Raw genomic sequence first — 288,358 nt, forward strand, 5'->3', positions numbered from 1 at the left:
ATATTGCGGATACACCATACCACTTCCCGCTGACCCGCAGCCACTGCTTTTGCATGCCGGCTCACCCGGCAGAACGAAGCGATGTGACAGCCTGGCAGAGAGTGGTGGGCTCCTATTGGCTGGCGACCAGGCGCGATATTTCAAATAGCCGTGGACCTGCTAAGAAGACAGCCGGGCAGCCCACCATTCTCTACCCGGCTGTCAAATCGCTTCCTTCTGCCGAAATTCTGCTGACTATTATGCCTCCCTACCTATAGCCAGCTCTTACACACTCTAAATATCTACCTACTTGGGGACCAGAGAGGTGACAGCCACCTCTTCCCCCCCCCCCCCCCCACCCACCCCCACAAAACCTTCTGGGGGATCACAATACAGGGCCTAGTGCCCCTTACTCAGCAGCAGGCCTAGGGGCCTTTTTAACAAGCACAGGCCTAGTGTCCGCCTAACATCACCAGAGTGACTCTGGCCAAAGTCACTTACAATACAATATATCAAAACCCTAACTGCAGCTCAGACCTAGTGCCTGTCAGTGCCCACAGGCCTTGGGCCTTGCACCCAGCTCATGAACCCACGGGCCTAGCACCCGACTATTTGTGCCATGGGCCTAGCATCCGATGTGGGGGCCTTGGGCCAGGAGGGCCCAACTAAGTTACCCACGGCGTAATGCCTGACCTATCAAGGGCCTCAGGGGGCCATGGGCTTGGCGGGCCTGACTAACCAGTAACGGGCCAGGAGGGCCCAACAATTGAATGGGAAGAAGGCCCGACTAAAGTGCCCACAGGCCAGAAGGTCCTGACTCGGGCCTAATGGCCGAATACCTAGTGGAGGGGGGTAGGTGGCACCAGTGCTGCCAACGCTGCTTTCTTTCTTGATCCCAGCATCTTCTGGCTTCTTCAGCGGCCGCAGGAGCCCTTCTCCCCTCCGCCGCCGTCTTCTTCCTCCCGCGGCGCCTTCTTCCGTATTCTGGAGAGCTCCTGAAGACACAGCTCCTTTTCCCCCTGTCGCTGCTGCTCTGGTGCTTGGAGCAGAGGAGCCGCCCCAGCACTGGGGCACGTCATTACATAGCAATGTATTAAAGCAAAGAACCTGCCAGTGACTAAACAATTCAGTGCCTATAATTATGTTCTATCAAATTTAAGCATGAAGCAAATGTTGTTTAATTTAACTCGACCATTGAAAATGAATAATATAGTACAATTAGGAATAATATTATATGGCAAAAACCCGCATGACTAATCCCTACATGGATGCTTGTCTTGACGGAAATAAAATTGATAAATGTCCATTATTTTGGATTTATAAACTCTGCTACCCAGAGATGTATAATATTCCCCTTACAGTTTAATTGCACTGTCAATTATATTATCATAAATGTAACTCACCATAGCTAAACCCCTATTGTATCTCCGTATGCATTCTCTAATGTGCCCACTGTCTCATTACACCGCAAGATTAGGCCCAACATGAAGTCAGAGATGGGAAATTATGACAGTAAATGAGCACGAGGACTGAAAAGAAATGCATTAATTTACATATACTTATGAATAACCTTACTATAGCTGGGTAGCGGGATTAAGGAGTGTATCTGATCTCTCCAGGATTCCTTTATCAAGTGTATTAGTTGATTTTCATGTTCCAGAGTCAGAATTCTGACAGGCGGCGTGCCCACTCAAAATGAGGAAGTGACATCATAAGTATAAGGGTGTGGTCACCCTGTTGCGGCGAACTAGAGATGGACATTCTCACATTGAATTTCGCCATCGAGGCTGTCATAGGTTAAAGCAATGGCATGAAACAATCGAAGGGGAACCATCAGTGGAAACAGTATACTGCAAAACTCAGTGGGCCGAGCAGGGTAATAGGCAGGATTTTGTGGTATTGGAGGAGAAAGAGACATCACCAAGTTGAATGTCACCGGTGATATAGATGCATCTGAGTTCCATCATCAGTAGCAAAATCATCCAACATTGATGGCAAACTGTTGATAATGAATGCCAATCCCAAGGTAAACCTTGTACTGCTCCTTGACCAACTTTACTAGGCCTGGTTACTGATACTCTGCTATACAATTGGGACAGTAATGGTGGGGGTAACAATAAATGTGAATTAAGTAAACCGGGCCACCCGAAATACCACAATAGGAAGACAGAACACCAGTCTAGAGGATACGGATATTAATACAAAATGAGGTATCCGTGGGCAATTACAATGCACGCACCCAGGACAGCGGGCAGGGCGTGGAGAGGGGCGATGATGCGGGTGAGGGGGCGACATTACCAGGTGTTAGCTGCCCGCCCATTTCCTTCCCAGCGTCCACGCATATGTAAATGACCTGCAAGTCACTTTTATATGCGTGCACCTTCCACATCTTTCGTTGGTCGGCGACCATTGAAAGATGTGGGAGGTTCCACCTGCCCTGCGAATGGATGTTACTGTGCTACGTCCATTCGTAAACCCCTGCAAGTGAGTCTCACTTTGCGAATGGGTGACACCAGCCAACCATTCACAAGGCGGGGTTTAGTGGACTCGCAAGACTGCAAATTTGCAGCCTTGCAAATCAACCAGAATAACCCCCATTGTCAGTACTGCTCTGGTTTGATCAGGTAAAACTATTATTGTTGTACTTTTGTTTTAATAAATTTATTTTTGCACTTTATCCCAGTTCAATCAGGTTATTTATTGCACTGATATAACTATTAAGGTTGTTATTAATTTTATATAGCCATCAAAAAGGCCCTATCACATCCTCATTAGTAACTGGGGTACCCACGTGTACCTCATTTTGTTTTAAACTCTGCTATACAGAACCAGAATGAATGGGAGAGATGCCTATTTTATACTGTACAATCATTCTGTGGCACCAAGAGAGCCAGCCGAGGGGTGCAGAAGTAGGGGAGAAAACCTAAAGAATGCCGGGACATGCTGCACAGGTTCGTGGACTATGTCGTTTTGGCCGTGTAGTGTCTGGAGCATTAGAGCAGCTGGCCATGTCCATTTACACAGGCTTTACAGACCCATCCTGCAGTGGCACAAGTATGATCACATACAGATGGAGCCAGCCTCTTTCTTGCAGGGGCTGGCGATTCTATCGCCAGCCCCCACCAGCGGCCGGCTCTCACCAGGGGTGCACGCGCACGAGACGCTCGCGCGCGCCCCCTGACTGCGGAGCTTTTTCTGCCACCTCCCCCGGTGCCCCTCGCCACCCCGACCTTCCCCCCCCCCCTCCACACCCCCAGCCCTTTCCGTCTCCATGAAGCGGAGACGGGCAGGGATCTGCAGAGCCGCCGTCAAGAGACTGGACGCGCGTGCGTGTAAGACGCACACGCGTGCGTGTGAGACGCACGCACGTCCCAGTTCATTGTATGAATTCCATCAGCATCCAGATGGAAGATAGACAATAAATAGACAGTCACTAGTTTAACACCAGATGGTCAATTGGCCCTCAGGCTCAAAAGGCCGACAGCTAAATAGTCAATATAGACTTATGTCGATGTGGGCAATGGCCCTTATTCTGATTGAGTCAGATGGCTCAGTGTGCGGTCGAATGGCCATGTGCAGAGGCATACTGTATCTGTGCATGTGCGAATGCCTCGCACGTCCAAACACGGAGTGAGATCCATGCAGAAAACGATCATACGGAACCATCCGAGCAGGGGGGGGAGAGGGGCGTGAAGGGCTGTTTGGGCTCATTACTATATGCGTACACCCCGCATTTCATGGGCGTTCCCATGAAAATGCTTAGCGTACGCATGGTAATGCGCTAGGACTGCTCTAGGACACTCGGAGCTGCCTGACCACTCGGTCCATCATTTGATGGTTGGCGACCATCGGAGGATGGGGGGAGGTTTCCACAGATGGAGGAGGTGTTCACATGAAACATCCACTCGCGGTCCATACGCTCTGCGTCTTACTGCATTCGGACGGTGTGAGCGATCCGTACGGTAGGCAGGGCTAAGAACACTTGGTTAATGTCCGAAATACGCATCCATCAGAATCAACTAGAATAAGGGCCAATGAGATAACATATTCAAAAGATCACCATGATAAACGACAACACAAAAATGTCAACCAATGGTTTATTTTATTATTTTCTAGGATTTTTACGGTTATGGTGAGAATAAAGACCAGGGCTTAGGGAAAGTGTTAGGATTAGGCTGCTGGAGTGGATGACTAGAGTAAGTCACTTGGTTAGGGTAGAGAAAAAAAAATTCTAGGCACCGACACCGGGGGGTATATTTAGGGTTAGGCACCAGGGTGAGGGTTAGAGTTAAGCACTATGCGAAGAGTTAGGTTAAGGCACCAGGGGGAAGGACAGGTTTAGGGTTAGTGTGAGGATTAAGGTAAAAATAACAAAACAAAACGTGTCAACCTTTTCTTTTGACCATTTGCCAGTCATCATTTTGACTATGTCACTCTTTAGATGCCATCAACCGAACACATGTAAAGTTATCCGCCATCAACCGAATACATGTATAGTTATCCGCTCTCGCCATGCTTTGGGCTCGGTGGCTCGCCACACTTTATAAGATCAACTCCACACCGACGTGGATAGTGGGGGTATGAAAACGTCAGAGGACGCGTACCAACACCCCTCGCGGGGCACTTTGCACTAGCCACGCTTCAGGGTGGCGTGGATAGTGGGGGGGGGGGGGGGGGGGGTGCGTAAAACATCATGGTTTGTCATACAATCATATCATTGTATAGGTAATGTAATGGCATTGCACACCCTATAAAATCGCATGCGATGCGATTTTGCGGGAGGTGCGATGCGATCCCCTGGGGCACACAGAGCAGTGAGTAAATTACATTTAAAAAATCACATTGCATCGCATCGCACGCCACTAATGGCCTATGCGATGCGATTTCCCTACGTTTGAGTACGTAGAAAATCTGGGCGCCGTTCTAGGAAACAAGTACCAAAACATATATATAACATAAACTAAGAGGGAGATCCAGGAACAGAGATTTGGGGAGAGGGGGGATCCCGACAGTCAGTATCCGGTGCTCCGACAGGGGGGATTCTGACTCACAGGGGCTATTCTCCCTTGTGGGGGTGCACGACCCCCATAGAGGGAGAATAGAACCTGTGGCAAGTGTAGCGAGCCACTGAGCCCGCAGCATGGCAAGCGCGCAAGGGGCTTCTTTGCGCTCGCCTCCCTGTCGGAGCACCGGCAGTCGGGATTCCAACATTGGGGTACTGACCGTCGGGATCCCCCATGTTGGAGCGCCACACCACACCCCTCCTGGAATGGGTCATGTTGGGAGGTATGACTACCACAGCCCGATTTCTAACTTGTTTGCAAACACTCTTTCATGCATAGTTGCCTACCCTCCCGGAATGGCCGGGAGGCTCTGCGGGAAGGTGGGCAAGTCTCCCACATGTTCCCCAAAGCTCCCGCACCACCCCCGGAGCCTCTGGAACAAATTCTGGAATTTGCGGGTCCACGGGGAAGGGGCGGGATTAAATCGCAGGGACGATGTACGAAATGTGTCATTCTAGCCCCAACCCCTCTCCTGCGGATCCACAAATTGTGGAGTTTGTGTGGATTGCCCCCGAAGTGCAGCATTGTCTCTCCTCTCCTGGAGACACAGAGGCATCTTTAATAGTCGCTAGGTACTGTATGCTTTCATGTTTATTTATGTACATTTGTTACCATGTATTTACATAGCTCTATTTTAGAACAACATGGTATATACAATATTTAGACAATCACAGCATTGGTGCATATCATCTAAATTTTTCTGTGACTCACACAGGTATAGCCGGCTCTGCTGTGCCACCATGCCACCCAATCTGTTCCAAGCACAAAGAAAATGTATGGCTTCTGTTATTTATAGCTGTTTTTATATGTGTTATGTTAATATGTACAGCAAAAGCTGCCAAGATGCAATATGCATATCTGTAGAAAAAAATTAGCTTTTGTTAAAATTAATATTGACGTATATCTAAAATCTGGTCTTTGCCCTGTACAAAAGATAAGGTATAAAAAGTGCTGGAAGGCGGTAGGCGGTTGGTAGACTGTGGGCTACCGCCGGTTTTCCTGACCATCCACAATATTCAAAATTCTCACATCAAAGCATGGGTGGGCAGGGCCGGACTGGCAAATGCCAAAAGGGCTAATGATATTGTGGGATGATTTTGTGCAGCCAGTTCTGATAACGTTCAACAGCAGCACTGAGCTGAGCCCACTGCCTCCTGGGCGTCACTGTGCTCAGCGCCGCTGCACGTCGTGGTGCGTCATTTGCATATGATGTCATGACACCGCAGCGTCATGACATGGCCGCACCTGAGCCACTTCCACTGGCACCACCATCCAGTCTGAGCAGCCAGCACGGGTGGGGGAGCTGAGGGGGCCGGGCCTGTCCATGTGTAGTCAAATCCGTCCTGGTCTGCATGCTGTGCCACAGTGCGAGTAAGTGTCCTTCTCTTTTTTGGATAGTCCTGAATCCTGCCCCTACCCTGCGCACCTCTGACTTATCTCTACTGCCTGTGGCTAAGACAAGACAAATCCAGCCAGCAGGAATAATTGCCATGGCCCATAATAATGTGTAATGGGCATAATGGATTGAACCATAGTCTGTAATGGGCATCACGGTGTGTGCCATACTTTGTAATGGGCATTACAGTGTGTGTGATAATATGGAATGGGCAATACAGTGTGCGGCAATGTGTAATGGTCATAACGGTGTGTTCCATAATGTGTAATGCCACGCCTTCTTTCTATGAGACCACTCCCCCTCACGCGGATTTGCCGCGCAAGGGTCCTGCCTGCTACAGGTGAGCCTATGTGCTCAAAATGCCAGGGCCGATTTCTGGTCCCAGACCGGCCCTGTGGGTGGATATAACAAGAGTGGCAGAGCTCCCACTTCATGTGGATAAATAGCAATGTACCCTCTATTACTGTCCATTAATTCTATCCTGTCCATATAAGCCCTTGAGAGAAAGCATAGACTGAGCGTTAAGGGGCATACACACGGGGCGATTTTACCCCCTTTTCTAAGCGATTTGACTAGACTAGAAAAGGAGCATGGAAGGCTTCATATGTATGCCCTGCAGCGGCCCCCGTGTGTCAGTATAGCCGGCTGTGTATTCACCCAGCATAGAAATGTCATAGAGCTATATAGGGCCAATGTAATAGGGTGTGAGAATCAGAAAGTCAGCCATTTATTTACATGGCAAAATCAACGTGGTTTTTCAGTGGAAATGATTGGTGCTTTAAAAAAATGGGAAAATTCTCCAAAGATCTCTCACTTTCTGATTCTCACACCCCCCTATTACATTTGGCCCATAGGGCGGGATTCTCTAATAACCCCGGCAGCACATCACCGGCATTCGCATTGTTAATAATCGCATATGCAGTAACATATGCGATTATTAATGCAAAAGCGATGGCCGGCGATGTGCAGCGGGTCCACCCTCCCTCCCTGAACCCTTACCCGGCTGTGAGTCTCACAGACTGCATTTGGCTTCACACAGTGGCGGGTTTTACCTGGGAGGGCTGCAGCCCTGCAGCTCACAGGTAAAAACCGCCATTGGTTATATCTATAACCCTTAACACTTAGCATAGTTTATCTAAAATAAAGACACAATACTTAAATAGAAACCACCAAAAAGATAAACCAATGACCAGTGGCCAACGAACCACTGTGCTAAATGCTAACTATAGCCAAACTTGCAGCCAATTAGCCTTATCAGAGCAAGTATAGTTTAACAGGCTCCAACCCCCTAGTCAGTCCTGACCAGAAAGCCAATGCTGCTGACACTATATTGAGTGCACCCAATTAATTCTAACCGTGAACTAACCATTGGACTGACATTTATTCCCGCTGCTAACAAAACGTGCAACAGCCATTAAAAATTGGGACAGGAAGGAGAGGAAGCAAATGAAAAACAACCAAATTTCTTCCTCACGTCACAATGGGCCAGATGCTTTAAAGCTTCAAAAAGTGATGAAGTGGAGAGTGATAAACTACCAATCAGCTCCTAACTGTCATGTTACAGGCTGTCTTTGAAAAACGACAGGAGCTGGTTGGTTGGTAGTTTATCACTCTCCACTCTATCACTTTTTAAAGCTTACTGCAACTAGCACACTAAGTGAATATCCAGTCCCGCCTACTTTACACCCCTAAGCAGGACGCTATGGAAAGCCGCCCACTATGTCGGTCGGATGAGCAGCGGCCGGCAGCGATGATGTACACACTGAGCGTCTTTCATGCTAAAAGCCGCTCAGATGAGAAAACTAAGCACCTTTCACATGAAAGTCGCCCAGTGTGCGCGGGGCTTTAGAACCATACAGTTTGTAGAAAGACTTTGAAAAACTTTTTGAGATGTGAACATAGCTCAATGTTCATTGGACCAAAAACACGACACCTGACATCTCAGTATAGTAACTATACACGTGTTCACGCCACATTAAACACACACCTGTGGATTAGCTGTGTCCAAAACACATCTTGTCCATAAAGTGTGAGCAAGACCTCTCACCACCTTATGGCTCCCAACCCTCGTACAATTTGCAGCAGCTCTACTTTTAGCCATTCTGTCTCATCCTCCGTTTTCCCACATTGTACACAATCTCCCAGTGCAACAGTCTAACAATATCTTAGTTGAATATTTAGTAATACTGTACCCACTCAATATTACTGTATAAAAAAAGGAAAAAAAGATACCAAATATTTTAAATAAGTAAAGCTGTTAAACCTTTAAACATAAAAAAGGAAACAATTTTCACATTGAGATGGTGATAACAGAAGAGATATTGCAGATTTATAATAACCGCAATAATGTTATACCTATTGAAGTCAACCAAACACCACCCGCCGCTGCACGCAGTCACTGTGTCCGTTCGCACAGATGGGTTACAAATGCGCATAAGAGTACATGCGCATACGCAGCTCATTAACATCGCTAATTCGCAAAGGTGAGAACCAACTTGAATGAAGACCATAGTACGTTCAAATGACGATAATCAGACCTTAAGTCACTCAGAAAAAAATATAAAATGTGCATTGTTTGTGCATGTTATTTCTACCTGTTTGGCACCAATGAACAGGCTTAGCTTTAGGGGTGTACAATGGGTACAAACATACCCATTATATACCCTTAACATACTTAGATTTGTCTAAGTCAATTGAACATCCGCTATCACCAGCGGACAGCTGCAGGAAAGCTAATGATCAATCAAACATCGGCTTTGTATCCATCAGCACCAGATGATTTTTTAAATCCCATCAGAATTGCCCAGGCACAGCAAAACAAGGGTACAGAGGGACACTTTGTAGGTCCCCATCCTCTTGGCCCACTTCTAACCCTAAAATGTATAACTCAGTTGCTGATTTGAGTTTTGAAAAAGGCAACTAACATATATGTTACACGCCATACTGGCAGTCACCATTACCGCACCTGGTCATGCCTCCTTATGATGTTACTTCCCTCTCTCAAGCTGTCAGGTTATGTCACAAGCTGTGTTTCTGCCGAAGAAATTTGTTTTGTTCTGCCGCCACTGAGACTTGGGCGCCACCATCTTGCCTGCAATCAGCTGTTTGCTGTTCAACCAATCAGTGACTAAGAAGCACTATTTAAGTCTCTTCCTGGGAATGATCCTCTGCAGAAAAACTCTACCGCTTATCCAGTGATTTTAAACCCTTTTACCTTGCGGCACACTAAATAAGATTTTAAAATTGCCAAGGCACACCATGAGATCCCCACAGGGCAAAACACATTGGACCCCATAGGAACAAAAAAAAACCTTTTGGCTCCCATATAAAAAAAAACAATCACACTGATCCCCACGGTTAACAAAAATAAAATACATTGGCCCTTTACATGAAAAGAATAGACCAGTAAATAACAATTGAACTGGTGATGGCTGTAAACTGGTTTGGGCATCTCTAGATCTGGGGGAACACTTGTGAACAGCTCAAGGCACACTAGTGTGCCACGGCACCGTGGTTGAAAAACACTGGTCTAGGTTGACAAAATGGCTTATTTCTGCTAAATAAATTTTATGGACGCCTGTTTTTCTTTATAAAAATTGACTTTTTCTGTGTATTAAATGAAGCAGTCTTATAGAAGTGAGTCCAGAAACTTGTAAAAGTGTGATTATAATGGTTGAAGATAATTTAGTCATTTAGCATTATGTCACATTGATGTTCACAGTGTTTCCTGTGTCTCTTTATCCTGTTAAACTTAATTAGGAACATTATCATCAATGTAATACAATTAGCATTCACCAAATCTACAAAAGATAACAATCCTACATTTAAATAGTGTCGTTATAAATATGTGAATCAAGAGAAATTTGTCCTTTATTCTAGATGCCCTTTTGTACCATGAAATAAAGTCATAATTACATTTTGCAAGAAAAACCATTGGAAGACAAGACATACATCCATATAATTATTTAATATTTCAAATTAAGCAGTAAAATAAAATTTCTTCTTATTCAACCGTTCATACTGATCTCCCAGAAATGTCACGGATATAATATTCATGTAAATGAGTGCATAAAGATAGCTAGCAATAACTCAATAAGCATAACCTAAATAATATTTAATGACATAGTAAATCTAAGAAGAATATTTCATTATTTAAAATAATCCTCTTTTCTGGGCAGAACATACATTTCTTTTATTTTTATTATAACTAATTCATTATAGCAGGCTATATTTGTTTCAAGCATATTATGTATGCAATGCATTAGACATAGAACTATACTTTAGCAATCAACATAATGGCCTGGTACTGGCATGGATTTACAATAATATTCTAGCTATTTGCAAATCATCATCATGCAATATAATGCAAATAATTCCCACATTGGCCACTGTAATGATTGTAGCTGTGCACTTGGCTCCTTCTCTGTGTAATGTGTAAGGGACCAATACTACTGTGTGGGCTAATGTGTAAGGGACATTGCTGTGTGGTGTAATGTGTAAGGGGCATTGCTGTGTGGTATAATGTGAATATGGGACACTACTGTTTGGAATCATTTCAATTGGGGTACTATTCTTATGGTACTAATTTGTATGGCCTTATAAAAAAAATGGCTGTTAGCTCATTTAAATTAATTTTAAGCTGTTTTGAACACTTTTTTCTTTATAAAACACCCATAATTCCTACCTGCAATGTTAAACATGACTGTCCCCTCCATAGAACACCCCTGTCACGATTCAGGTAATAAGACGTATATTCTTACCTCTAAAGTGTCTCTCCAGCGGTCATCTGACGCTGCAACAATCCCTGCCTGTCATGTCTGACTGTCAGCTCCAGTCTCCTATGGCTTTCATGCCACTGCTATTATCATAGGCCACAACTATGTGCTGTACAAACACTGTTTCCCGCCTTCATTGTACATTATTTATTTATATACTTATTTGCAGTTTATTATATAGCGCAGCATATTACAATTGGAAACAACAGACAAACAAATAATTTTTTTGGCAGGGGGAGCTACATTTCTGCCTACAATTAACAAGCACAGTCACACACAATATTGCAGCATGGAAATATATATTGCAATGAAATACCCTGAGGTTGTGACAGCGTGAATGCACAATGCTCTTTAATAATAATAATTACCTTAATTATAATGATGATTTCACACCTTCTGATTGGCTAGATAGCTGCACTAGTGAGGTAGCCGTTTTCGGTCAAAACTACTAGCAAATTTACCTCAAAATTTTACCCCACATTGGAGGAAAGATGGAATTATTCAATGGCAGTATTCAATGTTCCCATTTCACCTTTTTTCTGGCAAAGGTTCGCTTTTTTTTTGGTCAAGAAGGCCAGTCCTCTCTCCAAAAATGTTCCTCACCCTATTCAACGCTACTAGTTCGCGCCCCCCCTCCCACCCCCAAATTACTGAGATTTTTGCCCTGCTCGCCACTTGGTCATCGCCGTTGCTTTCTCATGGGAAATTTGTGTACCTCACCGTTTGTGCATTCAATGCAAAAATGGAGAACTCTGCTCACTGTTTTTTTTTGTTGTTGTTTTTTTTTGGCTTGCCTCTCCAGTTTGCTCTCTGCATTTTTTTTTAGGTGAACTGAACTTACGTACTTATAAAAAAAAATTTATTTTTTTTCTTTTTGTTGTCTGCAAGCGTATTTTTTTTTATTATTTGAAGGGTCTATATTATTTTTTTTACTTTAGAAGTGCCACATTAATATATATTTTTATATTTTTGTGGTCATTTTTTTTCCCCCCATGATGCATTTTATCTTACTGATTATTCTACCCATGATTCACCTCAGTCATTACCCATGATTCACCTCTTCTTCCTCACTCGTTCGTTTGGAGATACACAGCTTTTCACACAGATTTAGCTGCTTTGGAATGGGTTTTTTTAGGCTAATTTGCGTTTTTCTGCATATATCTGCAATATTTGAATGCTGCCTACAAATGGAGCCAGTAACTCATTGGTCAATACTCGCCATCAGGGGCAGCGTGCAGCTGACACGTTGAATAGGATGAGCAGGAAGCATGGCGAGGGGTAGAAAAAATGGAGAATGCACAGCGAACGAAAAAAGGAGAACTCTAATACAGGTCGGGTATCCCGTATCCGGGCATCCCGTATCCGAATTATTCCAAAAACCGTGGTTTTTTGGAATAATTCAAATTTTTTTGTTTGTTTGAACCCCCCCCCCCCCCCCCCCTAACCCTCTTTTAATACTTACCAAGTCCTCCGGCGTCCACGGCAGGCCTTCAGCATCCTCTCCGGCGTCTCCAGCGGTCCCAGGAGTGCTTTGCGCAAGTGCGCGCGCGCGCCAGTGACGTCACCGGCGTGCCTGGGAACTTGCGCAAAGCACTCCTGGGACCGCTGGAGACGCCGGAGACGGTGCTGGTGGCCTGTCGTGGACGCCGGAGGACTCCATGGACGCCGAGGGACCATCGGGGACCCACCAGGGGCAGGTAAGTATGGCTAAAAAAAAATTATTCCAAAAACCGGAATATTCCCTTATCCGGAATGCTCGTGGTCCCGAGCATTTCGGATAAGGGATACTCAACCTGTACTGCTAAGTATCTCATAGACAGTACAAGTAGATATTTATTCAGTTATTACACATTCATTTAGGTTTCAGCTGACTAGGATAATACTGTATGTCAGGTTTTCCTGTACCTCAAAGAAAGATCGATCGTTCCAACCCGTTGTTTTCCTTCACCAACAACATCTGTCTCCGTACAATGCACAGCGACTTGCTGAATTGCCACCGTGACAGATTGAGCTGGTTACCATGCCACGCAGTCAGATTCCCCCAATTATCTCACATCGTGAAAATAAAATGCTGCCAAATTGTTTTTTGTTTTTTTCTTTGCAGCTAGACAGCGGGAAATCCAGAAGAAATATATACTGTAAATGTCATATGATATAATTTAGACAAAGGCATTTAGTTATACAGTGGGCCTGATGCTAGCTGGGCTGCGAATTTGCATTACCCGATTATCGAATGACCTCTCATGCGCATGGTACAAAGTGCGCATGTATGAGCCGTCCGCCTGAAAGTAGCCAGCGAAGGAGCAGGTCAGAATCAAGCCTTAGGTCAATGGGTATGGATCACTGGATAGACTAGGTCAACACCACTAGGTCGACATGCCTGAAGATCTACATGACTGAAGGTCGACATGACTGAAGGCCAACATGGGGTAAGTTTGACAGGGTCATTAGGTAGACACAAGCATTAGGTCGACATGGTGAAGGTCAACAGTCAAAAGGTCAACATGGGGTTTTTCATTTTTTGTAACTAATGTCGACACAGTCGACATGGAAACGTAGCCCCGTGTACAAATACAATTGGCATCATAGTGAATATTAGAAATATGAGGTAAGACCAGGGAGAAATGACCATAGACCTCACCAGGTGCAGGATGCTTCAATGATAAAAATATGTCCAAACCTCAAAAACTATTTACCGGACCCCCGCCCACATGCAGGTACAGGTAGTGCAAGGGGACACAGCCGTGGAGGCTGAGACTGTTGCTGCTGCTGGCCATAGGAGACAGGTGCTGAGTGCACCAACAATGAGCCCTTGGAACCCTGGGGCCCTTGGGCAACTGCCCAAGGGCCCCAGGCCGAAGACGGGGTGGTCGAGTTTTAGTACATTTGAAAATGCGGTAAAATCCCGAAAACAGGGGTTTTACAGAATTTTGACCTTAGTTTACTGCCCACTGTCCTCTCTTAAACCACCCATGTTTCTTGAGTTTTCCCCCAGCTCCACATAGCAAGTGACAAACCACTCCTTATGGAAATTCAAGCCAAGTGTCTGGTACTGGATATGCTTATCAAAAACCAGAAGATCGATCCATCAGAGAACTTGAGATATCACTCACACTCCTCTAAAACCATGTAGATCACAGAGGATCACAACAACTTGGCCATCGGGTAACTTACAGGGTAAAGGGCTGGTGGCTAAAAGGGTCACTTCTGCCAAGCATGTTTACATCCACAGATACCATCAGCGATACTTGGTGACAGATGGTGAGACGGTTATATTTGGTGACATCGGTAACCCTTGAGGAATAGCAAAGGTGCTAGATCCAGTGAAAAAAAGTTGTTTTTGCCAGAGTTATGGTATTTCTGAGTTTTAAAAACAGACCTGCTTTATAACTTCAGTTATTTTAATAGTTTATTCAGTCCAGACTTTAAGAATATTTAACTTTTCATTTCTTTTTAAATGTAAAAGGCTAGAGGGTCAATTTAGTAGATAAAATTCACACATGACACCCACTCGTTCTGCCACATATACTATATAATTCTAAGCTTGACAATGTGTTTCGCAACTTACACTAATTATAATAAAAATAATACCAATGTTAATGATTATATTTAAACTTACATAATTGGATGTTTGCAGACTTGGGAATATGAAGTTTGCAAGATTTAAATTCTCTCTGCTGCCCGAGTGAATTAAATTAAGCACTCATGATGTTATGTGCAATTCTCTCCTGGGCCCTTATTCTGATCGGTGCGGATATTCCCGAATTCTTACGGTGCGGTCCGCACGCCACGCTGTTCGGCGGCGTGCGGTTGTCGTCCGTAGAAACGCCCACGTGTCCTCCGCATTCGGACGGACTCACTCTTTAGGAACAGGGCGTGTTTACGGACGACCTACAAACCATGCGTGTGCGGGGGAAACACTCAGATTCTGCACGGTCTGACCGCGTATGCACGGCCTTCCCGCGTCAGAACGGACGCGAACCGGCCACTACGCACAGATGCGGTGTACTTACGCAAAAAACCAGACTACTGTTATCTGAGTTCCCAAATAGATCACATGACACACTTAGGCAATTATCCAACCACTTTGAGAACAGATTGTTGCTCCTGGTCATCTGTTATTTAGCTAATTGATCCTTAAACACTTACAAGCACTATTCATTAACCCTAACATTCCCTATGTCGATAAAAATGTCATCTACCCTTTTGCTGTGTACATATCTAAACATCCACATGTTTGTGTTTTAAATGCTTTTTGTACTTTTAATGTTAAATACTAAAATAACACACAGACAACTTCTTAAACAACGGCAAACTTTTATTAGAAAAATAAAATAAAATGGACCAACATCAGTCCAGCAGCAGGACACAGAGGTCCTCCACATGAGCGGTCATCCGCCTCAGGTCCTCCCTTAAGCTCATGAGAGCCCCTCTTACTCCCTGGGGTGGCTCCTGGTAATCTGTGTGCATGAGAAAGGGGGTACAACATTAATTATGCTACTCACGTACACCTTGTACAGTCAATCCTAAGTACCTACACCATGAGAAATCATACATACAAAAAAAGCCTTAGCCACTCTGGTATGTAATGTCATCAAATATATGATCATGATGCTGCCACCACACACACACACTTGTGTGACATATACATTTCACAATCTATATATCAAAAACACAACCACACTTGAGGATCACTCACAGTTGTCCTGGCCAAAGACTCCTCACTCAACTCAAAACATACACCCACTACAACATGCCACATTTACCCATACATATATACCTGCATGTTACTGCTTAATAGCTAAACTGCATGATAGATAGATAGAATAGATAGAATAGATAGAATAGATACCACAGGAAAATGCTAGGCTACTCCCTCTTCCCATTACTTCATGATTCCTTGTCACATTTGCCAGATAGGTGAAAGTGCAGCACTAATCCGCTTCCATACACCAAACAATTTCTAAGGTCAATCCATCATACATTACAAAAATACATGACAACAACACGGGCACACTGGCTAGAGGGGTGCCCATGCAAACTGCCCACTTGGGACTCCAGTATAAATCAGGCCTGCCCATAATCCATTGATGTTTTATTGTTGCTTCTATACAAAGAGCCTCCATAAATAAACACTCATCACCTACATGAGCATCCAGATTGCACGTTTGCAGCATGGCCCTATAAGACCAAAGTGTGTCTGTTGTTTCCTATTTTTTGGGACTACTCTTTACTATATTATAGGAAAATTGAATCAGCTGTGCGACATAACAAACTGTACCTAACTCAGTAATGAAGCATTATGTCTACTTACCCCTGCCAGGCAGCTCCACCAGGTCCTGATCCTCCACATTGGGAGGTGGTGGCACATCGTGGAGGGGTAGGGGCACCTCCTCCTCCTCCACTTCGACCTCCTGGGCCTCCTCCGTATCCTCCTCTGTCACGACCTCCTGGGCCTGTGTGGCCTCCTCAATGGCCACCTCCTGTGTGGCCTCCTCAATGGCCACCTCCTGTCTGGCCTCCTCAATGGCCACCTCCTGTCTGGCCTCCTCACTGCCCACCTCCTGGGCCTCCTGACGTGCCTGTCTGGCTCTCTCCCGCGCTGTGGGTTAAACAAACAAAATGGGTGAGTGTCATTTGACATTAAAATTACTCTAACAAGTACATATCATAACCACATGATATATGTGTTATATATCACACATATAGTATATGGCTTTTCTATGTCATCAACACCCAATTGACCTCATGTAATATTAATATTAAATAATGTGAAAATGCAAACACTCACTGGCCTAGATGCACTAGCCTTCAAAAGTGATACAATGTAGAGTGATAAACACGCAGCCAATCAGATCCTTCCTGTCATGTCACAGACTGTAGTTGTAAAATGCCAGGTAGGAGCTGATTGTCTGCCTGTTTGTTACTCTCCATTTTAACACTTTTGAAGCAGACCGAATCCTGGCCACTGTAATTTATTTGTATTTTGCGAAAATACTTACAGCGCTGCAGACGCCGCCTCAGAGCCTGCAGACGCTCCGGCTCCCGCCTCCGCAGGTCGGACCATCGCCTCTCCAGTTGGGCGATGGTCCTCCGCACATGAGTGCGGGCGAATATGCGGCGCCTGGCCGCAACATATGCCCGGCGCTTGTCCCTATTTGTAATGAAGGGGCCTGCCTGCCCCAGTCTGCGCTCCATGACTGCCACCAGCGACAGCAGCTCCGCAGTGGAGAAGGACTGTGCTCGCTGGTAGGCAGCCATTTTAGCAATGGCACAAATCAAACAATCATGTGCTGTCATTGGTTGGTCAGAATGATATTTGGTATTAACTTTATTGTTCATTTTTACACTAACAGCGTGTATGCGCTCGAACAGACGGCTAACCCATTGCATCGCACACCCATCCTAAACAGTCTAAAACAAGATGGAAACACATTCTATCTAATCTATAACATTCACCAAACATGGGTATAAGCAACAGGTGAAATAGTGTGCATCACTAGACACTTACACCTAACTCAACAAGGTACTAAACAGCTAATTTATCATGAAAGCTATGCAGCAGAAACATAGCAAATAGTGGCAGACCTTTTCCCAAAATTAGACCATGCTGCCATGTGTACACTTACCTTCTACTGGCCCATACTACAGAGGTGGAATGAAAAGTAGCTAGAATCCAGCCTGAATTTGGAGTGCTTTCACATGTGATTTGGGTGCTAGCACTGATTACTTGTGGCTAAGTGGTGGACTGGATTGACATATGGAATGGGTAGTGACAGTTGTACTACATAGCAAACAAGTGCACAGTACAGAAGTACATTCAAATATACATGTCATGTCTGACCTCAGTTTTATTTGGTCATTGGTGTTGGAATCTGCATGTAGCTAATAAATCACACTAACTGAGTTTGCCAGTTTTTTTTTAAATATTTTTCAACACCAAGGGGCGGGCCGTATGCGCCGCACGGTTGACGCTGGCGTACGGGACGCGGCCGTACGGAACGCAGGTTGCAGCTGATTAACGCCAATTACAGAAATAGTATTTAAAGTTGTCCTAGAAAGGCAAACACTTGTTGCAAACATGCCAGGCTCAGAGTCAGAGGAAGACCAGGTGGTGCAGAATCTGTTATACCGCGTGGAGGCCAACACCACCTATGTCCCCCTTAACCCAGAGCACCCAGATGGCCCATCAACATCAGGCCAATCAGCAGCTGGGCCATCCTCAGCATCAGCAGAATCATTGGGAACACAGCAGGTGGCTTCCCAACAGAGTAGCCAGCCCAGCACTTCAGGTACAGCAACCGGTGGCCGTGGCCGTGCCAGTGGCCGTGCCCGTGGCCGCAGTGGGGCAACAGAGGAACCAACCACAAGAAACATGGCATATGAACCGCGGGAGCTTGACATCCTAGTGACCCGGGCACGTGATTTAATTGAGTGCCCAGCGGTGAAGTTGACACACACAAGGAGATGGAAGATCTGGGAGGAGATAACGGCGGAGATTAATGCAGTGGCTCCACAAGTTCGTCAGACGGAGCATGTTAAGAAGAGGCAAGTACATGTGTGTTACATTTGAGTAGTACAAGTCCAGTAATGTTTACATTCAATATTAGATGGAGTTGGGCAATGGGTGTTCACGTTGCTTGGAGGCACAGACATGTTGGCCATGACATTGAATTGATAGTTATTGGAGGGTGACTGTTTTTGTATCTTCTAAGGGTTGGTTTTAAAAATGAATATAATGTAAGTTTGGTGTCAGTAGGCACATGTTGTATTATGTTTCAGATTGCAATGGGTGCTACAGCAAACATGAGGAGTTACATGTATTAATATGTACACTTTGATTGCAGGTGGCACGACTTCAAAGGCAACCTCAAGAAGAAATTGACCCAGCGGTGGGAACACAGCCACATGTGACCTACCGGTAAGTATTTCTTCTTCGGTTCTTTTCCTTTACAGATACTTCAACTCACAATGACATTTAATATTCGACACAGTAATTCACACAATAAATAAATAACCAATATTTTATTTTGCAGGAACACTGCTTCTTCTCTGCTATGGAGAATCAAGGTTAATGACATGCAAACAATGCATTTAATGAATAAAACAGAATAACTTCACTTTAGTAGGACAATAGTATTGCTTTAGCAAAACAGAACAACAATAAATATAATTGACAATCAAAATTAACGACCTCGACAATGACCTGAGGTTACTTAATGCATTAAGTATTATCCTAACTGCAGTGTGGATTAAAACCCTTCAGTAGGCAATTGCACTGTCTCTAGTTTATATAGGTTAAATACCTTTCCCAAGTCTCTGTCCTAAACTTATAGAAGTAGTCCTCAACTGGAGGAAATGTTTTACAAAATACGGGAAATGCTGGGCAGTTCTGATGAAATGTTAAATTCTTTATAGGACTATGATCACCCATTATAAGCGCTCAGTTAGACTATCCGTCCCTTCCTTTACAGGTGTTCCGGTCCCTCGCTGAGACGTCTATACCGCTGGGTATTTGTAATCCAAAGTCGGAAGACAAGGTAAGACTTGCTAAGTAATATCCTGACCTTTTATTTGTAATAAATGAAGAGTAGGCTGTAGATAATAAAAGTGTAGGCTACACAGGCCCTTTTTACCTGTAGGAATAACTCAGACCCCTTGTTTGCAGAATGAAGCTTGAAACGGTGCCTGAAGGAAACTCAGCAACTACTTCATGGCTTGAGCTACTGTAAGTCCATGAGAGTTTTTCCCCGTATTATCACTGACGTGAATTATGAATAAACTTAACTGTCTTTACTACGGTAACAGCTCGGTAACTTCTTGTTATCAGGAGTAATTAGGGAAATGTTCAACTCAACTTGAGAAATGTTTTACAAAGTATGGGAGATGTTGGACAATTTCACTGAAATGTGAAGTCTCCCCTAGTAACAGCTATATGACTTATTGGCTCCTGGGAATTAGGAAAACGAGTAGCTTAATATTCTGCACGCTACGACTGTAATTCTCCTGTCACAATATTGCCATAACTGATTTATTATAATTCTTCGGAAATGTTCCTGCAATACTCTGTTTTCCTTTACTTGCTAATTGCTTTTACTATGCATAGACTTTGGTTAGTTACCACTTGTGTTTTAGTAACAGACGGAGTACAATGTAAGTGCTTCCCTAGGGTTTATTCACTCAGTACCCTCCTCTGCAGCTGGCTGTATTCTCGGTCTTTTCAATTTAACTAAAGATAACGGGCTGTCCACTAAGCCTTTAGTGTGTGCGGGGTCAGGAAGCTCAAACTTCCGCACAAATGTTATTTCATGTGGATCACAGTGAACCCTAACCACAGGTTGGCTGGCTCCAGACAGTAAGGGTAATGCTGCCCCTGGAGTCTCAGTGCTTAGGAACTAGTGTCTCTGTATATGGTAATGGGAGGTACTGAGGCGAGGTAATATCCCATAGGGGCTGGCTTGGGCAATCTCCGGCTGGACTGGGGCGGGATTGAGCACTCACCACTCCCCTTGTCTGTTCCTTGCTCCCTTAGCTGCCGCCCGGAACACTCCCTCTGATGCCGCCTCCTCACTGACGCAGCTATGATGCGGCCTTCCCTGGCTGTCAGTCACCGCCCGGGATCTCTCTCAGCCGTCGCGTCACTTCAACACCGCCTCCCAATGGTGCCGTCCATCTCCTGTCACTTGCCGCCGGACTCCGAACACTTCAGACCACCGGAGCTGCAGCCGCCTGTCGATCACGTCCAGCGTTGGTGGAGGAGAGACCCGAGGGGAGCACCGGAGCCTCAGGTATCCATTATTCCTTTTCCAGCACCGCTGTCTGTCACAGCTATGCTGTGCTGCTCTGCATTAACTATTCACTTCTCAGGGAGACTGCGCCACAGCCGTTACCGGCTGTCTGTTTTATAAGCTTTCTCTCGCGCTGGGCACAGTTTTCCCGCTCTGCTCTCGTGCCCTCAAACTTTATTAACCAGTTTGTTCATGAAAGTACGTTAACCCCTCTGGATAGGGTATTTGAATTGGCACCCTGGCTCCTTTCCCTGGGTGGGTCAGTCCATTTTCCCTCCGGGAGGGGGCTCCATGTATAAATGAAATAGTACCTGCCTCGCTCTCTATGGGAGTCCTCTATGCCTTCTGTGAAGGCATTTATACATTTATTGAACAATCTTTGATGTCCCCTATGGGGATTGCCCATATATAACTTATTCAGTAGCCTCCATGAGGCATAAACAGTACCACATTCTATGTCTGCCAATAACATATGCATATATACATTGCTACACTATGGGGCACATTCACCCCATGCTGGTGACTATCACACACACCTCTGGGGCTGGCCCCATGCCATCCAAGCTGGAGCTCACCCCCCTGGAAGAGATGGCCCAGTGCTGTATTGCAGTGGAGGAGGTCCGGGGGGTGAGCACTATAGACAGCGAGTCCCCAGCGGAAGTGATGGCTTCTACGCTTGAAGGTAATTATTTGCCAGGCCAAAAGTAGATGTTTAAAAGTTGGTATGGAATGTGTGGTAATTGGTAATTTCTCATTCAACAGCATCCCCACCGCTTGGTCAAGATTCTCTTGAGGAGGTTGTGGAGTCTGTGCCACCTGGCCCCAGTAGCAGGCCCGTGCAGCAGCAGCCGGGATTGTCCGCGGCTGAATTGTCCATGTGGGGCCGTGTGCTGGATAGTATTGTGCAGCAGGGAGAGTCGGCATTCGAGCGGGTGCGTAGGGCCGAGGAGGTGCTGCAGGGTTTGACCACCAGCCAGCAGAGTATTGCTGCGAGCCTGCAGGCTATGAGTGCCAGCCAGCAAGCTATTGCTGCTAGCCTGCAGGTGCTGGCTGATCAAGCCCTGCGGCAAAATGACCTCCTCCTCCGCCATTATGAACTTATGGTGGAGCTAGTTACCAGCAATAGGGCCCTAATGTCACCCGCTTCGGGTGCATTACCAACATCATCACTCCCTGCTGCCAGAGGGGGAAGATCATCCACCCCCTCACCAGCATGTGCTCCACATGAGCCACCATCTGACTCTGGCCGTGGACGAGGCCGAAGAGCTGCTGCACGTGGCAAGGAGCCTGCCAGGGGCAAACGTGCTCGCAAATGAACTTGTGTCCCCATTAATCTCCACCGTTATGTCTTCCCAAATCTTCCATTGAGCTGTGTGTGTCAGCATCCTGTGTCCAAATCCGTGCCCAGGGTCACCACTTTTGCCCGCGGTTCAAATGTCATGTTTGGTTCCCCTGTTGCCCTGTTTCGGCTACCATTACTGTGTGCTGTACTTGAAGTGTTGGTGCTGTACTTTTGTTGTGAAGCCACCTGATGTGTTCCTATTGATTCTGCTGTGGCTATTTATTCTATATTATTTCTTTTTTGGCCTGTTATGGTCCCATTTGTTTTGTGATGTTTTTTAAATTTTTACCAAAGTTTCTTTAATAAATGTTATTTTGGCCCCACAAATGTCTGTATTAATTGATACATGCAGAAGTGCCATGTTTATTAGTATTAATAATATTAAGTTGTGTTCATTATTTTGCAGTGTAAAAGTGTGTGACAAGTGCAGCATGTAATGTTCCCTTTAAGCTGCAATGCTTCCAATTGTAGCAGTGAGAAGCGTGTAATTAACAAGTAATGGGTAAAGTATGTGATTGTATTGGGTTCAGGTGACATTGGTTGAGGTGCGTCCGTCCTGATTAGGCGTTCCGATTGCCTAGCGCATGACCGAGTGGTGTCCGCAAAGCAAGAGTAGCCTTTTGGACACCGCACATTTCTTCCCTTTTTGTTCGCGTGCATTCGGCGTGCGGTCCGAATGCACGCCTACCAAAATATGTGTACTCCTCCGTGTCCGCCCATGTTTCCGCCCAGTTTAGCCCACTTTGAAAATACGCCCCTGTGTCATTCCGCATGACGCCCATAACACACCCATATTGGCCGAGTGATTGCGGTGCACATTTCTGTACGTATTAATGAGAACAAGTACGGAGACCATGCGTGGCACATGCGCGTCGCGTTCTCCACGCATGCGCAGACGGCTAAAAAACGCCATCCGAAAGAATTCGGAAAAGTACGCACCGATCAGAATAAGGGCCCTGGTTATTCAACGCAAAGGCCGTTTTCCATTCCAATGCCAATTTTATGGTAGGAATTATTTCAGGGCAATTATAAAAATAATAATGGCCCGGTCGTGATGAATGGAGACTTGTTGTGTCTCATCATCTCTGGGCTGGGTTCCAGGTCCTCAGATAATGGACTGCCGAGTGTCTGACATCACTCCTGCTTCAAAGCACCAGAATAAATCAATAAACAGGCAGTGATTCATTTACCCAGAGCGGTCTTAGAGGAAAATGAACGGTCTTTTAGGTTGGCTGTACATCAGGAAGATAGGTGACAGTGGGGTATCCGGCATGCATCAAAACTTCCAAAGACAACAAGTGGACGTGTTGTCTAAGAACCAATTTTATCTCCGTTGCGCTTTACAATTGGAAACAGCAGTGCTTAAACAAACTGGGTAGAAACAAACCGACATAGAGGTAGGAGGGCCCTGCTCTCCAGCTTACAGTCAGATTCTGGCTTCTTGCATTGGTCTAGATCAGGCATGGCCTCCAGCTGTTGTGAAACTACCCATCCCAGCATGCCTTGCCATAATTTTAGCATGCCTTAATAGCAAAACTGTGGCAAGGCATGATGGGACTTGTAGTTCCACAACTGGAGGGCCATAGCTTGGCCATGCCTGGTCTAGAACCATCTATATAATGGTAGCTTGTTGCTGCAGTTCAGAGAAAGCGTTTATGCCATATAACGTAAAATTTGTTAACCTGAAAAAGAGGACGGTGCCTATTTAAGACAGAGCGAGGGCCGCATAGGCTGGAGGGAATTTAAGAGCCTGTGAATTTGTTGTCCACAAGCAAGTATAGCAGAAGCATTTGTGTGAAGCCCTATGGAAATACAGTTGAGTGGCAGTTAGTTCTGCCAATCAGGTAGCAGGGGGGCGTCAGCCAGAGAGGGTTATATCAGTGATCAGGGACAGGAAGTGAGCCTCTTTGAGTCTGGATCCAGTGCAGGGAACAGTCACAAACGAAGCTAAGTATACCTTTTTGGTTGTTGGTTGCTAACAGTATTTTTCAACATGTCTGGCCGACCTAAACGTTCAGCTCCCCCTCCCCACTGGCTGGCAGACGCAGCGCGGCCACTTGCAACCGCTACGGCACGCGGCAGCGGGCGGGTGACATCGGGGCGCAGTTACACAGTCACCCCCCGCCAGGCTCCCCTCCACGCCCCGTCCCCGGAGCTCCGGGGTCGGGCATGCCCCTCTCCCCCGGTGCACTCAGCGTGCCGGGCGGGTCACACGCTGCCGCTGGCTTCCAGCTCCCGGCCGCGAGTCACGCGGTCCCGGGGGAAGCAAGCACCTCAGAAGCCAGGCGGTCCCCCGCACTGTCAGGGGAGGCCGGGGTAGCTCCCGACGCCTCCGCTCCCAGCACCAGCGGAATGTCCCAGGCTGGTCCAGGCCTTCAGGGTCCCGAAGTGCCTAGGCCCCCTTGTTCTCCCATTAGGCCCCAGGCACGGGGGGTCACCTCACGCATCCACCCCCTCAGGCAGCCCAATGCAGCACATAACAGGGGGCGTTTGCACAGGAGTGACTTGGGTGTGTCTTCACTCTCCTGCTCAGCCGTTAATGCTTCACCATTGTCTCCCGAGCCTACCACAGGTGCTGGTCGTGATACCGGAGCCGGGGGGTCCTCCCGGAGTCAGGAATAAGGGCTCTCCCGGGACGCGGAGCCAACTGCAAGGCCAGCGGCTAGACAGGCAGCTCCAACAGCATCAGCATCAGTCAGCCGCCAGGTTTCCGCGAGCTCTGCCGTGGGCGAACATCACAGCCTTCCCTTGCTGCTACCACTGTTGGGATCGACTTCCAGGGCTGCCGATTCAGCGCCTACGGTTTCAACCCCAGCCGAACAAGGAGAGACATCCGTGAGTGGTGAGCATACTGATTCTTCTGGTTGTGAATCGTCCTCTGGTCACTCATCTGCTAGCAGCGATGGGTCAGGGTACCCCAAGCGCCCGCGTAAATTTGCAAAGCTGGTGGCCCGCGCAGTAGCAAAAAAGGTTGCGGGTAAGAAATGCAACAAGAATGAGGATACAAAGGGTGAGGGTCCCCCCTCGGGGGACATGGTTCATTGCTCCAACACCGCAGTGTCACGCGGGTTACGCAAGGGGATAAGGGACAAGATTAAGAGGGGCAAATTCGTAGACATTTTCTCCCTCACCACCGACATGAAGAAGGCCAAGACAAGGCCAAGAAAGCCACAGGTAATGGGGAGCTCGCTTTTAAGAGTTTCCACAATTGGCTCAAAGGGTTTCTAGTCTTTGCCTCGTGTTACCTCAGCACCAGGCCAGAGGAACATATGAATGTCCTTCGCTACCTGTTCTTAGTTAACGAAACATTCATTTCTTACAAGGGCACCGCTTGGCGTGACTACGACGAAAAGTTTCGTCTTAACCACGATGGGTCCAAAACCATGCCCATGGGGTGGAAGCACGTGGAGATTTGGTTGGAGGTTATAGGCAAGGGCCAGCCCTCCACAGATCCCGCCGCCAAGAAGTCCTTTCCTGGGGGCAAACCCGGGGCCAAGTCCGGCGGCAAAGGGAAGTGCTTTGCATTCAATTACGGCAAATGTGACCGAGGCGCAAAATGCCGTTTCCGTCATGAGTGCCGTTATTGCGGGGCGGGCCACCCCGGGAAGTCCTGCCGGGCGCCAGTTCGCCACACTGAGCAGATTGAGCCCAGCACTAGCAGTAAGTAAGGCCCCATCCCCCATAGTTGTCCCCGAGTTGGTACGCCGGCTCGCTGGCTACCCAAACAGAGCCGACGCCATATTTTTGGGCCTCGGTTTCACCCATGGTTTTCGCCTGCCTATTCCCCAATCCGTCTCGGTGATGTCCCACAGGAACCTTAAGTCAGCAAGGGATTTCCACGAGGTGGTAAGAAGTAAGGTGCAAGCTGAAATCCGGCTTGGCCGGATGGCGGGCCTTTTCACACTGAACCGCTGCCCGGGATGTGCTTCTCCCCTCTGGGGGTGGTACCGAAGAAAACCCCGGCCAAGTATAGGCTAATTCAGCACCTGTCTTACCCCCACGGGGTGTCCATCAATGACGCCATCCCCAAGCAATATTGCATGGTCCGGGAGTTTGGCAGTGGGGCACTTATGGCTAAATTGGACATAGAGTCGGCTTTCCGGCTCCTCCCCCTACACCCTGAGTCTTTAAGGTTCATGGGTTTCCATCTGGACGGGGGTATATTTATTGGCAAGTGTTTGCCCATGGGGTGCTCGGTCTCCTGCTCCTACTTTGAGAAATTCAGTTCATTTCTGCACTGGTGCATTCAAGACGTCACAGGCTGTAGTGGCGTGGCGCACTATTTGGACGATTTTCTTTTTGTGGGGCCAGGCGGGCAGGACACATGTGCAAACATCCTGGCATCCGCCATCGATGTAATGGCGTCTTTAGGGGTCCCCATTGCCGCAGATAAGATGGAGGGCCCTGCCACGGTTCAGTCTTATCTGGGCATTGAGATAGATACGGCCGCAGGTTGCTGCCGGCTCCCAGAGGACATGGTATGCAAGCTGCAGTCCCTCATTAGTGAATGCAGGCAAAAGAAGAGGGTCAGGATGCGGGTCATACAATCTTTGCTGGAATCTTTTAATTTTGCATGTCGCATTATCCCGATGGGTAGGGTGTTTTGCCGTAAGCTAGAGAGATCCACGGCGGGGGTTAGGCACCCTCATCACACAGTCAGGCTATGTCGGGAGATGCGGGACGACCTTTTAGTTTGGTCTGTCTTTCTTGAACAGTTTAATAGGGAGCTCATCCGGCCCTCCGACCCCGCCTCTAATGTGGAACTACAGCTGTTCACCGATGCGGCGGGATCCACGGGCTTCGGGGCGTACTTCCATGGGGAATGGTGCGCCTCGAAGTGGCCTCAGTCGTGGGTTGACCGTGGTTTCACGGTCAACCTGCTGCTCCTCGAGCTTTTCCCTATTATAGTTTCAGCAGAGCTGTGGTGCTCCCGGTTAGCTAACCAGAACAAATTGTTCTGGTGTGACAACCTGGGGGTGGTTCATGCCATTAATGATCAGAGGGCGGCCTCCCCCGAGGCTTTGCGCCTGTTACGGCATTTAGTTTTGCTCTGCTTACGGCATAACATTCAGTTCAGGGCCAGGCATGTCCCGGGGGTGGATAACAACATAGCAGATGCCCTTTCGTGGTTTCAGTTCGCGAGGTTTCGCGAATTGGCTCCGAGGCTTCGCCACTAGGGCTTAATTGTCCCCCTTTTGTGTGGCAGATCATAGAGCCGGCATGACGGACCTGGCTCTATTGTCCTTGTCCCCTTCCACCCGTAGAACTTATGGGGCCGCGTGGCAGGACTGGGTGAACTTTCAGGGCTCCCCCGAGGCCAGAGGTAAGTCGGTCGAGGACCGGTTACTCGCTTTTGTTTGGGGTCACCATAGGCGGGGCAGGCCAAAGTCGGCTATGGCGGCGGCATTGGCAGGCATCGCCTTCCATTCGCGCTTACGCTGCGAACCCGACCCCACAAGGTCTTTTGTATTGTCCAAAGCCATGAAGGGTTGGGCACGGGTGCGTCCGGTCCCCCCGGATTCACGCAAACCCATAGACGAAAGTATGCTGGATGAACTGATAGGTTGTTTAGCTAAAGTTGCTGAGAGCGAATACGAGGTGGCACTGTTTCGGGTTGCGATCACATTTGCGTTTAATGGCGCATTTCGCATCAGCGAGCTAGTGGCAGCCAGCAAATTCTTCCGCACTGGCATTCTCGGGGAAGACGTAGTTTTCCGAGAAGGGCAAGTGTTGTGTAAGATCAAGCGGTCCAAAACGGATCAGATGGGTAGGGGCCATTGGGTTACCCTTACGGCACAGGCTAACGCGGCTGTATGTCCAGTTTCCTTGGCTAAGGAATATAGCTCCCGCAGACCGGAGGCCGCCGTACAATTCTTGGCGCATAGTGACGGGCTACCACTGAACCGATTCCAGTTTTCGGCTGTGTTTCGGCGATGTCTGGTAGAATTAGGTCTGCGGGAGCAAGATTTCGGTACGCAACTGTTCCGAATTGGGGCTGCCAATTGCGCAGCTGCGGCAGGACTTTCACCTTCCGCCATTCAGGCGGTTGGCAGGTGGAAATCCTCCGCTTATAAGAGTTATGTGAGATTAGATAAGTTAGATAAGTTGTAGTTTAAGCGCCTGTTGCGCCGGCCCAAAAAGAATTGTTTAAAATCGGTTCTGGAATGACTAGCGTTCCGGAATCGACGGTGTGAAGGGAATTTTTTACTTTTTCCTTCATTGTGGACTAATTCAATTGGCTGTCCCCTAAAGTTCACAGAAGGTTTTTTAAGTTTTTCACCTTCACTTGGGCCGTAGTTCTGCATTTTGTTGTGTTTAAAGTCTATCATGATGTTAACCACTAGGTTTTTTTCTTTTTTCAGCCCCTCCCCCTTCCAATATGACTCTGGGTAGGGTTTGGTTCGTAGGACACTCTTTTATTTTTTGGGCTGCTAGGCACCCACTAGCCTCCAGTGCTCCTGTTCTGGAGAGGGCACTTGCTGTTCATTGGTTTGGAGTCAGGGGCCTCCATTGGGATAGTCTATGGGAGCTGTTATCCGTCAAAGCCCGTAAGTGGGGCCGCCCTGATGTTCTGGTGATTCATTTAGGTGGCAGTGACCTGGTCAAGAGGACGGGCATTGAGCTTACTATCCGGATTAAGACAGACTTGGTGCGTCTGGCAGACCTCTGGCCCGGTGTGAGGATTGTGTGGTCCGACATAGTTCCCCGCATTAACTGGCGGGGTTGCCGGAATGTGACAGCAATCGAGAGGGCCAGGAGGAAGTTGAACCATGCGGTGTCTAGGCATGTTGTGGCTCGGGGCGGCACGGCGGTTAGACATCCTGCTATTGTTAAAGAATCTGTAGGAATCTATAGGCCGGATGGTGTCCATCTTTCTGACTCAGGCATGGCAGTGTTTTTGGAGGACATTTTCTCTAGTTTAGGTTAGTTTAGCGTAGGTTGTTATTTGTTTAGGATGGCGGGGCCTGGTTACGCGTGGTGACCCTGCGGGGTCTTTGTAACACAGGCTGTGGCGAGAAGGCGCTCTCGACCAGCAAGCAGGTGGGGTGTCAGGTGGTCTCTGTGCGGTATTGCCCCCCCTTTGCCAAGAAGGCGGGCGAGTCCCCAGCTCCGGCTGGGGGCGTTGGATCCTTCATGGAAGGTCCACGTCATGCAATAGAAGGGGGCGGTATGTCCGTCACAGCGCGGGCTGTACCCACAAGAAGGGGTGTGGCCATTTGGGGGCGCTGAGGTCGCTACCATGGCAACACCCGGGATTGGTGCTGGTCTCAAGCGCTTTCTTTGCCATCCCTTATACAAATAGGGGTCATACCACTTAAATAAACAACTATGACCTTTTTAACCTTACGCAGTTGGTGTCCGTGTCGTTATTTTTAGATAAGGTGTTTGTGTCATTTATTTCTAGGCATAAGAGTTAAGTAATGGTATAGGTTAACAGCAACATAATTCATTAGGCGCCTTATAACTTTTTAATTTAGAAAGGGCCTATTAAAACCCATGGTTGAGATGTTTTACTGGCGACATTTACAGTGGAAATGGCCCATTATATCTATTGTACAGTCAGCCTTTACTTCTTGTATCTACAAGATTCTATTAAAATTTTGCTGCAGTCATGTTGCAACTCTATACATATTTTTCTGTTACAAGGATCTTCCATGGTGTACAACCGAACATCCGCACAGGGCTGCCATCAGAAATTGTGGACTGACAAAATAGGCACCAAGGTAGCTGGATGAATATGTCAAGTGACACAAGTGGGCGGCACAAACACTGGACCGATACGGCACACTTAGTAGACACCTGGACTAATACTGCACACTTGGCAGCACCCCTGGACTGATATGGCACACCTAGCATCACCCCTATACTGATACGGCACACATAGCATCACGCCTGGACTGATACGACACACATAGCATCTCCCCTGGACTGATACGGCACACTTAGCATCATCCCTGGACTGTTATGGCACACATAGCATCTCCCCTGGACTGATACGGCACACATAGCATCTTCCCTGGACTGGTACGGCACACATAGCATCACCCCTGGACTGATACGGCACACATAGCACCTCCCCTGGACTGATACGGCACACATAGCATCTCCCCTGGACTGATACGGCACACATAGCATCTCCCCTGGACTGATACGGCACACATAGCATCTTCCCTGGACTGGTACGGCACACATAGCATCACCCCTGGACTGATACGGCACACATAGCACCTCCCCTGGACTGATACGGCACACATAGCATCTCCCCTGGACTGATACGGCACACATAGCATCTCCCCTGGGCTGATACGGTACACATAGCATCACCCCTGGACTGATACGGCACACATAGCATCTCCCCTGGACTGATACGGCACACATAGCATCTCCCCTGGACTGATACGGCATACATAGCATCTCCCCTGGACTGATACGGCACACATAGCATCACTCCTGGACTGATATGGCACACATAGCATCACTCCTGGACTGATATGGCACACATAGCATCACCCCTGGACTGATATGGCACACATAGCATCACCCCTGGACTGATATGGCACACATAGCATCACCCCTGGACTGATACGGCACACATAGCATCACCCCTGGACTGATACGGCACACATAGCATCTCCCCTGGACTGATACGGCACACATAGCATCACCCCTGGACTGATACGGCACACAAAGCATCACCCCTGGACTGATATGGCACACATAGCATCACCCCTTGACTGATACGGCACACATAGCATCACCCCTGGACTGATACGGCACACATAGCATCACCCCTGGACTGATACGGCACACATAGCATCTCCCCTGGACTGATATGGCACACATAGCATCTCCCCTGGACTGATACGGCACACATAGCATCTCCCCTGGACTGATATGGCACACATAGCATCTCCCCTGGACTGATATGGCACACTTAGCATCACCCCTGGACTGATATGGCACACTTAGCATCACCCCTGGACTGATACGGCACACATAGCATCACCCCTGGACTGATATGGCACACATAGCATCTCCCCTGGACTGATACGGCACACATAGCATCTCCCCTGGACTGATATGGCACACATAGCATCTCCCCTGGACTGATATGGCACACTTAGCATCACCCCTGGACTGATATGGCACACTTAGCATCACCCCTGGACTGATATGGAACACTTTGCTGCACCCCATGAATTATAGACAACACTAGATCCAATGGTGCTTAAGACACAAAGCAACAATGTCTATTTTAAATAAAAACACATTTATTAATCAATATAAATACACAAATATGTGGGAAAAAAGAATAATATTGATCCTATGTGCACAAAATATACCCATAAGCCTGCTGCAGTAACTGCTAACAATGACATCGCAAAGGGGTGGGCAGATTTAAAATGCCAGCCCATGTATGCAGTACAGTATGGCCAAACATATTGAGGGGCAGATTCGCAAGCGCATCTACTAACCAGAAGCAGCTGCTCGGTCAGTCATTAAAGTGCTTACTAAGCCTTAGGACAGGGGTGGGCAACTATTTTGGCTGGAGGGCCGCTTAACACTTCCAGTAAATATTCGAGGGCCGCACTCAAAATATCTTGTATATACAATACAAATCACAATAAAAAAATGCTGTCATATTTTTATCAGGCACTCACGGGAATTCTTTAAAAGAAAATGCAGACGATACCAACTATTGTTGGTATGGTCTGCATTTTTCTTTTAATAATTAAGTCCCATAAGTGCCGCCGCAGTACTTCGGTTCAAACCTATATTATACTTTATTTCTCAAAGGCACCGGGGTTATATATAAATTAATGAAGGCACCGGGGTTATATATAAATTAATGAAGGCACCGGGGTTATATATAAATTAATGAAGGCACCGGGGTTATATATAAATTAATGAAGGCACCGGGGTTAGGACAGGGGTGGGCAACTATTTTGGCTGGAGGGCCGGTTAACACTTCCAGTAAATATTCGAGGGCCGCACTCAAAATATCTTGTATATACAATACAAATCACAATAAAAAAATGCTGTCATATTTTTATCAGGCACTCACGGGAATTCTTTAAAAGAAAATGCAGACCATACCAACTATTGTTGGTATGGTCTGCATTTTTCTTTTAATAATTAAGTCCCATAAGTGCCGCCGCAGTACTTCGGTTCAAACCTATACTATACTTTATTTCTCAAAGGCACCGGGGTTATATATAAATTAATGAAGGCACCGGGGTTATATATAAATTAATGAAGGCACCGGGGTTATATATAAATTAATGAAGGCACCGGGGTTATATATAAATTAATGAAGGCACCGGGGTTATATATAAATTAATGAAGGCACCGGGGTTATATATAAATTAATGAAGGCACCGGGGTTATATATATAAATTAATGAAGGCACCGGGGTTATATATAAATTAATGAAGGCACTGGGGTTATATATAAATTAATGAAGGTACCAGGGTTATATATAAATTAATGAAGGCACCGGGGTTATATATATAAATTAATGAAGGCACCGGGGTTATATATAAATTAATGAAGGCACTGGGGTTATATATAAATTAATGAAGGTACCGGGGTTATATATAAATTAATGAAGGCACCGGGGTTATATATAAATTAATGAAGGCACCGGGGTTATATATAAATTAATGAAGGTACCTGGGTTATATATAAATTAATGAAGGCACTGGGGTTGAAGACCTGACAGGGAGAGTGCCAGGCCGCAAACATATATAATATATATATATATATAACACACCTGTCTCTGTGTATGTGTGTGTATATATATATATATATATATATATACACACACACACACACACACACACACACATACACACACCCACACAGTGTGAGACTCTGCGTTAAGGAACCAACTCATCCCCACATACAGCAAAGTCCGGCGACACTCAGGTATCAAAAAGGAAATCAGAGCCACAGGCAAGTTTCTGCCAATGTTTCAATAAGGCCCTGATGAAAATAAGTAAATCTTATTAAAACATGAGCAGAAATTTGCCTGTGGCTGTATAGATTATACATTATAGATGTGTGTGTGGGTGTATATATATATATATATATATATATATATATATATACACCCACACACACATGTAACACTGTGTGTGTGTGTGTGTGTGTGTGTGTGTATATATAATATATATATATATATATCGGGAAAGGGGTGGTACAAGCGCTAAATGGATCCTCCCAAAAGAATAGTTCTGTCCTCTTGGTCACAAGATGTATTTGATCTCCCCCAAAAACACCATTCCTCTTTCTCTTCTAAGAGTGGCAGCTCCTCTCCTATTGGTTCCTGTTCCAGAGAACCTTTGCATAGAAATCTAGAAAAAAGAGTGAGATGGGCGCCTTCTGGTGTAGTAGGTTTATGTTAAATATATGGATCCCTTCACCTTTAGTGAATGATCACCCCAAATGTGTACAAGTCTACCGTTGTTAGTGGATTCCAACCACTTTTTAATGAGCGTGTTTGCAGGTAAAGCATCCAGGACAGCTTGGGTTTTTCTTATCCCCATGTTCTTGTCTCTCAGACCTGATGCTGAGCTACACACATGCACAATGCAGAAAGATACTTGTCTTAAATTGATGGCGAATTGCTGCAAACTCCTTCCCATAGACATCCAGTAAATGCTACTAGACCAGGCTTTCCCAACCACGGTCCTCAAGACACACCAAACAGTGCAAGAACGTGGGGATAAGAAAAACCCAAGCTGTCCTGGATGCTTTACCTGCAAACACGCTCATTAAAAAGTGGTTGGAATCCACTAACAACGGTACACTTGTACACATTTGGGGTGATCATTCACTAAAGGTGAAGGGATCCATATATTTAACATAAACCTACTACACCAGAAGGCGCCCATCTCACTCTTTTTTCTATATATATATATATATATATATATATATATATATATATATATATATATATATATATATATAAAACTAATGGACATAAAATAATTGCCCTGCTCCTTACTTTGCTTTACAATTATTTTTCAGGGCTTTGGTGGCGCCTGAGAGAGGAGGGAAGCAGGAGAGAGCTGCAGTGCAGAGTAGCTTTGCCGCGATGTGCCCGACATCATTACTGTGGTGTGGGAAGGGAACGCGCGACGCGGTCACACGGGGACCGCACCAACCAATGGCGGCAAAGCTGCTGCCGCGTCACCGCGTCCCCTCCCACGCTCCCAGTAATGCTGTGCGAGGCAGGCACGGGTATCGACGCCGGCGGCATCTCGCGATCATCTCTGCAAGTGACAAGCGGCTATTGATAGTCGGGCCACTTGTCATAATACTGGGGGTCTCGCGGGCCGGATGCGGCCCGCGGGCCGCCTGTTACCCACCTCTGCCTTAGGAGGTCATTCTGGTCGGTTCGCTCCCCTGCGCATTCGCACAGGGGAGTGATGTTTTGATACTGTGCATGCTCATAAGCATATATGCGCATGTGCGGGCTCCATTTGCAAATGGACGCGGCGACTTGTATAGTCGCCGGCCTGTTCACGCAGAGCAGTGCAGACTGGGATGGTGGGCACGGGTCGCGCCCATGGGAACGCCTAGCATTTTATGGCCATCCTCATGAAAATGCTGGGCGTTCCGATAGTAATACCCGTGACGCGGGTGCCCGGGGCAGGCAGTTGACATCATCAATTCGCATGCATGCAGGGAGATTCACCGTTCGTGCGGGTGGCGGGCAACGTTTGAGTCAACCAGAATGACCTCCTTAGTTTCATCATCATTTCAATGAATGTAGATATATTTTATTTTTATTTTATAATGAACAAAATAAAAAAGAAGATGAAAAAAATGCATATGTTGTATGTATCACAATTGCCCAAAGGGTGAAAAAAAAAATCAATGATTTTGCAACCGACAATGAATTTAGCACTACAGACTCTTCAAAATCTCTCCAGCAGAAATAGCCTCAGGATTCCAGGAACACAAACCCAAACACAGTCATTATGTTGATTGACTAACCCTCCATCCTTTTCATTTCGTGTCTCCTACTGTTTCATTGTCATCTGCCTGCTTCGCTCCTCTCTTCCTGCTTACTAAAAACACTTCAGATGTCCAATTATGTTAACCTGAATATCTGCTTTTATTGGGTGAAATACTGTAGTTTCAAGACAAAGTCATGAAAAAACAAAGGTTCAGGAGGCCAGTCTGCGGGATAATATAAAATCACTGAGATTTCTTTCCTCTGCTACAAAGAGTAGCAGATTTCGAATTGGAACCGTTATCCCATTTAAGCATCAGTTGCAAGATTGCTGCAAAAGATGGATGTTTATTGTAAGAAAAAAACAATTTCAAAGCAGTTTATAGCAGTTCAATCAAGAAAAACAGGAGGAATTTATAATATAATGAAATATCTATATTTATCCCAGGATTTATTGGCATCCAGCAACTTTTATGGCATACCTCCCAACATTAATTAGTTAGTGTGGACTCCTGCTTGGTAAAGGGGTGTAGCCCCAGCAAAAGTGGGGAGTGGCTTCAAAGGAATGCCATGATCGCGAGCCACGCCTCCTGTTTTCATCATTGTTGGGATCAGAGCCAGATTAAGCCTTCGGGGGGCCCGGGCACTTTAGACAGGGGGGCCCCCTTGCACCTTGTCATTACTGGCCGCAAACTGCATGGGTGAATATTACACTGTCAAAACACAAAGGCAGTATAAACTTGGTCAATGGGTAACTGCAGGGGTGTATATATATCGAAAAGGGGGGGTTTGTGACCTTCTTCCGCGCTGGTGGTGGCAGCACTTCTGTAGCGCCTTGCTGTTAATAAAGGCACAAGGGATAGGAATGAAAAGAAGAGATATAGAAGTGTGCTCTTATATTCTCACCAGAAATGGTACACAATGTTGAAAATTAATAGTATTTATTCAGAACATCAGTACAAAAAAGTATCTCTTAATTTTATGATTCTCATAAAATTTCAATAATTGATCCAACATCTGACTTAAAACAGCACAAACAACGAGGGTATTACCAGCAGATAAGCAGCAAGGTGGATTTTTCAGCCCAGCGTTTTTTCCATGTGCAAAAATACTCACTGTGTATGGGCCTTAACTGACATAGGGCAGGAATCACTAAGATTTGCCCCTCTCCGCCGCACATCGCCGGCTACCGCAAAGATAATTAACGCGTATGCCCTAACATATGCGATAATTATTGCAAAGGACAGCTCTTGCGTTAAGAACTGCCCTTTGCGTTGTGGCGGTGAGGCGCAGCGGGTCCCCGGCGGTTTCCCAGCCACTCCCCCTCCCTCACTTAACTGGTGAGGGGGGGTCAGAGGGGGACCGTGGAGGGTTGGCGGGGATCCGTGTAGGGCGGCTTTGGGTTGCCTTAAGAAGCCCATAGGCTTCTATGGGGTATCGCCGGCGTGCGGGTTTTCCTGCATATCAAAATACGGTAAATACACCAATAACGTTTTACCGCATTTTTCGCTTAGTGCATCCCACCCATTGTCTGTGTAAAATACTATCACTGTTTTTACACTGTCTTCATTGCTTACAGTATACTAGGTGATTCATCGCGCCCTACGGGCGCTCTTCACACCGGCGTAAGGGGCTACGCCCCTTAATTTGTGAACATTTGTATTGTGAGAAATATGGTTAGAATTGTATGAAAGATGCCCTGTATTGCAGCTTCTGGCAGTGGGTGAGGGTCCAGCGTGGCAGCACAGGAGTACCGGACGGTGGCCCTGAGTCAGTGTCTCCTCCTACTGGGTGGGAGTTAGGGTGCATGAGAGCAGGAGGCTGGGATATGAGGCATGATAGGGGTATGTGGGCAACACAGCGTCAGCGATTACCCAGTGGTGGAAGTTACGGTTCAGGAGAGCAGGAAGCTGGGTAGTGATAAGGGTGTGTGGGCATACGGGGGACTAAAGAGGGTGGTGGACACTGTGCAGCTTCTGCCAGTGGGTGAGGGTCCAGCGTGGCAGCACAGAAATACAGGAGTCAGTGTCTCCTCCGACTGGGTGGGAGTTAGGGTGCATGAGAGCAGGAGGCTGGGCGGTAAAGCATGATAGGGGAATGTGGGCAACACAGGGTGAGCGGGTCTCCACTGGCGGAAGTTACGGGGCAGGAGAACAGGAGGCAGGGCAGTGTCCTCCCACATTGATGGCAAAAGTATTCAACATCGGCCATAAACCATCGATTATTTGAAAATCATTGATGGTCGATGGGCATCCCTAGAACTGGAGGAGGGTGGGGGACAGTATGCAGCTCCCGGCAGTGGGTGAGCGTCTCCTCCCACTGGGAGGGAGTGAGCGTGCATGAGAGCAGGAGGCTGTATAATAGTGGTATGTGGGCAAGACATTGATAAAAGTTGTGGCGCTGGTGCAGAGGGCAGTGGGGAAACCTGCAGTGCGGCAGCCAGGGCCGGATTTCCCACCTAGGGGCGGTACCTGCTTGTGGTGGTACAGGATCCCCCATTGTCACGGGGGTACGTGAAATGCGGGAGCGGGGGCCGCGGTGGTCCGCTGGGGGGTGGAATTGCCGGAAGGGGGTCTGGGGGGTCTGCAAATTGCGGGAGGGGGGGTGGTGTGTGGGGATCCGCGGTTAGCGGGAGGGGGCGGGGGTCCGCAAATCGTGGACAGGGGCGAGGGGGGGCTTGAATCGTGGGAAGGGGGGTCCGCAAATTGCGGGAGGGGGGTTGTCGGGGTTAGTGAATTGCGGGAGGGGGGGTTGCGGAGGTCCGTGAATTGCGGGAGGGGTCATGAATCGCAGGAGGGGGTGGTCGTGGGGGGGCTGCGAATCGCAGGAGGGGGGGTGTGGGGGGTTGCCGTGAATTGCATGAGGGGGGCGTGAATCAAGGGAGGGTGGGCGCAGGGGGGTGGTGCGGGGGTCCGTGAATCGCGGGAGGGGGCATGAATCGCGGGAGGGGGGGTCGTGGGGGGTTCCGAATCGCAGAAAGGGGGATATGGGGTGTGCCGTGAATTGCGTGAGGGGGGAAAGAATCGCGGGAGGGGGGGTCCCCGAATGTGTGAATTACGGGGCGGTGGCAAATCGCGAGAGGTGCCGAGGGGGCCCGCAAATCGCGGGAGGGGGGCGCTACGGGGGGTTTCGTGAATCGCGGGAGGGGGGGTCGTGGGGGGTTGCGAATCGCAGGAAGGGGGGTGTGGGGGGTGCCGTGAATTGCGTGAGGGGGGCATGAATCGCGGGAGGTGGGGTCCCCGAATGTGTGAATTAGGGGGCGGTCGCAAATCGCGAGAAGTGCCGAGGGGGCCCGCAAATCGCGGGAGGGGGGCGCTACGGGGGGTTCCGTGAAACGCGGGAGGGGGCGGCGCGAATTGCGGGAGGGGGGTCGCAAATCACAGTAGGGGGGGGGGTGCCGTGAATCGCGGGAGGGGGGGTCGCGGGGGTCCGGCGAATCGCGGGAGGGGAGGATGCAGGGATCCTGCGAATCGCGGGAGGGGGCTCGCGGGAGGGAGGGGTCGCTGGGGAGGGTCGCGGGGGTCCCGCGTTTCGCGGGAGGGGGTGGTCGCGGAGGTCCAGCGAATCGCGGGAGGGGGTGGTCGGGTCTGGGACGGATATTAGACAGCACTTACATCGACAGCCATTACATCGACACCATTAGTTCGACAGCTCAATAGGTCGACATGGATTTAGGTCGACATACCATTAGGTCGACATGTCATTATGTCGACAGCTCATTAGGTCGACCGCTCATTAGGTCGACAGCTCATTAGGTCGACATGTTTTTAGGTCGACACTGCCATTAGGTCGACAGAGTCTATGTCGCCAGTCAAAAGGTCGACATGGGTTTTTTCACTGTTCTTTTGGCCGAAATGTCGACACAGTCGACATGGACACAGTTTGAAGTGTACCGCAGCCGCTCGCTATGCTTCGGGCACGGTGCCTTGCTGCGCTCGGCACACTATTTTATTCTCCCACCACGCCCTAGTGGATAGTAGGGCATGAAATACCGCCTGTCGGCACATGTCGGCTCAATAAACAGTGAAAAAACCCATATCGACCTTTTGACTGTCGAAATAGACACTGTCGACCTAATGGCAGTGTCGACCTAAAAACATGTCGACCTAATGAGCTGTCGACCTAATGAGCTGTCGACATAATGACATGTCGACCTAATGGTATGTCGACCTAAAACCATGTCGACCTATTGAGCTGTCGAACTAATGGTGTCGATGTAATGGCTGTCGATGTAAGTGCTGTCTAACAATAGTCCGGATACCGGGGTGGTCGCGGGGGTCCCGCGAATCGCGGGAGGGGGCTCGCGGGGGTCCCGCGAATCGCGGGGGTCCCGCGAATCGCGGGAGGGGGGGTTCGCGGGGGTCCCGCGAATCACGGGAGGGGGGGTCGCGGGGGTCCCGCGACTCGCGGGAGGGTGGAAAGCGGGGGTCCCGCGAATCGCGGGAGGGGGGGTGCGGGGTCCCGCGAATGGCGGGAGGTGGGGTCACGCAAATCGCGGGAGGGGGGGTCGCGGGGGTCCCGCGAATCGCGGGAGTCGCGGGGGTCCCGCGAATCGCGGGAGGGGGGGTCGCGGGGGTCCCGCGAATCGCGGGAGGGGGGTCGCGGGGTTCCCGCGATTCGCGGGAGGGGGGGGCGCGGGGGTCCCGCGATTCGCGGGAGGGGGGGGTCACGCGAATCGCGGGAGGGGGGGTCGCGGGGGGGTCCCGCAAATCGCGGGGGGGGGTCGCGGGGGGTCCCGCGAATCGCGGAAGGGGGGTCGCGGGGGTCCTGGCAGAGGGTAGGGATGTGCAGGAGTAATGGTGGATGGTGGCTGTGGAGTAATGGTGGATGGTGGGCGTGTACTGTAGCCCTGGGCGGGGGGAGGTGATGTCAAGGGGGTGGAACGTCAGACACATGAAAGTGAAACTGTCTTACACAGGAACGTTCTCCACAGGGGTTGAGTGACAGATCTGGCTAAATATATAAGAGATATCTACAAGTTGGCACAATCCAGGTCTTTTTTTCTTTTGGCAAGCACAAACATAAAAGGAAATTGTTAAGTCGGAGGTCATGGAAAGTTCTCACAACCCTCAAATATTAATAAATGATTGCTTTATTTCTCAATACCTTTTGCCCAGAAGGTAGAATATGTGACTCATTCACTTGTTTTATGTCCCTCCCTTAACTGGAAAGAATAGATTCCTAAATTTTTTTTCTTTTTTTAATGGAAGTATTTAACTATAATAAAATATGAGATTACATTCATTTCCTATCTTAACTGCATTGTAGGCCCTGGGCAAAGCAATGCTGCACAGTGAGAAATACGTTAAGATGGCTCTGCTCTAATGTACCTGGACACACCTGAATTTGAAAAAGCACAGAACAGAAACGCCAATACTCACCTGTCTGGTCACTATTCTTCCATCTCCCTTAGATGGGTGCTGCCATATGTGGTGACTGTGATGTTCCCTGCATTATATGACAGTCACTGTGATGCTCCCTGAATAAAATGAAATGCTCTCTGCCACACCCCTTCTATCAGCTAAACACACCTCTTCAGCATTGTGCCCGTGCCCCTCCAGGGGACCCCTAATATTGACTTCTCACTGTTGGCCCTTAATGCCTCAGTCCAGCAATGCCTGCCATACAATTTGTGGTCCAATTTCTATTTATGGCGCTAATGTAGAATGGTCGATCCAAAGATTTCTAGGTTAAAGTGATCTGACGTTTAGCTGCACTGAGAATACGCTTGAGAAGGTGCGAAAATTATTGGGTATATTCAGTGTAGATGTATGTAGGCAAAGGGGAGGAAGGGGTGATTTAAGGTTTTGAATATTAGTTATAGATTAAAGGAAAACACGGATTTTGCTTTAACAAGAGATAAATGCAAGGGTGATGAGGAGAGATAAATGACCAGCCAATCAGCTCCTTACTGACTGTTTTCAAACACAGCCTGTAACATGGCAGTTAGCAGGTGATTGGCCGGACATTTATCTCTCCTTATCACCCTTGCAATTATCTCTTGTTAAAGCTTAATACATCTGCCCCAATATTGGGCCAATCCATTCACAATCTCTGGTACACTGACTTGGGGAAAACTAAGTCAGGGCATGCCTACCTAATAGCGTCTGTAATAAAACTTAAAATAATTTTCTTTGATTGCAAGTGAAATAGAGGCCACTGCTAAATTAGCTCTAATGTTACTGCACTAATACGCAGTGCTGGAGGGGGGAGGTGCTGGTTGGAGGAACCACCCTGCCCAGAGTATGTCAAACTTGCTCCAGACAGCTTGTCTGTCCTCTGTGGCGCCATCTTCCCAGTGACATTTTCAGAAAGATGGCGCATTACAGTGCAAATAAAAAGTCTGGCACTTAGACATTGCTCTCTGGAGCTATGTGCCATCTAACCAAATCAATGATTGGGCAACACTGGGGAGGGGGGTTCTGCTAGCTGGAGCCAGGTAAGATACTTATCACCCCCCCCCCAAAAAAAAAAGATCTTGTCTGAGGGGCAAAATGGAAGCACATAAAAAATAATGTATATGTAAGTGTTTTAGGTGGGGAGGGGCATGTACATGCCCCCATTCAGTATCTGGGCCCAAGGAACATCTGTACCAGGGGTTGAAGTGTGGGTAGGGGGGATGATGGTGTGGAATGGAGTTCCACCACCTGTAACGGTGAGCTGGAACTAGTTTAGCCTCCACCTTGGCCCTGCACAGGTGCCAAAAATCCAACCACTGGCCTTGGCTATGTCTAATGGGGGGAGGGGGTGAATTAGGTAGCAGAGGGCAGTGAGACCCATCTTTCTATATAGCAAAGTAAATAATCAAGAAATCAAAATCCATATTGCTTTTCCTATTACTCCCCACGGGCCCAATTCAGACCTGCTGACTAGGCTGTAGCTTAACGCCGCCCCACTGAATGACACCCCTCCTGCACAGCCCGCCCAGCATTTCTATGGGCACGCCCACCATTTTTGAGGGCATGCCCGCGAAACGCCGGGAGTCCACCCTGGAACATTCCCTACCTGTCAGTCATCCAGCGAATGGCCAGCAAAGAGAAGCCTCTGGAGGGTCCGCATGCTCGGGAACCCCGCGAACCCGCACAGCGTACCATACACATGCATGGTTTATCGATGTTCAGATGGGCTGAATTGGGCCCAAAGACCCTTATTGATTAAACGTTCACATATTTAAGTTTTCATATAACCAGTAGAACTTGATATTTCAGGTAATTCTCTGTACTTACATGAAGATATAGTATACCTGGAATACTGTGGAAAATATGTTTTGCAAATTGTGTCTTTTTCGTTTCTATCTAATGGATGTAAATAAAGTTATTCCTTTCAATCTAGAAGAACACGCTCCTATTTTCAATGCCAATGTGTAGGCCGGCCGTGGAGGTCAGTATGTAAAGGTCATCGGAGAAGAAGAAACTGTTGAATAAAGAGAAACATAATTGTGAGACAATTAGGAAATATTAAGGAGTAATTCTACATGAAGGCTTTTATTCTGAGCTCTTTATACAGAGTTTCTTTCTAAATGTAAATGTGCAGAGCAGCAGTCGCCTGAAACGAGACAACAACATTACATCAATCAGAGAGTGACTGCGCTCAGCCCAAACATTGGCAAAACACTAACATTAATTTCTATTTACAGTCTGACTGCACGGACTCCATGACACTGCCACCGCCTTGTTTTCTTAATTAATGCAGCATCATGAAATTACAGGTGGACATAATATAGAAATAATTATGTGTTCATTTAATAGATAATCAAAGGTCAGACTAACTGACGGAATAATAATTTGCTATTTCACAGTCCGAAAAAAACATTAATTTTCAGTTAGAATACAATTCAGCCTCAGATAGGACAATGTGAATTTTAACTTAATGTCTCAGTCCACTCTAAAAAAAACACAGGTTTTTCATTGATACAAATTAGTCTGGTTACCCGTATGACTAAACATGTCATTTTATAAATTTAACTTATGGATTTTCAAGCTGCTATTAGAAATTTACAGGTTTCTGAAGGACGTACAGTTACCACGGCAACCACAGTCATATGACCTGTATCCAGTGGTGGTTTTTACCTATGGGCTGCAGGGCTGCAGCCCCCCCAGGTACAATCCGCCACTGGCTTCACTGTGACTGGCAGTGACTTCCTATTGGAAGTCCGACCTGCCAGTCACTCAAGGCATCCCATCGGGAGGTGTTCCCTCCCTCCGGGATGACCCTCTCTGCGCAAATGCGCGGCAGCCCCCAAAACGGGTTCTGCGCATGCGCAGTACCGCGGACCATACTGTGCATGCGCCGGAACCTGGGAACCCGATCAAGCCTCCGGGGGCTGCTGCAAAGGCAGCCCCCGGAGGCTTGGGCCAGCGCATGCGCAGTATGTATGAAGTTACTGCGCATGCGCTGGCCGCGTACAGGGGACAGGGGTGCGTGGCAGCGGAGGGGGGGGGGCTGCATAACCTTCATAATGGTAAGAGCCGCCACTGCCTGTATCTATATATATATCTTAAGGTGCCCATACACTGCTGCAATATATCACAGCAGTGTATGGGCCATCCAATCCCGTTGAGCTGCCCGGGACCTTCGCGGGCGGCAGGATCGCATGCGGTCCTTTTATTTGGGATGTATCACATACAACCCAGCTCCCTGCCGCCGAGTCAGAAAATTGTGTTTGTTTTATCCCTATATCCAATTGTAAAGTGCAACAGACTTGCTGCACTGTATAAGAAACCGTTAATAAATACATTTGGGTTTAGCTGCTAGTTTGCCGATAGCACCAGTCCTGGTTCCAAAAATATGTGGGGAAAAAAAGAAGTAGGGGTCCGCTGTATTTTTGAAAGCATGGTGACCAAGGAATGATTTTGTCCGTGTAGTACATTGGCCTGTAGAAGGGGGCGGGTGTTGGCGCTGGTGACGCAAAGATGACACAAAGCTGAGAATTTTGCAGCTTTGCGTGTCAACCTGAATCAGGCTCATAGTGCACCCAAGCAAATGTACCAATGCAACAGAAAGGCTGCACTCCTGCTATACACACCAAATAATCAACAAATGTTTATATATATATATATATATATATATATATACATACATACATAAGTACAATGAATAGAATTAAAAACCATGGAGGTTATTCTGGTTGGTGCGTAAATGTCCGAATTCTTTCGGAGCGGTGCGCACGCCACGCTGTGCGGACATGGTATGAAGAAACGCCCACCGGTCCTCCGCATTCAGACGGACTCACACAAGAAGAGGGCGTGTTTACGGACGACATCCAAACCTTGCGTGTGCGGTGGACACACACATATTCTGCACGGTTTTACAGCGTCTGCACGGACTTACCGCGTCAGAACGGACGGGAACCTGCCCGTACGCACCGATGTTATTGGTGAATGTATAAGTGACATGTATATTTATATTAGTGATAGCAAGTTCTGTCCATTGCTTGCAATGTACATGTGTGTAACAAATGCAGCCGTGCTTTCAGCATAGATTTGTGTGTTTTGTAATGGTCCATTTAAGCTGCAAGGTTTCCAATTGAAGCAATGAAAAGAGTGTAATTAATGAGTAATGAGTAGAGGAGTGGATTGTATTGTGTTCAGCTGACATTGGTTCAGGTGCGGGAGTACTAATTGGGCGATCCGAATGCCTAGCGCATGACCGAGTGGTGTCCGCAAAGAAATACTTGCTTATGGACACCGCATATTTCTTGCCTTTTGGTTTGTTTGCAGTCGGTGTTTAGTCCGAATGCACGCCTACCAGAATTAGTGCACTCCCTCGTGTACGCCCATGTTTACGCCCAGTTTAGCCCACTTTGAAACTACGCCCCTGTGTACTTCCGAATGACGCCCATAATACGCCCATATCTCCCGAGTGAATGCGGTGCACATTTCTGTATGATATTAGTAAGAACGAGTACGGAGAGTGTGCGTGGCACATGCGCATAGCGTTGCCTACGCATGCGCAGACGGCTTAAAAACGTCATTCGAAAGAATTCGGAAAATTACGCATCGACCAGAATAAGGCCCCATAAGTCATCATGCTGGTAGCAGTCTAATGCACAGACTAGAGTCATTGTGTGTATCACTAATGGGAAACAATATCACTCTCACAACAAATACACTGTTGGCCAATTAGGAAACCTGTTACTAGCTAAAGAGTCAGTGTAAAAGGTGTATGTACAGTAGGTAATAAATTGTCTTTACAGCCATACTGGTTTACAACAGATGAAAGGGGCACTGGCTGAAGTCCTGTTCACATCAATCAATTGCTACAGTATCTCAAGGAGATGTTTTTTCTCACTGTAGATAGCATAAAAGGGAAAGAAAAAGGACACAATGTAATCCCAACCATTCACAGCGTAAATTGAACAGGGAAGATGATGACACCACCTCAATGCATACCCTGACTCACACTGGGCAGGGAACGATTAAGTGTATAAAGGTTTCTTTACGCACGTCTGGGTCACACTTCATGCTTGAACATGAGTGCCCCAACTTTCCCAGAAGATGACAAATCGAATGTACCGTATTGACAATAATGTAAATAGGAACGTTCCCGTAAAGGTGCACCTCAATACATACATACCCTGACTCACACTGGGTAGGGAATGATAAAGTTGTGATAAAGCAATGTGGTTCCTCACCGGTACCAATTGCGTACCAAAATATATTTAGTCTTCATAAGGTTTTATTCATGAATAAAAACTTATGAAGACTAAAGATACCTTGATGGATGTCTTCTTCCCACATCCACTGTGAGTATGGGTACGCATTTTGAGGAGTTGAAAGATACCTTTATATATTTTATACTGAAAACGATTGTGTGAGTTCGGTACACAATTGGTCTACTTACCAACGTGCCCTACCACTTGTTTAGGCTATACCACACATTGTGTTATTTTTATTTTTTTCATGTGAATCCAATTGATGAGGAACCACATCGTGTTATCACAATTATATAATTGAGAAGAAATCCTAGAAGAAAAAAAGACCAGACACAAAAGAAAAATATACTGAGGGAAGTATTTTTCCTAATATCACTTTTTATTCAATTGTCCAGACAGAGAAGAGCGCCCAAAGTTCTGAGTATCACAATCCATTTAGCAGTGTTTTCCTATATGGGATTTATATACATATTCGGATAGGCTGATCCCCTTTTAATAGCGCTTTTGTATCCTTAACCCCATACTATAAAACAGGGAACGATAAAGTATATAAAGGTTTCTTTACACTCGTCTGGGTCACACTTCGTGCTTGAACATGAATGCCCCAACTTTCCCAGAAGATGACAAATCGAACATACCATATTCACAATAATGTAAAGGAACGTTCCCGTAAAGGTATCTTTATCTCTTTCCTCCCAAGTAAAACCTCATTAATTAGGCTCCAATGTAGTTTGATGTTATAATTGTGCCACAATAAGCTGTAATTCTCCTGTTTCTTCATTTCTGAATATGTGAGGGGTAGAATCGCATATGATGTATCAATGTGGTCCTTTTGCATGCGATGTATCATATACGATCCCAGCAAGGTCCGTTAAATCTATAATGCAGATGGTGCGATCTCCATCTCCGACCTGATGTGCACGGCACTGCACATCGGATCAGAATCGGAGATAAAACACATTTGATGCGTTTCATCCGATTTCTTGCCCGGATCTGACGGAATCGGATGAAAAGGGCCCAAATCGCACTAGCGTATGGCCAGCATTGGAGGCTCTACTTCATCCCGGTGATTTAAGAACATAAATACTTTCCAGAGGCAGGGTGTTTTCAATCCTTTGTTCTAACATAACCCACTTAGAACTGTAATTGTAAAATGTGCTTAGCGTATCGAGTATTTTAATAATTAAACAACGAGAAGCCAGACATTAAATCTAATTTGAATTTACCTTTGCTTGTCACTTACAATAGGAAAATACAGTATAACATGAATCCACTTTACCCCAATGCTTTAAATCAGGCATGTCCAACCTGCGGCCCTCCAGCATGCCTTGCCATAGTTTTAGCATTACCTAATAGCAGGACTGTGGCAAGGCATGATGGGACTTGTAGTTTCACAGCAGCTGGAGGGCCGCAGGTTGGACAAGCCTGCTTTAAATGCTTCTTGGACGGGGCAGAATTCGTCCCTGTTCCAAGGGTGGGCAAATACGAGCTCGCAGAGGTGTTCGCACGGGTAGAGGAGGGAGGGGGACTGGTGGGGGCCGACACCGGCCCCGAGCAGGCCCAGCGTTTTATAGCTGTTTAAACTACTGATTTTTATTAAAGAAATTTACAAAAAAAACATTAAAAAATTAGACCTTTGTTGACCTTTTTTATGTCGACATACAGATGGAGCCAAGCTTGTTCACCCCACAGGTTTCCATCTAGGCGTGCCGTCCACCGAGATGGGGACACATGAGCATCTCACACGCATGCGCGTCCCATTCTCTTTTCGTGGCAATGAGACGCCCGTGAGCGGGAGATGAACAAGTCTGGCTCCATCTGTATTGCTTATGTAGACATTTTTACTATGTTGACCTTTTCGTTTGTTGACCAATAGTGGTCGACCTATTGACTGTCGGTCTTAATGGTGTCGACCTGCTGACCACATCCCACAGTAAGTGTCCTGTATTCTTCCTGGGCCTGTAATTGTACATTATTCGGCGCCTGAATTTACTATGTATGCAAATGTAGTGAAATCGCATCGCATCGCATGCCATTATGGTATGGCAAGCGATGCAATGCGATTTTGACACTTATAATGGCATTTAATGTAATTTATTAATGCCCCCCCGTATCGTACGCGTCCGACCGACCTTTTCATACCCCCACTATGCACGTCAGTGTGGAGTATATAGTGTGGCGAGCGCAGCGAGCCCCGCGAGAGGACATGTATTATGTTACATGTATTACGCGTCCCCTCGCGGGGCTCGACACGCTTCGGGCTCGGTGGCTTGCTGCGCTCGCCACACTATATAAAATCAACTCCACGCCGACGTGGATAGTGGGGGTATGAAAAGGTCGGTCGGACGCGTACCGCCGCCGGTCGTCACGCTTCAGGATGATGTGGATAGTGGGGGGGGGGCAGAATAAATGACATTATGGGCGGTATTCAATGTGAATACCTGTGAGGTGCAGCGAATCCTTTTTAGGATTCGCTGCACATTCGCCACGTTCCGGAGCCAGCGGGCTCCGGTATTCAACGTGTCAGGGGCTCGCTGCCCCTGACAGGCGAATATGAGCTCCTGCGGCGAATGCCGCAGGGAGCCTGAGGAGGGTGCCAGGCAGAGAGATGGAAGTCTCTCTGCCTGCCCCTGAACGTTTGTGGGGGGCAGGTGGGCTCCCCGGGTGCCAGGCAGCACAGGCTGCCCCCCGGGGGTGCCAGCAGGGGAGTGTATATTCACTATACCCGATCTTAACATCGGGTGCAGTGAATATATGAATATGTAATGAGCGGCTCGGCTCCGGCGCCCCCTGCTGGCTGCTGTGTTAAAAAAAAAAAAAAAAAAAATTTTTTAAATTAAATATATATTCATGTGCTTACAGCACATGAATAAAAGTAGCATGCCCCTCCTCAGAATAAAATTCCTGATTTTTAGACACCAAATGTAAAAAACAAAACACTTTATTTTAAAAGTTCACATTCCACTTCTCCATAAAAAGATAGCGATTGCTACTCGGTGAATCATGGCGAAAAAAAACCTTCAAATGTATTCGCCATGTGGTCATTGAATAGGGTGATTCACCGTTTTTGTCAAAAATTCGCCAAACAGCACAAATTCGCCATAAAAACATGGCGAATCAGGCTCATTGAATACCGCCCTATATGTCATTTTACCATTAAATGGCATTATTCTAGGTTCCATCAGAACCAATATCGCATTGCATGCCATACAATAATGGCATGCGATGCGATTTTTTAGCGCATCCTATCCTTTTAATGGATTCACTGACACAGAGCAGTGAACACATTACATAGGAAAATCGCATCGCATCGCATGCCATACAATATGGCATGCAATGCGATGCGATTTCACTACCCTGAATAGCCCTCTACGCAAATGGAGTAGTGGGCGCCGTAATAATACACAAGTACCCATTATTCCTCCATTGTCACAGTGATTGTATTAAACAGTGACAATACTATTATACCGCTTTCACACTGCACTTGTTAAACGGTATATTGCTGTTTTTTTCCCACTTCAAAACGTTTAAGGCTGCAGTGGGAAAGCGCCATAGTTCATTTACCGGTTAAAGATAACCGGTATTTCAAAACGTTTAAAAAGCAGAGTCCTACACGTTTCAGAGCCGTTTTTTATGCAGTGAGAATGGCTCTGAAACGGTATTTAGTAAAAACAACAGATTACAGACCTGTGATAGGCTGTCCCCTGCATTCTGTCTTGAAACGTATTCAGGGGATTAAACGGGTTAACTGATGTGAATGGTACTTATACGGTATTTAAAATGGTAATCTACTGCAATGTGAAGGCTCAGACACGTTTTAAATACCGTTTAAAAATACAGTTTTTTAAAACGTTTTGGCAGTGTGAAAGCGGTTTTACATTTGTACAAAATAAAGTCCTAAAGTTCCTAATATATAACTCAGACATCACCTACAGTAAGTAAATAGCACGTCCTATATATGGGATAACACATGTAAATGTGAAGCGCGGCATATTCTTCATGTAAATGGAATATAAATGATGTAACGCATCAGTTTGATGAGGAATATTCCTGGAGGGGACACTGTCAGTCAGGATGTCTGGGAGTTCCTTGTGTGGCTAAAGGCCATACGGTTAATATTTCAGCAAGATGTCATCTGCAATTGGTTGGGGATCTCCACTGCGCTACAGGTAGTTTCCAATGCTGTCACTTCCAGTCAAAAATCTAGCGAGACGTCTGATCCGATTTGCATTCGGAAAATTAAAAATGAACGCATTATAATGACCGAGTTCTGGGAAAAAGTCGGACATTAAAAAAAATTCTGCCCAATATGTATAAAGAGAAAAAAGCAGGAACTCACAGGGCCGGCGCCACCACTGGAGGGCGGCAGTTTGGAGCTGGTTGCCCCTTCCCCCCGCATCACCCAGCAAGCAGCCCCATCCCTGGGGAGCTTTGTGGTGCGGCGACCACCCGGCAAGCCCCCCCCCCCGGAGCGTTGCAGCAGCCAGCGCCGCATGGCACGGCAAGCCACCCCCCCCAGCATCGCTGGACCTGGCAAGCCCCTCCTCCTTGGGTTGTGTCACGGCGGTGGGCAGCATCGCACGGCACTACCCCCCTGGAGCAGGTAAGTGATTGAGTACCGGGGCGCCCCCACCCCCTCCCCGCCTGGGGCACTCCGGTGCCTAGCACCGTCCCTGGGAACTCACAGTAATATTCTAAGACACGGGCCAATTCAGATATGTTCGTTACGGGCCGAATCCGGTCCTGTCCCCGATGGTCAGGGTTTGCGCATGCTAGAAACATATGCAGCCTATCGAACAGATCTGAATCAGTCCTGTACTGTACTAACAGGATTTATTGGTGTTTTGCAAGCATATACAGTAGCGAAGCTGCTCTTATACATCTGGTCACAAAGCTGCTGTACAAAGTACCCTGGTCATTAAGGGGTTACCTTTTTTGCAAGTGTTTTACAGGAGTTATTGGTTTAGTGTAACTGTGTAGTAAACACTTCCAGAGCCAGATATAAGAGCTCTGCAGAAAGGAAGTAGGCATTAGCTAAGGCTGAGTGCACTCTGAAAATTGGATGGTGCTTCTCCCTTCCAGTCACCTCCTTTACATTTCATCCAAAACAGATCTTGTTAAATCCTCTCAACACCAAAAGCCTTACAAAGGCAAATGGATGAAAGGCAGAGCACCCTGTAGGACGACAAATGAACCAACACGACAGAACAAGTTTCACGACCAACTGTGAATAAGAAAAATGGTAACAATCAAGTTTATTATAATGAATTGACTTTGAAAACAAAACATTAAATACTGTGATAAATTAGCATGTAGCACAAAACGCCTTTTGCAAGAGTGTTTCAGAACCGGGCTATTAAAACACAGTGTGAAATAAAGACAGGGAAAACCATAAAAGCATTATGATTATAATGGAATACTGTATTTGTAGGCAGCAGCTGTGCTAAAGTATTATGATGTCACAGGACGCTTTGGGGGAATTTACTAAGAATACGAATGAATGAATACGAATGCATACGGCTGTTTTAGCCGTATGCAAATTCGTGTTCCGGAGGGGTATTTACAAAGCAGTCAAAGATATACGGCCGCTAATACGAATTCGTAGAGGCAGCCTGCACGGATCATTCAAATCTGTGCAGGCTGCAGTGTGTAAAAAAAGAAAGAAAAATAAATACAATTAAAAAAACGCGTGGGGTCCCCCCCACGGCCGTAACCAGCAGCAGGCTCAAAGAGCCGGGGCTGGTTCTAAAAAATCCTGAAACCAAACCGACCAGCAGCATACAGCAGTGTGAAGTACCGGGAAATGTCGCAGAGCCACAACTCCTTATATAGAATCAGTCGCACAAGAATCCGGTGTCGGGAGTCTGACTCCGAATCCTCCCGATGCCGGGAGGATGGTGTTCGGCTTTCTAGTGGAATCCGAGTCTGGCTGCGGGTGGACTCAAATCTCTAGTATTCAGAGTGGTTCAGATTCCTCCGTATCGGAACCGCTCATCACTTATATTTATATACACAAGTATTTTATATACTTTGTAAGGTGCTGCGGAACCCTTGTGTAAGGGGATTCGGTATGAAATCCCGACGGTCAAAATCCCGACAGGGTCATAATTCTGAATGGGTCAAAATACCTACGAGGACAAAATCCCGACAAGGTCAAAATCCCGACATTTAAAATCCCGACAAGGACAAAATCCCGACATTTAAAATCCCGACAAGGTGAAAAAGTCATCATGACTTTCGGTCGACAGGTCGCAAGGTCGACATGGGTTTTTCACTGTTTTTTGACCCAAATGTCGACACAGTCGACATGGACACAGTTGGAAGTGAACCGCAGCCCCTCGCATCACTCGCTTTGCTCGCAATGCTTCGGGCACGATGCCTCGCTGCGCTCAGCACACTATTTTATTCTCCCACCAAGCCCGAGTGGATGGTAGGGCATGAAATACCGCCTGTCGGCACATGTCGGTTCAAAAATTGTGAAAAAACCCATGTCGACCGAAAGTGTTGACTGTTTCACCTGTACATTCTATATGTCAGTATTTTGACCTTGTCAGGATTTTAAATGTTGGGATTTTGTCCTTGTCGGGATTTTAAATGTTGGGATTTTGATCTTGTTGGGATTTTGTCCTTGTCGGTATTTTGACCCGGTCGGGATATTGACCCTGTCGGGATTTTGACCGTTGGGATTTTGACTGTATCCCATATAAATAAGGAATAATAATGACATATGTGCACTGTGAAATCACCATTTTATTAGTACATTTTTTAATGCAATTGTTAATAAAATGCTCAGGCAAACTCTGAACTATTCCTGGATTTGGAGTGAGTACACACATCCCCGTCTCCCCCCCCCCAAAAAAACACTAAAATAGATTTTCTCAGTTCATCAATATCTCATCCACTTTTATGTGTTGCTGAATTTCCCATCCGCACATAATGCCTGCAATAGTCCTATGTTCCTCCAGCGGTCTCTCAGACCCCCTGCTGTTTTTGTTGCATAGCTTTCCCCTGATATTTTGGAAACGTCATCCCTCTGTTAATTTAATGCTCATGCTGTATAACAAGAGATTTTACCTTGTATAGCCCAAATCCACCAGCACTTTAGTTTCCCATTAATTGTTTTTATTCTCTGCTTTGTAATGTGTTCTGACATCGGAATACCTCATGTTTGACGTTTTAATGATTGTTTATTTTGGTTTTATTGAACCCGGTGATATGTATCGATAGTCATTTTCTCCTTGTCTTTATTTCCATCCATCTATTACATTATTCTGAATGTGATGAGGCCAGAATTGTGACATGTGCGGAGCTGGAGAAAGTCGTAATAAAAACAAGAAACCCAGCACAGAGGGCTACGAATTCGGACGGTATGCGGGCGGTACGCTGTGCCCATGTGCGAGCCATCTGTATGAACAGAACTAGTGAAGGCTAGCCTTTGCTGTCTGTACACAGGGTGTTTGACACCCGGCGGCCATTTGTGGGCGGTAACCCAGCATCAGCGGCGTAGCTACGTTTTGGGCACCCCCCGCCGTTAGGGGGGGGCGCCCCCCGACGCCCATTCAAACCCCCCCCCACCAATCCCCCGCAGCCTTACCTTTCGCGCTGGTCCCGGCGGCTCCGTTCTTCTGCTGAGGACCACGACAAAATGGCCGCCCCCATACAGCAGACAGTTTCAAAGAACTGTGACCAGCGAAATAGGTAAGCCTGTGGGGGATTGGGGGGAGGTGTAACTATAGCACCGCAGCCCCCGGCACCCCCATATGCACAGCGCCCCCCCGCGCGGTGGCGGGGGCTGCGGTGCTATAGTTACGCCACTGCCCAGCATTTTGTGGGAGTGCCCCAGAAAACGCAGGCGTTTCCCGGCTTCGTCAGCGGCCTCCTTCTCCCCTCAGCCTTCATAGTGCTGAGTATGCGATGGTGAGTGATTCTGAATGCATTTGCAGCCGTACAAATGGGCAGGATTTCACTCATGCGGGGCGGCCTTCACCATATCGCTGGCCTTCGAACACTCACAGCCAGGGCCGTCATTGAGAATGGCAATGACGGGCGCAGACTGTGACGGGCGTCCAGGACTGGAGGCAGTGGGGCGGGCTCAGGAGCATCCGCCGCATCATGACGCTGCAGCTTCAATATGCAAATGACACAATGACGGCCACAATGACGGACAGGGAGGCAGGGAGGCAGCAGGGCGGGCTCAGGTGCCGGATGACTGCGGCAAACGTTCTGCACAAAATCAGCCCACAGGGTCATCGGCTGTTTCATCCACCCCATACCCCCCCCAAACATTTTGGGGGCGTGACCTATTTGCGGGTTGTAGCCATGCCTAAAACGATTTGGCAACATCCCCAAAAAAAATTCCAGGGCCCAGCATACCTCGCGGCGGCCTTTAGCAGGTTAAAATCAATGTTATGGTAGTTAAAAACAGGACAATAAGAATCTAGTAACTGTCAGGGCTCATCCATGCTGACTGTTGGCTTTGAAAATTGTATATTTCTTAGGAGTTTACTGCAGCTTCTCAAAATGAAAATTGTTGATGTTGCCCATAGCAACCAATCAGATTCTGTCTATCATTTCCAGGATGGAATAGAGAAATAATAAACAGAAAACAGCCATTTAGTGGGAGTGCTAAAAATAAAAAGCAGATGTGACCAAGAAAAGGCTAATTGTTTTAGGTGAGAGCGTGTGATGTTAGCAACAGGCCGGATATTCCTATTTTCATTGCAGCGCTGAGTAAAGGTCCATACACACTGGGCGATTATGCCAAGCGTGTATGGACAGCGATGATTGCTATCATTGCTGGGGGGAAAGCCACTCAATGCATACAATGCTGTTTTGAGCGGCTTTCAGCTCAAAGTCGCCCAGTGTGTATGGACCTTAAGTCTCTGGCTACTCCGAGCCTGCGATGACTGGTGACCAGTGGAAAAATCTTTTGATGGTGTGCGGCTTGCTATGGGATTTGGATATATTCACAAGGCTGTGAATAGATTCGCAGCTAAACACATCTATTCGCACAGTGGGCAGGGCTATTTTTTAGTAGGCTCCAGCAGGAACTGAGGCCCTTATTCTAGTTCACTCTTTCTGACAAAAGATTTCTTAGATGGACAAAACCATGTGCACTGCAGGTGAGGCAGGTGTTACTTGTGCAGAGATAATTAGATTTGGGTGGGGTTTTACACCTGCCTCACCTGCCGTGCACATGGTTTTGTCCATCTAAGAAATATTTTGTCAGAAAGAGTGAACTAGAATAAGGGCCTCAGTTCCTGCTGGAGCCTACTGAAAAATAGCCCTGACAGTGGGCATGCATGTGCTAGCCAATTAAGTAATTACTGCAGTACACAGAACATCTAACAAGAATTAGGAGACAGAAGGTCCCAGAACCAGTAAATGAGGAGCCCATCAGCTGTCTGTTACCAGTGTGACTGCAGTGAACCCCAGAGGAGGCACATTACAGAAGCCTTATGATGCACAGCAATGAGAACAGAAAACCCGTTATACGCAGTTGTTGGTGGGGAACCGCTACATTATCACACTGGTTTCTAGGCATTTTCAGTAACATCGATGCATTTGTAATTACAGGTTGCATTCCCATATATATTAATTAAACTGACAAAACAGCTGCCTCCAATGTGCACACAATAGCCGTGCGAATAATGTTCTACACATAATAACGTCGGAATCAAGTAATAATAATAACAGCAGCAAGCTCTTGTTTATGGAGGGTGGTTCTATAATTAGGCACAATGAAAATAACAACACAGGAGTAATCTTATTGTCAAAACATCGTAGGACAGGAGAAACATGTCTGGTAAATGAGGAGGCAAAATCCCGGCACACTTGGTGGTTTCACTGTGTAGCGAACACTGGGCCAGATGCACTAAGCTTCAAACGTGATAAAATGGAGGGTGAAAAAAAGCCAGCCAATCAGCTCCTACCTGCCACATCACAGACTGTGAAAAATGTCAGGCGGGAGCTGATTGGCTGGTTGTTTATCACTCTCTATTTTATTACTTTTGCATACCTCCCAACAGTCCCGATTTTATCGGGACAGTCCCGATTGTCAGGGCCTGTCCCGATGTCCCACCCGCGGGCGGCAGTGTCCCGCGGTGTGGGGGGGCTGTTGGGAGTCCCCCCTGTCAGCTGCTAAGCAGCGGGGAATAAACGCTGTGCGCATGCGAGCCGCGAGTATAGGCCACGCCCCCAAATTAGGCCACGCCCCCGAAAATTTCGACGCGCCTGCGGCGCGCAGCAGCAGCATCCCGACTGCTGGGATGCAAAAGTTGGGAGGTATGCTTTTGAAGCTTAGGGCACCTGGCCCAGTATCAAGTTCCGTGCTGGCCGGGGGGGGGGGGGGGGGGGGGGGGGGACAGACAGTTAATGTATTTAGTCTAGTCTGGGAAATATTTCACTCTCCAAAATATTTTCTGCATGCAGTAATTATCTCCATCCCAACCTGTTTTTGTTGGCTGCTGTTTGTACTCTGAGAAATGTGTAATTTAATACAAATGTATCCTGCAGACCTGTGGACAAAAGCAAACATTATTAGCTTTGCTGTTTACAGAGCGGTAGCAGAGAAAGCCTTGCAAGGTCAGGCCTGACATCCGCAGGCGCAGTGCGCAGCCATAGGTTAGCTGGATGTGAGCTGCTCTGTTTGTTTCTCCTTTTCCATTTAAACTCAAGGCCTTTGATGTAGACCAGAACAGTATTATGCCTAGTGTAGCTCACCCACACGGTATCCGGGCCCTAGGTCCACCGTGTCTAGGTCGACATTTATTAGGGCAACACCCTATGCTCGACAGTCAGTAGGTCGACACCCCTGAATGGTCGACAGTAAAATGGAAAAGATAGGAACCTGCGCCTCCTATTGGGATGGATGAATTTGAATTGGGGGGGGGGGGGGGAGATAATTCCAATGAAGTTCTCCTCCTTTGAAGTCCTCTGTCAAAGTCCACACTTTAAAGATAAAACAAAAAGGATCTCATGGCGCAGATTTTACGTATTAGAAGATGCCAGCTTCAGCAGAAATATAAGTGCCGGTACCATATAAGGGCCTTTCCTTAGGCCAAAGGGTATAGCGTAGATCGGGGATGATGTCCAGGGCAGCTATCAGGACTTTTGGGGCCCGGGACTCATTTCCAGACCGGGCCCCCCCTCCTCATTTGACTTATTGTAACCCGTCCCCTGCTCCCTCATCTCCGCTGAGCTGCAGCCTGGAGGACACGGAGCGCAGGCTTCTTTAACTCAGGATGCCAGTAGCCAATCAAAATGCAGCACATACTGGTGAGCCAATCAGAGCTTGCGTACCGGCAGCCTCTCTGATTGGCTGCTGGTAGCTCTAATTGGCTTAAAAGTCAGTGCCGCATTTTAATTGGCCGCCAACATCCTGGGTCGAATAAGCCTGTGCTCCGGGACCTGCTTTGTTCAGCGCACTAAGTGCGGCGCAGCAGAGGCAGTCTGGGGGGTTGCGATGGGAAAAATGAGCTGCCCAGGCCCTGCCAGAGGCCGGGGCCCAGGACGGCTGTACCCACAGCACCCCCCTATTGGCGGCCCTGATGATGTCATGTGACATCATCCAGCCACGCCTGTGTGTGCAAGGGAATAACCAACCTTTTTATGGGGACGCCCATAAAGCGCTGGGCATTCCCATGCTCCAGCCCCCTGCACCCCCACACAGTGCGCACACCTTGGCAAGTGTAATATATTTGCGCATGCGCCTGCGCAGACCCCCACCATCGAAAACAGGGCCAAATTCATACCCAAACGAATGGGTCTGAATCAGCCACTAGATTCAAAGTGGGGAGCAAATGAAATAAAAACGTAATCAGGCCCAATTTTAGGGGCAATTTCCCTCGAACCCGATTACTTGTACATACTGGAAAGATGTAATGAAGAATAGAATGATCACCCTGGTGTTCGCACAGTAGTTGGAGGCAGGGGCGTAGCTAAGGGTTCATGGGCCCTGGTGCGAAAGGTCAGCTTGGGGCCCCCCTACATACAACAAAATTAAAATCTCGGTCTGTTTATATTTTAATACATCAAGTATATTATGTTAATAATAGAACTAACATTTAAACATAGGATAGTAGTTTATTTAAATAAAATATTAAAAGAACAAAGATGATAAAACTTGAGAGGCCCAGGTTAGCAGTTTCCTGGCTTTCAATCTTTTCAAAATGCAATCCTAGTGGGGAAGGACAGTCTGCAGTGACATCGCAGCACTGCATGCAATGATAGTGGTAACAAGCAATTACTCCCATTAGAATGTCCAGTGCATGCATTGTTACCACTAACTAGTCTCTTCCAAGTTCCATGTGAGATCCCCATAACACTGTCTGTAACTAATGTGTTATCCTTTACAAAGGTGCAGGCAAGATAAAATGATAGTTTAAGGTGAAGCCTCCAACATTTCTATGTATGCAATTGCCCACTCACTCTGTGTTCTGCTCTTTGCTCCCCTCTCACTGTGTCCAGACTCCCGCCAGCCGCCGCAGGTGCTCCACAGTCCTTCTGCTCCACGGCGCTTTGTATACTCTGCAGAGTATGCGCCCGCGGAGGAGTGTTGGAGGTCCTCCTAATCCATGGCGCCTCAGCAGACCATACGCCAACAGAGGAGTACGGGAGGGTACGTGCCAGAGCCGCGTGACGTCAGCGCGACGCACGCTGGCCGGGCCCGCAAAGCACCACTGGGAACGGGTGCTACTGTTCACTACCCTCATCCAGGACGGCCGGACAGTGGCGGGGGCTGGGCCCCCCTGGCTCAGGGGCCCGGTCGCAGGTGCGACCGCTGCGACCCCTGTAGCTACGCCACTGGTTGGAGGGCCGGAGGAGGGCAGGGGCTATAGTAGAGGACAGCCCCCTGCCCTCCCACTACTGTGCAAGGACCTCAGCGAGTGTGATAATCGCCAAAGGTGTTCACACAGGTTTGCATATGCGCATGTGCAGACCACCCAACATCGAAAATGGGGCCAAATTTGGACCCGTCTGAACCAGCCCCTAAGTCACATGTGCCTAAGCATGGATAGCCTGAAATCCTGGACTGTGTTTGGGAACCACTGGCCTAAGCAATGGTTTTAGGGTCGCAATACATTTTTTCAAGCCACCGGCTACAAAGCAATGATATTAAAAGCAAAACAAGCAACAATTTATCTGGTAAAAGCTTAGCTTCTGAATAAATATGCAGCCAGTCTGTGCACTACCATTTGTAACCATCAGGGGGAGAAAGAGACAATTTATTCCTCCATTGGACCCTTGTGGCTGATTGGTAGCTGCTGGTATACTCCATTCTTTTAGCACCAAATGGGAATCTCCAAATTGTGGTCTAAGATGTTTATGCCCTTATGTATGCACACAACGGCCAAGCTGGCGCATTTCCCCCATTATTATGCATGTCCATATTTATCAGTGTGCTTTTTTTCTGTTCTATGTTTAATATTTTGATCATGCAGGATTGACATTATGGGATACCAGGATTGGTTCTCCATACAGACCACTACTTCATCATCACCGATTGAAATCCCCACAACTTTAGGGCCAAATCCCGGGATCCCGCCGATCCCACTCCTTTTATTAGCCAATAGTCACTCTACCTGCGATTAGCTAACTGCCACCCAAAGAGAGTAAAATCCCACCTTGTGCAATCTGAAAATGGCTTGCAAAAATCTTGCCAACTGCTATTCACTTCAAATTCCTTTGTAACTCCCTCGCCATCTAATGATTTTGGAATTGACGTCACACACCCTCCCTTAAAAACGACTGCGTTTTTTATGACAATGCCAGAAAATTGACGGTTTCCACCCCCAAATGACGAGTTCCTGTCAGTCAGACTGCAAGAGAATTGTGATTGGATTCATTGTAATTTTTTGTAGCTGTTTGTCCTCGCACAAGCACTGTACAATGCATACACAAGCGCAGTCATTTGATAATCGATCAACTCTGAATCAGGCCCAGAGAGAGAGAGAGAGAGAGAGGGCTGGGTTTGAGAGATAAATGTGGGTATCTTTGGCATTAACGTGCCCCCAACTTAAAATGGTATGCCACTGCCTATACCAGCCTTCTCACTTGCATCTTTAGTGTTTTCTGTATATATTTTTTGTACTGTGTACTGTGTACTGTGATGTGTGGGCCTTTGTAGGGATCAAGTTCCTTTTGCTCCACTGAGCAGAGAGGGGCAATTCCATTTCCATTCACCGGTGATGACAGAGGGTCAACATCCTATCCCAGTTTAATGAGCACTTTTGATGTATTTGGCAAGAGCTGTCTTGGGTGCTGAAGCTTTTTTTTTTAGAGGTTTTTCAAGAATTCATCCAGATCAATGCCCCGTCCCATGTTTACGCATGCTCGAATATACACATGTGCAAACCCCTGCAGCGGCGTTCGTTCCAGGACGGGCGGGCCAATCACATGACATCAGCGCCCGCCCCGAATTCGACCATCTCCGGCCAGAATAAAAGTCAGTCTAGGCTAACTTTTTTTTAGTGATAGGTAAAAAAAAAATCATTTGGTGGTGAGCTAGAATCAAATGTTTTTTTCTTCAGTGCGAGTGAGGTGATTATGGCGGCGGGGGGCCTGCGTTCCGCATTTAACTGGTCACTCGGCAGCAAATATACGCACAAGGCGGAATGGTTTTTGCGAATGCCATTTGGAAAGATGTCAATTATCTAATATCTCTCACTTTATAAATAAATAAATGATCATTGCACCAAGGGGCTGTGTAATGGATGGCAGAAGGTAGCATCTGTAGCATGAGGGCTCTGACAATTCTGAAATATTGCTGAAGTAAAACATATGTTTGTGTCCCTGTTGTCAGGTAGCAGAAAATACATGGTAACAACATAAGCTTCCAATCTGCACCATACTGTAGGAAGCGCTAACAAGAATCAGATCCTCCTTTATGAATCTGAGGCTGCAGATTCAGAGTAATGTAACATAAAATCCCTTGCATTTCTTTCCAGTAAAGGCCCATACACACTAGAAGATCCTCTCCGCTGCCAATATACATCAAAAGTGCTCATTGGGCAAGGGAGAGGTTCGTTAACGATGTACAGCGTACACACTAGGCGATAAAGCCCTTTCTGATTGATATTGTGACCAATATTGTCTAGTGTGTATAGGCCTTTACTCTTATACAAATTTTGGATAAGTGAATGGCATCTCCGAGTGGATCCACCAACTCAAACGGGCCTGAAACTGTACTAATGGGCCTGCAACTGTACTAAGGGGGCTGCAAATGTTCTAACAGGCCTGCAACTGTACTAAGGGACCTGCAACTGTACTAATGGGCCTTCAACTGTTCTAATGGGCCTGCAACTGTACTAATGGGCCTGCAACTGTACTAAGGGGGCTGCAACTGTACTAATGGGCCTGCAACTGTACTAAGGGGGCTGCAAATGTACTAATGGGCCTGCAACTGTACTAATGGGCCTGCAACTGTACTTATGGGCCTGCAACTGTACTAAGGGGGCTGCAAATGTACGAACAGGCCTGTAACTGTACTAATGGGCATGCAACGGTACTAATGGGCCTGCAACTGTACTAAGGGACCTGCAACTGTACTAATGGACCTGCAACTGTACGAACAGGCCTGTAACTGTACTAATGGGCATGCAACGGTACTAATGGGCCTGCAACTGTACTAAGGGACCTGCAACTGTACTAAGGGACCTGCAACTGTACTAAGGGACCTGCAACTGTACTAAGGGACATGCAACTGTACTAAGGGACCTGCAACTGTACTAATGGGCCTGCAACTGTACTAATGGGCCTGTAACTATACTAATGGCCTGCAACTGTACTAAGGGACCTGCAACTGTACTAATGGGCCTGCAACTGTACTAAGGGACCTGCAACTGTACTAATGGGCCTGCAACTGTACTAATGGGCCTGTAACTGTACTAAGGGACATGCAACTGTTCTAATGGGCCTGCAACTGTACTAATGGGCCTGTAACTGTACTAATGGGCCTGTAACTGTACTAATGGGCCTGCAACTGTACTAATGGGCCTGCAACTGTACTAAGGGACCTGCAACTGTACTAAGGGACCTGCAACTGTACTAAGGGACCTGCAACTGTACTAATGGGCCTGCAACTGTACTAAGGGACATGCAACTGTACTAATGGGCCTGTAACTGTACTGATGGCCTGTAACTGTACTGATGGCCTGCAACTGTACTAAGGGACCTGCAACTGTACTAATGGGCCTGCAACTGTACTAAGGGACCTGCAACTGTACTAATGGGCCTGCAACTGTACTAAGGGACATGCAACTGTACTAATGGGCCTGTAACTGTACTAATGGGCCTGCAACTGCACTAAGGGACATGCAACTGTACTAATGGTCCTGCAACTGTACTAATGGTCCTGCAACTGTACTAATGGGCCTGCAACTGTACTAAGGGACATGCAACTGTACTAAGGGACATGCAACTGTACTAATGGGCCTGCAACTGTACTAATGGGCCTGTAACTGTACTAATGGCCTGCAACTGTACTAAGGGACATGCAACTACACTAATGGGCCTGCAACTGTACTAAGGGACCTGCAACTGTACTAAGGGACCTGCAACTGTACTAATGGGCCTGTAACTGTACTAAGGGACCTGCAGCTGTACTAATGGGCCTGCAACTGTACTAAGGGACATGCAACTGTACTAATGGGCCTGTAACTGTACTAATGGGCCTGCAACTGCACTAAGGGACATGCAACTGTACTAATGGTCCTGCAACTGTACTAATGGTCCTGCAACTGTACTAATGGGCCTGCAACTGTACTAAGGGACATGCAACTGTACTAAGGGACATGCAACTGTACTAATGGGCCTGCAACTGTACTAATGGGCCTGTAACTGTACTAATGGCCTGCAACTGTACTAAGGGACATGCAACTGCACTAATGGGCCTGCAACTGTACTAAGGGACATGCAACTGTACTAAGGGACATGCAACTGTACTAATGGGCCTGCAACTGTACTAATGGGCCTGCAACTGTACTAAGGGACATGCAACTGTACTAATGGCCTGCAACTGTACTAAGGGACATGCAACTGTACTAATGGGCCTGCAACTGTACTAATGGGCCTGCAACTGTACTAAGGGACATGCAACTGTACTAATGGGCCTGCAACTGTACTAAGGGACATGCAACTGTACTAAGGGGCCTGCAACTGTACTAATGGGCCTGCAACTGTACTAAGGGACATGCAACTGTACTAATGGGCCTGCAACTGTACTAAGGGACATGCAACTGTACTAATGGGCCTGTAACTGTACTAAGGGACCTGCAACTGTACTAATGGGCCTGCAACTGTACTAAGGGACATGCAACTGTACTAATGGGCCTGTAACTGTACTAATGGGCCTGCAACTGTACTAAGGGACATGCAACTGTACTAATGGTCCTGCAACTGTACTAATGGTCCTGCAACTGTACTAATGGGCCTGCAACTGTACTAATGGACATGCAACTGTACTAAGGGACATGCAACTGTACTAATGGGCCTGCAACTGTACTAATGGGCCTGTAACTGTACTAATGGCCTGCAACTGTACTAAGGGACATGCAACTGCACTAATGGGCCTGCAACTGTACTAAGGGACATGCAACTGTACTAAGGGACATGCAACTGTACTAATGGGCCTGCAACTGTACTAATGGGCCTGCAACTGTACTAAGGGACATGCAACTGTACTAATGGCCTGCAACTGTACTAAGGGACATGCAACTGTACTAATGGGCCTGCAACTGTACTAATGGGCCTGCAACTGTACTAAGGGACATGCAACTGTACTAATGGGCCTGCAACTGTACTAAGGGACATGCAACTGTACTAAGGGGCCTGCAACTGTACTAATGGGCCTGCAACTGTACTAAGGGACATGCAACTGTACTAATGGGCCTGCAACTGTACTAAGGGACATGCAACTGTACTAATGGGCCTGTAACTGTACTAATGGGCCTGCAACTGTACTAAGGGACATGCAACTGTACTAATGGGCCTGCAACTGTACTAAGGGACCTGCAACTGTACTAATGGGCCTGTAACTGTACTAAGGGACCTGCAACTGTACTAATGGGCCTGCAACTGTACTAAGGGACATGCAACTGTACTAATGGGCCTGCAACTGTACTAATGGGCCTGTAACTGTACTAATGGGCCTGTAACTGTACTGATGGCCTGTAACTGTACTGATGGCCTGCAACTGTACTAAGGGACCTGCAACTGTACTAATGGGCCTGTAACTGTACTAAGGGACATGCAACTGTACTAATGGCCTGCAACTGTACTAAGGGACATGCAACTGTACTAATGGGCCTGCAACTGTACTAATGGGCCTGCAACTGTACCAAGGGACATGCAACTGTACTTATGTGCCTGCAACTGTACTAATGGGCCTGCAACTGTACTAATGGGCCTATAACTGTACTAAGGGACATGCAACTGTACTAATGTCCTGCAACTGTACTAAGGGACATGCAACTGTACTAATGGGCCTGCAACTGTACTAATGGGCCTACAACTGTACTAAGGGACATGCAACTGTACTAATGGGCCTGCAACTGTACCAAGGGACATGCAACTGTACTTATGTGCCTGCAACTGTACTAATGGGCCTGCAACTGTACTAAGGGACCTGCAACTGTACTAATGGGCCTGTAACTGTACTAAGGGACCTGCAACTGTACTAATGGGCCTGCAACTGTACTAAGGGACATGAAACTGTACTAATGGGCCTGCAACTGTACTAATGGGCCTGTAACTGTACTAATGGGCCTGTAACTGTACTGATGGCCTGTAACTGTACTGATGGCCTGCAACTGTACTAAGGGACCTGCAACTGTACTAATGGGCCTGTAACTGTACTAAGGGACCTGCAACTGTACTAATGGCCTGCAACTGTACTAAGGGACATGCAACTGTACTAATGGGCCTGCAACTGTACTAAGGGACATGCAACTGTACTAAGGGACATGCAACTGTACTAATGGGCCTGCAACTGTACTAATGGGCCTGCAACTGTACTAAGGGACATGCAACTGTACTAATGGCCTGCAACTGTACTAAGGGACATGCAACTGTACTAATGGGCCTGCAACTGTACTAATGGGCCTGCAACTGTACTAAGGGACATGCAACTGTACTAATGGGCCTGCAACTGTACTAATGGGCCTGTAACTGTACTAATGGGCCTGCAACTGTACTAAGGGACATGCAACTGTACGAATGGCCTGCAACTGTACTAAGGGACCTGCAACTGTACTAATGGGCCTGTAACTGTACTAAGGGACCTGCAACTGTACTAATGGGCCTGCAACTGTACTAAGGGACATGCAACTGTACTAATGGGCCTGCAACTGTACTAATGGGCCTGTAACTGTACTAATGGGCCTGCAACTGTACTAAGGGACATGCAACTGTACTAATGGGCCTGCAACTGTACTAATGGTCCTGCAACTGTACTAATGGGCCTGCAACTGTACTAAGGGACATGCAACTGTACTAAGGGACATGCAACTGTACTAATGGGCCTGCAACTGTACTAATGGGCCTGTAACTGTACTAATGGCCTGCAACTGTACTAAGGGACATGCAACTGTACTAATGGGCCTGAAACTGTACTAAGGGACATGCAACAGTACTAAGGGACATGCAACTGTACTAATGGGCCTGCAACTATACTAATGGGCCTGCAACTGTACTAAGGGACATGCAACTGTACTAATGGCCTGCAACTGTACTAAGGGACATGCAACTGTACTAATGGGCCTGCAACTGTACTAATGGGCCTGCAACTGTACCAAGGGACATGCAACTGTACTTATGTGCCTGCAACTGTACTAATGGGCCTATAACTGTACTAAGGGACATGCAACTGTACTAATGTCCTGCAACTGTACTAAGGGACATGCAACTGTACTAATGGGCCTGCAACTGTACTAATGGGCCTACAACTGTACTAAGGGACATGCAACTGTACTAATGGGCCTGCAACTGTACCAAGGGACATGCAACTGTACTTATGTGCCTGCAACTGTACTAATGGGCCTGCAACTGTACTAAGGGACATGCAACTGTACTAATGGGCCTACAACTGTACTAAGGGACATGCAACTGTACTAATGGGCCTGCAACTGTACTAAGGGACATGCAACTGTACTTATGTGCCTGCAACTGTACTTATGTGCCTGCAACTGTACTTATGTGCCTGCAACTGTACTAATGGGCCTGCAACTGTACTAAGGGACATGCAACTGTACTAAGGGACAATCAACTGTACTTATGTGCCTGCAACTGTACTAATGGGCCTGTAACTGTACTAATGGACATGCAACTGTACTAATGGGCCTGAGATTGTACTAATGGGCCTGTAACTGTATAACAATGCTCTCTACCTGGGTCTCCCAGCAAAAGAATTGCACAGCTTGCAGCTGGTACAAAATGCAGCCGCCAGACTATTAACTAACCAGCCAAGCTCCTGCCACATAAATCCCATTCTCTACTCCTTTCACTCCCTGTAAAATGGCGAATCATTTTCAAGATTGGCTTACTCACTTTCAAGGCACTACATGACCAGGGCCCAAGGTACCTGCAGCAGCTTCTGATTCCCTACTGTCCTACTCGATTACTACTATCCGTTGAAGAAGGACTACTAACAGTACCCAGAATTTCCCTGAATTCATCTGGGGGTCGAGCCTTCAACTCCAACTCTATGGAACTCTCTTCCTCGCACAGTGCGAGAAGCCCCCTAGACATACTTATTCACTAAAGCATTTTACTGATATCTACTGTTAAGCTTGTTGTGTATTTTGAGCTGTAAAGACAATGGTAAAGCACTTTGAGTCCTATTTGGAGAAAAGTGCTATATAAATATTATTATTATTATTATTATTTTTAAAATGGCCTACAACAGTACTGAGGGACCTGCAGCTGTACTAAGGGGCTTGCAGCTTTACTAAGGGGCCTGCAAGCTGCAACTGTGCTAAGAGGCCTGCAAATGTGCTAAGAGGCCTGCAACTGTACTAAGGGGCCTGCAACTGTACTAAGGGGCCTGCAACTGTACTAAGGGGCCTGCAACTGTACTAAGGGGCCTGCAACTGTACTGTGGCTTTTTCGCATGTTTTAAAGAGTAGATCTACATATTGCACAAGGTAGCAATAGTTTCTGAGAATGCCATTTTGAAAGGTGTCAATTATCTAATATCTCTCACTTGGCTCCCGACTTTATAAATGAATAAAATATTATTGCACCAAGGGATTGTGTAATGGATGACAGAAGTGTTTTTTTAAGCATCTGTACTATGAGGGCTCTGACAATTCTGAAATATTGCTGAAGTAAAACATATATGTTTTTGTCCCTGTTGTCAGGTAGCAGAATATACATGGTAACAAAATAAACTTTCAATTTGCAACATTAATTAAACAATATATAAAATAGGAAGAGCTAACAAGAATCATATCCTCTATGATTCTGCGGCTGCATGATGTGTCACTCGCTCAGATTCAGAGTAATTGTAACATAAAACCTAATATTACTTTCCAGCTGGGTACACATCTATACAATCGTTGGGCCGTTCTTCCATTCTGGGTCAGACGGCCGTTCAATTGTATAGGTGTGTACGCTGTCCCGTACGATCGATAAACGGCCAAAAATGGTCTTGTCCGTCCATACTCGGTCGGTCGAAGGTTCTTTGCTGTTTGCAGAGCTCATCTGATCCCTGGAACATGGATGCTTGTGAGTATGCCTCCTGGCTCCACTGTAGCTCCTGACTCTCCCTGCAGCTTCTCTCTCTCTCAGCATCTGCCCCCTCTCCCTGTCCAGTGTCTGCCCCCCTCTCCGTGCCCAGTATCTGTCCCCCTCTCTTCCTGCCCAGTATATGTCCCCCCTCTCCTTGCCCAGTATCTGTCCCCCTCTCCATGCCCACCATCTGTCCCCACACTCCCTGCCCATCATCTGCCCCCCCCCTTCCCTGACCAGTATATCTCCCCCTTTCTTTGCCCAGCATATCTCTCCTCTCCCTGCCCAGCATCTGTCCCTCTCTCCCTGCCCATCATCTCTCCCCCTTTTTCTGCCCATCATCTCTCCCCATAATCTTTCTTTCCTTTCTCTGCCCATCATCTCTGCCCCCTCTCTTTGCCCAGCATATCTACCCATCTCTCTCTACCCAGCATATATCCCCCTGTCTCTGCTCAGCATCTCCCCCTGTCTCTACAGTGCCTGCAATCCACTGCAACAAGCATATAACCCCCTGACAATGAGCATAGAAACCCCCGGCAATGAGCATGTAGGTAAAAAAATATGAATTAATGTATGGGGGGGCGCCAGAAACTTTTTGGGCAGGGGGTGCAAAATTTCTAGTTACGCCACTGATATCAGGCAACATTAGTCATCCATGCTAGAGCATCCACTATCTATTCTGCTTGCGAGCCTGCAAGGTGCTTCATTGTGCTCCCCCCGCTGTGCAGTCGGGATTCCGACATCACGCTAATGACTGTCGGAATCCCCACTGTCGGTGTGTTATACCACACCAATTAAACCAAGGCTAAAGGCCCATACACACTAGGCAACTTTCAGCTGAAAGTATCTCACGTTTGGTGTTTTGAGGTACTCTCAGCTGAAAATCTGCCAGTGTGTGTGTGGCTGGGCGATGAGCACTCCCGCATCATCGCCAGCCGCCGCCATCCGTCTGGCTTTTTTTATCAGCCGAGTTTTCCCTGTGAAAATACATGGGCCGGATGAAAATCGCTGAGTTTGTATGCACTGAGCGATTGTCGGCATCGATTTTCACATAATCGCTCTGCATACACGCTGGGCAAAATGCACCTTTACCAATAATAGTGCCCATTTTAATAAGGAGACAGCAATGTAAGTACTAATAAAAACTGTTAATAATAATAATTAAAATACCATAAGAATTGGATCTAAGCAGTCTACTCCGCTCTGATTGGCTACATCCAGTGACTATTACAGCCATACAGTTGTTCCCTCAGCTTGGGAAATCTCTATCACCAATTCTTTAAATCCTATTTATCCAACTTGGCTCCCACGGCGAGGGATGGGGGGGCATGCATTTACCTGCTCACTATTCAGCGAATATACACTGCCTAGCAAACAGCTCTGAAACAGGTCCTTAATTCCTGGTTTATACATTGTTCCATGTTCTTTAGATTGAGTCTTTGTTCTCCCATATATGCCAGGGAAATCCCATGCGGACGCCCTCCTTGTTCCTTTGATGCTTGTGACTGTTGGTATTGCAGTATGACAGCCTTCTCGTACTTTTCTTCTTTTTTTTTTTTTTTTAAATCCTTTGAACCTGATGAAACACAAGTTGTGCTTCCAGTATACAGTATGAAGGGGAATGCACAATGAGGGGTCTTTTTCTTCCGTAGATGCTTCTGGAAGGCATTTTATCATAAATTGAGTGTTCGTTCGTTTCTTTTGTTCATACCACTCTCAACCCAATTTCCAAAACAAAATGGTAAATCAGACTCTGAAACAGTATCTCTGAAATGACATTACTACTTATCAGGACAATAGCGATGATCATCTTCCCTGGGCAGAATTTTCCATTAATATTTTTTTCATTCCTCCAATTCCCTTTTATTATTACTGTGTACTGTCCAGCATGTAAGAATGTCATTGTCTACTGCTATTTCCACGAACAGCGCTGGTTCGTTGCAGCATGGTTTTCTGCGGCATGGCTGAGCTGGCCTGTATTACGTCAGCTTCTCATGCTGCATACAGAATACATTACTAGAATTGCACTGGATTTGTTTTATTTTAACTTTCTGACCTTAAGGTTTTACCTTAAAGTCCTTTCAGGACAATCAAAGGAAGAACCTACAGATGGAGCGCCCGTCATTTTTGCAGGGGCCAGCCGCCGGAAGGGGCCGAGCACGCATGAGGCGTGCGTGCGTCCCCTTACTATGGAGCTCCTCCCTGGTCCCCACCACCCGTTCCCACCTCCCTGCCCCCCCCCCTAACCCTGCCCGCCTCCGTGAAGCGGAGACGGGCAGGGTTCGCGTCCACGCCGCCAGGAAACTGGGACACGCGTGCGTGTGGAACGCTCGTGCACCCCACTCAGATGGAGCGCCGGCCCACCAGCGGCGGTGTTCTGGCTAGTGCCAGGTTTGCTAAGCCAGATTTTTCTGGAGATGCCCCCCGTCGCGATAACCTGGCGGGGGATGCTTAGAGCATCCCAAAATGCGGTAAAAACCCGATAACGGGTTTTTTACCGCATTTTTAGTTTAGAGAATCTCCCCTCAGGAAAATGGGCATCTCTCCCGCATCCTGCCCAGTTCCCTGTGAAGCGGGCAGAATAGTGTGATAATTACTGGTAATTGCATGGCTACTGGAAGAGGGCGGGGCTAAAGCTGGCCATACACTAATACGATTTGTGCCCTTTTCACCTGATTCTGATGGATCGGGTCAAAAAATCTGGTGAAAAGTGCCCAAATCGTATGTGCCTGACCTCCGATTCCAAACCTAGTCTTTTTTTCTAGCCTTGATGTAGCACCAGGGCATAGCCATAATGTTGTGCGCCACAAAAACCATGTTTTCAAAAGACCATTACCCGCTTCTAGTGAGACATCTCTCTACACAGAAGTTGTTCATTTCATACCACATAGTAGTGCCTTCGTTCATTACATGAATGATAGTGGTGCCCTACAATACATTCCCCATAGTAGTTCCCTAGTTCTCATTATACCACACAGTTCACCCAGTTCATATTATGCCATATTGTAGTGCATCAAGATAACAATACGTATTGTACTGCCACCATACACAGTGCCCCAGTTCACATTATGCCACACAGCGCTTAGCAAGCAATGCTGGGACTCTAGTAGACTCTAGCTGAATCAGGCCTCATAGGTGGCCCAGTAAATCTCTGGGCCCCACAGCAATGGCACTCATCATATTCACTATATATATATACACACCCATATGCAGCAAGAAATCTGTTTGAAGTTGTTGAATAAATCTGTGCAGGAATGAAAAGCAATTTTTACAATCATCACATAAATGACGGTGCTTTAGAGCTAACGATTACTGCTGTGCGCCTCTCCCCCTATCTAGGCCTGTTCTCAGATGTGTCCCTGAATGTAAGTCCTGGATATGACTGTGTCTCTTTATTCTTCCCTGTGCACTTACTATAGTGAGCTGCCTCATGGGAAAAACTTACTATGTTGTCACTTATGGTCCTATTTCAACAAAGACCGTGTCCCACCGTGAGGGTAACATAAGGCATGGTCCGGGGCAATGGGCCAAATTCAGACCCGTACGCTGGTCTGCGGATTCGCAGCCCCAATAATTATTGGCGATTTGGGGTGGTAACCGACCGTTTCCTGGGAGTGACTAGGAAAAACGCAGGCAGATCTGGGCATTTTGTAGGAGAACCTATGACGTCATCACTGGCCCCCATCTGGCATGTCCCATCACAGTGCCAAGTAAGCCATGCAAATATGGGGAAATCCATTTGCAATCACTCACCACCAAACGGATCCCCTCCCCCCTAGACCCCAGTTTGATGTTCCGTCCGGTGGTCCGGGGGTTTTGTCCTGGTCTGTTTTTTTCCCATACCCGCAAATGGGAGCATGGCTTGTGATCAAGGGATTTGTGTGCCCACTTTCTCTACACCTTTTAGGGAGTGTAAGCCATCAGCATGTGAGAAGTCCTGGGGTCTGTGTTTGGAGATATGTTATTATACTATTATGGGGCTCTTTTATTAACGAGTGATAAAGCATATATAAACTCAGCTCCCAACTGTCATTTGAAAGTGGAACACATGACAGTTTGGAGCAGAACAAATCACAGTTAAGGGTGGAAAACATGACAGTTGGGGGCAGAACAAATCACAGTTAAGGGTGGAAAACATGACAGTTGGGAGTTCAGCACATGACAGAAGCTGATAGGCTGGAGCAACAAGTTTTATCAATCACAAATGAGCCCCTATATATAAATAATTCCCCCAGACAGACACCACTCCAGCCTGACACGTCCAGCTGTCCCTGCACATTGCCTACAGGGGAGATGATCCCGATGTTTTATATCCAGACCATCAAAAACAGGGACAGATGACTTACAAAAAGTAACCTGGTGTAATAGGATGGAGTGACCAGAGGGGGCGCCTGTGAGACTGGTGGTGTTACAGGAGTACATCGCCCGGACCCGCACACCCAGCCGGGTCAGCCACCACCACCAGTACGGCCAGCCACTGGCATCTCTCTGCCCTCCGCCTGCCTGGCACAGCTCTACCCTACCCCTTACCAAGCACGGAGCTCACTCCGGAACGTACCAAGTGCAGCCCGTGTAAGTGGAAGGGGTGCCCATCACCCGCTCAGCAGGGGGGGATACCCCGGGTGGGGTAGTGACTATCAGTGACACTAGTGACGGCGGATGATGCCCCGCACAGCCCTCTGTGTGACCCGCCCGCTGCTCAGGACTCAGCGACACACCCCTCCGCCCGCGTTGGTTTGCTCCGTAGTAGTATTAGTGTAGCAGCCGGCGCTGGCGGTGTCAGTGCTGCCGGGGTCTCCGGGCTATGAAGAGTTCCCAGAGTGTCCACCTGGGCGCAGTATGGGCTGCAGCTCCCTCCCTCTGCCCTGTCAGGGTATGTGACCCGGCTCCTAGCTCCCGCTAGTGCCCACTGCTGCTGCTACCCGGGTGCCCGCCGGTGACTGCTGCTGCTGAGGAGGAGCGCGGTGTCCGGGCTGTCTGTGCCTGAACAATCGGAAGAGGAGAGGAAACTCTGGGGAGCAGCCCTCTGGTGAGTGATCCTCCACCTGGATAGAGACCCGGGTTTGCCTCACTCTGGGGGTGTCCGCTCCCCGCTGCCATACTGGGCGCATACTCTGGCACTCCCTACTTACTGGGCTTCCCCTTTGCTCCCGGGGATCTCTCTGCCCCTATACCCCATGGGCAGGAGATGGTCACACTGCTTCTGTACATCAGGCGTTGGGTGACCGTCACCTAGCTGTCGTGTGCTGGCACCTCGGGGGTTAACTGCCTCTCCCAATTTATTTTTCTGTACTTTTACCTTTTTGTACATGAGAAGTTAGTGATTTTATATTGGGGCGCCATGGGGGTTTATATGTTGGCACTTTAGGTGCCAGCCCCCCTTTTCTCTGTACTTTTACCTTTTGTATATGAGGGCTCTTACATTTGGGAGTCATGTTCCGGCACTTTAGGGGTTAAAGACCCCCTTTCATTCGTTTCTGCTACCTTTTGTATATGATGAGTTGGCAGGCACCTAGGGGGTGGAAGGAGTTAACTCCCCTCTCTCCTCACACACCTGTATCAGCATTATAGGATTTAAATGGGCACCTAATGAGTGACAGCAGCCGCTCTCCCTCGGTCCTCAGGTTGGTAAGGGTCATGCAGCTTATGGTGTAACTACTCCTAATGCAAGAGTGACCAGTTACTTCTGACTATGGAGGTTTAAATGTATATCCACCTTTATGGAGATCTGATGGCAAGGGACCGTCCACCAGCCATATGGCAGCACAACTGCTCCTATATGTATCTAATATCCTGTGTTTTTTTGTTTTTTTTTTCATTGTAGGAAGTCTTGGGAATAAATTAACCCCATGTTCTGAATTGTTGTTGTGGTTCCAGACACTCCTTGGTGTGGGTGTGTACTGCTCTCATATACAGTACTGCTGTCGTCTGATAGAGATACTGTATTGGCTGGGAAAATGCTCTTTGCAAACTGCTATTCCGGTCATTGGCCTTTTTATCAGAGTGCTTTATAAGTGGAATGCATACATATGTTCTTATATAAGAATTGACAATGCAGTGTATTTATTGTGTATTCAACATCCTCTGAGAAATATGAGGTTATTGAATTTAATAGAATGTAAATTGCATGCTGGCTGTTTATCGGATGTTCTCTTTCTGTTCCTACAGTACTTTCCATTCCAATCTTCCTTGCTGACCTTTGTCCTGTAAGGAATAAGTGTTGTGCTGAAGCACAGTATAGCCGCAGGCTCTGGGAGGTGTAACTGTGCCCATGCATTTTGGTGTGTTTCCCTTAGTATTACAGTCTCTCATTCTGGTGCTGTGTCACACTGACTGGATGGGAAAAGCACGGGTTGAAGGATCTTCTGCCATTGCGTACCAAGTGTGATTTCTTACATCGCCTCATATATGAAGTAAAATAGGAGTTTGCTGAGAAAAATAACTTTTTTTTCTTCCAATGAATTAGAACTTTCCTTATAGTTAATTATAATATCTGTATTTGCGATGTATTAATGCTGTATCATATGTAACTACGCAGAACGGCGAGGGGCAACTTGCATATACCAGCAGCTTGCTGTCAGAATCAATATCATGTATATTATGATGCGCCTATCTTAAGCATCAATAACTGTGCTATTGTCATATCCTCTTTGTTATTTCTTTATATAGCGCACACATATTCTGCACAGCTTTACAGAGAGAATATTTGAACCTTTACGTCAGTCCCTGCCCCAGTGGACCTTACAGTATTCCCTACCACATGTACACGCACGCACAAGCATTGTAGGGTTAATTTTGTTGTGTATCAGATGCTGCGTTCTTGCAGTAAGTCTGCGATGAGTGTTTGTTTTTATTTGGAGGCTACATGTAGAAAGAGGCACTAATTAAGCTTTGAGACTGAGTAAGGTACAATATAATGAGGTGACCTCTCATTGCTCTTGTTTATGTACATAGGAAAATTGGTACTTGTTTCCTAGCACGGCCACACCGATTAAGATCGGGGTGGTCGTGCTGAAAAAAATCGGGTCCATCGCACCCGATTTTTTTCATTGAATCCAATGTAAATTGGGTCCCTGGGACCCAATTTTACATTGTATTCAATGAAAAAAATTCCCAACCCCCCCAAATTGAAGCGCGTAAAAAGCAGCCCACGATAGACGCATACCCGAAGCGTGGCGAGCGCAGCGAGCCCGCGAGGGGCGGCGGTACGCGTCCTCCGACCTTTTCATGCCCTACTATCCACTAGGGCGTGGAGTGAGAATAGTGTGGCGAGCGCAGCGAGCCGACGCGGATACCTTCACAGGTAAACGCGTCCCTTCACGGGCTTCACAGGTGTCCGCGTCGCCACGGACACCTGTGAAGCCCGCAAGGGGACGCGTATGACTGTGAAGGTATCCGCGTCCCCTCGCGGGGCTCGCTGCGCTCGCCACGCTTCGGGCTCGGTGGCTCGCTGCGCTCGCCACACTATTCTATTCTCACTCCACGCCCTAGTGGATAGTAGGGCATGAAAAGGTCGGAGGACGCGTACCGCCGACCCTCGCGGGCTCGCCGCGCTCGCCACGCTTCGGGTTGGCGTCTATCGTGGGGCGACGACGGGGACATCTATAATGTGAAATGGGTCATATGGACCCATTTCACATTTTTTGACATTTTTACACCATTTCAATGTTAAAATTTTTTTTAACATTGAATCCTATGCAAAAATCGGGGGCATCGCGTCGCATCGCGACCAATGTTAATGGTCCCGACCGACGCGATGCCCCCGATATTTTACCTTTCCCGACAAGATTTCAATGTTAAAATATTTTTTAACATTGAAGTCTATGGAAATATCGGGGGCATCGCGTCGGTCGCGTCGGGACCAATGTTAATGGTCCCGACCGACGCGATGCCCCCGATATTTTATCCTAGCCGGCAAAATGGACCTGATTTCAAAAGAAATCGGGTCCATCGTGGGTAATCGTGTCCCTTAAGTAAGGGACACGATTACTCACGATTGTGGCCGTGCTAGGAAACAAGTACCGGAAAATTCACCCATCTAATAGTAATGGAAGACTTGGAGATTGTTTACTACAAAAAAAATGTCTCGTTAAGTTCATTCTTTAGTATAGTCAGGGGCATGACACAGTACCACATATATCCTCATTCATGCAATTATTATTACAGGTTGAGTATCCCTTATCCAAAATGCTCCGTACCAGAAGAATTTTGGATAATGGATTATTCCGTATTTTGGAATATTTTTATATTTAAATGAGAATTTTGGATAATGGATGATTCCGTATTTTGGAATATTTTTATATTTAAATGAGGTATCTTGCATTTATGTTGGATTAGCACATCAAACACCTGAAATACACACAAATATTTCTATTTGTGCATGAAACAAGGTTTTAAAACATGAAAAACAAAGTTTGTGTATTATGTCAGCTACTGAATTTGAATGCCAAGCAATCATGTCCTTGCATATAATTAGTGCCAGTTACATGTTATTTCCCCAGTAGTGCCAGTGGGTGTGGTACAAGGGTGCCACCTATTCTATTCTCCCTCTATGGGGGTAGTGGACCCCCACGAGGGATAATAGCAGACGGCTGTTGGGAACCCGGCTGTCGGTGTTTTGACAGTCGGGATCCCGACGTTGGGTAAATGCCTGTCGGGACCCCGTCCGGCACCCTTGCCAGTTACAGATGTACCCACTAGGTTTTTAGCAAAAAACAAAAGTACATTTTGGAGACTATGGGGGAGATTCTCTAAGAATTGCCGCCCATCGCATATTTAATTATCGCATATGCTGTAACATATGGGATAATTAAGGAAAAGGACAGCTCTTGCGTTAAGAGCTGTCCTTTTGCGGTGAGAGTCGCCGGGTCCCAGCAGGTCCCGGCGGCTCTCCCCTCCCTCCCACACCTGGTGCTGCTGCGCCGGGCTCTCCTCCTCCCTGCACCCGGAAGAGGATCAGTGCAGGGAGGAGGTCATAGGTCCGGGCAGCACTGCGCTGTGCTGCCCGGACACAGGTGAGGGGGCGGCGGGGTGGCGGAGGGTTGCGATAGAAGCCCATTGGCTTCTATGGGGCATCGCCAGATTTTTCTGGTGATGCCCCCCGCCGCGGTAACCCAGCAGCATCCTAAAATGCGGTAAAAACCCCGATAACGGGGTTTTTACCGCATTTTTAGCTTAGAGAATCTCCCCCTATGATTTTAAGAATAATTTAGATAAGGGATAGTCAACCTGTAATTGTTTGATGCACAGATTCCCCCCCCCCCCCTCCCCCCCAAAAAAGTTCTTGCATGCTTCCCTGGTGGTGGTACCGTTGTCTTTTGGGGATGTGTCCCGTCACTACCGGAGCAGATACCGTTGGTGTGCTCAGCTTACATGGTTATTTTTGTGGTGTAGGCCTAGCTCTTCTGAAGCTCTAGACCAAGGGTTCTCAAACTATTTGCTTTGGGACCCCGTCAGACAATAAATATTATTACAGGACCCCAGCAAGTTACCACAGAATGGCCGCCACATGTGTGGTCAGTGTAGTGGCCACTATTGTGACATGGAGGCAGTGGGTAATGAGGGGATGGAAAAGGGTGGATAGAAGAGGGAAGCAGTGGGTGTTTACTTAATGAGTTATCCCCTGTCCCCCCTCAACAAACACATTAGTCAGATGGCCAGCAACATGGAGTCGTGACCCCATGCTGAGGTGGTCAGGACCCATAGTTTGAGAACCGCTGCTCTAGACACTGTCTCTTGGGATTGTGACGAAGGCCTGCTTTGCCTCATTTCAGTTCTACTGAATATTGCTTAAGGTTCCCATACTATAGTGCAATTTTGGGCAATTTTCGATAAATCTCATGGTGAAAGTGGCAAGTCGCATGTGTTTTACCTCGGTTCTGATCCGATGCGCTGTTTCGTCCGCATGGAATCAGATACCCTAGATCGCAAGTACTGCACTGTAGATTTATCAGACCTGCAGCATTTGCTGGAATCGCATGGTATATATCCTATACAAAAGGACCGCATACGGTATATCGCATATGGTCCAGCCGCTGGGCACTTGCTGGGGTATTGCATACAATTCTTGCAGGTGATACCTCACACAAGTGTAAGGGGAGCCTTTTAAATACCAAAAAGATATCTGGCGGCAATAAAGGGGCAGATTTTTGTCACTTGCTCCCATACATGATCAGCTTTTTTTCCCACCAGACTGGTTGGACAGATAAATTTTCAGGTGTATGTTCAGCTTGACAAAACTGACTGGCTGCCTAATGCTGTGTACACACGGGGGAGATATATTGCTCAGCCATATATTGCTGAGCAATATATGGCTGAGCAATATATTGCTCAGTTTCCACTTTACATCAGCGACCAGAGATGGTCGCTGATAAAAAAAGAAACTGCCGGGGGGAGCCCAGTGGTAATCAGCTGGTCGCAGGAGCATGTTCCTGCGACCAGCGATCACCACAGGGGCAAAAACGGGAGCGCGCACCTGGCGATATATCGCCGGTGCACACTTCCATTGCGGGCAATATGGTCGCTCAGCGACCATATTTCCCGCGATTTTGCACAAAATCGCCCCTGTGTGTACGCACCTTTAGTTACACTCCTTACTTGGTCTCTGACAAAATGGAGAAGTAACACTTACTGTACTCTTCTACTTGGTCTACTAATAAGCGTGAAGAGTTGTAGACTGAAAGCCAGGTAAATAGGTGATTAATCAGGTGATATATCGTTGTGATCAGCGTCGGAACGATATATCTGCCACTCAGTGTGCTTCCATTTGTCGTTCCCTTCCAATAGTCTTGACATGCTGCACCCAATGGGGCAGATGTATTAAGCCATAACCAGAGATAAATGCAAGTGTGATAAGGAGAGATAAATGTCCAGCCAATCAGCTCCTTACTGACGGTTTTCAAACACAGGCTGTAACATGGCAGTTAGCAGGTGATTGGCCGGACATTTATCTCTCCTTATCACCCTTGCATTTATCTCTTGTTAAGGCTTAATACATCTGCCCCATTGTGAGGATCCAGGGAATGATGGCATACATTTTAAAAGTGGCAGGCAGCAATACACTGCAGCGGCGTTCCCCCGCATTGTCCAGTGTGTGCCTCGACTTCGCTGTATACACACGTTGTCCTAGAGCAGTGGTCGCCAACCGTCGCTCGGTAGCTCGCCTGAGCGAAACGGGTGGCTCGACCACTGCTGCCTGCCCGGTCCGCCTGCCCGCTGTTGCCGCAGGCTTGCGGCGCTATAGCCGCCACCTCGCGCCGCTATAGCCGCCGCCTTGCCCTGCTACAGCCGCCGTCAGCTTCCCCCCCCCGCTGTAGTCCTTGTACGGGGAGTCGGGACCAGAGGAGACAGCAGGCGCTAGAAGTCATATTTGACCTCTAGCGTCTGACAGGGAGCACCGCGCTAAGCGCTCCCGGCACTTCCGGGTAACGCTGCAGCGCTGTGTTCACTGTCAGATCTGCAAATATGACTTCTAGCATGGTGTGGGGGGCTCCATAAGCCAGCCAGATGATGGAGCTGAGCTCCGAACGCGGCAGCAGCAGCAATGACTAATTTATTTATTGTAGTGAAACTGCCCACTATGCCCATTTGAAGACGGGCATAGTGGAGGGGGCAAGCAGTGACCCCCTTATCAATGAGCATTAACCCCTGGCAACAAAAATGAACCCCAGGTAATTTACATTTTTTTATTAGCCTTACTGTGGGACATTGTGTGCAATATGTGTAATGGGCATCATTTGTGTGGCACAAGTTTAATGAGCATCAAGGTGTGGGGCATATGTATAATGGAGTATCACGGTGTGGGGCATATGTATAATGGAGTATCACGGTGTGGCATATGTATAATGGTGCATCACGGTGTGGGGCATATGTATAATGGAGTATCACGGTGTGGGGCATATGTATAATGGTGCATCACGGTGTGGGGCATATGTATAATGGTGCATCACGGTGTGGGGCATTTGTATAATGGGCATCGTGTGTGTGTGTGTGGCATATGTATAATGGAGCATCACGGTGTGGCATATGCATAATGGAGCATCACGGTGTGTGGCATATGCATAATGGAGCATCACGGTGTGTGGCATATGTATAATGGAGCATCACGGTGTGGGGCATATGTATAATGGAGTATCACGGTGTGTGGCATATGTATAATGGAGCATCACGGTGTGGGGCATATGTATAATGGAGTATCACGGTGTGGCATATGTATAATGGAGCATCACGGTGTGTGGCATATGTATAATGGAGTATCACGGTGTGGCATATGTATAATGGTGCATCACGGTGTGGGGCATTTGTATAATGGGCATCGTATGTGTATGTGGCATATGCATAATGGAGCATCACGGTGTGGGGCATTTGTATAATGGAGCATCACGGTGTGGGGCATATTTATAATGGGTATCACGGACTGCACTATTGTGGTCATGTGTATCTGGCACTGCACTATTGAGGGCATATGTGTATCACACCCCCATTTTGTTTGTTTTGGGGCATTGCATTGTGTGGCATAATGTGTCTGGGGCATTACAGTTTGTGGCATTATGTGTAAAGTGCATTTTTTTTTTTACTTTAGTAGCTCTTCGGGCGGTTTATTTTGTCGCGAGTAGCTCCCGACCCAAAAAAGGTTGGAGACCACTCTCCTAGAGTGTCCCTTGGATGAGTCACTATTATTTATTTTGATGTCTCGCACAGGAAAACAAACAAGATGTAAAGGTGCCCACACACGCACCGATCCCGGCGATGCTATGCGATGGGGTGCGCGCTCCCGCGGCACCTCATCGCACAGTACAAAAAATATGTGCTGCACATACTTTTTGTACTAGCTTTTTATCGCATCGCATGCACATCGCATGCACAAGGCATACGATGCGATGTTATGTGTGCTAGTTAAGCACAGAACGCACGCCGGGATCGATGCGTCTGTGGGCACCTCAAAACAATGGTTCTCGGTGTATACATAAATCTCTGCTTTAACCAGAAGATCCCAGGGTGCTGTAAACGGTCATTTATTATCATGTCTGGAAAACATTTGTTACATGCTTAAATAATCTCTGCAAGGCGACATGCCTTTGCCAAGAGCTGCCACAAGTGCCCTATGTCGCTTATAAATCACCATTGCAAACGTTCCTACTGTGACTGTTGTAACCCACTTCACCAGCCTCCTGATACTCACTGTCAAAGTTTTAGACACTGGGAAATGCTGCTACCAGAATGTAACCTAATCTCTATGTATTCTCTAGCCTCTGTGCAGGCATTAATTCAGGCATGTCCAAACTATCAACCTCCAGCTGTTGTGAAGTTACAAGTCCCATCATGCCTTGCCACCGTTTTGCTATTGGGGAATGCTAACACTATGGCAAGGCATGCTGGGATGTGAAGTCTCAACAGCTGGAGGACAGCAGTTTGGACATGCCTGCATTACATTCTGCTACCCAAATGTCAGTCTTGACCAGTGGCCGCGGCTTCAGCACAGAAACACCAACTTCCAGTGAGTCAGTTTGGAATGGCAGTTGGTGTGGTTCCCCTAATTGAATTTTGAACTTTGCTGCAGCCCCTCCACACTGCAACGGGGGTTGACCACATTTTACTATGGACCTCTACAAGATTTAAGGTTGGCTTGGGGGCGTTAAGGGCCCACAGGGGAAATGCAATGGTAGGGGGGATGCAGAACAATTCGAGTAAGGGAAACACTGCAACTACCTCCAACTGGTTTTGCTCTCCTATTTGAATGTTGGACTGTGCTGCAGCGCCACCTCTGGAGCCGCAACTGGTAGGGGCCCACTGAAGGGAGGTGGGTGCAAAGCTGAAGAGGTGTGGCCAGCCATTGAAGGGGTATGGCAGAGAGCATTGCAATACCCTCCATATTATATAGTGTCACAGTGACCGTCATAAATCAGAGAGCAATGCCCACTCTATAGCACCTGGTCTTGGTAGGCTGTCACAGGGTGATGCAGTGTAACAATACAGGTTGAGTATCCGTATCCGGGCATCCCTTATTCGAATTATTCCAAAAAACGTGGGGTTTTTTTTTGGAATAATTCGGATAAGGGATGCCCGGATACGGATTCGCCTGGGAACTCGTACAATGCAGTCCTGGGACCGCTGAAGATGCTAGAGGCCTGCCATGGACACTGAGGGACCATCGGGCACCACCAGGGGACAGGTAAGTATGTTTAAAAAAAAAATTATTTCAAAATCCGGAAAAAATCCCTTATCCGGAATGCTCGTGGTCCCGAGCATTTCGAATAAGGGATACTCAACCTGTATATCACATCTGCCGTTCACCCTAAACAATCCAATATATGGTGGCACAATGTATTGTTACTCTCTAAAATTATGAACACCGTGTTGACAATGGAATCCTCCCAATATATATTGTGCCAATACACATCTGGAAGATATTTCTTAAACCGCTTTCAGATCGCAAAGCCAGGTCTGACCCGGGATTTTGATCCCGAGTCCGACCCTTTAACTTAACCTGTGTCACCCATTATACACAGGGTGATCCAGGTGTATCCCTTTTTATAACCTGAGCTGGGTTGGTCGACCCGGGTTATTCACTTTGGTGCTTTCACACCGCAACATGTTGTGGTAATAACCCGGATTTAAGATGAGGTGTGAAAGGGATATTCGTGTGTGCCGGGATTGCCTGGTTTAAACCACCCTTTGGTTTTGTTTTTTTGTTGTTTTTTTTTAAACCACTCTAGTTCTCTAATGTTTTGCCTATTGTAAGGGAGTCCCTGGTGTTTCACATTCTCGTTGCTTGTGGTCTTTATCGACGTAAGCTGAACCAATGCAGTAAATCGCCTACACGACAGATTAAAACTGGGACGCGCATGCATCTCGTGCGTCCCAGTATTCGACGGCGGGGCGGCGGCATCCTGTGTGAGTGGACAGGACCCTACAGTAGTTCATTCGCTTTATTTTATATCTGTCATTATTAGTACTAATAATGTTACATAACTATTCAGTGGGTATAGGTTGGGCCCTATCCGAATTCTTCAGATCTTAGTAAATTATTTTCCACTGAAGTGTTCTTGGAGATTGCAGCGATCCAGCAATATCGTAGATTGATGTAAAGTGTCCTCGGTTTGTTTTTCCAAAGTTAAGTGCAACATGAAAAGTTCACCTATCCCTTTGAGAATAACTTTATTTAGGCAATAGCAGGCTGTTTCTCCTCCCAGTGAGGTTACAGGTACCCATTACATTTGGCTTTTCTTATGCAGCCCAGCAGTTAGTGTTGTTCCACATCTTCCAGCTGTAAAGCTACCGTGCAATTAATCTGCTGTGACTTTGAATTACCTTGCCGGTTCTCCTGTGGGAGCTGCTGCAGCCACCTGGTGCACTGTAATATTATGGCCGGAATATCCTTTAGCAGAACGAGTGCTGTATCCTTGGCATCAGCAGCCTCGTCTTGCAGAATCTCTGGCATATTGCTCGCTCCTGTTTTATCTGAAATTGCATTTCCTTGCTTTTAGTATTAGCGAGTGGGCAGGACTTGTCATTGGATGCATGAAGTCGGCATCTTTAACATGCAGCAGCAAGAAAAACAAAGATAAATACACTAACATAAAAAATCTCTGCTAATTGCCCCCCAAAAGTCTACCAGGTCTGTGGTACGGGACATTACTACTATTATTATAATAATAATATTTTTCTCTTCCTCCCCATGGCAGCATATTTCTGGGTTAAGCCCTCCTGGGTAGATATCTGAAAGGAAACTAATAGACACTGGCCCTATATAAGGACCGCCCCACAAGGCTCTGCGTCTTTTTTTTTTTTTTTTTTTTTTTTGGGCAGATGGATTGCTTACCCTGTGAAAACGCTACAGTCCTGTTCCACTGCCCAGTGCAGTAAGTGAATGAGGCATTGAATTCTTGGACCCCCACCATCAAGAGCGGATTGGGGCATCTGTCTGCTGAGGGACCCTGCCGCCTAGCACGGTTAGGGTAGAGGTGTCCGGTGGAAACAGACAGTGGCTGGACTTACAGAGGCTGGTGCTCTGGAGAGTGTCGCAGGACATGTGCGGCGTCCGGCGCCAGCTCAGGCACGCGTGGGCTAGCCAGCGTCTGACGTGCGGGATGCGTCCGGCGCCAGTAAGCTGGGCACAGCATTTAAAAACTGTCTGCAAACCCTGCAGGTTGCTGTAGACTTCTCCCAGCAGACTGCGGTAAGGCCCTGTACAGCAGTGGCGCTGCTGGGGCAATGGATCATTTCTTTTCCTGAATGTTGCAGTTTCTTATGCCAAAGTGTTTCTTTCTGGCAGTGCACAGACAGTGTTGCTTTAACGTATTGTAATGGAGGATGAGAAAAAGTCAGGGTAAGCCAGGGGTATTTTGTTGGAGTATTTGTTTTCGTATATATTTGAGGAATGTTACTAATACCCCGTTCTCACTGCTGCAAAAACCCGGGTATTTGCCAGGGCAAGCAGTAATTTCCCGTGTGCTGTCTCAGTGTGAAAGGGTCTTTGTGAAATTCCCGGGTGTTATGCCCAGGGAATTAGACCCAGGTTTTTCCTGGGTAATACACGGGTGTATGGCAGTGTGAACAGCACAGACCCGGGTTTTTCTCACAAAATGCAAAAAAGCAAGTTCATTGGGGGATGTAATCATGTGATATGTGACAGCCAGCCAATAAAAGCTGGTTTTTAAACCGCCAATCACAGCAATTTGTACAAATTTCCCAACACACAATCAAATTCCACACACTTGTTGGAAGGCAGACCCATGGAAAGCAGTGTGAAAGGGGCAGACAGGGAAATTCCCGGGTCTGAGGTGCAGTATGAAGGGGGTCTGTTGCGCTGAGAAGCTCTGTGCCCTGCCAAAAATCCGGCTAGAAAAACCCAGGATTTTGCAGGGGCAGCAATGAGAATGCAGCATTATATACTACTTTGGTTTTCTGGTAGGTCAGAGACCAGTAAGGAGAAAGCTGAATGTAAAGCTAAACACAAGAAGCTGCATGCAGCGACATGTTCATTGTGTGATAAAAACTTACCTGAGAAATGCTCGGGTTCTACTTGTGATAAATATAAAGGGCCCCCTACATTAGAGTTGCTAACAGTGAACAGGACTGCTCTGCCCAGGGTGACATTAATACCCCTTTTACACCAAAATCCCGGATCCGACCCGGTATATGGAACACTGTTCCAAGACAGGTCATATCCGGGTTTTCGGTCCGTTTACACTGTGGTGCCTATCACTGGAGATGTTATACTTAAGTGAACTATTTATCAGGTAGCAAGAGATGGACACAAAATGTATATATTTTGATGCTCCTTTTAAAGCCTGTTGGTACAGTAGGTAAGTGGCATTCTAATTCATGATCTCTGCACAGTAACTAAATCCCTATGACCTGTTTGTACAAAGTACACCTCTGGTATGTGTTTTGCCTTCACTTAAAAATGTAACTAGGAATCTGATGTTTCTTGAGTACAGTTAAATGGTAGAAGCTTTCCACACACAATGAATGATGCTCTTTATGACAAATTGGAGATTCTGCTTTGCTGCAACAACCACGTTCTCCAGTTGTTAACTCTTTCATCGTGCCTGCGTGTATGTATATATTTTGTAGTTTTGCTTATTTACAATCTTTTATCGTACAAATGTTATTCCATAGTGTTACGTTGTGTTGATTCGAAATAGTACACTGTGCCGCAGACTGTGTCAGATGCACTAAGCTTCAAAAGTGATAAAATGCAGAGTGATAAACAACCAACCAATCAGCTCCTGCCTGACATTTTTTCAAACACAGTTTGAAATGGCAGGAAGCAGCTGATTGGCTGGCATTTTATCACGCTCCAGTTTATCACTTTTGAAGCTTAGTGCATCTGGTCCTTTGCCATCAACCTTTTGAACAAGGAATCGTTACAAGGTCTTGTATATCTATTTAGCGAACGTCTGCACTTGCATTTTAGTAGCACAAAACATTTTCCATGGTTTCACAAGTGGCATATATTTGCCTGTTACTGCTATCTGAAGCCTCGTCAATCTATGAAGGGTGACTGTCCAGAGGTGAAGTGTTGCCATATACCTCTTTTTCCACTGCAGAAAAAAAGCTGGTTAATTGCTGGGAATACCCAGGAATCTGCTCAGTGGAAACGGCTACACGGAAAAAAATCCCACGTCTTGGGACCCAGAATTTTTCCAGGGTTTTACCTGGGTAACGAGGTGTGGAAACAGCACTTCCCCAGGAGTTTATACACTGATAAATCCAATACTTGCTGATTTGGTCCTTCCAGGGTCCTGGCTGCTTTTGCTGGGTTGTACAGGGGTCAGTGGAAAGGGAGGCAACCAAAAAAGACAGGACTAAGGAGCAGTGGAAATGGGGTCTAATACCCCTTTTACACTGCCGCAAAACTCCTGGTCTTTGGTGGGTCAGCGTTGGTGTAAATGGGACACAGTGTCCCTTTACACGGGACTTCTACCCAGGTCATGACCTGGGTAGAGGGCTGTGTAAATGGGTTGGGGGGGGGGGGGGGAGGGCACACAGCCTGCGCTGCTGTATGCTATACTCTGCAGACAGCAGCAGAGGAGATGAATGGATGTCTGTGTGAAGCATCCATTCACCTCCCGGACGACGGCTGGGGGCAGCCCAGCAGCTTACCTTGGTGCTGGGCAGCCCCCAGCACGCCGATCAGTGTTTCCAGCGGGGATCACCGTGGTCCTGGCGCTTGGAGATGATGTCACCTCCAAGCACCACCTCTGTCGACACTGCGGTGGGCAACGCAGTGTAAACTGTGTAAATCCCGGATCCTTCTTCCAAATGCCAGGTCTGATCCGGGATTTTTGGTGTAAAAGGTGTATAATGCAGGTAGGACCCAGTAAATCCCATATCAAAATCAAATCCTCATTCTGCATCCCTTTTTCCTCTTCTTTTTTTTTTTTTTGTTAATGTCCTTTTTAGATTTATTTAGCAAAGCATAAGCTGTTGCACTACATGAGGCTGTGCCCTATGAGATCTCCTTAAGCCACCATTGTGAATATTGGGCAATGCTAACCTCTGCCATTGTCCTGCTGTTTAATGCTTCTTGTCCCAACATGTATACTGTGGCAAAAATATCCTGAACCGTTTGCTAATCATATACCCCAGTAATAATGGATTATAGGTTTATATCTTGCAGGAAAACATGTGGTTTCATACAGGTTGTGCACTGAGATCGCAAGCTCTGTATATACTTATAACATTTACCCATTTGACATAATGAAGGAGACGCATGAAGGTTTCCACAGCTAGAGGACAAAGCTATATCTGACATAGGAAATTCAATTAGGACTTTGCCAATAAACAGACAAGGGCCCGAGGCCATGTGAAGTGTATCAATAGAGAGCTTGTGTCACAGACCCTGCTGTCTGTGTCATTTCTGGTACAAACACATCAATTACGTTTGTTGTGTTTTTGCTCTTGTTAAAACCTACCGATACTCCTTGTTTCCTGGGTTGGGGAGTGGGGTTGGATAATGGACAAGCTGAATACCCTGATTCCCAACCTGTTGATATTTCTGGGCGTTGTGGGTTGCAGAGAACTACATCGGCACATGTAAGATATAAGGGTAATGCAGTGAGGTATTGTGGGGTAGATTTATTATAGCGGTGCTAAAAGCGCCGCCATAACATTTCCTGCTTCGCCTCATTAGCGAGGCGAAGCAGGAGGGGAGAGCGCTAACTCCCCCCTCCGGCGATGCCTCCTCCAGCTGACAGCATCAGTTAACACTGACGCGCTGTCTGCTTCTCCCCGCCCTCCTGGACTGCGCGGGATCTTGCTAGTCACACGAGATCCCCAGCTCAGCCAGCAGCAGGGACAGCGCTGTCCCTGCTGAGGGCAACGGGCATCGCCGCCTGCAGCTGTTGAAGTCGATAGCTGCAGGCGGCGGAACGGTCAGCGATGCTGACCGTTCATAAATTAGGCAGGAGGCAGACGCGCAGTACGAAATATCGTAGCTGTGCTATGCCTCCTGCCACGCCGCACAGCAGGTGTCATAGATCAGGGGAAGCGCTATCCCCTGCCTTAACGCAGGGGAATAGCGCATATTCCCCTGATCAACACATCCTATATCTACCCCTGTGTGAGTGGTGCACTATTTGGCCTCCATATGATGAAATCTACGATTTGACATTAAAATACAAAACCAAAGATCCTCATGTTTACCCCTTTTTAGTCAGTTGATATTTGCCATGTCGACTGTTTGGTATCGACCTTATATAATCTCCCATTATAAAAAAAAAAGGTTTTTCCTTTCCTCTTCTCATCATTATCTTCATTTTGTCACATTTGAAGCTTACTGCATCTGACCCTGTGTCTGAAAAATGACAGCATATAATTAGTACTGTATCTTTCCCTTAGATTCTGGGTACACCCTAGTGCAGGGGTTCCCATACTTTTTTAAATCACGGCACCCTAGAGCATCAACATTTTTTCAAGACACCCCTAGACCAAATGTTTCTTATTGAAAAATTCAGAAACGAATATTAAATTGAGTCTATTTTATTTATACATTATCCTTACGGTGTGGGACAGGATTTGCTTCGATTTGTCCACATAGGTTATGACTGATGGCCACTAGCACTGGCTTTGCCTGTTATATTGACCATAAATAATTTGAATTGGTCTCGAACCACCAACTCAAGGCACCCCTGCAAGTGTCCTGAGGCACCCCAGGGTGCCTAGGCACACAGTTTGGGAACCATTGCCCTAGTGGATACTGTACCTAACCCGCGACCAAGCAGGCTTGGAATGGCCTTTATAAAAAGGTAGTAGCCTTGTCTTTAATGTCCTCCAATCCATTATCTGAGCGGCCTTTTCTTGTCTGACATTTACATCCGTTCCCACTCTGCAAGGCAAGCTCTTAGCACCACTCCACCTCGCTTGCTGAAAAGTCCATTTACTCATTAGCAAATCCCAATGAATGCTCTCGCTGAATGACTTTCTTATGTTAACAGCAATTAATTTTATAACCACTAATTATTGACCATTTTCTTGCTGCAATTTTCTTTAATAGAGGCTGTATGTTGGCACTTTCATGATGTCAAAGCAAAAGTGCATTTAAAAATAGAAAAAACAAGTGTATTCCATTCACTGTATTGAAGTAGCCGCTTTGTTCATTGGAAGGGTTTGTAAACCTGAGGGATAAGATAAGATTGTCTGTATTTGTCATTTACATAAATTATTCCATATAGGTTTTTTCTTTTAAATACAGCCTTTGCCAGTGTTGCAGTTATTACTGTATTAGGGCTAGATGTATCATGCTTCAAAAAGTGATAAACAGCCAGCCAATAAGCTCCTATCTGTAATTTTTCAAACCCAGCCTGTGGCCTGACAGTTGGCTCCTAACTAGGAGCTGAATGGCTGGTTGTTCATCACTCTCCATTTTATCACTTTTTGAAGCTTGATACATCTTAGTTAAGAAAAACACAGGGTACAGTTTTCCTCAGTATTGTAGGAGGGGGCAGATTTGCTTCTCTCCATTGGACAGCACGGATGGTGTAAATGTTAGTATTACTGCCTCACAGCACTGAGGTCATGGCTTCGATTCCCACCATGGCCCTAACTGTGCAGAGTTTGTATATTTTCCACGTGCTTGCGTGGGTTTCCTCCGGGTACTCCGGCTTCCTCCCACAATCCAAACAAATGCTGGTAGATTAATTGGCTCCAAACAGATTAACCCTAGAATGCCTGTGTGCGCGTGTACATGTGGTAGGGAACATAGATTGTAAGCTCCACTGGGGCAGGGACTGATGTGAGTGTTCAAACATTCTCTGTAAAGCGCTGCGGAATATGTGTGCGCTATATAAATAACTGGTAATAAAGAATAAACTGTCTTAATGAAGACTGTAACGGTACTGGAAGAGGGTGGTCTAAGGGTGATAGTGTACAGGTCTTTACATGACTTTACATGAGCATTCCTCTCCGACTGAGATCCTGCAGAACGTCTCGCCAAGCGCTTTACAGCTTTGCAGTTTTCCCCTCCTGTAAATAGTCCTTTGTTTCTATATACTGTACATCCAGTTCTGTTACCAAAAGTTTGTCGACCAGCATTGGGTCGACACTGTTGGGTCAACATGGTTCTAGGTTGACAGGTCATTAGGTCGACACAAGCGTTGGGTCAACAGTCAAAAGGTCGACATGGGGTTTCCTTAGTGAAGAAAATGTATATATTGAGTATAACCGTATTATTTAGACAGTGTTAGAAGATGCACAGTGTGATTTGAGGAGGATTGGCGTCTCTTGTGACTATGACAGATGTGTCTTATTATAAACCTATTGATTGTGCTGTAGTAGTGCTGTAGTAATATTTAAGTGCATCATTTCCTCTTTTTAGTAGGTTACAAAGCACACAACTCATATTGCGATATTTCACCATCAAATATAATGGGCTGTTTGTGGACAAAGCTATTAAACTATCCTTACCGTCTTCCAGGATTGTAAGTCTAGACGTCATCTGTGCACCTTTCGCTCTGCTGATTTATCAAGGCATGTGTATATTTTGTTCAGTACACGTGTAATTGTTTGAATATTCTTTATAGCTCCATAATTGTGTATATTGAAACCCAATTAAGGTCTGTATGAGAATAGAATAAAGTCAGCGCTGATATTGAACTGGGAAGACTATGGGCGGTATTCAATGAGCCTGATTCGCCATGTTTTTATGGCGAATTTGTGCTGTTTGGCGAATTTTTGACTAAAACGGTGAATCACCCTATTCAATGACCAGATGGCGAATACATTTGAAGGTTTTTTTCGCCATGATTCACCGAGTAGCAATCGCTATCTTTTTAGGGAGAAGTGGAATGTGAACTTTTAAAATAAAGTGTTTTGTTTTTTACATTTGGTGTAAAAAAATCAGGAATTTTATTCTGAGGAGGGGCATGCTATTTTTATTCATGTGCTGTAAGCACATGATTATATATTTAATAAAAAAAAAAAAAATATATATATATAATTTTTTTTTTGGTACTTATGTAGTAACTGGGCTGCCGATTTTGAAATCGGGTCCATCGCATCGCATCGCACCCGACCAAATCGCATGCGATGCGATGGACCCGATTTTTCCATAGGATTCATGAGTCCATTTTAACATGGAATTCAATGGGAAAAAGGGGTCCTTTTCATACCCCTACTATCCAAGTGGGCATGGAGTTGGATATAAACCTGTGGCGAGCGTAGCGAGCCACCGAGCCCGAAGCGTGGCGAGCGGACACAGAATACCGTTCGCTCGCCACGCTTCGGGCTCGGTGGCTCGCTACGCTCGCCACAGGTTTATATCCAACTCCATGCCCACTTGGATAGTAGGGGTATGAAAAGGACCCCTTTTTCCCATTGAATTCCATGTTAAAATGGACTCAGTCCATTTTAACATTGAATCCTATGGAAAAATCGGGTCATCGCATCGCATCTGATTGTATGCCTTAACTTAAGGCATACAATCAAAAAATCGGCAGCCCAGATACTACATAAGTACCTTTTTTTTTTTTTACACAGCAGCCAGCAGGGGGCGCCGGAGCTGAGCTGCTCATTACATATTCATATATTCACTGCACCCAATCGTTACGATCGGGTGTAGTGAATATACGCGGTCCCCTGCTGGCACCCCCGGGGGGCAGCCTGTGCTGCCTGCCACCCGGGGAGCCCACCTCCCCCCACATACGCTCTGGGGCAGGCAGAGAGACTTCCATCTCTCTGCCTGCCACCGTCCTCAGGCTCCCTGCGGCGTTCGCCGCAGGAGCTCATATTCGCCGGTCAGGGGCAGTGAGCCCCTGACTCGTTGAATACCGGAGCCGGCGAGGCTCCGGAACGTGGCGAATGTGCAGCGAATCCTAAAAAGGATTCGCTGCACCTTGCAGGTATTCACATTGAATACCGCCCTATAAATGAGATTATTCCTCATGTCTCTGTTACAGACCGAAATGTAGAACACTCCCCTCTATACAAGCAGGGAGTAATTCATTCATTCATTCATTCATTCATTCATTTCCTTTATGTAGAAGGACTTTGCCTGAGACTCTGATAGTACGGTATATTATTTATTAACAGTTATTTATATAGCGCACACATATTCCACAGAACTTTACAGAGAATATTTGAACATTCACATCAGTGAAGCTTACAATCTATATTCCCTATCACATGTACACACGCACACAGACATTCTAGGGTTAATTTTTTTTTTGGGGGGGGGGGGGGGCGGGTCTAATTCACCTACCAGTTATGTTATTGGATTTTGGGAGTACCCTGAGGAAACCCACACAAGCAAGGGGAGATTATACAAACCTTGCACAGTTAAGGCCATGGTGGAAGACCGTATTGCTAACCTTGACACTGTCTGTGCTACCCTGCTTACCATCTCTTCTGATATAACACAGTACAGGATAATTTAAAAAAAAAAGATGGAAACACTGACCCACTTTTTACTTATTGGCATAATAGGAAGAAATGGTGAGTAAAGTGAATAATATCCCTTGATATAATAGAATGCTATTCAGAAGAAAATAATGGCTACCTTCTTTCGGAGGGTGGTTTTGTAAACTTTTCTTCATTGAAATTATTATTATTCCACTAAACTATTTTACATCTCTGCTACAAGAGTTAAAGGTCTCCCAATCAATAAAATCAATGATGCAGTTGGACAGTGTGAGTCATTCCGAAAGCCTAGGACCAATCAAGAGATTGTAAAACCGATGTAAGGGAGATAGATCTATATCCCTCTCTAAGGGCAGTATTCAATGAGAAAAAATGTCCGTGTTTTATGGCGAGTTTGTGCTATTTTCGCGTTGGAAAGAGCATTTTGCTCTCCAAAAGTTTCCCACCCTATTCAATGTGATATTCCCGCCGTCTTTTTAAGTGATTTTCGCCGTGTCTCTCCGTGTAGCAATTCTCCATCTTTTCATGGAGAACTGGAATGTGAACTTTTAAACTAAATTTTTTTTTTTTTTTTTTTTTTTTGGTGTCAAAAAATCAGGATTTTTTTTTTTCTGTGAAGGGGCATGTTATTTTTATTCATGTGCTTATAGCACATGAATATATATTTAATTTTAAAATATATATTTTTCATTTTTTTTTTTTTTTTAACAGAGCAGCCAGCAGGGGGCCGGAGCTCTCGAGCCGCTCATTAGATATTCATATATTCACTGCACCTGATCATTACAAATGCACGATCGGGTGCAGTGAATACTGGGTCCCCCGCTGGCTATAGGGGGGGGGGGGCAGCTTGTGCTGCCTGGGTCCCGGGGAGCCCTCCTCCCCTCCACATATGATCTGGGGCAGCCAGGGAGACTTTAATCTCCCTGGCTGCCACCGGCTCCCTGCCGCGGATGCTCGTCCGCTGCAGGGGTTAAGACTCTCCGCGAGTGGCGGCGAGTCTTAACCACATTGAATAGTGGGAGCAGGAGTTGGCAGCGAGCCCTCCGGAACAGGGCGAGTGCATGGCGATGGCCATGCACGGAGAATAATTCTCATTGAATACTGCCCTGTTGACATCCAGGCAGTAACACCTCTATATACAGAGTGAGCCTCTCGGGAGTTAGGCGTGTCACTGGCATGTAGATGGGAGAACTTGTGTTGCATGGAATGTCAGTGTTTTATGAGATGTCTGGAATGACAAGTGGCGGACATCTACATGGTAGACTGTGAATTTACATTTACCTGAACCTTGTGAAAGCGTTCACCAAGCATTGCTTTGCACGTATTTTCCCGCAGCCCATGACTCTGGTTTCTGGTAATAAATATACAAAAAAGTCCTGGGCATTTATTTATATAATTTTTTTTTTATCTAACTTTTTATTAAAGCACCACCTACAACAAGTACATTGCAGTATAATAATACATGGCATATTAAAGAAACTATTGCATGTCTCAAATCGCCTTTGTTCCATGAGTTAGATATTTCCGTTCTAAAGATGTATAGAACCCAAAGCGTAACGCAAGGTACAACTTTTACATTACACTTTATCGATTTATTTACCAACAGACTTTTGGCCAAATGCTCTAAGCGTAAAAAAGTGATAGCCAACCAATCAGCTCCTTACTCCGTTTTCAAACCCAGCCTGTAACATGGCAGTTAGAAGCTGGTTGGTTGGTTGGTTGTTAACTCTAAAAAGTTGTCACTTTTCGAAGCTTAGTGAATCTGGCCCTCTGTATTTCTGAAAAGTGTGATCATGTAAAAGTAGCGGCACATAGAGGTCTCTGTGGGCAGTAATTGTAAATAAACGATCATTCAGATAACCACAAAATCAAGGTGGGGAATGATTTGTCTCCTATGTGACATTTTTTTCTATTAACAGCTGTGATTTTTTTTTTTTAACAGCTGGTCAATTATTTGTTTACCCACTGTGTTATATACTGCTGAGATGCGCCTACCTAGCAAATAAACTCTGTGTGCCTGGACGGTATTAGCCGCACCCACCAATGATATTCCTACATCATGCTCGTAATGGCAGTGTCTACTTCATGGTGAGACATTGGCCCTCATTCTGGTTGACTGGGTAAGCTGTGAAGCTCGGGAAAGCCAGCCCATGAAACGCTGGGTGTTTCCATGCCCCATCACCCCGACATTATAGGTCGGCAAGGGCCCTTGCACAGATGGCCCGCACATGTGCATAACCAGTTGTACGCAGGCCAAAAACATCGGTCCTCCTTGCAAACCAAAATGAGGGCCATTTAACCTTTTTTGGGGCATAGGTTAAACACATTATTGTAATCCGTTTCTGTGGTGTTTGATTTTTATTTATTTTCTGAGAAACAGAAGGGAGGTGAGGGTCCCAAACCAGTGTATTTCCTAGTTTCCAAGATGGTGTCACAGAAATGGATGTGTACTTTATAGAATAGACTAGCCTCCGAACGTTAGAGTATTCAGTTCTATCCGCCCTGCTAGTGGCCCTTTCCAGGATTGCTCTTCCGTCCCCTGTCAGGCGTCCCTTGCATCATGATTATTTTTTTTGTTTTTGTTTTTGGGCCTCCTTTTGGCACATAAAATTATATAACTGTAGATTTTATTCTTATGACATAATGAACAGCTGCGTTGCATATGGTATAAATTACTGCTATTTATAGTTAATAAATCGTTTTGCGGGCTCTGCTTGGAATTCCAGGGATTGTGTCTTTTTGAAAGGAACATATTTTTAACCACTGGAATTTAGGCAGGATAACATTCACAGTGACATCATAAACTGTCTAGACCAGCGCTCTAGATTCCTACAGTTAATGCTTTTTTAATTCTTTTATTTATTTTTTTGTTTCATTTTATCTCCATCTCAAAACTATATTTTTGTAGATTTGCTAATTTTAGACAAAGTTAATGGCACTCGTTTGTGAATTGGTTTAAAGGAATTCTAAAGGTCCATACACACTGGACGACTATGTCCAGTGTGTATGGACAGCGATGATCGCATTCATCGCTGCGGGGAAAGTCGCTCCATGCATACACACTGAGTGGCTTTTCCCCGGCGCTGATGGTCTAGACTAATAGGTTGGTTGCTTCTGTCATTAGAGACATATTTAATGTCGCACTGTGTGTGTGTGTGTGTGTGTGTGTGTTCCATATAGGTGGTTCTGGACTCCAAGGAGTTCAAGGGAAATCGCATAGTCAAGATCGTCCGTAGCCCAAATTACACCGTGTATATGCACCTTGGTGCATGTATGTTTGTTATGCTAAAGTAGAAGTTCTTTACAGAATACATTTACTGGACCTTTTTTTGCTGAGAAATGAAAGCACAAGTTCTCATCAATGAGATTTTGTTTTCTTGATTTCCACTTCTTAATGAGGAGTTTATAAGATTACCCTGTGCATAATCCTTGTCCTTGCTATACAACAAAACTCTAATTATGAGCATCTGCACAGAGCGGCTAATTGAGCATTGATTCCTTCATGAATGTCAATTGTACAGTGCAGCATTAGCCAATCCAAAATTAAGACTATGAGCAATTCAATGTCATTTTGTGTTTGAATAATTGAGTAATCTCTCGCCATTCCCCTCTCCGGATGCTTGTTTTTCTTTTGTTTTCTTTCTTTTTTTTGTTTACCAAATACGTGTAGGGTGATTCAAATGTGTGGGCATAGCAGTTAATCCTGGTTAGTCCACCCACCTGGTTTTTGCACCTAAACCGTAGACTTTACGCACATTTCTTCTTTCCGCTCAGAAGGCCGTGAAATGTGTCATCTGGCTAATGAGCACATGAATGGAACCACAATTAAATAGCTTATTTATTTTTTTGTGGCCCCTAATGAAGGACATGTGGGGGAAAATTGGATCACCCCCCCCCCCCCCCCCCCCCAAATTGTCCAAAAAGAATACTTTGAGAAAACACAAGACAAAAGAGAAATTATTATAACATACTAGTGAAACAGAAAATGCATGCTATCATTTTTGTAATTTGGGGATTGAAAAGGTTAGATCTTAGACATGCTCTGGGTTTGTCATTAGAACAGTTTAGATATTAGCATTGCATTGTTTCATGATTTAAGATTACCATTGACATCAGGTCTCTTGCCTTTCCCAGACCACCATAGAACGAGGTTCTGATCTGCCCTATGTGGAACTGCTTTAGACCACCAGAACATTATCTATCCTGGTAGTCTAAAGTAGTTGTTCCCAAGCTCGGTCCTCAAGTACCCCCAGCAGATCATTTTCCAGGTCTCCACACAGAATTGCAAGTGAAGTAATTAGTTTCAACTGTGGCTCTTTTGAAATGTGTCCGTGAATGAGTTCATCTGTGCATCTCTTGGGTGACCTGGAAAACTTGAACTGTTGGGGGTACTTGAGGACTGAGGTTGGGAACCACTAGTCTAAAAGGAAAAGGCGTCTTCTTGTAGCCACATGCTTAAATGGCTCTAACAACCATGTCTATTAATGTTTACCAAGTACCCCTAAAGTCCTTAAGTTTCCCGTAAGCATTCTAGTTTAAAAATTATTATTTGTGTGTATTCACTTATTCATCTGCTCATGGCCAATACCCATTGAGGGTTACTGTTGCAAGTGTCTGGGCCACTCATTCCTATGCTTGGTTTCTGAACAGAAGTTTCAATTTGCTGATGTTTGTGTTCTGCAAGTTGGCCAGGGGGCATTAATGGGGAAATGCTAGGCTTCTGCTTGTGTTTCTAGGTACTTCTATTACACTTTAATCAACAGCAGGGGTTTATCTAGATCAGGGCAGCAAATGGCTACAATAGGCCAGGAACAATTGTGTATTGCCTAGATGGCTGCCAGTCACCCCACATAACTGGAGCGTCAAGCTTTTACTTGGCTGCACAAAGGCAGCAGCGGCCAGTGGGAGGATAGACTGAGAGGCTATTTTTGGTGTCAAATTTCCAGATCGTGTTATTATATTATATGTGGTTACCCAAAGTACTTATTGGGGATGTTGTGTATGTGATGTGCAAAATGTGTCCCCCTTTTTGGCTGGTTTTTGGTATGTAGAACCAAATCTAATACTGATGGAAATTTTTGTGAATCACTGGACAAATAAGAGTGCCACATCTGGTGGTACATGTTCCTGCTTCTTCTCCTCCACCCACTCATGCTTATTGGTGTCTCCTGCTGTAGACCTCCAAGTGGTTAGTGTTTTCTGGAGAAGGCTTCCTGTTTGATTTGCTCTTCTTTTTTTTTTTTTTTTTTTTTTTTATCCTTTATTTTTGTTTCTTTTTAAGATCTGAGATCTGTTCATGGAGTGGATGGCATTTCTCCTCTAAAAATAGTGATTTCTAATGAGTCTGAACTTGTTTGGAAAGATCTGCAGATCCACTTGGTTCTCCCTCCTGTAGGAGGCTAGACTTGGGCTGCATACATGCTAGACAGCTTTGTAAATGATATCCACAATAACGACATTTCTATGATGATTCGTTAGAGAGGTTGTCTGTACATCCAGCTCCGGTTCTGTCAATGTCATCAATGACTAGGTGCATATCATCCAGTGTCATTCACAATGAATGACCAGTATTTAACGAACGCTTGAAACCCAACAACATTGTAAATATCGGCCGACTCCTGTATATTGGTCGTTTGTGAAATCGCTCGCACAATATAATTTTGTCTGGGAGTTCAAGGGAAATAGTCAACTGACATCATTCATGATGCATGAAGTCTAGTGTGTACCTTTAGGCATAGTCCTTCTCTGCACACCTTGATGTGTGCTAGACTTACTGACGGGGTGCGCTGGAGCCAAACAGAGCGGAATCATGTTAACTTTTTGTTAAGATTTTTTTATTTTTTTTTCAACTTGGTTTAATTTTAAAAATTTTCCTGGTACATATGTGAGCATTTTATCAAAATCTGCATGTCTAGCACTGTTTAACTTTTATGCTCTTGTCTTCCTGTGCATGCAGTCTGAAATATCGGATAGCCACCTGCTGTGTTTATACAAGCTACGTCCGTGCCAACATCTCCTTATTAGTTGCTTCTTGCTTGACTTTATACTACTATTGTTGCAGAGCTGGTTCTGCGTTAAAAAGTATCTTATCTGCACTTTTGAGGTCAGTGCAATATTAACTGGAAGTGGTGCTTAGAATGTTGTAAATCTGTATAGTAGACGTAAAGACTTTAAACCCTGTTAACACGTCCTGACACTTTGGTATGACCCACACAAATTCCTTTACCGTAGTGTAATAATGATTGCTTTGTTTTCTACATCCCCCCCTTTTCTTTATTTTATATAATATGCCAAGCTTTTAGTCTTTACTCGTTCTGTTCACTTCCACTGTTGCGTTCCCAGTGCACCTCACCCCACAAGTCTCTGATATTGATGCTGTAAAATCCTGCCTGGAGACTTCTGTGATAAGTCCATACCATACTGCTTTATCCCTAACTATTTGCTCCGATGAAAGGCGGAGCCTGTTACAGTACCTGAGCCAAAAACATAAAAATATTCTCACACTCGATCGGCCTTGTGGAGTGATACCCCGCTGGCCTATTCCTGCATTTATCAGGACTCCGCACATATCTTATACATTAATTAACCTTCAATAAATTCCCTTGTAATTTTACTTGAACGTCTTTTCATCTTTATTTACTTACTCATTCAATCCTATCTTTAAATTTCTATGTACTCACACATACCTTTATTGCATCACAGGTGAGCGCAATCTATCCATCTCCTTTTTCAATTACTGTACTTAACAGGGTGACCAGGACCCACCCGATAGACTGCAGCTCCCTTTACATTCCAGCTCTACCTCTGGGTAGACTTACACATAGGACCCACGGAAACCATAACTTGAGCGCTTACTACTTACAATTTATATTAATTGATGGGATTGCCTTGGATGGTAGTTTATTTTTTTTTACAGAATTGCTGACATGTTTCTCTATAGATGCTTACTATGTAGTTTAGGTGAGGTTGGATAAATGTGGGTTTTCGCAGTTAATGGGTACTGACAGGTGCCTGGCTGTATAATGTCCATAGTCTGATGTGTACAGAACTTTTCAGCATTGCCCTGCTGATTCGGTGTAGGAAAATTTAAGGTCTCACTAAAGTCTGTGTCTCGCTCCCTGACAGCGGGGCTTTGTTGCAAACAGAATGATGTTAAGGGGGAAATTTACTAAAGAAATTTTTTTTACAAAAATAGGTGTATTTGTATCCAGAAATACACTTATTTTTGACATTTACTATCCCGAAAATACGGCTATTCGTATTGATAGCACATCAATATAAATACGAATTGCCGTATTTTCGGGATAGTAAATGTCAAAAATAAGTGTATTTCTGGATACAAATACACCTATTTTTTTACAAATTTCCTTTAGTAAATTTCCCCCTAAATGTTTAATTTTGCCCAGTTCAGACCGGTACATCCTGTGCAAGGGTAATAGATGGTCAGTGTGTGGCAGGGACTGTGCTTGTATGTGTATGGTATTTTCCATGAAGATCAAGACACGTGTTGTAGAAATGGTGTACTGTAGCTGCTGTGCAGTATGACAGCATATGTTTTGAACCATTGGAATGAGGCCGCAGTATAAGCACTCTACCCGTGCCCCCCTTCCCTCCGCTCTCCTCATGCAGTTGGTCCACAGGTTGGGGTCTCTGGTTGGAAAGTATTGGTAATACTGCTGCTGGCGAATCCAGACCCTGCAGTCCATGATGGGAAGTATGTGACTTGGTCCTTTCGCACTACTGCTGGATATTGTTGTGGCAGGACAGTAAAGGCAGAAGTCCTCTTTATTAGTTCGTAGTCATCGGGTCAGTATTACTAGCACGGGTGCATGTTATCCTTGGGTAGTAATGCCGATGTTACTTTGGAGTTAATGTATATGGGTGGTGGTGTTTCGGCTTGTGGCCTTTATCGAAGATATGGTCTTTCAAGACGTGCAGGTTGGACCACATGTCAACCTATAACAGAAAACCCTGTCTGACCGGTGGCCTCACAGGTGCAGTTGCCCAACTGTGAATTTTCCCAGTAAGCCTGATGTTCAATCTGTCCCTTTTATATGAGTATGGCTTATTGGATAGACAGCAACTCTGTTGTCACCACTAGGTCGACATGCATTAAGGTCAACATGACTGAAGGTTGACAGGGTCATTAGGTTGACACAAGCGTTAGGGCGACTAAAGATCGACATGGGTTTTTTTTGCATGCTTCGGGCACTATTTTATTCTCCCACCAGGCACAATACATACGAGTGAAGTACCATTCATTACCACAATAGGCCCCTTGACGGATCACATTCCAATTGTATTCCTTCACAGAAAGTAAAAAGCAAAATGATCGGTTTCAAATTTGCAGTATTTGTAGAGAGCAGTGAAGACAGATTGGTGGTAGGATTCGATGGGGATTAAGCCGTTATTTTGACAGGCTTTTAACTAGTTTGTATTTATTTATTATTTTTGTATAGTTGTGTTGGACAATTACACTTCCATTTTGTATGAGTGCGTTTGGGGTCTGTAGTGCAGTTCTGTAGTAAGGTAACACCGTACACATGAGGTTGTATGTGTGTACAATCGCATTATATCTAGCAATATGCATAAACTGCCGTCACGTAGTTGTCCACCAAATAACCCGTGATCTACCAGTGTGTCTTTTCTACAAGTATGGTTTGTAACATTGCTAAAGGAGTACGTTCCTTTTCTATCTTCTGAGGGTAGTGCCATGTGTAACGTACGGCTTTAATTAGATTAGGCTCCCTGTATTCAATAGGATAATCGCACAGGAAAATCTGAATTTACCGGCACAATAAAGATCGCAATTTCCTGTTGAGTTTCCTTGGAGATTCAGATCACTGGGATGTCTGAATCACAATTTCACGTGGCCTTTTATTCAAAAGGGAATCTTGTACACGTTTGAGATCTGTGCTGTTTAAATCTGTAATTGGTTTACATGGTGGAATCTCCTGAAAAATATATATTTTTTTTCTTTGGACATAACAAAGGGCACAGATTTATTTATAACCCTTTGAGTGCCAACATTGCTGTGATGTACAAAATGACCGCTAAAAATGCCAGTGTCTCTCGCAGCGTCTTTATTTTTATTTATTTTTTTGGGTGCAATATTTAACTAAACTTTTATTTATTTATGCTAAAAACATTCACTGTGAGCGGCGCTACATTTTTAGTAGATATTTTGAGGATCTCTCACAAATGTCGGCACTCCCTGGTCCCCTTGCCGGCGTCCGCCGCCCACATGCAATTTATCACATCCAAAACTTGGCACATGAAGTGCCTAACCGCATCTGATCCCTCCCAGGGAGCTGCTGGGACAATCCGGTCCGGACTAATGTATGGGGGCCTTATGTCCACCCATAAGCTGCTGTAGTTCCAACTGATCTAGTGCTACTCAGTACTTTGAACAACTTTGGGCAGTAACTTTTTGAGAGTAAGTTCTACTCTCTACCGCTCCCTCGGAGGAACTGTAAAACAATAAATCTTTCTCTGGTATGGTTTTTTTTTTTATATATATATAGAACTTTGTATAGCAAGGTGCGACACTATTCGGTGTGAGCAACGTTTCCAGAGACTTGTCAATAATTATCGACTATTTTATTGTAGTCGATAATGATGGACCCCAGCTCATCACAATACAGTATATATGCAGCAGGCATCATTGCTCTCTTATTTCTCTTCCATCCATATGGGATTCTGGGAATCGTTCATGACGATGGGGAAAAGAGGGTATCCTCAGGACAGGCACATACAAAACTTCACACTGGGTCTACTTGCTCCTCCCCTCTGCTTCTCCTCCCACCAGCCAGTTTAAGAAAATGTGCCTCAGCTACAGGAAGAGCTCAAGAGAGTTTTTCTTCAGTTTAATTTTCTTTTTTTATTTTGGGTCTTCTGTTTTGGATGTAACAGTCCTGCGTTGTGGGAGACTAGGGGAAGAGTACAGCTGCAGGCCACTTACGGTGCCGAGCTGTCCCTGCTGCAGGACCACTGAGCGGGTGATGCTACAGCGGGCAATGCGCTGCAGCGAGCACACCCCCAGCATGCCGCACACCCATAGTCCAGTCTGAAGACGTCGGTGGTGAGTAAACCCTGGGGTCTCCGGTTTTTGGTGCTGCAAGATGGCGACGACGGCGTCCCTGCACAGGGTCCGCGCAGCCCCCTGCCCAGACTGGGACTGGTACTGTCTCTGTATATTCCAGGGCAGTTTACCATTATTACTATTGCTATTAACATCGCCGTCTCAGTATAAAAATCTGTAAGCACCAGCGCCATTATGATGGGTGGAGCTTACCCAGAGAGGGACCAGAGCTCTGTAAATCATCCCTTGGACCACACCATCTGCATATTTGGACCTTGCCATTTGCACCGGAGGATCCCTGCACCACCATCTCTGACTGCAGCCATTGGGTGTACTCCCCCATTCTTGGATGGTGACTCAGGCCTTGAGTCCCTGGGAGGAACAAAACACACCACAGTCTTCAACTAACAGGTGGACGGTAACAATTATTCCTTGCATTTGCACTTTATATGGTCCCTATTCGAGGCATAATCGGAACGGACAGCCCCTTTCCCTTTCTCCTCCATTCCTTATGTGAGGTCAACTTGCATCAAATACCAGCATTCCCCCAAACGGTCATTCACTGTATTGAATAAAATGTATTTATTTTAATGTACAATCAGTCCAATTTCTATTTGGTTTTTATTGCTTTTATTTAACATAAGTCAGCACTTCTTTTTCTGAAGTAATTAGCTCCACCTGTGATCTTTTAATATGTGTCAGTGAATAATGAGTGCACCTAGCAAGTGACCTGGAATACGTGCACTTTTGGGGGTCCCTGAGGAACAAGGTTGAGAACCACTGACCTAGACGATATTGTGAAAGATATATTCAAAAAGCCCTTTCTGAACGATAGCCTTCACTTTATCTTCTAGTGTTTATGGGGCTGAAGGCTAGAATTCCAAAGACTGTGTCAGAGCCACTAATGTACATATCCCCTTCTGTTCTCCATTTAAACAGGCACAAATCCATTTACAGCAGCTATGAGCAGTGTTGCTCATTGGCTCTTTATCACTACTGGTTCTGTCCGCAATATAGTTCTGTGTCCTCTCCTCTGCCCTCTGTCCCTGGATATACAGATGTTTCATTTAAAGGGAAATCTTACTGCAGTATGGGATTCTTAAACTGTGTTCTATGTGGTGTTTGACCTTTCATTAACCTGATTTGTCCCGGTTATCCCTAGCCTGTTCTGTTCACCTAAAAATCAGTTTGGGAACTTTGATATTTGATATAGATCTGTAGCGATCCTATACTAAACCATAGCTCGTTGTTCAGGCTTGTATGTACTCTTCATACATCCTGAGTGTACTGTAGCTGGAATCTTCTTTTCTTTCTTTACGGTATTGCTGTCGCTAGCTTTGTCATTCTTGGCAGTCTGTCTCTTTTTTCAATGCGGTGTTGCTTTCAAAGCCCATTCACACAACTTATGGTGTTCTTTGTTTTATTGTAATGCTTTAATCCTAAAATAATATTGCATCACTTTTTATGTAAGAATAATCACCAGGAAAACAGGTGTGCATGGAGGTGAGCAAGTAAATTAACATTCGTTATTTACACAGATATTCTGTGGACAGAGAAAATACCCAGGATAAGTTTTCAACAGGACAGAAAACACATAGACCGCACCCAGCCCTAAGCATTATATCCTTCAATATAGCCCACATCCATAGCATCCACAATTGTTATACACTGTTCAACCTGAATCCCATGACGCCCAATTGAGGAAGAGTCCAAATGATTTGGAGGGACTGGCCCAGTTGCCTGCAATAATTGATACTTTGTCCCGAATCCCAGAAACTGTATAGTCCGAATCAAACGCAAAATCTCACCATGTGTACACAACATAAGGGTGCATGACCATGCCTCCTGCAATTAGGCCACACCCCTTGAAAAGTACATTGGCTCGGCCAAGCTCCATACTGCCCTGGTTATATCTTGGCACACAATATATACATACACCAATACTGGGTGTACCTTCTGTTAAGATGTGTTCTAAATGCAGAATTAGATCTTCACACCTAGCTACCAATTAATACAGCAATAGCTCTTACAATAACGAGTATTGGGGCTGGATGGCACACCTAGTAATAGGGTCAGGTAAGTGCAGAGACTTCAACGTTAATGTAGCCAGTTTCTAGGTTGGTGTGCCTGTTGCCATTTTTGTGAAGCCCCTGGCTATTAGGGCATTTAAATAGATAAATGGCGTAACAAACTAACTGGAACTATTTTAGAATGCATTGTAGTATGGCTTGTAACGAATACCGGTTGAATAACCTTTGAAACGGTTCAGTCCCGAAGCGACCCTGCATTTTGCTCTTTCTGGCCTCTACAGCGAACCTGCAATATTGCTGGTTTGCTGATGTCATGCAGGGGTGGGATGTCATCCGGGGGCAGATGAAGAGGCAGCAATTGGAGCTAGCGCTGCTCCAAGCACTGCCTCCTCCATTAGTGTGAACGGGAACCAGGTCGCTCGACCCGATTAACCCGTTAGAACTGCGCAGCAACCCAGCAACAAACCGACAAGAACCCTGCTTTTTATTTTACTGCTTTATAATGCCTGATTGATGCAGGTTTGCTGGAACCGGTAAGCCCTTTCAGGTCGAAACGGCATCAACCCGGTAATTAGGTGCGATCTGAAAGGGGTATAAAACGAATCTGTGCTATTGCAGGTTTGTAAGAGGGAAACTGGAGACTGAGCTCTACTGGAGTTGGGACTGTTGTGTCTGCATTATAAACTATCCAGTCATACAAGAATGCAGCATGTTTTTTTTTTTCTTTATCTTAGCCGGTGAAACTATTCCTTGTACTAGCAGCGCCAGTTGTGCCGTGCACATGAGAACGGTATAGCGGTGCTGTAATGTTCATCCTGTAATAGCATGGGATTACCAAACTATTTTATCCTCCAGATTGTCTCAGGTGTTGCTATTTTTATATAATCTGCATTAGGGAAGCGTTAGGAATCTCTTCAGTTGGAGCGCAGAGTTAACGAGATTTACTATATTTAAAAAAATATATAACTTTCACGCAGATCATTAGATTGGCTGCAATAGTTGAGAACAGGCCCACAGACGGGAAGCGGTTAATTTCCCGGCGGTCGGGATCCCGGCGGTCGGAATCCCGACACTGGAATCCCGACCGCCGAAATCACGAAACTTTCTCCCTCCGTGGGTGTCCACGACACCCATAGAGGGAGAATAAAATAGCGTGCCGAGCGTAGCGAGGCACCGGGCCCGCTGCGTGGCGAGCGCAGCGAGCCCGCAAGGGGGGGCGATCCATGTCCCCCCCCTTGTCAGGATTTCGGCGGTCGGGATTCCAGTGTAGGGATTCCGACCGCCGGGATCCCATCGCCGGGAAATCATATCGGATCCCCACAGATGGCTAGCGGGATTCATATTTAACCTTTCACTTTCAGGTTTCTAGTTTGCTGATCGGTTATGTGAAGCTTTTATTTGTGTGTGTGTGTGTGTGTGTGTGTGTGTGTGCGCGCGCGCGTGTGTCTGTTGGCCTCCATATGGTGAAGACCGTAATTTAGTGCCAGAAGGGTATATGGTCATTATGACGACACACATAAGGTCGACTACTGAATGTCGACATTGGCTTAGGTCAACACCTCAGAAGGTTGACATAGGATTAGGTCGACATGTTAACTGTCGACAACAGGCAGTATTTCATGCCCTACCATTCACTAGGGCGTGGAAGAGAATAAGTGACCCGAGCGTAGTGAGGGGACGCGGTGCCCCAATGACTCTGTTGACCTAACCCCCATGTCTGCCTTCTGAGTTGTGTCGACCCTATGATCCTCGCCCGTCAGGGGATGCACATGATATACTTGCAACCAGCAATTTCTGGTTTGTGTCGGCTATCATGGATAGGGGTGTTGACTCGCTACTAAATTACAAGTTTAGTCACCAACAATGTTGGAGTCTTGTTGGGGGGGGGGGGGGGTTGGTTACAAATGTTTTTGGGCACCCATATATATTTGCATATTACCCATCATTATTTATGGGGCTATATGCAAATACTTGTACTGTCGGGCTCCCATTGCTTTTCAGGTTTCTTTGAGCAACAATTGAAGTTCTCTGATTGGCATAGCGTATCCCCCAAAACATTTGAATTGCCCCCAAAGTGTTATCCATTGGGGTAGGCTTTGCATTATGTTTGCCGCATTAGTGCCTGCTTTGTATTTGTAACAGCTGACTGATTGGAATCTGCCTTTTACAAATCATAATAGGAGTGCCAAGCCCAATAATAAGTAGAAATTGCACAATTACAAATGGTGTTACCATTCTAAGTCGCAGCTTGAAGACCTGACTTGTGTGAAAGCCTTAGGAGTTGTGTATAGAAGCCATCAGACTAGACTCGATGGCTGTATGGTACACAGACAGTCAGATTGGGCTCTGCTTCTTGTGTTCTAACCTGCCTGCTGAGCTACACCATAACAGAGAGACTTTAGGAAAGTTTAATGGCTAAGTCTAGCTCGTGCTAAACCCTGAAGAAACCCTATTTCCAGTGACGGTGTGGTCCAATATAACTGATAAAATCAGATTCTAGCTTGTATTTTATAGCAGGTATTAGATGAATGGCTAGATGCTGACAGGTTTCTGTGGGTAGCACCTCCACTTTATAAGGCTGAAGTAACAACTTCGACAGAAGTGTCCTATTGCTTTAACCAGCCCTTCTAATCGTGCCATGGAGCAACTCGGCAGCTTCTGGTGGCAACTTTTACATTAGATGGCATCTTATATGAAAAATGGACAATATAAGAGACACAAATTTCTGCTGGTGAAAATGATATAGTGCTCATTCTAGCACCCACCGTCTTTGAAAAACCCACACAGTTCCTCTTCCCTGCCTGGGGTGTCACTGTCCACTGTAGTGGTTCTAGTACAGTGTGGTCTGTATATCAGCACTGATATGCAAACCAGACCTGTGCTAGAAACACCAAAGCAGACAGCGACACCCCAGGCAGGGAACAGGAACTGCATGGGTTTTCAGAGATGGTGGGTGCTAGAGTGAACACTAATGATATACAGCATGTTCATATTCCGCTGTATCTGCAGAAGAATTGCGACTTTGGTGTTTTTCCAGGAAAACTTTATCATTCCATTTATTATGCAGATGCAGCGGCAGTCACACATGTACTATAGAAAGGCAGCGTATCATTTTAATCAGCAGAAGCTGCTTGTGTCATATTTGGTCCATTTTTTTGCAAATAACTTTTTATTAACAGAAAGTGATGCCCAGCAGCGTATCATTTTAATCAGCAGAAGCTGCTTGTGTCATATTTGGTCCATTTTTTGCAAATAACTTTTTATTAACAGAAAGTGATGCCCAGCGCTATAGTCATATGGAAATGGCGTGGTCTGTGTGACTTGACTTATATCGCATGGAGTGTGTGTACACATCTGTACCTTTTTTTTTTTTTTTGTATTGAAAATTATCGATTTCAGGGCATTTACTAAGCAATCTGACTTAATTTGACTAGATCGCTTCGAAAATGCTCCTAAAGCGCGTGTAGGGGCCATAGTGATGGGCAGAGCTATCACCCGACGATTAAGATTCAGCATGCTGGATAAATCAAGTTTGATCGCAAGTCACGGCCAGTGTTCACAGCGGAGAACACTGACAGATCGCTGAGCACACAGCTGACACATCAGTGTGTGCAGAGCAATCTAGCAACGCTCAGATCGCTTAGCAAAACATTTTTTCTGTAGAATATCACTTTCCTCTCAGATAGCGCCAGAATGGAAACAAAGCCTCCTCTTGGGCTTTTATCATGTCCTTGATTTGGTCTGTCGCTTTTGTGCGTTACATAGTTATCACAGAGCTCTTTCTTCTATACTTAGGGAATGACTGAAAATATTTTCATTCAGATTGTCAGCACTGTGGATTAAATGTCACTGTTCCTTTTCTCATCCAGATGAATTAAATCATTATTTTTTGGCTTATATAAATAATGTGAAGGACGCTGTGTAATTAAGTTGCTCGAGTGTTTGTGGTAGAGTTAATAATTGATGCAGCAGGATTGTGTGAAAGTGTTCTATTAATGTATTCATCTTCTTTAAAGGGTAACCTACCGTATTCCACTTTTTAAACTATAAAATCTAAATCTATAGGGCAGGTCCATAGGGAGGTGGGCATGGTTTTGCTGCTCGGTGGTCCAATTGGCATAATTGGACAGCGGTGTGGGGCAATGCAAATCTTACTTGTCCGGAGGCAGAGTGTGGTGATGCAGATTCCAACAACAAGGCCGTCCCCATTACATCAGACCGGTTTTTCTGAACCGTGGTTTTCTCCTTTACATCCCAAGAGTATACATCGCATTGTTCTGTATATTGTGACCTTACGCCATATTAGTCCGGATTTTATCCTACGCGGTGACCGCTTGTAGTTAGAAGCTAGTGATAAACTATAGTTATACCCTGCGTTGGGGAGACTGTACAAATGTTCCCACTCCTACAACTTAAAAATAAACTTCTCAGCAAAATTACACCACTTCCTTTCCTTCAAACCACACATTGAACACGTCTCTCAAACCTGCCAGTTTCCTCTTATATCGCCTGTATGCTAGGAAGACCCTCATCCACTGGTCATCTCCAGTTTGGACTACTGTAATCTCCTGCTGTGTGTCATCCCTGACAAATGCTTCTCTCCACCCCAATCTGTTAACCACACCATCATCTCCCCCGTTCCCCAACTCCGCTGCCTGGGTGTCACTCTTGACTCCTCCCTCTCCTTTGCACCCCACATCCAAGCCCTGGCCCATTCTTGCCAGTTCCAGTTATGCAACATTGCTCGCATCAGGCCCTTTCTCTCAGAGTGCAACTAAAGCTGATCATCCACTCATTGGTCATCTCACGGCTTGACTACTGTAATGCTTTCCTCACCGGCCTCGCTCAATCCCAACTGGCTCCTCTCCAATCTGTCCTCAATGCTGCAGCCAGGCTTATCTTCCTCTCCCGCCGCTCTAATTCTGCCACTTCCCTTCAACAAAATCTGCACTGGCTTCCATTCCCCTACAGAATATCCTCTTCAAACACCTCACACTCACATACAGGGCCATCTCTAATTCCATTGCTCCATATATCTCTAACCTCATCTCCATTCATACACCCTCCCGCCCTCTACGGTCGGCTGACGACTGTCGTCTCTCCTCCACCCTAATCACTGCTTCCCATGCTAGAGTACAGGACTTTGCCCGTGCTGCACCCCTTCAGTGGAACGCACTCCCTCGCTCCATTAGACTCTCCCCGACCTTGCAAAGCTTCAAACGGGCACTGAAAACTCACCTATTCATCAAAGCATACCCTTCCACTGCATAAACCAGCTGGTTCTCCGACCCCTTGCCTGTTTACATCCTGCTATCTAACCACCACCCACTCGCTTGCAACTCTTGTAATCTGTCTGTTTCCCCTTCCTACTAGATTGTAAGCTCCTCTGAGTAGGGCCCTCTTCCCTCCTGTTGTCAAAGCCCACTTCTCTTCACATTTCACTCACAGCTCTCCTATACACTCAGTGACCATCTTCGTCTGCATACTCCTCTCCATCATTGGCCTCAAGCCTCTAGTTGTATGTTGATTGAGCCCTCACTACTTACATTTAAGCTGTAATGTGTATTGATCTGTGGCGCTCTTTATTTGTACTGTATTTTTGTTATTTATTCAATGTTATGTCAAGCTTTGTCTCCCTGTATTGTTCCTTTGTACGGCGCTGCGAAACACTTGTGGCGCCTTATAAATGAAATTATAATAATAATAAAATCTACCCTCCATGCTGCAACCAGGCTTATCTTCCTCACCAAATGTACTACAGCCACCTCCCCTTATTTACAAGACTGTCTCCCCTTCTCTTCCAGAATCCAGCTTCTCACTATGTTGCAAAGCTCTCACCCAACTCCTATTCTACTTATGTCTCTGACTTTATTTCCCTTGACACTTCTACCCATTCTGTTCGCTCAGCTAATTCATGCCGCCTCTCCTGCCAACTGGTTACTTCCTGCCTCCAAGATTTTGCGTGCTGCACCCTATCTCAGGAACTTGCTACCACTCTCCACCATACTCCAAAACTTTTTTAAATGGGCTTTCAAGACCCACTTCACCAAGCCGAGCCAACTCATCCTGACCTACTGTTCCGTGCTCACTGTCTACCCCATCTGTGTCACCCAGGTATGACTGCCCCTCCCCTTTAGAATGTAAGCTCTCACAAGCAGGGCCTTTTTTCCCTCATGTGCCATAATTTCATTAACTTAACCCTTTGGGTTCCAAGTGAATTTTTTCAAGATAGGTGTGAAATTGCCAGTAAACTTCATCATAATGACCTGTAATGTTCACCTTATTTAGGAAATAAAATATTGAAAAAAAGTGTCAAAATAATATTTATTATTTTTTTTTCTATAACATGTCAGAATTTGAACATTACGCACAGATGTTTGTACTCAAAGGGTTAAACTATCTTCATACTTCGGTCAACGGCATCTTATCCCTTGGTTTTATATCGTCTGCTGATGCTGGTATGTGCATTTACCCTGTACTTGTCATATACTGTCTTGAAGTGTAAGTCACTGTTTTGCTTATTTGTTTATGTACTCTATAGCTGGGTGCTACAGATCCCTTGTGGCACCATATAAATAAACGATAATAACCCATGCACAAGCATGTTAGTAGTGGTGCAGGGGACTAAAGATCCAATCTCCGATACCATTGGGTGTCCGGAGGTTTAGGATTTGTTGTTGACATAATTCTCTGCTTGTCCCCTGTTGGTTTGCGATGGAACGGTTTCTTTATTTATGTCCTTACAACAAGCTAATGCCTCAGTTTGATGCCTTTTTTATGTCTGTAAACTGCCAAGCATTCTGTATGGGAGATACTGTTCTCCACTTTCTTATTGTGATTGAGAACAGGAGCCTTGTCTGGTTTAGGATACTTTAGGGGGTGTTTATGTTTTGAGACCCAAGTATACCTACTTGGGGCTATGTTCTACACAGGGTGGGGTTATGCTGAGGTTTGGTTTTGGGCGTATCTGTTTAGTTCTGCCACTTTGTCTTATTTCGTTTTCTATTTCTTCTGCCTCTGTATACGGTTATTATACTTCTCATCTATACTGGTGGGGTAATTGTGTAAACTGTCCCTTTTTTGTTGTGAATCTTCTACCCCCATCTGCAAAATGTTACTTGTTGAACTCTCCTTTTGTAGTTAGAGGATTTTTTTTTTTTTTTTAAAGATGATATATCCTGTTTTTATTATGATTTGTAAAAAAGAAAAAGGTATACTGGCGAATGTCATGGTCCAAGCCACATTTATTTTTATATACCGGCTTCATTTATCTGGTGGTTATATTCTTTAAAACTTTATAAAAAAAATAAATAAAAATTACAGTATTTAAAAAAGTCTGGAAATCGAGACAATTGGCAAAATGCCAAGTTTGTATATTTATATAGGCTTGAATTGTTCTACAACGTCAGAAGGTAAAGAAAGTATAGGGGGGTGATTATACATTTAGATGCAGAATCCCAGCTTCCTTCACCTTTAAATAAAGTTCATCAAGAGACTTCCGTTTCCGCCCTCCATGGGAGCAGCAGCACTGTGCTGAGCTCCGTCTCTGCCCCAGCAAGCCCCGACACGCCGCCCCACAGCTGCCTCTTCACCCCAGCTGCCGCCTGGAGGGTTCCGCAGACTCCCCACTGCCACCAATGCAAAGATACCTGGCGCAGGGAAGACTCCAGGAGCAGCACCAGTACTCCGTTCCGCCGCGCGCCACATCCAAGATGGCCGCCGCCGGTGTGCAGGGAACCAGCCAGCCCCGCCAAGCCACCCTACAACTACAGAAAACCGGCAGCTCCCACCCAGAGGGACCTGCAGACTCCCCGCTGCCACTAATGAAAAAACACATCACTCAGGGTAGCCCAGACACAGCTCCAACCCTCCATTCCGCTGCGCACCACATCCAAGATGGCCGCCAGCGCACTACAAGTTACACAGCAGGAGCATGCTGTGGCAGCACCAGCACAGCCCCAAGTAAGTGGCAGGGAGAACACTTTTACACCCCTCACCCAACCTGAGCTATTCACCCCCCCCCTCATTTTCATCTCAGGGTCCTGCACTCTCTTATGCAGATGTAGTCAGAGCCATACAAGACACTATAAACCCCATCCTGGATGCCCATGCTGCTAAGCTGCAGCAGTCAGTCCAAGACATAAAGTCACAGCTTAAACAGATCTCCAAAAGGGTGACCACCAATGAGACTCACATGGGGGAAGCCTTTCAGGACATTTCTGCCCTAAAATCTTCCACTGAGCTGCTCCAGAAATCCTCATATGCCATGCAAAGCAAACTGGACGACCTGGAAAATCGTTCCAGAAGGAACAACCTCCGCATCATTGGGCTTCCAGAAACACTTAAAGGCCCTGACTTAGATGACTTTCTCCTGACAACCCTCCCCGAACTATTAAATGTAGTAGATGCCTGTACAGGCATGATAATTGAGAGAGCACACAGGCTCGGCCCTGCCCGTGATGGCCGTGCCAACAGACCTCATGCAGTGATATTTAAGTGCCTTAACTTTCAGCACAGAGGCCCTATGGTTTGCATTTAGACAGAACCGATCCCTCCAATGGAATGGAAACAAACTTCTGATATTTCAGGACTTTTCCGCAGAGGTCACGAGAGCGAGAAAAGAATTCTCGCCACTTTGCACCAGACTAGTAAAAGACCAAGTTTGCCCTACTTTACCCTGCCAAGCTGCGTCTATTCTCAGGAAACTCTTTCACAGAATTCAGTACAGTGCAGGATGCGGAGGCTTATATACTTGACCAAGCTCAGGCTACCTTTTCTCCGGCGGGCCCTGATAACATGCAGGAGGACCCGGATTTGTAACTCTGGGCGGATATCTCTTATCTCTCATCACACTTATGCGCGGCAGATGCCCTGATACCTTTCTCCTTGCAGCGATACTTCCCTATACGGCCATGCGGCCCTGCTGGATGCTCTCACACGGCCTGATACTCTCTGGATCCCGGGCCACAACCATAATCCGATGCTAAAAGTTTGATTTTCTGCATTGATCCTTGTTTGCTATGGCGCTTAGTTAATTACTAAGAATTAAATTTATTGTTTGGCGTGTTTTGATTGTTTACCCTGGTGCCCGGGATGGGGATCTGTATGGCCCCCCCCCCCCCCCCTTCCCGTTGGCCCCGAAAAGTTAATATATATATATATATATATATATATATATATATATATATATATATATATATATATATATATATATATATATATATATATATATATATATATATATATATATATATATATATATATATATATATATATATATATATATATATATAGCTGGGGCGAGCCTAATGCTATATATGTTTTTGACTTGCTTCCTCCCAGGGGATGCGGTACCCAGTAGTCGCTTCTGCTGGTGGGACTCCGGAGGTCTCTCTTTGTATTTACTACTATACGTTTTATGTGGGATGCTGGGATGTCGGGGGTGGTCCACCTTACTCACTCAATGTTTGCTACTTTCCAGTATAATGGTTGTGGTGGCCCCACTCCCGGCCCTCCGGATTCTCCCATTCCCCCTGCTTACCCTTTGTCTCCCCCTCGTGTTTTTCCCCCTCGTCAGAGTTATATGTGTCATGAAGATGATTATCTCATTTGGAGGTACTGTATTTTATTGCTTGTTAGTGTTGAGAAGAAGGAAATTTACCAATCGCCACTGTTCCATACATTCGACAAGAGTCACAATGTGTAATGTATATGCCCCTAATGTATTTTTTAGGAACCTGGTTACACTGCTGACGCCTTATTTAGACACCACAATTGTATTAGCAGGAGACTTCAACGTCGTGGCCTCCAATGTACTAGATAGGGACTCTGTGATCAGCTCTAGACGACCACCCCCCAGGCATGGTATCCAGTACCTGATGTCCAGCCTACATCTTACTGATGTTTGGAGAGCCCTCAACCCAGTGGAACGTGAGTTCACATGCCTGTCTGCAGCCCACGGTACACTATCCCGCATAGATTATATTTTGCGCTCAACGCAGGCTTTTCACCGAGTCCTGGACGCGGGGATTGAGACAATTACCATGTCCGATCATGCTGCATGCTGGACCTCCCTGCGCTCCACTCAGGATAGAGGCTCCAACTGGAGGTTTCCTAGTCACTTAGCCAACTCAACCAAATTTAGATCCCTGCTTGAGTCCACTTGGATGGATTACAAGCATAACAATGTAACCGCATCAACTGACTCACCCCTCCATGTATTGGCAAGCGTCTAAACCAGTGTTGCGGGGTGCAATAATCTCCTATACCTCCCATCTCCGTAAGGAAAGAACTACACACTACTTGGAGGCACAGACCGCATTGACGGTGGCCTATCAGAATTACAAAACCTCACCTACTACCCCAAATAAATTAGCGTTTACCCAAGCCAAAATGATTTTTTATGCCCTTCTGACTAAACTCGAAAACAGAATGTCCTTCCAAACCCAAAGTAAATATCATAGATTTGGTGGTAAATCTAACAGACTAATGTCCAACCTTCTACAAGGCCAACACCCCCCCACAACGATCACCTCCCTGAGAGATGATGCTGGCACTCTCCTCCATAGAGGATGAGACATATCAGCCATACTCCATAGGTTTTATTCGAAACTATATGCCACTGCGCCTGTAGATCAGGATCGCAAAACCACCTTCTGGGCCACGACCAAACTTCCCGCCTTGGATGCCGAACGTGCTACTTCATTAATGGCCGAAATCACTGAAGAGGAGGTGACTGGGGCGATTGGCCACCTCAAATCAGGAAAGGCACCAGGCCCTGATGGTTTGACGGGTGAATACTATAAATTACTAGCCCCCAAACTGATCACCCCACTAACAACTATGTTTAACTCCCTCCTCAAAGGTACCCCCCCAGCCCCCCTATTTTAACTCTGCACTTCTTAAGCTCATCCTGAAACCGGGCCGAGATCCTACCCAGCCCTCATCCTATCGGCCTATATCACTCCTAAATACTGATTACAAAATTTACACTAAAATTCTTGCTGACAGACTTAAACTACTACTTCCGGCAATTGTCCATAAAGATCAGACAGGCTTCATATGGGGCAGACATTCTGTTTTGAATGTCAGAAAGCTCCTCAGTTATGCAATGGCATCACTCATTAAGAACCCCCCCACCACAGGCTATTCTCTCCCTAGATGCCGAAAAGGCCTTTGACATGGTCTCATGGGATCATCTCATCACCACACTCAGAAACTTCTAAATCCCAGAACCCTTTATTACTGCAATCATGAACCTCTACTCAGTCTACCTCCCAAATCCTGGCCAACAGCTATCTGTCCCCCCCACCCTTTAGCCTTCTACGAGGCACACGCCAGGGCTGTCCTCTCTCCCCGTTGCTTTTCGCCCTAGCACTGGAACTCTTAGCCGTAAAGCGTAGAGCCACCCTTCGGGCTCGGGGATTAAAATAAGAGACAAAGAGGTTAAGCTGAGTATGTTTGCGGACGACATGCTCCTCTTCCTGTCAACCCCCCCCGAATCAGTCCCAGAAGCCATGACACTTTTTTATAGATCATTTTGGATCCTTTTCGGGGTTCAAGGTTAACTATGAAAAATCTCATATCCTTCCCCTGGCCTGGCCCTCATCATACTCTGACTCTTTCCCTACGCTACGACAATTTGCTATTTGTACCTCACCAATGAAATACCTGTGCATTATGATTCCCTTACACCTTGACTCACTATACAACGTTAATTTTAAGCCTGTAATACAGACCATCTCGAAATTATTGGAAAGATGGCAGACTCTCTCCCTCTGTCCCTTTATGGACGTGTCACTGTGATAAAAAGTGTGATTTTTTCCTAAACTATCCTACCTCCTACAATTGCTACCCCTAGCTCTCACTAGATTGGACCTCTCCCGCTATAACTCAATGGTCACCAAATTTATTTGGTCAGGAAAAAAACCAAGAATGCCCCTGGCCAGACTTTTTCTCCCCAAGGTAAGGGGAGGCTTTGGCTTACCCCAAGCCCAAAACTTCTCCCAAGCCGCCCTTTTCCGATATGCTACAGATTGGCTCCTAAACAGATCCCTATACACTAACGAAAGCCTAGAACGCGCCTTTTTCCATCCATATGCCCCGGTGGCCTTACTTCATACCCCACGCAATAAACTTCCCAAGGATATGAGGGATAATCTCCTCTTCAGGGAAACCTATAAAATGTGGATTACTATCCACAAACGTTTTACTAGAAATCCAACTAATACTCCCCATGCTGCTTTCTGGGGCAACCCGACTTTTAGCCCGGGACTGGATAACCCCCTGTTTCTGGAGTGGCGTCAGAAGGGCATCTCAGCTATCTGCAATGTCTTTGATCCAGGAGGAACGATTCTTTCTTTCACAGATCTTGCGGATAAATTACATCGGTCCCAATTCTACATGTACCTACAAGCACGTCACTATGCTCAATCTTTACCTCCTCCTTTTGCCTCCACAATCACCTTAGACCCTATCCTAACATTGCTAGCCCCACATAATATTTTGGGATACAGGATTAGAAACCTATACCAGTCCTTGATAATGCTCCCAAGGGAAAAACTCCTTCAAGCATTGGACTCCAAATGGCAAATTGATATCCCTTCCCTCCCTCCGACCCAATCACTGCTAAAGAAACTACCTGCTACTCTCAAGCACCTACAATCTGCTTCCCTTCAGGAGACCCACCTAAAATTCCTCAATAGAGCCTATGTATCACAGCAACAGAGGAGTCACTTTGTTCCTGGAGATCTAGGCCTGTGCCCAAAATGCTAAATAACCGGCGCCACTTTTTGGGAATGTGGTAAGATCAGGACTTTTTGGAGGAGGGTGCTAGGTTTCCTGAATACCTTCTTTTCCTTGCAGCTCACATACGATCCCCTCCCGTACTTTTCCTCAACTTCAAGAATTGGAACCTTGGACCCCATAAAAAAAAGTTACTCACTTCTCACCTTGATACTGGTTCAGGCTAAAAAATTTATTTTGACCCATTGGATCCACAAGTCGACTCCGTCACTCATGGAGTTGAAAAACTCACTTCTTAAAATACTGTTTTATGAACGACAGGCATCACTCTGTGATATAGAAAAAGGTGTAATAAGTGGGACTTCTACATTCAGTCGCTTGATCCCACACTACAGGCATCCATTCAAAAGATCTTCGAAAACACCACTTGGTTTATGCTACGCCAGATTACGTAGAATTAATATATTACTGAAGGTATCTCCCAGTGAGTGTTGTATTGTCCCCCCGTCTGTCATCTACCCCTCCCACCTTTTTCCTTTTTGATATTCTTTCATCTTTACTTTCCAAATATGTTTATTATTGTTTTTGCTGCATCGCTACAGTGGGAGTCAGAAAATGACAGACTTCTGCTGTGACCTAAGATCTTGAAGTGGGCTATTATACCAGATTTAGATATAATTCTCGCTACTCATTCTTCCCCCTTTACCCCATCTGCGATCGATCTCGATACCTCATAACTGGTGGGAACAGCATACTCCTGAGTTCCCTTTCTGCTCAGGTCAAGAGAAACTGTCTCTGACGAATGATATTTCATTTTTACCACCTTCTCTGATGTCATTGATTAGTAGCTATACTCAAATTCTATGTGGATATATACCTGTGATGTTTCAAACTGCGAAATGTATGATGGTCCAATTTAAGATTATGTTAAATGACTACAATTGACTCCTCTCTGTGAGATAATGTACTCTTTATTTGTTATGTTTGTTACATTATTGAAAAATTTTCAAATAAAATGTCTTTAAAAAAAAAAAAAAAAGTTCATCAAATATTCTGACAGCACAGACAGGATTCAAAGCATTCTAAAAATTCCTGTTATGTAATTGTACAACTCTCGCGGCACGTAGCTCTAAACCCCCTGCTCCGGCACACAGGAATACAGCTCCATATAAAATGCTGTGTAAACAAACACAAGACATCTGTGGAGCACTGCACTGGCCTCCTTTTAAGCTTAAAATAATTTGTACCCACCCATTAAATTATATTTTTGAGGCTTCATTTTTGTCTGTAAATATCCGTCCCAAGCGAAGATCAAAGAACGTTTCCAGCATCTATTGAAGCAAAGTTTTTAGTGTCTCAATAACAGAAATATGAAATAAACTGTGTGTGGAGAATGAGGTATTCAAATCTTGGGCCAGATGCACCAAGCTTCAAAGGGTTGTGGTATGAAATCCCACTTCGGTGGTCATATATCGACCAGCGCCTAAATATCGACTACCGGGACGCCGACGGGGGGAGTGAATGCTATGAAGCCACTTGCCGTCACGCTGCCACAGCTTCTATTCTCCCACTAATGGGGTCGTGGACCCCCCCCCCCCACAAGGGAGAATAGCCCCTGTAAGTCGGGATTCCGATGTCAGTCGACTGGCCGTCAGAATCCAAACTGTTGGGAGGATATCTGGCACCTGCTTCAAAAAGCGATGAAGTGGAGAATGATAAACAACCAGTCAATCGGATCCTAAAGCTGCCCATAAACCTGAAGATGTATTGTCCAATCTGGCTGATTGACAAAAATGGTCAGTTACAGTATTACCAGAATTGTTGTTGTTCTGTTGTCCAGCATTTCAAAGCAAATGGTCAACTTTAATTTGCTCCCATAGGTTACCAGGTTTTTGTTGCAACCAGCCAGATTGTCCTCAAAATTTTTGGGTTTATGGCCAGCTTAACCATTTTTTTTGTTTGTTTTCAAACCCACCCTGTAAGGAGCTGGTTGATTATCACTCTCCACTTTTATGCTATTCCAGTTAAAGAGATTATTATCTGGCCATGTTTAGGATGTAACTGGTGCTTGCCAAATTTTTGCCGTATTCATTAATATAGTGATTATGTCTAGAAGTCCACTTTCCAGAGAATACGGTTTTAAGTGTAGTCTGTTTATAAGAGGTGAAATTATATAAAATTTTGCATCCCTTGGTTTGTGGTCACTTGTTGGCCTCCTATGATCCTTCTCGTCTCTGTGTAGCCCTCACTTTTCTAGACCAGATCGTGGTGTCGTTAATGTTTGTTACTGTCAGGTGTTTTTAGCCTTTTATTTCGTCTTCGGGGGCAGATTCCTTTAGCTGCAGGACATACTGTACCACTGGGTTTTACCTTCTGGGTGAAGTGCCTGCGGTAAGCCCTGACTGTGTACTTAAGGTGGTCTTTTGCTTTCCCTCTTTTTAGGTGTGAACAGAAATCTGCATTGACTGGTGCTTCCGGGGCTAGTCACAGGTGGTAACTACATAATTCCAGTTAGCTAGGGCTTACTACCGGAAATAACGCTCTGGAAACTTAAATCGGGAGCTAAAACTTTGTGCCAAGTCCCATGGCTAATTTAATTTGGCCACTTACAAACCTGGAGGACCTGTCTAATTTCTACATACGGAGATGACCTTTTTTTCTTTTCTTTTGCTGTATCAGGCATTCTGGTCTAATGGTAATGCCCTTCAGTGGGACAGTTTTTTTTAATATATATTTATTTTAATGGTATTTTTACTGTGTGTAGGTAAAATCAAAAATCCCAAATCAATTTAGATTTTTGTTTATTTATTACTTATTTATTTATAAACCGTTTCTTATATAGCGCAGCATATTCCGTTGCCCTTTACAATAGGAGACAGTGATACAACAAACTGGGGATTTACATACAGTCAAAGGTAGGAGGGCCTTGCTCGCAAGCTTACAATCTATAGGGAAATAGGCATTGATACACAAAGATAGATTTTCTCTTGCATTCATTCCACCAGAATGAAAAAGTTCCTGGTGTTCTGTATGATACGGTGACCTTATACAGTGGGGATGTGATTTAGATAGGAACAGTATGTAGGAACAGTTAAGTGGCTGGTTCGGGATTTTGATTGCCTGAAGAGGTGAGTTATCAGGGATTGATTTGTAGGTTTAGAGACATGAGGAGTCTTATTGTGCATGGGAGGGCATTCCATAGAGTGGGTGCAGCTTGAAGAAAGTGGTGTAGATTGGTCTATGGCTTTGTGTGAGTAAAATAATTTTGTATGGATTACAGTAGCATACAGGTAATCAGCTTTGCTGATGATGAACGTCTGGCTAGGAAGATTAGCCTCGCAGCTGCATTCATGATGGACTGTAGTGGTGAGAGTCTGTATTGGGGGAAGTCCAATAAGGAGATCATTGCAATAATCAATGCATGAGATAAGAACATGGATTAGAGTTTGTGCAATGTCTTGTGTAAGGTAAGGGCAAATTTTAAATATATTTTTCTAAGTGCATGTGGCATGATTTCGAGACAGATTGAATGTGGCAGCGAGATTAAGTGGTAGGGGTGATTGTCATATTCTCAACAGCTATAGTGAGATCTGGTTGGTAACTACTATTTATTGGCGGAAATATAATCAATTCTGTTTTTAGAAATATTCAGTTTGAGGATGACATCCATGAAAAAACGTCAGAAAGGCATCCAGAGACACGGACCAATACAGATGGGGACAAGTCCGGGGAGGATAGGTAGAGCTGAGTATAATCTGCATACAAATGATACTGAAATCCAAAAGAGCTGATTAGTTTGCTAAGCGAGGAGGTATAGATTGAGAAAAGCAGAGGACCTAACACTGAACCTGAGGTACTCCAACTGACAGAGGTAGCGAAGAGGAGGTAGAATCAAAGAAACGAACACTAAATAAGCGGTTAGATAGATAGGATGAGAACAGAGAGAGGGCTGTGTCTTTAAGACCTAGGGATTGTAGCGTTTGTGTGCGGTCAACAGTGTCAAAGGCAGCAGAGAGATCTAGAAGAATAAGTAGTGAGTAATGGCCTTTAAGACTCAGCAGTGACCAGATCATTCACCACTTTTGTCAGTGCTGTCTCTGAGGAATGTTGGGAACGAAAGCATGACTGAAACTGGTCCAATAAGTTGTGCGAGTTAAAGTGTGTGAGGCGAGTGTAGGCAAGTCTCTCAAGTAGTCTTTCTAACAATCAACATGAATTTTATGATTGGGACGTTCTGACACACAAATGTCATGGAGACTCCATGTGTGACCAGTATGGTCTGTATGCATCTTCGCTTTGTGTAAATGTGTATGAGGGGCACAACTGAAATTCCAAAGCCATGTTGGCATTGGACATTGTTCTAGAATATCCCATAATTGCTCAGTGGGCTTCAGGGCTAGTGTTCTCCTCCAATTTTTATCAGTTTATCAATTCCTACTCAGAATACTGGGCAACCACCCTTTGCTCTCACTGGGTGCGGTATTGCCCTGTAAGACACCACTCAAATGGGAATGAAATGCAGAATCATGGTGTGAAGATGATCACCCATGGATCTGATCAGATGTATCTGAAGTGAATAGACTGAAAATTTAGCCCAGGGTCAGATTACTGGGAGAGTTCAATCGAAATTGTGGATGTGTTGCCCGTAGCAACGCATCAGAAACTAACTATCCTTTTTAAGAAATGTAATAGATACATTGGTTGCTAATGATTTATCATCCGGTTCTAGTTATTCTGTTCTTGAATCGAGTAGGTAAACTTTTATAGCTAGAGTCAGACTGGCTGTTAGGGTTGACATATGCAGTACTGTATGTAATTTTTGTAGTATTGTATATTTCTATCACCACTGCTTTAAAACATTGGGGCACCTGTATTAATCCTGGTGACGGGAGAATGTGAATATAAAGCTGAAGGTGAAACGTACCAGCCAATCAGCCGTGTTTGAAAAATTATTTGATTGGCTGCTGCGTTTTCACCTTCCACTTTATCTCTTCACCAGGCTTTATTCCCCTGCCCTATTACCTGGAGAGCCCCAAATACTATGCGTGCCACTTACCGACTCTTGACACAGATTTAAGTAGTCGTCTGCATTCCTTTTTTTTTTTTTCATAGAAAACGTTAAAATGAAATATTAACTAAAAGAAACAGAAACCTTTGTTAATGTTCCTGCACCTAATCCTGGTCTAGTAGCCATTCAAGAGCGCTGGGCACTTATTCACGTTTTGCAGGCATGTCGCTACCCATAATCCTTTTTTACAGTTTAGCCATGTTGTGACAATGGATCGAATAGCGCTGGCAGTGTCTATTGTAGTTCTGGTATTTCCGTCACACTATGTATTATGCTCAGATTGTGACTGTGCAGTGAATGCCTTGTCACCTCATGTTAAAGTAACATATTTTTTTTTTTTATCTTGCTACAGGATCTCCCTCCGGTTGTCTCACATTGCACCAATCCGGGATTTGATGCAGAAGGCTCCTTTTTGGTAAGGTCTGGTTGCTGTTTTCTCCTGTTTTGTAACAGGGCTGTTATGGATGATTATAATTGAAACCATTCTTTAAACATGAAACTGATTTTAATCCTTCTTTGTGCATTAACACATCAATCAAAATCTACCCTAAGCTCATTCAGTTTAGTAATGTCCGCTCTGTTCGTGCCAGCATATGGGGAGTGAGTCTGTTGTAATGGTGTAATACAGGGCACAGAGAATAATAGGGCCAGATTTAATTGTCATATAGCGTTTGATCCCCTCTGTAAAGTGATGGGAGATCGTTGGGCAATCTGCAACTGACTACACTCATTAAGGCCGAACTTAGTCTCTTCGCAGCTAAACCTGACCAAACTAATGGGTGTGCTGCGAAAAGTCCCCTTGAACGCTCAACCAGGGGACTATTTGCAGATTTCAGCTCGACCACCCCCGTCGGCAGTGTAAACATTTGAATATTGTCTATGGGGTCTGAGTCTGAAAAGTGGCGATTTTGCTGTTGGATTTAACCAGGTTCTCAAAATCCTGATTTGTCAGAATGTCATCAGTGGTGTCCCGAAAGTCAATCCTGATGGATCCTGGTAACTATTTTATCTTTAGCCATTACCATCTCCAGCTATGATTCCGTTGAGGATATTTAGATCTGCCTGGATCCTGACCAAATCCCATTAAACCTGGTTTTACTTTAGAATCTCTCTCTCTGACAAGTCAGCCATTTGCAAACGCTGTCCCAGTTGAGGAACGAAGGATGACAAAATGTCTGTATATTTACTAAATATAATTTTTGGCAGGTTTATGTGATCTCATGTGAATAAAGCGGATTTCTTATAGATCTCAAATAGTCCCATGATTTATAGTGAATTGTCCCATGCAGAATCTTTGTTTCTTTTTAACAGACCAAGCCCTAGTAAACATTTAGGCTTTAGAGAGTATATTGATGCCCCAACATCCAACCGTTACACATAGGTATATATTTAATGTGTTGATTGACATCTAGATGAATTTGGACCATATAGGCAGCCATTTTGTGGCTGAACCAAGAAGCCTTGTAACCTTGGCTACGCTGAGTACTAAGTCACCTTTTATGATGTACAGTGCACCAGGAGAGCCCAAATTCATGCTGATGAGAAGTGAATGTAGACCATTTGAGGGCCTGGTGTGTTTTCTGCAGCAGGATAAATGAAATACTGTGCTTGATTGCTGTTTTTTAAAGGATTACCAGTGAGCATAAAGGGCAGTGTGTCAGGCATATAATGTAGATTGGCGTCTTTTGTAAAAAAAATAAGCTGGCTGAATGATCAGGCGGCACGGATTAGAATGTACAGGTCATCTCGACCCAAGAACCAGTCATCTGATCGTGCTTTTCATTCTTGTGTTATAGTGAGATTATTCACCGTATTTTACCAGGAAATTCTTTTATTTTTTTTTTCTTTCATTATTTGGCTTTTTTTTTTTTTTTTTTTTTTGAATAGTGAAATATTATATTATCCTTACTGACAGTTTAACAAGTGAATGGGTTAGACATTACCGGTGTTCTTTTGGCTTCACCTAGTATTACACCTGTGCCAACACTACGGATGTGTGCAAGAGATGACGGTGCGGAACTATTACTGTAGTCTGCGTTTACTGGTTGTTTTCACCATAAGGTCCATCTCGTACTTCCCATTAGGTCTCAGGGTAAATCCTTCACTTTCCATTTTTCCTTTTCATTTAAATTCATCAAGATTCTCTGTAAATATTTTTGGAGGAAAATCTTTATCTTTAACAACCAACGACAAATCAAAACTATCTAATTTCATGTAACGAGATTGTCATTGGTAAAGCAAACATTGCCATTTGTCAAATTGTTCAGTGTTTAAACACTATATTGTTTAATCTGGAGCTCTAGGGAGTCCAAGGAAATGGTTAACATTCGCAATGACTGAGAATATTGTAAAGTGTATACCCAACTTAATAAACGTGTGTACACACTACACCAGGACTGGCCCAACCGGTCCTCGAGATCTACCAACAGTCCACGTTTTCCTGATCACCTAGCTGGTGCACAGCTGTAGTCATTACTGTCACATTCCCCAGATCACCTAGCTGGTGCACAGCTGTAGTAGGGTTACCACCCGTCCGGGATTACTCCGGACAGTCCGGTAATTTATACCGGCATCCGGAGTCCGGGCGGGTGGCTTTCCCGGACTATACTTAGTCCGGGAATGAGTCTGTCCCCCCCTCTCTCTGTCTGCCCGCCCCGGCTGTTCGGCTCCCTCCGCTGCACAGCACTGTGACTGCAGCAGTCACACACACACACAGGCTGGCAGCCTGGCCTGCACGCGATGACCCTGGTCACCCCAGCCCCAGGAAGTGATGCGGGCATCAGGGTGACGGTGACCGGGAAGCGCGGTGAGGTGACGGGGGAGGCGGCGGCGGCGCTCAGCGGCTGTCTGGATGAGAGGACGGAGCACAGTGTACGGGATGTACGCTGGAGCATCCCCCGGCCCCGACATGAGTAGCCGGCCGGCCCCACAGCCCCAGGGTCCCGGAGTCTAGCAGCAGGATGAGCCGGCACTGAGCATAGTCATGGAAGGGGTGCTCTACAAATGGACCAATTACATCACAGGTCTGGGGGCTGTACATGTGTAGTGCAAGTGTAATCTAATACATATGTGACATGCATATAATATATGCTTGTTGTGTGTATAATTTGTATGTGCAGGACATAGTGTGCCCTTACTATATGCAGTGTGTGTCTAATACATATATGATGTGTAATATGATATGTGTATATTACATATGGCTTTTGTAGTCAGGTTAACTGATGAGAAAGGTGCTTCACACACAGATGATGTAGGGTTACCACCCGTCTGGAATTACTCCGGACAGTCCGGTAATTTAGACCGGCGTCCGGAGTCCGGACAGGAGGCTTCCCCGGACTATACATAGTGCGGGAATGAGTCCCCCGTCTGCCCGCCCTGGCCGCCCGGCTCCCTCCGCTTGTTTATAAAGTGGCAGTGGTGTCTGTGTTGTCCCTATCTTCGGAAAAAATTGAGTCCTGGCATAACAAGTAATAAGCATAATGTGTAATGGGCATCATCGTGTGTGGCATAACATGTAATGGGCATTATGACATGTGGTATACTATGGCATTTTGTACACTATGTAATGGGTGTGTGACGTGTAATCGCCATTATGTTGAAATTTTTTGACGCGCGCCTACGGCGCGCACTGTCTATTTTATTCCTCCTTTACAAAAAACTTTTTCAGTCCTAGCATATTGTGTAATGGGCATTGCGGTGTATGGCGTAACGTGTAATGGGCATCACGCTGTTTGACGTGTAATGGGCATTATGGAATGTGGTATACTATGGCATTTTGTACACTATGTAATGGGTGTGTGACATGTAATCAGCATTATGTTGAAAATTTTTGACGCACGCCTTCAGCGCGCACTGTCTGTATTGTTCCTCCTTACCAAAAAACGTTTTCAGTTCTGGCATATCGTGTAATGGGCATTACTGTGTATGATGTAACATATAACTGGCATTATGGTATGCAAAATCAAGAATGAAAGCAAAGGTTTAAAAAAAAATCAACATAAGGCGGGTCAAAGGGCGGAGCTGGGGGCGGGACATGGGCGGGGCAGTGGGTTTCTCAAGGGGTGGGCCACTGTCCGGGAATCTCTCAACAAAAAGGTGGTAACCCTAAGCTGTAGTCATTACTAACTGTCACCTTTTCAAACCTGCTGCGTTAATTCCTACTATAGATCCACAGGTTGCCTGAGATACATGAACTGTTGGTAGATCTTGAGGACAGGTTTGGGTACAATAACAATATCACTATCCATATTATCCTGCATTATAGTTTAGTGTGTATGCACTAGATCGTTAACAACTCAAGCTCCAGCAAGTCATGAACTATGTCCCCTGTCATCCCGCATGTACAGATGAGGAAGGACATCGTTAATGCAGGCCCCTCATTGCCGCTGACATTGGCGAGTGTGTATGCACTTTCTTATGCTTGGTCCCCCTATATTCTATCACCTTTCACTGCATAACCAAAAGTCAGATGCTACCATAGAGAAATCAGCCAATAAAATAAATGACCTTAAAAGAGACCGGTGTAGCAATAAATAACTAATGACTTTTCCTCTGTCTTCCATCCTGGTGACCAGCTAACCATGGGATGTAGGAGGGTCTGCAGGAGCCAAGCACCTATGCTAACTTCTTTGAGAGGCAGGCTCCTCCCTTCTGCATCCCAGCATTCCTCAGTTCATTTTAGGTGCCCACTGGAGTGGGTGCTATGCTGACTGTCTGCAGCTGTTTTTTAGAGTAGTTATGGGTTTGTTTTTATATTAATATTCACTTAGTTGCAGGTTACAGTGTGAAACTTCCAGAGAAAGTTTCTTTACACTGACCGCGCAGCAGAGGCTGACAGAAGTGCATCTTGTCAGCACGCTGTGTGCTGAGAAACGTTCTGCTCTCTGCTCTACCCCCACCCCCCACCCCCCGCAATGGTGCCGCCATTTTACCGGGCTTATCGGCAGAAATCCATTGGAGTTGATGCCTATTACAGAAGCAGCTGGATGCTTACAAGTGGTCCCATACAGAGGGGAGACACTGGAAGAGAGAAGAAACACTTGGTAGGAGCGGCTGAAAGGGGTGAGTCTGTGCCCAGTGGGGCTCAAGCCCAGGGGTCTGAGCAGCCTGAACCTGCGTAGGCGGCTGCCTTGGGGAGGTCTATGGCTGCCTTAGTGCAGGCTTTGAATAGGCAGAGAGATGAGCTAGTTAAGTCTCCTAGGCCTTTTTCTCCCCCCCCCCCCCCCCCCCAACCTTCTGTGGGCTCTATTACACCCTCTCAGGGGGACCCTGCATTACTACAGGTTATGCAGGACACTAATCTATAAAAGTATAACATTTTATGAACACTCTGTGCAGTTTACCAGGGCCCCTGAGGCGGTTACTCCTAGGCAAACTTTATCCACACCTCCCCTCCTTAATTTAGACTCTGAGTAAGAGGGTGAATGTGCTGAGGACATGTTTTTGGACCAGAGGGAAGAGTTTGAGTCTTCTGTCCCAGGTATTGAAGATTTGATACTGGCAGTTAAGAAGACCTTAAATCTCTCAGATGTTGATAAGGTACCGCTACAGGGTGTGTTTAAGAAACAATGCAGGGGCGTGGTTACTTTCCCCTCGGATGAGGGCATGAAAGCCCTACTTGGGGAGGCGTGGAAGACTCCCGATAAAAGGCTCCTTATGCCTAAGATTTGCCAACATGTATCCCATGCCGGAGCAGCACGTGAAATTGTGGGAAAAGATTCCTCTGGTGGATGCACCTGTTGCTAGGTTGTCTAAAACCACTTCTTTACCTGTTCAAAGACCCCGTGGATAAAAAGATTGAGGGCTGTCTAAAAGCTGTGTTTGAAGGGGTTGGATTTACTTTGCACCCGATTATTGCATCATGATGATTTGGGCTGATACCTTGTGTGCTCAGCTTCAGCCTGATATGGAAGCCTTTGATTTGGCAGAAAAGTTAGTGTGTGGCTGAATATGTTTGTGAGACTGGTGAAGTAGGCGTTAAAATGACGTTGAAGGTGTCAGCCATTTCTGTGAAAGCTAGGAGAGCTCTCTGGCTTAAAGCTTGGGAGGCTTATAGCGCATTTAAAAAGTCTCTGGAAGTGCTGGCCTTTAAGGGAAAACTTCGTTTTGGGTCAGAACTTGAATCCTTATCAAACAGGCCACAGGGGGAAAGAGTACTTTCCTTCCCACTACAGCTACTAAGCACGGAGCTTCTAGGTTTGGAGCCTTCCGTTCATCCTTTCGCTCCTCCTTTCGGGGGGGGGGGGGGGTTGCGTCCAATAGAGGACAACCAGGTAGAGGGCGCCCAGGTCCCGTTTTGGCGCCTTTGCAAGGAAACAATCTACCAAAAGTGAGGATAAGTCCTCCTGCAGTATTGGGATGCGTGGGCTCTCTACGCTCCTGATCCTTGGGTTCACACTGTCGTCCCCCAAGGTTACAGGATCAATATCAGGGGAGTTCCTCCAAAGAGATTTCTCCCTTGCCACGAGAAGCTCACTTGAGAAAAGCCCTTTTGGGGGCGGCGACGTCGCTTCTCGAGAAGGGAGTTGTGATCCCAGTGCCTCAGGAGGAAAGGAAGAAGGGATTTTATTCCATTATTTTCTTGGTCCTCAAGCCAGACTGTTTGTTCGTTCAGACCTATCCTAAACTTGAAGTCATTAAACTTCACTTGATGGCTGTCATGGGTTAAAAGGGATTGTAATTATTCCGTACTTGGACGATCCCTTGTTCAAGGCAGACTTTGCAGAGAAGTTGCAGGAACATCTAACCGTTGCAACACAGTTCCTTCAAGACCATGGGTGGATGTTAAATCTTACGGTCTCATTTGACACCTACCCATAGACTTCAGTTTTTGGGTGTGATTCTGCATACACAACTACATCATGTTTTCTTTCTGGAATCAAAGGCCATGGACATCCGTTGGTTGGTGCTGGCAATTCTTCAGTCGCCAAATCCTTCAATATGGCAGTTTTTGAAACTACTGGGCAAGATGGTGGCAACCTTCGAGACCCTGCAGTATGCAAGGTTTCACTTGAGGCCTTTTCAATGGAACATCCTTTTCAGTTTGTCAGGAAATTTCGAAGTCAATAAAACAGGAAACACTTCTGTCTCAAAAGACTAGGGACTCGATGTGGTGGACGGTTTTGGAATCCCTTCAATTGAGTCGCTCCCTTCAGTCGTGGGGTTGGTTGGTCTTCACGGCCAACCCCAGTCTCAGGGGCTGGGAAGCAGTGGCCCTGCATCTGAGGTTACAGGGTCTGTGGTTCAGCTCTAAATCAAAACTGCCGATCAATATACTGGGCAGTTTGGAGTACGCGGAGGAGTTCCTGAAGGGGTCTCCCATTCATATCCAGTCGGACAATGCCATGGCGGTGGAATACCTTAACCATCAGGGAGGCACTCGCAGCAGGATGGCGATGAAAGTCTCTCGGATCTTTCAGTGGGCAGAATTAAATATTCCAGCTCTTTCGGTTGTGTTCATTCCCGGGATCTGGAATGTGGAAGCAGACTTCCTCTGCAGAGCAGAACTGCTGGAGGGGGAATGGGCGTTGCATCTGGAGGTCTTTCAGGTCATTGTATCCCTTTTTGGGGCCCTCCAGAGGTGGATTTGATGGTGTCCAGACACAATTATCAGGTTCTGTTAACAAACCAGGGACAGTGTGGGCAGTGGATGCGTTTCAGCCTTGCATATGTCTTCCCTCCGTTTCCCATGTTTGCTTGGTTCCTCAAGAGAGTGAGGACACAGGGGTCAAGGATCATCTTGATTGCTCTGGATTGGCCCAGGAGGTCTTGGTATTCAGACATACTGAGGTTGTCGATAGCATTGTGGCGTCTTCCTCTTCGACCAGATCTACTCAAGCCAGGACCCTTCCTACATCAGGACCTAGCTCGTCTCAATTTGACAGCCTGGCTTTTGAGACCTCGTTGTTAAAGAAGAAAGGTTTCTCTGATGCATTTATCAGAACCATGTTCAGTGCTCAGAAATCTGTGTCGGCAGCCAATTATCATAAAGGTATGGAAGACTTATATCAGGTGGTGTGAGCGACAGAAGGTTCACATGTCTAGATTTAAAACCACTAGGCTCCTGGAGTTTCTCCAGGATGGTTTTTCGGTGGGGTTGAGTCTGCAGTCTTTGAAGGTGCAGCTACAGATGGGGCAGGCCTCTTCTTTGCTGGCGACTCGCCAGAACGTCAGCGCTGGCGATCCAGCAGCCTGCCTCACCATCTGACTGAGACGCGCGTCTCAATCTCCGTCGGCGGGGCGACGGGAACCCTGTCCGTCTCCGCTTCAGGGAGACGGACAGGGTTAGGGGGGGGGGGGTGTGGGCAGGCGGCGGGGACCCCGGATGACCGCCGACAAGCCGGTGGTGACCCGGGGGAAGTGCCGTCGGAAGGGGACGCGCGCATCCCCTTCTCGCTATAGAGATGGCGGCTGGCATTGCCATCCCCATCCCCTGCAAAGATGGGACCTGCCCCATCTGTATCTATAGCCTTGTCGATCCTCTTTCAAAGGAGAGTGGCTCTGTTACCGGAGGTGCAAACTTTCCTCCAGGGAGTTATGACAGCCGGTGGCACCTTTTGGATCTGTCTCTGGTGTTGTCGGTTCTTTAGAAACCCCCATTTGAGCCTTTTAAGGTCAGCTGATCTTAAATTTATTTCTTGGAAACTGACTTTTTTCTTTTGGCTATTGCTTCGGCGAGGCAAGTGTCGGAATTGGGGGCCTTGTCTTGCAAGTCTCTGTTTCTGGTATTTTATGATGCTAGGGCTGTTCTGCGAATGGTGCAAAGCTTCTACCGAAGGTAGTGTCAAATTTTCATTTGTACTAGGAGAATGTGCCCCCAGTGTTTCGCCCTCCAGCGGGAGGCAAGAAATAGGGACAAATTGAAGAAATTGGGTGTGGTTCACGCGCTGCGTGTTTATGTGGACGAAGTGAAGGATTTTCGTAAGACCGAATTGTTATTGGTGCTATATGACCATTGCTAGATGGTTACGGTCTGTAATTGCCTTTGCTTACACTAAAGTTGGCAGTGCAGTTCCCTCCAGGATTAATGCCCATACCACTAGGTTGGTTGCTTCTTCTTGGGCTGTGCGTCATGGGGCTGCAGCGGAGCAGTTATGCAGGGCAGCCAACTAGTCCTCTGTTCACACCTTTACCAAATTCTACAGGTTCCATGAGTTCGCGTCGGAGGATGCTTCATTTTGGGCAAGAAGTGATGAGAACTGCAAACCTGAGCGTACCCTCCCAAAGGACCAGGTTCGCTGTGTCACCAGAATGGACTCTGAGAAAGGGATTCGAACTGCAAGTTCTTACAAAAATCCCCTTTTATTCTGAGTATTTCTAGAATACTGTATATAGCATATTTATACTGCCTGTCGGGGGTTAGCACACTGAACTTTCTGTTTACCTGCGGCGTCCAGAAAATAATTACCTCGCCCCAAGTGTTTCCTAAACTTTGTCCCTGTGGAACCCTAACCGTGCGTGTTTTCAGGCTATCCCCAGGAATAACTAGTACCACCTGTAGATCTATTGTGTTAGTCAATTAACACATCTGTACTCCAGCTATGCACTGCAAGGGTTCACTTGTTAAAATATATTCGCTTCTATGATGGTTACAGATGGGTGCATCTCATATTTTTTTTGCTTTTAATTATTACTTTTATTAAGATGGTGTTGCACATTTGAAGGTTAGAGGGTCACCCAAATCGGCCTTCTAACTTTGCAGTGATGGGCAGCCTGAACTGCGTCGGGCTGCTTAGCACTGCATTACCCAGGCATTTGTGTCTGCGGTAATGATAACTTTCTATTTATACACAAAGCACCACCCTGTGACTCAGGCCGGAGAGCGACAGAACATCTACAAACCACAACATCATTTTTAGCAAAGTATCAATTTCTTGCAGTCCAAGTTTGTCTTTATCAGTAGTGACTTGAATATGGGGATGTGAGGCAGCTTTTTGTAGAACTAAACGCGGATTCTTCGCATCCGTACTGATCCCTGAGGCTCACATACCATGTGCAAATTACACAGCTAAATGTGTGTTGACTCGTGTCGCTGTGGAGAAAGTTTCAACATCTGTTTGCGGACAGATCCATTTCTTGCAGATTTATAAATTTATTTTATCTTTCAGCTAAAAATGGTCAACGCAATGTAAATAATATTCACCACTGACAAATAGGCTGATATGCGAGAAGTTGGGAAAAAAGCAAGCAAGGGTCTTTTATATAGTATAACTAAAAGGGGTTGAGGTGCAGCACTAGAAGTGTAAAACAACGCACCAATATGCAATTTAAATCGATCAAACCATCCATAGAGAAAAGTGGTTAACTATATAAAAGATGAATAAAAACATAATTGTTCAAATAGTGTGTTATGGAGGAATAACATGCAATCCGATATCAATAACCGAAGGGGGATACGGTAATTGGGTCTATAACAACTAGGTCGACATGGGATTAGGTCCACACCACTAGGTCGACATGGGATTAGGTCGACATGGGCAAGGTCGACATTGGGTTTTTCACTGTTTTTTGTGCCGACAGGTGGTATTTCACGCCCTACCATCCATTAGGGCATGGTTGGAGAATAAAATAGTGCCCGAAGCATTGTGAGCGGATGTGGTGCACTTCAAACTGTATCCATGTTGACATTCGGCAAAAAAAAACAGTGAAAAACCTCATGTCGACCTTTTGACTGTCGACCTTGCCCATGTTGACCTAATGCTTGTGTCGACCTAATGTCTTGTCGACCTTGCTGCCTGTCGACCTAATGCTTGTCGACCTAGTTGTTGAAGACCAAACAATCCCAACACACAGAAGGGATACAATAAACTACTGCAGTTAATGTGTAGGGTGTGGTATAACACCCCAACAGTCATTAGGCCGGGTAGGGATCATTTGGTCTACAGCAGGATGGTCGACACCATTAGGTTGACATGGGAAAAGGTTGACATGGTTATAGGTCGAAAGGTCATTAGTTCGACAATGTCTAGGTCGACATGGGGTTTTTCCGGTTTTTTTTTTTTTTTTACCTGAATGGCAACAAAGTCGACATGGACACAGTTTAAAGTGCACCGTATCCCTTTGCATCGCTCGCTGTGCTTGCGATGCGTTGGACATGGTGGCTCGCTGCACTCAGCACACTATTTTATTCTCCCACCAAGCCCTAGTGGATGGTAGGGAATGAAATACCGCCTGTCGGCACATGTTGGCTCTAAAAAGTGAAAAACCCCATGTCGACCTAGACGCTGTCGAACTAATGACCTTTCGACCTACAAACATGTTGACCTAGACCCACTTTTACCTTTTCTCATGTCGACCGAATGACTATCGACCATCATGCTGTAGACCAAATGACCGCATCCCATTAGGCCAATCCTGACTGCAGGGACTCAGATCGCGCGGGGGGAGAATGCACTCGCCACGCCTGTCCCTCTATGGGGGTCGTGGCCCCCCACTAGGGAGAATAGCCGCTGCCCGTCTATTAGGCTTTTAGCAGTCGGGATTCCGACATCAGTGTAATGACTGTCAAATATAACATAACATAGAGGCCCCCTTACGCTATGCGATATTGGCCTGATTTTCGACATGTGTTTGACATCCGATGCACGGTCCCGTGCACATCAGATCAAAGGACGGACCTAATGCCCATCCAACCTCTGACTCTGCCCCGCTCCCGGCGGCGAGGAACAGGATCGCATGCGTTACGTCTCATGCAGAAGGATATCGCATGCGATCCTGCTGCCCGGGAAGGCCAGGGGTGGCTCAATGGGGTTCGGATGGACATACACTGCTACAACTTTTTGCAATAGTGTATGGCCACATTAAGTCTATTTTAACCTACAGTACATGTGTTCTTATGTTGGAAGTTGTGGTTTAGGTTTTTCAGGCAACCTGATGACACTAGGTGTTGCAGTCCATGTGGCCCTCTAGATGACTGCTTGTGCTCTGCTAAATAATGGGCAATCAACAGAGCTATTGAATTGTTCCTCCGATTGGGTCATTGCTCGCACCTTCTTGAACGTCTACTATGTAAGTGTAGTAGTCCCGCTAGAGTCCTGATAGATGTGTGTGGAGTTTAACCGCTCAGGGTTCCAATGTTCCGTTGTCATCTGCGGGGTCTCATTCAGGATTGGCATGGGTGAATGCTAGGGACAATCCCTGTACTTAGGCTCCATCTGTCACTGGTCTGGTTCACATCCACAAAGGAAAAAACCCTACCACCAACACCTGAAAATAAAGGAATATATATGTATTTAGTAAAGTTGCAAGAGAACGTAAGAAATTCAGTAAACTGGAGTAATCCAAATGTGGCGCTCCCATTTTGTCTGCCACATGTAATGCCTGTTGCACCTCCATTGTCTGCTCCTACAGACACCCCTTGCACTAGGCCACTGCACATCACCCAAGATGAGGTTCAGCCTTCCTGTACGGCACCGTGCCCATACATCGCTGGCACTAATGGCTAAACTCCTATATATTTGGCTACATCTGTCACTCAAAGTGGGTGTCTGTGTCTATAACGCTCTGTTCCTGGACTTTCCTCTTAATGTGTGATTGCCTTCATCTGTGCTGAACACCTTTCTGAGAAATTAACCTGTTTAAAACAGGTGATGGCAATCATACATTAAGGGGAAGTCTAGAAACAGAGCATTGTGTCCCTCCTGGAGAGGGTCATGTTGGGAGGTATGTGACAGAGAACCAGCCCAGCGAGCCCACAGACAGTGCCAGATACCCACTGCCTTCCCATGTTGCCCAGCACTGCTACTCCACAGCCACCAGGTGAGCACCCCCCTCCCGCGATTTGCGGCAAAACCTCGCCCCCCCCCTCCCGCGATTCGCGGCAAAAAACACCCGCTCCCCCGCGACCCCCCCTACCGCGATTCGCAGCAAAAACACCCCCGCGACCCCCCCTCCCGCGATTCGCTGCAAAAAGAACCCCACCCACGACCCCTCCCGCAACTCGCGGCATAACCACCACCCCGCGACGCCCCCCTCCCGCGAATCGCGGCAAACCCTCCCCCGTGACCACCCCCCCCCCCCCCCCCCCGATTCGCGGAAAAAACACCCCCCCGCGACCTCCCTCCCGCGATTCGCAGCAAAAAGAACCCCCCCGCGACCCCCCCTTGCACGATTGGCGGCACCCCCCCCTGCGACCCCCCTCCCGCGATTCGCGGCACCCCCTGTGACCTCCCGCAATTCGCGGCAACACCCCCCCCCCCCCGAACCCCTGTGAACCCCGCCCTCCCGCGATTCGCGGCACCCACCCCCGCGACCCCCCCTCCCGTGATTCGCGGCAGCTCCAGAATTAAATTGCACATGGAAAACACTGACATGGCTATGGTCGACAATGAAAAAGGTTGACATGAGTTTTTGAAGTTTTTTTTGTCATTTTTTTGAATATTTTCATATTCATTCTCATGTGTCGACATGGACACCAATGAAGTGCCACACTTATGTCAACATTTACATGTGTTGACCTTTCTGTGTTGATTTTTTTCTTGTGGCGATTTGCGTCCCACTCCCGCGATTCACGGCACACACACACACACACCTCCCCCGCGATTCTCGGCACCCCACCCCGTGACCCCCCCTCCCGTGATTCACGGCACACCCCCGCGACCCCCCCACCCGCAATTCGCGGCACACCCCCCCCCCCCCCCGCGATTCGCAGCAGCTCCAGAATTAAATTGCACATGGAAAACACTGACATGGCTATGGTCGACAATGAAAAAGGTTGACATGAGTTTTTAAAGTTTTTTTTAAATTTTTTGAATGTTTTTATATTCATTCTCATGTGTCGACATGGAAACCAATGAAGTGGCGATTCGCGTCACACCCCCCCCCCCCCCGCAACCCCTACTCCCGCGATTCACGGCACACACACACCCACCCGCGATTCTCGGCACCCCACCCCGTGACCCCCCCTCCCGTGATTCACGGCACACCCCCCGCGACCCCCCCCTACCATGATTCGCCGCAACCCCCGCCCCCGTAACCCACCTCCCGCGATTTGCGGCAACCCACCCCGCGACCCCCCTCCCGCGATTCTCTGCAATCCCTCCCCTCCCGCGATTCGCAGCATCCACACCCCCACAACCCCCCCTCCTGCAATTCGCGGCACCCCCTGCGACCCCCCCTCCTGCAATTCGCGGCACCCTCCGCGACCCCCCCTCCCGCGATTCGCGGACACCTAAGTTGCAATACAGGGCATCTTTCATACAATTCTAACCACATTTCTCATATACAAACGTTCACAAATTAAGGGGGCGCAGCCCCTTACGACGGTGTGAAGAGCGCCCGTAGGGCGCGATGAATCACCTAGTCTGTAATATTCTTCTTCGCCGAAACACCTCTGCCTAAGTGGGCCATCACTGTTCGGTTTATTCTACATTATTTTGCCACTTTTTTTTGTTTTGTGTAGTGTGAGATGTAGATATTACTGATAATGTGCTAGCTGTGGCAATGCAGAATTGTATTATCCAAAATGTCTGCTTTTTGACACCTTAAAACATGTGCAGACCATACACCAGATTTTATCTTGGGTGTTGATTCAAAGAAGGAGCTCCCGGAGCAATTCAAATCGGCGTGCGGTTAGGTCAGAGAAAGGGGTACTCGTTTGGTAAGAGCGATGGTTTTTGTGACCATTAAATGCCCAGCCCCAATGTTTGTGCCATGCTACTGCACTATTTGGACTGATTTTAATGGGTTCAGGAACTGCCTCCTGGCGCTCAATTGAATCGACACCATGATTTTTTTTTTTTCCATAGATATTCATACACTGTTATACTGTATACAGTACTGTACTACTACTGCTATCAATAGATGTACAACTTTTTTTGTTTTTAAAATATTAATCATTTTATTATGAGATTATTTTGTGCGCTTCCCCCATATTTTTGGTATTTTTTTTCACCCTTTTTTTATTTTTATTTCCTTTTTTATATGCATAGAAAAAAAAAAATGAGCATGGTGCGAGAGAACCTGTGTAATTGCAAAAGGGCCTAATTCAGAGTTGATTGCTAATTAGAGTGATTTCCCAAATGGAGTGAATATCGATATCCCATCTCCCATATGCAATGCTGATGAGCGTAAGCAAATGTGTATGGATCGTATACTCATGTGGCAGGAGCTTGACTGACAGGTAGCTGGCGTTTGAGGATGGACATTCGCCAGTGTGTCTCTGAAAATATCAGACCCTTCCCCTGCTATTTTTACTGGCTTTTTTTTCTTCTTTTTTATTTATTTATTTATTTTGCTTTTTGTTCCGAATCCAAGCTATTAGAAAATCCCCCTCCAAGAATCCTTGAGTTTTGTTTTTTTTTGTTTTTTTTTGCTGTCTATTTTATAGTTGGAAAGTGTCTTCATGCAAACTATATAAGAAACTGCATTTGTTTCCTGTACCAGTAAGGTTGCCGTAAACTTGCAGAGGAATAAGCTGGGTCTTGTTGCATTGTTCCTGGTAATTTGCTGATTGTTATAGTGACACTCTCTCCAGAGGGTTGTGTTGGCTGGTAATAAAACATAGTTAACAGGTTGTCATAGGCACCAAACACAAATGTATTCTGAGTCTAGGAGGTAATAAAATACGATGGTGTCCATGGAAAAATCTGGCTAGCCATTTACCTAGCTGACGCAAAGCTGAGTTTCAAGGGCAAAACCTAAAATGAACCTCTCAAAAAAATACTATAAATTCCATGTTTGGGGTGGTCCTCTCCCACTGCTTTCTCCAAGTTAAGTGGCCTACACACGGGGAGATGAGTGGTGCTAGACTGCTCAGCTTACAGCACTGCACAGACCTAACCACGGCGGCAAACTTTATCCAGCGGAGGTGATAGTGACGTGCGGGCCACACATTGCTATCACTATGCCCCTACACACGGAGGGATGTAGGGGCATTTTCTAAGCGATCTGGTGAGATCACATGTGTCACGGACCCACCGGTCGCCTGCTCCGATACGTCAATCTGAGCAGCTCCGGCCGTGACTGCCGTGACTGTGGTTCACTTAGGACAGTCGGGTCCTTTCCTTGAGGTACACTGCCACCAGCCAAAACCTGATTTTAGCGCTTGAAACTGCGCAAGGGGCGGCTTGGCTCGCACCTGACCGTACAATACACAAATGGTAACACACTGGAGCGTTCTCCTCTGAGGCTAATGAGTCTTAAGAACACAGAACCAGGACTGAGAATATGTAGTATTTATTCCTAGAAATACTACAGAGCTTTAGAAAATAGTTACAAAATATTACAATGATTTTAAAAGTACACACAAGGTTAAATGCAATTTCAGAACTAAAATAAAAAGGAAAAATGACAGAACCGTATCTTACACTTAAGTACCAATCCTGACGTGGGGGGGTTCTCCACAAGAAATCTCTGGTCGCTTACAGCCTGTTTGCTAGACCCCCAGGTAGTGACACTGTGACTATAGGGAGAAGGGTCTTAGTTATACCTTGAAGACTCCCTCATCCCTCCCACCCTTGGGATTTTTAACCATTCCCTTGCTGAACCTAGTGAAGGTCCCTAGATATAGGATCTTTCCCATAAAGAATTTGTCCCTGCTTTGAAGTAGATTTTATACATTCCTCAAGTGATAAGAGGTAATTTAGTGGAGGGCCAAAGTAACTTTGGCCTGTTGGCTGGACACTATTGCTCTCCCCCTCAATCTGGTTTATGAGGGGTCTCAGATCTTTATCTTACATCCTAACTCCAGAGGAGTCCACAGATGTCAAACAGAGGGAATACAGGCCTCAAACTCAAACCAGGGTCACCTACAGTTTACCCACATAATAAAAGACATGTCCTGATTCCAATACTCACATAACTTTACAACAATACCAGACATACATTGATCGACCAGATAATCATAACAGGAGGCATACGTTAATTTGATCATCTGATCTGATCGTTACAACATGGAACATGCCCAGGGATTGCTACATATCTAGGCTAATTAGTTTTGCAGTTTGGAGAATATATATAGTTTTGGATTTAAAGATGCGGATGATCCTAGTCTTAATAGTTTCCCATGAGAGTATTCATATGAAGGGGCATGAAAGAGATGAAAACAATATACTTTGCATCAGAGTCCATATGACCATACAGAGGAAAACCCCAGGTGGATCACTCTTAGGGAAAGGTGTTCTGATAGATGTTCTTCCACCGTCAGGTGCTTGAAATAATGTTGTACCGAAAACTCACATAGGTGAGGTGCAGAACCCACATATAAAGGTATCTTTAGACTATGGAAAGTCGTACCCCACTCACAGTAAATAGTGCCCAACCCATAACTATTTCGGATTTACCAATTAAACTATTGACTAAGAATCTAGATGGCAGATCTCTACAATCATATTTTATGTTCAACGATTAGGTGAATGCACATTTACTCGATCTGCAAAAGGTTAAATGGCCGTGAGATATAAAAGACCTTTCTGAGTAGCCATGGGCACAAATATTGTGCTCCATTAAATGTACCACACGCTGTGTCTGATGTTAGCAAGTCCTTTTTTTAGGTACTTCAGAACCTATCGCATCCCAGCTTCGCTTTATAGAGCTAACCTTCGTACACATACATGCTGCTATTGTGGGCACGGTTATTGGCACTTACTTTGGTTTTGCCCTGGGTTGGTTTTTCTTTTGGACAGGCATGTCCAAACGATGGCCCTCCAGCTGTTGTGAAACTACACATCCCAGCATGCCTTGCAATAGTTGTAGCATTCCCAAATAGCAAAACTGTGGCAATGCATGATGGGACTTTTAGTTTCACAACAGCTGGAGGGCCATAGTTTGGACATGGCTGCTTTTGGAGGTTAGTTTAGGAAGACCCTATGCTTACGGAACCATCGCTTCCGGCATTGTCCCCTAAAATTTTTTTTTGCATTGGACCTGGGAAAAACGCACTCAATAGTTATATATCGATTATGGTTTATGTTAAACACTGGCTAATGGTTCGCACCTCACTGCCCCAATATATCCCATTAGAGAGCTTTTGTGAATAAGGTCTTTGTGCAAGAGAGACACTTCCTTAATACTATTATAAGTGGCATGCCTGACCGCTGGGAGATGGCTCGTCATTCTTATATGCCGCTACTGGTGAATGGCTTGGTTCTAGAATATCTGCTAGGACTATCTGGATGTATTTTGCCATTTTTTTTATTATTTTTTAATGGAGAGCACTTAGTTAATTGTAATGTTAGAAGATAAACATTATGGCAATTGACTCTTGGGAATATCTGTACACACCTTGCTGCTTTATTTTACTTTATTGTGTCAAGTATATTATGCTTCTTACAATATTTCTGATTGTTATGCCCGAAGGTACATCTGTTTGAGTGTTTGTTTAAAACCATAAAACATACCTAATTTAAAAAACAAAAATCTATTTTTTCATCCTCGTACCACTTCCATAAAAATCTCTACAAAAGTATGATAACCACATGTGGGGGCAGAAGTACTAAGCCTGGTGAAGTGATAATGTGAAAGGTGATGATGCACCAGCCAATCCGCTTCTAAGCATAATTTTTTCAAACCCAGCCTTGAAAACTACACATAAGCGGATTGGCTGGTGCATGATCACCTTCCACTTTATCACTTCATCACTTCATCACTTCATCAGTCTGAATACATCTGGCCCATTGACATTTATGTCTTATAATCATTAAGTTACCATTCTTAGGACTTTCCAAATATTAAGCAGATGGATACAATACAGTAGCTAATTGATTGAGCAACTTCCATGCTGTATATAACTTTCAGACCCGGCTGTCCTGATTAATAATACTGTCACTGTTGACATATGCATCCATTTGTGATTTAGCTTTTCTTCAGTGCAATGGTCTCTTATTTTCCGTTTAACCCACTGACCCGTGAAAAGCAAATGTTACACTAATAAAACACATGGGAGTGGAAAAGCGACACTGAAAGCCTACGAAATGGATGCCTCATAAGTTACGTGTGAATCAGAGCTGGCGGTTCGTCCCGGAATAATTCTATTTGCCAATGCTTAAAAAGCTCAGCGCTACATTGTTATTCAAGCAGGAAGAGCTGTAATCCCTGTAAGCCTGCACAGTTTACTTTACAAAGAATGGCCATAAAGATGTTTTATTTACTCGAGCAAATATTAATTTACGAAAAGTAACTGATTATATTGATGCAAGTATAAATAGTCATTTGCTGAAAGTCTGTAAACGGTGCAGGTCATGTAATGAGGGATTGGATTGTCCATACTTTTGGGGAGTATTCTAAATGAGCTTTAATGTTGTGAGCGAAACTTTACCTAAATGAAATGAAAACTGAATGGTGCAGAATTGCTAGGCCCAGGTTTTGGAAAAAGAGGTGAATCACAACGCCGGTTGTTCTTTGTATGCCAAGTCATGTGACCTGGTTTTCTTGAGTGCGCTACAGTTTAATTGGCTTCTGCTGGCATGAAGGCTTGCATATTTAGGGCTCATACACACATCTTCTAGCAAATTGGCTAGTTTTAATCTGAGCATACACAATGCAATTACCTGGCAGACCATCTGTCTAAATTGGCTGGTTGCAATGAAAATCTGGTAAGGTATAGAAGGAAATAACGATCAACCATTTGCACCCAAACACTACAAAATAGACAAAACTGGTCATTCAGGCAAATTGGTTAAACCAATCGGAATTGTCAATTTTTCCTGTGTTAGGGAGCAAATGGTTAATTGTCATTTGCTGACATTCATTACCAGATTTGTTTTTCTGATTGGACAGATCTGCCCGATAATTGTAAGGTGTATGCCCAGCTTATGGTGCAAACCTTTCCATAACCACACATCTGCTTTTTAATGACAGGAGTAGCCCAATGCCAGCAGTAGCACTGGCACGTTTGAAGCTGTTGCTTACTTGAACAAGGCTGCCACAAGTATTTGTCTGATTCTTATTGGCTGTTGCTGTCTGTGACATGGGATGTTGCTATGGGCAACCAATCAGCATCTACTTATTTACCACCTTATAGAAGATAATAGTATCTGGTTTGTTGCCCATAGCAACATCCCATGTAAAATAAAAATCCCATCTTGGTAAATTTCTTCCATAATTTGCAAATAATTAAAGATCACCATTTTTAAATGGCAACCAAAGTAGTATGTGAGTGGGATGACCAATCAGAAGCAGAGTTTGTACCTTTTTCTAGGGGCTCAAATACCCAAACACAACAACCCCTTACTATATTGGTGAGGTCATTCTAAAATGTAGTGGGTCTTCCCATTGTCCCTTACTATTCTAGAGCTCCTGAGGACAGGTGTGGTATTGGGGGTCCAACAGTCTGTTTTCTAACGGTCATTAGACAGACTTCGGAATCCCGACTGCCGGTATTCCGATATCGGGGAGAGCGCAAAGAAGCCCCTTGCAGGCTCACCACAGGTTCTATTCTCCCTCTATGGGGTTCAAAAATAGCTCCTTTAAATCAGGCTCCCAACTGTCAGGCTTTTTTAACAGTCTGGGTACAGACGTTTTGTCTAGTGACGGTGGAAATGCCAACTGTCAAGAGGTCATCCAGCAACCCCTGAAAAGACGTGGAAGTATATTTACTATGCTGTATGTTTCCAGTGTCTCTCTAATTGGAACATTTTTATATTTTGCTTTCCTGATTTAAACAATTAAGTGTTAAATATGACTGGTTTCTCATTTTAATATTATTGCTGCTTTACATCATGCATGAAAAAATAAAACCTGCAACATTAGGTGGGCTTGGGATCTAGGGATATATGTTAAGAATCAGAAATCCTATCTTTAAAAGAACTGATGAAATACTTATAACAAACTACACATTTAAAAAAAAAAAAAAAAACTGTATTTACTGTACAGCTGGTGCCTGCATGTGTCTCATCCGGAGTTCTATCCGGTATAGAATGTTGGATGCAAATTATTTGGCTTGAAATGACCAATAGGAAAAACAAAGATGCTTATTGTAGTCTAAACAAAAACCACAAATGCAGTTGTGAAACCAGAACTAATATTGCGATTGGTTTTTAATTATGGTTATACATTTTTATTATTATTGTATGGAAGCTATAATTACGGTCACACTGCAGCCTGGTTACTTCATTTTATGTTGCACTTTTCCAGATTCAAAAACCTCTGGAGGTGTTATTTTTTTTCTTTCCACTTTGACCTGGCTAATACTTGGTTTGGAAAGTCCTGATGGTTCAGTTACTATCTTCTGTTTATCTTGCGTTTTTATTGAAATGGCATTCGTTCAGCAGAGTAAATAGATCAGCCTGCAGGCTTTGTGTGCGTAATAGGTAACGCGCACACTGAGTAGGGACAGATCTGCTGGAGTCCTCCTCCCGTCTTGCCAGGAAGCAGCTGTTCTTGCTTTTTATTAAAAAATTTTTAGGTTTTGTGTTTTGAAACCTTATTATAGTGTGGTCAGTGAGGTTAATCATTTCTTCATTAGGGTTTTATGAAAACTGAAAGTTTGTGGGGTGTTTTTTTTTTAGCTGAGATTTCAGCCTTGAGCTGGGTACACACTGGGCAATACAAACTTAACAATATGAATGATATCGCATGCATATCGTCCAATGTGTACTGTCAATATCATTAACTTTGGCCTCACCTACAGGTCGTTAACAACCTCTCATGTCAAATTGAGCTGCATGTACAAAGCGGGGTTCAGGTGACCACACTGGCAGATATTTTCCCATGGCACTGCCGATTTTATAGTTGTTATATCGGCGGCTCCAGGAATCGTCTGGTGCTGTGGTTCCCAACCCTTGTTCTCAAGTACCCTAACCACCTTCACATTTTCCAGGTCACCTGTGGATTTTTAAAATGTGACTGTTGGTCATACAAATTGTTAGGGCTCTTGAGGACCAGGGTTGGGAACCACTGGTCTAGTGTGCACTCAGCATTATTAGCATTATACAATATATTAGCTTGTTTTTTTGTTTTTATATGGAGGCCAATAGGTTTGTTTATTTTTCCTATGGGGGCCAATCTGTTTTGCCTCATGGTGTGCCTTGGCAATTTTTTTTAGTGTGCCGCAAGGTAAAATGGTTGAAAATCATTGATTTAGGGGGATAGTTATAAAAACTTTGAGGGTGAGAAAAAGGGCCAACCAATCCGATTCTGTCATTTTACAGGCTGTGTATGAAGAATGATAGGCGCTGGTTGCATTGTACTTTATCTCCAATAGACCCTTTCCATTTTACCTGTATTCGATTTCTGTTATTTATTTACTGTAATGTTAAATTTTATCTCCCTGTACTGTTCCTTTTGTACGGCGCTGCGAAACACTTGTGGCGCCTTATAAATAAAATAATAATAATTCACTAATAAATAAAATAATAATAATAATTCACTAATAGGCATAACTATGCATGCATAAAACCAGTATACTCCAGTGTTAAAACCTTTACGGTCAACCATAATCCATCCTCAGGGGATATTTGACTCCTTTGAGTAAATGAAATGGGGACGGAGTTGACGGAGGTCCCGGATTTTGTCAAAGTGGCCATATTTTTTAAAGTGGTAATCATTTACAAGGCAAAACTAACCTGCCGCTTCAAAAAAAAAAAAGTCCATTCCCAAATGCAATCGTGAAGCTCTGACCCGATTACATTTAATCCCTTGTATCACGCTGTAAAATGGACAATAAATCAACACTGCTACCAAATAAACTAAACCTGATATTAACACATGGGGGTTCCAAAGTGTCAAAGACCACACACATACATACAAGTCACTGGCGATATCTTACAACCACAGTTGCTAACATGACAAATATTGATTTGATTGGGTGTCTGTTCTTTTTGAGTAACATAACTGCATTTGCGGTTACAAGTGAATGCATGCTTCCTGGTCTTTTGGAAAGGTCAAAATACAATCAATCAAATTTTGTGGTTTTGTGTAATCCAAAAGATTAGCATTGTTGAAACGATAACATTTCAAAGTCTCACCACCATTCAGGTTATTACATCTGCCTTCATTATTTACTTATACTTTGTTTACTCGCTTTAGCATCACAATTAATGTCTCCATTGAGTCTGCAATCCTAGTGAAAAATAACTGGTAGGCCATAAGAATAAGATTGATATTGACTTATTTTTATATTAGTTGCTTTTATAGTTCTAAAGTTATTGTTTACCATGGCAAAACAGTCTCCTGGCACAGGATGTAGTGTGCTGAGAGGCTTTGGAATGCCTCTCTGAGCTCTGTTTGAACCATGATATCACTTCCTTTTCTTCCTTCTGCAATCACATGGCATCTGTTTAGCAAACTCTATTCGGTAGATGAATTCGATTGTAAAGTCTTTAGTGCCAAACACTAGTGTTTGGCTTTCCCTGTAGAGAGATTCTGAAAGGAGATTTGTAGGAAGTTTGCGAAGGGAAGCTAACGGAGATGCAGGTTTAAAAGGTATTTAAATTCCTAGCCAAAATGTAAAACAATGTCCACTTATGGACTTTGACAATAATAATTTTCATTAAAGATATGTTTAATAGAATACTATTCCATTTTCCAAGACGGAGAAAAGGGAAAGCGTCCACATAAGAAAAAAAATTGTCTAAATTTGGTGAATATGAAGTGGGATCAATCTGTATGACCGGGTGTCAGAATACAGTTGTCGACATCCGATGGATGTCTTAACCTCCCTGCTAGTGCCGTACCCTAAACCCTGCAACCTATCCCTAAGCAACATACCTGCAGCCTAACTCTTAAGTACCCCCCACTAACCCGCCCCCCACACTCACTCATTGAGATGCCGGCTATCAGTATTCCGCGGTCTGCATCCTGATCCTTTTGGGGTTCCAGCGCTGGTTCTCTGAAGGCAGTCGGGATGCTGGCACAAGTATACTTTAAGCCGGCATTCTGACTGCTGGGATGCTGACTATTAAAGCCATTGGGGTGATGATGCACTAAGAAACAACTCTAACAAAATAAACCACTTTATTTGAAGCTACTATGAAAGAAAGAACATGTTTACACTTGTTTCCGCTATACTATTAAACAGTCTTTGTGTAATACCATTTTTTTTCTTCTTTGCAAAGCCTTTTTTTTAATGATCTCTACTACATCATTAAGAGTCCAGTTTTTTTTCTTTCTATTATTATTAATTAAAGCTACGAGTGTACTTGAAGCCGAAGTGTTCAGTGAAATGTTCTTAGTGTTATAATCATAGTAGTATTACATAAACTGTTTATTGTAATACAAATTTTACCTTTTTTTATATCGATCTATATAGCTATATCTCTCATCTCTGGATAGTTCAGGTCATGTATTTACTGGACCTGATGAAAAGACCTTGCCGGTCTTGAAACGTTGTCCTCCTTTTTTATGCACTAATATAAATTGAACTCATTACAAAGACCGTGGAGTGCCGCCTATTCATCTCATCGCCCGTTGGGGGTTAATGGTGGGTGCTATTGTCTATATAATTCCCTTGGAAGGCACCGTGGCATTTTTCCTATATTCTGGAGTGCCGATTACCTACGCTTTGGATAATATATATATATCCTCACTGTCTGCCATCAAGATATACTCTCCTGATGAAGTCCAGCCTATGGAATTAGGCCATAAGTGACGAAACGCTTTGAGAGCGATCCACATCTACTACTGCACTTTATGTAAGCTGTTCCTGTTCGTTTTTACTTTTCACTATTTTCACTTTAAATAAAACTCCAAAAAATTTTTAACTGGAGTTTTTCTTCTTTCACCACTGTGTGACACTTATGATGGTTGGACCCTTGGTTGATACTGTGGGAAAACTGCCCGAAGAGGCTATCTGAATTTATCCAGCCGGTCCCCTGGTAACCCGCTGCAACAGGATACCCCAACATCACTCATTGATATGCACTAAAATTATTGCAAAACGGTACGCACAATATTTATATTATATTCTATTGGAAAATCCACTTACTACACTATAGAGCGCTTTTTCTCATCCCCCTTTTCCCAGTACACATATCGGAGATGGTGCAACGACGCCTCTAGAGAGAAGAATAGCAGCCACCTAAACACAGGGTGTGTGGTCGGAAGAAGTCTTCCCGTCTAAAAGAATCACTTATTGGACATCACGTGTGGAACAATTCAGTACCCTTTGGGTAGCAGCGCTGTACAGTACCCTCCTTGTTCTATAAAAATACAATAAACACAATTATTTAAATATGACAGAATAGAATAATAAATACCAGCCGGTAAAGTAATACACTAGTAATAGTACAATTAAATATGTACAGAAGGTGCGTTGGTATTCGTGTTTGAGAACAAATAGTTACTGTAATTATGAACCTGCGCAGTCTCTAAATTCAGTATTTTAGTAGATGTGTAGGACCAGAGCCAGGAATTCTGGATTCATACATGTAGTAATAATGCAGCAATGCTTTGGTCATGTTAGTAGATGTTACAGTTATTGTGCACAGTACTGGCATTTAAACTTTAACAATTCATCCGTTTTTGGAATAATGACCACTCCACTGCGATGTTGGTGGTTTTTTTTCTCCTTGTGTTGCCAAAGCAAGCAGGGCTTTTGTGAAAGACCACCTGTGTATGAGCTCCTATGTGTTAGCTCTCAGATGGTTCGCACTCTACCACAAGGGGCTAGATTCTCTAAGATTCAAAAGTGATAAAATGGAGAGTGATAAACAACCAGCCAATCAGCTCCTACCTGCCATGTCACAGACTGTGTTTGAAAAATGTCAGACAGGAGGTGATTGGCTGCCTGTTTATCACTCTACATTTTATCACTTTTAAAGCTTCGAGAATCTGGAGACTGTCCTTGGGCTATGGTATAGCAGGTGGTGTGGTCACAGGTCCTGGTACCAAACTGAATCGTTTCTCTGCCTTCTCACTACGGCAGCTTGCTCTCGTTCATAAGACATTCATTGCAATAAACACAAATAGGAAAACTGACTGGTTGCACGAACACACAAAAATGGTCCTTTACATCCGGTGGATCCCAAAAATCAACTGGATTTTAAAAAGTAATTTTGAACAGTGAGAAAGTGCCCTTAAAACATATGTCTGTTCTAGAAGTGCAATGAACGCCATATATACAGTATCTTCTTATACCTTCCCTGACTAAACAAGTCTCTGCAATCTTCTACTGTATTGTCTGGTTGATCTGGGGTCTCAGATTAACCTCAGTGGACTTTATTTTTGAAACCCTACTCATGCCTGTACTTCTGGTTCATCTCACAAAGTAGCTGCCTCCCAATGAGATTGGGGATGCGGTCAGCACTGATAAGGTCAACTGTCAATAGGTCAAACTATTGGTGAACAGGTAATAGGTCAAAACATGAAAAGGGCCGACATGTTTTTCACTTAAAAAAAAAAAAAATTAGTTTTTTAATACTCTACCATCCAAGTGGACCTAGAGTTAGATTATAATAGTGCACCAAGCTTAACGACCCACAGTCAACGAAGCATGGGGAGCGGACGCGGTACACTTTTTTTTTTTTTTTTTTTTACATGTCTACTTTTTGACCATGTCGATCGACATGACCTATTGGCTGTCGACCTTTCATTAGTGTCGACCTTATGACCCATACCCATGAGATTTGAGTAACCGGTACACCACACTTCATTCCTGTCTAAAAGCCAACCCTAATCTAATATAGGGGGTTATTCGGGTTCACTCGCAAAGGCAAATTCACTCTCTCTCTAATGGACAAAACCATGTGTACTGCAGGTGGGGCTGATGTAACATGTGCAGAGATAGTTAGTTAGATTTAGGGGTACTTGTTTCCTAGAAGGGCGGGCATCGCATGTACATCGCATGCCATTATAATGGCATGCGATGCGTGCGATTTTACATAGAAATGCATGGTAAAATGTAAATTGCGTCGGTCGCATCGCATGCGGCCAAAAAAATCGCATGCGATGCGACCGACGCGATTACCGATTTTTACATAGGGAACAATGTTAAATGGCCCGCAGACCCCAAATAGCCACCCTGAAGTGTGAAATGGCCCCCCAATTGTTAACGCCACCATCAACGTCAACCCGAAGCGTGGCGAGCGCAGCGGTACGCGTCCTCCGACCTTTTCATACCCCCACTATCCACGTCGGCGTGGAGTTGAGAACAGAAAGTGTGGCGAGCGTAGCGACGCGGAATACGAGCCCGAAGCGTGGCGAGCGGACGCGGAATACATGTTAAGTAATCCGTGTCCCCTCGTGGGGCTAGCCACGCTTCGGGCTCGGTGGCTCGCTGCGCTCTCCACACTTTCTAGTCTCAGCTCCACGCCAACATGGATAGTGGGGGTATGAAAAGGTCGGAGGACACGTACCCCCGCCCCTCGCGGGCTCGCTGCGCTCGCCATGCTTCGGGTTGACGTTGATCGTGGGGTAGCGTTAACAATTGGGGGGGGGCCATTTCACACTTCAGGGTGGGTATTTGGGGTCTGTGGGCCATTTAACATTGTTCCCTATGTGAAATCGGGTCAATTGGGTAATTTAACGTAGTTCCCTATGTAAAATCGCGGTAATTGCGTCCATCGCATGCGATTTTTTTTTTTTTTTTTTTGGGCCGCATGCGATGCGACAGACGCGATTGGGTACACACCAACGATTTTGATTGGATGCAAATCATACGATCCGATTTGCATACAATCCGATCCCCTCTGTATTCAGATGAATGGATCTTTTACAGATCCTACCTGCAGCAGGTAGGATCGGATTTGGATCCAACCAAACGATTTTGACACAATCTGCATCCAATCAGTATGAATTGGATCCAGATTGATGGGATTGTGCCAAAATCGTTTTGGTGTGTACCCAGCATAACTCTCTCTGCACGTTACATCTGCCCCACCTGCAGTGCACATGGTTTTGTCCATTAGAGAGTGAATTTGCTTTTGCAAGTGAACCAGAATAAACCCCATAGTGAAGAAATATAAAATCTGTACATGGACTCCAGGGATATGGTCACTAGGTCGACACGGGTTCTTTGATTTTTTTTTATTTTTTTGCACCAACAGGCGGTATTTCATGCCCTACTATCCACTAGGTTATGGTGGGAGAATAAAATAGTGTGCCCAAAGCATGGCATGCAAAGTGAGCCATGCAAGGGGATGCGGTGCGACATTCGAGTAAAAGAAAAAAAAATGTCATGTAATGACCCTGTCGACCTAATGCTTGTCTATCCTATGATCCATACCCGGACTCCAAAGGGGTAGATGATGCGGAAAGTGTGACCCTGTATAAGTAGTATTGTCCATTTCCCCTGTGTTATCAAGGATGCTCCAAATAAAGCCACTTTTAAAAGATGCGGTCGGTTTGCTGCTGTTACGTGCTGAGAGTAATAGAAAATAAATCTGACTTTTCCACTGTTTTCTTATTGGCCGTCATTCCTCTGTGATGTGTTGTGCTTGGAGCGGGCAAGTCCGTGTTTCTCCTGCAAATCGTGTAACCTGTTTACTGTCTCTAACGTTGAACTTGTCTGAACATGTATTGTCACACCTGTGTTATCAGTCAGGAGTCCTAAACAATAGAAGATGTGTTCTTATGCAAAGATGAACTAACCCAATTGTTTATGGAAAAAAGATACAACTTTGTTGCATCTATACTTCCAATTTATTTCCTTTACAGTTCCCATGTCACCTACACCATATCAGTAAGCGCTAATCCGTTCAATGATAGGTGATGACACAAATGTATTAATTCAATACGGTTTTGCGCAAGATCTCCATTTCACCTGCATGATGGTCCAACCGCCAACTCCGACCCCCTCCCGGTGGCAGGGAACAGGGGTCCAGTGCTATACATCACATGTGCATGCCGGGGATCGGATGGCCATAATGCACCGTAGTAGTGTATGACCAGCTTTAGTCACTAAACGGCTAGATTGAACCAGCAAAATCTGTGTAAAGGTGCACACACACCGTGCAATATGTACTTTCAATTTTGACTTCTCAAAATTGGAAGAAAACTTGCTGCATATGTCTGTGTATATATACAGCAGCTTGGGATGCTTTGTTTAACCTGCCCTGGCATTAGAACAATGTTGCCCCTCCTGGCCCCGTGTTCTCTGGTAAGAGACCTGGCGATTGCGATATTGATGGACACTGCTCATCAATCTTGGACAGCGACGCGCATTGCTGTCGCTATAGCCCCTACACACACACACACACACACACCGATGTAGGGGCATTTTCTAAGCGACTTTGCCAAACTAAGCAAAGTCGCTTAGAAAATGCATTAAATATCGGTGTCTGTGTAGGCCGTATCAGGTGCGCAATTTGACACTGGGGGAGAGTAGTCATTGGAATGCAAGAGTATTACAGGTCTACTGAGCCGCCAATAAGAAATGGTAAGAGACCACTATTCAACCAGGGATGGTTTGACAGTTCATAATGTCGACATATCCATGAAGACATACAGAATGCAAACACACTGAGAGGCTTTCCCACTGCCCGGCGCCGTCAGTGGGTAAAGGGCGGCTTTGCATAGCGCAGAGCTATGCAAAGCCATCCTCGAAGCTTGTTCATCTGCTGTTATTACCAGCAGATGAATGGCTTTCCTAGCGATGATGCAGCCCAAGCATAGGGGATGCAAAACTGTTTTTCAGACCAATTCATGTTTCAAATAAACTGCCACAATTAAAGACAATAAACAAAAGTGTTTTAAAATACTGCACCTAAATAACAGAGTGTAATACATTGTTTACTGAACTTACTGTAGCATTCAGTAAAGAGTTGGACATTAGAAGACACAGAGGTGCACTATTCTATTATGGCAAACAAAAGGTATTTACCACTGTTTTTTTGCCCCAAGTTTTTTTTTCTTGGTCACTTCAATTACAAAGCATCCTCTCCCAAAAAAAAAAAACGCTTTCGGGTGAAAACACACAATATTCACAATTGTGACAATGAAAACTGGTCAGTTATCAGGGATCTTTTTTTCCCTTTTTCATATATATATATATATATATATATATATATATATATATATATATATATATATATATATATATATATATATATATATATATATATATATATATATATATATATATATATATATAATATTATATAATTTTTTTTTAACTATGCTAAAGTATATTAATGAACCACTCTAAGACGTCCTGACATAATTATAACTAGATCGGAGCTTCTTCATAAATTTCATTATTTTCATCGAAAAAAGCTAAACTTTAGGTGTCTTCCCAGAACAGAAGATATTGACTTAGAGAAAAAAAGCTTTTGCACAATTCTTATTCAGGTCAAGTCGCAACTTTTCCACACTAGCCGATTTTTGAATATCTCAATTTCAACTTTTTCACTCCGCCCTAGTGCGCTACCATGAAGACTCAATCGTGCTGACCGCACTCCCACTCCGGATGCCGGAAAGTAGGCATCTCTGCATTTGCAATGATAGTCCCCCACAGTGACCAGGAAATAAGCTTGGGTTGCTGGTGTCAGAAAGGGGGTGGGGCAGAGCAGTGGCCAGTCATTGAAGGGGGGGGGGGGAGAGAAGCAGCAATTTGGAGCTGATGCTGCCTCCTGCATATAGTGTGAACGGGACCTGGGTTGCTCAACCCAGGTTACCCACTCACACTGCACAGCAACCCTGGTTCGGGAATGCCGGGCTGCTGGACCCGGGTAATTTAAAAGGGCCTGCTGGTCCATATATTTATAAAGGTTTAAATCTTAGAAAATGTTCCTTTTACCACCTAACATGGCAGCTGGAGGTGTTCTAAAGTAACTATTGATGCCCCTGTGCAGTTACACCTCACTAATTACAGTTTTTGAGATTTATGATAACTTTAGTAACACTGATGTCATAGAGTGCCTCTGCAAGGTGTAGAGTACTCGCCCACAACTTTGTTTCCATTCAGAGATTACTGGGAAAAGCTGGGTGGGGGCAAGGTGGAGATCAGCGAGAATGTTTGTTACATTTATTATGTAAAGCAGTCATTTCCACAGTACCATTTCTATTAGTGTAACAGCAATGTATCTCGTGATGTGTCTTCATATACGGTGCCACAATACACCATGTGAAACGACTGCAGCATTATACTGCTTTCAGACCGCAAATTCAGGGGGGTCGCATCGGGACTTTTGAACTGTTCAGTCCTGGTGCGACCCTGCATGTGCCGGTTCGCTGACGTCATGAGGGGGCGCGGCAGAGCATTGACGCGTGGTCGGGGGAGGAGGCAGCGCTTAGAGCTGCCGCTGCTCCAAGTGCTGCCGCCTCCCATAGTGTGAATGGGAAACGACCTGTTTAACCCACACTTCACAGCACGGCAACAAACCGGTAACAACTCTGCTTTTTACCCGGTTCTGATTATCGTGTTGCTACCAGTTGGCTATAACCGGTAACCTCTTTCACATCGCACTAATTACCGGGTCCATCTGGCAAGAAACCGGCTTGTACCTGGTTATTAGGTGCTATATTAAAGGGAGTGTATGAGGACATATCTGTCCTCATAGATGATGATGATGATGATTTGCCGAAATATGGGGAATAAAGTAAAAAAGTTTCTTGTTTTGAAGTTGGCTGAAGTGCCTTTTTCTCTGAATAATCTGCAATAACCTGTGAAGTGTAGGCTTCCTGGAAATTTGAGTCCACCTGTACTTTTAAGGCAGCAATCATTTTTACAAGGTATAACTGTCCTGGTTTTGCCACTTTAAAAATATGACTATCAAAAAAGTGACCAATAGTGGGGATAGGGAACCTTTTGGCCCTCCAGCTTTTGAACTACACATCCCAGCATGCCCAGGACAGTTTTTTGCCATTTGACCATGCTAAAACTGTTGCAAAGGTCCCCCATCCCCAACATATAGTAAAGACTTGACTCTGCGATAGATTTTTAATTCTACTATTTTTTATTCTTTGGTATGGAACCAGCTCTCATAATCGCATACAAATTTGTCTTCCAAAAGATGTTTGCTCTAGGAAGCATTGGTACTCCTTTTTCTCACAGCCATATCTGCCTTTTTTTTATTTTATTTTTTTTACTGAAATTTAGGTTCCCAATGTTGGGTATGACTTTTTATACTGTAAATTGATCAATTACTGGCTCCAAATTATTCCTTCCCCTCCACCACCTCCTACAGTATTTACACTTGATTTGTATAATGTGTCCAGCACTAATGCGCACTCAGCAGCTGGTGATGCATTTTAGATGTGTTATGCCCCCAGCAGACTATTAACTCTTTTCCTGCTGTATAAGAAATGAATCGTGCACCTTTGCTCTTTGTCACCCTAACCATACACGATAAATATTACACAGTGTAGACGCAAGAGGCGATACGCTAGCTGCTCAGACTCAAATGCGTCTGGTACCTCCAAGTCGCTTCTTATGCGATGCTTGTCCCTTTCATAACCTTTGACCAATATCAATACACAAGTTTTAACATGGCGTGAGCGCTAGGTTATGACCAATGCTGCTAATGTGTCTGCATACGCCCACGGATATACTTGTGATTAAATATAGATATCACACTGAGGTAATAAGATTTACGGGCAATGGATTTTTTGTCTAAAGTAGACACAAGGGATAACAAAATGAAAGGGATATGCAAAGTACGAAAATATACACAATATGGATATTCTTTTAAGGGGAACAGTAATACATAGATATACAATGCAGGTTACAGCTAACACACAATCGCAACTGAGACAGATAATAAAAACAGCAATTACCATCAAAAGGAGCAGATACCACCACCGCACAGAGAATCTCCAAGGCCTCGGAGATTGTGTTCTACAAAAGATCACAATTGATCCCGCTCCCGTGGCCTCGTACCAGACTTTTTAAAGTAAGGGGGAGTGGGGACCTGCTGGAATGCTATTGGGTGCTGAAAGGGGACTTGACATGATATCATTGGTTTCCTTCTGTTCACGGTCCCATTGCCTGTCCAATGAGTATCTTCTTCTGGGTTCTTTGTCTTTGTTCTTGGGGAGGGAAACCTTCGAACAGGTTTGGACAGGATATGTGGGCCATGGCTTTACTACACAAAAGTTTATTAGATAACATTGACTTGGGTATTGGTGAGAGTCAGTATAGCGATTGTCTCCTTTATACCGGCCTCAGCCACTCATTGTGACAAAAACAAATGGTAAACAAAGTTTGGGTTTATCCATGGGGACACGCGCACAAGAGGGAAAAACATGAGGGAACATATTAAATGAGAATTTACCATTAACGTATCACATCCGCCCTTGTCCGTTAATTTATGCTAATAAGACGCAAATGCGACTGAGTATTGCGTAAAGAGCGGTTGTACTACGCTAATGGCGTTGTGATAGAAATACGTTTTCCACACTGCTTTTTAAGTCTTGCCCATTCTATCGATCTGCCTCTTCAATGCTGTCTGGAAAGACTGCATTGAATAGGTGCCCAATGCTATTTCCCCCATCGGAAATATCATTGGGAATTGAATAACCCCCTAAAACTGCTCCTCACTGCTATTGTGCACCAGTGGCCACTAGATGGTGCTTGACTGAGCTCCGTTTGGGAACACACACCCCTACAGAGACGCACACACACGTCAACATGACAGAGCCAGACTCCCAGCAGCTCCGTCATCTTGACTTGCTGGGAAATAATACTGTTTTGTTATGCCTCTTTATTGATATGTAGTTAAAATAAAAAAAGCGGTCATACCACACATTGTTTTTATTTATTTTTAATTCATTATACAATATTTTAGCAAAGTTATTAAAATACTGTTCCTCCATAATAACTTTTTTGTTTTTAGGGTTCAAAAAATAGCTTTCTATGTTATATAAGCCCTGCAGACTAATAACCATTTTCAATATTTTTGTAATATATATATATTTTTTTTTTTTTGTCAGAAGTCATACATGAAAGGCCTAATATAAGAATTGTTTAAACATTACTGGTGTTTCTAAGAACGCTTCCAAATGTCCTGCTAAAGTGTATTCAGTTACTTAGAATCCTCTGAGTCATTTCATATGTCTAACAAATGAACTAGCCTTCTAAGAATTGGCAATGTGAGTCATTTTATCATAATTTACTTTTTATAACTGTAAAAACATGAATTCCCTTTTTTTTTCTTTTGTTAATGTTTTCCTTTCCTGTCCATTAAAATGCTGTTTTATTCCATACAATTTTTTTTCTTTCTCTCCGGCAGCACGCAAGTGGCCGTTTCTTTGTGTACATCCACGTAAGGTTCCTGAGGCAGACACTCCTTAACCCTTGGTGAGTTTGTAATTTTTGCTTTTATAGTAGGGTTTGTTTTATTTGTGGAAATGTGTATTTGACTAAAATACTCATTATTTTATGTTATCGCATGCATTCTCACTTTATAAAAGGCAAGGTCTGGCGAGAATGGTCTTCAGTCATTTCTGATTATAGCGATTATGTCACCTCAGATCAGGGATACTTAGGGAAGTATTCAGTGCGGGATTCCGACTTTCGGAATGCCCCAACAGTCGGAATCCCAGGCCGAGTGGCAAAGTCGACAATCCGCGGCCGTTTCTGACAAAACAGATCCAACTTCAATGCTGTCGGTAACAGAGCCCAACATTGAATACAGCACATAGTGAGTGTGTGATGTATAAGAAAAAAATAATGCAGATACTGTATAGTATATTGCTCTCTATTGTAATAAGCTTGTATCCAATCTGTGACAAATAGTATTGTGTGTGTGTGTGTACTGTATGGTACAAATAAATGCTCCTCAAAAGTGACTTTTGGTGGACCTCTCTAGAGCGGGGAATTACTGTGATGTACCCGGATGGTCTCAATATAACATGCAAATATCATGACAATGATACCAATTAAAATTAATTGGAGTTTTATATAGTGACAAAATTAATAACATACAGTAGGGCTGAAACTAGGTTTTTCGGTGACCGGGGCAAGGCAGTTTGATTTTCATGCAAAATAGATATTGTAGATTTATATATACTACTGTATATGGACATAATTTTTATTCAGACACCTGACTGTTACATCGACAGGGACTGTAATGACCTATACAGCTGGGGACCAACTTCATATTTTAATGTAACAGCTTCCACTCTTATTGGAAGGCTTTCCACAAGATTTTGGAGTGTTTCTGTGGGAATTTATGCTCATGTATACTGTAGAACAGGGATGGGGAACCTTCGGCTGTTTTTGAACTGCACATCCCAGCATGCCCTCCAACAGTTGTAGTATGACCAAATAGCAAAGCTGTATCAGGGCATGCTGGGATGTGTAGTTCAACAGCTGGAGGGCTGAAGGTTCCCCACCCCGGCTGAAGGTTCCCCACCCCTGCTGTAGAGCATTTGAGGTCAGGCACAGATGTTTGATGAGAAGGCTTGGCTTTCAATTTCCATTCCAGTTTATCCCGAAGGTGTTTCAAGGCTCTGTGTGGGCTACTTCAGAGCTCGAGTAGATGGATGCATCGGCAGTGTGTCTCAGCTCTTGTCTGAGGAAGCCACATAGCTGCGAATAGTTGTCTTGTCATCCCCAAACCCCCCCCCACAGCGGGAAGCCGTGGATGTCAGCGTGGCCCCAGCCACACCCTCCTGCTGTGTTCTTGCCAATCGTCCTCCTCTGTGCAGCAGTTAATGACAAGGCGCCTGCTAAATGCAAGTATTAATGTGTGCGGCGGCCAGCTATTTTAAATCCACTCCCCCTCTAGTTCTATACACGTTGCAGTAAAGCCGCGGCCTCTGTATTGGGAAGCCACGGCTCTAGTCTGCCGAACATCCAGCCACCCTCCTACAGTGCTGTGATCCTCCTGCCCCTGACGACCCCCTCAGAGCATGTTTAACCCCTGGCATCGGGCATGAAACCCATAGCAACAAGCATGTAGGTAAACGGAACTTGTGTGACAAAATATGTAACTGCGGAGTGTGGTATTATATGTAATAGGCATTACAGTGTGTGTAATGAGTATTATGATGTTTGGTATAGAAAGAACAATATATTTTATCACATGCATGGAACACTTAACGAAATTCAAATGTGAACAGTACAGTATAAAAAAACAAATAAAAGGAAGCGACATCAGAATAGTAGTAGTAGTAGTAGTTGTTTTATTTATAAGGCGCCGCAAAGTGTCCGCAGCGCCGTACATAGCAAACAAATGACAAGGTAACGTACAGGGTGTGTTGAAAAATACAGTATAAATAGGGGTATAGCTGGTAGAAATAAAATCAGCATCAGTTCAGAAGTAGGTGTCAAAATTGTCGAGGAGACTGAAGATGAAGTAGAGGAAGGGAAGAACAGGACAGGAGGACAGGTGAGGTAAAGAGGTAGGGTGAGTACGTGAGGAAGGAGGACCCTACTCATAAGAGTTAACATACTAAAAATAGGTGGGTGGACGAACGAAAAACTACAGGATAAGTAGGAACGGAGGCAGGATAGGAGGATCAAAAGAGGTTAGGAGAAGGGATAGGCTAGTCGAAAAAAGTGGGTTTTGAGGGAGCGCTTGAAGGAGGTAAGGGAATCAGAAAGCCTGATGGGTGGCGGGAGGTTGTTCCAGTGCAGGGGGGCAATACGAGAGAAGTCTTGGACACGGGAGTGGGAGGAGGTGATTAGGTGAGAGGTCAGTCGGCGGTCAGCGATGGAGCGAAGAAGACGGGAGGGAGTGTGGATAGAGATCAGTGAAGAGAGGTAAGGAGCGGTGGAGGAGGAGAGAGCCTTGTAGGTGGTGGTGAGGAGTTTAAAGAGAACTCGGAAAGGAATGGGGAGCCAGTGAAGAGATAGACAGAGGGGGAGGCGGAGGTAGAGCGGCGGGAGAGGAAGATGAGCCTAGCAGCAGCGTTAAGAATGGTTTGGAGAGGTGCGAGGCGGGTGAGAGGTAGCCCAGAGAGAAGGATGTTGCAGTAGTCAAGGCGGGAGATGACAAGAGTGAATGAGAATTTTGGTCGCGTCAGTGGAGAGGAATGGTCTGATGCGTGAGATGTTGCGTAGGTGAAAGCGGCAAGACTGTGGGCAGTATTCAATGAGAAAGTTCTCCGTGCATGGAGAGCGTTTTATTTCGCTCTCCATGCACTCTCCGTGTTTTAACGGAGATTCTCCCTGTTCCGGAGCCTCCTGCTCCCACTATTCAATGTATTTAAGACTTGCCGCCACTCGCGGCGAGTCTTAACCCCTGCAGCGGATGAGCGTCCGCGGCAGGGAGCTTTCAGGGAGCCGGGGGACGGAAGCAGCCAGAGAGATTAAAGTCTCCCTGGCTGCTCCAGAGGAATGTGGAGGGGAGGTGGGCTCCCCTGGACCCAGGCAGCACAGGCTGCCCCCCCCCCCCCCTATAGCCAGCGGGGGACCCAGTATTCACTGCACCCGATCGTGCATATTAACGATCGGGTGCAGTGAATATATGAATATCTAATGAGCGGCTCGAGCGCTCCGGCCCCCTGCTGGCTGCACTGTGTAAAAAAAAAAAAAAAAATTTAAAAAAATATATTTTTTTTAAATTAAATATATATTCATGTGCTATAAGCACATCAATAAAAATAACATGCCCCTTCACAGAAAAAAAAACCTGATTTTTTTTTTTTACACCAAAATTAAAAAAAAAAACCTTTTAGTTTAAAAGTTCACATTCCAGATCTCCATCAAAAGATGGAGAATTTCTACACGGAGAGAGACGGAGAAAATCACTTAGAAAGACGGAGAATATTTCACATTGAATAGGGTTGCTCGATTTTGGAGAGCAAAATGCTCCGTCCAAGGCGAACAAAGCACAAATTCTCCATAAAACACGGAGAATTTTTCTCATTGAATACTGCCCTGTGAGAGAGCACGAATGTGGGGGGTGAAAGAGAGGCAGGAGTCGATGACACCGAGGCAGCGCGTTTGGTCGGTGGAGGTGATCTCGGTTTCACCAATGCTGATTGAGATGGGAGAAGAGGGGATGTTCAGGGGTAGGAAGATTAGAAGTTCAGTTTTAGCCATGTTTAGTTTCAGGAAGCGTTGGGTCATCCAGGCTGAGATGGCCTTCGGAGACCTTGGACAGGAGTGATGGGGATAGGTTGGGGGAGGAGAGATTGGATCGTGAGAGATAGAATACAGGATCGTGCTTAAATCCAACTATTTCCCACTAGTTATTCAGAGTATGTATTGCCACCGGGAAGAAACTCTCTAAACCGTCTTGTTCTGCACAGGATTGAACGGTATCTCTTGTTAGATGGTAATAAAGAGAACAGTTCTCCACTAGGGTTCCAAGGATCCATCAAAATACTGTTTGCCTTTGAAAGGAGCCAATTTCCAGATTCATGTTGAATACTTGGTAAGGCAACCCCAATTATTTTTCCTGCCAGTGATTCCACTCTCTGAAGAGATTTGTGGTCAGCAGCAGAGCAGGAGCCAAACCATACTAGAACACCGTTGGTGAGAACACTCTCGATAACACTAGAGTAGAACTTCACTAGACACATGCCAGCCGAACATAGTTTGGTCATTACATCATGTGGTATATGTAATGGGCATTATGGTGTGTGTACATTTTGGTGCGTGCCTTCGGCACTGTCACCAACTTTTAGTTTGTCTGGCTCCTAGATTTTAAAGAAATGTGTTCAGCCCTGGGCTACTCGTGTTCCTCTACATCAAACTCTTTAATACATGTCTTTTATCGTTCCGGTTCTGTGCACTGGGGCACAGTCCTGTTGGAATAGTAAAGGGCCTTCCCCTAAACTGTTGTCACAAAATTGAAAGCATAGCATTGTTTAAAATGTCTTGGTATGTTGAAGCATTAAGATTGCACATCACTGGGGAAAAGGGCCTGCCCCACTTCATTATCCCACCACCACCAAAGCCAGACTCTCCCATCTGACTTATAGAAACAGGAGTGGTTTGCTGTGCTCCTAAATAAATTAATAAGTATTTAGTAATAAAAAAACAAATTTTACAATAGAAATTAGCATGCTAATATATTATGGGCAGCACAGACAGTGTAATGGCTAGCATTACTGCCTCACAGCACTGAGGTCACGGGTTCAATACCCAGCATGGCCCTAACTGTGCGGAATTTGTGCATATTCTCCCCGTACTTACGTGGGTTGCCTCCAGGTACTTTGGTTTCCTCCCACAATCCACAGATATACCGGTAGCCTAATTGGCTCCCAACAAATTAACCCTAGAATGTCTGTGTGTACATGTGGTAGGGAATATAGATTGTAAGCTCCACTGGGGCAGGGACTGATGTGAATGTTCAAATATTCTCTGTACAGCGCTGCGGAATATGTGTGCGCTATATAAGAAACTTGTAATAAATAAATACATTTGCAAACCTAAAAATAAAATCCAAAAAGTCAGCGTGTACATCGCAAACCGCGTCCGAGCGGTGCATATCCACACTTTCATTCACCCAGAGACCCTGATCCCACTGCCGTCCAAACCCCCAGCTACAGTATATTTGGGAGCCTCATGCGGATGATCTCTATATATGCCTAATAAACAACTACGGCAGATGCCATTAGTCTCATTTCTGTCAACTGGTTCAAGGGAGATAGGTATATCCAGCCTGCTGCCACCATGCAGCGAACTGCCACCTCGCCAGCAACATTGAGGTATTCTGCAACCCACCCAAAAACGTATTTGGAGGATTCCTCCTATCACTGGGACTAATACCAATACCGGACAACTAAGGATCAGAGGTCATGGGTGACTATGACATTCTCAATCCATGCACCTTTATAATTTGACTTTTTGTGATTATTATTATTATTATTATTATTATTATGTTTGCAAATATATTAGCATGCTATTTTCTATTGTCAAATTTGTTTTTATTAAGTTTTACATCTTAATACTTATTAATCTATTCAAGAGCGCAGCAAACCACTCCTATTTCTATATACCATTGTTTAAGGGTTTGACACCCCTGATACTGTATATTGCTGCTGCTGCTTGGGTTTAATATTGATATCTTGATATCTCACTTCTCGGACTGCCAGAGAAGCACGATATGCCGCTCTACAGAACACTATTCCACTACTTCACAGTTCAGAGTCTGTGCTCTTTGCGTTTTTTTTTTTTTCTGTGACTCAGTAGTTCTACTGACCCTTGGCCTCCCGTCTAGGAATGCTTGTTAAGTCCTTATACTGAAAGAAGTGTAGCTGAGCAGTGGGGTAACACAAATGTGTTTATCTTTCATAGGAGCAGCAGGAAGTGTATTTTCATCCTTGCCTTGTGTCAGTTTCATCTTCCTTCCTGTATCCCGGTGCCTGGCACTTTCTGAGTCAATACTTATATAAGTAGATGCTGTATGTAGTAATGGCCTTGACTATTTTTAATTTTGTTTATTTTTGGGGGTAATTGCAGCAGGTTGTAACCATTTATGCATCAATTCCTTGTGTGTGTGTGTGTGTGTGTGTGTGTGTGTGTGTGTGTGTGTGTGTGTATATATATATGTATAAATAGAGAGAGAGATGGCGCCCTTTTGATGACCTTAGTGATAAGATCAATATAGCCTTGTGGTAAATTGTAAAACAAGCAAAATAAGGTCCAAAATTCATAAACATTTATTAAAAAAGTCTCTTATTCCACACAATGTAGGTGGATTTTCCAGACTGTTAAAAGGTACAATGATGTATTATGTATATTTCAGAATAGCAAACGAGTGTTCCCAACGTGTTTCGTCCCTACATGGGACTTCATCAGGGGTTCGCAGATGACGCAACTATTAAATCCAACGACTTTTGCTAGTGGACTGTGTCAACAATAGAGCGATTTTGCTTAGGTTATTGTAAGAATTCAGAGATACGCTAACACTTCAGAATGTTTCTTTCAATTGTGGTGTCAACGCAGATTCCTCTTAATTGTCTCATTGTTACACCTTCAGAAGATGAAAGAATTGTTTGACCGCTCCATGCTTTTTTGAAAAGGACCCGTTGGACCGTTATTCTAAGATCTGGGGGAATTTCAAATAGAGTGCTCTGTCAATGCTGGATTAAAAAAATGAACAAATATACTACGTACAAAGTCTAGGATTATTCGGAATGCAGTTCTCGCCTTCTGGAGATGTGCACTGTTTGAAAGGCTCTCTATATATAATTTGAAGTTTAAGAGACAGATTGGCTGGTGGTCCGTAAAATCCTGCTTATTGCAATAGGTTAAGCGGTACTCCTTACCTATCACGGCGCCCACGATCTCCATCGCGGGCGTCGTGGGTAAAGAAATCGCGGCCAGTACATTAACGGCCGCGACGCGATGCCCGCGATCACCGCGATTTCCCATAGGGTTCAATGTTAAATTTAGTGCTGCCCGCGATTTTACATTCAATGCTTCAATGGCCGCGATTTGGCCTTAGGAATCAATGTTAAATGGGCTACAGAGCCCAAATAGGCACAATTAACACTTAAATGTCCCCCCAAATTTGTAACGCCACCCCACGATCCACGCCAACCCGAAGCGTGGCGAGCGCAGCGAGCCCGCGAGGGGCGGCGGCACGCGTCCTCCGACCTTTTCATACCCCCACTATCCACGTCGGCGTGGAGTTGAGAATAGAGTAGTGTGGCGAGCGCAGCGAGCCACCGAGCCCGAAGCGTGGCGAGCGCACGCGGATACCTTCACAGGCAAACGTGGCCCTACGCGGGCTTCACAGGTATCCACGTCCGCTCGCCACGCTTCGGGCTCGGTGGCTCGCTGCGCTCGCCACACTATTCTATTCTCAACTCAACGCCGACGTGGATAGTGGGGGTATGAAAAGGTCGGAGGACGCGTCACGCCGCCCCTCGCGGGCTCGCTGTGCTCGCCACGCTTCGGGTTGGCGTGGATCGTTGGGTGGCGTTACAAATTTGGGGGGAATTTAAGTGTTAATTGTGCCTATTTGGGCTCTGTAGCCCATTTAACATTGATTCCTATGGCCAAATCGCGGCCATTGAAGCATTGAATGTAAAATCGCGGGCAGCACTAAATTTAACATTGAACCCTATGGGAAATCGCGGGCGTCGCGGCTGTTAATGTACTGGCCGCGATGCCCGCGATCACCGCGATGGGCGCCCAACTAAGTAAAGAGTACCGGTTAAGCTACTGTACGTACACTTTGGGGGCGGGGGGTGTATTCAGTTAGGTACATGTTTGGTCATTTAAGAAATGTGAATTTGCAATCAAGTTACAAACTCACATTCTTTTTCACAGTAAATTAGAGTGTTTCTTTTGGAAACGTGGCCCCGCCCCCACATGTATTGATTAGTTAGAAAGTTAAGTTATTTGGAAGTTTTCAATTGGCCTAAATTGAATAATTGCAACGTGTGGCAATAAAAAATAATGGCCCCGAATTACCCCAAAGCCAACCTTTTTCAATAGTTTATGCATCACAAATGTTAATATAAGTATTTCTTTCAATAATATATATATATTTTTTAAAGTCACTGAAAATACCTCCAAATTACTGGTGGTTTGGAGGTACACACACACACACACCCATAGTGTTAATCTTTTATCACTGAAGAGTTGAGTAATTTATTTATTTAGTTATTTTCCTGCCGATGTGGTATATTCGCCCGACAGTCGGGATTCCGACAGTCATTAGTCAGACGTCTGAATCCCAACTGCACAGCGTGGGGAGCGCAATGAAGCCCCTTGCGGGCATGGTGGCAAGCTGCGCTCGCCACCTATTTTTATTCTCCCTCTTCCTGCCTACATTTTACATTAATGAATGTAATGTGCCTGTTGGCTGAGGACTGTATTTGTTATGGGAAGTCAGACTCATGGTGGGGTTGTGTATTATACTGGTCAGTTGAGTCCGCGGTGTATTCTTGTCATAGGCATTTAGATTGGGATGCGGCCAAGGGGGGTAGGGGTCAGGGAAGGGGATAGACCATGATACTATCCTAACTGATCTATAGAGAAACTGTATTTTTTTGTCTGTAAAAGTTACATGTTATAGCACCTGTAAATGGCAGTGATGCTTGCATAAAGGTAGTGTACGCTTCTCTGGATGTTCTAGGAGTTTCTTTATTCCCATTTTAGCTGCTACTAATGTCTATGTAAGAAATATACAGAGAGCAGCAGCTACATACAATATCATTCTCTTCACACTGTGCATCACAGTTCAAACATTTATAGAGGAAGACGTTTCAGTGTAACCAGCCGCTCTCACAGTGTAAAGGTGATTTGGGGTGGGGATGGGGTTTTAAATCTGTCCCCTTCATTTATACACTGTTGGTGCTGGGTTAAATATTTGGTCTGTAAATACATTTTCAGGCATTCTTTTGAAGCCTATTGTTTGAAGGAAATGTTTTACTACTTAAAATAAATGCTCTGTTATTCCCAGCGGACATGCCCCTTGTATCTCATTTCCTCTTGGCCTCTCTTTGCAAAGCCTGCAATTCTGACTATGAAATTATCTATAACTCAACCAAGCCATACACAGTGGTGGCAGCCATATTGTGGCCATTTTGGCACATGTAAACTTTTGCCTCAATCTGTTGTGTATATAGAAAACCTGAAAATCAAATTCTGAGGTATATCTACTATTGCATGAAATGCATTCAAACGTCCATCCATTCAGTGTGATGGGAATCTGCTATTTTGCATTGCCCAATACCATAGAGAGTATTCCCATGATGAATCCATTCACTTTATCTTGCCACCTTGGGGGACTGTGCGCTGAAATGTTTCGCTACAGCTATTTGTGCCGGAACGGAGCAGCAATTGTGGAATGACATTTAGTGGTAGCCATGGGGAAAACTATTTAAATTGTACCCATAGAGATTTAAATAGTTTAAATATTTAGTGAGAATACTAGGCTGACACAGCCTGGCTGACTATTGAAAGCTGACTATTGATATTTTGTCAGTTTTTAAAGTAGGAAGATTTTTAAGTAGGGAAAAAGTTACATAGATTAAAGATTGGACTTATTCTGGAACGACTGTGATGTAACGCCTGTCTTCTTCTTATTCATCTCATTACAGGTATTTAACCTTATATGCCATTGCCAGTATTGAGTCACCATCACTCTGCCTGCATATTGCATTCTTATAGGTATTTAACCTTATATGCCATTGCCAGTATTGAGTCACCATCACTCTGCCTGCATATTGCATTCTTATAGGTATTTAACCTTATATGCCATTGCCAGTATTGAGTCACCATCACTCTGCCTGCATATTGCATTCTTATAGGTATTTAACCTTATATGCCATTGCCAGTATTGAGTCACCATCACTCTGCCTGCATATTGCATTCTTATAGGTATTTAACCTTATATGCCATTGCCAGTATTGAGTCACCATCACTCTGCCTGCATATTGCATTCTTATAGGTATTTAACCTTATATGCCATTGCCAGTATTGAGTCACCATCACTCTGCCTGCATATTGCATTCTTATAGGTATTTAACCTTATATGCCATTGCCAGTATTGAGTCACCATCACTCTGCCTGCATATTGCATTCTTATAGGTATTTAACCTTATATGCCATTGCCAGTATTGAGTCACCATCACTCTGCCTGCATATTGCATTCTTATAGGTATTTGTGCAATTGTATTAAGAATTAAAGTGAGTTAGAATGTATTAGTGGCTGGGATGGTATGTAACCTTTTACCATTTGTTTATCTTAGTTTTATTGCTAGTGGGAGAGGGGCTCTGGCTGGGTGGGGTCTTAATCAATTAACTTAGAAACAGCTTTTAGTATTTAGTGAGAATACTAGGCTGACACAGCCTGGCTGACTATTGAAAGCTGACTATTGATATTTTGTCAGTTTTTAAAGTAGGAAGATTTTTAAGTAGGGAAAAAGTTACATAGATTAAAGATTGGACTTATTCTGGACTTAAACTGGACAGAAACTGCCAACCAACTTAACATCTTGATATCAAAGTTATTCAGAAAAACAGAAACTACAGCAACTCAGAAAACCAAGGGACTGCTTTGAGTGAGCTCACTTCATACTCACAACATACTACTCCTGGCTATCTGTATGTTCATCCAACTTATCACTATTTCTGCAACTGCTAAAACTTTGAATATCACTGTTAATGCTTGTATTTGCACTGTCTGTTTTGAAAATGCACAGCTGTACCTCTAATGACTTCACCACTTCTGCTCTTCCATTGATAGTAGGTGTCCCCCATCATTTTATTCTTGGTCCTCTTCTTCTCTATCTCTATATGTCCTCCCTGGGTGAGCTTATTTGCTCACTTAACTTCCACTATCACCTCGATGCTGATAATACTAAAATATACTGCTCCTTTCCTGATCTCTCTCCCTCTATCCTCACTCATATCTCCTACTGTCTCTCTGCTATCTACTCTTGGATGACCCAGCGCTTTTTTAGACTTAAAATATCAAAGACTAAGTTGACCTCTTCCCACCCTCCAGCATAAAACCTGACCATCTCTCATCCTAAACTACTGTTTATGCTCACTTCTTTCCCTTCTGTGTCACCCCTGTCTGTCTAACCCTCCCCTTTTAGAATGTAAGCTCTCACGAGCAGGGCCCTCTCTCCTCTTGTGCCTTTCTTAGAATATATAAACCTCTGCCACCCTGATGATTGCTTCAGTGTCCTGTCCCCTGATGCAACTATCCATTTTTACCATGTACTTGTCCTAAACTGTCTTGTACTGTAATTTGATATGTGTTTTTGCTCCTAATTATGCTTTGTAAAGCGCTGCGGAATCTGTGTGCGCTATATAAGAAACTGATAATAAATAAATAATAAATAAATAGTGGTAAGAGCAATGTCCCCCAACAGTACTCTGTGAGGCTCCTGACATACTGGCATGGAAGGTTACAGTATGTAAAATATACAGCTGGTTTACTTTTCAAGGAGAGATCATTTTCTCTGAAGGTACAATTAATGTTTTTAAAAGTAAACCTACTTTGATTAAAAATGATTTTATAAAATGTCCTTCGAAATCTGTAATTGGGTTTTAGCGCAAAGGATTGTTTGTTTATTGTTTCCCTCCAGTACACGTTTGTTCAGTAGGCAAGCGTGCAAACAAGCTTGCAGAGCTGGCATTCTACAAGCAGGGAGACGTTATGGAAAAGGTTAATGTGCAGCTTAAGGAGACTTCTCCTGGCCAGGCTTACCATCTGCGGGTCTCGCAGGATAGCTTCCATGCCGAACTTGCCAGACTGGCCCCCTGTACAGAACAGGTGCTTTTACTCCTAAATAATGTAGAGACTTTACCCCATTATAAACTGATCCCTGATGTATGAGAACTGGAATCGCTTATTTGCAGCTATCATAGGTGTATTTGATTGTGCATTGAGGCTGATTCAGACCAAATTCGGTCCTGTTTTCGATGGGGGAGGGGAGGGGGGTCTGCGCATGCGTGAAGATGGGAAGGTGCAAATCACCTGTGCAAACGCCCTCTGTCAGAATCACACTTGCTGAGGCATTCGCAGGAATGGTGGTGGGCAGCGTTTTGTGGGTGTCCCCATGAAAACGCTGGATGTTCCCCTGGGGTTGCAGGTGGGTCGTTTCCTGCTCGGAGCAGGCGGCTGAATCCAACATTGCAAGCGAATTCAATATACATAGTAAGTGGTATTGATTGCAGAATCTCAAGGGGGTGTGGTTGCACTATTCCTGCATTCTCTGGCAATCTGTACCCTCTAGTCACCCCTACTCATTAGAAATTAGGGATGGGTGGCTAGTATTAAGGTAGGCCGACGGCACCCTGACCTCACTATCGACACTTTTCGTATTATGGTTTTGTATCTTACGAAGTTTTTAATATTCTAAAACAAAAAAATTTCATTTAATTATTTTTAATCAGTAGAGGTCTTGATATTGGCTAAGAATGTATAATAAAAAAAAAAAAGGTTGACCTCCAGTAGCTGCTGTATTTTCAGTTATAATTGCCAGGGGTAATATAAACAGTGGACCCTCCATTTGTGACTGTCACATCTTCAGGTGGTGTCTCAACAATGAAGGATGAGGTAACAATTGAATGACCTCCGCTATTGAATTACTTGCATTACTTACATTTAGTGGACTGAAGTCCGTTACAGGTACTGGGTTTTTTTGTTGTGTGTGTTTTTGAACACAAAATCTGTGAAACTGCTTCATCGGTCTCTCCCACCAATGTAATATTCTCTCCAGAAAATAATTTCTATTAAACTGTATTCTTCAAGATGACTATTATGGAGATAATATTCATAATAAAAAAGTTTAATAAACATGAACTCCTAGATTGTTGAACATTGTGAATTTTTGGGGGTTTTTAGACTCCAGTTTATATTCCATGGGTAAGGTAGGCAGTTGGAATGACGGGTCTTGGGTCACAATGAAACTGCTAAACAAGCAGCCCCATACTACTCATTGGGGGCGGTTTTTGTTTTTTAACAGTTGCCTTCTGAAAAGTCAGTCAGGCACCAGTGGCCTGGGATATGTTTATAGCGAACAGGATGATAAAATACAGGGAAGGAAATTTGTGCAGACTGATATGCGGAGTTGGGTGCTGCACCATACAGAAACAAGGTCTACTAGAGTTTAGGAAGTGCGTTGTTTGATGTACATTACAGCACATTGTTTTGTGGGCATAGATGATCTAAGTGACCAGTGCAAGACTTTCAGTGATGCCCAGTTTTGTTACCAATACCTTGTACAAGCCACATTGCCGCTCTCCATTCTGGGCCCCATGGTTTTCCATATTTGTTATATACTGTAGGAAAGCTTCATCCTAAAACTTTGAACAACTCTTCCAGTTGGACATACAGTATGTAAGATTCATGGTGTGCTTACTCCCAACAACCTTGTCCAAATGTGTGTTCGTGCGTGCAAAGGCTGAGCTTGGGTGTGCAAGTGTAAACTAAGGGAAGATTTGTCAAACTTTTCCCAAAGGTTAAGTAGAGTTTTCCATAGCAATTATTCGGACTGAACATCTAATTGTTCTACATAAATGATTGCTAGAACCAGATTGTTTTAAAGAATACTTTCTCCACTTGTCGTCTTTAGAAGGTTTGATACATCTCCCTCCAAGTACTGCAAGTTCATGTAATTGCAACAAATGTGCTCAAGGCAGAAAAAAATCCTGAAGGTATAACGGCCTTCAATCCTCTCCACTAAAACTGCCCTCATGAATGTTTGCAATTACTTCCTTGCTACAAAGTCTATGGGCCATTGCCCTATCCTAGATGTCCTCCTACCACTCTGGCCATTCAGTCTGTCTCCGTTCATGACACCTGCCCCCCCCTCCCAAGGTGAGCTTATCCTTGTTTGTCTCTGCTATCTTTTGTCCTTGATGTCCCAGTACTTTCTTACACTTAAAATGTCTAAGATTTAGCTGATCATCTTCCCACCCTCCCGTGTAACCAAATTCCCACAATCTCATTCTCCATTGAAAACACAACCATCTCCTATAGCCGCAAGGGTGCTGTCTAGGAGTTGTCATGGAATCCTCAATCCACACATTCAGAACCTTTTGCAGTCATTTAGTTTCCATCTTGAAAATGTTTCTATAATTAGACCCTTTCTCACCTGGGATACTACGAAACCCCTCATCCACTCATTAGTTATCTCCAGATTGGGCTACTGTAACATCCTCCAATCTGACATCCCGGATTCCACCTCTTCACGCCTCAATGCTGTTGCTTGGCTCATCTTCTCCAACCCTACTAGGCCTCCCCACATCGACTGCAGAAAGCCCTTCTATGCCTCCCATCTCCTACAAGCTCTACATCGCTTCTCCTTCCAATTATTATTCCATCCCAGATGTTGCCCAAGATGCTGCTCCCTACCTCAGGAATTCTCTCCTTCCTCCTATCAGACTCTCTATCTGCAAAACCTCAAAAGCATCACTTCTTTGTCAAACCCAGCTCTCTCTCATTCTATTCATCTGTTCTGTGCTGACGATCTACCCCATCTTTGTCTACCCATCCACTTTAGAATAGAAGCTCTCACGAGCAGGGCCCTCTTCCCTCATGTGCTTTTCCTTCCTTTAATTATACTATCATCTACTCTATAAAACAGCACTTAACCCTCTATTTATGCCACCATGCTGCTGAGCTGCGTTGTAAGAGAGGAGGTATGCAACCTCCTCAGTCCGAGCCCCCCTTCTTTGTAACTGGAAACCATGTAGAGTTTAAGCACTAGTGGCTCAAACTCTTATATGCATGTGCAGATCTCAGTGCGTCGTGCTCTACTGCGCATGTGAAAAATGCCAGGGAAATGGCCGCCATGCCTTGTGCTCTTGCTGCTGCTGACGCGGAGCTTCAGAGAGGTGAGTAGTAAAGAAATGGTTTGTGTGTATTCTGGAGCGTGTGTGTGCCCCACACTGCACCCATTATAGTTGTACCAGTGCTGCTGCTTATTTGAGTGTTCTGGCTGCTGATCAAGTACATAAACAGCACTGTAAGTCACGGTTTTCTTGTTTGCTCATTTGTTTATGTACTTTTGTAAGGATAGTAATTACTGCAGGAAATATTTCCATTGGATTCATAACGGATTAAACCGATTTGAAAGGGTTTTGTATTTAATTACTTTCCATATAGTGAATACAACTTTTGCATTTATTAATTAAAGTTAAGACCTTCACTCTTGGGTATAGAATATTTCATTGCAGTACTATACAAAGTAAAGTGACTTTATCATTTACGATCAATCAAGTTGCATCCCTCTGCCAATGTATTCGCCACGTATACCTGGCTCGTATACTTGGGTTTGTTAGATGCGAGCAATGTGAGACGACCATAACTCGCCATAGCAGGAGTACGATTTTTGATGCACATTTATTTTGTGCATATGCTCACTGTGTAGAGCTGTGCACTTTAGTATATTCTGCATAGATATCTGTAAGTGAAACTTGGGCAAGCATTTAATAGCAACCCTCTCCTTATAGTTGTGCTCTGCCACGTGTACTACTTGCTGGCTCTACACGAGTAGTACAATAAACCGGTTTCCTTACAGTTGGGGTGTTGCCAAGGACTGCATTATAGCCGTAGCAGGGAGGGTGAGCAGCTGGAAGTGAACGCAATCCGGAGTGTTTGTGCATGGAGGGCGCAAAGGAGAGTGGGAGGTGAGCCAGGGGGCATGTTGTGGACAATTTGGTCCTGCAATTGGGTAATTTGGGTGACCTACTGTACGCACACGTGGCATTCCTTGTGAGGCTTGTGCAGGAGGAGTTCACAGCAAGTTGTAATGTGGATGCATATGTGCGTGTCTAGGGATGTGGTGAATGGGTGCATGCTTGGAGGTAAGACGTGTTGATTAAATTCTATTGTTCGAGATGTAAAGGCCACAGAAATGAATGCACGTTAGATCTTCTGCCTCTGCAGCTTTGACTTGGTATTTATACAGATGGCTGAGCAGTTATGCCAACATTCACATATACAACGGCCCAGGTGTATCATTTCTCACTAACCGTCTGAATAGAACATGGAATTATGCCTACAATTCTACAATGCGTTCTACGACCGTATTTACCCAATATACAAACTGTAGCAAGGCTGTAGAGTAGGGTCATACTCACCCGAGGGTCACTATTCCCTTGTATAGGATGTAGATGATCTATATCCGTGATTGAAGAAGTACAATAGCTTACATGTAACATTTATTTACTGGCTCGTATAAGTAAATGTCATTCTACCATTAAATGTCATACTTAAGCCGTGCCGATAAGGAAATGATTTACAGCCTATTACTGCAGTGCCTGCTAGGAAGGATAGAGTCCTATAATGTTCCGTTGGTTTATATCATGTCTCACATGCAAGTTCTCTCTGGGAATGAATTGCATTGTGTGCAAAAGAGCTATTCTCACATTCAAGCAAAGACCTATCCTTTATTAGGGCGATGGATGTTGTGCACGTACCTGCGGTATCCACCGCACACGTGTGTAAGGAAATATGCGTCAGGGTGGGGCTTAAGAAGAATCAATCGTTCCATGCATGGTATAGAGCCGGCACACCGGTGCCTCTAGTTTTCCTGTGCAGAGAATTTAAGCTTGCAGGGCAAGATGGTTGCAGTCAGTTGCATGCAATGGCCTCCCCAGTCAGTGCTGGAATAGGGGATTTGCTAGATTAAATTTAAAGAGGGGCAGGAAAGGAGCCTGTCCCTGTGTTCTGCTTCGCTGGGGGTCTGTTTAGAGCTGACAGCACTGTCCCATAGGCTACAATGGGCTACCATCTCAGAATAGCAGTAGCTCCGGGACCTGATGCGATACTGCCCGATGTATCCATATTAATACAGTGGGCAGCATCACTTCCCCCATGGGGCAAGCTGCTGCCAGCTGGAACGGATGGATCGCAGCTTCCTGCTGCAGTCTCTGCTAAATGCATTCATGGGATACTAAATATTTGCAGCTAGCCGCAAATATTCAATAATAAATGGGCCCCTCAGTGAGTCAATGTTTTCTGGATCTACATCGCTGTTGCGGAGTCAAAAATCAGATCTGTGTTGTCATTTAGGTGTGTATACACGCATCGATTTTTACTTTTTGATTCGATTTGCTTTTGATTTCCCCAATTCCACCCCCTTTCGATTTGGCCTTTGCTTTCCATTCAATATTGATTTCGATATCGAATTAGATTTGCATTCAAGGCACATTGTACACATTTCATTTACGGGATCGAATTCTATATTTCCTTGCCTGCACAGTCCTATTTTTCTTTTCGACATAGAGAAAACGGGAGCATGCATCGAATCGAATGCAGATCAAAACGTCTAAAAACCATTCGATTTTCTATTCGATTTTGCTTCTATAAGCAAATTCGGATTGAAAACCTGCCAAAATCGAAATAGTGTGTGTGTGTGTATACCCCTTTAGTGAGCTGCTAGAAATGAAGTCCGGTACGATGAACCTGCTTTTCTACCTCCTTGGTTGATCGGTGTCTCGTCTTGTGTCATTTTGTCTATGTCCTTTTCAGAGCAACTGGGCTTTACATAAAATTGCCGGGAGAATCATGCTGCTTTCAGACCGCAAAACCTGCTTTAGACCAGGTATTTAAACCGTTTTTTTAAAACGGGTCAGAGGAAGTTTACCCCCTTTCACACCGCATCTAAATACCTGGTCTAAAGCAGGTTTGCGGTGTGAAAGCGATACAAAAAACGGCTTCTGCTCCCCGTGCACTGTGGCCGGTCCTGGATCCAGGGGGTCCTCCCGCAAAGCTGAATAATTTATTGGGGGGGCGGGGGGACAGGACTCGTTCGCCGTCCTGCACTGGCCAACGGAGGACAGGAGTGCACTATAGAGGCAGAAGGAGTGACTCCCAGCAGTGACAGCAGGACTCCGGTCCCGACATCCTGACCACGCCACCACCCAGCCCCGCCCCCCCCCAATAAATGAATCTGTTTTGCGGGAGGACCCGCCGGCAGCGTCTCTCCCCCCTCGCACCCCCAATAAATTAATCCATTTTGCGGGCAGCGTCTCTCCCCCCTCGCCCCCCCAAATAAATTAATCAGCTTTGCAGGAGAACCCGCGGGCAGCGTCTCTTCCCCCCCCCCCCCCCCCCCACTGAATTTGAGTCTGGGAGCAGGACAGGAGCCGCAGGACAGGCAGCGTCTCGTTCCGGCGATACATACAACCAGACACTGGAGGTATGCACACGACGGGGTGGGGGTGTCCTCCCGCAAAACAGCACGGTATGGACACGGGGGGGAGGGGGGAGAGAGGCTGCCCGGGAGTCCTCCAGCCCCGCAGCATGGATCCTACCTGGGCAGCACAGCGCAGGGGGTCCCTACAGTATGTTATATCTGTGGCGGGGTCCCTGCAGCGTATGGGAACTAGTAGCTGCGGGGACCCTTCCACCGATATAACATACACTGTAGGGACCCCCTGCCCCCAGTGCGATTATTCCCCTCCCTGCGCTGCCCAGGGGGGAGGGGGGGGGAAGGAATCCCGTTTCAGATCAGTTTTGACACCAAAAAAAAAACGGGTCTGAAACGGGTAGGACCCTGCTTTTTTACCATTTCCAAAAACCGTTTCAAAACGGTTAAAAATCGGCAAAATACCGTTTTTTTAGTGCGGTCTGAAAGGGGCATGAGAAACCACACCGCTCAGTCCTCTTTGCAGGACTGTGCATAGCTTGTTAATCCTCTGCCCTTGAAATCACCATCGTTGTAAATCCTCAGAGACGTTAAATGTAAATGTTTGTTAGCACTCAACCATTACAGTCAAAGTAGAAATTAATTCCATCATTAATGTGACTTCCTGGACAGCATCTTCTTCTGCCAGCTGAGACCCACATGAACAAGTTTTGATCCTGAAGGATTCATTTCAACTGTATCATTGACCTTTCAGATACACTTTAAGCATTTATCTTCCTTCCCCTGGCAGGTATTTTGGTTCTGACACCTTATAAGGCGTTATGGCGTGTTCTTTCATTTTCAACCTGCAGGAAATTAATGTCAAATATACAATTCATTATAAACTGTATTGCTCAGCAACCTATGACCAAAAAGCACTCGGGTGTTTAATAAATAGTGTACAGGCCTGTCTCTGGTAACACACATTTTTAACTCGAAGGATAGCTATGGTATAGCTAGTGTTGGCAGCATTATCACTGAGATTCACCACTGGCAGGGGCAAAAGACATGAAACCAAAAAGTACTTGACTTCAGGGGGGAAAAAAATATTTGTTTTTGCTCCATAAAAGTATTTACATTTGTGAATTTTTAATAGTCATTTATTTTGCTGTTCAGAATTTTTAGTTATTAATTAGCGTGAAGTCAATGTTTTTAGTTACACTGTGTGTAAACCGCTGGTGGTATGCTTGGCTGATATTCAGTAGTATAGGTGCCCATACACGTGCCGATTCCAGCGCCGTGATGTGTGCTTTGAGGTGCGTGCTCCCGCAGCATCTCATCGCACAGTACAAAAAGTATGTGCTGCACATACTTTTTGTACTTGCTTTTTATCGCATCCCATTGCATGCACAATGCATGCCATGCGATGCTATTTAAGCTCAAAACGCACGGCCGAATCGGCACGTGTATGGGCACCTTTAGTCAGATCTGTACTCAAATGGAATAGCACCCTCCAGTGGTCACCCTTTACATATTTACCAATTACTTTTGGACAGATTATTTGAGGCATTTAAATGTAATTTATATTTTATCATTTATTTTTTTAAATCAAGTAATTGTTTTGAAACCATCTTTAATAATCCGTTATCTAACATAATGTTCAAGATCTGCGTGTCTCTTCTGCACGGATCACTAGCTCCCATTCATTATTACAGGACTTTCATTGGGCTCTCCCACCCTATGGAATGCCCTTCCACGCACAATAATACCCCTTTTCCATCTGCATGCCGGGTCGCATCCGGGATTTTGTACCTGGGTGCGACCAGGCTTGCAAATCCATTCACACTAGAGTCCCCACCCGCCATAATGCCGGACGGGTAACGTCATCGGGAGGTGGGGTCGGGGAGGCGCTAGGAGATGAGAGCATCTCCCAGCTCCGGCTTTTGCACTGTAGTGAACGGGACCCGGGTCTCATCGACCCCGGTTACCCCTTTACACTACACAATTGTTCAGTGTTCAATCCTGGTCGCTACCTGGGTAGAAATGCCGGGTATCACGACCTGGGTTCTTTCTACAGGGAACATTTCCACCTGCCTAAAATCCCAGGTTTTGCGCGCTCCCGTGCAAAAACCCAGGATATTTAGGCTATTGGAAAAGGGGTATAAGACTCTCTACTAGCTTACAAACGTTCAAGCGTTCCCTGAAAACTCACCTCTTCAGGCAAGCCTATCCTATTTAAGTACCACACGCATAACCCTCTGAGGCACTTATGTATTATATAGCTTTTCATCTGGACCTGCGGGATGCAGTTAAAATCCCGACACTTTCTCCCTCCGTGGGTGTCCACGACACCCCTGGAGGGAGAATAAATTAGCGTGGCGAGCGTAGCGAGGCACCGGGCCTGCTGTGTGGCGAGCGCAGCAAGCCCGCAAGGGGGGGGGGGGCGATCCACGTCCGTCCACCTCCCCCCCCCCCCCCCCCCCCCCCCCCCCCGCCCCCTTTTCGGGATTCCGGGATCCCGACTGCCGGGATTTCATACTGAATCCGGACCTGTAACGTGGTGGGACTGCTATGCTATTACTGATGCCTGTCCTTGTGTTTCCCTCATGTATCCCTATAGATTGTAAGCTTGCAGCAGGGCCCTCCTACCTCTAAGTCTGTCTGTTGTTACCCAGTTTGATTTATCACTGTCTACTATTGTAAAGCGCAACGGAATCTGCTGCGCTATATAAGAACCTGTAACGGAATCTGCTTTGCTATATAAGACGCTGTAACTGAATCTGCTGCGCTATATAAGAAATTGTAAATAAATGTGTGGGCCAGTTTTATTGACCCTCAAATGTCTTATGTGGTGAAAGCCACAGCTGGTACAGTGATGGTGTTTGTCACTCATTTACCTAGACCCTGCACAATCTCTTCTGAATACCTTTTTTATATATGCCAAACAATAGATAGTGATTCTACATCCCCATTCTGTCCTCCGATCAATATGACTTAATGTCTTGTACAGACTGTTGAAGTTTTGCATCCAAAATAGGATTTATGGTGTCCTGAAAGGCGCGCACCATGTGATCATAAGTCAATGGTGTCCCAGGTGCCGGGGGAGTGTATGGGCTGAACAGTTCAGGCTGTGTCAGGGGGGGAGCAATATCCTCTGCATAACTTACAGGGAGTAGGGAGTGCGCTGGCTCCATCTGCTGCGACTGTGTCTCCTTGCTGCACACCGGCGGCCATCTTGGGAGGACCTCGCGGCGGGGCACTGTGCTGGCGCTGCGGCTTTCCCTGGGAGAGGAACTTCTCCATCGGCAGTGGTGGGGAGTCAGCGGGACCCTCAGGGAGGTATCTGGGGCTTTCAGGTTGCAGGTGTGCGGCTTGCTGATGCTGGCTGGCCGGGGCGGTCACGGAGCTCAGCACCCTGCTTCCACACCCATGAGAGCCGGAACCGGAAGTCTGATATGAGGCAGTTTAATGGCCTGCTCTGACGGGAAATTCGACTCAAATAGAGAACATGACACACTTTGGATGTATTGTTGCATTGGGGCAGATATATTAAGCCTGGTAAATTGATAAAGTGGAAGGTGATAATGCACCCAGCCAATCAGCTTTGTTTAAAAAAGGACAGAAGTTGATTGGCTGGTGCATATCACCTACCACTTGTATTAAGACTGGCAAAGTGATAAAGTGGAAGGTGATAATGCACCAGCCAATCAACTTCTGTCCTTTTTTAAACACAGCTGATTGGCTGGGTGCATTATCACTTTCTACATTATCACTTTACCAGGCTTAATACATCTGCCCTTTCTTGATTATTGAACCACCCTTCTTAAGTGGTTTTATTTGGTAACCTAATCCCACCCTTTAGCTGTGAGGTACCTGCTAATGCAAGTTCTGCATGTTTAGAAGGCAGTTGAATGTGCCACCTATTCTATTCTCCCTCTATGGGGGTCATGGACCCCCACGAGGGAGAATAGCCGGTGGCCGTCAGGAACCCATCTGTCTGTTTTAACAGTCGGGTTACCGACGTCGGGTAAATGACTGTCCAGCACCTGAAAGAAATACGGGTGTAGTAACTACCCAATACTTAAAGAACAGCCGGATAATTTATATAGTGTGGAGTGCCTCAGTGGCTATGAGCAAACAGCAATACCTCTCCTGGTGACATATGGAGGCAGGAGAATCCTGCGGCAGCAATTGAAGAGAGCGTCTGGTGCGGCTCCAGATACACCCGCTCGTGTTGTTCTGTCTGTAACATGACAGTTAGGAGCTGTGGGGAAGCGCAGTAGATCACGGTTTAGCTAGCAGACTTTACAAAAGGCTTTAGAGGGTAACTTCACTTCTGGATATTGTTTCTGTATATTCAAATGAGAGATCTTTTAAAAAAATATATATTTTTCCGACACAAAGTATAATTATATATGAAATTCTCTGCAATTTCATCCCCTCACATGAGAGTATCAGACAGATGTCTCCTATCTGCCTCCCATCCCCGTGCCTGAAAATAATGCCTTTAATGTAGAAAGTCTGCGAGACAATCATTTCAATGTAATTTGCCTGATTCTTGGCTCCGGGTTAATGCTGCAGGGAGTCTGTTGACCGTAATTACTTTATGCAGTGTACGTCAACCGATGGGGCCTGTCTTTTGTGAATGGCATCCGCACACGTCTCCAGCAAGGTGAGATTGGTGTGTCTGTGCTAATGATCGCTCTGGTTTCTCTCATTCCTTGCTCTGCCATTGTGTAATTTAGTCCTTGTTGAATTATCTGTTGTAAATAGAAGCCTACTCTTGGTTTGGACATGAGAAGGCTAAGCCCTAAAGAAGCTTTGTGTTGACAGTTAAAGGACATCTGGCATGTAAGGGATACGGAGATAACCGATGACCTACTGAACGGATTAGATTTGGCTAGAAACAGTGTTAGTACATTTTATACTGTCATTTGGTCACTTTGCTGCTCTTACAGGGTGATCTCTTGCAGACTGGAGCTACAGCGTCATCTGTTATCCAATCCCACCCCCTCATCTGTTTTTGTCTTTTAAATGATTGACAAATATAATGCTTTTTACTGCGCCATTAAAGATAATGTTCACTCTCTAATATAGTGTTTCCTATTTATATCTAAATATATGGTTGTGGTTATTTTTATTAATCTTGGTTATTAGTATTGTTTTATTTCTGGTTTACTATTACTATTATTTTTTAAGGGAATGTTTGAAGGCTTTGGAAGTAATGGATAACCTAATAGGATGTGGAAGTGTGTTCCACTGGTCAGGGAAATCCTGTAGATAATCTGAAGACAACAGCGCAAAGACTGTCTGTGTGGTAGTGAGGTGGCGGTCATCCGTAGAGCATAGAAAGAAGAAGGGTTGATACCTAGGAATTAGGTTGGAGGTGGGTTGGCGATTTGTATAAGGATAGGCGGGGCTGAGGCTTGGAGGTCAGTGAGCAGCTTGGACTTTGTTTTTGTAGCAAATTGAGCCAGAGTAGCAATTAGCAGAGGGTCAGCGGGGTACAGTAGATCAGCTAGAGAGGAAAATAAGACAGTGTTGTGTTTGAAATATTGAGGCATACAGAGGTGGAACCAGGGAAAGCCAGCGAGAAGGAGCTTACAGTAACCCAAGCTAAGAGATAATGGGGGACTGAATGAATTGAGAAAGTTTGCTTTTGAGTTGAGAGAAGGCGTACTCCTGGATATTGCAGAGGTTGAATCAGCAAGAATGGGAGAGAAAATCAATACTCAATAATACAAGATACCTTGAGAGAAGATGGAGACTGTATTGCCTTCGATGAATAGGACACTTGGAAGTGTAGAAAGACATTTCAGTTTGACATCCCAGAAAATGCCGAAACAGCCAGAATAAGACCTCTGAGAGACCACTGGAAACACAAGACTGGAAAGTGGCAAGCGGTCATTTGAGGACAGAGAAATGTTGGTGTCTTTAGAGCATAGATAATACTGGAGGCCAGGAGAACTGATTAGATCACAAAGGGAGGTAGTGTTGAGAGAAAAGAGTGTTAGGCGATTATTGGGGTACACCGATAGGTAAAGGTAGAGGGGGATGGAGGCAGGAGTAGATACAGAAAAGTAGGTGATGTTAGAGTTGAGCAAGGAGAGGACAATGTGATCACACTAAACGTTGTACTACAGCATCTTGTAAAATGCTTTAAGTGGTACTTTTACAGGGGTCGACCAAATAGCGTCTAACTTTCATACAACTTTTCAACAATCAGTTGGTATTACAGGAGAAAGGAAAGGGGTGATGAGGCTGGTTGTGTGTGGTAGGGTGCCCATAGGAGAAAAGGGAGCAGACAATCTGCAGACACCTGGTTGTACAAAGAGGGGATGGGCTAGCAAGAGGGTAGGATTGTGGGGGAGATTAGGGCCAAGACCCTGTCATCAGAGGTAGGTTTAACCTATGGAAATAATATCTATGAGGGTGTCATTATATATTGCATTTTAATTTACTCTTCAACAGTTAGAACTTATTTGACATCAAAACCAAATCAGTTGCATTTTATTTCAAAGATGATTGAACTTTCAGTTAAAATGAATGAGGTTGAAGATTCATAAAAGTCTGAGTTTGGATGTTTGTATTAATGTAAGTTACTAAATATATTCATTGGGTCGATTTGCCTAGGAGAGGAAGTTTTGAGAGCTAAAGTTCCAACCAACAGCTCCTGTCATTTTTCAAACATAGCCTTTAACATGACAGGAGCTGGTACTACTTTTCTCTCATTTATCTCAAAGAATTAGTAAATAGACCCCTTTTCTGTTTTCTGCCATGTCAAACAGAAATTGCATATTGGTAGAAGAGCACTTATGTCTGATTTTGTATTTCTTATTCGATTTAAATTTGTTCTCCTAAATCCTAGATTTAAAAAGTAAAATTAAATGGGTCATGTTGTAGGTTCTATATGTATAAGCCAAGGATTCATTATATAACACCAGTAAATGCCACTACATGGAAAAACTAGTTCTCCATAGATTTACAATAAAAACCTTAGGTTAAAGGACAATGTTTTGGCCTATGAGTTGACATTTCCTACTAATAGGTGTCACGCTAACTTTTTTAGTTGCTTCGAAACAATGAAGACAAAGAAGTTGAGGGGGTTCAAGTTCTACACAATCTCTGGCAACATCACCAGTGTATATGGCCAAGTATGATGTACTCCTACACCTGATCTTTTGTGTGACGTAATCGTGACCCTTTCTTATGCACACCTTGCCCTAATATCGAAAATCTGGCACCTGTGCCAATAGAGCCTAAAGACAGGCCCAGATTTATGGGCAGGACACTTGTAGACCAAGGTTCGATGCAGAAGATCAAGGCGGTCTCTCTTGTTTCCTTATTTTAATAGTTTTCTGCAAATTTGCATTCTGAAGAGTTGTTGTTAGTTTATATGTATATTTGATTTTGTCAGTAGTAGTGAACTTGGGTGCAACTAAATCAGCATAGGTCAATCTATTCTTATCAGTCATACGGTGAAGCAGAAAGAAGTCCTTTTCTACAGTATAAGTGGGGATAACGTAGCCGGTGTCCTTGGCTCTTGCCAACGAAGGCTTACTATCCTTTCCATCGGGGTGCCTAGATATAAAGAAAAAAAAGTAAAAAAAGAAAAAAGTTCTGCTCTTGATTTTTTTTTTTTTTTACTTTCTTGAGAAAATTCTTTCTCAAGGTTCACGCATGAAATGTATCTGTGGAAGGACTGCTCATTACTCTTTGCATAATCAGGGATATAGTTTTATATAATGTTCTCCTTTTGATGTGCTGTTTGTGTAACGATATCTTCCTAATCTCTTCGATGTGGGAATGAAATGCTGGTAATCAGGCTTTAATTCATGTGAACGAGAAGTGGATCCTCGTTTCTGAAAATTAGATTGCAGCTGAGCACTTCAAAAGTAATTCTGCCAATAAATTGCTTCTACTTTATTTAGGCTTATTTGCCCTCTTTTAAAAGGATTTTGGTAAAAATACAGGAAATGCTAGATTTAAGTCTTAACATTTATGGTAAGGTCCCCCGGACATTCTTGTAATAGATAGATTTAAAATAGGATTTGTCGAAAGGTCTAGACTTGTCCCAGTGTTCTCAAACTAATATAAAGGAGGACAATTTTCACTTCCTTTTCAAGTCAGGTTGGGTGTTGACTTATTAGCTACAGGACAATCAGGTTTATGTGAACCATAAGGAAGGAGGAGGATAGTGTCTGCGCTCACTCTATCATTCAGTACATGCAGCACCACTGCAGTCATCTACAACTGTAGGGGTACATTTTACTTAAATGGGTGTTTTATTGAAGATGGGATGTAGCCAACCAATCCAAATGTATAACTCTATCTCTTTTAGAAGGTGCTATTTAAATAAGTGTGTTTGGTTGCTAGGGGCAACATCACATCTTCAATAGAACTCCCATCTTATACCCTCATTCATACCCAGGATTAGGACACTGATCCATTCCAGGAGTGACCCAGCATTTGCGGTCTGAAAGCTCCCAGTGTGACCTAACTTATAACCGGGTCGGTGACTTAATTTGGGGGTTTGGTTGGAGCGATGGAGCGTCGTTGAGGGGCAGGGGAGGAGGCAGTGCTTGGAGCTGACGGCGCGGCCTCCTCCACACCTTAGAGTTAACCGTTCACACCGCACCATACCCCAGGAAGATCCCCAGGGTTGAAATATTCGGGCATTGCATCTGGCATTTTCACCTGGGACCCATTCACACCAGCACTACACCCAGGTTGTTCCCGGGGCCAGCCCAGGAAAAAAGGCTGGTGTGAATGGGGTACTAGTAAATTTACCCTGTGGTTTTGCCTTTTAATTCATACATGTGGTTCAGAGATCTTTGACCAACTTCCCCAGCACACATCCGGCCCACACGTAGAATCAGAGATTTATGCTGAACCAACATCAGACTATTATTTTAGGCATGTTACTAATAGATCTTTCTGTAGAATTTACAGCTGCAAAGTTCTTTTTGCCATCAATTAAAAATAAAAGGATGGTGGAAGTTAATTGCTGTACTCACCATGAGCACACAGATTAGTATCACCACTTTGTTCTAGGTACCGTGCTCCCTCCATGCCTCCACCTGTTACCTTTCACTCGCCTGCAGCTTGTTTTTCATTATATCATCACAAGAGGACACTGCCAACCACAAGGTGGACACACTTGTTCCAGAAATACTTTATACTACTGTGATCATTCCAATTATCTGACTGGTCAGCGGTTGTTCTCTTCACTAAACAGTGGTGTGCACAGATGAACAAGCTTCTCAGTGGAACATTAGAAAAACTTTTTCATCTGAATAATAAGTACTAAAACAATTCTTAATGGCGTTTGCTGGAGTAAAAAACACCTCACTAATGATTATTAGGATATAAGCCTGATTCCTTATTTATAAAAATGGTATGAAATATTATATTTATTTGGAAATACTATATCTATGGTCTGCTCTGATGTGAGGTGTTATACCAAGCTGCTGTCACAATACAAGGGAGTCCCACTCATACTTATATAGAAAATAAGGATAGATGTGACTGCACTAAAGCGTTCAACATTAAAACATTGAGCTAGATTCAAAATATCCTAGTATTCATTAACAAAACACATGTATACAATCCACATATAATGGTACATAAAAAAAAAAAAAAAATTAACCCAACTGGTTGAGTCCTGCTATTGCACTATATAGTTCAATGATTATCCGTTCCTATTATGACCATTTCATAGGTCAAGGACCGCTGTAGGGCAAGGTATAAAGATTTGGGAGCACCTGGTTATATCCAGGAGCCTCCAGAGGTTTCTTCCCCGAGGGTTAGATGCAAGTTCACCAAGAAAGAGCCTCATACAGTATGTGGTGGTTGCAAGAGTCCAAGGGATGATTCGGTCACAAGATCTTTGTTGTTCCAAAAGCGCATAGCAAAGGCTATGGAATGATAAAGACCTTGTGACCGAACCAGCCCTTGGATTTTTGCAAAATTGTCCCTGGAACAACTTATTGGGAGTCTAACATTTAAACCTAAACCACCCCACTGACTGACTTCCTTAACAAAGCCTCATTACACGCGTTGGACAGGACAGAGGGTGCATCATCTAGTGCTGGAGTGTGCCTGGTTAATCTATGTCTTGGAGACCTGATTTTTACACACTGGTAATGTACATCAACTACCTTCTGCTGTTGGTGCCTTAACACCAATAAGGAAACACTCCTTCATTGCCATTATCAAGGTTAGACTCTGATTACCCTTTGATGCACATGTAAGAGGTTTAACAATAGATATCACCTTTATCTCCTGACCTGACCCTCCCTTCAAGTTATTTATTTCTTTGACAAAGGTGCATTGGAATCATTTGAAGGATAGTCGGTTACCTAACAAAATTATAGTCCGTTGCACAGTCTAATTACTCGGTCTATAATAATATATTAATATATATTTAAGTATCTATTATCTCGTACCTTTGTACTCATACTGCAACACGATCTTCCAATTTACACCAACATAGCCATGATATTTGAAGAATCCAGCATTGGACTATTCGGGTATCTAAGTATGTGTACGCGTATACTGAAATAGTATTACTTCCTTTTTTTTGTGTTAATTGTTGTCGTTTGGATAATTAAAAGAAGTAGTAGCGAGGACCATACACCATTCAGTATTATATTCTTTTACAAATGGAATTCACCCCAAACACTAACCAGTTCATCTTTTATGCAATTGCTCACTGTTTCTCGCTTTATTTGAGATCAGATTATATCAGATATTTGATATAGAATAGGTGTGTAATGGATATTTGCCGGTTTCAGAATACCTGAGCTGAACGCTTGTGGCAGACTCTATTTATAGAGCAGCAGGTATTTTCCTGGAATTGGGTAAGACCAGCTCGGTTTCCTACATGACTGATTTACTGCTGTGAATTATTGGAATTAAATACACCATGTGACTTCTAGGAAGTACTTTTTGTTGATGGTACAACAAGGTTTTGAATAAATATTCTACAAAGAGGAAAGTAGAAAATAACTGCATAGGTACCCTGTGTGTAATTGTAGATTACCACATTTTTTAATATAGCAATAAATACAGATATTTTTAATTTAATTTTTTTTTGCGTGAATATTGTGTACGGTCACACTTGATGATTTGTTATTTTAAGTGTTAAGGTTCCCATGCGCTAGTGCTACATAGGCTTTTTTTTTATTTATTTTTAACGCAATTTTGTGTGGTGTCAAATCATATGTCCTTTACCTACAATTCTGATCCAATGCACAGTCCCATGTCATATGTCGTATCCGCTGATTCTTCCTGATTGTGGCCAAACTGTGCATATTGTGAGTTATTGCTTCCTGCGATGTATCGCAAGATACACATGAAGTTGACAAATTTAATGTCCCGCCTGCCGATCGGCAAAAAAGGGTGTGTAAAGGTTCCTGGATTGTCGAGATACAGCCATGATCGCGACAAACCACGGCCGTTACTCAAAACTTTCTGTCGATCTGCCTCTTCAATTCTGTCTGAATAGGCACCAAACTTCCCCCGTCGGAAATAGCGGCGGGGATTGAATGTCCCCCTAGATATTTACTAGCGAATTTTCAGATCTTCCCATCTTGATAGGCTTATCATTTTACTAGAAATGGTCTGTAAATCTGCTGATGGTTACCATGCACTAGCAATCTACAGCCCTAAATGATCTGTGAAACCAAATGTGTTGGACCACCCGATTTTACCAATCACAGTAATTTTTTGGGGTTGGAATCTGCAATCTATGAACCCCCATACATTACATTGGCAGATGATTGTATAAATAAAGCTATACAATCATCTGCCAATCTCCACATTGCCCCAAATTATTGCAACATGCCTCCATTTTGTTAAACTGACAATCTTGGAAAATTCCAACTGATGGAAAGTCTGCAGAAACCAGCCATACTGTGTTGGCCCATGACCAGTTGTGCATATGCGCAGTATGGTTCCATTGCCAGTTATAGGTACTTTGCATGCTTTTTTTTGTTGTTGTTGCATTGGAATCTGATTCCTGCCCATAGTGCAATAGCAATCTTTTATAAGCTTAGTGGCTAAAATAGTCATATAAATTTGATTTGAATAATAATCCTAGCATAGTACTAAAAGCTAAATTTAATGGAAGAGCCTTTTCCATTGTAAATAAGAAAATTGTTCCTGGGGCTTTGAGTGAGTGTAATATTGAATTACTGATTTAAGAATGATTTAGTATCTGTGGTAACTGACAGAAATGACTATATGACATTGAGTTGTTAAATCTGTTTAAATTTGATTCAATTAAATACAACTCTAAAAAAAAGTAAATAGAATTAAATTAGGCCAAATAAGTACAGTAAAGGAAGCAGTCTCCTCCTCCCACAGGAGGCCAGAGTCTCCTCCTCCCACAGGAGGCCAGAGTCTCCTCTTCCCACAGGAGGCCAGAGTCTCCTCTTCCCACAGGAGGCCAGAGTCTCCTCCTCCCACAGGAGGCCAGAGTCTCCTCCTCCCACAGGAGGCCAGAGTCTCCTCCTCCCACAGGAGGCCAGAGTCTCCTCCTCCCACAGGAGGCCAGAGTCTCCTCCTCCCACAGGAGGCCAGAGTCTCCTCCTCCCACAGGAGGCCAGAGTCTCCTCCTCCCACAGGAGGCCAGAGTCTCCTCCTCCCACAGGAGGCCAGAGTCTCCTCCTCCCACAGGAGGCCAGAGTCTCCTCCTCCCACAGGAGGCCAGAGTCTCCTCCTCCCACAGGAGGCCAGAGTTTCCTCCCACAGCATGGGTACATTTTCTTAGTAATCCCTGCATAAGGGCTCTATAGGGAATAATAGGCATTACAGCTTTAAAGTCTAGATTGGCAAACTATAATATTTGCTTTGTGCACATGCCAGTGAGCTAGCTACTAAGTAAACCCTATCTGAAACATAGGTGAATAAACCCAGTTTCCACTAACATGCATGTGCCTGAGGTCTTGGCTGTTTGGTACTTGCCCCATCACATCTTATTAGCTATGCCCATATTAATAGCCTGTGCAGGACTTAAGCATGACCCTTCCAAATCGCTGCAACCACAATGAATTTGTAATGGGAGGAATTTTTACTTTTGATTTCTGCATTCAGTTTGTGGTGAAGTGACAGTAGGCCGTCCGCAAAGACGAGGCGCCGAGTGCTTGGCTGCACATTTGAACACAATCCATCTATGAAATAATAATGAGGATGATAAAGTGTAGTGAATTGCTAATTGTTGTCAAACCCTGCTGTGTATTAGGAATGGATGCGGGAAGAGTACAACAATCTTTGCTTACCAATAAATTTTGCAGCCACCCAATACCATCGTTGTAACCACAGACCTCACAGCGAGTGTGCCTGTGGGGGGGGGGGGGGGGGGGGGATGGATACTTACCTACTGACGAGGCCTCTAATAGGGTTTGGAAGTATTTAACAGGCATTAGAAATGGGCCATGAGGATCAGCAGATGCAGATGTCTTTGCAGTGCCAATGTTTCATGACATTCTGTGCTAGGATTGTATATACACAAATCCTTTTGTTGATACTTTCTATTAATGTATTGCGTTAATACTTTGATTAATTAGTTGCCTCGGGGATGGTGGAAATGCTTTTGCCAATGAATCCAACAGCTTCATTCAAACTCAATACATTTGCGAAAATGAAGGTTTATAGATGAGAAACATTCCTCTTGTGATAGAAAACCATCATCTTGTAGGAGATTGTAATGTCAAATTGTCTGATTTAGGCTTGGGCAAGCAGATCTATTTCCTAAGAAAGTAAAAACAAGAACGAAGATTTGTATTTATGTATTTGCTGTATTTAAGTGCAATATTTAAAGCTCTATGATCACCAATTGGTGCAAACTGAAGAAAGCAAACCTCCCATTAAAAAATTACATTTCATTAACCTAAACCACTGTGGTAGACTGAGCAGGGACTTAATATTTACCAATGGTCGGTCTGTTTCTTAAGGCGGGTATTAATGGTGAATCTGCCCAGTATTGTGGACTGTGGTGGTTCCCACAGTCACATGGCACATGATGCAGTAAGCAGAGAGGCTTTGACACTTCCCTCTGATCTGTTATCAATGTAATCTCACACGCCTGTTCACCCTCAGGTGACTTGTTAGTAGTCTGAATACCCGTGTCTATCCGATACCTGCTGAAAGTATACTTAATGTGCTATTTTGGAAAGGAAAGTGTGGAATTGCTGATATTTCATCTCCATGAAAGCAGCTTCTGATCAGTCCTCAAGTTTCAAAACAAGCAAAATACGTACATTGTGATGAGTTTTGAAAGCTGGGCGCACAGTACAGTTCATCAATCATGTAGGTTTTCTTTGATCTCTCTTACAAGTGTTTGATTTTCTCCTACAGACAGCCACATGTACAGCTCTAGCTGCATCAGCAGTGCTGAGGGGCTGACGTGCTAGGTCTGGCAATCGTGTCTTTACCAGACATATATGTTTGCGCACACCCGCTGGTGTACTATGCGATTATATTGATCACCAGTCGAATGAACAACTTATCACATATCTTGCAGCTAATATTATGCATGGACGTCTGCTGAGTGCCCTGTGTTTTTTTTTTATACTGTTAACTGGTTTGTGTGCCATTTGTATATTCTCCCTGTACTTGAGTGGGTTTCCTCTTGGTACTCCACTTTTCTACCACAATCCAAAAATATAGTGGTAGACTAATTGGCTGCTGCCAAACAGAGAAGATTAACACTAGTGTGTGTGTGTGTGTGTGTGTGTGTGTGTGTGTGTGTTTATTGAATGCCAAGGACAGCTCTTTCGATAAGCGCTGTCCATTGCGATGCGGCTCTGGATCTGGACTTCCGGTTCTGAAACCCTGGAGTCACTCAGACAGCGCTGCGATAAGAATAGGGAATCGCCAGTAAAAGCTGGCGTTTCCCTCCACATCACTGACCCAGCGAAGGGGCACTAGAGCATATGGAAATGTAGTAAAAACCCGATAACGGGGGTTTTACTACATTTCTGTTTTAGAGCATCCTGGTCACCTGGTAATTAACTGGTGTCCTCTTATTCCCCATATGTAGCAGACTGATGTTACCCAGTCCCAGTGTTGGTAATATCCATTAAGCATTGCGTATGCTTCCTCCATCAGGTCTAAGTGAGGATATAATGGAAATCAATAACTTTCACTGCAAGTCTATGCAACGCAGGGCTCATGTGCAGAAATGTATGCTACACGGCTGTTCATTGCAGCATTAAAAGCTATTAAACAAAAGGACACTTTCTGCCTGGAGTAGCTTCCTATTTCCTAAAGACCATTTAATTGTTAACACTCCACACTACTTTGAAGTGCTGTATGTATGAAACACACACTAGGCTGTAAAGACTGTCCTTATATAACTCCACTTGGAGCCTATAGCTGGGCATATATGGGATCATTTATATGCTATTGCTCTAGTTTTAATATGTAATGGTTTGTGAATAAATGTGATTTTATTGATTGTTATTGTTTATGGTGGACACTTTGAGTTGCTGATGCGCCCCTTTAGTGAGGTTGCGCGCCATCACGCTCGTTACTAGGCGCAACTACAAGGGTTGTTTTAATGTGAGGGAGGACACTTATAGCTTCACCTACGGGGCAGCACAGATGGTGTAATGGTTAGCATTACTGCCTCACAGCGCTGAGGTCATGGGTTCGATTCCCAGCATGGCCCTAACTGTGCGGAGTTTGTATATTCTCCCCGTACTTGCGTCGGTTTCCTGCGGGTACTCAGTTTTCCTCCCACAATCCAAAAATAATAATCTAGTAGTTCTATTGAAGATGGGAGGTTGCCTATAGCAACAAATCAGATTTATCATCTTTTAGATTAATAGAATTAAAAATAAGTAGAATCTGGTTGCTATGGTCAAAATCCCATTGTCAGTAGAACTCCCATTTTAGTGAATTTACCCTACGGTCTCCTCATCCCTGTAGAACGTAAGCTCGTATGACCAAGGTCCCCTCTACTTCTACCATCACCTACTCCCTACCACTGCACCAAGCCTTGGGTTCTGCTGCCAAGTTCTGTACTCTGTCTCCCTTTTATCTGTCCTGTCTATGTACTTTGTAGGGTACTGCGGATCCTTAGCGGGGCCATATAAATAAAGGATGATGATTATACCTAAAGCGTTTCCAATGATTATTTCTAAGCCAGCAGAAACGGGCAATTGGTGAAATTGTAGCATTTTACTTAAGAGGCGACAGATGGAAGAACTAAAGGACTGTGGTAAAAGCAAATATATTATACATACGGTAATACTAGCGGGGCTTAAGTATATTTGCTATTAAATTTTTGTTTTTAATAACCAAAGTAAAGTGGATGAATTGGACACAATTGAGGATTAAACCAGGTAGAACGCTCAGTTGGCCTCTAAAAGGGAAAATAAAAAGCAGTCTCCAGCTAGATCTAAATTCAGCCGAGTGATCTCCTCGCTGTAGACGTGCAGTCTTAACACATTTGCATATACGCAGCTGGCTTCTTTTAATTAATTAATGGCCATGCAGGGTCTAATTTCCTGCTCATATGTTTTCTATTTTATTGGTGAGCAGCTGTGTATATCTGCATTAAGCTGTGTGTTGTGCAACCCCAGAACAGGATGTGTATTTGGCAGCGTTGTACCATTAGAAAATTGAAAAAGCAACAGGATTCGTTCCCACTGCAGCGTCTCTGTGTAAATACACTGGCAGGAACTTTTAATGAAGAAAGAGCGAGGCTGTAAGAGCTCGTCATCTGCTAGACCGTAAAGCTGGGGGAGACTAAAAACCCGCTTACTTTGTCAAAGGTCTGCCTTCCTTTTGACACCTGTGTGGTATGGAGACTTGACTTAACCACTTGAGTTACTTTCGTTTCACATCCTGAAGTGTTTTTTTTCTCTGTTCTGGTGAATCGGTGATAATGGGCTCTGCTAAACCGTCCCATGGTCGGGGCAGCCATCATTTTGAGACATTGACGGCATGTGACCTAAAATATTTGCACGCCATGAAGCCGATTCCTTCCATCTTATTTGACCCTGAGTAAGTTAAAAATGTACTCGGAGACTTTTTGCTTGTTTTTTCATAATGTACTAATTTTTAAAACTGTGCTCGTTTCTTATTCAGGGCAGCAATGAGATGTTGTGGGAATAATAGTAGGGTGGAGGTGGAAGTGGCTGATTTTGTGTATAAAAGTTAATGCGATTCCTATGTGGCAATGGGGCAGATGTATTAAGCCTGGTGAAGAGATAAACTGGAGATAAAGTGGAAGGAGATAACGCACCAGCCAATCAGATCTAAACTGTCATATTTAAAACACAGCTGATTGGCTGGTGCGTTAACTCTTCCAAGTTATCTCCACTTTATCTCCAGTTTATCTCTTCTCCAGGCTTAATACATCTGCCCCAATGTTTCAGTTGAGCAGAGTGAATAGTTTACTAAAGGTAAGGTGACATCACAGACAATGCATGTAAATAGTTTTACCTGCACAGTCACAAAGATTCTTCACCATCACTGTTCACCCTGTAGGGCACTAACATGTAGAGTTGCTCAAACCAGCGATGAGTTTGGGAATGCCTGATACAGACCATACATATATATCATTTTGCACAAGTGTGATGGTTTTCCCATGTATGTCATGGGTCCTTGTATAGCTTGTCTGGCCATCTCCCACAGTGTAACCTTACACTTGTGGATGGAATTAAAAACACATGGGCCTGACTGTTAGGGCCCTACACAATCTTTAGGATGCTGCAACCACGTCATTTTCTGTCAATCGTTCCAGGCCTGACCTATTCCACCCAGGGTAATCCTATGTAGTGAAACCAATACGGTTGCCTCACCTGGTGCCTTTCATGGGGATACGGTCATTAGGTCAACATGGAGTTTCTCACTGTTTATTTGAGCCGACCTGTGCCGACAGGCGGTATTTCATGCACTAGGGTGTGGTGGGAGAATAAAATAGTGTGGCGAGCGCACCGAGCCCGAAGCATGGCGAGCGCAGTGCAGTTTAACCTGTGTCCATGTTGACATTCGGGTCAAAAAATGTGAAAACCCCCATGTCGACTTAATGACCCTATCAACCTAACCCATGTCGACCTTCCTGCATGTTGACCTAGACATGTGTCGACCTAATGACTGTCTAACAACTTGCTGGTGACCAACTGATCCACACCGCTTTCATGAGGGGCATAACCTAGTATTGAGGCCGCTCTCTATAACCTAGTATTGAGGCCGCTCTCTATAACCTAGTACTGAGGCCGCTCTCTAAAACCTAGTACTGAGGCCGCTCTCTATAACCTAGTATTGAGGCCGCTCTCTATAACCTAGTACTGAGGCCGCTCTCTATAACCTAGTATTGAGGCCGCTCTCTATAACCTAGTACTGAGGCCGCTCTCTATAACCTAGTACTGAGGCCGCTCTCTATAACCTAGTACTGAGGCCGCTCTCTATAACCTAGTACTGAGGCCGCTCTCTATAACCTAGTACTGAGGCCGCTCTCTATAACCTAGTACTGAGGCCGCTCTCGATAACCTAGTACTGAGGCCGCTCTCTATAACCTAGTATTGAGGCCGCTCTCTATAACCTAGTATTGAGGCCGCTCTCTATAACCTAGTATTGAGGCCGCTCTCGATAACCTAGTATTGAGGCCGCTCTCGATAACCTAGTATTGAGGCCGCTCTCGATAACCTAGTATTGAGGCCGCTCTCGATAACCTAGTATTGAGGCCGCTCTCTATAACCTAGTATTGAGGCCGCTCTCTATAACCTAGTATTGAGGCCGCTCTCTATAACCTAGTACTGAGGCCGCTCTCCCTACCTTACCACTTTATGTCCTGTTCATCCCTGCCATGCTCAGTTCTTGCCGTCTTGCCTGCACCTCATGTCACTGGTCTGTCTCCACCTCCCTCTACACTGTAAGCTCCTTGGAGCAGGGCCCTCTTCCCTCCTGTTCTCACAGCCCTGTTCTTGCATTTCAATTACAGCTCTCTTACTCACCTACCACCTATACCTCATCTCTTCTCACCTGTGTTCGTTTCTACCACTGCCAACCTTCCCCCGATAGCATGCAGACATCTCCTCTGCATCCCTACATCGCCGCTGTACTGTGTACTAAGCATTGTGCTGCTATCTGTTACCTGTGCTCTGTCTCTGTACTTCAGTTACAGTTATGTTTAGTCCTGTGTACCCTGTATTGCTTTGATATGTGCCCTATGTATGGCTCTGCGTACAACTCGTGGCACCTAAATAAAATGTAATTATACCATCTGCTATGGTAAATTATGTATGTATGGTTTCATGCATGCGCTGATCTGGTCCATTCATTTGTTTGCCATTGGCCCAGTATTTGGCTCTTGCCAGGTAAGCGTCCATAACGATCAAATTCTCATTCAGCTGCATTTGATTTAGGTTTGTCCATTGATTGTGTAAGCTTCATGCACAATACAGTAAAGCAATTTTGTTTTTGTGTTTTATTTTTGTTTGTTTTATATCCAAATTCCCTTTTGGTGGCAAAATAATCATCCATCGGCCTGTAAACCATTTATGGTTCCATCAATGGCTGATGGCCATCCCTAGTTCGAAATCCAAAACAAAGACCAAACTCTGTTCGGCAGGTGATTCCCATTGTCGTATGTTGAGTCATTGTTCAAATTGGCCAATCTGTGCGATCCTGGTAGTTGACAGAATTCCACAGTGTGTGGTCACCTGCAGCCTCATGTGCCAGGACCAAAGATTGTTCATTTTTATCCTGACTGTATTCCTCTCCCACAATGTTATTTAATCGTAATTTGTTTTTTTTGTTTTTTAATTATAATCATTCGAACTACAAAAAGCAGTTGATGGAAGCAATTTGAAATATAGCCATTTATTTTAGTCATTTGTGCTATCAATCAAATTGTTGATTTCACAGCAAAGCCCTTCAATATTTCCCTCCATCCTTACTTGTAGGTGTAATCTTAAGGCCCCATACACTTGTGTGTTTTGGGCCGATTTCAACAGATTCCAACGGATCGGGCTGAGAAATCAGCAAAAATCGCATGAGTGTAATCCGATGCGTGGTGCCATGTGGATCAGCGTCAGAGGTCTGACCTGCTTGCACGTCCAACCTCTGACTAACCCCCTCCTGGTGTCAGAACAGGGCTGCATACGGTATATCACATGTCATAGGACCGCATGTGACCCTGCCACCTGGGGGGATCAGATTGTTATACACTGCTGCAAGAAGTCGCGGTAGTGTATGGCCGCCTTTATTGTGTGAAAGTTGCTAACATTTTGCTCAATCCCTAAATGTGCATGTGCTGCGTTACCAAGTACCCAGAGTTTGGGAGAGCCCAAGCAACATTTTTGAAGGGGCCCATGTTCCCTAGAGCAGCAGTTCCCAAACTTTTTTCTCTTCCCGTACCTCTTGATTAGGATTTTCATTTATGAAAACCATGTCCTCTCAATTTGAAATATCCACATTACTTACAAGTGAATAAGAAGTGAGTGGTATGTGTGTCCATATATTAAGGAGTAGCAGAGGAGTATTGTGCGGTCAGAAATATGGCCGCTGACTGTGTACGGTCTCCAGGGTGCCAGTCCGGGGCAGATGGAACGCTGATGTCTGAGGGCAGCGCAGGTAGCTCCCAGTGGATTGCTGGTCGGGCAAAAGCACGAGGAGATGATGCAGACCGAACCGGAAGTGGCGCAAGGTGGTTAATCTCCACAGCAATGGGAGACGACTTCCACTATCAGGAGACTTATTTTCTCTTTTTTACACCGTTACAATTATTATTATGAAGTACCCCCAACCGGTCTGCAATGTACACGTCCCCCAGGTTGGGAACTTGTATTAGAGAATAAATACTCCGATTCACATTGGCAAGTTTCCCTGTTCATATAATAAGTGCCTACTGTGTTTTATGCCTCAACTTCATATGGTGTTAGACATTGTCCAGACATTTGTAGTTATACCTGTTCTAATTGGTAGTTTGTACCCGAACAGCTCTTAACATCTGCTTAAATGTTCTTTAAAGGTTATTTTATTTTTATTTCGACTTTCATTCATAAATGGTTTATAAAGCAAGTATACACAGCTGGTTTAGGAAAATAGGAAGGTTCCTGTAGACTGTAAACCAGCTTTGAAGTAATGATGATTTGGGGATGCAGTGTGCGGAGATTAGAAGGTTTTTTTCCCAATTAAATTTTTTTTTTTTTTAAATACACTGAAACGAATACTATAAGGAGATTAGTACTTCTGCGTCCTCTCTATTTTGATGACGTAAATGCTGGCCTCCTAAACGTCTGTTTAAAATGTGTGTGTGTGTGTGTGTGTGTGTGTGTGTGTGTGTGATTATTTGGAAGCCTGGCTAAGAACTGGATTGCTGAGCAGGAGATAATGTAGTTGTATGGTATAGAACATGACATCAGCTTTCATGTAACCTAGGAGTGAAATAATGAACTTTAATTCACCTTTGTGACCTCTTTAAATAGGTGGGATAAGCGTGCTTATTGCACAGTAAGAAGCTTACATGGTTTGTCTTCAACTGTTTCGATTGGCTGAGTAAACCTTACCCGGTGCATTACCAATTAGAGCAGAACAAAATGGCAGAGATTCTGTTTTGTGATGTGTTCTTCTTTTAGAGGCCTGATCTTTAGCACCTACTATATATCACTAGGTTTACTGAGGAATTAATATATTCTTTTATATACTATACTGTTTTTATATACTTTAAACACTATCATACACAATGGCAGGTATTCAATGCTGTGGGCGAGCGGCGACAGCGAGACAGGACTCCCTCCTCCCTGTCTCCCCCCCCCCCCCCCCCGTCATACGACAATTCCCCCTCGCCCCATTTTTTTGAGCGAGGGGGAATTGGCATATGCGGCTCCAGAAGCAGCGAGACTCGTGGCTAAATACAGCAAGTTTTCTGCATTAGCCGCGGGTCTCACTGTTTTGGGGAATTCTCGCCGTCCTGTGACGGCGAGGTTTTCCCCAGAACGTTGAATAGAGCGAGCGGCCGGTGCAATCCTCGCTGTTTAACCCCCTCGCCAGCCACATTGAATACCTGCCAATGTGGACAATTTTACCAAAACATTGGCTAATTACATATTCTCGGGCTAAAACTGTCCATTTTGCTACCCCCTCATCGTTGCTGCAGTCAAGTTGAACAGTCCTAGACACGCCTAGTTGTTAGAATGTGTTTTTTTGGAACACCGGACATGTTTGTGTTTATTTTTTTCTCTGAAAATGCGTCTATCTTCGTATGCAGATACAGCCATATTCACACACAGAATATAAGCATGCCGTATAGCCTTTATTGCACAGTAAATTTTTTTGGTTTGCTCACACTAGGCATCCCATGTATTAAGGATAGATGTAGGAGGACACATCTATACTGTAGATTTAGTTTTTCCCAACCTCTGTCTTCAAGTACCCCCAACAGTTCACATATTTTCCAGGTCTCCACACAGAATTGCAAGTGAAATAATTAGCGCCACCTGTGGATCTTTTAAAATGTCAGTGTACGAGTGAACCTGTACACCTGCCGGGTGACTTGGAAATCGTGTAATGTTCGGGGCTACTTGAGGACAGCGGTTCGGAACCACTACTGTAGATGAATGCAGACAAAATAGTTTTGTGGCCCAGGTATTTATTTACAGAGTACTTTTGATATTAAATTGTACATAATAGTTGGGTAGGTGTAAAAATTCTACAAGTTCACCAGTAGTGGAAGCTGGTCAGTGAAATCATATATGAATGCATACAATGTACTCATTTTTTCCATTTCTAATGTGGCATAATCTGTGTATTTTCCAGGTGTCACTATTGAAGCTTCAGAATGGGAAAGCAGAACAGTAAATTGCGACCTGAGGTCCTGCAGGATCTTCGGGAAAACACAGAGTTCACAGACCACGAGCTGCAGGAGTGGTATAAAGGTTTCCTCAAGGATTGTCCCACCGGACACCTAACCGTAGAAGAGTTTAAAAAGATCTACGCAAACTTCTTTCCATACGGCGATGCTTCAAAGTTTGCCGAGCACGTGTTTCGCACCTTTGACACAAATGGCGATGGGACGATTGACTTTCGGGAATTTATCATCGCGCTTAGTGTCACTTCACGGGGGAAACTGGAACAGAAGCTTAAATGGGCGTTCAGTATGTATGACCTTGATGGAAATGGTTATATAAGTCGTGGAGAGATGCTAGAAATTGTCCAGGTGAGAACCAGTTTCTTATTGTTGTTGAAATGAACTGTGAACCTGCTCTGATTTATTGAAGTGTCTTACACTAACCATGCAGTCAGAATTAAAGGTTCTTCTCAGCAATGTTGGTAAATGCTTTTAAAACAAGATTATTGTTGTCTGTCCGTGCTTGCCAAAACGGTGCTCAAGATCGAACAGGTCATGTTTTCCAGGCCACCTAGCTGGGGCACAGGTGCAGTCATTACTTAAGATGCCCATACACGGTGCGATGATCGCACCCATTATGGGCTGGATCGCATCGCAACTCATGCAAGAAAAATGTGAAGGTACATGGGTGGTAACAAGACCTCTCATTGGTCTCGTTTGTTGTACCTCCCATGCACGAACATCCACGATAATCTTTTCTGAGCAGAATCTACGATTCAGAAGGTCTTTGCGCTGCCACATTTCTTTATCAGGTTAGAATATGGAGAAAGTATAAATCCCACCATACTATCGTAATTTTTATAATAAATAATTTAATATTAATATGTGCACACCTAAAAAAGACAGTATTTGTTTGTTTTATCTGAGTATCCTCAAATTATCTAAGAAACCCCCCCCCCCAAGTTCAGGAGTCCATTCTTATACATATGAGGTCCAAGAAAGCCAAAGAACTTCTGGATGTTAAAGAATTCTTTCAGATACGCGTATTCACATCTTGATTTTGGTGAGCCCAATGAATTGCACCTTCACACTTTTTTCTCCAGTCTAACTGAATTAACTGCACTTCCAAACGCCTAATATTTAGTTTGTAACATAAGCGCTTTGGTGTCCTGTGCAAAGGGTGACCATTTTATATATCATAAAAACAGTTTTATTTTTGGAATTCATTTTTGGTTGTATTTAATATCGATCTGTTTGAGTGAAAAACTGCTCAGCGTCTGTTCTACATTTGTTGTTCAAATGATAAATACGGTAGACTTATCTGCTTGAAAAACAATCCGTATAAAACCCATTTCCAGTAGAATAATCTGATTCCGTTTTAAAGAATGCATTCAATTCTGTGCTCTCGCCAACTACAGCATTATGATCTTTCGATGTAAACCACTTAACCATTTTTAAGTAACAGGCAATCAATATTGTGAAGCCTGGCTACACACATTTCCTGAGCTTGTATTACATTGCGTTACAGTATTTGTAGCCTCTTATGGAATGTAATCCTCTAACAAATTAGGGCATTTGTGCTGCTTAGAACCGAATACATAGCCCTCTATTGCCGCTATTTTATCGGTGTTGCAGCACCTATTTAATGTGGCCCTACAGATTGTCATTACCGCAAATAGCCTTTAAAATTTGTTTTTGAAGACTCTGAAAAGTAAATAGGAAATATTGTGGGGTGTGGTGAATGGAACATGTTGTTGTTTTAATATGTCCTTTTAATAGAAATAATCAAGAGTTCAAAAGATCTGTTCTTTATCCCTTACATGGTTACAGATAATGTGTAAAAATGACTAATGTGGAAGTGGTGTGTATCCCTTCTACTGTCAATGGTTTCATTCGTGTAAGGGCACAAAAAAAAAAAATTAAAGTAAAGATGTAAATGAGGATTACTGTATGGCCATTGTGGACACAGGTAGTAATCTTTGCTTTTGCTGAACATCCGAAGAGAAGCTGTCATTAGCGTAATCTGTTTGCAGCGGAATACTGCCACCTAGCAACCAAGCGTGGTCATACCGTTTACACAGAAGTGTAAGTATATACAGTACGTATGTCCATGCAGGTTGGCACTCCCATTCATGCAACGAATGCCGTGGTGCTCTGTAGAGAATTAATATAGACTGTCTATGACCAGGCACTCAGCGGACTTAACGTTTCGGGTTTAGTTTTCAGTGACCCGTCATCAGGAAGATATACATTCCTGTTGACGGGTCATTGAATATTAAATCGGAAATGTTGAAGATCGTGCTGTATTGGGGTAAGCTCCTTTCAATAAGTCCGCTGAGTGCCTGATCATAGACTGTCTATATACTGTGCTTCTTAACTGCAATAGCTTGCTGTGTCTCCAGTCTGCACATGTAATCAGATAAGCCCCATTATGTATTTCAGATGCCACTTCTGATTCATTTTGTATAGACTTATAGATGGTTATTTTGAATGCAAACAGACAAAAGAAGCCGCTCTATCTGTGGAAGATAAAGACTCATATGGCTTCTTCCTATGCGTAAAGGAGGAGAAGTGTGCAATGTGCCTGTGTGATTATCGGCAGTGTTAGAACAGTCAGTAGTGCTGGCAACTCAGACACCTACATCTATGGATATATAGGCAGGTGCCGTTGCCAATACACTGCAGCAAGGCCCGGGCTGCGGCAGGCGCTGGGCTGCATGTGAGATCTCCTAAGAGTAGCGAGATCTCGCACATGCTCAGTTAGCGGGCCAGGGAAGACTGGGTGCATCAGTACTAGACTGATACCTCCAGTGGGGGGGTCTGGTAGCGATTGCCGGTGGAGGAAGTTTTCACTCCCCCCACTTTGGCATCAGAGATGTCAATACATCGCAAATATGCAGCTTCCTGCTTTGCCTCTGTGTATGGCCGAAGCATGAAATGTATTGTGTGGGTAGAATAATCTGCCCCTGTATGAGGTATCCCTTGGAGTACACTTACCACAAGTTGAATCAAAGATCTTCATACACTTGTTGTATTACTTAAACTGTTGCTTCTCAAACTCCTCAGGGTGCACTAACAGCTCTGGTATTAAAGAAGTCCATACATAAGCACAGTTGGTTAAATAAAAATGTTGGTGTGTCTTGGGGAACAAGTTTGAGACACAAGGACTTAGGGCCCAGTCTTTGTCATTACTGTATTCTTGTGGGAACACAGTCACCAGGCTGTGATATTCCAGTAATGGCCAAACCACCAGGAATCAGTGGTAGAGGTTTGGCCACGCCTCTTGGCGCATTGCTACCCCTTACCCACCTGCTCCTTCCTCAAACATCTGTCTGTTGCTACTGGTAGACATGCCACCTGTTCCCTGCTGCCCAACTGTGCAGTGCCGCGGTGACTGGTAGCTTTGTACTAAAAACAACGTGTGAAAGAGTGTATATCTCCTGGGGGTTTTTTTGTAGCTGATGTTAATTCTGATACTCTAACCCCCCCAAATTGCTTTTCAGGCGATCTACAAGATGGTGTCATCTGTGATGAAAATGCCAGAAGATGAGTCTACACCAGAAAAGAGAACAGACAAAATCTTCAAGCAAATGGACACGAATAATGATGGTAAGGCCGCACGTCACAATATCTGTGTCCAAGCTGCTTATTTAAAATAAAAACATCCTGCAATGTTAAATTTTATTAAACAATTAATTTAATTTTACTGTTTTTTTGCTATAATGTTTCCCACAATTCACACTTTCTTGTGGTTAAGGTGCCCATACACATAAGATTTATCTTCAGATCTGGCTGGATGGAACAAAAACATGGTTATGGATGAGTGACAGTTTGGCAGTTTTCCAGCATTTCCAAGCAAATGGTCAACTGTCATTTGCTCTCATCCATAACCATGTTTTTGTTCCAACCAGACAGATCTGCAGATAAATCTGCGTGTGTATGGCCACCTTAAGAGCATCTCTTCTGCAGTCTCTAAGCCGGCCACGCTTCCAATCAGACACATACAGTATATTTCTCTCTACCAAAGACCTTTAACCTTTAAAAGGAAGCTCTGACAAAGGGGCTTATTAGCCCTATTCCCTGAAAGCTGGGGAATTGGGTTCTGATTACTTGTGAAAGAAGCTTTATAATTAGAACCTCTACAAGAGAGCAGTTTCCATGTAAATCAAATATTATTTTTTTTTTGCAATTTATCCCGTGTTTGATATAAGCATGTTGCCATAGAAATGGGTTATTATTGTGAGATAATGACATGCCATTTAGGAGAGGGCCGGACGCACTGCAGCTCTTTACATAATCCAGCGGAGAGACTCCATCGGCAGAACGCCACTTGCTGCTTTTAACGTTTGAACCTCACTTGAGACCAATATTGTGTCTGTTCCAGCGCACTAACAGAACAAAGTAAAATGCAGAAAACAAAAATAAATACAAAAATAAAATAGGCAAGAATATAAGACTGTAGTCTAAAAATAAGCAATATGAGAGATGTAAATATCTCGTAATTCTATCCAACTGAGCTTGTGCTAAAGACATCAAAATATTGCAACTAGGGATGCCAATCCCGGGGCATTTTTTCAATCCCGGGTTCCGGGATTGAAAAATGCTCAATCCCGGGATTGGCATCCCTAGTTCGCAGGCGTGTGACCCATACCCACCTCCACACCGGCCGACCCGCACATTTACTTACATTGGCAGGCGGGCGGCCGGGAGTGGAGGGGGTTCAGAGGTGCACGGTGCCTCCGGGCGCGTGCACCACCTCCTCAGCAGCCGGAGAAGAAGTAGGCGGGCGCGGGTGAAGGGGCAGATGGGCAGGAGAAGAGGTGGGCGGGCAAGAGAAGGGGTGACAGAGTGGGCGGTGTGGCCTGTGCAGCATGACTGTCACGCTGCGCAGGAACAGCCGGGCAGCGTCTGAGCGAGTGCTCAGACACTGTCCGGCATTAGAGTGCACATGCACAGTCTAATCCCGGGATTAAAATCCTGGACTTTTTAGGGCCAAGTCCCGGGATCGGCCTCCCTAATTGCAACTGTGTTATATATCCAATTTAACTCTATCTCTTACCCTTCGCCGGCCCGAATTTGCTAAAAATTGCTCGCAACCCTATGGAGCAGCGGATGCTTTTTTGGCAGAATTCAGTCTGCCGTAAAACTCACGAATCACTCGCAGCGAATAGTATTGTCCCCTTAGCCTTAAGTTTGAAACTGCAATATTTGATGCTGTTCAAAAAAATATTCAATACAAATGTATAATAAAAGAAATACGGAAACACCTTTTTGGTAAGCAAAATGTGTAGCATTTTCCTGTCTTACTTGCATCTCTTCTTCTTTTTTTTTTTTTTTTAGGTAAACTTTCCCTTGAAGAATTTATTAAAGGTGCCAAGAGTGATCCTTCAATCGTCCGATTGTTACAGTGCGACCCAAGCAGCACAAGCCAGTTCTAATGATTTCCACCCGCACGGACAGCCGCAACCAAACAGGCTTGTCAATCAAGCTCTGCTTGCAAGTGAATGATGCCTTCTCGGTCATTCCTCTTCTCTTCGCGGATAAACCCCTTGTCAGATTGTTTTCTGTGTATTAGAGAGAAAACAACCTTGCGCCCATTTTATTTCCCAGTAACACAACATTCCGTAAACCTTCTGTGCGGGCCGCGCCCAGTGATGGATAAGTTTTGCGTCTGGATACAAAGGAAAAGTGCCGTAAAGTCGCTGCCCTGGATTCTAAACCTGTGAAATCATTCTGCTTATGTCAATGATAGGACGATGATGAACTAACATTGATGGTGGTTTCACTTTGCAACAGAAGCTGGCCAAGAGATATGGGCCATGCAGAAAGCACAATAGTCCCCGTCCGTCGTCCCATCCCCCCCTTCTTTTATTCCTAAATACAAATGGCTTGAAATTATTTTGTAATAAATGAAACCATTAATTTGCACATACATGGACAGAAACACTGTGTATGTATGTGTATATATTCTATGTCTGTGTGTGCCGTTTATGTATAGAGAATGCATGTACAGCTCATTGTATATTATAGAACTATGATTTTTGTCCCAGTTTAAATTAATTCCATGCCAGGGGACTACCTCCATTGTTATGAATGGGCTTAACGGAGAGCGTACATATAAACTCACCCTCCCATGTACCAGGCTTTCTGTATATGTGATTTTACTAATATTCTTGAATGGACATTACTTTCTGTGACCCTGAAACATGTAGTGAGGAAAAGAAAATTGCTGTTTTAAAACAAAAACTGCATGACGAGCGAACGAGCTATATTGTGGCTTTTTTCACTATTTACCTACAGAATGCAAACTTTTCATATATATAATTTTTTTTTTTTTTTTTTTGGAGAAAGATTCCTGTCTTATGTGAAAAGTTCCAGAGCCTATTGTGTTTAAAAAGAAAAACAAAAAACAAAGAAAAACAAAATTAAACATGATAAAAACATTTCACCGTTTTACTGAATGTAATCTCTCTCTTTTTTTTGGGGGGGGGGGGGGGGGGGGGCTAATAAAGGGCCTGATTCTGGTTCACTCGCAAAAGCAAATGCTCTCTCTCTAATGGACAGGTGGGGCAGATGTAACATGTGCAGAGAGGTTCATTTGGGTGTTACTTTGTTTCTGTGCAGGGTAAATAGTGACTGCTTTAGTTTTACACTGCAATATATATTTATTTATTTATTTACAGTTTCTTATGCAGCACAGCAGATGCTATTGCACTTTACAATAGTAGACAGTGATAGAACAAACTAGGTAACAACAGACAGACTTGGATGTAGGAGGGCCCTGCTGCAAGCTTACAATCTATAGGGATATAGGAGGGAAACGCAAGGACAGGCATCAGTAATAGCATAGCAGTCCCACCAAGTTACAAGTCCAGAAGGGAAGCTATGTAATACATAAGTGCCTCACAAGGTTATGCGTGTAGAACTTAAATATGATAGGCTTGCCTGAAGAGGTGAGTTTTCAAGGAACACTTGAAAGTTTGGAGGCTAGTGGAGAGTCTTATTGTGTGTGGAAGGGCATTCCATAGGATGGGAGCAGCCCGATGAAAGTCCTGTAATAGTGAATGGGAGCTAGTGATACGTGCAGAAGATGCAGATCTTGTGCAGAGCGGAGTGGTCGAGATGGGAGATATTTTGTGATAAGTGCAGAGATATAGGCTGGTGCAGTATAGTTAATAGCTTTATATGCCAGTAGAAGTGTTTTATATTGAATACGCTAAAACACAGGTAACCAATGGAGGGACTGGCAGAGCGAATCAGCAGACGATGAGCGTCTTGCAAGGAAGATCAGCCTAGCAGCAGCATTTAAAATGGATTGTAGTGGTGAGAGTCTGTTCTTGGGAAGACCAGTTAGGAGACTATTGCAATAATCAATGCGGGATATAATGAGTGCATGGATAAGAGATTTAGTGTCTTGTGTGAGATACGGTCGTATTTTGGATATGTTTTTTAGATGCATGTAACATGATTTGGAGACAGATTGAATGTGGGGAAGAAAGGACAGGTCAGAGTCGAGGATGACCCCTAGGCAACGAGCTTGTGGGGTAGGGTAGATTGTTGAGTTGTCAACAGTGATGGAGATATCAGGATGGTAACTGTTCTTAGTTGCCAGGAATATAAGTAATATAGATTTCAGTTTGAAGTACAAACACCACCCAAATCTAAAGGTCCATACACACTGTGCGACTATGCCCAGAGTGTATGGACAGCGATGATCTCTATCATCGCTGGGGGGGGAAAGACGCTCAGTGCATACACACTGGGCGGCTTTCCCCCTGCCTGGCATGGTCAGCAGGGGGGCGGATGGCTTTGCGTAGCACAGCGCTGGTGTAATACCAGCAGATGAGCGGCTTTCCTGGCGATGATGCGGTAGCGCACAGCAGCACTCATCGCCGGACCATACACACAGGGCAAAAGATGGGTTTGTGTAATTATTATCAAAGGCGCCCTTCCCAGCAACCCAATTCTAAGCCCTCACTAGTTCAATCGGCCAGCAGTGAACATGTAGAAAGTTATTGGTTTGAGAGTTTTAGATTTAGGGCGCTTAGGTATCAAAAAGAAAATAGTTTTTCCTTATTTAAGAAAAAGTATAAATTTATTTACACGTGTTATCAATCGGGCATCCGTGTATGACATCAATAAAAAAAGCACAAAGATTCAATGGTAAAAACAGTGAAGAATAAAAAACAAAAATAAAAAGAATCAAAAAACATGCAAGAGGTGCGTGCACTGTTCTGCACTTAATGGACACTGGACAGTCTTTGTATACAAGAAGCGTTGTCAGAATAATGATTGTTTGTAAGCTTCCTCTAATCCTGTTATATGAAAAAGATGTATGCGTATTGTCTACACTGGGGGGGACATTCGATAGTCTTTTTAAAGGAGAAACGGGGTAGGCAAGTGAGATTTAAAAAAGTACCTCTACTCCCGTCTCCAGGCTCCAGAGTCCTGTTGCGCTTCTGTAACATCGTCTCAGGCAGAGACCCGGGATTCCTATCACGCTGTGCGCCTGCAGCCGTGGACCCGGCTTCCAGTCAGCAGGGCGTGTGTATTCCTCCGGGCGATCCGCTGTGTACGGTAAGAGCAGCTCTTTTAAACTTTCTCTTCACTGGGACCCACTGGCTACAAAACGTTTCCAAATACGTCCATCGTGAGTTGTCGCTCCACAGCTGCAGGATTCACGGTAGCAGGGAGGAGCTTCAACAGGACAGAGTGGCTCACCGCTTGGCAGTGATTGGTGGAGGTCTTATCAATTGCAATGCCGGACTAAGATAAATGTTTTGGTTACTCCTAACTGGTACAGAGGTGCAGCAATACAGCTACACCACCGCTCTGCCTCACTTTTCCTTTAGCCTGTGCAAGGTTGACCTCTTGTGCCATAAGCCCATGTATTTTGGTGCCACAGTTGTGCACCTGGCATCACCAGAGCTGGGGTTTTTTTTGTGTGCTGTATTGTTCCTGTTTTATGGTATCATAAATGACCAGTGTGTTCTGATACATATAGGGGTAGGGGCGTAGGGCCATGGATTCCCTATGTAGAAAATCAGTAGGTGTATACTGTATGCCGTGCCCTGCTGACACGGTGAGGAGTTTTGGCAAACAAGTTGTGGAATTTTGTCTAGGGTCATAAGGTCGACGGGGTCAAAAAGGTCAACATGAGTTTCATGGCTTTTTTGTGTCTATGTCGACAGAGACTGTCTAAGTGTCTCCTCGCATAGTTCGCTGCGCTCGGCACACTATTCTAGTCTCCCTTCACGCGGACGGTAGGGCGTGAAATACCACCTGTCGGCTCAATATTTGACAAAAATATTTGAAAAAAAATGTTGACAATTTGACCCCGTCGACCAATAGTGGTCGACCTTATGACGACTTAGAGTCAATCTATCAGTCTGGATACCTTGCAAACATTCTCTGAAGGGCCCAGCACCTAGCCAGATGGGTAAAGTCAGTGGGACTTTTACATGTGTTTCTGGTTTTATTATAGCTGTGATTTTCCCAAATCTGCTAAATAAATGTATCCAGAAAAATGCATTCTAGTAATGGGTTACATACCTGTGCACATTTAGATGCACGTGGGTAGTCTCCAGAAAATCCAAAGAAGGGATGTTCTGTTTTGGTGTATTATATCGGGAAAATTAGGGAAAAACATCACTTTAATAAAAAATAAAAAAAAGTGGGAATGAATAGAACCGAGATGCTTCTCTTCAGTTACATGGATTTCCTTTTAGCTTTCACGCAGAACAGATGGCCCCTATACTGCCCCAAGTCTGCCCTCTGCTGGTGGAAGTTGGCGTGATGTCACAGGATTTCCATCTTCACACCATGATGTGACCTATTGCACTCCTGTGGGCCATAGAGGTGTATTTAACGGCTATTCATTTTGTAGTCTGCTGCAGTCTTAGTGTGCTGTGGCCTTGTCCATCTTTGCTGTAGTCACACCCAACGCCCTCTTGGTGGTTTTTTTTCAAATGACATCTTAGTGTCCTGGTGTGTCCTAGTCACAACGTGCTGCAACTATGTCTAGTAAGGTCTATAGACACTGGACATTTTTTGCCCAGCGATGATGTGAAAATCACTGGCAGGATAATCTCTCAGCTCAGACACACTGATAATTATCGCCTGCCTCAGCATTCGTGAAACTAGTGCCTTCATTGTGACTGGCAGTGACTGCCTATTGGATATCTTACATGCCAGTCAACCGCATGACAGGCAGTCCCATTGAGAAGTGTTCCCTCCCTCTCAGGGCATCAATAGGCAGAGCTGGGTTCCTGTAGAAAGCCGCTCTCTGCCTTGCCGTGCAGCCCAAGCGGTATCTATGGACTGCAGCTGACCAAGCCCATAGTGGTTTCTATGCATGTTTTGTATCTAATTGCCTAATGGTTTTTTGGAACAATTTTGAAATACCAAATAAATTCTGTACTGAATAGGGTTGGCCATCAACTAGGCAAAGCCTGAGGTTGATGATGGCTGTTTTGCCCCGGCAATGCCAGGTCACTGATGGTAGGATACTGATGGCTGACTCACAAATCACAGGATACACTAATCCCCATGGCACTGAAAGTGGGCGTCTCAGTTCTTGCACATTCTTACGCATGGGGAGCGGTTTGAACAGCATTTGCAGAAAGAGAGGCGACCGACAAAAGACGCACCTGCGGGTGTTTGTGACTACCTCTGAATCTAACAGATACATCGGCGAAAAAACGATTTCATTCCCAAAACAAGTTTTCAACAGCCAAAAAACTAAAGTCCATTTAAAACCTGATTCTATAACAAGCGAGCCTCTATATTCACCAAACCTCAGTGAGAATGGGCAAACCAAAGGAATCTTTAGTCAAATATCTTTATGTAAATTGTCAGCTGGCTGCAAACACTTACTGATGATGAATTTCAGTGTTTGATAAATAGAAATTTCTACTGTGGCAGGTAGAAAACACACATGCAGAATGATGGAACATATATATATATATATATATATATATATATATATATATATAGTGTGTGTGCTAGATGCTAAAATGTAAAATTAAGCCTAAAAAGTACCACCCAGCAGATTATAGTACAAAAAAAAATTACATTATGTCATAATAAAATAAATCAATAATAGTGTTTCCTTTGAATGTCCAATATTGGCATCTGATCGCATGAGATGCAGGATCCACTTTTGCAGTAAAGCTGTTTATTCAAAAAATCCAACGCATTTCGTCAAGCGACTTCATCAGGGGTATAGCTGGTGGCGGTACAGAAAGAAAGAGGGGAGGGGGCCGTAAGTATAATAGTATATAATACACACATTCTGCTGCAAAGAATACAGTATAATGTAACCGTACATACCAAAAAATGGTTATCAAAACAAAATCTGGATGCTGGAGAATATTCTTTAAAGAATAAAAAAAATTCATAAAATCTAAAAACAAGGTATAAATAAGTACAATGAATAACAGTACAATAAATAAGTACAATGAATAACAGAAAATTCTTATAAGGATTTCAACCTACCAAATCAATTTCATGTGGTAGATCAACTACCGTGAACAAAGTTTAAAAATAGTCACCGATAAAGTTCCCCTCTTTCGTATAAAAGATAACCTGTATCTGTGAATTAAATGTGAATTTAATGCGCTAAAAAAAAGTTAAAATTCGTTAAAAAATATATATAAATTTCATAGAATTACATCCCATAATTAAAAGTACTTTTCATAGTTTTATATCTCATATAAACGATAGGACGATAAGATACCATTCTATGGGAGGCATAGCTCATCTTCTCTATACACTGTACCTCTCGTTAAGGCTCCATTATACACTATTACCTTCTAAGCGGGTATGGCAACAGCTATAGTATGCTATTCCACAGTATCATTCTGCCACTTATATATTTAGAGTTTGTTATATAGCGCAGCAGATTCCGTTGCGCTTTACAAATGTTGAAAGAAAAAACTGTAACAACAGACATACATGGAGGAAGGTGACAATCTACAGTATAGGGACATAGAAGGGAAACACAAGGACAGGCACCAGTAATAGCATAGCAGTCCCACCAAGTTGCAGGTCCAGAAGGGAAGCTATATAATAAGTGGGTACTTGTGTAGTTTACCTGCTAGCCGCTAACAAGCTGGGGTTTCTGGACTTAGACGCTAAAGCCTCTGAATTTAGTTGGGACTAGGGGTACATCTAAATTTAGATGCTAAAGCATCTACATTTAGTTGGGTCTAGGGGTACATTATTGAAACCTGTCCACAGTGGCACTAGTCGACGCAACAGCTGTCGACCTTGTAAATTCCACTATCCACGCCAACCCGAAGCGTGGCGGCGGTAGGCGTCCTACGACCTTTTCATACCCCCACTATCCACGTCGTTGTGGAGTTGATTTTATAAAGTGGCGAGCCCGAAGCGTGGTGAGCGGACGCGGACACCTGTGAAGCCCACGAGGGGACGCGGATACCTGTGAAGGTATCCGCGTCCCCTCGCTGCGCTCGCCACGCTTCGGGCTCGCTGCGCTCGCCACACTTTATAAAAACAACTCCACGCCGACGTGGATAGTGGGGGTATGAAAAGGTCGTAGGACGTGTACCGCCGCCGCCCGCAACACTTCGGGTTGGCGTGGATAGTGGAATTTACAAGGTTGACAGCGGTTGCGTCGACTAGTGCCACTGTGGACAGGTTTAAAGCGTCTAAATTGTAGCGTCTGCATTACGCTGATAACGTAGTGCTGCGCTGAGAACAGCTAGAGCGGCACATGCTACGCTGGTAACGTAGCTCTGAGAACAGCTAGAGCGGCACGCGCCCAGAGTCTGGCAGGCTGCCAAGTTTCAAACAGAATGTGCGCGCGGCAGCGCCGTGAAACTACACAAGTACCCATAAGTGCCTCAGAGGGTTATGCGTGTGGTACTTACCTATGATAGGCTTGCGGGAAAAGAGGTGAGTTTTCAGGGAACACTTGAAAGTTTGGAGGCTAGTGCAGAGACTTACTGTGTGTGGAAGGGAATTCCATAGGGTAATAGTGAATGGGAGCTGGTGATCCGTGCAGAAGAGAGATGCAGATCTTGTGCAGCGAGCTGGGAGATATTTTGTGATAAGGGAAGAGCTATAGGCCCTTATTCTGGTTCACACGCAAAGGCAAATTCCTTCTCAAATGGACAAAACCATGTGCGGTGCAGGTGGGGCAGATGTAATTTGCAGAGAGATTTAGATTTGGGTGAGTTACTTGCTAGGGGGTTTTTCCTCAATGCCAGGAGTTACATGCTCAATGCCAGGGGATTCCTGCTTGATGCCAGGGGTGTCATACTCGATGCCAAGGGGTAGCAGTCTGACAGCGGGGCAGAGAGCGGTAGGCTTCCCAGCTGTCTACAAAGCGGGTCCGAATTGGCAGCACTGAAACAGTGCGACAGCCAGGCAGAAGCTTTGGGCTGCCCAGCTGTCTTCAGAGCGGGTCCGCGGCAGTTTGAAATCTCGCACCGGGCCACCAGCCACCGCCGCCCCTGATTGGCTGCCGGGCTGCAAGCTCCTATTGGCTGGCGTCCCGGTGTGAGATTTAAAACGGCTGTGGAGTGGACCCACTCTGAAGACAGCCGGGCAGCCCACCGCATCTGCTCGGCTGTCACACTGTTTCAGTGCTGCCGCAGTGCGGGCATTGAAATGAAATTCCAGGGGGTAATAGACGTTCGTGCAGGTGCACAGGTGTCATTATTCACTGACACATTTTAAAAGATCCACAGGTGGAGCTAATTACTTCACTTGCAGTTACATAGTAGTTAAGGCTGATTAAAGACTCACGTCCATCCAGTTCAACCTTGGTGTATAGCTTCCTCCTTTGTCATACGTAGTTTATAATGATATGTTTAAGGACAGATTATGATTATTGTTTGTACCCCTGTATGTTTTTAACCAATAGATGTTTGTCCAACCTTATTGTAAATGTATTGATTGTGTCAGCTGACACCACATCCCCAGGAAGAGAGTTCCATAGTTTGGCTGCCCTGACTGTAAAAAAATGTTTTCGTCTAATGGAACGGAATCTTCTTTCCTCTAATCTAAACTCATGACCCCTTGTCCTTGAGTCCTTCCTTACAGTAAAAAGGGCGTCTGACAGTTCCTTATATTGTCCCCTTATATATTTGTACATGTTTAGCATGTCCCCTTAAACGTCTCTTTTCTAGCTTGGAAAACAATCCTAAATGGTTCAATCTGTCTTCATAACTTAAATTCTCCATTCCCTTTATTAGCTTTGTTGCTTTTCTCTGGACTTTTTCCAGTTCTATGATTTCATTTTTATAGTGCGGGGCCCAGAATTGTACTCCACATTCCAGATGTGGTCTAACCAATGCCTTATACAGAGGTATAATTACATTTGAGTTCCTAGTCTCCATACCCCGTTTTATTCATGCTAGTATCCTGATTGCCTTATTTGTTGCTATATGACATTGGGCACTACACCCCAGCTTGTTGTCTATTTGGACACCTAGGTCCTTTTCAAGTTCTGAAATACCCAGTGCCTCCCCGCTTAGGTTATAGCTCGCACATTGGTTATGTCTCCCAAGGTGCATAACCTTGCATCTATCCACATTGAACCTCATTTTCCACTTTTTAGCCCACTCGTCTAATTTAATAAGATCGTTCTGGAGCGTGGAGACATCATCGGTTGAACTAATTACTCTGCTCAGTTTTGTGTCATCAGCAAAGATGGAAACATTGCTGAGTATATCCACCCCAATGTCATTAATAAATTTGTTAAATAAAAGGGGCCCAAGCACCGACCCCGGTGGCACTCCACTTAATACTGGTATCATATTTGATACTGCACCGTTTACTATCACTCTCTGTTCTCTATTACAAAGCCAGTTCCTTAGCCATCTACAAATACTTTCCCCTAGTCCCAGATTTTCCATTTTATTTATCAACCTCTTATGGGGAACCGTGTCAAAAGACTTAGCAAAATCTAGGAAGACCACGTCTACTGCTTTTCCATTATCAAGGTTGTTGACATCCTCATAAAAGTCTTGTAAATTTGTTTGGCATGAACGATTTGGATACCATCCCTCAAATAATTTACCCACAGTTGATGTTAAGCTCACAGGTCTGTAATTAGCTGGGTCATCCCTTTTTCCTCTTTTTTTTTAATATTGGTACTACCTCCACTATTCTCCAGTCTTTTGTTACCTTATTAGATGATAATGAGTTTTCAAAAACGTAATACAGTGGTGTTGCTAATTCCTCCCTTAATTCCAATAGTACCCTGGGATGTCCCGTCTGGACCTGGGGATTTGCTTGTTTTGCTTTTTTCTGAGCCGTAATGTTATCTCATCTGTCATGAAAGTGATTTTTAGAGTTTCTCGTCCCATTTATGGTACCTGTATGCTCCACTGTCTGCTCTTCCCTAGTAAACACTGATGAGAAAAACTAATTTAACAATTCTGCTTTTCCCTTATACTCTGTAATGCTATTACAGTTTATGTTGTTTAATGGGCCTATGTTCTCTTTAATTATTTGTTTACTATTGATGTATTTGAAAACTTTTTTTGGGATTGGTTTTGCTCTCCGTGGCTATGCGCTCTTCACTCTGTGTGGAATTCTTGAGGCCTTAGGTTGAGAATCACTGCTCTAGGGTGGTGGCTCCCAAACTTTGTCCTCATGGACCCCCAACAGTGCAATGGAGTTAATCTGATAAATGAGGTGACTAGGCATTTTTTTGAGTTGAACAAGATATGTTGAAATCTGTCGCTCCAAGGCCTCAGTCTCCTGAAAGGAATATTTTGTTTCAAATGTGAAGCTAAGATCACAAACTTGCTCATAATAGCAACATTATGCATTCTCTCAAATGACACCCAGCCCAATCTAATCAGTAACGCTAATTGCAAAACACTCTGCAATTACAGCTTTGACGTCAAGCGTAATATTGTCACTTAATAGTAGAGTCACCTGCAGCAGCTAAGAATAATTTAAATGAGTTCCAACAAGAAACAGACTCCCACATGATCGGTTAATGGGAATATGGACGTGAGAAGCAAGTACAATCATCCGCTGTAGAGATTATCAAAGGTCTGGTATCGTGGCCAAGAAGGGTCATAGCTAGGGATGCTAATCCCGGGGCATTTTTTCAATCCCGGGAATTGTGATTGAAAAATGCTCAATCCTGGGATCCCGGGATTGGCATCCCTAAAAGAAAACCGTCCCTGGCCCCCTTACTTTAGTGCGGGGGAGCAGGGCAGGCAACGGCTGTCCCGCTTACATAAGTGGTGGAGCGGGGCAGGTGGTGGCTGCGACGCCGGATGGAGAGGAATGCTGTGTGTGGCCTTAAGCGTGTTCTGGCGTCGGAGGTGCAGCGCTGCGGCCTGTGCAGCGTGACCCATAGGTCACGCTGCGCAGGCCGCAGCTCTGCACCTCTGGCTCTGAAACCAGCTCGCTGCCCCACCCCTTCAGTGTCACGGAACAAGCCACAGAGGCCGGAACCTGCTCTCCATCCAACAGAGTGAGTGACAGAGGGCGGAATTCTCTTCCTGCCTGACCTCTTCCAGCCGTACCCCGCATCGGGAACAGCTGGGCAGCGTCTGAGCGGGTGCTCAGACACTGCCCGGCAATAGACTCCACAATCCCGAAATAGTCCAATCCCGGGATTGAAATCCCGGACATTTTGGGGCCAAATCCTGGGATCCCGCCGATCCCGGGATTGGCCACCCTAGTCATAGCATCCTTGCAGAGGTTCCGACTAGACTAGACAGTCAGGATTCCAATGGTCCTTTCTCAGACATTGTAATCTTGACTGTCAGGAGCTTAACAGGGGGGCAACCGAATTCAAGTCCCTTGCGGGCTCGCTGCGCTCACCGTGCTGCTGGCTCGGTGGCGAGCTGCGTTCACCACCTATTCTATTCCCCCTCTATGGAGGTCTTGGCCCACCACAAGGGAAAATAGCCCGTGTAAGTCGGGATTCCGACTGTTGGGCTCCTGAGAGTCGGGATTCCGGTGTTGGAGAAACTACTGTCGGAATATCATCTGTTGATGATTCATCCAGAACTCATTGTATTTGTCCAATGCTGGGTTTAACGTATTTCTTTTCAAAAGTGCTGCAGAAAATGACACGTAGCTAGCATGTAGCAGGAACGTCATCACCCTTGGGGAAAAGAAATTCCATACTGAGTCAAGAAGAGGATTCTTCACCATTAGAGCAGTAACATTCTGGAACTCTTTGCCAACAGGGGGTGATAACAGCAACTACTGTTAATGAATTTAAATAAAAACTGGATACATTTTTTGCCACTAAGGGAATCCTATAGTTACAAGTCAAACAGGTTGAAATCTATGAACTTAGGTCTTTTTTTTCAGCCTTAATTACTATTACTATGTTACCCTCCTACAGATACTAGACAGACAGAGAACCCATACCAGACACACATATCAGGCAGGGCCGTCTTAACATTAGGAAGGGCCCCTGGGCAACCTAGTTCACTGGACCCCCCCCCCCCCCCCAAATTAGTTTGCCCAGGAGCCCACAGTCACCTCCCCAACCCTCACCTCTCTGGCTCCGTGCGGCAGCCAGTCAGCTTCCGGCGGCCGGGGATCCGATCATCTTCGCTGGGGGATCCGGGCAGCGGGATCAGGGCAGCGGCGGTAGCTAGGAGCCTGCCCTGAAGTGGCAAAGCGCTATTAACTGGCGGGGCGGGAAGCGCTGTTGCATTTGAAAAGACTGGCCAGACGCTGATTGGCTGAATTCAGCCAATCAGCGTTCGGCCAGTCTTTTCAAATGCAGCAGCGCTTCCCGCCCCACCGGCAAATAGCGCTAATGGGAAAGATGGTGGACGGGTGGCGGGGATCCGACCATCCTCGCTGGGGAAGGGGATCAGGGCGGCGGTGGCGGAGCTAGGAGCCCGAAGCGGCGAAGCACTATTTGTCGGCGGGGGCGGGAAGCGCTGTTGAATTTGAAAAGACTGGCCGGATGCTGATTGGCTGAATTCAGCCAATCAGCATTCAGCCAGTCATTTTAAATGCAGCAGCGCTTCTCGCCCCCCCTGCCGGCAAATAGCGATTTGCCGCTTCGGGCTCCTAGCTACCGCCACCGATGCCCTGATCCCCCTGCCGGATCACCCAGTGAGGGTGATCAGAACCCCGGCACACGGACCCCCGAAATTAAATTCACTGCTAGCTAGGAGGTGAAGCGCTATTTGCCGGCGGGGTGGGAAGCGCTGTTGCCTTTTCAAAGACTGTCCGGATGCTGATTTTCTGAATTCAGCCAATCAGCGTCCGGCCAGTCTATTCAAATGCAACAGCGCTTCCTGCCCCGCCGGCAAATAGAGCTTCGCCGAATCAGGCTTCTAGCTACCGCCACCGCCCTGATCCCCCAGTGAGGGTGAGCGGATTCCCGGACCCCGGTCACCATCTTTCCCATTGGGCTGGGCCGGGGGCCCCTAGGTCCTAGGGCCCCCGGGCAACTGCCCATCATGCCCAATGGGAAAGACGGCCCTGATATCAGGGTTGAAAAAAAATCACAAAGGCCTTAAGGTCCATACACACTGAGCGGCTTTCCCCCTGCCCGGTGCCGACGGAGGCGGGAGGACGGCGTTTCATAGCGCAGCGCTATGCAAAGCCGTCCTCAATGCCGTTCATCTGTTGGTATAACCAGCAGATGAGCGACTTTCCCGGTGATGATGCGGGAGCGCGCAGCAGCGCTCATCGCTGGGGCATACACACTGGGCGACTTTGAGCTGAAAACCTGCTCAAACAGGCTGTTTTGAGCAGCTTTCAGCTCAAAGCCGCCCAGTGTGTATGCGCCTTAACATGAAGGCACACTTTTGTGCATGATGGTTCTAATCTAGATGCTGCAACGAGCTCCAGAAAACGGGAGTGGATTGTTTGGTCTACAAGAACTAGGTCGACAAGCATTGGGTCGACACCACTAGGTCAACAGGCAGCAAAGTCAACATGGGTCTAGGTCAACAGGACATTAGGTCAACATGGGCAAGGTCGACAGTCAAAAGGTCGACATGGGGTTTTTCCACAGTTTTTTTTACCCGAAAGTCGACATGGACACAGTTTGAATTGCACCGCATCACCTCGCTTCACTCGTGATGCTTTATTCTCCCACCACGCCCTAGTGGATGGTAGGGCATTAAATACCGCCTGTCGGCACATGTCGGCTCAAAAAACTTGTGTCGACCTAATGACCTGTAGACTTAGACGCATGTTGACTTTGACTCATGTCGACCTAAACCCATGTCGACCGTGTTGCCTGTCGACACAATGCTTGTGTTGACCCAATGCTTGTGTTGAACTAGTTGCTATAGACCTAATGACCGTATCCCCAGGAGACACGCCTACCATTCCAGAGGGCTGGGTGTGGCACCCGATTTTTTTAGGAGCCGATCTGGGAGAGTAGGCAAGTATGATTTGTCAGTTTCTGTAATGTTAAGATCTTTTAGTGGCTGATGTAGTAAAGCTTTGGGGAGTGTTAAAGTAGAGAGAGGTAACCTACCAGCCAGTCAGCTCCTAACTGCCATGTTGCATGCTGTGTTTGAAAAGTGACAGCTATGAGCTGATTGGCTAATACTTCATGTCTCTTTAACTGCTCTCTTTTCAATGCTTAGTACATCTGAGAGATACAGGTCAGCAATAATATACACCCATAGGCGGTGTAGCGTGCTCCTTCTAATGGGCTGGCTGCATCCGCCTATACGCTAGCAGTGGAATGCTGTTAATAATGGGGTTGTGGAAATATAGATGATGTGGGTCATAATTAATGGTGCTTTTTGTGGGTATATTTTCCTACCTTTCAATTTAGCTCAATAAATTGGAGTTTAAGTTCAGGCCAATATTATAATGTGCGCTTAAAGGGAGGGCGTGTGCCAAAGCACATTGCCCGGAGATCTTTATATATTCACTCTGGCAAAGAAAATGACATGGAAGGTAACTAAAGTGCTATTTATCTTCTGATGCTGGTGATTCCCTGTAGGCAGCTCTTTGCATTCTGCAGATACTGTAGCTCGAGTTATTACTGAATAGGCCGGATTATAACAGTGCGATATTACAGCAAACTAATCAGGGTGGTGGAGGTTTGTGAGCCGTTCTGCCAATCACTGTCCGTCAGGAAGAGATGTGAGGGAGCCATTGTTATCTGTGATCAGCTTTTCCTGCATGACAACAGAAGTAATCCTTTCGCTGAAATTGTGTATTACAAGATGGGACAATTTCACCTTTCCAATTTTATTTTTTATTGTAAATGGCCTGAATAAAATTTTTAAAAAAACCTCCAATACAAATAAAAATAGGAAAAATTGGTTTAGACCAAAAGAGAACAGGAAAGCAATTATTTTGGGTGCATTAAAGCAGAATGAGGGACCGGGGGGGGGGGGGGGGGGGGGGTTGGGTTGGGTTTGTTTTTGGCCGGATTTAATTTTTAGAGTTTTGAAGTAACATTTTAAAAAGTATCCGCTGGAATCTGTAAGCGCTGCGGAATTAGTGTGAGCTATATAAGAAACTGCTAAAAAATAAATAAACTGTGTAGCATCAGGCAGCTTGTTATGACCATAAAAGAGGGGAGATGCACTAGGCCTTGGAAAGTGATAAAGTGGACAGAGATAAAGTACAAGCCAATCAGCTCCTAACTACCATGTTACAGGCTGTGTTCGAAAAATGATTACGAGCTGATTGGTTGGTACTTTATCTGTTTACCTTCTCTGTCTCTAAGGCGTTCGTCTGCCCCAAAGTGACAATTACATGGCATAAAGAACAGTAAGTGACAGTCCTGCCACTGCTCTGCAGCCGGTGAGTACTGAACAGATTCAGGGAGGTGACCCGGTTCTAGGTACCCAGATGTACAGGAAGAGGAAAATGGTGTGGTCTCACCTAAGACTCTGTCCCCTCCACCTGCGGCCCTGCCACTTTCACAGTGCACACAGGCCCTTATTCTGGTTCACTTGCAAAGGCAAATTCCTTCTCAAATGGACAGAACCATGTGCACTGCATATGGGGCAGATGTAACTCGTGCAGAGAGAGTTATATTTGGGTTTTAAATCAAAGTGAGATCTATACTGCAGTGTAAAAATAAAGCTGACAGTATTTTCCCTGCACAGAAACAAAATAACTCACCCAAATCTAATTCACTCTACACATGTTACATCTGCCCCACCTGCAGTGCACATGGTTTTGTCCATTTGAGAAGGAATTTGCCTTTATGAGTGAACCAGAATAACCCCCATAGTGCAACAGTCCATGCAAACAGGTAGACTTTGATCGTGGAGCAGAGCAAGATGGTCATGTTATTTCCTAACAATGCCAAGTGCACCAATGCCCCTTCTTACACTATCAAGGTTACATGTTAATGCTTAACCTAAATCTAATGGAATTAAAGTTGGGGAATAGGGCCTTTTCTTAAATTTTACACCAGCTACACCCACCCCTCCAACCTTTTGCCTTTAAACCTCACACTTGCATTTATGTCCACCTCTGAAGGAGCTATTTGAGTAGAAAAGAGAAAATTCTGATGCTCACTCCAAGTACTAATCCCTGCTACACAGAACCATTATAATAAACTCTGTCATTGAACATAGAGTAAAATGTAGATAGCATACTTTTGAGACCCCCCTCGGGCCAGCACAACCCAACTGAATGAGGACCTCACACTAAGGTGGAAGATTAGTAAGAAAAAGCAGTTATGTATTAAGAGGTGCTAAAAAGTTTTAGATTAAGTGTTGCAATATATTATACCACAAACTCATCACCAACACTGGCATATTATTATAGAAATGTATCCATTCATAGTGCTATTCCAATATGCAGTCTGCAAATACAAGGATCTACTACGCTAATTAAAAACACCCAAAGCTGAAGAAGGGGAGAATTGAAATGAAAGTGAAGTTTAGTGAGGTAAAAAAAACTGGTACTCTTTACCTAGAACGGCGGCCATCGAATGCACTAAAAAATCGGGTGCGACGCGACCGACGCGATGCCCGCGATTTCCTATAGGGAACAATGTTAAATGTCTCAATTGACCCGATTTTTCTGTTCAATGCCTCAATTGACCCGATTTTTCCATAGGAAACAATGTTAAATGGCCCACAGAGGCCAAATAGGCACCCTAAAGTGTGAAATGGCCCCCCAAATTGTTAACGCCACCCCACGATCAACGTGAACCCGAAGCGTGGCGAGCGCAGCGAGCTCGCGAGGGGCGGCGGTACGCGTCCTACGACCTTTTCATACCCCCACTATCCACGTCGGCGTGGAGTTGAGAATAGAATAGTGTGGCGAGCGCAGCGTGCTAGGTAAAGAGTACCAAAAAACTTACCTCATGCCCAGTTTAGAATTCCCACATGTATATTTTGCTTCAGATAGCCATGGTATTCCCCCCCAAAAAAACAGTTGTGGGGTTTTCAGTGCTGAAAAAAATAATACCCACCGGAGGTCTCCTGTGCTCCGGATAGTCTTCCTTCCATCTTTTTACTGGGGAGGAAGCTGCTGGAAGTCCCAGGGACCGAGCTGGTTTAAGGAAGTGAGTGACACAAATACCCTAAGGGTAACAAACAGACAATTACATGCACACACACCACACTATATACTCACCACTGCTGCAAAAGACGGCTTCCGATGTTGAATGCAGAGGACACCACTTACCTTGTGCTCAATTTTGGATTACTGTGGGTATGTGTGCTCCAGATAGCTGCTATACCCAATTGGGAAAAAAATGGCTGTGGGTTTTTGATTCTTAAAAAGATACAACACATACCCATACAGAGAAATCCTGGGCTCCCAATGGTCTCATCATCATCTTGGGACTGGGGAGAGGGCTACTGGGAGTTCCAGGAGTTGCTGTGAGGTGTAGTTCTTCCAGCAGTTGTCTTGGGGGAGGGGGTGGTTACGCTGGACAGGATGGTCGCACACATACCTTGGGGATAACACACACACAGAAGACAACGCTTCGGAAGAGGAGTCATTACAGACTAATTAAGCTAATTAGTCCATGAGAAGGGGCAGTTTGGGGGACTGCCATGGCTAACAATTTTAGGGGGAGAAAAAAATTTGACTTGCTGGGAAGCTGTATGAAACAAGATGCAGATTAGCAAAACCCTGCGGCTGTGGAAGAAACCCTCCAGCCATTGAAGCTGCCTCCAAGTGTATATACATGTACACAAGGGTGTAACTACCATAGGTACAAGGGGTGCAGCTTCTATGGGGCCCAGAGCTGAGGGGGCCCATCTTTGCTGCCTAAGTAATATGTTTTACATACATTTATCACCATCTGTTGCTAAATAGGGGGCCCTTACAAACTTTTGTTATGGGACCCACGAATATCTAGGTACACCTCTGCATGCACACAATATAGAATATGTTGGAGGGCCTCAGGGGTGGTGCAAGGCATCTCCGCGCCCCAGGCACGGAGGGGGGGGTTTGGGGGTGCTACTGGCACTGACCCATGGCTGCCGCTCACCTGCTCCAGTGACCGCTGCGGGGGGGGGGGGGGTTGAGAGTGCGGGTGCCGTTGCCTGCTACACTGCTGTGAGTGCTGGTGTGAGGATGACTCAGTGCCGCCCTCCAGTGGCTGGCTCCTGCAGGCAATTGCCTAAAGCTGCCTAGTCATGCCTGGGGCTGGGGCCTACTTATCACTAATGTAATGCCTTGGGGTAGTTGCGTTGTGTTAGCATGGGGGATCCCATTGCTCTGAACTTGAACCTCAGGAATGATAGAGATCCATCTTAAAAGGTCACCTGGTTGCGATAGGTGGGCCCATATATTTGCTATGTTTTGTATATAACCGCGCTGTATTGTGTTTTTGAGCAGCTATCTATATTAATTAGCAATTAATCGGAGTTTGAGTGTTTTAGGAGCGCTCTTTTGTAATAAAAAATATATGTGAAATGTGTGAAACAATAAATTATAATAAAATGTGTCAAACTGTATTTCCTGCCAAAACAGAAAGAAAAGGGTTAATAGTTTTAAAATGTTTACACTCTTTTTAGTGTTTTTTTGGTTATAAGGTGGATCCTTTTCAGGTAGCTCTTGTTGACTTACCCTACCTGGGCCCAGGAGAGTGGTCAGGGATTCCGTGTGCCTGCCATCCATGTAGGGGACTTGTGGCGTCTCTGCTACGCAGTAAGGATCTTAATGCTGCCGCTGCTTGGTCCGCAGCACTGATATGAAGGTATTGCGGCGGTGTACTGTTCTCGCGGCTTCAGCTGTTAGCCGCGCTGCTGCCCGGCCGATAATGTCCCCGCAGAGTGGGGAACAGAGTTACCGCTTGCAGTCCTTCTGTATGGGATCCACGCTCACTAGCCACCAACGCGTTTTGTGTATATAATACACCTTTTCAAGGATGTCTGGGCATTTTCTTAGTTACTTTTAATAGCTAAAAATTTTATTGAATTTCTAAAAGAACAGTGTTCAAACAGGAAGTAGTCATCTCTTTTTGGAGGGAACCACATGGTCAGAGAATTTTCTCTTTCTTTTATGAAGTTTTGGCATTTAATTAGGTTTGGCACAAGAATAAAATGTTTTTGTTTATTTATATTTAAAATATATCATATATATATATTTATAATGATGCTAGGACCTTCAATTTTCACTTTTGCAGAGTTTATTATAATGTTCTCCTTGGCAGCAGAGGCATTACTAGCTTTTTGGTGCCATCCCAACAGCGTCTGACACACGGGTGTGCCCCATACCCCCCAGCACACCCCTTGTGATGCTTTGCAGTATTTAGTGCTTAGAGCAGTGGTTCCCAAACTTTTTCGATTCACGGCACACCTGGGATTAGTTTTTGATTTATAAAAAATTTAAATTAAGAAAATTATGTTTATATGTAATTCTTAGGTGTAATTATGTGGGGAGGGGCAGGATTCACTTCTGTCCTTCCACATAGTTTATGATGTGCAGCTAACAGCACTGGTTTTGCCTATTACAATGACAAAAAACAATCTGATTTGGTCTTGGTCCACCAACCCGAGGCACCCCTGCAAGGGTTCCGAGGCACCCCAGGGTACCACGGCACACAGTTTGGGAACCACTGGCTTAGAGTGTGAACTTGCATTCTCTTTTTTTCTGTGGGGCACTACAAGAATCAGCATGCACCACCAGCACCTTTCATTATGTGGTGTGCAGTCCACTCGCCCTCCTACTGTGAATACGACGTTCAGCGCTTATTTCTTGAGGAGATCTTTTATCTTTTCAGTATTCTGTCACAACTCACTCATATTATGGTAATCAAACTCGTAAATAAATATCCAGAGAATCAAACTGCAGGAACTTGGAAAGGTCAAAGCAATAAATGTTATTACTACCCTTCCTGGCATATACAAGCCTTTATTGTTCTTGGCTACAATCTCAGGCAGCTGTATCAGAAAATGTCACCATGTCAATTTTACTACTCAGGTTTTTTTAAAAAAAAAAGCAGCGGTAAAGGGCTGCCCTCTATTGGCTAACTGATACAATTACACCTAGTTGGGTTGTGAAGGTTGCGAGGCAAAAGAAATTCCCTACTGGGTCCTGGAATCTAAAGGTGCCCATACACAGGTCCGACTTGTCAGAGACACAAGTCAGACCTCTTTTGGCTTGAACTCCCCCCGCAGCTCCCCGGTAGGGCTCCATCCGACTTGGCACTTGATGTGCGATTTTTCACATGCAATAAATCACATGTATTGTAAAAGGACTCCAGGGAAATTGTGAGGCCCTAGACTGACAAAATAGGCAGGGGCCCCTTTACTATTCTTGAACCCTGGTGTCCGCAGCACTGGCCGCACTACTCAACCTCTACATTGTGTCAAGGGAAATGAGAACTTACAAATTATACTTGATAGACTCCAGTCCTGGGCCCCTTTTCTGTCGGGGCCCGAGACTAACATTCATTTACATAGATATTTATATTCATATTTGTCATCTCACTTCGCTTCTTCATTTGATTGATATATAATTATATTAATTTATCACAATCAACCCCATTAAATGTTCCTTCATGTTATTAATCTTTAATTCTCCGCATTATTCTACAGTACACTACATACGATATAGGATTGCACCCATTACAAGGCACTTTGTTATTTTTTTCACCATACTAATATAATTATCACTAGCTAAAAGCCTGTCAAAATGGCAGCTTCTGCAATGTACTTTCACTTTGAGCTGTGACCGTTTTTACTTTCACTTTGAGCTGTGACAGGCCCACAAATATTCCACCCCACCCGTTCCTTATCTGCTCTTTCTTCCAATCTGCCTTCACCGCTCCCTCTCTTCATATCCAGCAAGTTTGAAACAGATCAGTGTCCCTGAAAAATTGCTTTCACTTTCTGTTACGACATCTTTTAGCATACAAATGAGGAATTTATTCCATCAAATGGCCTCTAGGGGTCACTGACAGTACTTCACCCCGTAGCCTTTTATATATAGATATTTACTAATCCAATAGCACCTGACTGACTTCTGTTTCCTATTCCTTTCTCTTTATATGAACCCTTTTTCGTTCACATAATTTATATAAATTGCTTTATTCACTTCATTATACTTATTTCATTAATCACATTACACTCACTCTGCACCTTAATGAAGATGTCATGAATACTTTAATCTTTTTATCTTTAATTATTTTAGATGATATTCACTACATTCTTACCTGTAAGATGTATTATATTTATTTATAAGTATCAGCTATTTAATCAGACTCATGTTATTTATATCATTTTTGAAACAACTATTACATATGTTTTGTGTTCCCTGGCATAGGAATATCATTATCCATTCATTACTATTTGTTATACACATAGGCGTGCGCACGGGGGGTGCCAGGGGTGCACAGGCACCTCCTAATGCCCACCGGCACCCCCCACGCGATTGCACGCCGGCGGCGGTCAGGACAGTCTTACTTGCCTGCCGCCGCCGCCGATCTCCAGCCTGGAAGCGCTGGCCGGGCCGTGGGCTCCATTCACATTAGTCCCCGGCCCCGCATCTATAAACGTCACACACGCCAGCGTGACGTGGGGACATCGCACCCGTCCTCCTGCCCGCGCTCTCGACCTCCTGCTGCCTGAGAGAGCAAGCCCAGCAGCAGCACGCGCCCTGGTCTGGCAGAGGCAGCACTTGAATGATCCACACTGAGCAGGAGCCAGCGTGAGTGACCTGGCTGCCTGCAATGTTCCTCCTAGGAGGATGCAAGCTAGGTTAGGTTTTTATTCATAGTTGAAAAATTTGCAATTAACCCCTTGTGTTGTTGGTTTTGCTGGGGCAGGACAAACCTACTAGGGCAGGTTTGTCCTGCCCCAGGAAAACCCACCACAGATATTAGGAAGCCTCCTCTCCCCCCCCCTCACCATCTCCCCCCCCCCCCCCCCCCCCTTAGTACGCGGAAGCTAGCTCCCTTGCTGCCGCTTTCCCCTGCTGCCTGTCAGTCATCACACAGGCGGCAGGCTCGGGGATGTTTTGCGACGGCTCGCGAGTCCCCCCGAGCTGCGCCGAGCCTGCCTCCTACATCACTATGAATGGCGGCAGGCGGCAAGGGAGCTCCGGGTATGATCGCCGGTGTGGGGGAGGTGTGATAGACACGCCCAGTGGGAGGTGATAGAAATGCCTCTCCAATTGTGCACCTACTAATAAAATGGGCTGCGCACGCCTATGGTTATACACAATAGAGGTTTGATTGTTGTAATTTAAAACGCACATTTATTATAAACTAGCTGCTGTACCCGTCTACCCTTGGGTGCCCTTCTACCCGCAACACTGTCACAACCAAGTGATTGTTCCTTTTTGTTGAGTGCCTGGGGAAACCATTAGCAGTGGAGGGGCCCCTCCCTGCATAGCTCTGCCCACAGCCCCCTAACGACCAATAGCAATGACACAGCCTGTTTGGGAAAATTACCTACACAATGGTGAATGGATCGCAATTAGTTCTGTGGTTTTAGAGTTTATTGCAATCAGACAAACAGATGTTCTCATGTGTAAGATGTACTGTAGATAGAGACAGGCAAAATATTTGTCCAGTCAGTGTCTCAAAATATAAAATACAAATAAATAATAACATAAATAAGATGCTAGAGTCCATTGGGTACTTGTTTCCTAGCACGGCCACAAAGATCTTGATCGTGGGCATCGTGAGGAAAAATCGGGGGCGATTTTCCTATAGGGAACAAAAACACAGCTGAATACTGAAATGTCCCCCCAAAAGTAGTTGACGCCACCCCACGATCAACGCAAACCCGAAGCGTGGCGAGCGTCGGCGGTACGCGTCCTCCGACCTTTTCATACCCCCACTATCCACGTCGGCGTGGAGTTGAGAATAGAATAGTGTGGCGAGCGTAGCGAGCCACCGAGGATACCTGTGAAGCCCGCGAAGGGACACATTTACCTGTGAAGGTATCTGCGTCCCCTCGCGGGGCTCGCTGCGCTCGCCACACTTCGGGCTCGGTGGCTCGCTGCGCTCGCCACACTAATCTGTTCTCAACTCCACGCCGACGTGGATAGTGGGGCTATGAAAAGGTCGGAGGACGCATACCGCCGCCCCTCGCGGGCTCACTGCGCTCGCCACGCTTCGGGTTGGCGTTGATCGTGGGGTGGCGTCAACTACTTTTGGGGGGACATTTCACTGTTCAGGGGTGTTTTTGGGGTTTTCTGGCCCATTTCCCATTGTTCCCTATGATGATTTGGGTCAATTGAGCCATTTAACATTGATTCCTATGGGAAATCGGGGGCATCGCGAGTAAATTAAGGCATTTAACATTGTTCCCTATGGGGAAATCGGGGGCATCGCGTCTGGACCATTTAAGCCTTTTTTAGCCGCATACGACGCGACCAACGCGATATTGACTTTTTTCAATGCATTTCAATGGGAAAATCGGGGGCATCGCGTCGGTCGCGTCGTAAACCACTAAAAATGACACCCGATGCCCGCGATTGTGGCCGTGCTAGGAAACAAGTACCGTCCATTGTTCTTAAGGTGGCCATACACTCCTGCGGGGGTCCTCAAACTATTTTGTTCAGGGACCCCATCAGACAACAAAAATAATGACAGGAGCCCAGCAAGTTACTGCAGAAGGCCATCACATCACATGTGTAGTCAGCAGACAGCACATACATGGCAGCATTGTGGAGGCACAGAGTGATGGGAGGAGTCTAATATACCATAACCCATCACATCACATGTGTAGTCAGCAGAGAGCATGTACATGGCAGCATTGTGGAGGCACAGAGTGATGGGAGGAGTCTAATATACCATAACCCATCACATGTGTAGTCAGCAGACAGCACATACATGGCAGCATTGTGGAGGCACAGAGTGATGGGAGGAGTCTAATATACCATAACCCATCACATGTGTAGTCAGCAGACAGCAGATACATGGCAGCATTGTGGAGGCACAGAGTGATGGGAGGAGTCTAATATACCATAACCCATCACATCACATGTGTAGTCAGCAGACAGCACATGCATGGCAGCATCAGCCTGATGGTCAGCAACATGGAGTCATGACCCCATGCTGACAAGGTCAGGACCCAAAGTTTAAGAACCGCTGCACTACTGCGATGTATTACAGCAGTATATGACCATCCGAACCCCCCTGAGCTGCCCGGGCCTTCCTGGGCAGCAGGATGGCATTCGATACATCACATGCAGTCCTTTCACGTGCCATTGATCACAGCAACCCCGTTCCCCACCGCTGGGAGGGTGGCCCATTTGGAGGTCAGATGGGCAGCAGGTCTGACTTCTGGCTGAGATCTGATGCACACAGGACCGTGCATCCCGGGACTGGAGGTACTAATCCTGAGATTGAAATCCCAGCCACAAATGGAATTGGCCGGAACAATCCAGCATATTTAACATCCCAATACAAGATTGTATGACTATATTCAGGCCTCTGTTGGCTGACTGGTGCTTGTGGTTCTCCAAGTTCAGACATAAAAAGGAGGCTTGCTGGGGTCTGTAGTCCCCCTGGAAAAGATTACATTATTTTTACCTTTAACTAAATGCTTGGGGCATCACGGATGGCTTTATGCTTCACCCGAACCACGGGGGATCCTCTGGAGGGTGAGCTCCATTAATGGGAGGGTCCCTACTTGCTGAGGAATGCCAGGGCTTGGGTAACTAGTTAGGGGGCTGACCACTGAACTGTATGCCCTGACTGTGCCAACACCCCCTGCCAGTAAGAGCATGGTGCAAGTTCGTTAAAATACGGGGGACCCCTACGCCATTTTTGCTCTGTCATTTCCTGAACCAGGACTGGCTCTAAAAGCCCTGGATTTAATACCGGGATCAGGGGTACCCCGCACATTTTCTTCTGTTCTTTCTTTTAACACTTTCTTTACTTTTACAGAGAAGCCTGCACTGACCTCACCGATTCCACTGACTTGTGCAGGCTTCTGCAAATATGCTGACCACAGGCAGGACTATACACAAACATGACTGAACACGAACACTTTCAAACAAGATTATATACAAGAACAGAAAACACGATTCTGTCATAAGAGAGAGAGCCAAGGGAGCTGTGAGGAGGGCAGTGAGAGCTGAGGGAGCTGTGAGGGGGGCGAGGAGAGCTGAGGGGGCGAGGAGAGCTGAGGGGGCAGGGAGAGCTGAGGGAGCTGTGAGGGGGCGGGGAGAGCTGAGGGAGCTGTGAGGGGTGAGGAGAGCTAGGGGAGCTGTGAGGGGGCGGGGAGAGCTGAGGAAGTTGCGAGGAGGGCAGTGAGAGCTGAAGGAGCTGTGAGGAGGCCGGTGAGAGCTGAGGGAGCTGTGAGGAGGGCAGTGAGAGCTGAGGGAGATGTGAGGAGGGCAGTGAGAGCTGAGGGAGCTGTGAGGAGGGCCATGATGGCTGAGGGAACTGTGAGGAGGGCCATGATGGCTGAGGGAGCTGTGAGGGCAGTGAGAGCTGAGGGAGCTGTGAGGGGGGCAGTGAGAGCTGAAGGAGCTGTGTGGGGGGCGGTGAGAGCTGAAGGAGCTGTGAGGAGGGCAGTGAGAGCTTGGGGAGCTGTGTGGAGGGTGGTGAGAGCTGAGGGAGCTGTGAGGAGGGCAGTGAGAGCTGAGGGAGCTGTGAGGAGGGCCATGATGGCTGAGGGAACTGTGAGGAGGGCCATGATGGCTGAGGGAGCTGTGAGGGCAGTGAGAGCTGAGGGAGCTGTGAGGGGGGCAATGAGAGCTGAAGGAGCTGTGTGGGGGGGCGGTGAGAGCTGAAGGAGCTGTGAGGAGGGCAGTGAGAGCTTAGGGAGCTGTGTGGAGGGTGGTGAGAGCTGAGGGAGCTGCGTGGAGGGCATTGAGAGCTGAGGGAGCTGTGAGGAAGGCCGCAAGAACTATGAGGGGAAAATGGTATCCGATCACATTGTTGACAGTTACCATGTTGATAGTTATAATGTCGACAACACTGGGGTAATTTACTAAGATGGGAGTTCTATGTCACATGGGATGTTGCTATGAGCAACCAATCAGATACTATCTATTTTCTTCTAGAAGGTGCTAAATAAATGAGACGTAGATTCTGTGAACTAGAACTCCCATCTTTCTCCCACAATGTCAACAGTACAATATCAACACAGTTCAACATGATGACATACTCAGAATGATGACATTTTCACAATGCTGACATCTCAAATGTCACCACGTATTGTTATTCTGTGAATGCGGAAGGTTCAGCTGCAGCTGGGAGAGTTCGCCACTAGAGGGAGGCTGTGAGTAAGGATTAGGGATATAGGAAGAATACTCACCAGAATGACTCTACTCAGACGGGATGCGATCATTAGGTCGTCAGCATGTTGGTCGAAAGGTCACAAGCATTAGGTCGACATGGTCTAGATCGACAGTCAAAAGGTCAACATGGGGTTTTCACAGTTTTTTGAGCCGACATGTGCTGACAGGTGGTATTTCATGCCCTACCATCCACTAGGGCATGGCAGGGGAATAAAATAGTGTGCCCAGCATAGCGAGGCACCGTACCCGAAGCATGGCGAGTGCAGCGGTGCACTTTATCCCGTGTCGACATTCGGTAAAACAACTGAAAAACCCCATGTTGACCTTTTGACTGTCTACCTAGACCATGTCGACCTAATGCTTGTGTCAACCTAATGACCTGTTGACCATGTCCCATGTCGACCTAGACCAATGTCGATCTTTCAGCATGTTGACCTAGTGGTGTCGACCTAATGACTTTCGACCAACTTATGGTCGACCATATGACATGGGCACTGGAACTGCTCATCACATGACCAATGATTCTGGAGATTCCTCTGCTGCTGGGACCAAATACATGACCTCTGGGCCACAAGGGATGTTGTGACTACATGACAGAAATTCCAATTCAAATATAAACCTTTGCTTGTAGGACTTTACTGTGTTTCTGTTACCGGCTTCATTATAAACACAACAGGCGATGTATCTCACTGGTATTGTTCAGACAATGAGTCAAAGGTTACATTTAAATCTATATTATTCACCCACATGTGTATTCCAGAGTGCCAGGTGGTCCCAGAGATATACTCCCTCTGCATAAATGGAACAGTTCATTTGATTCAAAACAACTGTCATTTTGCCAACAGTGTAATGTAATGATGTATTGTACACTATGAATGACAGCACAACATCTGGACCAGAGGGATGGTTCCAGCCCATAGTATGTATAAATGGATTATAAAGATCAGAAGGCAAATCAGTAGGCTTGTTTCTGATATTTTACAGCCAGATATGTATTATAAATGATAAAGAGCAGCAGGGAGAAAGCTAATGTTCTTCTTATAAGATATACAGTTAGTTATAGCTTTCATATTCAGAAGTATAAAGCTGGGTACAAACTACAGGATGAATTGTTGATGCTGGTAGCACCGATGAAGGACGTGCAGCATCTGGTAGCATGGCTCTGCATGTAGGATGTTGCTGATGAAGTACAGGACTGACATAGTAAGTACACACTACATTATGCGCTCCATACGTTTTGTCCAATCTGACGGATCGTCCAAACAGGCTAACACTAATGGGGTAGATGTAATGTTGGCCATAACAATCAATCAAAAAGACATAGTATTTATGAAGCATGTTCTATAAGATGATACATATAAGCTGATTGGTTGTGATAGGCAACTTCAGCTGATGGTCCAAGACCTCTCTATTCTCGCTGTCTGCTTGCAAAATCAATGGCTTATCATCTATATATATATATATATATATATATATATATATATATATATATACGGGGTGGGGGGGATGGCGGCACTCGAAGAAATAACAGACCACACGGTGTCCTTAATATTATCTATTTTATACCACGCCATGTAGTGAGGCGAGGGTTTTCTATATATTAGGTGTAGTTCAGGAAAATACACCCACATTACAATCAGTTTTGTATAAATAATTTGCTTCATATAATATGTCTTATTCTGAGATTAGGGTGCGGGGCTGTGTTGTTGTTATTGTTTTGTAAATTTGCATGTTTTTTTCTTCTAGATCAGGGGTCTTCAACCCATGGCCCGCGGGCCACTCGTGGCCCGCGAAGCTGATCTCAGTGGCCCCCTGCCTGCCGGCCTGCCATGCACAGGATTTTTTTTTTAAGTAAAAGAAAATGCTGCCGAGGGAGGCAGTGTAATAGAGTCCCCTTGGGTGCCGCCTACGCGATTTCCATTGGCTGCAGGCAGGGCAGAGGAGTGGATCCAGCGTGGCTGAGGGAGGAGGAGGCACGTCTGGTCACGAGCTGGGGAGTTGGGACCCGGCGAAGCTGCGGGAGGAGGAGACGCAGCTGGCGGGAGCAGGGGACCCGGCACTGGAACTGCAGGAGGAGGAGGCACAGCTGGCGGAGGGGACCCGGCGAAACTGCAGGAGGAGGCATGGATGGTGGAAGCAGGTGACCCGTCAAAGCTGCAGGATGAGGAGGTACATCTGGCGGGAGCAGGGGACCTGGCAAAGCTGCAGGCATTACTGGGGGCATTGTGTGTGGGGGCATTACTGGGGGCATTGTGTGTGAGGGGCACTGCTGGGGCATTGAGTGTGAGGGGCACTGCTGGGGCATTGTGTGTGAGGGGCACTGCTGGGGCATTGTGTGAGGGGCACTGCTGGGGCATTGTGTGAGGGGCACTGCTGGGGCATTGTGTGAGGGGCACTGCTGGAGCATTGTGTGAGGGGCACTGCTGGGGCATTTTGTGTGAGGGGCACTGCTGGGGAATTGTGTGTGAGGGGCACTGCTGGGGCATTGTGTGTGAGGGGCACTGCTGGGGCATTGTGTGTGAGGGGCACTGCTGGGGCATTGTGTGTGAGGGGCACTGCTGGGGCATTGTGTGTGTGAGGGGCATTGTGTGTGAGGGGCACTGCTGGGGCATTGTGTGAGGGGCACTGCTGGGGCATTGTGTGAGGGGCACTGCTGGGCCATTAGGTGAGGGGCACTGCTGGGGCATCATATGTATAAGCAGGAGTACTGCTGGCATTATGGTCTGTGGCATAATGGGCATCAGTGTGGGGCATAATGTGCAATGGGCATAATTTTGCGTGGATTAATGTGTAATGGGCATCACGGTGCGGCATAATGTGTAATGGGCATTATGGTGTATGACATAATGTACAACAGGTATTACGGTATGTGGCATAATGTCTAATGGACACTATGGTGTGATGCACAATGTGTAAAGGGCATTACGGATAAACAGTGTAACAGTGTATATTGATTTAAGTAGCCTTTCATTGTTTGGGTTTGATCTGTGAGGCATACTAGTTCACTGTGTGGGCCTTCATGTTTATATGACATTGTGCAGCCTTCAGTCAACTTAAATGTGTGAGGACAACGACCATTCCAGCGGTAACCAATGTCTGGTCATGCAGGTTGCAAAAGAGGTGTCAGGTAATTGTTTTCCTGCTAGTTCACACTTGTTATAATTAGACCACGCCCCTTATAATTAGGTCACACCCGTTTTGGGGAGCGCGCCTACGGCGCGTGCAATTTATTCAATATGAAATTATATATGGGGGGGGGGGGGGGGCACATATTTTACTGTTTGCACTGGAACCCAAATTGGCTGCTGATAACTATTGGCTGCTGTGTGGGGGGGGTTCTGTGCTGAGTATGGGCGGCTGTGCCAACTGTCTATGAAGGACTGTGCTGACGTTATAGGGGAGCTGTGATTCTATGGGACTGTCCGAATTCCGTAGGTGATTTTAGTGGCCCTCGGGCTTCACTGGATTTTTTTAGGTGGCCCACGCTGTCTTAAAGGTTGAAGACCCCTGTTCTAGATGATCTACCTGTCACAAGGTGATCAGCGCTGTTTTTATTATGTATTGTTTGGATGCAACCATGACACCTGCGGCTTTTTGTTTACAGGTTGCCATGGCTGCGACGCACGCACGGGGCTCCTTCGTGCTTCCCGCAGCGTCTGTCAGCGAGTGACGTCATCTTGCAGCGACACCGCGGGAGACGACGGGCGGCACGAACGCGCTGGGGTAAGGTATTTAAAGCTTTTGTATGTTATTTCACTTGTCTTTCCTGCACCTTGATAAAGGAGCCAAGGGGCTCAGAAACGTTGGTCTGCAAACCACCGTGTGGTCTGTTATTTCTTCGAGTGCCGCCATCCCCCCTACCCCGTACATTACAGCAACAGGTGTGTTGCGCCACGGAGGGCACCGGATCACTACACTACTAGCCATCAATGGCATCTTTATGACTGCGGGAGTGCCACCAAACCGTATATCTATATATATATATATATATATATATATATATATATATATATATATATATATGTAGAGGGTGGAAGGGAGCAGGCACTCGTCGGACTTAGCACAAGCAGAAAAAACTGGACACAAGGGTCTGGCAGTATGCAGCAACGTTTCAAGCTTTACTCGCTTTTCATCAGGCTTAATACACAATAACACAGAAAGCATTTAAATACACCTTACCTCCACCGTGCTCCCCAGTCACCGTGCACGCCGCCCGTCCAGTTCCGGGTCCGTCCCCGATGACGTCACCACGCCTGTGGCGCACAAAGGCTCCGTAACCCGGCTGGGCGGGTGGTTGCCCGGCAACCTGAAGTAAACAAACATGTTTTAAAAACAAACCATAGTGAGCGCACAGAGATTAAGAGATCGTGATGCACCAGCTGCACATCGCGATGAAACATGTATCCAAACAGGCTGAGTAACATAATATACAACGAGTAGCATGTAATATAACATCTCAAAAACAAAAATAGAAAGGAAAAACGTAAATCCTATGCCTATAGAAGGTGTAGGAATCTACCTACATGCTGAGGAGTAAAAGAGGCTGATAATGATAATGAAGACAAAGGCATGTCCAAATAAAAGAAGTGACATGCATGGTCGACCTAAAATGTCGACAAACACAATCAAACTATGATCACAAAAAGCAGTGGAAGCTGCAATATTCGTTCAGGCCCGCTGGGAACACCGTATTTAAACGGTGAATCCAGCGGGTCTCGCACTGTAACAGGAGTCTATCACGGTCACCCCCTCTTTGGCTAGCAGGGATTTGGTCAATTATCTTGTACCTCAGGGTTGACAAGTTGTGTCCCATTTCCCTAAAATGTCTAGGGACAGGCTGTTCATTAGATGCAGGTTTGCCTTCAAGGGATTGTCTGATCGTGGACCTATGTGTACCCATGCGTTCTTTAAAAGACCTTGTGGTCTTCCCCACATAGAGGAGACCACAAGGGCATCTGATAATATAAACCACATGGGTACTGGCACATGACAGGACCTGGCGAATGGGAATTTTCGCCCCTGTATGGGGGTGTTGAAAAGAATTACCTGTTTCCAGGTAGCCACAGGTGGTGCAACCCACACACCTGTAGCATCCTGGTTTTTTGGTAAGGAAATTGGTATTACACTGCTTGTCAAACCCCGTGATATCGTTCCTCACTAGCTAATCCTTTAAATTCCGCTGTCTTTGAAAGCTAGGTAATAAAGAACTATTTTTAAAGGTTTTTAGGCCCGGGTCCCTCTGTACCAGGGGCCACAGGTCACGTGCTGTTTTGACGACATTAGGACTAATGTTGGAAAACCTTTGTACAAAGGGAATTTTGCTATCCCTTGATTGGGGCACTGTAGCTTTGGGTGCTAAAGTGGCACTCCGAGGGATGGACAATGCTTTGTTTTTAGCGCTAATCAAGTCACCAAACTTATAGCCCCTTACCAAGAATTTTTTAATCATAAGGTCCATCTCACCCTCAGCTTCCACCGGGTTTTTGCAAATGCGCCTTGCCCGGAGGAACTGTGAGTAAGGAAGTCCCCTGATGGTACTAATGGGGTGCTGACTGGAACAATGGAGCAGCGTGTTCCTGTCGGTGGGTTTTTTGAAAAGGCCTGTCCGAATCCTACCATCATCGAGTGTCAGAATGACGTCGAGATAGTGAACTGAGACTAAGCTAATTTCAAAAGTGAATTTGATGCTGCAGTCCAATCCGTTGATACGCCCAATAAGATTTTCAAATTCTTGTTTGCTTCCTGTCCAGATACACAGCAAGTCATCTATGTATCTGGTCAGGAAGAAGATGTGTCTCGAAACTTCAACATCAGAAAAAAAGAGATCTTTTTCTATTTCAAACAGGAAACAATTGGCGAACGCCGGAGCTACGCAAGAACCCATTGCGCAGCCCCGGCGTTGGACATACCATTTGCCGTCAAACAAAAAATAGTTGTTGGATAACGTAAGTGACAGTAATTCAAGGAAAAAGGATAACTCTGGGCCCTGGTATAAAGGGCTGGTGGAGAGTAACCTTCTGGCAGCCTCGACACCAGCACCTTGGGGGATGCTGGTGTAGAGGCTGACTACATCAAGGGTGCATAAAAAGCTACCCTGCGGAATAGGAGGAAGGCTGTTGAGCTTGTTGAGTAAAGAGGTGGTGTCCTTAAGGTAAGTATTTTGAATCTGAATGGTGGGCTGAAAGTGCAAATCAAGAAATTTCGATACATTGTAATAAATGGAGTCCCGGGCGGCAATGATGGGCCTACCCGGAGGGTTGGAGGAATCTTTGTGGAGTTTGGGTAATGAATAAAGGACCGGTGCTGTGGGGTATTGCTGGAAGAGTTGCTTTGCTGTGTCATTGGTGATCACTTGTTCTTTCACCGCCATCTCCAAAAGCAACAAGAGTTCTTTATTAAAGCGGGTTGTAGGGTCAGACTGTAGGACGGTGTATACTTCTGTGTCACTTAACTGCCGAAGGATTTCTTGACGATATTTGTCAGTGTCTTGTATTACGACTCCGCCCCCCTTATCGGCGGGGCGGATGACGATGCTTTTATCCATACTCAAGTCCTTTAAGGCAGCGAATTCTTCCTTGGATAAATTACTGGGCTGTTGTCGTGAATCTTTGCCCATTTTTATAGTCTGATAGTCCAATACTTTATTAAAGTTTTTAGTGCTTGATTATTGGTGATGGGGTCAAATTTTGACATTTTTTTGCAAATGTTGGGTTTGGCTGTGAGTTCCTCCATTTTATATGGTTCCTTGGAGGACTTGTCAAAGTGCTCTTTCAGTCTTAGTTTGCGGTTAAATCTGAACGAGTCAATTTGCCATTGAAACTCGTCAAACCCCTTAGTCGGCACAAAATTGAGGCCCTTACTCAGGACCGTCATCTCTGTGTCTGAGAGCGGTCGACTTGAAAGGTTGAAAATTATTTCGCTTTTGTTTTCGCACCTCTCCTCCCTTTTGAGGGTGCGGAGCCACTGGCCTCCTCTTCTGATTGTTCGATGGTTTTCCCGGCGCGACACGCTCGGGTCTTTACTCCTAAAGGGGGCTTCTTCATTTTGGAGGTATCTTCAGACTCACTTTGGGTGGAAAAACCTCCACTCGATGTCTCCGTCTCCCACCCTTTACGGTTTCTCCAATTTCTTCGTTCTCTTTTGGCAGGGCCTGCAGGTGTATTGTATACCCAGGAACATACGTTGTTATCTGCGTAGTCCAGTTGGACAATTTCCAACTTATTCCTTTTAAACTTTACTAGGTCCCTGCGATATGTATCAATTTGAGTTGAAAGCTTATCCAACCACTTAGTTTGAGGATCCTCCCTCAGTGTCTCGATATGTGCAGCCTCAAACTGGGCGATCTTCTCTTTAATAGAGGATAATTCAACTGTTGCCTCAGATATAACCAACAGAATGAGGTCCAAACTACATTTGTTAAGAATCGCCACCCACCTACGGCAGAACTCAGGATTGTTCTTACCGATGGTGGGGGCGTTTCTTATGCGGAAACCTCTGGGGATATGGCCCACCCTGTGATAATCAGACAGGGTGACCCCGTGGAGGTAAAAGTCCGTTTCTTTTTTTCTTAAACGGAGGTACTTCAAAAAAAGTTGCTCATTAGATTCCTTACCCCCTGTTTGGGATAGGTTGTCTTTCCAGCGGATGGAATCCGCATCAGCGTCTGAAAATGTCAACAGCTCACGTACTGGGAGAGTCACACTTTTGTATCCAGTGTGCTCTTGCATGCTTCTCCTCACTGGAGAAGTGCTGGTGCGTCTCTGTGTAGCAATAAGGAACCACACTTGAGGAAAAGGGGGGATCAGAAAAAGGCTCAGTGGTGCTTCAGTTAGAACCAATACCCAGGTGGTGTCGATCAAGCGATGTCCACTTCAAGTACTGGTCCACAATATGTGCTGGAAAACTGGCACTCAGGTGAGGACGGAACTTCAATAGCCTTGGTGCACTGGCGCCAATTGTTTCATGTTTGAAATAGAAAAAGATCTATTTTTTTCTGATGTTGAAGTTTCGAGACACATCTTCTTCCTGACCAGATACATAGATGACTTGCTGTGTATCTGGACAGGAAGTAAACAAGAATTTGAAAATCTCATTGGGCGTATCAACGGATTGGACTGCAGCATCAAATTCACTTTTGAAATTAGCTTAGTCTCAGTTCACTATCTCGACGTCATTCTGACACTCGATGATGGTAGGATTCGGACAGGCCTTTTCAAAAAACCCACCGACAGGAACACGCTGCTCCATTGTTCCAGTCAGCACCCCATTAGTACCATCAGGGGACTTCCTTACTCACAGTTCCTCCGGGCAAGGCGCATTTGCGAAAACCCGGTGGAAGCTGAGGGTGAGATGGACCTTATGATTAAAAAATTCTTGGTAAGGGGCTATAAGTTTGGTGACTTGATTAGCGCTAAAAACAAAGCATTGTCCATCCCTCGGAGTGCCACTTTAGCACCCAAAGCTACAGTGCCCCAATCAAGGGATAGCAAAATTCCCTTTGTACAAAGGTTTTCCAACATTAGTCCTAATGTCGTCAAAACAGCACGTGACCTGTGGCCCCTGGTACAGAGGGACCCGGGCCTAAAAACCTTTAAAAATTGTTCTTTATTACCTAGCTTTCAAAGACAGTGGAATTTAAAGGATTGGCTAGTGAGGAACGATATCACGGGGTTTGACAAGCAGTGTAATACCAATTTCCTTACCAAAAAACCAGGATGCTACAGGTGTGTGGGTTGCACCACCTGTGGCTACCTGGAAACAGGTAATTCTTTTCAACACCCCCATACAGGGGCGAAAATTCCCATTCGCCAGGTCCTGTCATGTGCCAGTACCCATGTGGTTTATATTATCAGATGCCCTTGTGGTCTCCTCTATGTGGGGAAGACCACAAGGTCTTTTAAAGAACGCATGGGTACACATAGGTCCACGATCAGACAATCCCTTGAAGGCAAACCTGCATCTAATGAACAGCCTGTCCCTAGACATTTTAGGGAAATGGGACACAACTTGTCAACCCTGAGGTACAAGATAATTGACCAAATCCCTGCTAGCCAAAGAGGGGGTGACCGTGATAGACTCCTGTTACAGTGCGAGACCCGCTGGATTCACCGTTTAAATACGGTGTTCCCAGCGGGCCTGAACGAATATTGCAGCTTCCACTGCTTTTTGTGATCATAGTTTGATTGTGTTTGTCGACATTTTAGGTCGACCATGCATGTCACTTCTTTTATTTGGACATGCTTTTGTCTTCATTATCATTATCAGCCTCTTTTACTCCTCAGCATGTAGGTAGATTCCTACACCTTCTATAGGCATAGGATTTACGTTTTTCCTTTCTATTTTTGTTTTTGAGATGTTATATTACATGCTACTCGTTGTATATTATGTTACTCAGCCTGTTTGGATACATGTTTCATCGCGATGTGCAGCTGGTGCATCACGATCTCTTAATCTCTGTGCGCTCACTATGGTTTGTTTTTAAAACATGTTTGTTTACTTCAGGTTGCCGGGCAACCACCCGCCCAGCCGGGTTACGGAGCCTTTGTGCGCCACAGGCGTGGTGACGTCATCGGGGACGGACCCGGAACTGGACGGGCGGCGTGCACGGTGACTGGGGAGCACGGTGGAGGTAAGGTGTATTTAAATGCTTTCTGTGTTATTGTGTATTAAGCCTGATGAAAAGCGAGTAAAGCTTGAAACGTTGCTGCATACTGCCAGACCCTTGTGTCCAGTTTTTTCTGCTTGTGCTAAGTCCGACGAGTGCCTGCTCCCTTCCACCCTCTACATTACCTGGGTGACCAGGTGTCCAGTGCACCAAGGCTATTGAAGTTCCGTCCTCACCTGAGTGCCAGTTTTCCAGCACATATATATATATATATATATATATATATGTCTAGTGTCCGTGAGTCTCTGAAACACCGCCCTCTGCTGGCAGAGAGTGAAACTACATCTCTTTCTCGCACATGCACAGAAGGTAGCAGACTAGCTTTCAAAGCTTTTGCTTCCAGCAGGGTTACAGACAGACTGTGCACTAGACAGAAATGTATCAGCCACCACTGTAAGGGCATGGAGAAGCATACCATCAGACTTATTAAGGCACCTACACCTGTGCTTCAATAGTCCAAAGATATTTTCTATAAGACCCATAGTGCATACCTAAAAACACTGCTGTAACCCTAAAAGCCCCACACACTATGCAATTTCGGCCCCATTTCACCTGATTCCTGCGGATCGGGATGAGAAATTGTCTGAAATCTTCCAAAATTGCATGTGTATGACATCTGATCCGATGTGCGGTCCCATGCGCATCGGAACAGAGTCGGATGTCGGACGTGTGCCGGCGGTGCAGCACCTCTGGAAAAAAACAACAGAACAGGGAAGCACCGTGCAGGAGAGTCGCTCTCCCCGCTCTGCATCCCCAGGAAGCGGCGGGGGCATGAGATTTTTAAAATACCAAACGAATGGGTGGCCACTGAAAGAGAGCTCGCTCAGCCAATCAGAAGCTGTCCATTCATATGAGTGGTTTTTTTTTTAAATCTCCTGCCCCCCGCTTGCAGCTCCCCATGAGTGGTATTACATGTTATTTATCGCTTGTACAAATGGCACATCAAGTGCCAAATTGTAAGTGAGCCCTCCCAGGGAGCGCAAGGGGAATTGGCTCCAACTTGTCATTAGGACAAGTTTGACTAGTGTATGGGGGCCTTTAAGCTGGATACACACCGTAAACGATATCAACAGTTACCCGGCTAACAATCTAGCATTAAAACACTGAACGATATTGTTAACAATATCATTTAGTGACATTACCAGGCCCCCCGCTGACCATGCAGTCATTGCCAATATACTGTAGGCAGATTTGACTGCATGTTCAGACAACAGGGGCGATCACTAACAGCTCGTGGGAGTGCGCATAGTTAACGATATGGTTGGTATACACTAGATGATATGCACAATATTAACAATATTGTTATTGTGCAAATTGTGCCAAGTGAATTTGTCAAAATTGATGTGAAAGTTGCCAAGCAAACTTTTTTACTCATCATAATGGGATGTTTACCTTACATAGGAAATATAATTTATTTTTTCACAGTATGCTTTATTTTAATTTATATAACAAATGCGAGTGACGCTGGCATTTTTAGATGATATTTTGCACATTTCTCACTGTTGGCATGCAAAAGGTTAAATATGTTGGCTGTACAATGCTGACAGTTTATACATTTGATAAAATATTTGCACAAACTCCACATCTCATGTTGGGTATACACCAGAATGATTTAAGCTTAATTCCCACAATTTCAATGCTATTTCGACTGATTGTATGTAAAAAGAGCAGAATTGGGCATCTTTTCAATGCAATTCTGATTCGATGCGCATCCCTGCCGGTCGGTTGGTAAAACATGTATTTTGCAGGTCTCATTATTATTATTTAAGACTTTCTAACATATAAAAGCGTAATCTTGTAGAATTTATGGTGTGAAGCATAGCAATAAGTATCTAGTGCCATCTAGTGGATCCAGATATATTATATTAATGTCTAATTTTTAATAAACCAGTGGACAATAAAATAGTTACGCTGTTTCCTTAACCTTACTCATTTGTTACCTTTTCACGTCACCCCTAGCAACTACCTTGCCATCACTTCATGTACAGCAGTGGAGCTGCGAAGTTGTGAGGTTGTAAAACACATTAACATATAAATAGGTTCAAACACACACCATTGTATCTGTGGTTTATCAGGTTTACTTTCAGATCACCTTTGAATAATACTTTACATTTACACTTATCTTCACCGAGAATAAGAAAACCTTTTAAAGCATCTGCATATGCTATATACTTATAAAATAAATGATACGCACAGACAATCAGTTATGGTAAGATCACGGATCTAACCCCGTGTCCTAGTATTTTTAAGTCCTTAATGGACAAAGGTGATAAAAGGGTAATAAAACATTAGTAAGTAACAGTTTCTTCGGTACTTATGTAATATCTGGGCTCCCGTTTTTCTTAAAAGACCGCGTCCCCTCGCGGGGCTCGCTGCGCTCCCCACGCTTCGGGCACGGTGGCTCGCTGCGCTCGCCACACTATATAAAATCAACTCCATGCGTAGTTGGATAGTAGGGGTATGAAAAATGGGGTGCATTTAACATGGGAGCCCAGATAATACATAAGTACCGTTTCTTCAATACAGAGTATACAACAAATATAAAACACAGGTATTACACAAATGATTTAAACAAATGCAGTGACTATAGAATGCAAGTACAGCTAACACAGTGCAAAAAACACATATAAAAATATAAATTACTGTCACAGACGCAGAGATGCTATCGCACGCGCTCTCCCCCCAAGATCCCGGGAATGTGCTCTGTAAGATCACATGTGTCTGTCTGGGCCCAGTGTAGCTCCTTTTATAAGAAAGGGGCTGGAGGGTCAGTCTTGATGATCATTGGGTGAGACAAGGAGACCAGGCGTCTTCTCATTGGTCCCTCCTTACTTACGGGTTCAGATATCCATCTGGGAGTTCTTCCTAGCCATGAGGTATAGCTGGTTTAAAACAGCTACATTTACAGCCCTTTGGTCCTTGGTTGGGGCTATTTGCACGTCTCTATACACATACACATCTATACATACATACATATATCTCTGGATTTGTGTATCTATTCGCATTGCTATTAGTTTAATGAACTTGTGTCTGTGACGGTGGTTTCAACAATACTAAACAATAAGTATGGACGATCATATTCCAATACTTTGGGGAATACATAAGGTCATATGTCGGGTCATATGTCATATGTCGGGAGTACCACAATGATAAGATATTAATGCATCACGTCCGTCCTCGATCGATTTAAGATTTTTTTTATTTAAACTAGATCTACGCAAATGGCGTAGTTAACTGGCGTAGAGGGCGTTCGCAATACATTAATACCATAGAGGTGCAATTTCAACTTCCACAATTACAATAGTAAGCACGAGGACACGTGGAAGACAAAACCCCCATCCAGTTTAAAGCACTTTTTAGTGCTAATGACTGCATTATAGAATGAGAAAAAAATATTTCATATAGGGATGTTCCCCGGCCACTTTTAGGGGCAGATTTATTAAGCTTGGAGAAGAGATAAACTGGAGATAAAGCGGAGAAAAGGTAAAAGGAGATAAAGCACCAGCCAATCAACTCCCAACTGTCTTTTTCAAACACAGCTGATTGGCTGTGCTTTATCTCCTTTTACCTTTTCTCCGCTTTATCTCCAGTTGATCTCTTCTCCAAGCTTAATAAATCTGCCCCTTAGTGTTTCGTGAAACCTGTTTTGGATCTGGATCTGTTCCAAAACACCACCCTTCAGTGTTTCGTGTTTTGATTCTGTATTTTTTTTTTTTAATCAATGATCTGTAAAATTGCAGAATTTTTTTATTAATTTTTTGCTCCTACGCTAATATTAAGCTCAATAACATACATTTCCAATCTATCCTGAACACCTCTCAATGTTGTTTTTAGGCCAAAAGGTTGCACCAAGGTAGCAGGATGACTTTGCTAAGCGACACAAGTGGGCAGCACAAACGCGTAGCCCATCTAGGAGTGTCACAATGCTCCTCATTTTCATATTCCTCACCCCCTTCAGTACATTCATCCTCATCCTCACAGATTATCATTTTGTCCCCGATGGAATCCACCATTACAGGTCCCTCTTCAGTCTCTGGAGGCAATTAACATAGTAACATTAAGGCTGAAAAAAGACGTTAGTCCATCGAGTTCAACCTATCTGACTTGTAACTACTGACGTGAGTAAGTCATATCTATAGAATTCCCTTAGTGGCCAAAAATGCATCCAGTTTTGATTTAAATTAATTAACAGTAGTTGCTGTAACCACCCCCACCGGCAATGAGTTCCAGAATGTTACTGCTGTAATGGTGAATAATCCTCTTCTTAATTCAGTACAGAATTTATTTTCCTCGAGCCTCAGTACATGCCCGCGTGTCCTAAGTATAGACCTGTTAGTGACCATCTCCCAGTTCCATATGATCCCAATACTGTATTTGAACATACTAATCTGAATTGCTGGTCTTCATTGAAGAATTGATCATTCATTTTGATGAACATGATAGAAGAAGTTTTTGTACCTGCGCACTGAATCTATTTGTGTTTTCTTTGACTAGCAGCTGCACTTTGAACGGATGACTGGGTCCGTCTGTACAAGATACTGGAATGGGTGGTGGTGCCGCGCTCTGTCACTGAAATTCTACAGATGTTTGATAAAATGATGTTCTTTATTTGTTTTACAAATGTAGCTCTTAAACATAGAGCAATTGGCCTTTTCAATACACTGTTCAGTCAATCGGGCTGAAAAGAGTGCATTCCTTCAAGGTCAATAGATATGATTTACAAAGTGGTACATGAATGTTGTGCCTGAATTACACAATAGCAGAATACAATTAAACGAGAAAAATGTGAAAATAGAAAAAATGTTGAAGAATTAAATAAATTGGGTCATGGATTGGATGTCCAATAAATTGTATGGTGTGTACACTCTAGTTGGATATGCACACAATTAAGTGGTAATTCCTGAAAAAAAGTTTACACAGTCTTGCAATGTGAAGCGGCGTCCCGCTATTTGTAATCCTTTATGATTTGAAATGCTTCCTAAAAGGAAATTATGATACCTGTGCGCGCGGTGCTTCGTGTTCGGGAGCGTTTTTTTCGAAGTCGAGGTTGCTGGGGATGCCCGGGTCCCGGACTGGGTGTGCTACGTCTGTGTACTGTAGAGCACCGGCAGCTCAGTGTGTAACACGGCTGACCGGGCTTCAGTGAATGAAGACGCTGCTCCCTGTCTTGGCGAGGTGTCGCGGCTCACCGTTTCAGGATGTGGAGTCCTTCGCGGTGACCGCTTACCTCTTGGACAGGACCCTGCTGGCTCGCCCTGCTTCCCCTCCTGTTTGATACTCACCACTGCCGGTACACTTGCTCTGTGTCAGTCTCTCTCCGTCTTCCGTTACGTGGCGGCGTGTGCACCCGCTGCTCACCTACTTGTGGGGTTCTCACAGGTGCTGGTCTCTTGGTCGGCTTGAAGTGTCAGTGGTCATTGGTATGTATTGATGAACATCATCTTCTCAACATTTTGTGGAAGCAACCTCATACACCACTCACTGACCAGGTTCCCGGTTACACTAAAAACTCTTTTGGAGTACACACTGGAGGGGGGAAAATTCAGGTAAAATAGAGCCAGTTTGTACAGGGGCCTCCAAACTGCCTTGTTTTCCTGCCAGTGCAGGTACGGATTGTCTGACATGTCTACTTGGATGCTGTTACCAAAGTAATCCTCCACCATTTTTTCAATGGTGACAGCTTCGTATGCAGTGACAGTAGACATGTCGTTGGCAGATGTCCAAACTCGCTCTTGCCTGCCCTGCATCACCACCAGCTGGTTGGGTAGGAAATTTGAGCTGTTTCCTCGCAGCCACAGGTGTGAGAGAAAAAACCGCTGTAGAATTCTGTCCTCTGGAAACAGAGACACAACATACGCTTTAAACTGAGGATCGAGCGTGGTGGCCAGAATGTATTCCTCTGGCTTTAATAGACTGACCACCCTCATATCCTGACAAAGCGTATGAAGGGCTTCATCCACAAGAACTACATATTTTGCGGAATCGCAACGCTTTAGCTCCTCCTTCACTTTTTCCAGCTGCTTCTGCAACAGCCTTATCAGGGGAAGGACCTGGCAGTATAGGAACTGACTTCACGCTTGACAAGTTCATATGGCTGGAGAACCTTGCACAACACGAAAATCAGTCTCCACTGTGCTCCCGTCAGGTGCATACCTCTGCTCTGCCTATGTTGTAGGTGGCTGTGTAGGCTTGAATGGCCTTTTGCTGCTCCTCCATCCTCTGCAGCATATAGAGGGTGGAGTTCCAGCACGTCAAAACCTCTTGTATGAGGTGATGGCCGGGCAGGTTCAGGAGTTTTTGATGGTGCTCCAGTCTTCGGCAGGCAGTGGCAAAAAGGTCACGCAATTTTGCGGGCCACCGCAAGCATCTCTTGCAAGCAGGGCTGGCCACTGGAGGGCAGCACTTGGGAGCAGGTCAGCGGCGGCAGTTGATTGAAGCTGGTCGTGGATCAAGTTCACATTTTTAGGATGTGCAGCAATTCTAGCGGATGGCTGCCTAGGCGCTGTGCAGCTTGGCAGGTAGGTGTTCCCGGTGTGATAACTGTACTGTCCCTGCTTGTATTGCTACCTACCTGGCTGCTGCAACGACCAGTGGCGCCACTGATGGCTGCCTTGGCGCTGTGCATCTCGGCGGGCATGTGTTCCCTGCATGTAATGAATTCATTCTCTCAATGTAATGTGTGTAATGTCTAAATGAAATGAAATTTATGTAATGTCTGTGCTCTTAATGAAATGTATGTAATGTCTCTCCCCTCAGGTACTGACCCTGCCAATCACTGCTTAGCTTCTGAGTTCAGGTGGAATCAGGCGACACAGTAATGTATGGCAGTAATGCATTCCTTCTAGATGAGAGAGCACCAATGTTTAAGAGAGAGCTAAGAAGTGCTTCTGCTTTTTACTGCGTGCATCCACAACACCCGTTACACATGTGGCATCGCAAGGGTGCCTGGCACAAAACCGCAAATGAGAGAGCAGCAGAATGACCGTGTGTAGTAAGAAGTTCATAGGTTAGCACATACGGCCTCACCTTCTGCTGTCCACCATCTTGTGCTGACATCCAATGGTGGGTGAGAGAGGAGAGAACTGGTGATCTCCCACCAGAAAAGAGGGAGAATGAATTGGCACACCAAATGCAGTTTGATATTGGCCCTCAGGTTTAATAATGGTTTCACACGGTAATACTAGATAGTGTTACCAGCAGAACTGGTCATACAAACGTAGAAAGGCATACTTAAGTAGTCTGACATGACAATAAATGTGTGAATGTGCCCAATGTTATGAAAGAAAGGCTCAAGGTTCCAGTACTAAGAAATGCTGTCCACTTTTGTGCCTACAGGGGGCAATATATTGAGTCTGGCTGAGTAGTTACTGTATAGTGTGTGGTTAAGTATTGAGCGTACTTACCACAACCGGAAACCGGGAGGAGATTTAACCAGATGTTGAATACCTGTAGTCAAGATCTGAGCTGGCGATGGCGACACACGGGATATACACATAAAGTGACCCATGCTGAATTTCTAAAGGCCCCTGTACACTTGTCCAATTTCGGTGAATCAAGCCGATAAATAAGGTGAAATTGGCCCAAATTGTAATGCGTTTGACATCTGATCCAATGCGCGGTCCCGAATGTGGATTGAAGTTGGACAGGCAGACCATAAAATGGTTCGGAATCTGACCCATCAGCACTACATTGCAGGTGCCAAGTCAGATGTGAGCCCTCCCGGGGAGCTCAGGGGATATAGCAGGCATTCCCAACCACGGTCCTCAAGGCACACCAACAGTGCAGGTTTTGTAGATATCCAGGCTTGAGCACAGGTGACTTAATTAGTACCTGAATGATTCTGATTAAACCATCTGTGCTGAAGCCTGGATATCACTAAAACCTGCACTGTTGGTGTGCCTTGAGGACCGTGGTTGGGAAATAGGGGGAGGGGCCCTAAACTGCACACCCTGGACATATGAGGTGCTACCTGCTGAGACTTGTAGTGCAGCAAGCAGGAGGAGGAGTTTGCAGGTGCACACTAAATATATATGCTTGACCTTTTAATATCTTGCTATATTGCATTTGAGGTTATTAGCATAGTAATGGCCATTAGTATCGGCTTGTCCACCGCGTCCAGGTTACCTCATTAGGACAAGTCCCTAACACTACTCTGGGACAGGTCCAGGGCACAGGGCCCTGTGCCCTGGACCTGTCCCAGAGTAGTGTTAGGGACTTGTCCTAATGAGGTAACCTGGACGCGGTGGACAAGCCGATACTAATGGCCATTACTATGCTAATAACCTCAAATGCAATATAGCAAGATATTAAAAGGTCAAGCATATATATTTAGTGTGCACCTGCAAACTCCTCCTCCTGCTTGCCGTGGTTGGGAAAGCCTGGGATATAGGGTCTGAATAGTTGGCCTAGTGTATTGGGGGCCTTACGTAACCTAGACAGATCACTTAGAAAACGGGCTATTATCGCCCAGTGTGTCTGTCCCTTTTGCCTCTGTGTATTGCTACCAGATTAGACATGATCTTGATACCTCTCATTACGTGAATTTAACTTCCAAATGGAGGAGTCACAGATCCAGCAAATTCCCAGATCACATCTGAAAGTAACACAAATTGTGCAAATATGTTCTATCCTCTCTCCCTTGTGCATACGTAGGTATATGTCCACATAGCCACAGAGGATACAAGTCTTCCACATCGCATTCTTTATTAGCTTCTTGCCAAAATACTGTAATACAGTGGTTCCCAAACTGTGCGCCTAGGCTCCCTGTGGTGCCTTGGAGCACTTGCAGGGGTGTCTCAGGTTGGTGGTCTAGAACCAATTCAAATTATTTATGGCCAATGAAATAGGCAAAATCAGTGCTTGTGGCTTCCAATTATGAATATGTGGGTAAACAGAAGTGAATCATGTTTCTCACCACATAACTGGACCTAAGAAAAACATTTAAATCACAACTTACTTAATATTTTTTCGTGAAATTAGTAGCCAACTTTTGGCATAAGGGTGCCGTGAAAAATATTCTGATACTTAAGGGTGCCGTGATTCAAAAAGTTTGGGAACCACTGCTGTAATACATATCAAGCTTTGCTCGAATAACCATTCCATCAGCATGTCCTTAACGAGGGTGTTTGGATTCGCAAATTTCTAGATGTTAATGATATCGCCCAACCCAATGGTTCTCAAGAGCAGGGGGGGGAAATGCAGTTTGAGATCCTGAGATCATGGCCTAACTTACTGCACGGCCACAGCAGAAGCACCACTATGATCTACATGGTGTCTACCCTGACATTTGAAGAGGGAACGGCAACAAGTAGAGAACGCATTGTAGCTGGAAGTTTTGTAATTGATGCAGTCACAATATATGTTCTCAAGGCACACTGTCAGGCCAGGTTATATTGAACCCCATGCTTCAGCACAGATGGGTAATAATTAACCTTTGAGTGCCAAGTGAATTTCTCAAAATAGGTGTGAAAATTGGCAAGCAAACGTTTTCATTCATTATAATGACCTGTAATGTAAATCTTATATAGAAAATATATTTTAACATATTTGAATTTATGACAAATGTGAACTGCATTTTCAGCAGATATTTTGCACATCTCATGGAAGATGTTGGCACGGAAAGCTTTAAAGCACCTGTGCTCAAGTGTGGCTATCCTTGAAACCTAGGAGCAGAAGCAACAAATGCGGCCATTGTGCTACTCATGACAGATATAACACCTGAGTTTCCCATCGCCCCGGGATGCAGTAAATGCCACCTTAACAAAAATTTTTAAAAAATAAAAACATGGCTTATTATCTCCATCAAATTAAATGGATCAGTGAAGTTGAAAGTGGGTATTATGGAGGTGAAGAGCAAGTACTACAGCATTTACAGATTCCCAGGAAGGTGGGATTGATTTTTTATTTTCAGTTAGAACTTAAACTTCCATTGTTAATCATGAACAATACATACTGGCAGATACCCTGCCTAGCAGTATCAGTCAGGTGCAATACAGGGAAGGGGTAATACTACAAATATATGACTATGATCTCTGAATGTACTACCATGTGGTTTTTAAATCCATTTACTGATATTAATGTGCGCAAGGGGAAACCAGTTTCTAATACACTCGTAACCCACTTCCCTGAGTGATCACTAGGCTGCTCATCCACCTGGATGCATTTCTGGGGAGAGGCATATGGAGCTAGGATTAGCACAAGCTTGGGGAACCTTCGGTCTTTCAGCTGTTGAACTATGCATCCCAGCATGCCCTGCGACATTACTATTTGGCCATGCTGAAACTGTTGCAGGGCATGCTGGGATGTGTAGTTAAGCAACAGTCGGACTGCTGAAGGTTCCCATCCCTGCATTAGGTGCTTCTGGTCCTGCCATACATAGAACTAAGGGGTTGCTCTTCTATACTTAACTAATGGCCCCATACATCTACAGATCAATTGCCAGATTGGGCTGATTGGAACAAAAACCTGGTAATATCTGAATGACACAGTGTCAGTTATCCAGCATTTCAAAGCAAAAGGGTCAACAGTCATTTGTTCTCATACATTACCAGGATTTTGTTCCAACCAGACCAAACTGACAATCAATCTGTCGATGTATGGCCAGCTTAAGGGTCATGTGGGGCTCTATACTACATTATAGGACCTAGATTGGATTTTAATATGTTTGGGGTGCAGAGCCCCTGGATTGGTGTGGCTGAGTTACACACAATTACATTCTAATACTTTAGACTCTTTTTTCACATTATTCCTTTAATTACACCACTTTTGTACAAAACTATTAATACTTAACACTATTTTTTTCACTGATGTGTTGCTAGGTATGGGATGAAACTATGAAGGTCTATATACATTAGGTTGACCACTAAGGGTTGACAGGGCTTGAGTTGACACTGCTAATGCAGGATACACACCACAACGACCCGCTCACGGTGACGCGGGGGGGGCACGACCCGCTCACGATGTGCACCGTGAGCGGGTCCGGATCGATCCGATGGCGACCCGCACCCGGCTGTATGGTAGTCATTCAGATCCTACCTGCAGCAGGTAGGATCTCAATAACGACGGGACCGCGCATCGGAATCGGTCCACACCAGGACAGAGAAGGGCCCAATCAGCACACAATCTACATCCAATTGGTCGGAATTGGATCTAGATTGAGGGGATCAGGCCCTAGTCGTCCTGGTGTGTACCCAGCATAAGGGCAACAGGATCAGAAGGTTGATAAAAGCATGTCAGTTAAAAGGTCGAAGTCACTTTTTTGCCCCCGCATACATCTCATTGCACAGCTCAAAAGCATGTGCTGCCCTTTTTTGTGCAAGATTACATAGCAAAACATATGCAACCCAATCTAGTCCAAATTGTATAAGTGTGCTGGCACCTTAAATAAAAAAAAAAAAAAATTATAAGCTCCAATAACTAAACTTAATTTAGAATAGAACGGATTATGAAAACCAGTAGTTATTTTGCCAATTTTAGGCCGTAGATTAAGTAAAACATCTACCAGTACTTTACCCATGTTCCACGGGTCGGTAATCTGGTGGTGAATGAAAAAAAATGTATGACCGCCTCTAACTGTATGGTAGGATAAGCTGCGAAGTAAAGTGTTGTGAACCAGCATAGAGGAGCTGAATGAGAGAAATCCCTTGGAATATGGTCAGGCACGGAAACGAAGCCATTATGGGAGCCATGCTTTCGGTAAAACACCACACGTGTTACATTTTAAGAACTGTTTATTTGTAAAACTGAACATTATGACATTCTGCCAGTACACAAGCTACAAATGCTTGAGGGACAGCTGTGCGTCATTAAGATTAAAAAAAAAGAAGATTCCATAGGAACACAAATGTGACCCCATCTCACAGTCATCCATTTTGTTGCATTAGTGCTAGACATTTACTCTACAAAATAATTAAATAATGGTCCCCAAAAAAAAATAAGTTTAAAAAAAATTAATCCTAAGTATGAGGTAATAGCTAAGCCTACATTAAATAAGTCTATACATTGACACTCGCTGAAGTACAGGCAGCAGGTGGATTCTCTATTCCGCTCTCCCAGGCACAAGTAACATGAAGAGTGTTCAACTCCGGCGCATCGGGAACAATGCCGCGTTCTTGGATATCGTGCATCAAACTCCTGAAATTGGGAGAGACAAAATAAATCACTACAAGCCATTTTAGGATTGTTGCCGCTCAATTTACTATAACACCACCTTACGCTTACCAGTACGGCCTTGACATCACGTAGTAGAGAGTTGGTCTTTGGAAGCCATTGAAGGTTGAAGAAGCAGCCACAGTGTAGGCCCCCATGTTCTCAAACAGCATCCAGTCGCCAACCTGCAGTTCTGGCAGATCAACCCGCTCAACTATCCGATCCAGACCATCGCATGTTGGCCCCCAAACACTGCTGTAGTAGCTTTCATCTGGTTTTGGCTTCTGTAATGAACAATTGAATTGTTTGAGTAAAGACGTACTAGCAGTGTACAACCTTTAATAAGAGGGACCCAAAAGGTCAAGGATGTACTTTTAAATGACAGCTGTTCCACAACACTTAAGAGTATAGGTCATTGGGTTGACCAAAGGTCAACATGCATTAGGTGAATAACTGATGGTAGTCATGACCTTGGCTCAGGCATGTCCAAACCATGGCCCTTCAGTTTGACTCTACATGTCCCATCATGCCTTGCCACAGTTTTGCCATCAGGGAATGCTAAAACTATGGCAATGCATGCTGGGTGTAGTTTCACAACAGCTGGAGGGCCACAGGTCAGACATGACTGACACCTCATAAGTTGACATGCCTTAGTTCAACATGGGTGGAAGGTTGACACAAGCATTAAGTAGACATTTTGTCAACATGGGGTTTTCCCCAAATGTCAACATATCAGTGCACTGCATGGCTAGCCATACTTGAGGCACAGTACCTAGCTACACTCACTTCTATTCTCCCCCACACCCTAGCAGATGAGACATTTCACACCCTATTGCCTGTCGGCACATCTGCTAAAAACCCAGACCTTTTTTTTTTTTTTAACTGCTGACCTAATGGTCACCTTTCCATCCATGTTGACCTTTGTGGTGTCCAACGACTGTACACCCTTAATGCCACCAGAGTGGTCGCCATGCGTTGCTCTATTCACCCACAGAGTCATTGATTGGCCAGATAATAGCTCTCAACTAAGGCAGCAGGAAGAAGAGTTCTACAGACAGCAACTACACTGTGCCAGAATAAAGTCATACCTTTTGAAGGACTGGTTTGACATGTGCGTGATCGTACAAGATGCAGTTGAAAGAGCCATAGACACCATCATTCACATAGTACATGAGTGTTTTGTCGTTGGTACAGTCTTCTTCATCTGAAGAGGTGACAAATACAAGTTAGGAGACAGACAATAAAGACTCAGTTTTGATAGATCAGCTTCAGGCTACAATACACACCATCAGAGCCAGCGTGTTCAGTCATCACTTTCTTTGCAATAATATTGACAGCCAGTGTAAATGCAGACGCAACATAGTATCTCCCAGGCTCCGAAATTATTGTCACTCCAGAATCAGCTGGGAAGTATTTATCCAAGGCCGGATTTATGACTGATGTTACCTGTAGAGAAGCAGGACAAATTCATGAGCAAGAATTCTGGTTTCAGTTCTCAATACAGAGTCTGTAGGAGTTTAATGTCTCTAGGAATAAAAGTTGTTACACTGCAGTTTTATTACCTCCTCAAATTTAAGTTTAACATCTTCTGATCCTGGGAAACCACCACCGATGTCAAGCAAGTTCATGCTGAATCCGAACTCTGTTCCCATGTCAAAGACGCACCGGGCATCCAGAACAGCTTGCACAAATGTTTGTGGGTCTGTACAGCCGCTACCAACATGGAAACTAAGGGGAAAAGAAAAAAAAAAGTGAGGTTTCAGTTAATTCAAAATGGTACAGTGATTTAGCACAAGACCGACACTTTGATTTAATTGTTTAGCACATCCCTTCTAGGCACCTATATAGATAGGCTCCCAATAGCATTCAATTTTCTGTTTGAGCACACATTAGCATATGTGGGTTTAAGTACTGGGATTAGCTTATCAAAGGCGTTTAAAACCACCTTTAGTAGTAAGGGCATAAGAAACCCACTCCATAGACCTGCGCACATTTCTAGCACTTCAGGAGTCTAAGACCAACTCCCCCCAACACAGCAATAATTGAATTGCTGGCAGGCACCCAATCTTATGCTGCCCACACATCAGACCAGCTTTCCAGCAACTAGTTGCTTGGATGGAATAAAAATATGGTACTGGATGGGAGCAAGTGTAATATTTACATTCAGAAATTTACTCCCAAAATCTGGAAAAGGAGAAAAACCTGTCACTCAGTCACAGTACTGTAGTTGAACCTGTTTGACTCAATGTTTTTGTCCATTCCCTGGGTTTGTGAGCACATTTTTTTTTATTTTCCTTTGCTCCCATCCAGTACCATATTTTTATTCCATCCAACTAGTTGGAGGAAAGTTGGTCTGATGTGTGGCCAGCATAAGATGCATTCTCTTCTTATTTAATACTATGCAACTATTGCCCAGTAACAGTTACATATCTCCTGAATGCACTGGACACCTACTGCAATCTTTCCAGCAGCTGCAACCCTCAATAGGTTTTTAGGTGGGATGTGACAATTCCAGATTTATCCATTTCTGGACTGGGAGATGGAACAAATTTCCCCCAGCTATCTGTTATAAAATCACTTTTGCAAACCATGTCCCTGCATACATCCCCAGTGATGTAAATGCATATTGCAGTGCAATTCTGAGCACAAATACCACATTGAGTATGCCATTGATGGGGGGGGGGGGGGGGGGGATGCAATGAAGTTGTACAGGACACATACCTCACTCCAATGATATCCACATTGAGTTCTTTAGCACGTTCAAGTAATGTGCGGCAAGTCTTTAGGGTAGCCCCAAATTTCACACTCAATCGACACACTGCTTTTGAGTCATCTGTGGCTATACGCAGAACAAGCCTGAGGAAGAAAGGCAGAACATGTTAAACATATCCCTTACTTTAGAGAACTGGTATCGTTGTGTTAGATCATTAAGGTTGCAGTTTGCCCAAATACTCAGTCCAAGCTATTGCGCATTAATTGTAGAAAGCCGATTCTGCTCACAGCCTATGGCGGTGCAATTAGAAACTGCCTACGGCAACTGGCAGATAATGTGCCACAGGAGATGCCAACACATTATACATCTTCAGTTACTTGAAACTTCAGCAAGTTACAGAACGTTTAAAGGGAATTTATGGAAGCTTTTGGGAGATAAGCTGATTGGCTAGTTCTCTGCTTACATTTAAGAGGGTGTTTGAAAAGCAACAGTTAACGGATTGGCCCACTCACCCCACCAGCCACCCCCCTCTTAGAGTCCACTGACATTAAGATAACTTACTTAGCATTAGGATGATTCCTTGCCACCTTCATTAGTTCCACTTCACTGTCAAAAGTCATCTTCTCAACACCAGAACTAGCGGCATACTTTATCTGAGAGACTTGTTTACAAGGGTTTGCATAGATTATCCTCTCGGACGGCACACCAATACTCTGAACAAGCTGGATTTCAGTCTATAAAAAAAAGAAAGCAGATATAAATAAGCCATTACCACCATAAATAAGCCATTACCACCATATACCAGGTTAAATTTTTTTTGGGTTGACAGAAAAACCAATGAACGCTACAAACCTTGCTGGCACAGTCAAATCCAGCTCCCAGAATGGAGAGTGTCTTCACAATGGCTTTGCTGTCATTGCATTTAACGGCATAAAATGGAGTGACGCGTGGAAGTGCTTTATACCACCGAACATGTTTCTTCACAATGTCGCCGAGATCGGCAACATAAAAAGCATCATTATCATCCTAGAACAAGAGTATAAGGTTACTCAACAGTTTAGGACAGGCATGGACGAACTATGGCCCTCCAGCTGTTATGAAACTACAAATCCCAAATCCCATCATGCCTTGCAACAGCTTTGCTAGAAGGGAATGTTGAAACTATGGCAAGGCATGCTGGGATGTGTAGTGTCACAGCTAGAGGACCATGACTGGTTTAGGAGAAGTTTGTCAGACATTCAGAGCGAATGCACAAAAAAAAATACTTACAGATGAGGATACTTCATTGATTTTCTGCTCCAGGATATCCCGGGCAGTAAAGCCTTCCTCAAGAAAGCTGAAGTCAAAATCGTCGCCGCTAAAGCTGTTCATGGTCTCAATAATATAGGATCACAAGACGGAGAATGCAACAAACTGCAAAAATAAAGCAGAGTCATTGCTGGGCCCATTTTGTATTAGAAACTTCAGAGTTTCAACGCTTGACTGCCTGGACTACTTACATGGACAAGTAAGAGATGGGGTTTATTACAATGAGAGCCTCAGCTTTGCTCCCAAGGAGGCTCGCCGGTGAAATAGAAGCCTGGTAAGTACAAGACAAGACCTACGCTCTCAAAGGAGCCGTTCTTCTGTGCTGTACTGTTTGTGTTCTGCAAGAAGGAGAAAAGAAAAAGGGCACTTAAACAAGTCACCAGATGTTACTTAACATTCCCTGCTAAAGAGGAAAAAAAAAAAAAATCCACCCCCTCCCCCCACATAAAAGAAAAAAAAAAAAAAATTGTGAAAGGAGACACCATGCGTCATGCACCCAGCCCATTTACTGAATGACTGAGCTACTTCCACACCCCTTCCAGAAAGGCCAGCCGCGTGTCACATCAGCAGCAAGCCGGCAGTAAGTGACGCAGCCAATCACCGAGCAACGTCGCCGGCTTTCAGCCACCATGCCTGCTACCTGACAGCGACTTATGGGGGTACAAGCTATAAATACAGCTGTACCCTGGGGTGTGATCATGGGCTGGCAATCGGTTACATATTAACTGTAGGTAACTTTGACACTGAGCTAAGTGACAGGAAGACTGATCATAACCAGCTGTGTGGCCATATTAGTTCTCTATACACTGCTATAGACAGACCCACCAAGTCTTCACCCCCCCCCCCCCATACAGTAGACCACCAAGACACACACACGTTAAAGGGGCGAGGGCCCTCTCTACAGTGCATGGGAAACCCCACATATGCTATAGTACCCAGATTTACATCTGGCACGTACACCACAAGGGAAAGGAGCAGGCATGAGTCAGGACGCCCGGGGGCAAAAGTCACCCGTCAGAGGGGACAGCATAATAAGTATGACAGAGCAGCCGCGCAGCCAGCAAGAAGGGCTGCGGTCATGGCCGCCCCGGGACACGTGTCACGCTCCCTCACATCGCCAGGCGCAGCGGCACGGGCCACACATCCCCCTCCTCCCCTGGCCAGAACACTGCGGCAGGCACCGGCCACGCACTCTGAGCCTGGAGCGGCGTGTAGCTGGCCGCGGGCAGACAGACGGGTCACACTATACATAACCGCACCCGACTTACCTTAAAAAGCATTTACGAAATCTGTACCCATCGAGGCACTAAATCCACCAGAGGAGAAAATAAGGCACAGGGGGAGCTGCTGAGACGGAACGGGACAGAAGACTGCTCACGCCAAACGACTGAGTGAATGAGTGGAGAGCGACGTTGCCGGCACACTACCTTATATAGCGTGGCTGCCGTTACCACGGCGACGCGCCAGCTCAAACCAGCGCTGATCGGTTTGCTCCAGGGCGGGTGGGAGGGGCCTGGCCGGGCTCTGTTGGCTTGGCGCGCCGCGAGGCCAGCCCGTTGGCTTCCCCCTTAGTCTATTGTGACGTCACCGCACGGACTTCACCGTTCACACACTAGTCTCTCTACTATACCAGCAGCAGTATCGTCCTGACCGCGCGCCGCCTACCTCATACATACATACATACATACATACATACATACATACTGTACATACATACATACATATGTATACATAGATCACATATACATACATTTGCACACGCTCATACTCTCCCCCAATTACGTCATAGGTTCCTTCTCCCTGTGTATCAGCGTGTGGGTAATGATCCAGTCACATATCTGTCACTAAATCAGGAGTAGTATGGGTCAGTGTCGACCCAATTTAGGTCGATATGCATTGGGTCGACCACTGATAGTTGACAGCCCTTAGTTTGACATTGCTAAGGTCGACAGAGTTTGAACACAAACATCATGTCGACAATGGCAAGTTCGATAGTCAAAAGGTTGACATGAGTTTTTCACGTGTACCTTGTCCCCGCGCATGGGCTGGAATGTACCAAGCAATGCTGGTACAACTACATCCCGCCGCCCATCACGCCGTTGCTAGTACATATGCAATGAGCAACGCAATGGGCAGCTCTCCCAATAAGAGCTGCCCTTTGTGATCCCCGCGGGTGCCTGGACATGCGCAGAGAAGCTGGCGTTTGCGGGGCATACTAGAAGGAATCCGTGACTGATCCCTCACGGCAGCTCTGTGAAGCATAGGCGCAGATTCCGTGGGTGCTCCCGGCCTGTGCACCCACAGTAAGGGATCCATACAGTATATATGATATAAGTAAATAAGAGTGTTTATTTCGCCATATGATTTCATACCATTACTCAGTGGTTCCCAAACTTTTTTGAATCATGGCGCCCTAGAGCATCACAATGTTTTCAAGGCACCCCTAGGCCAAATGTTTCTTATTGAGAAATTTAGAAAAAAATATATTAAATGAAGTGCATTGTGTGTATATGTCACAGTTATCTGGTGAGGGACAGGATTTGCTTCTGTTTGTCCACATATATTATGATTTGCAGCCACCAGCACTGGTTTTGCCTGTTACATTGTCCATTAATAATATGAATTGATCCTGATCCACCAACCCAAGGCACCCCTGCAACTGTCCTGAGGCACCCCAGGGAGACTATAGCCTAGGCACACAGTTTGGGAACCACTGCCATAACCACTTTAGACCACGTGAAGAAATCGCATAAACAGGTAAAACAAACCAAAAATAGAAATAAAAAATACACATTTGTAGCTAATGAAGCAAAGCCTTAAATACTGCCTGGAAGAAGAGCTATTCTCCACCTCACCATAATAACTACTGACTGTCCTCTTGCTCTATGCTTCTGTACTCCTACCTTTTATATCTTGTGTAAATATTTGTATGGATTAACAATCACAGTGACGCATGTGCCTGTTTAAAGCTTCTAAGTTACAACATTTTTTTTTTTATTCAATATTTTTTTATTTAATTCAATATAAAAGTTGTATACTGCGCTGTACATGGGAACAATATAAAAAAAAAAATATACAAATACAGCCAAGTCGATATATTGAAGTTAAGATTAGTATTGCACCCAAAAAAAAGAACAGCCGCTGTGCGCGGCGCCGGTATTTTTAATGGATATTTTGAGGATCTTTCACAACAACGCTGGCACTCAAAGGGTTAATGAATAGTGGGCGTAGTTAAACATTATATGATGTACATGTCACCAATGTAGTCTATGGAAGATTTGAATATACACAACCCAGCCACACTGTCGGACGCTTGGTAAGTCTAAATATGAACATTAGCTGGAAATGCAAGTTTGTTGAATTATTAAACAAATAACAAATAGTTTGCTTGATATATAATTGAATTATTAAACAAATAACAAATAGTTTGCTTGATATATAATTTTTTGTCTTCAACACTTGTGACAGGAAATTTTGTTAAAACTTTATTGTAATGTGTTTTTGGCTCTGAATGGGAAATGATTTGCGATGTAGATTGCAGTGGCTCTGGAGCAGCACAGTTGTGAAAGTCTTTGAAAAGCGGTATTCTCTAATTCTGTACAAGTAACATCCGGTTACTGCTTGTTGCACGCTTCCGCTGCCAGCTTCTGCCGTGTGAAAACACAAAGTAATGATTTCCTGACACACTTCTTAAAGTCCCTGCCCCCAAGATTACACAAGATAATGTCCTCAGCACGCACACAGTAGACAGCACATATGCTGTAAATGCAAGTCATTGCAATTGTAGTGTAAATAGGTCACTTATACCACTTTTACACCAGAACTGCCGGGTCGCACCTGGGTTTTTGGACTTGGCTCCAACCCGGATGCGACCCGGCAGTTGTTTCCTTTTACACCGGCGTCCCCCGGCATTATGCCTGGTAGGCGAAGGCAGGCCCTGGGCCGGTGCTTGGAGATGACATCATCTCCAAGCGCAGGTAAACCCCCTAGCAAGGACCCCTGCAATGTCGACCGATGTTCTGAAGGCAAACCCAGCACCTGGGAAAGCTGCTGGGCTGCCCCCAGCCTCTGTGCGCCCCCAGCTTCATTCTGTAAGGTGAATGGATGCCGCACACAGTCATCCATTCACCTCCTCACAGCCTCCGCTGCTGTCTGCATAGTACCGCAGACAGCAGCGGAGGCTGTAGGTGGCCCCTGCCCAACCTCCGGAGTGGCCGCTGGATGTTGCGGTCCGGACGTATGAGCTCCCCTATTGGTGGAAATGGGTCCCCGGGTCGGATGACCCCGGTTAAACATTTACAGGGCCCCTGAATCCTGGGCTGCACCATGTCTGACCCTGAGCATTTTCTAGGTCAGTCAAGAGGAAACATTAACACCGAGCCCTGGAGTGGAGCTGCAATAACCCGGGTTGAGGCTCTGGTGTAAAAGGGGGATATCTGGCTTGTTTGCCTTCAACTCTCCTGTCTTTATAAAGAGGCAAATAGGATGAATAAGTGTCAACCTAAGCCCTGTCCACCTTCTCTAATTGACCCAATGCATGTCCACCTAAATTAAGCCGACTCAGTGACCCCTACCCTTTGAAAAATGTCAGTAGGAGCTGATTGGTTGGTACTTTGGGGGTTATTCTGGTTGTTTCGCAAGGCTGTGAATTTGCAGCCTTGCAAGTCCACCAAACCCTTTATCTCTTTCTACTTTATCTCTTTCCAAGCTTTGATAAGTATGCCCCGTTCAATTAAAGTAATCCATTAAGGGGCAGATTTTATAACTTCTTGTTTGTTACTAATCATTGGTGCCCCAACCAATTAGCTCCTAACTGTTCTTTTTCACATAACAATTAGAAGCTGATTGGTTGATACACTCTTTAAGATTAGCAAAGGGTGATAACAGTAATATGTCACTCATTGTTCATCTGCACCTAGAATCTAAGTGGTGTGAGAACCCCATTTAAAGGGTTGTATCATGAATAATTAGTACTGTGCCAATTATCAAATTTAAAAGTTCCATGTAGGTTCCACCATAGGATAAACATAAAGAATTTCGTTGGGGAGAAAAAGTTGCAATTAGTGAAACTTGTTAAACGTCTTAGACATTTTTGCATATCACAAATAATACAGTAGGGCCCTTATTCTGGTTCATTCGCTTGGATACAAATCCTTTTGACTGTCAACCTTCCCCATGTCAATCTTATGTTTATGTCGACCTAATGTCCCTGTCGACCTTCATGCATGTCGACCGTAGTCTTGTCGACCTTCCCCTTGTCAACCTAGTGACGGTTTCCCCCTGAAACAGTCCATTTACTTTTTTTTTTAAAGCACAAATTAGCCATTTGGCACCTTTTTGAAAGTCTATTATTTTCCATTTTCCCACTAACATCATTCTATATGGAAATTCTTGGGGAACTTAAAAGATCCCAAATACAAGCAAAGTGTGGAAAATATACAAAACAAATACCATGCATTAGTTATCTCCTTTTATCTATATTTACCTCAAGTAAACACTTGTCTGGAGTAAGCCCCAACTTTAGTAAGACATGTAGTATAATAGATATATTTTTATTAACATTTTTTTTTAGAATTTTCAAATGCAAAAAAACAAACAACCCCATACCATTGTGGGTATGAGTCATTGGCCCTTATTCTAGTTCACTCTTTCTGACAAAATCCTTCTTAGATGGACAAAACCATGTGCACTGCAGGGGGGCAGATGTCAAATGTGCAGAGAGAATTAGATTTGTGTGAGTTATTTTGTTTCTGTGCAGGGTAAATACTGACTGCTTTATTTCTACACTGCAATATAGATCTCACTTTGAAGTAAAACACCACCCAAAAAAACATCACTCACTACACTTTATAGCACCTCAATAAATTATTTGGGCTTTTCGTTAAGTAATCTTTGAGCCAGGATAATGTACACAATTGTAAGCAGTGTTATAGCTGCTCAAACCCCTTTCATACTGCACTTTGGATCCCGGTTGTTCCCAACAGGGCCGTAACTAGGTGTGTGCCAGCGGTGCCTTTTCCACAGTGCATCAGACACACACCTTATCCCCCCATCTCTTCCCGCCAGGGCCAGTGTCAGCCCTGTCCAGGGCCAGAAGGCCCATTCGGCAGGTTACGCAGCTGCATATGGTGCTGCCACGGGTCCGGGTCCTCCCGCTGCTTGTCTGCCCATCCACACCGCCCATCAGTGGCTCTCGCTACTTGCCCACCTGCTAGACACCGCCAGCACCTCCCAATACTTGGCCCTTATCTACACTGCCAGCCCGCCAGCTCCTCCTGCCTGTCATTGTTCCCCAGCTCTACACAGCTGGCAACCACACTACTGTGTGGTGTAATGTGAATTGGAACTATTATGTGACCACACCCCTTTCCCCATGAAGCCATGGCCCTACATTTTTCTGTACATCTTCACTGCACACTGGCCCTTATTCTGCTTGGTGCGGTAATATCCGCGTGCGTTCGTGCCGCCGATGTTTTGTGTCTGCGCATGTGCAGAGGCGTCTCTGCGCATGTGCGAGCGGGGCGTACGGCCAAATCCCGCATGAAATGTAAACACCGACTAGGGGGTGGAGAGGGGCGTGAAGGGCTATTTGGGCTCATTACCATATGCGTACGCCCCGCGTTTCATGGGCGTTCCCATGCAAACGCTGGGCGTACGTATGGTAATGCGGCCGTGACGCACGTGTAGGGGGCGGACATATGACATCGCCGGATGTCAGCTGCCTGCCCAGATCTCTGCTTTTGCACGGAAAAATGTCCGTGTGGTCTGAGGTTGCGGGAGCTGGTGGAACACTCGGTCCTGCATTCGATGGTCTGCGACCATCGAATGATGGGGGAGGTTCCCTGAGATGGAGGAGGCGTATTCCATGAAAAATACACGTGCGGCCCGTTCGGACAGCTTCTTGCCGCGTACGGACGGAGTTGGCGATCCGTATGGAAGGCGGGGTTTCGCACGCACGGTCCTGGCCGCATATTCGGATCCGGTCGCTCCGATCAGAATAAGGGCCACTGTCCCTGTTTTCATTATTAGAGGGCACCAAAATGTCTAGTTACGTCACTGGTTCCAGGGTCTATGTCTTTTACACGGCACACGTGTCTGCCTGCCCTGCAAAACTGTGACAATCATTAGAAGTGGATGGTACAGGCTCAGGAAGATGACTCATTGTGAGCATCTTTTAAACATAACCCTTTTCGAGCAACCAGAGGTCCCCTCTTTCCTATCGCAGTGAATCTGGCTCAGACATGAGAATACGCCTGATCATGCCCAGGTTCACAGATCTGAGACAATTAACCAGGCTGACCCTTTCAGGTTGAGACACGATCCAGGAAATGTCCATGTCATATGCTCAGTGTCAAAAGGATTGAATTGTCCAAGAGAGCAGCCAGCGAGATCTCAATAAGGAGAATCATCTGCTCTGTTGACATGCCCGCTTACTGTATGTGCCAGTATCCTGATACTCTCTACTTGTGCCACCTTAGCCATAAGCGGAGACCCATATGATTTGAACATGTCTTTGCTTCACCTGTACTTGCATATGCTAGGCTCTGGAGCATGCTCAGTGTGAATAAAATGCAGGATACACCAGCAAAACTAACTTCCATTTGATTCTGTGACAACCCCTGGCTTCTAATTGGGAGACCTTCAGACTGCAGCAAGGAAGCCAAAGAATAAGACTGAAGCAGTAGGGAGGATGGGGAAGTTATTGCTAAGTAGGACCAGTCTTGTCTGGTTCATTATACATTTTGGGCCTTATTCTGCTCGGTACGGTGGGACCGTAAACGGGCGGATCGTTTTTTTTTTTTTTTTTTAAATCTGCGCATGCGTAGCTTTCGCAATGCGCAGGTGCGGCGACATCACACCGCTCACGGACGGGTCTCTCCGTGCGAAAAAACCTGTCCGCAAGAGCACGGTCATTGTGGGCGGCATGGGGGCGTTTTTAGGGGAGCGGACGGAAAAATGAGGAAACTGGGCGTAAACATGGGCGTACACAAGGGTGTGCACCAAAAATGTACGGTGCCACAACCGCCTCGATCGGCAAATGCACCGTGCATTTTGGCCCAAGAACAGGAGGACGCCAAAGCTCCAGACCACCCCTACAGATACCGCATGAGAGCGGACGCCTGGGTCTGCTAATTAACGCTGATTACTACTCAAACACATACATCTGAATATAATAAGCAATGCTGCAGGCTATTAAGTGAAAACCATGATTTCACTACCTGCAAGCCACACACAGCACTCAAACACATTGGAAGCATATCTTTCTACACTTCTCTACATGTAAAGGTTGGTTTAATTGTAGGTAACATTCATTCTAAGACCTGCTTATATATGTCAAGGTAGTTATTTTATAACCATCTACACCCATTCAGTAAGTGTTTTTGTATACTTTAAAAAGCAGGACACTCGATTCACAGTAGTCGACATGTGTCAACTTTTTCACTGTAGCACAAACATACCAGTTTTTTATATGGAAAACTACACATAAACCACATCTAACACCAACATGACTTTATTTAAAAGTTAATCCAATGTGGGGACACATAGATAGTGATTAAAATGCCACATTAGAACATAACAAATATACATTTAATGAGGGTTAAAATGATGTTTTATTAGGGTGTTTATGAAGGTAGACAATTGAGTTAATAGAAAACAATTATTGAATAACAGTTAGAATAATGAATTAATTGTCTTAATCATAGTTGAAAGGCAAGATTTGCAGTGCCATATATGTGAAGGGTATGCCACCGTGCACGGACGTGCGCTCACTCTCACGATCGGTGACACACGTTGAGTTTTCCATTGAAAAAAGGCGAGACCCGTCCGTGCACGGTGGCGTACGCTCAGATATACGCAAGATGTTGGTGGGGAAATGGACGATACCCGTCCGTATACGGTGGCGTACGCTCTGTTGTACGCCAGTTATCGGTGGCTAAGAGGAGATCCGTCCGTGTACGGTGGCGTATGCTCAAGTGTACGCCACTCCCCTTTGTCGGTGTTTGTGACCGTCCATGTGCGGCTGTTCTGTGGGCGGACTTACGCTCACCGTCCGTGTACGGGAAACGTATGGTGAAACGTACCGTACATACGTTGCACCGACCTAACCAGAATAAGGCCCTTGGTGTACTCTACTTTGAAGAGCCGCAGGAAAAGTATTTATAGTATTTCCCAAATTTCTTTTCATTAACATTCAGTGGCATTGAGACGAAGGGGGGGGGTAACGTTTACAGTAGACTCTGCTCCCCTTGAAGAAGTCCACAGTTGGACGAAACGCGTCGTGACCCACCTCAAACCTCTATGCCATTGAGCTGCTGGACTGATACTTTGTTCCTCCAGCCTCCCACTTGGGAAAAGGACTAAAAAAACATTACTAGATTGAATTTTATATTGTGTTTACCACTTATTACTAACCCCCGTCCCCCGTCCCATCATGTCCCTTATCCCATTTTTTTGTTTTTAACATTGTCTTTTATTGTTCTTTGAACCTCAGTAAATAAATTATTTTTATTGTTTATATACATTGAAAATATTGTGATTTTATAGTACAATAGGTACAATATATACCTCGTCATATTTCATGGTATTGTTTATGAATAAGGTCAGGTGCCGTTTTCCTCTTCCCATTCCCCACAAACATATATATATATATATATATATATATATATATATGTAACAAATAGAGAAGGACCATACTTTTCATAATATAATTTAAAGAAAGAAAGTACTTTAAGCATGCCTGAAAATATGCACAAATATAATACTTATATCCAGGTCCATAACTAAGGTGGTGTGGACGGTGCAGAGCACATAGCACATATACCCTATGGACAGAACTGTCCTCATCCACCCACAATCCCCTTTGTGACCTGTGTGCCCCGCTGCTGTCTGTATAAAATACAGTAGTAAAGTTTAAACTCTAAACACTCGATTATATAATACTACAAACACTGCAGCACAAAAAATAAATAAATTCACAATACTTTAGCAGGGTCTTAACTCTAAACATCAAAGAGACATATCCTCTGTACACGCTACGGTCACTATATTATATTTGGCACGTTCTAACATCAGAATGAGCCAAAGATAACATTTTATTCTCCATCTGCAGCCCCTGTGCTGGCAGCCATTCCTATTAGCAGTGCTCTCACCGCAGTCTCCTCTGTTCCAGGCTCCAGTACTCTCGGTGCTCCTCACCAGGGCAGCCATCGGGGGGGGGGGGGCAGTAGCGCACGCAGGGGGGGGGGTTTCTGAGTACCCAGAAACCCCCCCAGGAGTCTAAGGGCCCTGAAAGCTGAGGGTCCCCTCTTTCTATGAGTGCAAGAATTGTAAAAATCGGCCCATGGGAACCGGAGATATCTGACTTCAAAGCGGTGGTCCCCATCCAAGCCTGTTAATTGCTCTTCCCAGTCAGATATTTCAGGTTCTGTCTGGCTTAGAGTTTTTCTGAGGGTATATTCCAAAAGCTGTGACTCTCCCCCTTTGATAGACACTAGTAGCTTGTCTCTACTGTTCCCCAAACCAGAGATATCAGCCTTCCAGCAGCTGGTTACTGCTCCAGGTCCACACACCTGGTATGTAGTTTTATATTCTCATTGGCGGATTGCTCTGCCTCCTGAAGTCTGATCCCCTAGTCCCCAATACCATTTGGTAGGTGGGATTCTCTAGTTTTTAATTCCATTAAAATCTAAGAAATCTATTTCCGGGAACTGGAAAGATCTGCAGTCAAGCAAGCTGTCCTCCTACCAGAAAATTATGAATAATAAGCCCACTCCACTATACACCCCTCCTCTGTGTATTAAACATCCTCTACCACCCTGGAAGTTATGTATCAGGGCCCCTTCATTCAGCCCAATGCCCCCTTCTCCCACCCCATCTCCCACCATCTGTGCAGTAAAGGGGTAATTAGTGGAAATTACTGATCCAGGCCCTACATGCAGAGCGGTTGATATAATACCCCCTTCCACCCGCGGGACATCAAAGCTTCCCCCACCCCTACCACTGGAGGATCGGTAGGGCCCCCAATACATTGCTATGCCCAGGGGTCTACACTGCTGTTGACGCCCCTGTATGTGTGTGTGTGTGTGTGTGTATATGTATGTATGTATGTATATATATATATATTTTATTATTATTATTATTATACAGTACATTTGGTCTATCTATAATACTTTAACTGACCCGGCATATACTGGGTCACCTAAGTGTCCATCTCCGTGCTTTGCTCCGCCCCTCTGGAAACCCCCTTCTGAAAATCCTGCGTTTGCCACTGGGGGGGGGGGGGGGGGGGGGGGCTGCAGGGACTCCAGTCCTGGGCTCAGACAGAAATGGGGCCCATAAGAGTTTATAAAGTATAATTTGTCATAATCAAAGTTCACATTTCCCTCAAAGCAATGTAGAGGTTGAGTACTGAGGCCAGTGACACGTCTCACCAGGCATTCCAGGTGTTCGAAGGGGGGCCCTGCCTATTTTGTCAGTTCCAGGCCCCACAATTTCTGATGGCAGCCCTGCTCCTCACTGATACAGTCAGGCATGATGACGTCACGACCGGCATTCAGTGTGACCACTGGAGGAGGTGGACAGGGCGAGGAGGGTTGCTGGCCAACTTTGGCCATAATGTTGCCATAAGCAACATTTTATTTTTTATTTGCCCTGTCTTAGGCTGCTCTGGGGCCCCTATGCTTGTGGCCTCAGGAGACTGCCTCTGACACAATAAGAACAAAAAAAACCACCAGTGCTTGAAGGAAGTGCCGGTATGACATACCGTTGTATACCGGCACACTTCGAGCACTTGGTGTAGCTCTAAACAGTACCCAGGCAATATTAAACGATAAGTTTACATCTAATATACACTATTCCATGAGGGACAACATATTCTTTACCTGGACATTCCTCTTAATTTATGTTTGCCCGCACCTGTATTGAAGTACAGTACCTTTATCAATTAAATAATTCAACACAGGTGATGCCAATCATATAATAAGAGAGAAGTCCAGGTGGAAAGTATTTTGTCCCACCCGGAATGGGTCATGTTGTGAGGTATGCACAATTTAATGTATAACCCTTTCCCCCAGGCCCTGGGGTCCCCCAATGCTTAACCCGACCCTGAGGGAGCAATGTCCCAAACAGGCTTTTTGGTTTGTTTATTTTTAATCCTGAACTTGAAAACTCTAAACAAAATCCTAACATTAGCTAATGGAATCTCAAATTTATAGATCCCAGCATTGGCTGTATGGAAGCTCGCATTAGCTCAGGGTTGCCTACCCTCCTGGACTGGCCGGGAGGGTCATTTTAGCCCCGCCCCCTCCTCATAGGCCCGTGAATCCTGGTATTTGCAGGACTGGTACGGGGCATGATGATATCAGGCCCCGCCCCCTGCAGTTCTTCTGCTGACAGTCTCTTCTCTAGGCTTCTCTAGGAGGGGAGACTATAAAAGTAGACGACCCTGCATTAGCTTTATGGATCCTAGCATTAGCACTATGGAATCTCTCTTTACAGACAAAATGACAGTGCACATAGAATATGAGTGCAGTAACAACAGTACCCATATATAAACAACATAAAAGATATACATAAAATAATCAATAAAACAGCATTTATACATTTAACATGCGTACATAAAAAGGATGGCTCGAATCTGATAAAATGTTTCTAGTGTAAAACTCTTGATCTCTAAAGCTCCAGATTGGTTGGTAACTGCACCCCAATGATTTTACTTGCGGTACTAACAATGTGTTCTAAACAGAACATTCCCTGGCGGTGCAACACTTTCGATCAAGCGTCTGTAAAAATGAATCACAGTGGGATAGCGGGCCTACTCACACCTTCAGCCTTTAAACACCTCAGAAAAAAAAGAGAGACGATGTTTGGATATTTTTGTTTGTGATGTTATATTACTAGACCATGTCAGGTTTGCCGACACCTGAATGCCTAAAAATTTTACTGACTCCACTTTTTCCACATCTGCCCCATTTATGAACACTGGTATTTTTGGCTTCTTTCTAAAATCTACGCTCGCGTGCTCCGTTCTGACAGAGCCCGCCACCTCCCCGCTGCCTGCTGGTCCACCGAAGCTCCCGCACCCCCCTCCCCCTAACCCTGCCCGTCTCCCTGTTGCTGGTAACTCAACATACGGCACCTCCATGTGGTAGTTCTGGCGCCACTTTGTTACCTCAAAAAGTGGGTGAAGAGCTGCATACATTACAATCTTATCTCATAAATACTGTTCTAGCACCAGAATGACATAAACGCTGAAAACAAGCACCTCAGAAAACATTGCAGGGTTTTTTTTTTTTTTTTTTTTTACAAAATTCAGGCCTCTATTTCCAAAAAAAGATATTAACCATTCGAGCTAAAATTTTTGACAGGTTATTGGCCCAAAAAAGGCAATTTTTCCCTGCAATTAGAATTCGACCCTAGGAATGTTTTAATACAACATGGTTAAAATGATATCATTACATAATAAAAATAATTTAAAACAGCCCTCTACCCCATGTACATGATATATTTCATTCTAGGTTTAGGTAGTCTGGACTGGCTTTAACATTTCGAGAAGTAGCAAAGAGATGTACTAAGACGTGAGATTCGGATCTGTAGCCTACTCCCGATAAAATAAAAAAAATAAAACTGATTTATGCCGTATAACTGTGGGCTCTGGAATTGTCAGTTATGACTCCCTCGGGACTGCAGATGAATGCATTTTCTCCATTTATGTTGTGCTTTAACCGTGCTCATGTTGAAGATAGGCCATGCATGTGTATGTAATAGAACAAGTAGGGGTGTGCACCCTGCGCTTCGCTTCCAAATAGCAATTTTATATACACAAAGGTTTGGTAAAAATCTAAATTGGATTTTATTAAATTGATAAAATAAGAATAAAGGAGGCGGGGCTACCATTGGTGCAGCAGGTGCATTGCATCAGGGCCTCTGAGAACTAAGGGGCTCACTGTTGCCACCCACTGCTGGGTGGCATATTGTGAACCTGGTTTGGAGTGGAGTAGGGGGACCCCAATTACCCACTCTCAGTACTATCTATAAATGTGTCAGCAATAATAGTGCGTATATTACCTGTTTTCACAAACCTATAAACTGAATATATTATATATCTGATGGAGCATGGCCATCGTTCCGAGATAGTTCTACTTTCAATTCCAATGGTGGGTGCAGTGCATCGGGACTGGGTCGGCATTAGATGCTGCAAAACACAATGCAATTTACACTAACTTGCTATCGATTTTGACTCTTCAGTAAAAATCGATAGCCCAAATCGCACCGTGTGTACACAGCTTAAGTACCAAAAAACAATTCTAACAAAACAGAAACCTGCTGCCCCTTTTACATAATAACCAGTGTGGTTCCATTTCAATTCTTTTATCATGAAAAATTCTTGTCATAGCTCCGTTCTCTTCTCACACCAGATTCTGTAAGCAAACAAAGCTGCCTTGTTCTCACAAATATTTTGGTGCTGAAATTATAATACGCAGATATAGTTTTCAGTACCTCTGCATGGGAATCGGAAGTTCAGATAGGGCCTCTTGTTGCTAAATAATTGCTTTCAGCATTTATGCAGGAGTGGCTTGTGAACTATTTCTTCAACCTGGTTCTAATGTTCATACAGTAATTTCAAGATAAAATCTCAATCTTTTGAGTTGACGAACAAATTTAAATAGCGCAGTATCCACAGAAAACGCCAATTTCTACAATACAAACACAGGAATGATTGCTGATTAAATGAATGTGATTTAATGATAGCATTAGAAAGGTGTTGGGATGGCGTTTCCAAGTGTAAACCGGGAGGATGATATGGAGTATTAAGTGTGCATTAGCCTTAAGGCACTATTCAATAAATATATATAATATAGAATAGATATTTTATCTATAATGAAATGTGTACAACGTTTCAAGCATAAAATGTTAAAATAGTGTTTAAAATGATAAGAATGTAAAATAAATCATAATTAGCTAATATAAATGGCATAAGGGTGTAAAATATGCAAAATAGAAAGTATAGAGCAGTGAATCGTACCAGAGATGAAGGAGCCACAGGTACTAAGTCGCAGAATATCTACCAGATAATGCCCTGCTAGGCTCCATCCAAGTCCACACAAATCAACCCTTCAGGTGGATTCAAAGCGGCAAAAAGATGTTCACCAATGCGTTTCGTGAACTTATGTCTCTTCATCAGGGTCTAATAATGTAACCTAATAAAATAATGCTGCACTGCTGTTTTCTACATTACCACATGCACACACAGCAACACAGCCAGCTCTTACATTGAGGAATGTCAGTTACCTTGGCTAAATCCTTGGCATAAGGGGAGTAACTGGCATCTCCCTGCTAAGTGTGTGGCACCAGATGGACAATTAATTAGCTCTGGCACCTCCATCCCGGTGCTATTCATATAGTGATGAACTGAATCTCCCCCTTAGAGGTACATTTTCTAAAGCTTGTAAAAAATGAAAAGACATGATGTTGCCCATAGCAACCAATCAGATCCTGTCTATAATTTCTCTATTGCTTCATAGAAAATGATAGGCAGATTCTGGTTTCTATGGGAAACATCACCTCTTTTCAATTTTAGAAGCTTTCGTAAGTTTACGCCTTAAATAGAAACAGCGGCGGATTCAGGGGGGGGGGGCACACGGGCACGTGCCACCCCTATCATTTCATTTTGTAGCTGAGGACCAGGGCTTTCCAACGAGCCCAGCCCCGTGTCTCTAGCCCCCCGGGAACCAGAGATATCGCCTTGCAAAGCTGTAACGTTTTTTCCCCATAGGATAATATGGGACCCGTCAATTCCGACCCCCACACGGTTCCGACGGCTGCCAGGGGGGGAACTGGCAACACAGAAGCTTGTGGTTGATCTTATTTAATTCCAAATCGCTGGGCCTTAAATATGATACCAGGCTGGTCCATATCGGTCAATCGGTTCCAGAGATATTACGTGTAAACTAATTTTTTTATTTTTGAAATGTAATTTCATGGCTGTTCTTGTTCTTTGAGGGCAGATTACTCTGGAACCAAACGTTCCAGTTTCACTGGACCAAAATTATTCAAAACCCACTCAAAAGTTCTTCAATATGATACTTGTCTCATGTAAATGGATCAGTTGGTTCCGAAGATATAGACGGTTAAATAAGATAACTGGTTAAAGGGGGGGAGGGGTGGTTTTCTCTCCCCCTCACACCAGAAAATGCAGGGACTAGGCTGGTGTAAAAGGGGCCAACCTGGGAATGCATTTTCTGGTGTGAAAGGGGTATTATTTCAAATAGCCAGGACCTGCAGTGCTCTGAATATAGCCAGGCTCTGCCACTGTCAGTGGCTATCACTTCTGCCTGGCGGCTGTCCCCCATTTACCGCAAGCATGTATTCCCCTTGGCAATGAGCATGTAATCCCACATGGCAATGAGCATAGAACCTCTGGAAATGAGCATGGAACCCTTGGCAATGAGCATGTAGATAAGCAGCACTTATGTAGCATAATTTTTAATAAGCATTATGGTGTTTGACAATACATAATGGACATAATGGCGTGTAACTTAACGTGTAATGGACATTATGGTGTAAATGTTTAATGCGTGCCTTTGGTGGACAATGTTCCTGTTTATGAAACGTATTGTGAATTTTGGCTTAATCTGTGTGGCATTATGTGAATTCTGGCTCAATCCATGTGGCATTATGTGAATTTTGGCTCAATCCGTGTGGCATTATGTGAATTTTGTCACAATCCGTATGGCATTATGTGAATTTTGGCTCAATATGTGTGGCATTATGTGAATTTTGTCTCAATCCGTGTGGCATTATGTGAATTTTGGCTCAATCCATGTGGCATTATGTGAATTTTGACACAATCCATATGGCATTATGTTTATTTTGGCTCAATCCATTTGGCATTATGTGTATTTTGGCTCAATCCATGTGTTATTATGTAAACTTTGGCTCAATCCGTGTGGCATTATGTGAATTTTGACACAATCCATGTGGCATTATGTGAATTTTGGCTCAATCCGTGTGGCTTGATGTGAATTTTGACACAATCCATGTGGCATTATGTGAATTTTGGCTCATTCCATTTGGCATCATGTGTAAGGGGCAAGTATAATGGGGTCTAGTATTTTGTTGCATAATGTGTAGAAGTTGTATATGGTGTTGTACACTACACTCAAGGACACGCCCCCTGTTGAGTGGCCACACCCCATTTTCTGGAGCGCGCCTTCGGCGCGCGCACAACTACATCCTTCACTTTTGTCACTAAGGTGGGCCTGCGTACTTTAAATGCCAGGGCCTATTTATAATCCCATTCCCACCCTCTCTCTGCCGCTCTCTTAGCATGTACACTGGCACCACTAACACCGCCTCTCCCCCACCTAAACCCTCTTTTATCATGGTGCCCTTCCTGTCATTTTATCCTGGATCCGCCCCTGAATAGAAAGACCATCTTACCAGGCCGGGGGTGTAAGCACACTTGCCTCTGTAAAAGCTGAGGGGCCCTACATCATAAGGTCCCACACTTGACAGTGCATGTTAGGGCACAAACCATGTATGAAGTCAATGAAATTGTCTTCATGTTTGGAAACCAGGCCCCGCTCATCAGCAGGCCAATACCATCCCTACAGTGAAGCATGGTGGTGGAAGCATCATGCCCCCTGGGCAACGGCAACGGAGCCTGCCTCCGGTCCCCGCCGCCTCCACCGCCGTCGCTGCCCATCACCCTCGCCGCCCCAAGCGCCCCCCTAACCCTGCCCGTCTCCCTGAAGTGGAGACGGGCAGGGACAAGCAGCATCCCTGCCTAGAGACTGGGACGCACGTGCGTGTGAGACGCACGCGCGTCCCAGTTCAGTGAAGCCCCTGCCGCCGGCACTCGCCAGAGGGGAGGGTCTGGCGAGCCCCAGCCAAGGATGGCAGGGGCTCCATCTGTAGGTGTGCCAAGCTTGTGGCATCATATGCAAAAAGACTTGAGGCTGTAATTGCTGCCAAAGGTGCATCAACAAAGTATTGAGCAAAGGCTGTGAATACTTATGTACATGTGATTTCTTAGTTCTTTATTTTTAATAAATTTGCAAAAAATCTCAAAAACACTTTTTTCACATTGTCATTATGTGGGATAATGTGTGTAGAATTTGGAGGGAGAAAATTTATTTATTCCATTTTGGAATAAGGCTGTAACATAACAAAATGTAGAAAAAGTGAAGCACTGTGAACACTTTCCGGATGCTCTCTAGGCCCTATTCTGGTTCACTCTCAGAGGCAAATTCCTTCTTAAATGGACAAAACCATGTGCACTGCAGGTGGGGCAGATGTAACTTTCCTAATTAGGCTTTCCTAATAAACATCAGACCGGCTTCTGGATTGGAGCTGCTGGAGAAGAAGGATGTATTCAGAACCGTGCACTGCCCAGCATTCATAGTATTTGACACAGCGGCTTACCTGACGGATATGACCATCACGCTAGAATGCCACTGCAAGCCAGAAGAGATCGATTCTGTAGTGTGGTACTATCAGAAGAATTTGGGTGGTGAGCTCAGCCGGGTGTTCACAAATGTCAACGGTGGAACCCAAGTGGACAGCAACAACATGCCGAGTAACACCGATGCCCTGAAGAGGTTTGCCATCCAAGTGTATGACCTTGTACTATTTCGGGCACAAACGAAAGACTCCGGGCACTACATATGTGGCACATGGGATAAGCAGTTTTTCTATAGCTATAACATTGACATCCAAGATGCCCTAACAGCAAATGTGGAATTCTCGGAAAAGAACGATCATCCACAAGAAGACCTGGTAATGGACGGCTTTACAGCCTTCACGTCTTTTTCAGACTGGTCCGTATGTGATCGCTGTGATGTGCAAGGAGAACAAATGAGAGTGGGCTACTGCCATGTGAGGAGTGACCACCTGTTCCCAAGGTATCTGCTCATGAAGAAAAAAGAGGCTCCGTGTGGCTCGGGCGCTGTCCCAGCAAGATTTAAGCAATATCTTACTAATCGCAAGCCAGAGATCCTGATCAGAACATGCACATCACCCTGCAGGAAAACACCATCGAACCTCCTACATAAGATCGGCAAATGGATAACTGGTGCCTTGAAACGTATGAGGAAAATGTGGAATTATATCCCTTTCCTTCCAAACATACCAAATTTACTAAAGGCACCAACTCAAATGTTACATATTCCAGAAGGCCAAAGCCTCACCCTTCAGTGCCCAGGAGCCAAACCAGGGCAAATTGTGGCTTGGGATAAGGAGGAGGAAGAAGTTACCCATAGACTATATCGATCACAGTACCTACTTGGGCCTTCTGACAATGGCAGAGTAACAACAGACTACGGAGAGCATCTGAACATCCGTTCTGTAGAAATCAGTGACACGGGATTGTACTACTGCTGGCTCCAACAGAAGATGAAGGCTGGATTCAGGATGACTGTGCTAAAAGGTGGCTTAAAAACTCGGTTTACTGATCCAGAGGCTATTGCTGCCATGAAGACCATCTGCTTAAGCTTGTCCGGTTTCGGGATGTTCATTTCGCTCATTGCCTGTGTCAGGTGTTGCTGCTATAACTTCATATGTCCATACTAACTGCAGAGACTGCTGCCACATTGCCCAGCCACAAGGCATCACCAGATACCAGCACATACTTTTTGTACTAGATCTCATCGCAAAACCGAGATGTGATGAGATGCGAAATTGTATAGGATATTGTATATAATAATTGTACCGTGTATGGGCACCTTAACAACTATAACAACAAAACCTCCAGAGGACATAACACCTCTCTGGAGGCCACTAACCCAGCCTATGTGACTATCATAGCCGGTCTCAAGCCCGGATCAATGGGGAGGGGTGGCTTCTATGGTGAAAGAACCAACCAATGCAAGGCTGCACTTTTTGCAGATGAACTGAAGGTGGGGCAGATGTATTTGGGGGAAGTTATTTTGTTTCTGTGCAGGGTAAATACTGGCTGCTTTATTGTTACATTGCAATTGAGATTTCTGTTTGAACCTACCCCACCCTAATCTCACTCTCTCTGCACGTTACATCTGTCCCACCCACAGTGCACATGATCCATTTGAGGTGCATACAGGGCCGGATTATAATGGGGGCACAAGGGGTCAGTGCCCCTGGTCCCCCCTCTAGCTAGGGGCCCCCTGTGGTTGGCATGTATTTTTTTTGTTTTGTTTTTGTTAGCTGAAGGTTTTGTGCATGGCAGTGGGGTAGTGCTGCAGATTCACCTATCTGCCAATGTGACAATGATTAATGGTGCTGAGCATCAGGAGCCAAGTGTGCAGTGCATTACTGGGAGTTGACTAAGTCCCATGACACTTTGCACCAGAGGGCAGAGGCTAAGACGTTTGTGCTGAGCTCTGATTGGTGGAGCTCATTACAGGCTTCTCAGGCCCATGGATAACAGCAGCAGCAGCCTAGTCATGGGAGGGTTTTTAATCAAAGGCAGCACTGGGACTGTGAGGTCTCATACAGAGTAAGGTGCAGAGGGACAAACACAGGCTTTTCATGTGGTATGTATGTATGTATGTATGTATGTGTGTGTGTGTGTGTGTATAATATATATATATATATATATATATATATATATATATATATATATATACCCTGTAGTTTTACCCATTGACCAAGTTTATATTGCCTTTACTCTGTGTTTTGACAGTGTAATATTCCCCCATGCAGTTTGCGGCCAGTAATGACAAGTGCAAGGGGGCCCCCCTGTCTAAAGTGCCCCGGGCCCCCAGAAGGCTTAATCTGGCACTGGGTGCATGACTTTATCTCCAGATACAAGCGAAAAAGAGATTTGGCTTTTGCGATCAACTCTGAATCAGGACCATTGTTTGAAAATATAGTATTCTGAGCACATTTCTTAAGCCCCGTACACACGGGGGAGATATATTGCTGAGCAATATATTGCTAGCAATATATTGCTCAGCAATATATTGCCCAGTGTCTCCTTTGCATCAGTGACCAGAGATGGTCGCTGATGAAAAGGAACCTCTGCTGGGGGTGCCGCAGAGGTAATCAGCTGGTCGCAGGAGCAAGCTCCTGCGACCAGCGATTACAATGGGGCAGAAAACGGGAGCGCGCACCCGGCGATTTATCGCTGGTGCGCACTCCAATCACTGGCAATATGGTCGACTGCGACCATATTCCCAGCGATTATAGCCCCTATCTCCACCCCGTGTGTACACAGCATAAGATGTATCTAAAATACACTGTGGTCATTAAACAGTGGAAATTTATTAGGATAATAGGTGTTCATGTTGTATAACCTTTTTTACGGGTATGGATCATTAGGTCACCAGCAAGTAGGACGACAAGCATAATGTCGACACCACTAGGTTGACCTGACTTACGGTCGACATGCCGAAAGGTCTAAATGGGTTAGGTCGACATGGTCATTAGGTCAACAGGGTCATAAGTCGACATGGGTAAGGTCGACAGGGTCATTAGGTTGACATGGGTAAGGTTGACAGTGAAAAAGTTGACATGTTTTTTTCACACGAATGTTGTCACGGTCAACGTAAACACTAAAACGTAGCACCGCATCCGCTCACCATGCTTTGGGCACTATTTTATTATCCCACCACGCCCTAGTGCAGTGGTTCCCAACCCTGGTCCTCAAGTACCCCCAACAGTGCACGTTTTCCAGGTCACCCGGCAGGTGCACTCATTATTCAGGCACCTTTTAAAAGATCCACAGGTGGAACTAATTATATCACCTGTGATTCTGTGTGGAGACCGGGAAAACGTGCACTGTTGGGGGTACTTGAGGACCAGGGTTGGGAACCACTGATCTAGTGGATGGTACTGCATGAAATACTGCATGTCGGCTAAAAAAAAAAAACTTTCGACTGTCGACCTTCCCCATGTCGACGTAATGACCCTGTCGATCTAATTACTCTGTCGACCTAACCCTGTTGACCTAATGATGCTGTCAACCTAAAGTCATGTCGACCTTCCTGCATGTTGACCTAAAGTCATGTTGACCTACCTGCATGTCGACCTAGTGGTGTTGCCCTAATGCTTGTTGACGTACTTGGTAGTGACCCAATGACCATATCCCCTTTCTTACATGCACATGGGCAGTAGGACTGGTGAGTCCTTGAGCTCCCATACACATGTGTCTAACAGCACTACAAGAGGATCTACATGAGTGCTAGCCTAGGGCACCTGGAACCTGGAATCAGGCCCTGTGTATGGGTTCGCTCTAAGTACTTCAGTTTCCTCCCACAATCCAGAAATAGTGTAAAATAACCATCATTTACACGTACATGAGCCAAGTGGTTCTTGTCTGCCATCAAATTCTAACCTAACCTCTAACATTCTTTACATTCCGGCCAGGTGGGCAATGACATAGTGATCCCAATACTTTAAAACTGAGAGGGCAGGATGCTGATGAGGGGGTTTGGGTATATAATGCCCAGGCTTTTCTGGGGACATGGTGCTGCCAGGGGAACATAATTGCCCATAAGATGACATGAAAACACTCCAGAGCCTGCCCACCCCCAAATGCTTGAGAATGCCCCCCCCCCCCCCCTAGTACAAGGGTGCTGGATTCCTAATGGCGGACATGGGAAGTATATGTTGTGCGAATATAAGTGATTTTACAGGGATAAGGGCATGGTTGGCCAATAACAGAAGGTTAATAACTGATTTAGTTATTTGAAGATTCCTCTGCTATTTTCTTAATTGTTCATTTCACCTGTGCCTTACCTACATAATTAGAGACATAGAAAAACGCAATTCGGAGCAAAACAAATGGCACTAATAAACAAATACCAATATAGTTCTGTGATTCAAAATAAAAAGGATTCATTAAATCAAATTTTATAGCAATTTGTTCATTAGCCTCTCTGAGTGAGGCGATGTCTATATAAACAAATTCACAAATTATGTACACAAAATGACGCTAAAAAAAACAACATAAAAGGCAACAATATTCTAAGAACAATTTCATCAACACATGTTCTTAGAATATTGTTGCCTTTTATGTTGTTGTTTTTTTTTTTTTTTTTTAGTTTGTTTTTTGTTCGGGTGGGTCTCTGACATCAGCGATGACCACTTCCTGCCTGGAAGCCCAAGACTAGCACAGGAGGAAAAAAAACTGATGGACAGTTTTTGAGAATGGATCTGCGAATGCATTGCTATTTGCGATGTATTTTCAGTTTTGAAAGGGGCGGTTATTGTTTCTGTCTGGGCGGTGAGTTTTTTTATCACAGGCAACTGCTTGTTCTTTAGCAAACCATGCTGAATTAGGCCCCAAGAACTTGTTCTATTTATGATGATGAATATCAAACTACACGCACGGGGAGTGCATACTGCCAATAGACCGATTTAATGCTGAGCAGGTAAAACAGCAGCAATTCCAGACGGGCGTTTCGTGGTGGGGCGGCGGGCGGTGTGTACCTGCGCACCAGGCTGCTAGCAAACAGATCTGAATCAGGCTGTAATCCCTGTGCGCTGTTTTAATATTTTAAACTATTTAATACAATTGACTCTGTTGTATGGGTAAAAAATACATTTGTGTTTCTGCCAATTACACACCCAGGCGCACAAGCTCTGCAGATTTATTTCACACGTCTGCTTTGATGCATTTATAACAACTTTGCGCCTTTCAAGGAATATATTTCTTCCAGGCCCAAGATCAAAGCTCCGCTAACAAGTATGGTAGGTTACAGTGTAAGGAATTTCCAAAGACCCAGTCTTGATTGTTTTTGTATCTACAAAGTGTTATCACAGGGAAGCCCCTCTCTAAGGTGCTAGGACAACAGTGCCAGCCAAGCATTAACAAAAAGTAGACAGCAAATTATCGTTTTATTTTTGAATCGCGCAGATTCTTGAGATAAGAAGAAACGTCCTGTTTGCAGTAGAGTGTAAGTAGCCAGACGAGAGGCGCCAACGTATCTTTGTACCAAAGCAAAACAATGTGGAATATAAAACAACAATTCTGACAGACCTAATTAGACTCCTTACAGACGTATCCTTAAACAGAAGCGACCTCCAATACTAAGCTGTAAAGTCGATAAAAGACTTTTTCTTTTTTTTTCTCGCTTGCTGGCGTAATAAATGCTGAAAGTGACAATAGCCTGTCTGTGAAGTGTGAAAACACAGACATATTTTCTCAGCCTGGATAAAGCAAAACAGCGAAGGTTGTAAAATTCAAGGCACAAGAGCAGTGATTGGCTACGGTTACAGCCACAGATGTCACATGTTATAGGACAATTACTGCCATACATGGGCAGGGAAAGCATGATCAAAGGCATAATAATTAATGGCTATAATAATATGTGTATTTTATTATAAATATTATGTAATTAAATCTTTGTTCCAGGGTGCGGTGCTAAACGCCCTGGCGGCTGATGACAGCTCCTGTCCTAAGTGCGTAATCAATAACCAATAACCATGGAATCAAACATTCTATACAGTATATAAGCAGGGTTACTGTCGGTGTCCTCAGAGCAGTGAGCAGGAGAGCCAGCTGTGTCGGCAGTACAGGTGTGCTGGTGGTGTAATCAGTTTCAGCCGCCTGTCACGGCTCTCAGCCAATCAGCGGCTTTCCCATTGAAATCAATTCACTGTTATTTTTTAAATCTCCTGCCAGACCGCCGCTGCCTGTTCCCAGCCAGTGCAAGCCTCTCTCCCCACAGCAGCTGGGCAGCAGAAAGAAGCAAGTAAGAGAGCACCTGTACTGCCCGGCGTCTCCCCGCACTGCAGACTAAGTTGGTGCCAGCGGGGTGCCCAGATTGGAGATGCGCTGGTTTGCACCTAGTTACAGCTCTTGGTCTTACTGACTGCTATCAACTTGCACCCACTGTTTCAGCCCAGACTCAGGAGGAGGGCCACTTTATCAGAGGTCCTCAATTCCCATGGAATGCGAAGCCTGGGTTGACTAGTTGGGTTGGGGGGTGGGAGTCATTGCTTTGGTACCCCTGCTAGTAAAGCCTGGTGCTGCATCGAAAAATACTAATGAACTGATTTTTCATCTATTCCTAGACTTTGGCTAGAAGAATATAGTAGTGTTAATGTTGTATGAGGGCACAGGGAAGCCAGTACATCCAAGTCATTGCAGGGATATATTAATTAGCTTCTATGAGGAAGACTTATTTAATTAGCTTCTACGAGGAAGTCAGTAGGGGGCTGGACTTGAATCTGTTGATGTAATACTGCTTGATTTCGCTAAATATTTTGACATGGTGCCTCATAAAAGGTTATTAATGATACTAGGTAATTTAAGGTTAGGAGATAACATTTGTAATTGGATTAAAAACGGGTTGCACAATCAGGGACAGAGAGTGATGGTAAATGGCATATATTCCAGCTGGGGTAAGGGACCAAAGTGGAGTTCCACAAGGTTCAATATTGGGATCCACCTTGTTTAATATTTTCATTAATGATATAGGAAATGACATAGTGAGTAAAATTGCAATGTTTTCCGATGACACGAAGTTGAGTATTATTAGTAAATTAACTCAGGAGAGGATGTGGATACACTGGAAAGGTGGGCGGAAAGGTGGAAAATGCAGTCTATCGTTTAGATAGGTAAACTAATTCATTATGGGAACAAAAATGAACAAGCTACTTATAGGCCAAATGAAGTTATTACAAGGACTTCTGCTGTAGAGAAGGACTTGGGGGTCATCATAGATGAAAAATTGGGTAATAGTGCACACTGCTCAAATGCAGCAGCAAAAGTGAGCGCAGGCAGCCAAAGATGGCGCCCGAAGCGGCATAGGGGGGTGGGGCTGTTGCGGACGGAGGACCGAATGGCGGGAAGCTAGGGGGGGTAGGCAGGTATGCCGACCCCCGTTTCACACCTGGCACGCTGGCCAGCCATAGTGCACACTGCTCAAATGCAGCAGCAAAAGCAAACCAGACACTGACATGCATTAAAAGGGGCATGGATTCAAGGGATGCCAATGTGAAAGTGCCTCTTTACAAGGCATTGGTGAGACCACACTTGGAATATTGTGTTCAGTTCTGGGCATCGCACCTTTTAAAGGACATAAATGAATTGGAACAGGTACAGAGAAGGGCGACTAAGCTAGTAAATGGTCTCAAATCACTAGAATACAAAGATAGGTTAACCAGGCTGAATATGTTTTCACTGGAGAAACAGAGGATGAGAGGTGATATGATTAGTATGTTCAAATGCAGGATTGGGAATCATATGGAATTGGGAGATGATTTGTTCACTAATGCCCCTTTCAGACCGCACTTAAAAAACGGTATTTTGCAGATTTTTAACCATTTTAAAACGGTAATCTGTGCGGTCTGAAAGGTGCAGGACCACTTAACCGTATGCCCCCATACGAAAGACAGTTTTTTTAAACTGGTTTTCCTATGCGGCAGCCATTTTCCGAAAGACACTTTTTTTCATAAGTGCATCGGTTTTCACAGTACTGCCGGGATCTGCAACGGGAGGTACCGGCTGCACGGAGGGGGGGTTCTTAAACACATTTGGTGTGGGGGGGGGGGGTGTGTGTGTGATGTTAACCCTAGGGGGGGGATGTTAACCCGTGGAGGGGGGGGGGGTGTTAACACGCGGGGGGGGGGGGAGGTGATGTTAACCTTAGGGGGGGAATCGCGCTGAAGACTGCACTGGCTTTGACCCTGTGTTTGGAAAGTTTCCAAAAACGGGTCTGCCAGTGTCAAAAAAAGGCACTTAAACGGTAATATACCGTTTAAGAGATGCGGTGTGAAAGGGGTTTTACCTGGCAGACCCGTTTTTGGAAACGTTTTCAAATACAGGGTCAAAGCCAGTTATGCGGTCTGAAAGCAGCATAACAGGCCTATACTTAGGACACGCGGGCATGTACTGGGGCTCCAGGAAGAGAAATTCCTGACTGAATCATTAGAGCAGTAAAATTCTGGAACTCATTGCCGGTGGTTACAGCAGCTACTGTTAATTAATTTAAATCAAAACTGGATGTGGATGTGTGTGTGTGTGTGTGTGTAAACCTGTAATTCCTGCAATATATGTATGAAATCCCAATAGGTCGCTTAGCATAACTGCCTTTTCCCATTTTCACACCCAAATGTGTAAATAGGAAACCTTTTCCTAACAGCTGCAGCGGATGTGTCTGGCATTTTCATTTCCATTTTGTTTCCAGGGTGTGATCCTGAATCACGGAAGGAAAAGGAACGTAACAATCCAGAAAGCAACAATACTGGCTGTGTGATTTGATACGGTAAATTTAGAAAGGATACAATAACATATGGTGGGGATTAGCAGCTTGCCATATGGTTTGAACTTGAGGGCTTTTTGCAGTTAACCATTTGATTAAATAAAGATTACGCCTCAGTTCTTCATAGCACACTGGGATATTATATATAAACAAGCATGACCCATTTATACTGTGCCGGTTCTCAGACGGTTATGGTTTAGACGCAGGGCTGGGCAACACTGGCCCTCCAGATGTTAATGAACTACACATCCCAGGATGCCTTGCATCAGTTTCAGAATGGCCACATAGCAAAACTAATGCAAAGCATCCTGGGATGTGTAGTTCATTAACATCTGGAGGGCCGGTGTTGCCCAGCCTGAAGGATAGAGAATGTCTAGGTCGACCACTAATTGCCAACAGTGACTAGGTGGACACCTAAGCATGGTCGATGAACTCTAGGTCGACACAAGGTAAAGGTAGACGTAGACATGGTCGACACTGAAAAGGTTGACACAAGTTTTTCACGTTTAAAACACACTGCATTAATGGTGGATACTGGATGCACATCTAATACCAGCATAACTGTTATGGCATCAGTAAATCCGCTGTGCAACTGGGGGACCGCTGTCATAAATAATCCCAATTACAACTGACTTTGTAGCACCCCTGGACTGATATGGCAGACGGCAGCACCCCCGGACTGATATGGCAGACGGCAGCACCCACGGACTGATATGGCAGACGGCAGCACCCCCGGACTGATATGGCAGACGGCAGCACCCCCGGACTGATATGGCAGACGGCAGCACCCCCGGACTGATATGGCAGACAGCAGCACCCCCAGACTGATATGGCAGACGGCAGCACCCACGGATTGATATGGCAGACAGCAGCACCCACGGACTGATATGGCAGACAGCAGCACCCACGGACTGATATGGCAGACAGCAGCACCCCCGGACTGATATGGCAGACAGCAGCACCCCTGGACTGATATGGCAGACGGCAGCACCCCCGGATTGATATGGCAGATAGCAACACCCACGGACTGATATGGCAGACGGCAGCACCCACGGACTGATATGGCAGACAGCAGCACCCCTGGACTGATATGGCAGACGGCAGCACCCCCAGATTGATATGGCAGACAGCAGCACCCCTTTACTGATATGGCAGACAGCAGCACCCCTGGACTGATATGGCAGACGGCAGCACCCCCGGATTGATATGGCAGATGGCAGCACCCTCGGACTGATATGGCAGACGGCAGCACCCCTGGACTGATATGGCAGACGGCAGCACCCCCGGACTGATATGGCAGACGGCAGCACCCACGGACTGATATGGCAGACGGCAGCACCCCCGGACTGATATGGCAGACAGCAGCACCCACGGACTGATATGGCAGACGGCAGCACCCCTGGACTGATATGGCAGACGGCAGCACCCCCGGACTGATATGGCAGACAGCAGCACCCCCGGACTGATATGGCAGACAGCAGCACCCCCGGACTGATATGGCAGACAGCAGCACCCACTGACTGATATGGCAGACAGCAGCACCCACGGACTGATATGGCAGACTTAGCACCACCCCTGTAATTATAAACTGGAAAGCATGGGATTGGATAGTAAGATGGTTGCAGGGTAGAAAACAGTAGATAATACATGTAGTAAATGGAGGGTAATGTTACCAGCGGAGTACCCCAGGGATCTGTACTTGGACTGGTGCTTTTTATTATCTTTATTGGTCACGCTGCAAATGGTAATGATGGGAGAGTATGCCTTTTTGCAGATGAAACAAAGGTCTGCAACAGGGTAGACACACCAGGAGGGGAAAACAAACGATTGATGATCTAGGTAGACTAGAGGAATGGTCAAGAGAATGGCAACTACAGTTTAATGGCAACAATGCAAAATCATGCACTTGGGTCTCAAAAATCTAAAACCTTAATAAAGTATTAATGGCACTATATTGCAAACTACTGAGGACGAGAGGGATCTACTGTAGGTGTCACTAATTCAGGGGACTTAAAGGCAAGTAGGCAATGTAACAAGCAATGAAGAAGGCAAGTCAGATGCTTGGTTGCATAGGGAGAGGTATCAGCAGTAGAAAGAAAGAAGTAATAATGCCACTGTATAGGTCATTGGTACGACCTCACCTAGAGTATTGTGTTCAGTTCTGGAGGCCATATCTCCAGAAGGATATAAATACATTAGAGACTGTACAAAGAAGGGCAACTAAAATGGTGCATGGCCTACATCACAAAACGTACCAGGAAAGACTAAAAGATCTTAATATGTATACTTTACAGCAGAGAAGGGAAAGGGGGGACATGATAGAAACTCTCAAATATAGTGAGGGTTTTAACAAGGACATTCTTCACAGGAAGAGGAGCAACAGAACACGAGGACATGCACTGACACTGGGGGAAGGGGGGGGGGGGTGTCAGGGGAAATGTGAGGAAGAATTACTTCACAGAAATAGTGGATAAGTGGAATAGCCTCACATCACAGGTGGTAGAGGCTAAGACAGTAGAACAATTTAAGCATGCTTGGGATAGACATATTGTTATCCTTACAAAGAAATAAGGATCAATATGGTTTAAGGTAACAATATGGTTACAAAAGGGGCAGACTAAATGGGCCAAATGGTTCTTATCCACCATCAAATTCTATGTTTTTTGTGTACGACAGACTAAGCAGCACCCCTGGAATGATACGGCAGACCTAGCAGCACCCCTGGAATGATACGGCAGACACAGCAGCACCCCTGGAATTATACGGCAGACCTAGCAGCACCCCTGGACTGATATGGTATACTTAGAATTAAACTTTGAGTGACATGGTAGACCTAGCAGCACCCCTGGAATGATACGGCAGAGTTAGCAGCACCCCTGGAACTATACGGCAGACATAGCAGCACCCCTGGACTGATATGGTATACTTAGAATTAAACTTTGAGTGACATGGTAGACTTAGCAGCACCCCTAGAGTTATATGGCAGACTTAGCAGTACCCCTTGAAATATATGGCACACTTAGCAGCACCCTTGAAATGATATGGAAGACTTAAGAGTAGTAGTACCCCTGGACTGACACAGCAGACTTAGCAGCACCTCTTGAATTATATGGCAGACTTAGCATTTTGCTGGCCATTCCTCTGGTCACGACATTAGGGCCCGTCCCCTTTTGAGCGAGCAGCGGTGGAAATAAAAGTCAGTTCAGACTGAGAACATATTGGGAGCATATTACAGACAATGCGGCCGGCTCCCTAGTATGGATATAATGGTGTATGGGTTATATTATAACCGTATTACAGACAATGCGGCCGGCTCCCTAGTATGGATATAATGGTGTATGGGTTATATTATAACCGTATTACAGACAATGCGGCCGGCTCCCTAGTATGGATATAATGGTGCATGGGTTATATTGTAACCGTATTACAGACAATGTGGCCGGCTCCCTAGTATGGATATAACGGTGCATGGGTTATATTATAACCGTATTACAGACAATGCGGCCGGCTCCCTAGTATGGATATAATGGTGTATGGGTTATATTATAACCGTATTACAGACAATGCGGCCGGCTCCCTAGTATGGATATAATGGTGCATGGGTTATATTGTAACCGTATTACAGACAATGTGGCCGGCTCCCTAGTATGGATATAATGGTGTATGGGTTATATTATAACCGTATTACAGACAATGCGGCCGGCTCCCTAGTATGGATATAATGGTGTATGGGTTATATTATAACCGTATTACAGACAATGCGGCCGGCTCCCTAGTATGGATATAATGGTGCATGGGTTATATTGTAACCGTATTACAGACAATGTGGCCGGCTCCCTAGTATGGATATAATGGTGCATGGGTTATATTATAACCGTATTACAGACAATGCGGCCGGCTCCCTAGTATGGATATAATGGTGCATGGGTTATATTATAAGCGTATTACAGACAATGCGGCCGGCTCCCTAGTATGGATATAATGGTGCATGGGTTATATTATAACCGTATTACAGACAATGCGGCCGGCTCCCTAGTATGGATATAATGGTGCATGGGTTATATTATAACCGTATTACAGACAATGCGGCCGGCTCCCTAGTATGGATATAATGGTGTATGGGTTATATTATAACCGTATTACAGACAATGCGGCCGGCTCCCTAGTATGGATATAATGGTGTATGGGTTATATTATAACCGTATTACAGACAATGCAGCCGGCTCCCTAGTATGGATATAATGGTGTATGGGTTATATTATAACAGTATTACAGACAATGCGGCCGGCTCCCTAGTATGGATATAATGGTGTATGGGTTATATTATAACAGTATTACAGACAATGCGGCCGGCTCCCTAGTATGGATATAATGGTGCATGGGTTATATTGTAACCGTATTACAGACAATGTGGCCGGCTCCCTAGTATGGATATAATGGTGCATGGGTTATATTATAACCGTATTACAGACAATGCGGCCGGCTCCCTAGTATGGATATAATGGTGTATGGGTTATATTATAAGTGTATTACAGACAATGCGGCCGGCTCCCTAGTATGGATATAACGGTGCATGGGTTATATTATAACCGTATTACAGACAATGCGGCCGGCTCCCTAGTATGGATATAATGGTGTATGGGTTATATTATAACCGTATTACAGACAATGCGGCCGGCTCCCTAGTATGGATATAATGGTGCATGGGTTATATTGTAACCGTATTACAGACAATGCGGCCGGCTCCCTAGTATGGATATAACGGTGCATGGGTTATATTGTAACCGTATTACAGACAATGTGGCCGGCTCCCTAGTATGGATATAACGGTGCATGGGTTATATTGTAACCGTATTACAGACAATGCGGCCGGCTCCCTAGTATGGATATAATGGTGTATGGGTTATATTATAACCGTATTACAGACAATGCGGCCGGCTCCCTAGTATGGATATAATGGTGTATGTGTTATATTGTAACCGTATTACAGACAATGCGGCCGGCTCCCTAGTATGGATATAATGGTGCATGGGTTATATTGTAACCGTATTACAGACAATGCGGCCGGCTCCCTAGTATGGATATAATGGTGCATGGGTTATATTATAACCGTATTACAGACAATGCGGCCGGCTCCCTAGTATGGATATAACGGTGTATGGGTTATATTATAACCGTATTACAGACAATGCGGCCGGCTCCCTAGTATAGATATAATGGTGCATGGGTTATATTGTAACCGTATTACAGACAATGTGGCCGGCTCCCTAGTATGGATATAACGGTGCATGGGTTATATTATAACCGTATTACAGACAATGCGGCCGGCTCCCTAGTATGGATATAATGGTGCATGGGTTATATTATAACCGTATTACAGACAATGCGGCCGGCTCCCTAGTATGGATATAATGGTGTATGGGTTATATTATAACCGTATTACAGACAATGTGGCCGGCTCCCTAGTATGGATATAACAGTGCATGGGTTATATTATAACCGTATTACAGACAATGCGGCCGGCTCCCTAGTATGGATATAATGGTGCATGGGTTATATTATAACCGTATTACAGACAATGCGGCCGGCTCCCTAGTATGGATATAATGGTGTATGGGTTATATTATAACTGTATTACAGACAATGCGGCCGGCTCCCTAGTATGGATATAATGGTGTATGGGTTATATTATAACCGTATTACAGACAATGCGGCCGGCTCCCTAGTATGGATATAATGGTGCATGGGTTATATTATAACCGTATTACAGACAATGCGGCCGGCTCCCTAGTATGGATATAATGGTGTATGGGTTATATTATAACTGTATTACAGACAATGCGGCCGGCTCCCTAGTATGGATATAATGGTGCATGGGTTATATTATAACCGTATTACAGACAATGCGGCCGGCTCCCTAGTATGGATATAACGGTGTATGGGTTATATTATAACCGTATAACAGACAATGCGGCCGGCTCCCTAGTATGGATATAATGGTGCATGGGTTATATTATAACCGTATTACAGACAATGCGGCCGGCTCCCTAGTATGGATATAATGGTGTATGGGTTATATTATAACCGTATTACAGACAATGCGGCCGGCTCCCTAGTATGGATATAATGGTGCATGGGTTATATTATAACCGTATTACAGACAATGCGGCCGGCTCCCTAGTATGGATATAATGGTGTATGGGTTATATTGTAACCGTATTACAGACAATGCGGCCGGCTCCCTAGTATGGATATAATGGTGTATGGGTTATATTATAACCGTATTACAGACAATGCGGCCGGCTCCCTAGTATGGATATAATGGTGTATGGGTTATATTATAACCGTATAACAGACAATGCGGCCGGCTCCCTAGTATGGATATAATGGTGCATGGGTTATATTATAACCGTATTACAGACAATGCGGCCGGCTCCCTAGTATGGATATAATGGTGTATGGGTTATATTATAACCGTATTACAGACAATGCGGCCGGCTCCCTAGTATGGATATAACGGTGTATGGGTTATATTATAACCGTATTACAGACAATGCGGCTGGCTCCCTAGTATGGATATAATGGTGCATGGGTTATATTATAACCGTATTACAGACAATGTGGCCGGCTCCCTAGTATGGATATAATGGTGTATGGGTTATATTATAACCGTATTAC

General features: G+C 45.0%; 4 protein-coding genes across 6 annotated transcripts; 2 read left to right on the forward strand and 2 right to left on the reverse strand.

Moving 5' to 3' along the window:
* Nucleotides 1-15,526: 15,526 nt before the first annotated feature.
* LOC146063023 (uncharacterized) lies at nt 15,527-19,647 on the reverse strand. Its single transcript, XM_083175033.1, has 4 exons — nt 19,588-19,647; nt 17,843-17,858; nt 16,528-16,815; nt 15,527-15,673 (listed from the first exon to the last, which is right to left on the reverse strand). Exons 1-4 carry the CDS (start codon nt 19,645-19,647, stop codon nt 15,564-15,566), a joined length of 474 nt encoding a protein of 157 aa, XP_083031159.1. The 3' UTR covers nt 15,527-15,563.
* Nucleotides 19,648-72,453: 52,806 nt separating this feature from the next.
* Nucleotides 72,454-203,490, forward strand: HPCAL1 (hippocalcin like 1). Of its 3 annotated transcripts, XM_083178544.1 has the most exons (6): nt 72,456-72,716; nt 122,323-122,385; nt 156,011-156,078; nt 197,004-197,403; nt 200,538-200,643; nt 202,375-203,490. In XM_083178544.1, exons 4-6 carry the CDS (start codon nt 197,026-197,028, stop codon nt 202,470-202,472), a joined length of 582 nt encoding a protein of 193 aa, XP_083034670.1. In that variant the 5' UTR covers nt 72,456-72,716; nt 122,323-122,385; nt 156,011-156,078; nt 197,004-197,025; the 3' UTR covers nt 202,473-203,490. The 3 variants fall into 3 exon arrangements, with proteins under 3 accessions (XP_083034671.1, XP_083034670.1, XP_083034672.1); XM_083178545.1 differs by lacking the exon at nt 156,011-156,078 and having other exon boundaries at nt 72,454-72,716; XM_083178546.1 differs by lacking the exons at nt 72,456-72,716; nt 122,323-122,385; nt 156,011-156,078 and adding an exon at nt 190,933-191,243.
* Nucleotides 203,491-250,035: 46,545 nt separating this feature from the next.
* Nucleotides 250,036-255,918, reverse strand: ODC1 (ornithine decarboxylase 1). The gene is made up of 11 exons (XM_083178547.1): nt 255,761-255,918; nt 254,684-254,830; nt 254,454-254,597; nt 254,037-254,210; nt 253,746-253,918; nt 253,193-253,327; nt 252,034-252,199; nt 251,758-251,917; nt 251,560-251,675; nt 250,544-250,755; nt 250,036-250,456 (listed from the first exon to the last, which is right to left on the reverse strand). Exons 3-11 carry the CDS (start codon nt 254,553-254,555, stop codon nt 250,318-250,320), a joined length of 1,377 nt encoding a protein of 458 aa, XP_083034673.1. The 5' UTR covers nt 254,556-254,597; nt 254,684-254,830; nt 255,761-255,918; the 3' UTR covers nt 250,036-250,317.
* A 17,009-nt stretch (nt 255,919-272,927) lies between these two features.
* LOC146063025 (Ig-like V-type domain-containing protein FAM187A) lies at nt 272,928-274,064 on the forward strand. Its single transcript, XM_083175034.1, has one exon. It carries the CDS (start codon nt 272,928-272,930, stop codon nt 274,062-274,064), a length of 1,137 nt encoding a protein of 378 aa, XP_083031160.1.
* The last annotated feature ends 14,294 nt before the right edge of the window (nt 274,065-288,358 follow it).

This window comes from Crinia signifera, chromosome 3 (genome assembly GCF_055691185.1).
Source record: "Crinia signifera chromosome 3, ASM5569118v1, whole genome shotgun sequence".
Classification (NCBI taxonomy): domain Eukaryota; kingdom Metazoa; phylum Chordata; class Amphibia; order Anura; family Myobatrachidae; genus Crinia; species Crinia signifera.

Bases quoted from the DNA above. Each gene is read 5' to 3' on its own strand.
- LOC146063023 (XM_083175033.1), bottom strand. From the start codon at position 19,647: ATGGGTGATCATAGTCCTATAAAGAATTTAACATTTCATCAGAACTGC. The intron at 15,674-16,527 runs GTAAGTAGACAT...TCATGCACACAG, and splicing joins GGTGGAGCTGCCTGGCAGGG to ATTACCAGGAGCCACCCCAG.
- HPCAL1 (XM_083178545.1), top strand. From the start codon at position 197,026: ATGGGAAAGCAGAACAGTAAATTGCGACCTGAGGTCCTGCAGGATCTT. The intron at 197,404-200,537 runs GTGAGAACCAGT...ATTGCTTTTCAG, and splicing joins AGATGCTAGAAATTGTCCAG to GCGATCTACAAGATGGTGTC. The intron at 200,644-202,374 runs GTAAGGCCGCAC...TTTTTTTTTTAG, and splicing joins AATGGACACGAATAATGATG to GTAAACTTTCCCTTGAAGAA.
- ODC1 (XM_083178547.1), bottom strand. From the start codon at position 254,555: ATGAACAGCTTTAGCGGCGACGATTTTGACTTCAGCTTTCTTGAGGAA. The intron at 251,918-252,033 runs GTAATAAAACTG...GCTTCTCTACAG, and splicing joins TTAAACTTAAATTTGAGGAG to GTAACATCAGTCATAAATCC. The intron at 251,676-251,757 runs GTGTGTATTGTA...TCACCTCTTCAG, and splicing joins TGAACACGCTGGCTCTGATG to ATGAAGAAGACTGTACCAAC.
- LOC146063025 (XM_083175034.1), top strand. From the start codon at position 272,928: ATGACCATCACGCTAGAATGCCACTGCAAGCCAGAAGAGATCGATTCT.